At 41.3% G+C, this 234,085-nt stretch overlaps 5 protein-coding genes, 1 long non-coding RNA gene and 1 other non-coding gene across 19 annotated transcripts; 3 read left to right on the plus strand and 4 right to left on the minus strand.

Annotated features, from left to right (window-relative positions):
* Positions 1 to 206: 206 nt before the first annotated feature.
* Positions 207 to 49,237, minus strand: COL17A1 (collagen type XVII alpha 1 chain). Its single transcript, XM_031682658.2, has 57 exons — positions 49,024 to 49,237; positions 43,961 to 44,023; positions 42,169 to 42,213; positions 41,037 to 41,141; positions 39,898 to 40,029; positions 37,854 to 37,901; positions 36,892 to 36,927; positions 35,762 to 35,809; positions 34,223 to 34,366; positions 32,839 to 32,997; positions 32,160 to 32,231; positions 30,750 to 30,821; positions 29,898 to 29,966; positions 28,556 to 28,717; positions 28,089 to 28,169; positions 26,519 to 26,563; positions 25,289 to 25,513; positions 24,518 to 24,739; positions 24,112 to 24,141; positions 23,727 to 23,753; positions 22,252 to 22,278; positions 22,089 to 22,151; positions 21,247 to 21,351; positions 20,418 to 20,480; positions 19,726 to 19,761; positions 19,081 to 19,134; positions 18,808 to 18,843; positions 18,214 to 18,249; positions 17,494 to 17,556; positions 16,227 to 16,262; positions 15,872 to 15,943; positions 14,997 to 15,023; positions 14,024 to 14,059; positions 12,128 to 12,163; positions 11,785 to 11,865; positions 10,693 to 10,728; positions 10,100 to 10,177; positions 9,168 to 9,221; positions 9,008 to 9,049; positions 8,785 to 8,847; positions 8,121 to 8,180; positions 7,797 to 7,823; positions 7,478 to 7,510; positions 7,322 to 7,396; positions 6,964 to 7,014; positions 6,333 to 6,458; positions 5,694 to 5,831; positions 5,120 to 5,188; positions 4,703 to 4,834; positions 4,047 to 4,136; positions 3,836 to 3,946; positions 3,298 to 3,444; positions 2,689 to 3,027; positions 2,071 to 2,208; positions 1,755 to 1,817; positions 1,524 to 1,604; positions 207 to 1,166 (listed from the first exon to the last, which is right to left on the minus strand). The coding sequence occupies exons 2-57, from the start codon at positions 44,010 to 44,012 to the stop codon at positions 1,114 to 1,116; spliced, it is 4,551 nt and encodes a 1,516-aa protein (XP_031538518.1). The 5' UTR covers positions 44,013 to 44,023; positions 49,024 to 49,237; the 3' UTR covers positions 207 to 1,113.
* On the minus strand, positions 27,162 to 27,268 carry LOC116282531 (U6 spliceosomal RNA). The gene has a single exon (XR_004192069.1). It is a non-coding gene; the product is annotated as a U6 spliceosomal RNA (small nuclear RNA).
* Positions 49,238 to 66,208: 16,971 nt separating the features above from the next.
* Positions 66,209 to 88,137, minus strand: LOC140699413 (uncharacterized). The gene is made up of 6 exons (XR_012077565.1): positions 87,861 to 88,137; positions 75,371 to 75,691; positions 71,474 to 71,539; positions 69,111 to 69,355; positions 66,534 to 66,674; positions 66,209 to 66,405 (listed from the first exon to the last, which is right to left on the minus strand). It is a non-coding gene; the product is annotated as an uncharacterized lncRNA (long non-coding RNA).
* Positions 88,138 to 88,254: 117 nt separating this feature from the next.
* Positions 88,255 to 91,951, plus strand: SFR1 (SWI5 dependent homologous recombination repair protein 1). Of its 4 annotated transcripts, none has more exons than XM_006216342.4 (4): positions 88,255 to 88,393; positions 89,125 to 89,240; positions 89,838 to 90,248; positions 91,273 to 91,951. In XM_006216342.4, exons 1-4 carry the CDS (start codon positions 88,381 to 88,383, stop codon positions 91,462 to 91,464), a joined length of 732 nt encoding a protein of 243 aa, XP_006216404.1. In that variant the 5' UTR covers positions 88,255 to 88,380; the 3' UTR covers positions 91,465 to 91,951. The 4 variants fall into 4 exon arrangements, with proteins under 4 accessions (XP_006216404.1, XP_072827929.1, XP_072827928.1 ...); XM_072971828.1 differs by lacking the exon at positions 88,255 to 88,393 and adding an exon at positions 88,411 to 88,630; XM_072971827.1 differs by lacking the exon at positions 88,255 to 88,393 and adding an exon at positions 88,427 to 88,544.
* Positions 91,952 to 97,215: 5,264 nt separating this feature from the next.
* CFAP43 (cilia and flagella associated protein 43) lies at positions 97,216 to 187,285 on the minus strand. 8 transcript variants are annotated; one of them, XM_072971831.1, is made up of 38 exons: positions 187,136 to 187,282; positions 185,380 to 185,633; positions 179,097 to 179,193; positions 173,669 to 173,836; positions 170,200 to 170,350; positions 164,545 to 164,704; positions 161,288 to 161,355; positions 159,325 to 159,456; positions 155,355 to 155,471; positions 151,859 to 151,939; positions 150,076 to 150,224; positions 148,251 to 148,354; positions 144,884 to 144,937; positions 143,814 to 143,986; positions 142,681 to 142,830; positions 140,502 to 140,632; positions 138,435 to 138,582; positions 136,619 to 136,705; positions 135,653 to 135,730; positions 127,598 to 127,723; positions 124,011 to 124,115; positions 122,804 to 122,920; positions 121,706 to 121,930; positions 119,975 to 120,181; positions 118,980 to 119,045; positions 118,605 to 118,685; positions 117,854 to 117,979; positions 114,394 to 114,513; positions 111,462 to 111,569; positions 110,108 to 110,194; positions 109,275 to 109,363; positions 107,438 to 107,651; positions 106,300 to 106,412; positions 104,918 to 105,077; positions 100,280 to 100,444; positions 98,568 to 98,648; positions 97,769 to 97,922; positions 97,216 to 97,591 (listed from the first exon to the last, which is right to left on the minus strand). In XM_072971831.1, exons 1-38 carry the CDS (start codon positions 187,198 to 187,200, stop codon positions 97,425 to 97,427), a joined length of 4,878 nt encoding a protein of 1,625 aa, XP_072827932.1. In that variant the 5' UTR covers positions 187,201 to 187,282; the 3' UTR covers positions 97,216 to 97,424. The 8 variants fall into 8 exon arrangements, with proteins under 8 accessions (XP_072827932.1, XP_072827930.1, XP_072827933.1 ...); XM_072971829.1 differs by having other exon boundaries at positions 144,884 to 145,024; XM_072971832.1 differs by lacking the exon at positions 187,136 to 187,282 and adding an exon at positions 186,588 to 186,857 and having other exon boundaries at positions 144,884 to 145,024.
* GSTO1 (glutathione S-transferase omega 1) lies at positions 186,584 to 210,852 on the plus strand. Of its 2 annotated transcripts, XM_006216339.4 has the most exons (6): positions 200,280 to 200,605; positions 200,834 to 200,942; positions 203,950 to 204,172; positions 206,871 to 206,966; positions 209,742 to 209,848; positions 210,609 to 210,852. In XM_006216339.4, exons 1-6 carry the CDS (start codon positions 200,572 to 200,574, stop codon positions 210,760 to 210,762), a joined length of 723 nt encoding a protein of 240 aa, XP_006216401.1. In that variant the 5' UTR covers positions 200,280 to 200,571; the 3' UTR covers positions 210,763 to 210,852. The 2 variants fall into 2 exon arrangements, with proteins under 2 accessions (XP_072827938.1, XP_006216401.1); XM_072971837.1 differs by lacking the exons at positions 200,280 to 200,605; positions 200,834 to 200,942 and adding an exon at positions 186,584 to 186,844.
* A 1,008-nt stretch (positions 210,853 to 211,860) lies between these two features.
* On the plus strand, positions 211,861 to 233,788 carry LOC102532740 (glutathione S-transferase omega-2). 2 transcript variants are annotated; one of them, XM_006216337.4, is made up of 7 exons: positions 211,863 to 212,298; positions 217,440 to 217,661; positions 217,942 to 218,050; positions 219,725 to 219,947; positions 220,904 to 221,005; positions 232,024 to 232,130; positions 233,492 to 233,788. In XM_006216337.4, the coding sequence occupies exons 2-7, from the start codon at positions 217,628 to 217,630 to the stop codon at positions 233,658 to 233,660; spliced, it is 744 nt and encodes a 247-aa protein (XP_006216399.1). In that variant the 5' UTR covers positions 211,863 to 212,298; positions 217,440 to 217,627; the 3' UTR covers positions 233,661 to 233,788. The 2 variants fall into 2 exon arrangements, with proteins under 2 accessions (XP_031538515.1, XP_006216399.1); XM_031682655.2 differs by lacking the exon at positions 220,904 to 221,005 and having other exon boundaries at positions 211,861 to 212,298.
* The last annotated feature ends 297 nt before the right edge of the window (positions 233,789 to 234,085 follow it).

Raw genomic sequence — 234,085 nt, forward strand, 5'->3', positions numbered from 1 at the left:
TTCTACTATTATTGTATTCCCATCAATTAATCCCTTTATGTCTGTTAGTATTTGTTTTATATATGTTTTCTTGCATTTGTAATGGTGTTAGAATCAAACTCAGTTAACCCAAAATATTTTCTTTCCTTCTTTCTTTTCCTCCTTTCATTCATTTTCTTTTCTTTTCTTTTCTTTTTTTGGTTAGATGGATCACATTAAACATAATATTAAAAAAGAAGAAAAAAACTTTTAATTGGAAATTTTGCAGTTGAAATGACTCTTCATCTAACAGACCACATAAACGTTTGTAGACATTGAAAAGTGCCTAAAAACTAACTGTGCCCAGTCCCCTATGCATTTCCTAAGTGCAGGGCAGGGGTGTCAGGCATTCTGCTCTCTCTCCTCTCCCCTTCATTCTTCCTTGTCCAACTGCCCTTTTCCTATTGGCTGCAACCTAGTTCAGTGTACCGTATTTATCAACTCTAGCACGGACCTATGGACGCAGAGCCTAGCTGCAATCAAACTTCTAAGCAAGTGGGAATGTGATAGATATTGAGAAATAACTAGTAGAGACCCTGTCACCACCTTCCAAGGGAAGTGGATTTCTTAGTTTTTTCAGTTGCGAGAGTTGCTTCTTAGCCAGCTCTTTCCTATGACTATAGAGAGAATGCGGAGGGAGGAGCCAAGAGCACAGCCTTGTTGTGTTCACCAGAACAGCCCCACTGAGTGTCACCCCAGGAAGACCCCCTGGGGCTTGCATCCCGTCTTCCATTTTCTGGGCTCATTTTTAGGCAAAGCTCAAGGACTCCTGAGCCAACTTGCACGTAACTGGCTTCCTTAGGTCAGGGTTGAATAAGCAGAGGGCTCAGGCTTGGAGGCGGGGAGGCCATCTCATTCTGCAACCCTGCAGCCGCTTGAGCCCACCCCGTGAAGCTGTCGCAGACTGTGTCTTGGAATGAATTCTACATACATATATATATTGTGCCAGACTAAGACAGGGCCCTAGTTGACTACTTGCTGTGCTGTTTCAGTAGGACAGTGAGACTCCAGCTTTTACCCTCTGGAGAGATTTTGACCTAAGTGCCATAAGCCACTGCAAGAACTGGTCCAGAGGGCTGTTCTGCCAAGGCTCACTCATGGCTTGACAGCAGTGCTTCTCCTTCTCCGCCCAGCATAGACTTGGTCACCTAGAAGTTTGAAAGATGAATAGGAAGTTAAAAAATACCTTTTGGTCTCTGAGGACTTTTGCTTGGGTAATTACAGCAACTGTGACTACTGCAAAACTGACTTGAAAGATGGACTCTTTTGTGAGACTATCCATTTATTAAAATTGATGACTCCATTTCATTCCCAGCATGGTTTTCCTTTTCTTCCCTGCACGGACAATTTCCTTCCTTTCTCCCTGGCCTTTCATTTGATTGTTATGCAAATTATGTTGTTGGCCATATGTGCCTTTAGAAATTGGCTTTTGCCTAAATTTTCAGTCTTGCTCTGGGTACAGTCTGCCTCCCAGCACTCCAGATGCTGTGGCAGCTAAGGCTTACCTTTGTCTCCTTTTTCTCCTTTGTGCCCTCGAGGGCCGGGTGGCCCAGGCCGACCTGGTGGTCCAGCAGGGCCCCTCTCACCTAGGAGGACAGTTCGGGGCAGGGCTAAGTGAAGCACAGTGCGAGGCTGGAGGGCCACACGGTCCCCGCACAGCACTGGCAAGGGAGCTGCTTCCCACGAGAGGCAGCTGTTATACAGTATCCTGGTGGTGGTTTCCTGCCATCACTTACCTTTGGGTCCAGGGAAGCCCACCTCTCCCTTTTGTCCAGGGGGTCCTGGAATAGCTCCGTAAGCTGCAAGGGGGAAAACTGGCTTTAGACTAGAGGTCACCCTGAAACTTGGGAAGTAAAGTGATTTGTTCAGACTTTAACATGGCAGGTAGTGGTAGAGTTTGGACTTATAAGAGGGAAACAGTGTTTAGAATTCATCATTTTCAGCATCTCAAGTGGTAACGAGGCTTTTTGTGAGACCAGTTTCTTCGGAGCAGGCCCTGTGTGAGCTATGCAGCAAGTTAAGTGTTGGGTAAGTAGTCGGGGGTGCCCTTACTTCGGAAAAAGTCCATGAGGTCCTCGGTCATGTTGCTGTAGGTAGAGAAGACCTTGCTGATGCCAGGGGGCCCTTGGGGCCCAGGCTGGCCTGGTGGGCCCTGCACCGTGTAGGCCATTCCCTGGAGCAGGCCCTGACCTGAAAAACACCAGAGTGTGGGCCAGGGAGCAGGGGTCACGTGGGGAGCACAGCGCCCTGTGGCTAACTCCCAATGCAGTAGCTTAGACGACGCGGCAGCGAGGGAGGAGCCCCATGTGTCCTTTGTCTCCCCTGTTGATGGCACAGGGCTCCGTCTCCGTGGGCTTTTATTACAGGCTATTTGCTGCACCACGGTGCTGGTGTGCCACAGGGAGAAAGGACCTCTTAGCCAGCAACGTTTCCTCAGCCCCACCAGAAAACCTTCACAGTCACAGGCTCTTCTGAGAACCACATGTGAGAAAGAAAATGAAGTACAAAGACCCCAGCATGTCTGTTCCCTGCAGCAGGGGCTCCAGGCCCTGGTCTTCGGTTCCTGCCCACCTGACTCCAGAGTTACTGTCCTCCTGGATGTGGAGATGCTCACACGCCCCCCTTCACCACGTCCCCGGCCCCCAGCACTGAGGCTGCGGTGTCACTTACGCTGCATGCTCTCGGACACCCGAACGGCCAGCTCGTTGTAGTCCAGACCTCCAGCAAAGCCAGCTCCAAACGATACACCCTCGCCACCAAACGTGCCGCCTTCTGCTGCTGCCCCGTAGCCTCGGCCCAGGCCCAGGTCCAGACCGAAGGCTCCCCCTTCGCCCAGGGAGCCTCCGCTGGCTCCTCCTATGCCCATGGACGAGCTGTAGGAGGAGGACGAGGAGGAGCTGCTGCCTCGGCTGTAGGAGCTGTCCATGGACACCAGGCGGCTGTCCCCTGGGGGGCCCTGGGGCCCGGGCGGGCCTGGGGGGCCGATGATAAAGCTGCGCACATCAGGACCTGTGAGGGGAAGCGGTGTTGGTGGGGCTGGGTCTGGGGGCAGGAGACAGAGAAGTGGGAGTTGGGGGGTCTCTCCTAGGATCTCGACACCTCTGAGCAGGTTGTGAACTTGCACCAAGCGGGAGACTGGTCCGGGACAAAGCTGGATTTCCCAACCAGGGCTCTTGTGTCGGGCCTCCAGGTCCCTTCAAGCCCCTCCTGCCCCTTTTATGGGGAGAAGCACGGTCTGGGAGGGGGAGGAGGAGTGACAGCGACGTCAGGGGCACCTACTTGTGAGGTAGCTGATCAGCTCACTCCGGAAGCTGTCGCTGTTTTCAGCTGCGTAGGTCGCCAGAGCTGCTGAGACACCCGGAGGCCCTCGAGGGCCTGGGGGACCTGGAGGGCCTGGGGGGCCTGGGATAGATGACAAGCCGGCAGCTGAGGGAGAGGCAAGAGAAAGAAAGGTCACCATGAATTCCTAGCCCGGGCCCTTCTGGAAGGAGGGCCCCAGTCCCGAGCCTCATTCAACCCAGATTACGTCAGCCCTTCTGCTGCTGAGAGTGGATCTCTCGGCTTGGCGCCGGGTCACATGCTGGCCATGAGTTCTCTCAAGACTTGGGAGCACTGTCTCCCCGCAACTAAACCCTCCTGCCACTGAAGACACCCCAGAAGCAAGTATGTCCCCCTCCAGGGCCCCAGAGCCCAGCCCTGTACCTGCACCAGGGGACCAAGTGACCAGCGAGTGGGCTGAAATCTCCGCACTGCCCTTGCTCAAACCTGCGGGACCCCTTGAGATGGAGTGCCCTCCTTCACCTGCCTCACTCCTTACTCTGCAGGTAAGACGAGAGGTCCTCCACGCTGATGCTGGACCACGCACTGCCTGGGATCCCTGGTGGCCCAGGGGGGCCTGGGGGCCCAACGATGCCTCTGAATTCAGACCCTGAGTCACCAAGGAGGAGCAAGGATTGGTCTCCACCCGGGGCCAAGGGACCTGCCCTCCACCCTAAAGCCCCCATTCAAATGGCTCTGCTCAGCCCTACCTTGGAGCAAGGAGAGGAGCTCCTCATAGGACGTCCCCGGCAAGCCCGGGGGCCCTGGGGGGCCAGGAAGCCCAATGCTGACTCCAGTGCCTGAGGAACAGAATCCCGAGTTGTGAAGGATGCAGATCGGATGGGGAACGGCAGACAGAAACACCAATGGGAACCCCAGGTCGGAGAGGGAGCCAGACAGAAGCAACTGTCTGAACAGGAGTGGGGTCTGGGAGAGGGGAGAGTCGGGGCAACAGGAAGAGACGGCAGAGAGTAAGTCTGCCTGAGTACGGACGTGGAGAGGGAGGTGCGTGGGCCTAGCAGAGCCTGTATCCCTCCTGCTGGTGTGTGGGAGTGTGCGTGTGTGTACAAGTGTGTGTGTGCACGTGCATGAACACGTGTAGAGAAATGCGTGCCTGTCTCTGTATAGAGAAGTGTGCGTGTGAGTTGTGTGCAAATTCCACTCAGGATGGTGCCCAAGACACTCAAGAGCCTGAGGCTCCGTGACCTGCTCGGGGCAGCAGGTTTGAACAGCCCCGAAGCCACTCCTTCCCTCTGGGTTGGGTGCAGGCTGGCAGGAGAGGGTCAGAAGCCATTCCCGGGATGTCCAGCACCCGCGTCCTCACCCAGGCCTCCCGCCAGCCCCACCTATGGAAGTGGACACTCACTGGACATGTAGCTCAGGATGCGGCTGCTCAGCTCCGCGTAGTCCAAAGACTGGAGGGACCAATCTCCACCGGTGCCTGGGGGCCGCGGAAGGCCCATCAGGACCTGACGTAGGTACTGCTGCACCTCGTCCCCTGGAAGGAGAGGGGGCACTGGCATGGCCCACCGGCTGGCTGGTCTCCCCGCAGACTGGCCAGCAGGACATGTGTGAGCTGGAGGTTCTCAGCCCCCAGGGGCACATCAGCTAGCTCCTGGTAGTGAAGGGGTACCCGCCTGGTTGCCCGGCACTGGCGGGGAGATCTGATATCCCCCTTTCTAGCTGGCTGCTGGGAGCAAGGAGGGAGTGGCTCCTCGTCCTGAGGAACGGCCTCACAGGAGAGGAGAAAGGCCCCACCCTGCAGCCCAGGCAGGCCACTCACGCTGGAGCGCAGCCAGGATGTCTTCAGAAGAGATGGAGGCAGAGGACGTGCTGATGCTGTACCCAGAACCTGTGGGGAAGGAGATGGGTTACTGGCTTGGCTGGTACTGAAGCAACGCCCTTGTGACTCCAGAATCACCAAGACCTGGTTAATCGGCTGCATCCGTTTGGGGAAAGTGAATGAATGGGGGCATTAGGAGGCCATTTGGAAAGCATGAAAAGGTCAAAGGTTGTTTTTGTGTTTGTTTTGTTTTTGTTTGGTAAAAAATGCAGTTTATTTTCAAGAACATGTTTCAGACTAACTCCTACTTGATCCTGCCAACCGGAAGGATCCATTTTCATATACTGAGGACAGACACGTTACCCGCAAGAGGGGCTCTGCAGCGTGGCCACCATTCTTGGTCTCAACAAACCTATTTTAAAGTTAGATCCCTGTGGCCTGATTACTGTGAATTCAGCATTGAACATCACATTCAGAAGAAGTTAAAGCAAAAAGCAAATTAAGAAACGAGGCTCCAGGAATAAAAGTGGACCCTGGGAGGAAGACACCGTTACAGGGCTGGGGAGAGGCTTACTCTGTAAGTAGCTCACGACGAGGCTGGCCAGCTCCGAGTAGTTGAAAGTCTCACCCGTGATGGTGGAGACAGGCCCAGGGGGACCGGGTGGGCCCGGGGGTCCCTGAATTCCAGATAGATAAGACCTAATACTGTCACCTGCCAACAAAGAAATAAAGCAAAGTCAAGCTTTTCCCTGGGAGGGTGTGTCCTCCCCATGGAGGTGACCTGAAGCACTTGATGAAATGCCAAACCCACCCCGCACACAAGCCAAGGCAGGGCCAGCAGGGAGCCTGGACTCCTCTTGTTACAGATGGAGAAGCTGGGGCAGAGACCTGAGCCGAGGGCTATGGACCAGCAAGCCTCCAGTCAGTGGGAACCACACTCTCACATCCCTGGGGCACAGGGATTAGGTTGGGGGAGCGCACACAGGTGTGAAGGTATGTGTGTGTGTATGTGTGCGTGTGGCCAGGCGTGTGGGTGTGTGAGCCTCTCCTGGGGTGAGGGCAAGGCTGTGTATGTGGGCAGCTGTGAGAAGGCAGGTGTCCGGGAGCTCATGGACCTGCAGTCCTGGCTCCAAGGGTGGAGGGCCTGGGCCTGGCTGTTTAGACTGCCACCCCCAACACACACACACAGCCCCACTCTGACCCCGGCACTCACTCTGCATGTAGTCAGAGATGTACTGCTGAATCTCCAGGCCAGAGCTGCTGATGGAGCCTGGAGGCCCAGGGGGCCCTGGAGGGCCTGGTGGGCCCGGCATGAACATGGTGTTTGATGACGAACCCCCTGCAGGAGAGAAAGCCTCTGAGTTGGTTTCTCCACTCTGGGGTCAGACGAAGGGGCTCAGGCAATACTTCCATGGTCTGAAGAGGGAGGGTCTTCCTCAGTAGGAGAAGTAGGACTGGGCAAAGAGGAAGGTCTCCCCAAAAAGAGACGGCAGGAAAGCCACTGTCCGCAAGGGGCACAGAGCTCACAGGAACTCGCCAGACAAGCCCTCCCTTTCCCTCAGCAACCTACTCGCTGCCCACACGGCCCACCTCGCCCCTGAACCTCTAGCTCCCGGCTCTGTTCCGCTCTGCATTGTTAGTCATCTTTATCGTGCAGGCACCCTTCCCTCCCATCCCACTTGCTTGTAACCTCCTTAAAGACAGCTCAGAGACCCTAGCACGTGAGAAAGTACCTCATCAACACTGAATCATGGATAAGTGAATGATTAGATAATTAACATCCTCACTGGCATGACCAGACTCTCTTGAAGGGGCGAAGAATTTTGGTCACTTTTGGTTCTTACCTCGAGAGGGACCACCAGGAATGCCAGGAGCCCCTGGGACTCCAGGATCACCTGGAATCCAAAACAAGCTTTGTTTGCATCACCTCCTCCAGGAAGCCTTCCCTGGTTAAGCCTAACCACACTTATCAGCTTGTGGCTCAACAACTGTCCCATGTTTCTTAGTTTCATTTCTGCAGTAATACCACACCTCCCTTTGGGCAGAGACTGGATCCTCCCATCCCTGTCCCTTTCTCTCTCCAGGCTCTCCTTTCTTCAGCCTCTTCTTCCTCCCAAGGCTGTAGCACCAATAAGTACTTGCTGCCCTCTATTAGGGCTCTGGGAGCCAGCCTTGCTCCCACTCTTCACCACCTTCACTGACCTTTGTCACCCTTGGGTCCCTGAGGGCCAGGTGGGCCTGGTGGTCCTTGCAGATTGAGTCCAAGAGAACCGGAGCCTAGAAGCCAATAACACAGAGTACAGTTAGCGTGGGGAGAGGCTCCGGCAGAGCCAGCAGTGGGGGGCGCTCAGCACTTACCCGAGGTTGAGAACCCTGGAAGGCCTCGCTCGCCTGAGGGACACAGATGAAAGGTGACAGTTAGCTGTGCCTCCCTCCCTCTTCCCGTGCCCCAGCCCCAAGGCTCCTCAAGGTTTACGATGGCTGGGGCTGCGCTGCCTGCCAGGCAGTACCTGGAGCTACCACCCCCCCCACACACACACACAAATTCTCAGCCATCAGAGACATACATCTACCCTCACTCATTTGGACCAAACTCAAGAAACTCAGGGCTCTTGGAAGGTCATCTTTTGCCACCCCATCCCCATCCCAGGTGTGTTTGATGCCAGCTCTGCTGTACCTTGGTGTCCTCGGGGACCTGGGGGACCTGAGGGAGAAGGCAGCGTTGTGAGACATGACCCAACCAGATGCTGTGATTCAAGGTGCCTGTGGGGGAGGGGACAGGGCTCCGGGCTGGAGTAGACACCAAGCTGGGGGCTCCCCGGGACAGTGCAGAGGTGGGAATTCTTTGCACAACGTCTGACCACTGTGCCTCCCCAACCCCCTGCTCTAGGCTGCTGAGCTCCTAATGGGATATGGCAGGAGCATGAAGGCACGCGCCAGCTCATCCAAACTCTAAGCAGGGGCACACACAGGCTCCCGTGCTCCCTAAGACACTTCTCACCTTGGTCTCCCTTGGGGCCTGGGGGGCCAGGTGGGCCTGGAGGGCCAGAGAAGAAGTTCTCTGTGGAAGAAAGAAAGAGTTCTGAGTATAGATGCAGCAATGTTTGAGGAAGCAGCCTCTAGCCCAGTGCCTGTCATTCCGCAGATGCCCAGTCAATATTTATCAGATGGATGGGTGGGTAGAAAAATAAATAAAGATAAAGAAAGAATGAACAAACAGGTTGGTGGGTCGATGGATGGATGAATTTTCCACTAGAGACAAGTTCTGGGCTAATGTTTGCGCTAAAGTTATTTCCGTATGTTTCTATGTTACACGATCAGCATCTATCCCATTTCACGTGCGTATGTCCTGCCTGCTTTATCCGAACTGGGCTCCCTGAGGACAGGAGCCAGGTGTCTCCAGTCAGTCCAGAAGCTCCCCCAGGGCAGAACTGGCTGTCTCCCCCAGGCTAGGCTACCAGTGGCTCTCAGGGTGGGTGGGGTGGCACCAGCACCCTCTCTCCATGCAGCAGGTAGCAGGGAGTTTATGCAAACACACCCACGGTGGAAAGTCAGGAGGAGGAAGCATGGTGAGTCGGTCAGGGAGGCTGCATGCCTGTGACCACAGCACGTGCTGGGCTAGGGCTGAGGTGGAGGACGGGAGGGACTTGGCTCCCCAGCATTACCTGAGCTGGTCCGGAGAGATCCTGGTGGGCCTGGTGGGCCTGGTGGGCCTGGCAAGCCTTCCCCTAAATAAGAGAACCCCAAGACTTATTAATGCAAAGGGGTCAGCTGGGAACCCCTGCCCAGGAGGAGAAGTGGCAGGGAAGCTCCTTCCTAAGAGCCTACTGGGAAGAAGCGTGGGCTCTGGGTCCCACTGTCTCATGCCTCCCGCCGCTCAGGTCTTACCTGCTGGGCCTCGGGGGCCTGGGGGGCCTGGAATGGACAGTCCTGTAGAAGAGGGTGAGGAAGGGGAAAAGCTGAACCCAGTATCTTGGCTTCTTCACTAAGTGCCTTGAGCTACCTGCCCCAAGATTCCCAACCTTCCAAAGATCCCTGAGGTGCTCACCTGGTGGCCCAGGTGGTCCAGGTGGGCCTGGGGGACCTCGTAAATCAAGACCCTCTGTAGAAAGAAGAAACCAGAGATGAGCAGAAGCTGTCATGAGGCTGCTCTCTGCCAGCCTTACCCCTCACCAGGATCACCAGCACCTATACTCACACTCCCACCCTGGGCCGTGAGTCAGGGGTCATGGCACTGGACCCTCCAGGACCCCCTCTGCTAGAGGTGCCTTTGGCTCAGAGGCAGGACAAAGCTGGGTCCAACTCCCTGATGGCTGATGTGGGTGTACACAGTGATGAGTAAGAGCATGGCTCTGGTGTCACACAGCCTGAGTCTAAGTCCTGCCCCATTGCTTCCAGCTTGTGACTTTGGGTATGTTCTCAACCTCTTTCAGCTTCAGCTTCCTCTGCTGTAAAGCAGAGGCCTACGACTGACATCACAGGGCCTTGAACAGACACAGTGGGATTCACAGCACAGTGTTCGGCACACAGTGACTGCTGGACCAGGGCTGGCCATTGTCTTTGCTATTCAGGTGCTCAGGTGCGAGATCCAGCGGCATCTCTGCTGGGCTTTTTAAAGGACTTTGAGAACTGGGGGACCCAGGAGTCAACCCTCTCAGGCCAGGCCTGTGACTGAGAACCCACAGACCCTCGTCACTGCTTCCAGAGAGGGGGACGCACACTCCAGTCACACTCAGGGCAGGGTCCAGAGGCCCCACGTGACCCTGGTCCTCCTGGAATCCTGAGACCCCCTTTGACAGCTGTGCTATCCGCTGTGACTCATCCTCCCGAGCTGAGAAAACCCCTGCTGTTCTTTCTCAGCTAGCACTGTTTCAGAGGAGCTGCCATCCTTACCTCAGGGCTTGCATGACGCAGCTGCCACTGGCCTCAGCCCACTCCCACCCCCAGGTCACCTGCCCTGGACAACGTGGTGGCACTCACGGGTAGAGAGGACCTCAGAGATGGAGCTGCCACTGCTCAAGAACGATTCGCCAGCAAGTCCTGGCTCCCCTCTCGGGCCTGTGGGGAGGACACAGAGCTGGGTGGTGGGCACTGCCTGCAGCAATCCGTCAGTGCTTTCTCCCTGGAAGTGGCCCAGGCTGGGGCAGGGCCTGAGCTCCCGAGGATGGGTGGGGCTGAGCTGAGTGTGGGCGGGGCTGAGCCCGGGTGGGTGGGGTCAGAGAGAAGCACCCCAGGAGGAACTGGGTCTTTGGAATTTGGATAAATTGCTGGACGGTGACATGATTATCAAGATCTGGTCACAAGAGGCCTGAGGCCTGTGAAAATAGCTGAGCTTGACCCTGACCCAAGAGCCTCCACCCCCCTTTCCGGAGGACCCCTATCTTCTCAGACACAGGGAAGAGAGTGAGAGGAGGTGTCTCCCCTGGCTGCTGAGACCTTGCAAGACCCTGGGTGATGAGCTGGGTGGTCCTCTTGCCTCCCTTCCCTAAACGCCCGTCTCACTTCACTTAGAGATGGGAAGGAGTCTCTCCCAACAGCCTCGGTCATGCATTCTGACTGGAGGGGTGACATACCTTGCTGTCCTGGGAGACCAGCTGGGCCGACAGGGCCTGGAAATGGGATTGAGGAAGAAAAGGCTTTATCACACATCTAGAGTCAGAGTTCTAGAAAGAAGTGAAGAAAAGGCAAGTGCCTGTGTGCATAAGTAGCTTCCTTGCAAGGCATAGAATAGTGGCCCAAAGAGGTCAGCTTGCTTCTTTGAGAACAATAAGCAATCTGACACCAGAACAGCGTTTGGCACACAGTGAGAATTCCTCTGCCAGACACTGGGGCTCCTGGGATGGGCAGGACTGGCCACTCTGACACTGTCCTTCAATGGTTAGGGACTTCTAAATGCCCCCAGTGTCCCCTCTTTCACTGGAGTTTATCAAGAGGGAAGACTGGTTCATACTTACATTGGTCTTGTTAAGTAATGTAGTTCATTTACACACAAACATTTAAAATAATCAAAAAGTAGATATAACAAAATAACAGGCATTTTGGATAAATGAAAAAAAGTTATCACCTATAATTCTTTACCTTGCAGGCATTTTATTTCCTTCCAGCATATTTTTATCTTGTAAAAATATAGTTGTAACCACCGAGCACACATTAACAAGTATTCTTCTCTTTGAAAGAACACTGTTATCTGCTAACAGCTTTAAGTCTTCATATTTTTCATTATTGTTGGACAATTTGGGGATATTTTCTTCAAATAGATTCTTAGCATTTTTATTGCCCTTGTGGCATATTATCAAACTGTTTTCCAAGAGGGGACTCTTTGAGGACGGAGTGCTCTGGCTGGTCAAATGCTGGTTCTGGAGGCCAAGAGGACCCTGGCTAAACCCTGACTCTGCTACTTCTTAGCCATGTGATTTAAAACAAGTCATTTACCTGCCTGAGCCTCAGCGGTGCTGTGGGGACCTGATGATGCAATACCTGCACAGGCCTTGGGATACTGGCCGGCGTGTAACGAGGGCACACAGGCCATCTGGAAGGGGGCTTTCTCAGTTCCTGACTCTTCCCCCAGTTCCTACCTGGGTTTTAGGATTTGAGTGAACATTGCTACAGTTAAATGTAACCAAGGCCTGATGCTGATCTGGGGCAAAGTAAGAAAACAGACTGACCTGGGGCACCTGGAGGTCCTGGAGGTCCCATGGCTCCAGGAGGTCCTGGAGGGCCTGGGACAGTGAGCGTTGATGATCCCTCTGAAAACAGAAGGCGTGTGGAACACTGAGCCCCACTCTCCTTGCTCAGATGTGCTGGGACCCAAGCCAGGCTATGGCCAGCGCCTCTTGCTCCCGTTACCTTTAAGGTTCCCCAACCCTCCTTGCTTCTGACCGGAAGAGCCCAGCTCTACATCCTGCCCGGAGCACCAAGCCCACAGACTTGGAGGATCCTGAGGCAAGGCCAGGGTAGGTGCTTAGTACACGAGGGAGCTGCCCAGTGCACAGTGCAGGGCCTGCCTACCTGAATTCATGATCCTGCCTGGAGTTCCTGGTTCACCTGGGAGGGGAGGAAAAGGAGAGCAGTTATTCTCAGGATCAATTAGTGGCTCAAAAAGTCATCAAGGCTTCTGATGGCATTTGAGACCCACTCCTGGGCCTCTAACCCTCAGGCTAACGGCGTTTTAATGAGCTGAAGGGGAGATAGAGGGATGCATTAAGCACCAGTCTCTGCACCGGAGAACCTGGAGGCCCAAGCATTCAATCTTCCTGGCCCACGTTAGCTTTTGGAGGAAGCATGGACTCAGATGGGACTTCGTTTATGGATGTTGGAGAGTTTGCCTTTCAGTGAGGCCTGAATTAGCTGATTCGGGAGTCCGCCTCCCTCCCACACTATCATCTCCCACAGAGAGCTTCGCAGGCTCTTACTGGGAAAGATCTTAGGTTGGGAAAGTATTGAAAGGTCATAGTATTGAAGGACAGAGGCAGCAAGGTTGTGAGGTGGAGTCTGGTTCCCGAGTGCTCCTCAGGACGCGAAGTCCCTGGGACAATATTAGGGGCCGTGCAGGTTTAAGAGGGGGTTCTGTGGTTGGCAAGCCTGGGAAATCCTGAGCCACATAAAGGTTAACAGATCTCTTTTCTGTCTTGTATCTTGGAGGGCTGGAAATGCAGGTGTGCGAGGAGGACTTCCAAGAAGGGGATGTGGGATTCATACTTTCCCAAGGCTGTCTTGATGAAGGACCTCTTGAGATTGGAAACCCATGGACACTGGAGAATCAAGTGAGTGAAGCAGAGAATGGAAAAGTCCTCGACTAGGGGTTCTGGGGGGGCCTTTTTTGTCATTTCCCAAGGTCTGTGGGCAATTCAGTCATCCACACAATGAGGGGCGACACTGATTTCCCCCTTAGGGGGTGTAGAGGGATGGGTCCTACTTGCTCTCTGCCAGGTCCTGGGGTCAAGGCCAAGAGGAGAAAGCACTTGAGTGTATTTTGTTGGAACACAATCCAGTACTAGATAAAATGTCCACCTCTTATGCACACTGGACAAAAAGTCATAGGCCCTCAAGAAGGCAGAGGGTCTCTTCTGTGGAATCCCCAAACCTCCAATCTCTTACTAAAGGTGCCATCAATCCATGAGTAGCTCTGTGGACCCAGAAGTCTGCCTGGGATGTGCCTGAAAGAACTCCTTGGCCCAACCACTTATTGGAAATAGTTTCTGGAAAGTAGGTCCCAAGTTGACAGTGATTGCCTATGATGGAGGGCCGCTTCACAGAATGTCAGGGCTCAGGGACGTGGGGCCACAGGGGCAGAAGGAGGACTACCCCTGAGCACTGTCTATCCTGGACTGGCTCAGGGTTGGGGTCTGAGGGTGCAGAACCCTGTGAGTAAGGGTCAAAGCCCTGAGCATGACTGCCCCTCTCAGATCTCCGACTTTGCCCTCTTAGTAGCATTGCTGCCTGCATTAAAGCCCCCTCTCAGAAAGGGGGTGACGGTCCCAGTCACACTGAGGCCTTATGTGGTCCATAAAACCCAAGGCGGTTCCTGTTTCAGGGAAGAATCACATTTTGGGGTGACCACACCTGGGTGAGGGGGACAGAGCACTAGCAGGGGCATTTCAGAGTAAGCAAGGGGATGGGAAAGCTTCTAGAGGTGGGGGCAGCTCCCTCCCTATCCTCTTCCAGCGATGGCCTGGAGACATCCAGGAACCAAAGCGGGGCTCTGGGTTGTGGGGAGGGAGGTGTGGGGCTAGGGTTGGGTGTGAGGACTCGGGGCTTACTTGATCAGAAAGGAGCCCTGGCTCCCTGGCCTCACAGCCTTCTGCTGAAGCCACTAGATGCCACTGTTGATCCAGGCTCTGGCCAGAGAGGGGCCTCCCTCCTGCCCAAATGGCTAGTAACTATCTGATTTGGAAAATCACTTACCTTTAGCCCCTGGTCGTCCGGGGGTACCAGGAAGACCTAATGAGATGGAAAACAAGTCAGTCAGGATGATTAAGGGCCTGCAATTTCAGACACCCTGTGGTATTTCCTTGCGCTCTGTCACTGCAGAGCCACAGTTGCTGGCTGAAACCCGCAGACTCACCTGGCTCTGCCTTTGGCCTTAACCCAGTGGCCCCTCCTGGTAGCCTCTCGCTCTAAGCCCTCCCCAGCCTCTGGGAAATGGGGCAATAACTGGGCTTGAGGGAGGCAGAGGCTCACGGCCTCAGCTTGGGGGGATCCCAGTCCCTCTGGTTATCAGCCCCTTGTAGCCTGCAGAGCAGCCGCTGCCCCCCACCCCCCGCCCCTGCCGTGAGGGGAGTGGGGGCTGGGCTTCCTAGAGCTGATGCAAGACCCCCTCTTCTTTCGTCCACTGAACACCAAGGAGTATTTGAAAGACATCCCTATGAGCTCAGCTCTTGCAGGGAGCTGCTGCTTGATTTTATTTTACATCTTTGCCTAATTTCCTTAGGAATTGGGGCTGGTGTGGTGACAGTTTCTCAAATCCAAGTGGGTACACACTGTCCCACTATTGGACAAACTTTGACATTGGGGCTGCCCCAGAGAAGCTGGGCCCTTCTGCATGAGGAGAGTGCCCACTCCCTACCCTGCCACAGGGGACGTGGGTCTCTGTGGGGCTAATGGAACTCCTGCACCAAAGAGGACTGGCTCAGGCAGGCAGAAAATGCACGTGATCTAACCTCTTCTTTCCCAGAAAGGACTTCTAGATTGTTCTGTGCATATTTTTCCTTCCTAAGGCACTTTTCAAGACTCAAGAGTAAAAGGACCTGAACCCATTTCTGCTAGGGGAGTGAGGGGAGGAGAGGAACTGTAAGGTAACCAGAGAAGCGTTTGCCGAATGCTCGGAGTGGGAGGCTTGGCAATAGCTTTTGGAGGAAGGAGTCACCCGATGACTCACCCTGAGGTCCCTGGGGTCCCGTGAGACCTATGGAAAACAAAACACAGAAGAGGAGAGTTGAAGGGCTAAGGAGAAGGCTGGAGGGATTGGTGGGTGCAGGAGGACAAACCCTGGGTCTGGGGCAGCCCGATGCCAGGGTCCTCCCAGCACTGGATGAGAGCAGTTCTGCGGACTTCGCAGTGAAGGGACCCACCGCTCCTTTGGAGGACGGTTCTTAGCCTGTTTAGGGTCACAGATCCTTTGGCGTCTGAGTGCTGTGAATCCAGAAAGTTCAGACACTCATCAACCCCTAATGCTGGCCCTAGGCTCCCTCCTTGGTGCTCCCCATCTGTGCACCCGCCAAAGGAGCCAGGAAGCCCAGCTCCTCACAGGTCCCCCGAGGAATGCTGCCTTGCCCTCACAGTTTTCTTGGCTGGTTTTGATTTGTTCCTCCTGCAGCCCTGAGGATCTTGCTCCTGCTGGGCCTTTGGTGGAGACCCTAATAAAGGCTGCTCTCCCCAAATTGGTGGCTATTGGTGAGGGTCTGGGTACAACCCAAGGGCATTCCAAGGGGAAAGGCTCAGAGGAGCAAGGCACTGAGGTGGTGCTAAACTCTGCCATTGTTAAAAGACTTAGTGCCCATTTCTAGAACTCCTTGCTTTCAAATGTTGCCAGACTTGGTGACTCAGGTTTCAGGACCCACAGCCACTGTGCCCAGCACAAGCCAGTACTTGTGGCACTTCCCTGATGAGCTGCTGGAGGAAAATGGAATAAGGCACTTGCACGTGCGCGCACACGCGCACAGACACACACACACACACACACACACACACACACACACACACACAAACGCGTGCGCGCGCAGCTGGGCCAGCTCCCTTTTCCTACTCTGTTACCTGGCTTTCCTGGATCTCCAGAAGGTCCTGGTAAGCCTCGGGTTCCGGGCATCCCTGGAAGACCTTGTTCCCCTATAGAGAGAGCATGACCAACGTGGCAATGCTTTCCTTTCAGGCAAGTGACCGGCCAGTGTATTGGAGCCGGTGTTGTTTGGGGGTTTTTTTGAGTAACTTGCTGGTAGGTGGAAGGGAGAAGGGGGTCAAGACCTAGACTTTGCACGTTTCCTTGGGATGGATCCCCCGCCCCTGCTGCGCTGTGATTAGGGGGCTGGGGGCTGCGCCCTGGGATGTGGGCAGGGCAGGGGGGTGGTAGGCGGGGGAGGCAGGGGAGTGAGGAGAGCAATCAGTGACCAACCTCTTGGGCCTTGGTGTCCATCAGGGCCAGCAGGTCCTAGGAAAGCAGAACCAAGCTCATCAGTGACTCCGGGAGCTACTCTGGGACCCGCTCCCTCCACTGCCCAACAGCCTTACAGCAAGTTCTCCCAGGTGGGGCCCGAGCAGCCCCTCCTCCCCCTCCTAGTGGTCAAATAGGGAAGAAGCCCTGTTGCTGTTACACCAGCTGGTGCAGCTTCTGCCCTGCCCTCTTCTCCTGAACCCGGAACTGTCTCTTTTCCCACTGAGAACCATTCCATGGCTCCTCACTGCATCTCCAGTGCCAGATGGCACAGGATTCGCACATGCCAGATGCTCAGTACACGCTGGCCTCTTTTAGACCAGGTCCTGAAGGTCAAAATTCTCCCAGATCTTGTCTCCTCTGCTGTAGGCATTACCCTAAACTCTGTCCAAATTGATGTCTTTCTGGGACCGGCTCTTGCTTTTTCCCACCTTTTTGTCTTTCCATATGATTGTCTCTGCATAGAATTTTCTAAATTGTTGTTATTAAAATCTTCCTTACTTTTTAGAATCATCTGAAAATCCACCTCCTTTGTCCTTCTGGTTGGAAGGAACCTCTCTCTACTGTTTCCTCATGGCACCTTGTACCTTTCATGGCCCTCATCACCTCCTACAAGCTTTATCTCTCCTTGAGGGTGGTAAAGCATCTTTCTTGGCCAGCACCATGTCCCGCATACAGTCAGTGCTCCTTAACGGTTTATTAAATGAATGAGATTGTGAATGCACCACACCTCCTTTCGTGGGGCTTAAACTTTTCTGGGACATGGTACTAAATGCCTGGCCACCCGGTGGCGGGGGGTGGGGTCTTTGGCCAGCTTCCCTGACCTGGCTGACAGGCCCCTGAGTAAAAGGGCTGAACCCTGGATCTGGCTGTGAGACCTGCCCTGAAGTATCAGGGCCATGCCTGGAATGCTGTGGTTCCAAAGGACCTCAGCCATTGTCTGTCCTTCCCAAGGGCCTGAGTGGCTTAGATGCAGGAACCAGGGTGGATGGACCATACTCTGCCAAGCTTTCCCCTCCCCTGAGCAGTAAGAAACCATCAGAGACAGAAGTTCCCTGAGCCCCAAGAAGGATGTCCAGATCTAGGAAGAGCCTGTAAACAGAATCTCTACCAGAGGTGGGCAGATCAGACAACGGGAGACACAACTCTAGAAGGATCTCAACTCTATGGCCAGGATGATGATGGGAACAGGGCAGACCCATGGTGTCAGTTGCTTTGGGACACTCACCCATTGCTCCTTTAGCACCGGGCTCGCCCATAGCACCAGGCAAACCTTTCAAGCCGGGCTCACCTGCAAAGGAAATGGACTTAGCTGGTTGGAGGTGATTGACAGGGGTGCAGCATTGCATCTTCCCTGTCCACCCCCAAGCCTGCCACCTTGCCAACCAGAGAAGCATGGTGTGCCAACCAGAGGTGGAGGACACGGCGCCAGCTTCGCTTCTAACATCAGGCTTCCCATCCCCAGCAGCAGGCACAGACTGGGCCAGAGGCCACACCTGGCCTGAAGGGGCCTATGTATGAGCCTTATTTCCTTGGCAACCAAAAGCTGCCCCTTGTAGCCAAAGCACTAGTACTACTAATTTCCTTTTTAATCATGCAAGTTGTCAGGAGGTAAGTGGATGTAGGGGTACAAGTAGAGTAAACTTTCTGCTACTTTGGGAAAAGCTTCATTTTTCCAGCTGAATTCTTCAAAAGAATCAGAGACAACCATAAATTCCCTCTTCTGCCCCGAACATTGCCGTCTGGACCATACATACTGATGCTGGTTTATACTCCATTCAGTGCTTTATTCTGTCTTGTCTTGCTTTTTTCTAGATTGCAAGTTCTCTGAAGGTCTTTAGACAGAGATTCTGTCTCATTCTTCTGTATTTTTTTTCCCACCTCCAGTTCCCAATGGATTTGCCAAACACCTTTAGTGGGTCACAGCAGATTCTTGTGTGGGACTGACCTGTGAGGCCTCGAGGTCCTTTCTCACCCTGGTCACCTAAAACAAACATGGGGCAGGGGGAGGGACGGGGGAGGGACGGGGGAGGGACGGGGGAGGGACGGGGGAGGGGGAACTATCAATCAAGAGCACAGGAACAATCTCACCCAGCAAGAGGGACCCCTGGCTGCAGAACGGTTCCCAGCGTACCTGTAAGCTGCTGTCTGCTAAATGTTGGCAAGACCCTGGCATTCATAAAGCCCCAAAAGCACGCTAGATCTCTCCTGGGTCAGGGCCCACCCACAAATGACCCAGACCCTGCTGTTGCACCCGTGGGTGCTGTGAGCACAAGGGGGACCAGACTAGAGGGGAGAAGTCTCAGTGCTGTGTCCTTGCCACCCCAAGGACCACCCAACCACAGTACAATGATGGTGGTGCTTTGTTTCCCCTCTGTGTGCCTCAGTTTCCCTATTTGAGAGCTTGGACTAGAATCTCAAATCCCTCCCGGCCCCAGGGTCCAGTAGCCAAGTCATCTGAGTTCTCAGACCTCTGGGTCACATCTGGGTCTCAGGAATTGGCAGACTGTGGTGATAGCCGAGCAGCAGGAGAACAACATACCTTTGGGTCCTTGTGGTCCCATAGGCCCTTTGTCACCTGAAAAGGAAATGGACACCTTAGTGTAAAGAGTCTTGGCAGGGTGACCAAGAAGGGGCAGAGTCTGAGTCTGAAAACAGGTTGCCCTGCTGTCCTGACTGCCCCTTCCCCTCACACACCTCTTGGCCTGTGCAGCTTTGCTCTTGTCCACCAGATCCTCCCTGTCCCCCTAGACCTCCTTGTTGAGTAGCATCAACAGAGGGATGTCCCCTCTCTCCAACTCCTCCCCCAGCTTACCTTTGATACCAGGGAGTCCCACTTCGCCTCGGAGTCCTTGGGGACCTATGGAGCCTGCAGGCAGAGGGAACCACACAGGTGGGTGAGTGTCCTCAGCTTTGGAAGGGATGGACATGCTTGTATACATGCACACACATGTGCCAGGCACACACAAGGCACACACACCTTGGTGCTAAGTGTCTACAGACTCATCCCCATGTCCCTGCTATATCATCCTGGTCCAGGTTCCTTGTCCCTGAGATTACCAGGCCCGGCACGAGGACTCCCCATGGGACCCTGGCAGAGATGTTGTCCTGCATTACAGTATGGGCTGCAGCTTGAGCCTCCCAGGTCAGCGGGATGGGCTCTGGCCCAGAGGGGATGAGGTGGAGGCTGGCACTTTGCTCAGATCAAGGCAGGATGAGAGCCACCTGCTGCTGAAGTCGCTGGAGGGCCTTGTGCTCAAGTCAGGTCAGAATAGGTCTCAAGGGACCCATCAGGTACCTGACCTTGGCAGCAGGGGACACATGAGCAGACATGTTTTATGACTCCAGGTGACTCTCTTTATAATTGCTTCTTTTGCTTTAAAAATGTTTGTTTTCCCTTTCAACATCCCCTTTCTTTGCCCCAGAAATAGCATCTATTTATAAGAAGAAGGCTACCCACCTGGGGGACCCTGTGGGCCAGGAGAGCCGCTGGAACCTGAAGAAGACGACACGACAATGTTTATCAGAAGGTCAGGCATGGGCCAGGGATGCGATGGTGAGTGGGAGGTAGAGGGGCGTACTTCCAGGTGAGGCCTGTTTGTGTGTGTCGCACAGTGCAGTTTCTTATGAGGATCTGAGAGTCTGTGGGTCTGGAGTGACCCCGGTGCAAAGTCCTCCTTAGGGAGGAAGCTGCAGCTTCCTGGGATCAAGACTCCTTGCTCCTTCCCGGTCAGAGTCAAACATGTGGGCTGGGGCTGGGGCAGGGAGGAGAGGTGACCAGATGGGCATCGCACTGTGAGAAGGCCCCATTTGCCTGGGTGGTCCAGATGTTGCTCTTGAATGTGCGCATCTAGGCCCCAGCCGGCAAGGACATTGTCTGGCTTCTGATTTCCTGATTCATCCACTCACTTTGGGGCCACATAACAGGGCCGTAGAAGAGAGATGGAAACGTGGCAGCAAATGCACCATGGAGCCAAAAGTGCAGCCCTGATCCTGATGCCAGAAACTCCTTTGGGGGGGACTCTCTCTGGGCCCATCACCCCCACACAGGCCTGGGGCCATGGGTTAGGGCTGTCTGGAATCCCAGTGCCTGGACCTCTGAGATCCATCCTGGATATGGCAAACTGGGTACCATCTGGGCACTTGACTTACCTTTGGGACCCACAGAACCAGGGACACCAGGTGGACCTTGAATACCCGGTTGACCAGCAGCCCCTGAGGAGAAATGAGTATTCTGAGAGGATCCCCCCAGTTTGCTTGCCAGCTTAGCCCAGTGGTGTCATTTGAGGGAGTGAGCGGGATGCTTCCCACCCTGCTAGTGGTCTCTGATCTACTTGGTGCCTCTGTGAGGCCAAGAATCAGCAAAACACCTTCCATATTCAAAGCCTTTATATTACATGAAGTCTGGCATTCAGTAGGTAGTAAATATATATTTGTTCCCTAGTTAAGCAATATTTTAAAGAGAAAGTGAAGCTAAAAATAAGCTTCTTGCTCATGATCTTTTGGTACTGAGAGTTACTGGTGTCTGTGCTTGGTTTGCGCTGATAAAAGCAGACTCATGGTTAAGAATCTAACTGTACAATCTTCCCAGCTGCCTCCAGGGCTGGGCTTGTGTCTGAGGCTTCCCCTGCTTCCTTCCAGGCATGAGAGGCTCCAGGCCCTGCACACCCACTCTGCCTTCCCTGGGGCTCTGCCCTACCTGAGTTTTCCACCTCAGCCCGCACTCTTCCCTATACCCATCTGAGAGGACCTTTTCTCCCCGTGACCATATTCTCTATGGATTCCAGGCACTGCAGGGGTCTCAGCCCTAGGCCTGAACCCACAGCTCAGCCCATGCCCTGTCATTAGACCACTGTCTCTGCGGGGTCAGCACAGACCCTGGCTCAAGGAGGGTGCTCAGCAAATGCTAGTGGCGGGGGTGACAATGGAAGGACGAGGCGTGGACACAGCTAACCCTCCTGGTGAAGGAATCACCTCTTACCTCTGTCTCCTTTCTCTCCAGACCCAGGGGGCCCTGGTTCACCACGAGGTCCCATGGGGCCTTCTCGCCCCCTCTGGCCCATGGGTCCCTCCATGCCGGGCTCTCCTAAAGACAGGAACGGCCACCACAGAGTTAGGGCCCAGTGCTGCAGCTCAAGGGCCACAGGCAGCATCTCGCTGGCAGGATGCCTGCCTGGAGCCTCTGCCCTCATCTCCCAGCCTCTCCCTCTGCAGCCCAGGCTTAGTGCAGAGGCATAGAGTTTAAAAATGCAAGCGGATCATGTCCCACCTCTGCCCCAACCTGCAGATGGCTTCTCAACTCACTGGGAGCAAAAGCCAAAGTCCTTACAAGGCCTCCAGGGCCCCTCCTTCTTGACTCTCTACCTCCTTCGTGGTTTCCAGCCTGGGTCTCCTCCCCAAGCTCCTAGCCACACAGCCAAACCTTTGCCCTGGGGCCTGCAGCTGCTCCTCTGCCTTGAATGTTTACCCCCAGATCTCCACAGGCCTGGCTTCCTCACCCTCTTCACATCTTTGCTCAAACAGCACCTTCTTGGTCAGCCTTCCCTGATGGCCCTATTTTAATTACCCCCTCAGCACTCCCAGTGCCCTGCTGGACTCTGTCTTCGTATTTCACAAACCACTCCTGCCCTCTGTGCACTTCACTTATTTATCATGTCTACTGCTTATCTCCACCCAAACATAGGCAGGGGTTCCCTGTTTTGTTCACCACTGTCTCCCCAGCCCCTAGGACAGGGCCTGGCACACAGCAGGCCTGGCACACATTAACAAATGTTTACTGAATGAAGCAATGAGGGAATAAGTGAATGGAAAAGCGGTTCTTACCCACGCTGCCTTTTTGTCCCTTTGGTCCTTCTGGACCTGGGTGGCCCAAAAGCCCGGGGATACCTGTGGACACATGAGAATAGCTCAGCCCTGCTTTCCCCCCAGACCTAGGGGCCAGGACAGGGCAGCCTGCAGCCCAGCAGCACCACCAGAGTCTACGCACCTGGAGTCCCAGGGAAGCCTCGATCTCCTGTGGAAACAGAGAGAAGACAGAAGTCAGCAGAGGACTTGGGCCAATCACCGAAAGGCATCACCAGCAAAATTCAGGTACGATTACCAAATTTAGCAAGTGAAAATATGGGACGCTCAGTTAAGTTTGAACTGCAGATAAACAATGAACAAATTTTTAGTATTTGAGACATACTTAGTGTGAAAAATGATTTGTTGCTTATCTGTAATTCAGATTTGGCTGGGCACTTGTGTTTCATGGCCACTGCAGGCCCAGGGGCTCTGGGACCATTAGTCTCCATCGCCATCATGGTCAGGGGTGGGCTGCCTGGCCAGCCAGCTGGAATCTTGGGGGAAGAGGGGCTGAGGCAGTGACTTGGGGCATGTATGAGGACAGGGAATCCGGACGAGAGGTAGAGGGCCATCAAGTGGAGGAACCCCAGTTCCTGCTCTGGCATCTCCTGGGAAGGGAGGTGGAGCTGGGAAGGGAGGTGGAGCTGAGGAGAGAGAGGCGAGCCTGTTGTCGCCAATAAGGATTCGACTCTGCACCCCTGGCCTCAGAACCACCTGGGGTGACCCAGACCACAGACTCGTGGCCCCACCCACACCTGTTCAATCAGAGGCTCTGGGAGTGGGGCCCAGAATCTTCAGGCAATTCCCATACCCCCTAAAGCTTGTGAACCCCACTCAGCTAGATCAAGGGGCACTGCTGTGGTCATTGCGATGGGAAAGCTCTTCCTCCCACCCATGGGCCTGTCCCGTCAAACCACTTTTCTGGGGACATATATCAGTTTCCTATGGCAACTGAATGTGTGCCACACAAGTCAGCATGTGATTGTCCCTCAGCTAACCAACACGGAGGGGCCCCTTTTCCTGTGACTATGTCCTGCCTCCCTGCTGGGCTTCCCCCTCTTCCCCTGAAGGCAGATGGTGCTGCTCCTGCTGAATTTCCTGCACAGGAGCACCATTCCTGACTGGTGGGTTTACACTCAGCCTCCCAGCTAAGACCCCCAAGAGCAGGCTGCTCGCCTGGAGGGCTGATTCCTGACCCGTTCATCAGAATTAACCTTGGGGGAGGGGGTCGAGCCCCAGAGCATCTGATCCAGGAGCTGATTTCCTGGCAGGGCCCAGGAATCCTTACTTCTCCAGCTTCCCCCTGGGGTTGTGCAGTAACAGGCCCTGAGGCTGCCCTTTGGAGCTGGGGGACATGTAGGCCCAGGGTCCTTGTTCTGGGAGTCCCTGAGAAGAGACCAGGGACATTGCTGCCCCCCAGAGATGTAGCCCTGCTTTGTCCTGACACCCCTGCCCCTCAAAGCCTGAGGGTCTGCAGGCTGCTCTGCAATTCACAGTCCTACCACAGCGGGGAGATGGACAGGGCGAGTGGGAGGTGCCTCTTCTGACGCTCGTTGATTGTTTTAAACCGTCAACACTCACTAATATTTAAGGTAAAACTTTCCATGTTCTGTTTACCTTTAGGGCCTTGACTTCCCATGTCACCTAAAATCAGAAAGATACGAAAACTGTGAGATGGGGTGAAACCCCAAGGGTCCTTCTCCCCTAGTATCTTAAGACCAGCTGACAGCAGGGTGAGCTGCTGTCACATTTCAGGGTGAGCTGGCCTATGTTGTGGCTTCCTCGGTCTCCATCACTGTCTCTTGGGCACATCACTCGGCCTCTCTTAGACGATGCCTTTTTTCCTTCCCGTTCTGAGATATTCTGACTGTAAAGCCAATTCTCAACCCTCCCAACAGACTCTGTAAGATCTTTCCACTGCTCATCTTTCAATTTGGAAAAAAGAAAAGTTTTCCAATTCCCCCAGATGAAAGCAGGGAAAGGGGTCCATCGACTGCAATACCTTTAGGGCCAGGGCTTCCTCGGAGATTCCCTGCAAGAGACAGTAAAGCCTGAGTTAGCTGAACATCTTCTGTGCCACACACACACACACACACACACACAAGGGATCGCCATGGTATAGTGGGAAGAAACTGAGGCTAAGACTGGCAATCAGGTTCTAAAGTGGGCTAGTTGTGTGTTTTCTTTTTTTTTTTTTTTATGTTGTGCAATCTTGATCTTGGGCAATTCTCTCTAAGTCTCAGTTTTCTTACCCGAAAATGGGATCACAACACAGGTCCTCCCTCCCAGGGCTGTCAAGGGGCTGAATGAGGGGAGCTTGAGAGTGCCCTGAATGGGTACCGCTCCACACAGAGGCACAGGAGCTGGGACCAGGAGCCGGCCGGCCATTTGCCCAGGGATGTACTCACCGTTTTCCTGTTCCATCATCAGCTTGCCCCTCACGAACTGCCAGAGTTCCTCCTGGCTGTAGTCTCCAAGCCTAGATGTCCCCACATTCGCTGTCAGATCGGGGTTGACACCCTGCAGGGGGTCCTGCTTTCTGCTCTCCATCTTCTTGTTGTAAAGCACCAGGCTGCTCCCGATGTTTTCCAGCTCATCCACCCGTGCTTTCAACTTCCTCACCTCCTCGGCTGAAAAGGACACACGGAGGCAGTGTCAGCCACAGGGGCCTGGAGTGGAGCCTCCCAAGCACACGTGCATCCCGCCAGGGGCTCTGGGGTCTGTGGCAGCTTCTTCAGACCTGGGGATGTTTTGTTGGAATATTTTACACGGAGATTGTTGGTTGTGGCTGCAAGTGGGATGAGCTACTCAAAATTGGAACCAAGCCTTGAAGAAGCCTGCCATCATCTGAGATGGTGACAGAGCTTGTCCTCACCCTGCTGGGGAGCTGGGTGAGAGCCAACGAACGTGGAAAGTTAAAAGGCTATGAAAGGTCGGGCCTGATTAAGGACAGCTGAATGCTCAGAGCGGGCTGCCACAGGGTCGGGGCCCTGTATTAGAGTCCTAGCTCTGGCACGGAGTGGCCGTTGGGCCTCTATCGGATGCCTCCTGGAGCCTCAGTCTCCTCATCTGTATTAACAAGGGGTCTGCGCTGAAGGTCGGGGCCCTTGGCCCCAACTTGGTGCACGTGCTGATTCTGGCCCTCCTAAATGGGCAGCGGGGCCGCTGTCACCACATACCCAGAGCAATGAGGCCAAAGAGCAGTCCCAAGAGCAGCAGCCAGGTGAGCAGCAGGCCCAGCAGCCACTTCCACCAGCTGCACCATGAACCACAGGGGCACCAGGCTGGCGCTGCCCCCCACGAGCCCTTGCCTCCACTGCCAACACCGCCAACGCCAGTGCTGCCGCCAAAGCCTCCGCCACCGCCTCCGCCACCGCCTCGGCGGTGGTCATAGCCGTGGATGTCTGTGGAAGAGAGGACAGGGTAGGGTGAGGGTGGGCAGCTCGAGCCCTCTGCCTTCCAAATTCTCTAACTTTTGGTGACTCCCTCTGGGCCTGAGTGAAGCTTTCCGTTTCCTGTGTCGCTCCTGGAATGAGCACAGGGTTGCCGTGGGCAAAGAGCAGAAGTCTCACAATCCTGGGCTTGAGCTGTGTGACCCTGAGAAGGTCACTTAACCTCTCTTTCTTTCTTTTTTCTTGATAAAATAGGATTTAAAGTTTGCTTTCTTCATCAGATGGTTGTTGAAGGAAATAAGGCATATTTAAATAAGTAATCAGCAGAGGCTAGAGCACATAGCCCCAGGCTTAAAATTCTTGTTTACGAGTATGCATCTGCCACAGCCTCCTGCATCTTTTTTTATGCTCAGACTTGAAGAATTCCATCACCACATCTCTGTTCACACAGCTCTTTCTTTGTAATCCCTACACACAGTACCTAGAACTACACTCAGCACTTAAAGGGTGGCCAGGAGGATTTTCTTTTTCTTTTTTTTCCAGTAGAAATGTTTTTAGCTTTTAGTATCTAAAGTGGGCTGATACCCCTTGATCTGCTTCTTTCAGAAGACTGTGGGGCAAGTGAGGAAAGTGTGAAGGGCTGGAGGTGTGCGTGGTCTTAGTGTCACCTTGAAACCCATGTTGGGGGGGGGTTCTGTAAGACACAACAGGAGCCCTGCTGTGTTGCTCCTGCCGTGTTGGCAGACCCTGGACCTAAGGGCAGACAGTGGGTGCCCAGCAGGGGCAGTGGGGCCTGTGAGCGACATCACCTAAGCTAAGATCCTTTTGCAGCCCTGCTCCAGCTCACAGACCCCATCTGGCCCCTCCAGCAGCCCCCTTCGAACCTTAGGGAAAACTCTTTAGAGCTTGGTGGCTCATGTGTGCCCTGGCTCCAGGCTAAGGGGCCGTTGTCTGTTCTGTTCATCATAACCAGCCCCTTCAGCATCCATCACTGAAGGACCTGCTGTTCTCACCCACCTGCAGAGGCAGCCTTGCCCTTTGCAGACACAGTCTTCAATTCTCCTGAAAGACAAACATGGGTTTGACCTGAGCTTTTAAACTGCAAGAACCCACAGGATAGCCTGTGCATTGATTTGGGGCAAGGCCTGAAGTAGCTATGACTCCCAGGCACCCTGCAGAACAGCCACGTACAGGAATGTCCATTAACTCAGTCCTTGCTGATCTCATATTTGCAATAAATTCATTGATGGAGACATGGCTTGGCAAACAATTCACAGTGGGAAAAAGCACAGTGTCATAACCTTCTTGTGACCTTAAACCTTGAAAGCCCAAGACATTTTTAGAGGACCATGTTAAGGGTGACCATGGCTTTCAAACAATAAATGTGCTAGTGAGAAATCAGTCTTGATTTCTTGATTAAGGGACTTTGTATTCTCTCTCTCTCTCTTTTTTTTTCTATTGAGTTATATCACCTTACAATGTTGTGTCAATTTCTGGTGTACATAACAATTTTTCAGTCATACATAAATATACATATATTCATTTTCACATTCTTTTTCACCATGAGCTACTATAAGATCTTGAATATATTTCTCTGTGCTATACAGTATAAACTTGTTTATCTATTTTATCTATTTTATATATACCTGTCAGTATCTACAAAAATATGGAACGTTTCACGAATTTGCGTGTCATCCTTGTGCAGGGGCCATGCTCATCTTCTCTGTATTGTTTCAATTTTAGTATATGTGCTGCTGAGGCGAGCAGTTGGTTAAGGGACCTTGAACACAGGTTCCTAACTTGGAGTGGATGGAACAGAAAGGCAGGGACGGGCTTGGAAGAGGGCTCATCATGAGTCTCTGATGCCATCTGCACGTTGAGTTTGTGGGCATGTGTGGAATTCTCTGGGAAAATTGTTTACAGTTTTCATTAGATTCTGAAAAGAGTCTTTTGGCTCCACAGCCCCACCTCCAACCCTAAAATATAAGGAACTGCTAACTTAGAAGACTTAGAGTCAGGCTTTGAGAGGATTGTAGCTGATGCTGTATGACTTAACTTATCTCTTCCTTTACTGACCTCCCTGAAATCAGTTTTTCTGAGAGATTAACAGGACCCAGAGCAGCGAAGAAATGTGGTTATCCAGGACAGAATCCAGGTATTTGGGAAGAAAAAAAATAAAGCTACCAAGTGCTTTGCAAAGCATTTTTCTATTAGTTCTGAAAATTATGGGAGGAGAAGGTGAGGGAAAAATACCACTGTGAACTTTAGATGTGCCATGGAATCGCTTCCCTCTCAAAGTAAGCACACACTAGTCAGTGGGGGAAAGTTGTTAAAATGCAGCCTTGGGGGAGGGTATAGCTCAGTGGCAGAGCACGTGCACGAGGGCCTGCGTTCAATCTCCGGCACCTCCATTAAAAATAAAAATGCGGGTCTGGGCTAGGGCCCCGGAGTCTGCATTTTTAACACGCTCTAGGATTTTACCAATGCTGCTGGTTCAGGACCACACTTAGAGTAGGGAGGTCTTAGAAGACAAGTGACAGATGGATTGGCTAAAGTCAAAGTGGTCAGTGATCAGATTTGCTCTTACCATTAGCTTCTGACAGTAGGTGGGTGTCCGCGGTATAGGCAGCTTGCTTTTCCTTTTTCAGGGTGTCCTCTGAAAAAGAAGCTGTGCACACAACCCCTGATAATCCGGGATATTCTCTCCCCACTCCCCTGCCCCCGCCTCATATTCTTTCCTGCTTGTGGAGGTAGAGGTTAGCCTGGTAGGAAGTGGCCACCCCTGGAGTCAGTCCCCACCCCGACTCCAAGTCTGGACCTGTGGTTAGGAGACTTGCCATTGCCCAGTAACCACTCTGGGAGCTCTTTGCTGCAATTTTCCTGGCTTGTCTGCATTCAAGGCAGACCCTGGGACACCCTATTCAGCAGGCATTTTGCATTTGAATGGGATGACTCTGGTTTCATCATTCAAGTGTCTCAAACCACGTTGCTAGGATGTTTGCCTACACTTTTCGTCTTTTTTCCAAAACCTGAGTCTCGTGGGCTCCCACGTACTTGCAGTGACGCTGGCGGGGGAGGCGGTAAAGACCTTCCCGCTGTCCTTAGTCATGATCAGCAGCTCCATCTCCTTCTTGGCGGGCACATTGTCTTTCTCCAGGATCAGGAATTTACAGTCTTTGTGCAAGAGGTCATCATTCTGGACATTTGTGGTGCTGGCTGGAGAGGAAAGAAGTGAGTGAGGAGGAAGGAAAAGGTAGAGGGAGAAGGAGAGGGAAGAAATGGCCAGAAGAGGAAGGAGAGGAAGACAAGGATTAGTGGGACTATCTTGCTGACAGCAGTTACTAAGAAGCATTTTGGGGACACCCTCTCCTGCCTGAATGGGCCTGACCGTCAGGAGGTTGGGTCCATGTCAGAAGCACAGGGGGCTGGCCTGGGGGCTGCCTCCCACTTGGATGTTACAGGACCTGCAGTGAATGGGCAAAAGTCCTCGTGTCAGGCAGACCCTTCTTTAGTTAACTGCGTGGTTTCATTTCTAACTGTGGTGTTAGTGTCTTGGTGGCACTTTTCCTGACTGCCCAGCCTAACATACACCCATGCATGTCTCTACCACCTCACTGTGTCTGTCCTTCAAACACGTGGCATTTGCTGTAATTATCTTGTGTACTTTGTCTACTTGTTTGTTATCTGCCACCTCCATGGGAACTGTCAGCCCAGTGAGGGCAGGAATCTAGTCTGTATTCCAGGCACATGGAACACTGTCTGTCTCACAGAAAGCAGGTGCTCAGTAAATGTTTTTTGAAATGTTTTCTTTTTGGTGGTAGTGGTGGGGTGGTGATTAGGTTTACTTATTTATATTAAAAACATTTTTAAATGGAGGTACTGGGGATTGAACTCAGGACCTCCTGCATGCTAAACAAGCACTCTACCACTGAGATATACCCTCCCCCATGAACTGTTGAATGGAAGGAAACACAGCAGGATCAGAGCCATGGAAGAAATAGGCTACCATGTGTCATGTACTCAAGTCGACAGAGATCCCACAGAAAGTATGGAGGGTGCAGGCAACAGCTTTTTAGGGGTGCCCTGGCCCTAGGGACGGATAACCTGTGACAGGAGCAGGCCAGGTGCTTCCAACAAGTGTGGGGCTGGGCTCTGAGTGCCTGACCCTGAGCAGGTATGGAGGGTGGAGCTTCCTACCTCTTGCCCAGGACGGCCAAGATCAGGCGAGGGACATACACTTTCATCTCTGCTCACTATTGGGAACAACCCAGAGGCCCATGGGGTGTATTTGCAGACCTCAGACCACCAGTGGGCCATGGGCCCTCCTGCCACGTGTCATTGGGGAGCAATTCTCCCTGGGTGCGAGCCTGTTCCCAGCAGCTGGAGCACCACTCACCCTTGGAGGTGGACACCCCGGTGCTCACCACGGCAGGGCTCTGGGGCATGTTTTTCTTCACACTATATGCTGCAAGAGATGAAGCAAGGAGTGAGCGAGGCCAGCGTGGGAGGGTAGCTCCATGCAGCTTAGAAGCAGCTTTCCCAGGTGAGATAATAATGAATGATAATAATGAGCAGAATAATAACAAACAATGGAATCAACTGTCTTTAGCCACAGGGGCAGCAGCAAGTATAAATGAAACTTTCTTTGGTATAATCCTCATTATCAAAGGACCATTCCAAAGGCCACCTCCTCCATGAAGTCCTCCTAGACCCTCCCACATCTCCTTCCCTTCTGAACTCCACAGCCCAAACACTTGCTCTGTACAGCTTGATTCACATCCTATTACAGAATCCCCCAGCCATTTCACGTGTTTTAGACTTTCTACACCAACTAAGCAGTAAGCACGTGAGGGCAAAGACCGACTGAGGCTCAAGCTGCTTCTGCCCCCCACCTCCAAGTTTGCACAGGGCATGCATCAGAGTCAGCCAGATGATTGACTTGCAGCTATAGTTGGCTGTCAAGGACAGCAGTGAGACAAGGGGATAGACTGGTGACACCCCCCCACCGTTGCCCTGCCCAGGCTCCCCGGCTCCCCTTGTGGTTTCATTCATGTCTGAGTCAGCAAATGATTGAGGCTGGCATCTCTGGGTTGGGGTGTGGAGGGTTGTTTCTTTGGTGGGAAAGGTTGATTGATTTTTAGGAACATTTTGGTCCCTCTAATTCCATTGTCAAAAAGGGACATTATGAGTTATAGCTGCCAAGAGGCATTACTTCCCAGCTCCTAGCCTCTAAACCCCAGTTGCAGACCTGTGGAGGTGGTGGCCGTGCCATGGGACAGGGCAGATGAGCTGGGGGCCAGATTGTTCTGCATGCCAAACACTGTGAGAGGAATTGAGAATAGGTGAGTACAGGTACATAGATGAGGCCCCTCGAGGTAAGGCATCCTCCCCTGGGGTCCCCCAAACCACAGTTGTGATAAATGCCTTTGCATATGACAGAGATTCCCAGACATTGTCAGTTCCCACACTCTTAGTGACACCATGATTTTTTATTGCCCCACCTCCCTATCCCGGGGCAAGAGTGACCAAGTTCATTTATTGAACTTAACAGTGGTAGTTTGCATAGGGTCTGACAGATGTTGCTGCATGCCTCGAAATTTTAAAATATCCCAGGGGTTCCCTTCCCTGCAGCACCCTGGGGTGCCTCGGTGCACAATGTGGGAACTGCGGAGACAGACACAACAGGGGCTGAGACGCACTGAATGGGTGGGACCCTAGTTTTCCTCCTGACCCTTCCTTCTCCTGATTCAGACACATAAAACTCCCCTCACCCCCATTATGATTCCAAAGGCTGGTCATTTCTTTTTATTTGCTTGCTTTTTAACCACGTGCAGAAGCTCATTTCACACTAGTTAAGAGCTTCTCTGATTCTATCCTGTCTAGTGCTTGGGACACAAGATCATGGATCCAACATCAGCCCACCTTCCTCAGGCAGGACTTTGCAAAGCAGAATAGCCAAGGCAGGGGGCGCAAAGCTTGAACCTGGGGTCTTCTGCATTTGTGAGACTCTAGCCAACTGGAGGTGTTAAAATCAGAAGCAGAGAGACCAGCCAAGGAAATGGAGAAGGCCCACATCACTGTATTTATTAGTCATGATATCACAGATAGAAGGCCGACTCATTTAATACAGGATGCAGGCTGACAGCTTATTTACACACAAGGCTATTATGATGTCTGCAGAAATAGAGTGAATAACTACTTCTTTAAAATGATCATATGTTTGCATTGGAAGCTAAGCAGTAACAATATCCGAGCCCCCAAAGAACTATAATGTATATAAAAAATCTGAAGTTATGGCCTTTCTAAATTAACAGTGCTTCCCACCTGAAAATGTCCTGAGCTATGCCTCACTCGGTCCCTCTATGTCCATCTCTCCACCTCTCCCATTAACTAAAGGCGCCAGCGCAGAACAAGCACGGAGGTGTGGTCTCTGGCGCCCTCCCCTTTACCCCTGTCCCTTGGGGCCTGAGCTGGGTCTGCTATGGAGGGCGGGCTCTGTGCCTTGGAATGCAGCTCCTTGGCTGCCGCTTCTGCGCTGTCATGTGCGTGGAGAAGCCTTCATACTCTTGGGCAGGAAAGGACATCTTCTCCAAAAAACATTCTGTTTTCCTTACCAAGTGAGAGCATCCCTAATTTTTTCAAGCTGGCAAACACTGACCTGAGGAGCAGCTGCTGATTCCAGGGTGCAGGGTAGGGGAGCAGGATGCCATGTTATTTGGAACTCCAAAGACTGCAGGGGCAGAGGAAGGCTGGTGAGAGGATGTCCACACAGAATAGGGGCAAAAAAGCACCAGAAGAAATACCAGGGTTGCATTTTTATATTGCATCACATTTCTGTTTTTAGGAGAAACTGAGGCTCTTGCCTTGCAGCACATACCCAAACACTAATCTGTGGTGTGTCTTGGGTCAGAGCCAAGGGGTGGTTGTAGGTTAGTGGGGCCTCAAAAGGACATTGATTCTTGCCAAAGCCCCTCTTGCTAGTGACCATTTTACAGAGAAGGCACTGAAGCCCAGAGAAGTTAAATGACTTCTTAAAGTCACACAGTTAATCTACATGGAGTGAAACTAGGTTCCTTGTATCTATTTTCATGTTCTTTCCCATTACATTTTTTCAGATACCCCGTGCCATATAGTTCTTTCTATGAGGGACCCTGAGAGGAAACACCTTAGAGGTTGAACTGAACTGAAGTTTCAGTGGAAGAATCTTGGGATGCTTGGCTACAGAAAGCCCCTTCAGGAAGCCTTGGGGATGGCAAATGCCAGAGGGGTCATTCTTTGTGGGAGGAAGGTGTGGAGGGTTCAGGGGTGGGAGGGGACATGCTCTGCGAGCCATGTACCTGATCCTGCAGAATAGGCGTTGGTGTTGAGCAGGGACGAGCTCTGGGTCATCATGTTGTTGTGGTAGGTGCCCATGGAGGACCCGGCTGGCAACGTGGAGGACCACACGTGGGAGGGAAGGTTGGCATCCAGGATGGTGGTATCGTAGGTCCCAGACACTGGAAACAGATGTGTCCACTCATACCCCAGTGAGCGACAAACCCATTCTCTGTGCTGGGGGAACCTGGTGGGCTCAGTCTGCCAGGACTTTTCTAGTTTTAGCTCTGAAGGTCCCATGTCCTGAGAACTCCCTCAGTTCAGACTGGGACAAACTGGGACAGGTGGTCATCCCACTCATGTCTGAAGTCTCAGAGCTGATGAAAACCTAATCTCTTAGATAAGAAATTCTTGCTGGCTTTCAGTTTAATTTGAAGTAGATAAATTTTGATCTGGGGTCCACTCATTTCCTGTTCTGTGTCCGTAACCCCCACTCCTGATGTGTTGTCCTCATCCATGGTCCCACTCTCTCTCTGTTGCTGACTCCACCTTCAGAGATGCCATGGAGCAGGGACTCCCTTACAACAGAATTCCAGGCAGATGGAGGGCAGGTGGGGAAGCCCTCGGTTTCAAGGTCGCACTGCACAGAGGGCAGCCTTCTCTGGTTAATCCCTCCCTAAACATTCTTATGTGCCAACCAGAACCCAGGAGCACTCTACTTCTTCACATCTGAAGCCAGTTCTGCCTATTTATTATATGAGAGGGAGTTAGCCATGTGGATGACAAACTACCCTGAGGTTTTGGTTTTATATTGTCAAACAAAAGATCACAACCTCAAGGTTAATTTTTTTCAGCAGGAGATGAGAGGAAAGCTTCATACCATAGCAGCACTGACTTCTTTCCTCATCTCCCCCCAAGGATTTGCTTATTCAACTTTCTGCCTCCCCCAGAACCTACCTTGCACTTGCAGGTACCTGATACATGAGCGCTGAACCACACGCAGCCTACCTGACTTCCCCCAGCGGCCCCCACCTCCACGAGGGCAGTGGCTGTCTACCTCGTTCATTGCCTTTCCTCAGTCCCCAGTACTTGGCACAGAGGAGACATATGATAAATGTTCACTGGACGGATGAAAGAAAACACTGCAACTTCCCCCAACATCCTTCATCTGGAGAACCTGGCCAACACATTCCCAGGATTTGTCAAGAATCTCCTGGGAGAGAATATCCAGAATCTAGAGCCAGACTACAGCTAGCACACGGGCTGACTGACCAGGTGGGGGTCAGAAGGGTGTAGCCCACATGTTCATGCAGCAGGGAGAGCAAATGCTCAGTGCTTTCCAAACTCTCTGCCACCGCCTGAGAGGCCTCCCTTCCCTCTGCAGCAGCGCGGGGCTGTGGGGCTCACCTGACTGGGAGCTCGCTGTCACCACTTTGGTCTCCACCGTGCCCTTCTTGGGGATGGGGAGTGTGTTGGAAGAATTCCGAGTGGGGCTCACACTCGCTGATCGGCTTCCCTTGAGCAAACGCTTAACGTCATCCAATTCTGTCCCTGTAAAAGAATCCCCCAACTTTTCATTAGGCCCAGGATTCCTTCCTGATTCCAACTGCAGTGGGAGGAACATTAAACCACATCCCGAATACTAGGGAGCAGGACGCATCTGGGACCCCCTGGGACACTTTTGGTTAGCCTGATCGTTTTTGCATTTTGTCAATTTATAGCACTTTTCAACCTGGCACTCTGTAGTATTAATGGCCTCATAAATACAGTGTCTCTATGAGGAGGTCAACGTCCTCGGTAGATATTTCCTAATTAGACCTCATCAGGCGCCAGACTCTGTGGCTGGATGATGCTGTCATCCTGGATTGGGGGAACATTTACACTCGAGACAGAGAACTAGATTCCTTGAAACAAATGGTTCAACACAGGTCTCCTCCCCTGCACGGGACGCCTTGGTGTCAGGTCCCCAATCTCGTATACTCTAGAGTATCAAAAGGAATCTGGGGCCTGTAACTCCTAAACATTATGCTGCTTTCCTGTTAGTTAAATTCAAGACTGTCTGGCTGATGTAATTTGCAGGAAGATGATTCAGTGGAGCAAGCACCTTGTGCTCCCCAAGGTGGCAAACAGGAGAGGAAGGAGGCGTCGTGTAAGAGCAATGCATAAGGGGAGACAGATTTGCAGATCACATGTGCTTAAGAACAACCCAGCCACTCCCTCCCCTGAGGGCTCCATCCTTTGGGCTCAGCACCCCAGTGCCTGGGAAGACTCAGGCGGGACAGCGGCCTGGAACAGACCGCATAGCCCAGGCTCTGAGCTCTTCCAGCAAGTCCCAGTCTGATTCCTGAGCCACCCGACCCAGCTCTTTCTCCTCCTACTCTTGGCTCCTGCCCACTTGGGCTCATTTCAAAGTGGCAAACAACAGGAGTCCAACACAGTCAACAGAGTGGGGAATTCCTGACATTCGAGATCATGTTCAAATTCTCACACTCTGCTTCTGGTCCTTCTCTGATCTTAATGACCCCAACTGGGTCCTGCTCCTTTTCCTTCAGCCTCACTGAACGTTCCTCCAATGTCTCTGTCTGTCCCTCCAATGTCTCTGCCCACTTATCTCACTGAGCCTCCCTGATCCACTCTTCAGTCTCCCTTCAAACGACACTAACCTGGGAAGGCTTCTCTGGCCCCCTCCCTCAGCTCCCTGACCTGTCATGGTCGGTTGGCTTACAGTCTTCCCATTAGTCTGTGAACTACTGAGCATCAGGGACTGTGACTTACTCAGCTCCTCATCCCCTGCACTGAGCCCAGGGTCCCTGTCACCCAGGCCCTTAGAGCTGTTCTATGATGGAGTGATTGCACACACACACACACACACACACACACACCCACACCCACACACACACACACAGAGCAGTTGTCCTGGATCCTTCCTAGGACATGAGCACTTACATCGGGTCGATGGGGATGCACTCTGCAGTCGCACTCGGATCTCACTCTCTGTACAGGGAAGAGACCAGGAAGGCTGTGAATGAAGGAGCTAGGATCACTGTGCCCAACACTGAGCTCTGAGCGGCTGATATATCTTTGGGCTGCTCTGAGCTCTCTGCGTCCTAGGAACAGAAAACTTAGGTGCACCCTGAACAAGTGCTGTTTCAAGAGAGGTGTCCTTCTCCCACACCTCAACCTGCCCAGCTCACCTCCCCGGTATCCCGGAGCAGAAATCCCAGTCTGGGCCTGGAGGCTCCATCACAATCAGCAAGGACCAACCGCTCTCCTACAGCCCATTTCCAATCACCAGCCCCAAGCCGCTCTTCTGCCTCCAGGGTTTCTCAGGTAATAGCAAGAGGATTCTAAAGCCTATGGTGTTTACTTAGCCATGTTGGCCTCTTCAGGGCAGAAAGTGGGTGGTCTAACATTATTAGCTTCAAGAGGAGCATGAGCATCTATCACCTATCACCCTATAGTTGTAGTGGTTGGTACATGCCTAACTTTGGAGTGAGTGATGCGACGAGACCCCTGGGAAGTCTAGACTGGTCACTGAGAACTCCCGGAGCCTGAGAAGAATTCTGCCTTCAGCACAGCCCGGATGTGCCCCTCCCCACCATCAACAGATATAACAAGGCAATCATTTGGGCAGCTTTCTCCAGGACCACATTCCCTTCTAGTGCCTTATCCATTGGAAGTTGTGGAGAGTGCAAAACTCTCAAGCAGCCCTCCATCCCCGGGAACAACTAGAAAAAGATGGGCTTGTGCTCATTTTTGCTGCATAAAACCAATGACAGCACATCTTGTTAAAGTCACCCAGGAGACTAGATGTGAAACCAGATGTGGCGCCAGCATCTTCAGACCATCCACAGCAGAACAAACTGCTCCACGTGCTTGCTATACCCTGTCAAAATCTACCCTTCCCATCCCGATGGAGCCAGCAGAAGACCCCCAGACGCTGCAGGCTCCTTGAGGGCAGAAACCATGCCTTGTTCATTCTTTACTCCCTCACACTTCCTGGCTCATGGCTGGACACATGATAGATGTTCAGAAAATACTGAAGGAGCTAAATTGAATCCAGCAGCAGGGCTCACCTCGTGTCTGGCTCCGTCCTCTGGTTGAAGAAGATGCTGAAAAACAGGGAAAAGTAACTTCGGCAACTTAGGCATATATAAGAGGTGGCATGCTAGAGATGTCGACGTGGATCTACTTGGGTTGGGGGAGGAGGTTGTTTTCACAGTGCGTTTATAGCCATATAGGAGCCTTCAGGTACAGTGGATCCTTAGTAAGTGGTGACCACAGAGCCAAAGGGCAGAGAGAATTTTGCAGACTCTAGTGCATTTATGGTGTTAAGTTAGCAAAATGAATGTTAGGTTGGCTCACACTTAGAGTGTTTTAACTAAAGCAATCATTTGCATTTGGGAGCACGATCCATTTGGACTGGCTGACTCTGCTGGTCAAATGTATCAAACAACTGCCAGGTCTTTCCTCTAGTCTTTTGTATGAGACTGCCTTGGCTTTCCAGCTGTAAACAAATAAATAAATGAAATTATAATCACTGTACAATCAATGATCATCAATTCATATGCACAGAGAGAATCCAAGAACATGGACCAAAGACGGAAGGTCACGTGAAGATATAGCCTAGGATGTCCCTTAGTATAACATGTGCCCCTGTGAAGCTGGCTGTGCTGGAGGTGCAGGGATGTTTGGCACTGGTGTGTTTTAAGCCCTGCTCCTTTGTGCTGGGAGATCTCTGTGTGTCCTGTGGAAGGAAAAACCCTATGATTGTTGCATGGCCTTAGTGCTTATCTTTTCAAGCCTCAGCTTTGTATGACTAGCTTGCCGTTTCACGAGCAAAGACTTATGACAGCAAGCGAATGTGGCTGACAGTCCCCTTGAGATGCTTCAGGTTAAAGAGCAAGGGAAACAGGTCAGCAGAGTCCAAACTCCCTTAGAAGAATCCACTTAACTCATGACGTTAATTCACAATGTTCTGCCTCCATCCCCACCAGCACACTTGACCATTTCTTCAGAAAATAAGGAAAGGACATACCGAATTCCTTACGAGGGTACTCTGGGGAAGAGTTGCCGCTGGAGCTCCCTGGAGAGAGGACAAAACAGTTAGTACAAATGGCCACTTAAGCCCACACAGCCTCCGAGAGAGTAGGTGGAGCTGGGTCACCCTCCTCTGAGCCTCTGCAGTCGGGGTACTCAGGAGGCTGAGAGGTGTTCTCCAGTGGGCTCCTGATTTAAACATGACCTGCCCTCTGGACGTGCTTGTGGCACTTCCCTCTGGTCACTGAGCTACTTCAGAAGGGCAGGGTTTGAGCAAAAGAGAACAGGAGTCTCCTTTTAGTTTTCACTTCCTCGACCACGTTTACCCTATGTGGTGCTGATGCCGGTTACCTGAATCTGATCAAATCAACATGCTGTTAGCACCAGGGTGTCTCTGGCCTTGTGAAGCCCGTCCTGAATGTGGACCCTGTCAAATGAAGGGGCCAGGCCACATGCAGACTGAGCAGCAGAAAGCACTGTAATGACCCAATTCACCTGGCCTGAATCTGGGATTCCCTTTACCCTCTGCAGCCCTGGGGCTAAGTTATTCACTGAGGTGCCCATCCCCTAATCCTGCTTCTCCATCACTGGTATCCATCTCCACTCACTATTAGGCCCATGAGCCGCCTGACTTGTCTGTTTTCCACTAAAACTGCTTCTGCAGATCACCCGGAACTTCAGTAACCTTAGGAGCAGAACCCAAATGTCTTCCTCTAACCTCCTCCTTCTTGACCCTGAGCACTTTCTTGCTCTCGACTTCAATGGCTCCTAGTCTCCCCATGCACCCCCAAAGACTCTTCCCTCTCCTCTCCTCTTCTTTCTCCATCTTCCCCCAACTTTATCTTTCTATGCTCGCTCCTGCTTTAAAACTCTCTTCCTTGACCAACTCCTTCAGTTTTCCAGAGTCTACTAGCATCTCTTTGTGAATGACTTCAAACTGGGTATCTTGCCAGGGAGCTTCAGGGACTTCTTCCCTGAGCTCAGGTCCTATGTGTCCCGTTGCCTGCTTGGTATCCCCACCTGACAGCCATGCCAGCAGCTGTACTTCAGGATGAAATGACTGAACCCATCCTTGGGGAGACCTCCCTGAGGTTGTTGTACCACCATGAACCCAACCACCAGTGTTTAAAAATCCCAGTCAAATCACTGACTCCTTTTCCTCCCCTTCCCCCAACATTGGATCCGTTGTCAAACCTGTCAGTTCCAGCCGTGCCACACCTTTCACCTCCGGCTCCTCCTGTCTGCTCCCACTGCTGCCACCCTAGTCTCAGACAAGGTTTCCCCTTCCTGGACTATTGATCACCTTTTAACTTGTCACTGTGTTCCACCCCTTCCCTATTCTTCCTGCATGTGGCATCCAGAGTTCTAGTCCTGGATCTCAGATAGGATCGACTCTTTTGCTCAGAATCTCTGTGGCTCCTCACTGTGTGCAGAACAAAGCCCAAACAGCTTGGCCTAGCAGCGAATCTGAGTCTCTCCATCTCTCTTCACATAAGTACCACTGCTGCTAGCTGGGCCCTGGACTCTCCTGTCCGTCTGGAGACAGGCTCCCGCAGCCCAGAGCACCTCATCTCTCCCCCAGGTATGAAGTCTTACACATCACGAAGGCCCAGCTCAGATGTCACCTCCTATGTAGAATCTTCACTTAAGACCCATCTAGAAAAGATAATCCCCTTCTACTTTGCATTATAGTCTTTTATCTGTCATCTTGTCTGTTTGACTCAGAGCTTCTTGAAGACAAGATCCAGGTATGGTTCATTTAAGCACCCATCAAAGCATCCCACACAGTGTTAAACACATGGTAGATATTTGAAATATCAGTTAAAAAGTGACTAAATGGATGAATGGATGAATGAGGGGTAGATAAATCAACAAAATCTCCAAGTAACAAGAGTCCATAAAAGAAATGAAGGCAGAATGGAGAGCAAGGAGAGAGGGCAGACACAGGTGAAGACAGGTGGCTGATGCTTCCATCTTCAAAGAACAAGAGAAGGTACTTGGGGGAGAGAGTAGTTCTCTCTTAAAATCTCTGGGACCAGTACCTTCATATGTTCCATGGCGGGTGATGTGAGTCTTCCTCTCAAAGGTTGAGCCTGGTGAATTGGGCAGAGTGGAGGCAGGTGAAGGAGCCCTCCTGTAACTAGACGTGGAGGCATTGCCTCGTGTGCTTCCACCTACAAGGGGGGAAGGCGTAAACCATCACAGCACCGCAGCAGACTGACCTCCAGTTATACTAACTATATACATGCAGGCTGCCTGTAATAAAAGAGGGCCCTGCGGAGGGGCCAGAGGACTTCAGGAGATGATCTCCATGACCAAAAGGGACCACCACAGCATCCCCATGGCCACTCAGAAATGGGGGGTGGAATAAGTGCTACTGCCCCTCCCCAGTTGACCACTGGAAGGCAGGGAGGTCCTTTATGTCCATGGTCAAAGCGCATGGACACGGAGACGCAGGATTTTTCTTGAGGTCCTGGCACGTAATTGTAGAGCACTGCCAGGACTAGAACGTAACCCGATGTGGACATGTTCCTCGACAGGTAAGGCAGGTGCTCCTCTTGGTCAGCTTAGCTGTTTGTATGTCTTGGGTCTTTCTTTAGTGTCACTCCAAGGCTTTTAAAATGGCTTCACAGGTTGTGTGTGTGTGTGTGCATGTGTGTGCATGTGTGTGTGTCTTTTTCCTGCTTTGTTTTATTTTGTTTCAGCTTGAAAGCTACCGTGAAAGAATGTTTCACTAGGAACAACTGGGCCTGTGTTGGATGCCTGCCCACTGGAAAGTTGCACATGTGGGATCGTATGTCACTAGATTTCCTTAGCACAGTAACACAGTTTCTTTTGTTGTTAATTCAAGTTGTAAGCCCTCAGACGTGCAAACCCTTCTTTAAAAGAGATGGCTTAAAGGGAGTAATTCAGTTGGAAAGGAGTCACCTCCCCAAGAAGACTTCTTTATTATTATAATTTATATTGAGGAACTTTATGAAAATTGATCCCATTTTAATTAAGTAGGCTTCAAATGTGATCACTGAAAAGTCTTACCTTCAATGGGATGTGTGTCCTTTACATAGCTCTTTGGGGGGTTTGGAATGGGTGACTGACAGTTGTAATGGTCCCTCTCCATGCAGGTCCCTCTCCCCTTGTCCACCTGCTCTTCCCCCAGCCCCTCCCACCAGGTGGCACTGACCTGAGCTGATGCAGCCGCTGCTGCCGTGCATCAGGCTCTGTTTCTCCAGCCGGCTCCCTCCACCAAGAGAGCCTGCTTTAGCATAGCCATTGCTGGTCCCTCCTTCTGCAGAAACAAGGAGCAGGTGGCAATGTACAGGTGGAGTTGGTGCAGAGGGTTTCCTCGTTCCCTGCCCCTCAGAAGCCTTCCCTGGCTTCTCATCCACAGCCCTCTTGGTTTGGGGTCCCTTCCCCTTGAGACCTGAACAGCATGGTACAGGCTGCCATGCTCTTGTTTTGTTTGTTTTTGATACAAAAGTCAAGAGCAAATATTCTATCTGATTTGAAAAATAAGTCTTCTGGGTGAAGCATAGCAAGTTGCTGATTAGGAAAACAAATATTAGAAAAGTCAGTGAGAGATAAAAAGCTCCTTGAGGCCAGGGCCTGGGCTGGGCTTGCTTTTTTTCCCTCATGTCTGGTCAGGGCCCCAGACATGGCAACCACTGGACGTGTCACTGAGATCAGGGACAGCTCCGTGCTGCTGGTGTTCCACCTGGTAGCACACCCTGCTCCAACCTCGTGGGCTGCTGGGTGGGGTCTCCCCACTCCCTGCACTAAGCCAGGCTTCCTGGGGTGCAGGGCTAGTGGGAGGGCTCAGATCTCCATGAAAAAATCCACTACCCTAAGGACTTCCTGAGAAAAAAGTGGATTCCAACAGAAGCCTGACTGTGGTTCCCTCCTCCCACCCCGTGCTCAGGCTGAATAAGATTTCTGGTATTTTAGTGTCCAGATCAGGCCAATCTATAGAGACAGAAAGTAGATTTGTGGTTTTCAGGGGCTGGGGAGAGGGGAGGGAGAATGAGGAGTGACTGCTAATGGCCATGGAGGGTTTTATTTTTTTAATCATGGAAATGTTCTAAAATTAGATTGTTGCAAAGAGGCTGCACAACTCTGTAAGCACATCAACAACCACTGAATTATACACTTCAAACTGGTGGATTCTGTGGTATATAAATGTCAACACAGCTGTTAAACAAAAGATTTCAGATATTTTGGATTTGCTCAACTAGAGAGTGAGCTCCCAAGGAAAAGGTTACATGTGGAGCCCTTCACACGGGCCTCACTGAGAGCAAGCTCTCTAGACAGTCACTTACTTGGTGGTAAGGACGTAAGTCTTGTAGTTACTGTTTCCGTGATAACTAGAAAAAGACAAAGAAAAGATGAGATCTTAAGTAACGCACTGAGATCCTTGAAATACCAAAGGGATTTGGAACCAAAAGCAGTTAGTTACCTACTGATTTGAAAAGTGAGTTGTCTTGGCATTAATGTATCTTATATAACAATGAGATCTAGTCCAGGCCTGGGTTTGTCTTTGAAGGAAGACCAGGCCCTCAAAGTCACTCTCTTTCTCTGTACTCTCCCTTCTAAAGTGTCACCCACTCCAGCTGGGGCCAAAGCATCATCCTGGCTGATTTCACTATTATATAGATAATTACCTTGAACTTTATGAATTTGTGGATGTCTCAAGGACATCATAATTCATTCTGAAATCTTCAGGGTCACCCTTGAGTGTGAGGAGGTGAAGGAAAGAAGGGGGTGGGTAAGTGACATTTGGTTCATGGATAGATGAACATCCAAGACAGATTTGAAGAACCAGTCTCTTTGCCCCACCCCTCCCCCAAACTAAATTGTTTCTCTAGACTCCAAGTGATGGTTAGTCTATAGAGTTCATAAAAGCTTCCAGTTAGAAGACCTCTTGCCTTCTTGAATCACTCTCTCCTGCACAGCAGCGTGGGAAGGTAGGTAGATTCCCCAAACCATAACCAGGCCAATTTTGTGCTCCGACTGTGACCATCACCCACTACCTCCCTCTGGGTTGAACATAAAGTAACATCTACCTAGCTGAGGTCGCTGGTCTTTGAAAGTATACTTCTTGTGCACATGTGTGTGCATATGTGTGCTGTGCATGTGCATATGGTTGGTAAAAGGAGATAAGGATGCAAGAAGATGGTGCAGAATCACTTTGTGCTGCTGGCCACAGCTCCATCCCATACCAGTCTCACCGCCCCCACCCCTCGCCCTTGCCTTCTTCACCCAGCATTTTCCTGTGCATTTGGTTGTCCTAGCAGGAACTGGGGTTACAAATGCAGCAGAAGCCGCATTCCATGCATAAAAGGAAATGGTTTTTCAGACTAAAATGGCGGCTTGATTTGAATAACATTCCTTGAGCTTTCACTAAACTTTTCATTGTGTGGACCTCTGGGATTCTGTGACATATAAAAATAAATTATTTCTTAACCTAAAGTTCCAAGTCCGTGGAGCCAGAGATTTTTTTTTTATTGGAGATATATGAAAGTCACAGGATAAGTGAATGAGTTAGAGCTGCTAAGGGGACAGTTTAAATGTCTTTGAATTTATCATTTGGGCAGTTTCACAAAAGAAATGTGTCTGTTTTCAATTTTCAGTGTAGATTACAACTGTGACACAACTGTGATTAAAATTTTGTCCCTGCAATAATGGAGATATTATTCTTTTGGACTTCTGTTTCCCTGTATCCCTAAATAAGGACATGGTTAAATAAACTATGGCAAATTCATTCAACAGAATATTATGAAACCATTAAAAATGTCGGTTTAAAAAACTACACATCAAAATAGCTATTTTCATCTTTGCAGAAAAAGAACACATTTTGATTATAAGTGTGTTAGCATTAAAATCAACAAAAGGCATCTCATAGGAGGAAATAAAGTCTATTTAGGAATACATTTAAAATGATACAGTGAAAAATAAGCACAAAAAAAAAATCCAAGAGAAAAACTAAAAACAAAAACATAAGAAACAGGAAAAAAAAAAAGATACAGTGGTTGTGGTGGAATTAGGAATAAATTATTTACTCTTTCCAAATTTTTTATTACTTTTATAATGACATATATATCACGTTCTTACTTCTTTCAGTGACTTCAGTGCCATCTCGTTTGTTTTTCTTGGTTACATCCATACCATAGCCACCTACGGAAAAAGCCAGAAATCGTGACTAGCCATGACTATTACCATCACTTCTTATAAGTATAGGTCCCTACTATTCAAGCTGAGAGCCAAAACTTGATTCTTAGAATTCAAGGTGTAATTCTTTCCTGTGCATATTTTTTTTTAACAGAAGTCATTCCCAGTTCTTGTATCAGATAAGGGAGTACTATAATAGTTCCACCTTGGATTCTATTCCTTTATACTGGGATCTTGGGATCTTCCCCTTTCCCCCCCACCCACCCCCCAGGATCTAACTGATCAGGCTGCCCTCTACTGAACATGGAAAGTCTTACATAGAAGATCTGGTTCCTTGACCCTTGACTATAAAACCTCCATTCTTTGCTGAAGTAACACATAATTGAAGGATATCTGTCAAAGCACTCAGCACTTTCAACTAATTCATTTTGATGTATCCCATAATGTTCAGTGTTCTGTATGGGGCTCTGTGAATAAAAGACATTCAGGCTTCATCATTTAGAGTTCAGATGTGAGAATGATGGTTGATGGATTGAAATCATGATAAAAATCATGGTAATGGTTCTGTTTGTGTGGAACTTGACACTTTTTACAATAGGAAACTTTCTCTTCATAACAAGCAAGCCCCACTATCCTTATTTGCAGACATAACTAGAAAAATATATGAAGAAAATCAGTGTAAAATCTATTGGAATATGTAGGAAAATACCTATTTGTACATGTCACCTATGTTCTCCCTTCACTCTTACTCTGTTCTGGACAGGAAAGTCATTGTGATCCTGTCCACTGTGTCCTGAAGTGTGGACAGAATGAGGCAAGGCTGACACAAGGGGTGGGGCTGTGCTGGGGAGGGCCTGTAGGCTTTAAACACGCAGGACACCACAGCAAGGATCCCTGTCCCAACTGGGTGCTTTTGGCTGTAGTTTCCTGTCTCAGGCTTTGCAAGGACTTGAAATCTGGCTTTCCCCATGGCTCTCTTCTCCCAGCCCCTCAACCTTCCCTTCCTCCTAGTTTCTCTTTGGATGCAGTTTAAACTGGATTCTAAAATTCTGGGGCAAGCCACATCTGCCCATTGCACCCCTTTCTGGAAGAACTCTCCTTTCTGTCTTTTTCTCCTGCCTGGTGGCTTTAGGGTCTACTTATCTGTTAGGTACAACGGGCAGAGTGCCTAGTCCCATTTTATTTTTAAGGGCCTACAAAAGTATTTTAAGTTTTTTTTTTTAAAATCAGAAGGAAAAGTGAACACAACCCAACCTGGATTATAGTCTTTCAATGAAGTTATAAAATAAAATTTAAAAAAATGTTTTAATGAAGGAAGGGCATCCACAAAGGCAAAAGTGTCTAGGGCCCACCAAAGTCCTAATGCAGCCCTGGGTGACATTCCTGCTGAAAACCAAGACCACATGAGACCAGCTGGTCAACTACCAGGTGAAATCCAACAAGATAGCTCCAGGGCCTAGTCAAATGTGCCATCTTCTTGCTCATCAGTTTCTTAAATGCAGCTCTAGGCAAGGAATGAGGCATCATGGAAAAATTTCTGGCTGGATCTGAGAAGACACAGAAGGTCTTTGCAGGTATGTTTCCCAGACCCGAAGAGAACGGACACGCTCCATAAAGAATTCAACAATGGAGTCCAGCCTCATTAGAACGGCAAACCTGGCCCGTGACTGTGTCTGCATTCCACCTATTACCTGTATGACTTATGTCATGCCAACCTACGTACAGCCTGACACCCTCTTTGAAATCTTTGAAATCCTTTGTTTGAGCATTAATAGCCTTTGGTACCTCTGAAGCCCCTCTCTGCGTTTTTTTGTTTTGTTTTGTTTTGTTTTAAGTTCATTAGCTGTGAACCAAGAGACATTTTGGAGATTCAATGTTCAAATGCACCTGGCTGCCAGTGGGGAGCCACCTAGGATGACACCTGAATTGTTATCCTGAAAAGAACTGTTTATAAAAATCCCCGGAAATATTTACTTCCCACAACTTATTGCTCATTTTGATCTTTTAATGAAAGTTGCTGCTGGCAGCTATAAACTTGGGATTGGCTGGGTTAATTCCACTTGCAGCCATCAAGGCAGACAGATGATAGCTTCGTTTGGTACAGCCTCAGCGTCTAGGCGGCAAACCTGGCAAGTGGTTTCTTGTTCTTTCTGTATCCAGAAAAATAACAGACATTTCCAGGCATTTCCATCTTTTTCTTAAGTCCCAGTGATGAAGCCTCAAGATCTACAGCAAAAAGCCAAGGGTTCCCTAACACTCAGAAGGCATGTGGAGGCAGCTTGCTGAGAAATCAGATGCCCTCTCCAAGGCCTGGGGGCTTCTCACTGGCAGGTGCTTCGGGTTAGAAAAAGAGCCCTAGGTGGGTGCAGGTAGATGGGTTCTTGTTTCTTTCTGAACCTGGAGCCCCTAAATGGCTGTGGCCTTACAGAATGATTTCTTGGGGCTGAAATACATAGGACGGAGCTCTGCTGACTTTGCCAAAGCTCTTTCTCAGACTGATAGTCTGAAATGGCAGGGATGTGCTGGGAGGTGGGTTCCTTTAAACCAATGCTAAGAGGGAACTTTCTGTGAGTTATTAAATGGAAAGTGGTGAGCTGAGGCACAAACCTGGATGTGGACCATCCCATGGGGCCCACAGTATTCCCGTAGGATTTCCCCTTTAAATATTTTAAGTGCCGATAGCTTTTTAAAAGTGTAATGTAAGGGAAAGTTACATGCCCAGGCACGTGCCCGAGCCTACCTCTCCCAGCAGCGTTCACCTGTACTCCCTCCTCCGAAAGCACTACTTAATGGAAGCATGGTCAAGCAGCAGAATTTTAAACTTCTTGGTTGTTTGGGTCACTTTAAAGCTAAGGATGAGCAGGTCATTCAAGTGCTCAATTCCAAAATTATGCTTATCTCCATCCACAGTTCAAAGGGGCTGCTTCATGGGTATTTCATAGTTAATGTTTTTTTTTTTGAAATGATCCTGTGTCATTTTCTTATGTAAGAAAACACAATTCAAAATATTTTTCTACTTTTATGAGGTTTCTTTTTTCTCTTTCCCCCCTCATTTAAATGATTTTATATCCACCCAAAACTATTTTGATGATGATGGTGTGTAACCCATGCACAAACAAGGACAAACTGCTGATACCAATAATAAACCACCTCACTGACCTTTTGATTATAACAACTCATGAAGTACTTGGCCTTTGACACAAAAAAGAGAATGGAGAAGCTAAGTGTTTTTCTATTTTCTATTTTTAGGAATAAATGTCCCTATATTCTGCTAAAGAATCACAGGTATTTTTTCAGCTCCTGTTTTTCCCAATCTCTGTATGCTCTACATTTTAAAACAAAACAAAAACTAAAATAACCAAAGTGTGAGAAAACCACCCACTAGTTATTGATCTCTTAACACAGGAGGGCCAAGCCATCTGGGAGGCGGGAACACCAACGCCCTAGGGTTGACTGTCTCACAGGTTCTGTCTCTATGCCCCTCCAGTGATGGGCTCGCCAGCTTTTTGCATTTGGCATACTTGATTTTCCTAACTGTAGGGGGTGGGGAGCTTGGGCTCCAGCTTTGTGATTATACCACTTGTTTACAGCCATGTTTAGTTCAATCCTATTGCTGCTAACAATGGCAAACGAGCCAAACCACGCAGACGCAGGCTTCTCTTGGCATAACTGAATGTGGTTAGTTCTTAGGTCAGATCAGTTTCACCAACCTGAGTTTCAATCCCAGCCTTTGGCAGGACTTCTTGCTTTAACTGTCCCCATGTAAATTCTAATCAGATTTGGGTGGGTGTTTCAGAGGGGCTGAGAGTAAAGCAGGCCCCCTCTGATCCTCGGAAGGGCTCCATCAGGGGCTGGACATCTGTTTCGGTTTAGCTCTGACTTGGATCTGTGCCCTAGCTCTACAAGAGAGCATATGGGGATAGAGACAATTCTGCTTTCCAAATGAATTTCTTTTAAAAAATCCCATTACATTTTATGGACAGAACAAATCCAACTATGAGGCTACAGACTAACCGCTTCTCAAAAGAAGTGAGGTGCCAAAGACTTTGCCTACACTTCAGAAAGTAAAGTGGTAATTTGTCAGTTAGCAGTTAATGTAGTCCAGTGAGATAACTAAGCTGGTAATTCTCACCCCAAAATGATTTTTTCTTGTGGGGGGGTCCAAATTGGCCAGCAAAAGTTTGACAGAATTTTCTTTCTTTTTCTCTGGTTCCCAGTTTGACTCCAGGAAGTTCCTGGATTAGTTTTATGATTTCAAGTAGTTTACTTTAGATTAGGGGAAATAATTGTAGAGTGTGATACACAGCAATGTCCACCCAGCCCCTTGAGCTTAATCAGACCTTGCACAGACGCCCCGGCAGCACATTGGTTCTTAGTGCTCAGGGGCTGCTTCTAGAAGCCCCCACTCACCTACACTTTAACTTCACCTCTGAGCTGTTCTCTGCTGTCAAGGGCAGAGAGGGAAAGAGAAAGAGAGAGAGGGAGGTAGGGAGAGACAGAGAAACTGAGATTAAGAGAGAAAGAATTATAAATTCTAAATAAACATATTCTAAATAAAACAACTTAACACAAGTCATTTCAAAAAACTGACAACAATACCAAAAAGAAAAGAAAAGGAAAGAAAAGAAAAGAAAAGAAAAGAAAAGAAAAGAAAAGAAAAGGAAAGAAAAGGAAAGAAAAGAAAAGAAAAGAAAAGAAAAGGAAAGAAAAGGAAAGAAAAGAAAAGAAAAGAAAAAAAGTTGGCCAGTGGAGTCCTCTTTATCTTAACTGGCCTTTTCTTCTTTTTTTCCACTGATAAAACTTTCTCGTTCCTTTAAAAAATCTACCCTAAGCAGAACACAGAAGCCAAAGAAACAATTTCTGATCAATTAATGACTTCAACCAGAACACTGGAAACCACACAACATCATCTTATATTCTCTGACAAACATTTAAGTTCTCAGAGGCAAACTTCAAATTAAAATCTCATAAAAAGAGAAAAAGGTAAAATTCCACCTGTTACTTACTTAGTTTGAGATGTTGAAGGGAACTGGAAACAGCTTTGAATAAATGCCCCCTCTCTCTTTCTTCCTCTGACGCTTTCTTCTAGACGTTTGCCGTTTCCACTTTTTTTTATCCAGACCCAGCCAAGGTGTGTTAGGGCTGAGTGATCTTTCAAAAATGTTCACTTCTTCTCTCCCTCTTGTTTCTTTCAGTTCTTTGCTTCCCAACAAGTCCTGACAAAGGTGTGTCGGGGTTTACCGCGTGACTCCACCCTTCCAATTATCTGACACTTGCTGGATTAAAAAAAAAAATCTGCCTCCAGGAATCAAACTTTGCAGGAGGCAGAAAGTTTCTCCAGTTTAAGTAGGTTAACCATTTATGGGCCATGGGGTAAAGGGAACAAAGGTTCAGCATAAAGGAAATATAACATTTTGTTACTTCTCCTTACCTTCTATGCCAGAGAACTGTCACAACTTGGTATTCCCCTCCCTTGCTGGCATGAGAATAAGTCAAAATCCCGACGTGCATGACTCATGGTTTAGCCAGGCATACGGGGGGCCTGTGGTCAAGGTCCAAGCCCGAACCCTATAAAAACAGTGATGTTGACAGGATTTATATTCAAGACCTGTTTCCCCTATATATATCTTTTCCCTCTTTCTCCCATTCTGACCCCACCCAGGTCAAGCCTACCTGGAGGAAACAGTGGGTGAACTAATTCAGAGTAAGATGTTAATGACTGAAAATGTGGAGCAAATTGGGGGGTTCATTTTTTAAAAGAGGTAACCAGGAATAGTAATGCTCATTCCAAAGAGTGATGTGAGTAATTTTAGGCATTTAGCCACCTAATAATGGAGAAAGATATTGCTGGGGGGAGGGTTAAGGACCTTCTTGCCTCTCAAATTAGCACCCATAGAGTCTCCACACAACAAAGACATATGTGGACTCCCAGAGGCCCTATAACACCATGTACATTCCATGGGGCCATTAGACTTTTCTAGAGCACTAATTTGCACCAATCTAGATAGTGCTCGTGAATCCTGGAAAGCATCTGGATCTCTAGGACCCATAAAGACTAACTTAAGATTCTTGGTGTTGGTAATGTGGGAAGTCTGACCCTGGAACTCACTCAGGTGGTTCTCTGGAGCCATAGCATCTTCTCGGGACCCAATGCCAGGATTGGATTCCCAGTTCTGAGGCACCATTCCAAGATCCCTGGAAGGGAGCTGTGGGATTCCTGTAGCATAGCGCCCAGGCTTGTCTGTACCTTGCTATTGTGGGCACTCACTGCACAGAAAGGTAGCAGACCACTAAGCACCTCCTGTGGGGTTCTCACTCCTAAGCTCCCAATATTTCTGCATTGAAGTCACAATTGCAGAACCCTTTCATTAGTCTGGAAGGTGACACTCTTGAGTTCTTGTTTTCAGGGATGTTCTTACACTCAACATGTCTGCTTGTCAACCTCACAGAAGAGCACTGAAGAATCTGAAAGATAGAGAGCTTTTAGCATGAAACTGACATGACCCTGCCCCATTCACTCACTTATTCATTAATTCATGAATTAAACAAAGAAGTATTGGCTCTTGCTTGAAATCAGACACTCAACTGAGAATTCAGTAGTGAAATACAGACATATTCTCAGTCCTTAAGGAGTTCAGAGTAGAATGGAGAAAGATAGGCTTTAAACGATGTATTTGTCTACTAGGGCTGCCATAACAAAAATAACAAAATACTGCTGGCTTTGTTAAAACAAAACAAGCCCAAAATGGAGTCATTTGCCCCCAGCAACAGCAAACTGAGACTGAATTGCAGTTTCAACCTCTTCCAGGAATGGAACCTTGAAACAGACAATCTGAAATTTTCTGATCAGTACTTAGTGAGGTATATATATACTACATAAGACCCCTGCCGATCCCTTCTCCCGAGAAATGATGACCTTGCTTGAAACAATTCTTTCTTTCCTTTTGCAAATAGCATTCTTGCCCCATCCTCCTCCTGCCTGTAAAAAATCTTCCATTCTGTACAGCCCCCAGGAGAGCCCTTCTATCTATTGGATGGGATGCTGCCTGATTCATGAATCATTGCATAAAGCCAATTAGGCCTTCAAATTTACTTCATCAAACTTTATTCTTTTTAACAGATTTGTGGCAGCAGTGGGATCCAAAGTAAACTTCTGATGACTTTGAGGGACAACAAGAGACACAGGCGTGGAAACCTGTGAACGATTTTGAGTTCACTGTCTTGTCATTTTTGAGGGTTGTTGGTGGGTTCCTCTCTGTTGGGCTCTGTTCTTTTTTTGCATTCACGCTCCTGATCTAACAGGCTTTCCTCTATAGGACAGGTCAGCTTGAGCTTGTAGATGATTCTACCCAGAGTGCAACTGAACTGGCAGATGGTTCTTCCTGGAGCCCAGCCCCTAACCTTTCAGACCACAGTTTTGTGGGTATAAAGCCCCGCCCTTCCCTCTGTCCCTGAATTCCACATTGGACACTGCTGACAGTTTGGTCTGCAGGTCTCTGTTTGTTTGGAATCCTCCCCCAGGTTCCATGTTGGGACTTGCTGCTGGCAGCCAGAGCTCTTCATTTGTGGAACCATACCACAGTCCTCATTCCTTGGGATTTGCTGGTGCAATCCTTCCCCCACTCCAAGGTTCTGTGGGAACTGGTGGCGGAGCACACAGGGCCTTCTTGTGGCCAGGACACAGTAACATCTCTTAGTTACTGCCAGTACATCAAGGTGTACATGTTTGTCTTGTTTTGTGCGGATAAAGGCTGTTGCTAAGTGAGTACCTGGGAAACCAAAAAAGAATCCCCAGCCCTGTGGGGTTTTGTCCCCAGATCCCATATTGGGACCTGCTGGTAGCAGCTGTAGTTCCCCATTTATTTGGAATCATTCTGCAGCCCTTTCTCTACTCCCCAGATTACTGCTGTGGCTCAAGACACCCAAAGGCTTAGCTAAAAGCCATGGGATCCTTTCTATCCAAACAGTTGAGTGTGGAAGGTGGCACATTTGCTTATTTTTTGTTTAACAGCTGCAGTCCCAGAAGTTGAAGATCTCTCACAAGGTGGCAAGATTTTACTAAAAACAATCCAGAATTATAATGGCCATTATGAGGAACATTCCAAATAGATAAGATCATTTAAAAAGTGCACTGGAAAGCAAGCACTCCCAAATCAAACAGAAAGGAGTACCTATTTTAATTAGCATGCTGAAGGCTCAGAAAGGTTTTGAAATTCCAAAATAGTTTTATTGAAAGTTTTCTTGTAAAAGGCTAATGAAAAATAAAAGACATTGAAGGTGTTTAAAACAACACCTTGGCCTCCCCGTTACACCCTCCTAGGAGTTAGTCAAAACACTGGCCCAGGAATTGATGTCTCATTTGTAATCAACTGAAAGAAATCCTGGAAAAAAGGCTGTCCTCAAAGGCCCTGTGCAAATTCTTCAACATCGACTTAAATGCTGTATATAGGCCCCTCCCAGAGTTGACAAAACTGAAGAGTTTTTGGGTAAACTGCTACATTATTACCTTAAACAGCCATGGAGAAACTATTAAGTTAAAATTTATGGGGTTGTTCAATACTGCCAGAAATATTTACTCTTCATCCCAGCTGAAACTTGACAAAATATTTGAAAGGATTTAATAAATTTATGATCAGAAATAAGACCAAATTGGAAGCTGATATTCAGGACCCATTAGGATTTTTTTTTTTTTTTTTTTTTTTTTTTTTAGGGCTTCACTCCTAAGCTAACTGTACCCAGAGGAAAAGGGACATTTCAACAATGGGTGGATGGTGCTTCAGTCCATTTTGTCAATTCCCAAAACTCTTCTATTCACCTAAAAATACTTGTAGATATTGGGATATTAGAAACAGAATTGTCTTGCAAATATTCCCCCTACACTCCATCTTGGAGAAAACTTGTAGACCTCTCTGTCTCTGTGATGTAGATTTTCTGCCCTCATCTTCTCTAGGACCTAAGAACCATTCTTTGATATGCAAATATTTCTCATCAGATGAAAAAAAGGGGGGGGGTGGAGAAGAAATATTTGCAAATTGGACAGATAAAAAAAGCTTGTGTCTTTTCCACAAATAGTAGTAAAAGTTCTCTGTTTTCATCTGTCTTTGTGTGTCTATATATGCATGTTTTAGATGTACGATATTTTCTGCCGCTGGATGGTATTGTTAAAATTAATTTGTATAAGAGCTGCATTTAATTGGGTTAAAGATCAAGTGCTTACATAAATTAAGGGTTGGAATTCAGAGGAACTTCTATTTCAAGCTAAGAGAAAATCTCACTGACCCTTGGCTTTAACAGACACATGCAACAGTTCTTACGAATGAATCTATTTAACAGTGCCACCTTAGTGGAAGTAGTCTGACCCAGCAGGATTTATCTTTGTCTTTGGTGGTTATCATTTTCCTTGGGCCTATGAATGCCTAGATGGCTGGTGCACGGCTGGGCAATGCCTCCTAGTTATCTAACTGTACCCCTAGCTCTTCTAGAAAGAACTACTGGGAGTTTTTCATGATTCAGGGTTCAGTGCCTTTGGCAGGGCCCTAATTCCCTGATCAGGAGTAGATGTAAATGAGACTATGATCAGAAACCTCTCCCTAACTCTTTTTCCTTTCTTCCAGAGTTACTGAGATATAGTTGACATACAGCACTAAGTTCAAGACACACAGCATAATGATTTGACTTACATGCATCATGCAATGATCACCACAATAACTTTAGTGAACACCCATCATCTCATATAGATACAAAATTAAAGAAACAAAAAAATATTTTTTCCTTGTAATGAGAACTCCTAGGATTTACTCTCTTCACTTTCATATACGACATATGGCAATGTTAATTATATTTATCTTGTACATTTTATCACTAGTCCTTATGTATCTGGAAATTTGTGCCTTTGACTACCTTCATTCATTTCCCCCTCCCCTCACCCCTCGCCTCTGGTAACCACAAATCTGATCTCTTTTTCTACAAGTTTGTTTTTGGAGTATAATTGACTGACAACACTATGTTAGTTCTTGGTACACAACATAGTGATTCAATATTTCTATACATTTCAAAATAACTACTACTATAAGTCTAGTTACAATATGTCACCAACAAAGATATTATATAGTTATTGGCTATATTCCCCACACTGTACATTCCATACTTGTGATTTGTTTATTTTGTAACTAGAAGTTTGTACAGCTTAATCACCCTCACCTATTTCACGCCTCCTTCCACCGTCCTGAAACCTCTCCTTAACTCTTGATGATACTGCAGATTCTGATGCTAAGCCATTAGTTGCCCAGCAAAAATCTTTGGACTCTCTGGACAAGGTTCTTCTTGATAATGGGATAGTCCTTGATCATCTTTTAGCTGAACAAGGGGGTCTGTGCTGTGGCCAACACTACCTGTTGGACCTGAGTTAACACTTTAAGGGAAGTTGAAACTCAGTTACATAATAAGATCACTGAGCAAGCCACTTGGCTTAAGAAGATGACTCCTTCGATGGGCTCATTTTGGACTTATTTGATTTTGATTAGTTTGGGTCTTGGGGAATCATGGCTCCAAACATTGGGAACTGACCTTCTTATAGTTATCATAAAAAATCCCCGTGTGTCATATCCTCTCAAAAGTTCTAAATACATGTTCACAGCCACTAACTGCCAAGCAAATGATCTCCCTAAGACTGGAATGTCAGAAAAGGAATGAGAGAATGACAGTTTAAGGACTACGAATGCACCTAAGACTGTGATCTGTGACTGTCACAGGCATTAAACAATACCTGACCTCTGGTCATAACCTTTGGGTGCCACACCAAGTATCCACAGAGCTGCAAGAACTACAGAGTGGTAGCCAAGCGTGGAGCTAGTACCTTAAATTTTGATCACGTTTTTCAGTTAGGCTGGGAGTTTATCAAAAGGGGAATTGTTTAAAAGAAATAACAAACCCCCAATAGAGTCATTTGCCCCAACACCACCAAACTAAGACTTAATTACAGTTTGAACCTCTCCCAGGAATGTGACCTTTAAACAGACAATCTGAAATTTCCTGATCAGCGCTAGTGAGGTGATCTGCACACTCAGACCCCTGCCGTTCCTTTCCCCCCAAAACATGGCCTGGCCTGAAACAATTCTTTTTTTTTCAAGCTAATAACATCCTTGTCCCACCCTCTTCCTGCCTATAAAAATCCTCCCTTTTGTACAACTCCTAGGGAAAGCCCTTCTGTTTACTGGATGGGATGCTGCCCAATTCATCATTGAATAAAGCCAGTTAGATCTTCAAATTTACTCGGTGGAATTTTGTCTTTTAACAGCCTAAACAACACAAATTCACTGCCTCACAATTCTGGAGTGCAATATCAAGGTGTTGGCAGGTGTGGTTTATCCTGCAGCCTCTTTGCTTGGCTTGCAGATGGTTTTCTTCTTGCTGTCTTTGCATGGCCTCTCTGTGCATGTGCATCCCTGGTGTCTCTGCGTCCTAATCTCTTCCTGCAGTTGGATTGGATTCGGGCTTACCTTACAGCCTCATTTTAACTTAATGACTTCTTCTAAGGCTGTATCTCCAAATAGTATCACATTCTAACGTACTGGGGTTAGCCTTCAACGTCTGAATTTTGAGGACATTTATGTACATAACAAATTATGTACATAACAAACAAATAAACATGTACCAACGTACAATTAAAAATGTGATTATAAAGAAGCTCTTATAAAGAAAGATTTTGGATACCATGGGAGAGCAGAAGAGGAGACCGAGTCTTGAGGAAGGATTAAGAGAAAGTGCTGCTAAGAAAGTGACATTTAAACTGATGAAGATAGACTAGAGATTACACAGGTGAAGGGAGTGATCGAGAGTGTTCTAGAATCCAGACGAGGGAAAGAGAAGGCACTGAAGTGGAACAAGCATGGTGATGAAGGGGGATGAGGCCAATATAGTTCAGTGCATCAGTCGAAGGGTGGGTGGCAGTGGAAGAGAAGCTGGAGAGATAGGCAGGGGCTAGATCACACAAGGCCTCAGAAGCCACGGTAGGGAGGTGTTTTTTGGTGCTTGGCAAGTTTCCTTACGCTGACATTAGAGAGCGACTCTATGCAGGCTGTATGAGTGTTTGGATTATTAAGAAAGAAGAGAGTGGTACTGAAATTTTCTAAGATCTATTATGTGTCAGACATTTTACATATCTTATCTTATTTAATTCCTACAGTAACTCTGAGAAGTGTGTACTACTATCTTCATTTTATATCTGAGAAAAGTGAAATTCAGAAAAGTTGAGTAACTGGCCAAAGATCTTACACATTTTAAGTGGCTCCAGAGAGGGGTGAGGAGCTGGAAACGGAGTTAATGACTGATTATGCCTACATGATGAAGCCAACATAAAAATCCCCGTAGTATGGGATTCAGAGAGCTTCCAGGTTGGTGAACACATCCATATACTGGGATGGTGACACACCCCAACTCCTTAGGGACAGAAGTTCCTGTTCTCAGGACCCTCCCAGACCTTGTCCTATGCATCTCTTTATATGGCTGTTCATCTGTATCCTTTATTATATTTTTTTAATAAATTGGTAAGTGTAAGTAAGTATTTCCCCAAGTTCTGTGATCTCTTCCAGCAAATAATCAAATCCAAGGAGGAGAGGTTAATGGGAGCCTCCAGTTTGTAGCCAAGTTGGACAAAAGTTGTGGGTAACCTGGGGACCTACTACTTGCAGTTGGCATCTGAAGTGGGGTGGTGGGCAGTCTTGTGGGACTGAGCCCTTCACCTGTGGGATCTGATGCTATCCCCAGGTGGAAAGCGTCAGAACTCATTAAACTGTAGGACACCTGGCTGGTTTATCAGAATTGGTTGGTTTGGGAATACCCCCCCCAAGTCTGGCATCAGAAGTGTTGGTGTAGTAGTGGTATGAGAGTATCGAAAAACAGGAGGAGGACGGGGAGGTTTCTATACGATGGTAGAGCCTATATTCCACTCGACTTTTAAACCCTTGTTTCCCACTGCCTTGTGGATTATTAAAATGTTTAAGTATGCCCATAGCTTTGAATTGAAAAAAAATAGGCGATATCAGAAGGATCAGGCTGTGGGCAAATGACAACTTAAATAAGAACTAAAACCACTGGAACAGTGAGGATATTTTTAGTCAACAGCATTATGGTGCTGATATATTTCATTGATGACTTTAGATAAAAATTGGCCTGCTAGGACTTGGCATCCATAGAATCAATTATTCGACTATAACTACTATATAAAACCAAACATGCTAACCAGCCACTGGAATCAGCATGACTGGTTTTTCCTTCCCTTGGTTCCTGTAATAATATTGGTATCCTCCAGGGACAATGGAAAAGTCAGATCCAAAATAGATAAACCTCAAAGTAATTAATCCAGGAACTCAATAGCTAATAAGCCTCTGTGTGTGTGTGTGTGTGTGTGTGCACGCACACCCATGTGTTCATATGTGCATGTGTGCATACAGTTTACAGAGTCCTGTATGAAGTACTTTGGGGGAGAAGAAAATTAAAAGAATTCAAGTGCTTATATTCTAGTTACTCATGTCTCATAGTTTATCATGCTTGCAAAATCACTTAATAAGATTTAGTATCTTGGTACATGGAGTGAAAGAAACCTTATGTTCATTCAACATTCATATATGAAACTCCTACCATATGTTTGGTACTAAAACAGTTGTCTTTTAAATGTTTTGAGTTAACCAGAAAGCTAAAATGAGGGAACAAGATTTAGGAGATAGCAGTGACTAAGACACCGGAAAGGTGTTTCTTGTTCCCTGCTCCATTTGAAGCTGCCTTAATGAGTCATATTTAATCAATTCTTGATGAATCAGAAAAGAAAACTTCCTTAAGAGGCAACTGGAAAAAATATTCTCCCTCCCCAAATTACCTACCGACTTTTAAATAGGCTGGGGAGAAAAAATATCTGTTCACATGTAGCCCAGATTGGCACCTGGTGACCAGACTATCCCTGGCTAGGCACCAGGAGTACAGGAAGTCTCCTTTTAAATGGCTGATGAGTTCCTGAAAAGCGATGTGTAAATCCAGTTTTTGGTGATCAGGGTGAGTGTTTTTGTCAAATGGCTGGTCACGACCTCATTAATCTTTGTGAACATAGATTTCTCTTTATTTGTTTGATACAAGGGAGTGCACCCTACAGATGGATTTCTACCTATTCTTGGACCTTCCTCCCATGAAACAGCATCACATGACAGTGATATGGTGTTCTTAGGACACTTTCATCTAGGGACCCCAAAGCTTTGGGACACATTTGCCTTGTTTCTGAGAAACAGCACGAAGGGAGGTTCACTGAGGAGGTGAGAGAAGAAAATTTTCCATGTAGTGAGATAACACTAGTATCTGTAAGCATTAATTCAGCTCTCTTGTGGACAGTAAATCCACTGATATTTAAAAAAAAAGAATTCCTATATATTAAAATAAAAATGATACAATAATAATTTGTTGCAGTTTGCTGCTGCCTTTCTAAGGCTAGAAGATGATCTTTCCTCACCACTTTCTTTGGTTAGCAGGTGCTCCCAGATAATAAGTCTTCCTTGTAAACAATTATGACAACAGCATATGTCACAGTTTGTGGAGAGGTTTGGCTTTTGGAAGGATGCAGCTGAAAAACAGTACTAACTCTTGCCCTTCACATGTGGGCTTAATGTCTCCATCTGCTTTTCTTGTCTATAATGGTTCATCTATAATGGTTCTTGAATTGTCCCCAAACTGTGTTCCTTGCTGCGTTTATTACAACAGAGCACCCTGGTTCCCTTCCTTCCATTTCCAATTTCAGATCTATTCATTCATTTATCCATTCAAAACTCACACGCTTGCTAAATGACTAAACAAGTACCTACTGCGAATCTACCATGAGCAAGGCATTGGGTGTATGGAGACAATTGAGGATGACATGCCTTCGAGGAACTGACAATGTGAAAAAAGAATATATGGTTATATTCACCACATATACAAACAATTACAATACAAGGAAGAATTGGTAAACCATAAGAAAATTAAGAACTATGGAAATTCACTTCCAGCTGTGAGCATCAGCCAGTGCTTCATGAAAGAGGTATCATTTGAGCTGGACTTTAAAGGATTAGGCATTAAGAAGCTGAGAGTGGAGTTGGAATTTCAAGCACAGAGTCCAGCATAAGTGGCACAGACATAGCTAAGAGCAATGCTTGAGTGAAAAAAGAGGAGATGGGAAGAGGCTGGAAATATGGGGGTGTGCCAGTTGAATCAAGGGGACTCTGAAATGCCATGAAATGTCTGAAGAAGGTCTATATTGTTCCATGGGTAAAGGGGAGTTGTGGGAAGTCAAAAAAGGAAATGATGAGAACTGCACCAAACAAGAATTAATTTGGTGACGATGTAGAGTGGACCAGAAAAGCAGAGAGGAGACATTGGGACTTATCAGAACACCATGGTGGCAATAGCTTAGGTGAAAGATAATAAGGGCCTGAAGATTAGCAAGGCAAAAGAAAAGGAACCTGGGACAAGACAAGGCATTTAGCAATTGCTGGGGAGGGAGAGAGGGAGAGAGGGAGAGAGGGAGAGAGGGAGAGAGGGAGAGAGGGAGAGAGGGAGAGAGGGAGAGAGGGAGAGAGGGAGAGAGGGAGAGAGGGAGAGAGGGAGAGAGGGAGAGAGGGAGAAAGAGAGAGCAGGCGCGAGAGAGTGCGAGAGCGAGCCAGCAGGGTTTAAGATGATGCCAGGATTTTTCCAAGCCAACCCCTGGCCACAACACCTTCTGCCTTCCTCCCTGCCAAGTTACCTTCCTCAGAAATCCACCTGGTAGAGCTTACATTTCAATGGAGGATATGGGGGAAAAAAGGTTATTCTCCGTGGTTTGGATTCTTCCCTGCCCCCATTTTGTCCTGTGTTCATGATCTAACACATTATGAATAGGAGGTTTAAAAATGATTTACTTTTCTGGCTTGAAGTATTTAGATATTAAGACAATAGGATAATATTAGAATTGATCACCTATAAGTAATACATTTAAGACCACCGTGTGTTATTTCTAACACGTGCCCTACTAAATTATCTGTAACTTGTTTCTAATAATTCAACATTTATAGATTAGTTTTATCAAAAGAAAGCAATAAGCCAAAGAAAAAATGTGAAGTGTTGGGTTAGCAGATGCCACCCTTTCATAATCAGAGAAAAAAAACATGCTTGTATTCCAAAAGTTTCCCTCATTCATGAAAGAAATGAAAATCCTCCTGTCTGAACGGGAAGTCATTTCTAGTTTTATGTTTGGCAGTGTTGACCTACCCACCCTGGTGGTGTTAAGCCTCTCTAAGAACTGGGGCAACCCAAGTTATTTGCACTTTATTTGCTCAGAAATGACATGGGATGTATGTCAGAAGCATCAAGGAGATGAAAAGTTCAGTACTGCTCATGGACAAAGGTGTGCTCTCAAAAGTGATTTAATATAAATAGGCTAGTTGTTTCAAATTTGTATTAGACTTGACCCCTATTGGGAAGCAAGGAAAAACAATTTAACAAAACAGCAGGAAGCCACCTGTCCGAGAGATTTATCACTGGGTTTTACTGGCTTTTAGCTGAAAGATCTGCAAAGTCTGTCAGGTGATGAGCGTTCTTTTGTACTGTAGGCCATGATTCAGAAACAGGCGTGGTTCTCACAAAACATGTCCACGCAAGGACTATCTTCATTAAGATGAAGACCGCACCCTATTATCTGGTTTGCAGCTACCAGCATTTTCCTAGTACTTAGTCTCACACTGAAAATCAGGTCTCCTTGCCTGACATACTCATTGACTCATTGACTTATTCCACTGATTATAACACACATCTAAAAGTTTCTGAATTATCGTTACACCAGTGGTTCCCAACCTGTGTTTTGGAGGACCTGGTGTTTTAGCCATTTGCCAGAGTCAGATGTAAATCAGATTAAGTTCAGTAAAATTTGCTTTTCATAGTGTCCTGTGAGTTTTGACAAATGCATATAGTTGTGTAACCAACATCACATTCAAGACATAGAACAATTCCATCACACCCTCAAAATCCCTTGTGCCCACTGTAATCTATCCCCATTTCCATCTCCTGGCACCTATAGTTTTGCCTTTTCCAGAATGTCATATAATGGAATCATACAGAAGATAGCCTTTGAGCCTGATTTTGACTTAGCACCTGAGATGCATCCATGTCATTATGTGCATGATTACTCTTTTTATTACTCAGTAATAGTCCATTGTTAGGATATACAATTTTTATACATTCATATGTTGATGGATATTTGGATTGTGTCCAATTTTTGTCATTATGCTATTATTTTAATAAATAATATAAAATATTGCTACTATAATAAATATGCTATTATAATGAAAAGCATAACATTGCAATTATGCTTAATGCCATTGCTATTTACATCATGTACAGATTTTGTATGGATGTAAGTTTCCATTCATTTTGAGTAAATGTCTAGTAGAGGAATGCTGGCCTACATAAATATATATTATTAAGAAACTGGAAAAATTATTTTTAAAAAATATTTGTACCATTTTGCATTCCCATCATCAATGGATGAGAATTCTCATTGTTCTGCATCCTTGTCAGCATTTAGTATTGTCCACTTGTTTCATTTTAGCCATTCTAATAAGTGTGGAGTGGCACATCTTTATGGTTTTAATTTGCCTTTCTCTGGTGACTGATGATGTGGATGTGTTTATTTGCCATTCATGTATCTTCTTTGGTGAAGTGTCTGTTCCAATCTTTGCCCATTTTCAAATTGTGTTGGTTTTTGATTATGGAAGTTTGATAATTTTTTATATATTCTGAATTCAAGTTCTTCATCGGATAGGTCTATTTCCAAATATTTTATCCTAGTCTGTGGCTAGACATTTTCTTAACAGAGTTTTTTGAAGAGGAAGTCTTCATTTTTTCCTATTGTGAATCGTATTATTGGGACCATGTGTAAGAATCTTTACCTAATCCAAGTTCACAAGGATTTTCCCATATATTTTCTAGAAGATTTATTATTTTCAGTTTTACATTTACACCTATGAATCATTTCAAGTTAATTTTGTATCAGATGAAAGGTATGGATTAAGGTTCATTTTTTAAAAAATAAGAATGTCCAATTTTCTAACACTACTTGTTGAAATTTATCCTTTCTCCATTGAATTACCTTTGCAAATTTGTCAAAAATCAATTACTCATGTAAATATGGGTCTATTTTTCTAAGCTCTCTATTCTGAGCTCTCTAGTATATTCCATTGATCTATGTGTCTGCATCTACTGATATAATCAGGCAATCTTTTTGTTTTTAGCTTGCTGAAGTGATGGATTACTTTAATTGATTTTTGAATGTTGAACTAAGCTTCCATATCTGGGATAAATCCGACTTACAATCCTTTTTATACATTGTTGAATTAGGTAATATTTTGTTGAGGATTTTTCATCTACTTTTATGAGAAATGTTGGTCTGTGGTTTTCTTGCAATGTCTTATCTGGTTTTTGTATTAGGGTAATGCTGGCCTCATAAAATGAATTAGGGGAGAAAATTTGAATACTTTCTTCCATAAATGTTTGGTAAAATTCACCAGTGAACCCATCTGGGCCTGGTGGGTTTTTTGAAAGATTACTAATTATTGATTCAATTTCTTTAATAGATATACATGTATTCAGACTGTCTTTTTCTTCTTGTATAAGTTTTGGCAATTATTTATTTCAAGATATTAGTCTATTTTCATCTAAGTTATCAAATTTGTGGTCATAGAATTTTTAATAGTATTTATTATCCTTTCAATGTCAATAGGACGTAGTAATGCCCCCTCTTTTCATTTCTGATACTAGTAATTTGTGTCCTCTCTCTTTCTTAGTTAGCCTGGCTAGAGGCTGATCAATTTTACTGATCTTTTCAAGGAACCAACTTCTGGTTTTTTGATTTTCTCTATTGATTTCCTATTTTCAATTACATTGATTTCTGCTATAATTCTTATTCTTTTCTGCTTATTTTGGATTTGATTTGCTCTTCTTTTTCTAGTTCCTAAGATGGAAACTTAGCTGATTGATTTTAGCTCTTTCTTCTTTTCTAATTATGCATTCAATTCTATAAATTTCTCTCAAATACTGCTTTTGGTGTATATCAAAAATTTTGATAAGTTGTGTTTTCATTTTCATCTAGTTTAAATATTTAAAAATGTATCTTGAGATTTCTCCTTTGACTCGTGTTATTTAGAAGAATGTCATTTAATTTCCATGTATTTTGGAATTTTTCAGTTATCTTTATTATTAATTTATAGTTTAAATAGTTATCATTGAGAGCAGACATTGTATGATTTCTCTGTTAAATTTGTTAAGGTGTGTCTATGTCCCAGAGTGTATTCTACCTTGGTGAGTGTTCCTCATGAGCTTGAGGAAAATGTGTATTTTGTTGTTTTTAGATGAAGTAATCTATAGATGTCAATTATATCCAGCTGATTGATGGCATTGTTGAGTTCAATTTTGTCCTTTCTGATTTTCTACCTGCTGGATCTGTCCATTTCTGATAGAGGAGTGTTGAAGTCACCAGCTATGATAGTTGATTCACCTATTTCTCTTTGCAGTTCTGTTGTTTGCTTCATGTAGTTTGGTGCTCAAAAGTATGGTCATGTTTTTTTCTAGAATTGATGTCTTCATCATTATGTAATGTTCTTCTTTATCCCTGATAATTTTCCTTGCTTTGAAGTCTGCTCTGTCTGAAATGAATATAGCTATCCCAGCTTTCTTTAGTGTTAGCATGGTATATTTTTCTTCATCATTTTATTTTTCATCTACACTTTTAATCTATATGCACCTTTATATTGAAAGTAGGTTGCTTGTAGACAACATACAATTGGTCTTGTGTTTTGATCCATTTCTGACAACCTCTGTCTTTTAATTGGTGCATTTAGACCACTGACATTCAAAATGATTATTGATGTAGTTGAATTAATATCTATCATATTTGTTACTACTTTCTATTTGTTACCCTTATTCTTTGTTTCTTTTTTGTCTTCTACTCTTTTTCTGCTCTTTGTATTTTAACTGAGTATTTTATGATTCCAGTTTCTCTCCTTTCTTAGCATTATTGTTTATATATATATATATATTTTTTACTTTATTTATTAGTTGCTCTAGCATTTGCCATATACATATACAATTGAAGTCCACTTTCAGATAACACTATACCACTTCATGGGAAGTTTGAATACCTTATATAGCAAAATAACCCTAACTCCTCCTTCCTGTCCCTTGTATCATTGCTGTCTTTCATGTCTTTCAGTTCACTTATATAAGCATGCATAAGTATATGTGTGTATATATATATATATATATATATATTATATATATATATATATATGCAATACATAAGCATACATAATTGAATACATTGTTGGTATTATTTTGAACAAACTTATTAAATCAGTTAAGAATAAGAAAGACAGTTTTTTGGTAAGAAAACTTTTGCATTTTTTAATATCTCGAAGTATACTTCAAGACCATGAGAAATACTAGATATAAAGGAGGCCACTTCAAGGAAACCTTCTTACACTGGTGGGAATGTAAATTGGTGCAGCAACTATGGAAAACAGTATGGAGGTTCCTTAAAAAAACTAAAAATAGAGCTACCATATGATCCATCAATCCCACTCCTGGGCATATATCTGGAGAAAACTCTAACTTGAAAAGATACATGCACCCCAATATTCATAGCAGCACTATTTAAAATAGCCAAGACATGGAAACAACCTAAATATCCATCAACAGATGAATGGATAAAGAAGATGTGGTATATATATACAATGGAATATTACTTGGTGATTAAAAAAGAATGAAATAATGCCATTTGCAGCAACATGGATGGACTAGAGCTCAGCATACTAAGTGAAGCAAGTCAGACAGAGAAAGACAAATGTCATGTGATATCACTTATATGTGGAATCTAAAAAAATGATACAAATGGATTTGCTGACAAAACAGAAACAGACTCACAGACATAGAAAATAAACTTATGGTTACCAAAGGGGAAAGGTGGGAGGAGGAATAATTTAGGAGTTTGGGATTAGCAGATACAAACTACTATATATAAAATAAACAACAAGATCCTACTATATAGCACAGGGAGCTATATTCAGTATCTTGTTATAAACTATAACGAAAAAGAATCTGAAAACGTTTATAGATTTGAATCACTTTGCTGTACACCAGAAACTAATACAACATTGTAAGTCAACTATGCTTCAATAAGAAAGAAAAAAGCTGGGACAAAAATAAGGAGGTCATTTCAGAATGAAAAAACTGGTGAACTACTTAGGAAGTTAGGAAAAACAAAATATGTATGCAATTAACAGAGTTTCAAAATAAATTTAAAAATTAGGTTAAGGAGATGTAAACCCATAACCATAGTTATTTTAATAATTCTCTTTCAATAATTGATAGAACAAGAAACAAATAGTCTATAGGGATATGGAATATTTGAAAAACACTATTAACCAACTTGACTTAATTAACATTTATAGAACACTACAGCTAACAGTAACAGAAAACACACTTCATTTAAGTATACAAAGAACTTTCATCAAAAGAAACCATCTGCTAAGCCATAAATTTCAAATTTCAAACCACACTGAAATAAGAACTGAAATCATACAGAAGATGTTCTCTGACCACAGCAGTGTTAAATTAATCAGTATCTAATAGAGAACAAGCTAGTGGTTACCAGCAGGGAGAGGGAAGGGAGTAGGGGCAAGATGGGGGTAGGAGATTAAGAGGTACCAACTACTATGTATAAAACAAGCTACAAGGATATATTGTACAACACAAGAAATATAGCCAATATTTTATCATAATTTAAAGTGGAGTATAACTTTTAAAAATTGTGAATCACTATGTTGCACTCTGTAACCTAACATTGTTATCAACTATACCTCAAAAAATGATATTAAAAACAGAAAAAAAAAGAATCAGCATCTAAAAGGTGAAAATCTCCAAGTGTTTGGAAATTATACTACATAACTTTAAATAATATAAAAATAAGTAAAACTTCACAAAGTAAGTTAAGAAAATTTGGAACTACATGAAAATAAAAACATAATAAATGAAAATTTGAGTTTACGCTGTATTATTCTATAGAGGGAAACTGAGAGCTTTATAGGCTTATATGAGATGGGTGCATTCGTTTCTTAGGGCTACTTTAACAAAGTACCTCAAACTTGGTGACTTAAAACAACACACATTTATTCTCTTACAGTTCTGGAGATCAGAAGTTCAAAATCTGTTTCACTGGCCAGAAATCACAATGTCAGCTGGGCTGCTCTCCCTCTGAAGGCTTGAGGGCGGAATTCATTTCCTTGCTTTTTCCAGTTACTAGCGGTTTATTACTTGCGCCACTTGGTTCCTGGTTGTTCTTCCATCTTTAAAGCCAGAAGCAAAACATTTCGCCTCAGTCACCATGTTGCGTTCCATCTCTGTAGTAGTAGCAATAATACCACCCCCTGCCTCCCTCTTATAAGGATGCTTGTGATCACATCATTGGACCCACCTGGATAATCTAGGATCCTCTTCCCATCTTAAAAATCCTTAACTCCATTACATCTATAGAGCCTTTTTTTGCCATATAAGATAACATATTCACAGGGTCCAGGAGGTAGTCCCCAAGTGTCTTGGGGGGCCATTATTCAACCTGTAGTTTAAAAAGTTGTAAAAGGTTATTCACACACCACGGGGGACTATGAGCCATTTCAATAGAAGGGCATCAGGTGAGGCATTCTATAGGGTTTGGGTTTGTGCTCAGTGGTTTTGGATAAGACTCAAAGAAGTAAGGATTCCTCTGGATTGAGGTGTCAGAAAGTTCCAGGAGTTTTTATTCTATCTTCCGTATTCCTTTTTGATGCTCTTTCTTACTTTATGTAGACCTGAGTTTTTTTTAACCTGTATCACTTTCCGTTTCTCTAAAGGAACTACTTCAAACATTCCTTGGAAGGCAGGTCTATTGGCAACTCAGTCCCTCAATTTTTATTTGTCTGAGAAAGTCTTTATTTATCCTTCACTTTTGAAGAATAATTTTACAAGGCACAAAAACTGGTGGTTTTCTCCCCTCTCAACACTTTAAATATTCTGTCGTGTGGTGCCTGAGAAGTCAGATACAATTCTTACCTTTTTCCTCTACAGGTCAGGTGTTTTTTTTTTTTTTAACCTCAGACTTCTTTCCGGATTTTTTTCTTTATTTTTATTTTCTGTAGTTCAAAAATGATATGCCTGTGTGTAGTTTTTTGGCATTTATCCTGCTTGGTGATCTCTGAGCCTCCTGGATCTGTGGTTTGTTTGGTGTTTAACATGAATTTGGGGAAATGTTCAGCCACTATTGCTTTATATATTTTTTCTGCTTCTTTCCCTCTTTACTTTCTTTGGGTATCCCCCAGATGTATGCTACACCTTTTGTAATTGTCTTACAGACCTGTATTTTTCAGTCTTTGTTCTCTTTGCTTTTCTGTTTTTGAGAAGTCTATTGATATGTCCTCTAGCTCAGAGATCCTTTCCTCAGCTGTGTCTAGACTAGTAGTAAGCCCATCAAGGCATTCTTTATTTCCCTTATGGTCTATGTGGGTTTTTTTTTTTTTTTAATCTCTAGGATTTCTTTTTGGTTCTTTCTTAGGATTTCCATCTCTCTGCCTCCATTGCCCATCTGTTCTTGTATACTGTCTACTTTGTGAATTCAAGTCCGTAGCATGTTAATCCTAGTATTTTAAATTCCCCGTTTAATAATTCCAATATCCCTGCCATGTCTAGTTCTAATGCTTGCCTGATTCATCAGATTGTGTTTTTGCCTTTTTGTATGCCTTGTAATTTTTTTCTTGATAGCTGGACATGAGGTACCAGGTAAGAGGAACTGCTGTATATAGGCCTTTTGCAACGTGGTGGTGAGGTGTGGGGGAGGGGGAGCATGCTACAGTCCTATGATTAGGTCTCAATCTTAGTGAGCTTATGTCTCTGGGCTGTAAATTTTATAAATGTTTCTGTTCTTTTTTCCCTCCCCATTTAGGTGGGACAGAATGGCTAGAGTTAACTGGAGTTGGGTATTTCCCTTCCGCAGGTCATTAGGCTTGTAATAATTCTCCAGTAGGTTAGACTCCAGTTAACTAGTTTTCCCTGAGGATAAGCCTTGGTAAGAGTGCTCCTGTGTATTTCAACATGGTTCCTTTTCTCCTCCTCCCGCCAGAAGAAAGAGGAGATTTTTCTCCAATGTTTACTGTGGGAATGTCATCAAGCCCCTGGAGGTTAATCTCACAATATTGTGGGGACTCTATGACTGGGTCCCCCTGGAGTTTTCAACTCTCAGAGTTGCCCACACCAAGTCTCTAGCAGTTTGTTGGTTACAGTTCAAGTTTTCCTACCCCTGCACTGGTTCCTGGGATGGATTCTGCTCAGGAGTCTCTGCCCTAGTAAGCCCTGACTCCCTGGGTTCACCTGTCCCTCTCTCAGTCTTGGGGATAGTGGTTTGCCTTGTGTCCTCTGCTCTCTTAGGAATCCAAGAAGCATTGATTTTTTTTTTTTCAGTTTGTTCAGATTTTTACTTGTTAGACAGAATGGTGACTCCTTACATGCAGAACTGGAAACCAGAAGCCTCTATTTTTTTATGTTCTCAATTTCATTGATTTCTGCTCTTAGTTTGATTATTTCCTCCCATCTGCCTGATTCTACTTTTGTTTATTGTTTCTTAAGATGGAAGCTTAGATAATTGATTTGAGCTCTTTTTTCTCATCTAATATAAACTTTACTGCTAAATATTCTAAGGATGTGCTGCATCCCACAAATTTTGAAATGCTGTTAGCATTTCATTTGATTTAAGATATCTTTTAATTTCCCCTGTGACTTCCTTTTTGACATATGAGGATGCCATTTAATTTCAAAATATTTGGGGAAATTTTCCAAATATTTTCTGTTATTAATTTTGAGTTTATGTTGTGTTCAGAGGACATACTTGGTATGATTGCAATTCCTTTAAATTTGTTGAGGTTTGTTTTATGTCCTGGAAAGAGTCTTACTTCAGGATTGTTTCATATATACTTGAAAGAAGACTTGCAAAATTGGTTAAAGCTTTTATCTGAATTTTTCTTACCTCCCTGTAAGGTGACTAGGGTCTTTCCCTTGTGTCCTGCTCCAGGTGACCAGTACTTGTGTTCTGTCTCCTGGGAAAAAGGCCTGCTTTTCCTTAATTTCAGGCTGCTTAATTGCCCTGCAGACTCAGCGCTCTGATGGGTTCAAGGGAATTTATGATTTTATATTCCGTCTGGATTTTTGTTGTTGCTAGTGTGGGAGCAATGCTCATTTCAACTCTGTACATTCCAAGTATATGTGGAAATCCTAAAATTAAAAAAAATATAGAATGGGAATTTTAGGACACCAAGAGACTTAGGCAATGAAAGGATTATTCCATTGTTCCTTTATTATCTTCCCAATACAATATTTCAAATTGTTCAAATTTTTTCTCATATGTGTTCCAGCCTTTGGCTAGTGAGAATTCTTCTTTTTAAATTTTTTGGGGGAGGGAGGTAATTAGGTTTATTTATTTGTTCTTTTTAGTGGAGGTACTGGGGATTGAACCCAGGACCAGCATGCATTCTACTACTGAGCTATCCCTTCCCCCAAGATTTCTTCTTTTTTGACCTAGCTATTCTGGAATCCCCACCACTTGACTGGGAGCAGATGCATTGGGTTTTGCCTGCCATCAGGTGACTGGTTCAAAAAAACAAGTGTTCTGACCTCTTGTATTACTACTCTTGTGGCAGAAATGATTGGCAGTGATGACATCTAACCATAACCTCTGTGATCTCATTTGAGACTTGGTTCAGTGGGCAGATTTCTGGGGTTTTTTTTTTCAGTAGCAACATTAAATAGTAAGAAAGCAGTACATGTTCTATTTGTTGCAATATCTGAGATTTGTCCCTTAGGAAAGATGCACACACAAGTTAGGGTAATTTTCTGCAGAACTATTCATTTCATTTTTTTCCCCCATAGAAGAATACAAATCATCAGTAGTGTGGTGAGTGTTGATGGACTTTGGTCTTACAGAGAGGAATTGACCAAGGATTTCCAGAAGTGGGCAGTACATGTAGAGTTATTACCACAGGTCTGTGCACAGCACACCGTGTAGCCTGGGAATGCATTCATTATCTGTTATGGTGGTCGTGGTGGTTGCCTCCCTATTTCTCTCCCAAATTGTTATTCTTAATCCATTGCCTTTGTTAGTGATGGATTTATTAAAGGAAATATGACCCATTCCTGGCCATTGGTACGTGAAGAAAACCTGTCCAGGGACTTTTAAGAAAGGTTTATGGCTTCTAAGGAGACAAAAAAGAGACAGCCCTTTTCTTTTTTAGGACATTGTTATCTGGCTTTGATGTGGAACTGCTAAAGCACTACAGCCACAGGGCAAAACCCCACAGTGAGGTGATGGGAATTGGAAACATCCTTGCTCCTCAATGCAACACTGAGCATCTGAATGAACAGTCATAGAGTCACTCTACTTTGGGTCCCTTGTATGTGAGAACAAAAACTTCCTTATCATTTAAGCCAATTTGAGTTGGTTATTGAAGTTGAAAGCATCCTCACTGACACCTAATAATAAATAATAGTTTTCTCCAAATACAGGTACATAATAATAAGTAATAGTATTCATTAAATATATACAGATGCTGCTGTGAATAATAAAATACAAATTCATTTTTACTGTTAATAGAGTCAAAGTAGCCCTCTGGCATTGCCCACTTTTTCAATTGATTCCAAAAGTACAAGCATCATCATTTGGAACTCTACAGAATATTTTGGCCTTAAGAAGAAATATTTACATTTACAAAGGTTGAGAGTGATTCACTCAAATGTAAAGACTCAAATGTTGCTCCCTCATTGTGAAGACCACATAGACACCCACTTTTGACAAGTACCATGAAGAGATTAAATATTCTTAGAAGATGCTAAACTCTTTGAGACTAATTTTAGTTAAAAATGGGCATTAATTCTAATATTAACATAAAATCTTGGAGCTCAAAGAGGCCTTAGAGATCAACTGATGATGATGCAAGTGAGAAAATTGAGACCCAAATAAACTAAATAAGTTGGTGAAAGTAGTTAATGGTAGAGTCAGGACTAGGATATAGGTTTTGTGTTTGCATCTTATTGCTATGGCATTTGGGAAAATTGTTCAAGATCCTCTTAAGTATTCTAAATGCCAAGGAACTTTAAAAATTACCAAAAATTTGTGGCTCAAATCTATGCCATTAAAATTCTGTGCAAGTTTTAACAATTTTTAATTATGAACTTACACAGAATAACCCTGAAAATTAATGATTTTTACTACCACTCTTTTCTCTTGGAAAAAGAACGCTCAGCTATCTGACATACTAACAGGATATTTGAAAGGGCAGGATAGTTAGTGTGGCATTAAGTCAGTTATGTTTTATAAGGTAGTTTTTTGTCACCTACCTTATGTTTATCAGATTGTGTTCATTTCATCCATATTAAATAGAACTTCCACAGCAGGGAGAGCACCTGAAATGGAGTACTAAAATTTAATCATTTCTGATTATCTCTAATACTCCACCTCTTTGGCCTGTAGCTTGAGAATTTAATTAAAATTTTAAATGGCCCCCCAAAAAGATAAAGATCCAATAAGCGGTCCTCCTTTTCCCCTCCAAACTAACAAGAAGCAACTTTTAAGTATTTCATAATAATCCTATGTAGCTTGCAAGAGTATCTCAAGGTTCAAGAAGTGATTAATTAATAATGTATTACTATAGTTTAAATAACATTTTAATAGGTAGTTTTGGAAGGAAGTTGACAATCTAAATTGAAAACCTGGGAAAACAAACCCAGAATGAGAATAAATACCCAAGTTGACGGCAGCCATATTGATTTCCTATATATAGAAGCTCTGCCAATATTCAAGGCTGCCTGTTTTCTTAGGGATTAACTTGTGGGTAGAGAGCAAATTTCTTGGCACAGGAAAAGCAGTAAGGGTACTTTCCCTTTAAAGGGATAAAAATGCTGCAGGTATGTGGCCTTTGGATTTCCATTTTTGGTTTGTCTGGGTTAAGTCAGGCATCTGAGAAAGGACTTGGCGACTAAAGTTGTTTATGTAAACCTTAACTGATTTAATCAGCCACCGAGGATTTTTTTAGGTTAGGAGAGAAATACACAAATGGGAGACTGATGAAAGATGGGAGAATTTCCTCTGATGCTCAGACAAATGGGGTTGGGGTAGGGTGCGAGGGGATCTCCATTAGTTCCATGATCTGATAAGTTAATAGTCAAAGGAGATTTCATCACAAAAGCTGGAAAATGTTTCTGAAATAGAGAGTTAATTTCATCTGATCTCACACAACAGAAAATCCCCACAGTTATGACCTACTTGTGCTCGCAAGAAGTTCTTGCAGCCCATTAGACTGCCAGCTTTAATCACTCCAGAACACCCTCAGGCTTGTTTTAGGGCCCAGGAAATTCATGGGAAGAAGTGTAAGAAATCATTGGATCGGCTATTTTGCAAAATCAGCATGGTGTTAAATCTGATGATGAAGCTAAAAAGTTCAGGCTTCTTGCGACAATTTGGGAAGGAAGCCTTACAGGTGGCCATGGACTTCCCCTCCCCACATAAAGATGGAGACTGTTCTACTACTGTGAGATCAGTACCCAGTTAGAGAACAATGAACACAAGCAGAAAAGCTAACACCCCATGGGTGAGACGGGCTGGAATGATTTGGTATCAGTAGAGCTTCAAAGGCCAAGCCCAAATTCAATGTCTATGGACACCATCCTGGCTGGTCTGCTTAATGAAATTGAGGGTCTGACATCTCTCCATTCCCCAACCTGGGGTACCTCCTCTAACCACTTGAGCTCTGTATGTCCTCAGCACCTGCTCATACTTTTCTCTCTGCACCTCTAACATTTGAATTGTCTTGAAACACTTTAACCAGTTTTTTTTCTTCTTTTTAAAGTCCCTGGAGAAATGGGCTGGGTTTTATCTTTTCAGTGTACTCCCAACACCAAACACAGTGCCTATGGTGTAACAGGCATTCAATAAAATTTCTCTCTTCCAAGGTCCTGACTAGTATTCTCAACTACTACTGTCTACCTCCATGAACGTCCCACTGGCTCGTCAAACTCAATGTGATAAAAGCCAGACCTGTTATTTCCCCTACCCCCACCCTCAGTCATGGCCCTGATGTGGTAGTCATCTTAGTGTCTGCAGGGCGGGTCTGAATACTGTATCATCCTGTATCATGCTCTCTGTAAGAATCCAGAAAGTATTCAAAGTGGAATGAGGAGAGAAGTGGGGAAAAAGAGAACCGAAAAGAAGTATGAGGAAAAAATAGTAAAATAAGGGAATCATGAAGGTAACAAAGAGGAAAGAGGGAAGAGGAGAGGAGGACGGTGGATGGGATGGTGAGAAGGAATTTTGGACTGGATCCCTCCCAGTCAGGAGGGATAGAATACATATCGAGCCCTCTACGGAGAAGAGCTAGAATGCTTTTCCAATGTATTCCTTTTCCCTTTTAGCTTGTATTAGCTGCTTCCAATTTGGGTTTGACTCTCCATGTTTTGTGAGCATAACGAGAGAAGGGACTAATGGGCATGTTTCCACCTTTCCAGCCATTCCCACACATGCAGATAATAGGAGTAGCTGGGCTATTTTCCACTACGGAGCATGATTCTGTGTACCAGCTGGCAAAAATAAAAATGTGATGAGACGCTTGTTCCCAGCCTCATAATTCTCAACACGAGGCTCTGAAACAGAGATCTGGGGTTGAGATGCATTTGTTTTTCCCATGGGGAATGTTTCCCTCTTTTGCCTGAGGTAGCTGAAAGGACAAGATCTTACTTGCTCTTCTGGTCCTAGAGTTTTTACAGTCTTGTAACTTTTTGTATGTTTTCTTTTTGGGTTCTGTTGCCAGCTTATTTTAAATCTGATGCGCTAATCTCTTTAAGTGATGATATGTCATAACTGTACCCCCAAGACATTTTCAGGTAAAGGCAAGATGCAGACACTCCTTGATTTTATTTGTGGGAGGTATGTTCTAGCCTACAGAGAAATGTGTTAGAATTACTCCGTCATTGTAAGGGGCTTGGTAAAAATCATGCTGACATCTGGTAATTTTGAAGGGTGTTTAGATCAGTGAAAAGAGCATTTTCCAGAGAATTATTTTTTTCAACACTTGTTCCAAAAAAAGGCTTAAAGGACTCCAGTGAAAGCACCTGTTATTCCCAAGGCACCTGCCCTCTGTGCTGAATACTAGTCTATATACCCCAGATTCCTGGCACGCCTGGGAGAGGTTTTTCTGTTGAAATGTAGAATTTTACTGAAATATAAATGAGCAAGCATTTGTGAACTAACACCCTCAGTCTGCATGTGAGGCAGGATGTGAAAACCAGCAACAGAAGATTCCCTTCCAGCTGAAATCTCTGAAGCAGAGACTTGAAATATTCTTCTGTGCAATCTTTTAAACAAAACAGTACAAGCACTGATACATGCTTATTCACACAGTGCAAACTGCACTGAGAGTCTTCTGTAGGTTTCTAGTATCAGTGAATATTGAAAACACAATTCAGCTTGTTGCCTTCAGGCATGGTGCTCACAAGGCAATTAGGCAACAGTACATATTGGGGCTCAGAACAACCCCATACAATTCCAAAGACTGTCCTAAAAAATTGGAGTTCAGAGACAAGAATCATTTTCACATGAGAACAACACATTCATTCTTAATAAAGCAAATGAAACGAGCAGACAGCTAATTTTTAGATGAATCCTGATATTCCACAAATCACTGCCTCCATGGATGCACCCTGCATTCCATTACCAGTGTTTATATCTGTGCAGCTCTATTTACCTAAACACATCTGAGAACCTTGCACTTCAGGAAGCAGCTATTGGCATTCATCAGAGGACAGATTTGGCCTCAGAGTGGAGAAGCTTGTCAGTATCTCAGAGACCTTCTCAGCCACATCTGAACCAACAGGTCATGATGTATTCTTATCAGGGAAGAATCTTTTCAGAAAAGAAGTCTATATATTTGCTGTTTCTAAACAAGATTTATGATCTGGTGGATGGAGACAACAAAGATGGGTGATAGAGGGAAAAAATATAATTCAGGATACTTTGAGAACTCCCTGGATCGTGTTTATATGACAGGGCTTTTGGTCATTCTGAACACCTTTGAGTGTATCTGCTTTCTCTTCTAACATATAATTGACACTCCGAGTATGTTGTTCAATGACTAGAAAGTGGATTTTTCTCTAATCCAGTGTTTATAATTACACATCCAACAAAGTTCACTCTAAGACCAAAATGCAGTCATTAGATTTTCCCCGTTAGTCCCATATACTTACTAGAAGTCACCACTGCCTGCTGCTTCTTTGTAAACAAAGGCAGGTGAGAACAGTTATCTTCCTTTCCTGTCATAACGTCAGTCATTTCTGAGGTGCTGCCCCGAGAAATGCAGAGGGAGAAGCGGAGAAGAAATCTGTTGTCTGGACCCTCTCCAGGTGGAGTATGATTGATATTCATGTTGTAGGGTGTACTAAGCCTTTTGAGATGACTGTTCCAGGAGTAAGAACTTGCACATCCTGTCTTGAACCTTGTGTTGATCAGAGTGACTCAGTGCTCCTCACTGTGGGGGCTGAGGGTAGAATGGCCCACAGCAGTCTTCCCTGAAACATAATAGAATCTTTCACCATAATGTTGATGCATCTCCTAACCGAAGATAAATGGACAGTAGGCAAACCTTAAAATTTTAGGCTGGGGAAGCAACTTCTTTTGCCCAAATACTTGGCCCTAAATCCTTGATATTATTTGATTCAAAACGTTGGCTAATGGCATTAAAGGAAATTTACATCATATCTGGGAAGTAGCTGTAATTGTAAAGAAGACAAAATCAATCAGTAATGGGAAAGAAATATCATGGAAACTGCATGAAGCTAAGAAACCAAACACCAAATTAAACTAAAAATAAATTTAAAAATCCATTCAAATGTAGTGGTGGATATATGTCATTATATATTTGTCAAAATCCATAGAATGTACATGGACTTTAGTTAATAATAATGTACCAATACTGATTCACCAACTGTAACAAATGTACCACACTAATGACACAAATGCTAATAATGGAGGAGACTGTGTGGTTGGTGGGAAGAGGAAATGAGGAGGTATATGGGAGCTGTTTGTAATTTCTGTTCAATATTTCTGTAAACCTAAAAGTGCTCTAAGAATAGCTCTATTCCTACAAGGATTTTTTAAAAAAATTATATATACATATACATGTATGTATGGCTAATATGTAGAAATGCTTATTGTTACCTTAAAACTAGGGCTAACCATCAAGCTTTTCTTATAAATCAAACTGTGGTCTGGGTTACAGAAGCCTTTAGAAGAGAGATTGCTCCTCCTAATTTTTTTAGCATTTCAGATTCCACTTCACAGCAGTGAAACAAGCACTTGGGATAAGCAACTAGTACAAATACAAATAATTAAAATTATGACTATGACAGGTGCTTGAATGTGAAGCATGACTTGCAAAAATGAAACTTGAACTGAAGTGTTCATCCAGGCCTTCAACACTAGGAGACTACCTGGAGAAACCTAGACTTGGGTTCCAAAATTCATGCCATATTCTTTGAGCTATTTTGTTTCTGGATAATGAAATTTCCAAATCCTTTTCTTCCATGCCTCTAAATAAACATGGAAAACTTAGTAGGATAAACATGGAAGAAGTAACACGGCAGCCACACCATGAGGTGAGGGCTGCCCAAGGCTACTCAGTGGATTGGTTTCCTGTAGTCCTCAGAGATCAGTCATGACAGTCAATACCTAGAAATGTGCTAACTCACCTACTTGTCAAGAACAAGCAATAGACAAGTTACTCTGAGCCTCAGAGGAGTTCTGAGACAGAGATGAGTCAAGATCTAATCATCTGTGTTTTCCAAAATTTGAATAGCTACCTTGTTCATTGCTGAAGCTATGAGCTTCACCAATGTGTCTCCTTGAGGATGACTGGTGAAGAGCACAGGATAAAGCAGGACATTTTTCCTCCACATTTCCCATTTCTTACTCCCACTCTTTGGGCTATCCTCATATACAGTGACTCCAGGAGGTACAGATGCACTCATTCATAGTATATATCATAAGTAACAGAAATGTATAGCAACTGAGATTTTTAATGATACATTCTGTATTTGTAAGGCACTGCTCCTCTAATATAAGAGGAGTTAGGAGATGAAGAGTTGGGCTCTGCATGGATACTTCAGTAAAATCTTAAGGGTGCCCTAAAAACCAGGACTCTCAAGCTTCAGAAGATGGGGTTCTAGCACTAACAGACCATGTGCTTCTGCAAGTGCTGGAGCATGGAGATGATATGGTGCTCTTTGCAGAACAGCATGAAACAAAGCCACATTTAATTTTGTCACTGGGAGCAAGAATGTTAGCAAGAAAAGTGACCAAGCTACATGTTTACAAGTCTATACACATACACAAAAATAAAACCTTTCATAAAACAAATACTTGTTGAATGTTGAATAAACATTTCAAATATATCAGTTTATCGATGTTTCCTCTTAATATTTATTTCTACCTTTTCATTCTGTTATCTGTCATCCATTAGCAGACACTAAAGTTTTCAGAAGAGTATATAGAAAAAAATTATAATTGGAAGCATTCTACTTCTTATTTAAATTTTTCCTAAACATTTAGAAAATATCACCCTAATCTGATTTTTATCTGTGGCTCACAGAATACCATTGTAATATTAGAGCACAATTTGAGAAATTTTGGCTAAATGAAAGAGATAAGAGTTCTTTCATCAAGTAGCTCTCTTGTCCTGTGCCTGCCATGTGCCTCTGTCCTCGGCTTAAGGTAATCACCACCTTCACCACCATTATGTTGAGTGTTGCTACCTGCTGAGTTCCATATGGAGCACATTTTCTGCTTCATTACATTTAATGGAGTAGATATTATTACCCCATTTTAGATAGTATAAGGAAACAATTTAAGTGATGCCACCACTGATACGGCTTATAAAGGCAGGGTTGAGATTTAAATCCAGGTATGTCTGATTCCACTGTCCATTCTCTTAACTGCTACCTATACTTCCTTCTTTATGACCTAATGTACAGCAACAAGAGTGGAAAATAACAACTCATTGTATTTTGCAAACCTGTCCCTAGGTCCTTTAATTAGGTGTTTAAAAACTTCTCAGTCATAAATCTATCACTGTATTACCCAAGGAGTATCTCTGTCCTGTAATTAGGTCTATATACTTACAGAATATATTTTTTTTTTACAGAATTAGTTGTAAAAAAAAAAGATGTTGATCAAAAAGGAAGAAGGAAGAGTCTATTTGGATTGTTGTGAAGGCAATAAAATATAGCTCTAATATAGCTTTTTTCCCCATGAAGCTTTCCTAGGCTTCCGGGGACTCTGTAAGCACTTTCCCTGTACTGTTGGCACTTTATCTCCCAACTGAACCCCCCAAATCTGCTAAGCCTTTTGTGCAGATGCTGGGGACACAGAGATCAAAGACACAGTCCTTGCTCTCAAACAGCCCATGGCGAAGTATGTATTATGATACTCACAGGGTGCTTTAGAAGAGGAAAATCATTTAACTGTAGCTAGAAGACGCCAGGGAGGGAGATAAAAGCGTTCTTTGAATATAGCCCAACATATACTCACTTCTTGTTTAACTACTTGATTTGTTTCCCTGAAGCTGAAGTTATGGTTGGATTTCCATGGAACTGATTTAACCTTTACTCTCTTCCCTGGCCACACAGACTGAAAATTATGCTGCCTTTCACACGAGGATTGGGTAAAGGACGAAAAAGACAAACCTGTTAAAACCTAACCCATTGTGAACAAAGCAACTCAAAGGTACCACTTCCGGAGGGCTGGTAGCATCAACCAGAATGGCAGACCATCTTAGTGCCTGTTTCCACCATGGTGAAAGTAGCCTTTTTTGGTCCAATGACAAAAGCAACCATAAGAAATCATACGACATGCAGTTGAAAGCTTTAGATTTGAGTTTTCCCGAAAGAGACACTGTTCAATATGGATATTAGTTATGCCAGAGAATATTCTTCTCTGGAGTTTTTTTTTGAGATTGTGGTAAAATATACATAAAATAAAATTTACCATCTTCACCATTTTTAAGTGTATTTTCTGTAACATTAATTACATTCACATTGTTGTGCAACTATCACCACACCACCATCCATCTCCAGAACTTTTTTTATCATCCCAAACCGAAACTCGGTCCCCATTGAACAAAAACTCTCTATTCTCCTCTCCCCCCAGCACCTGGTAACCACTATTCCACCTTCTGTCTCTATGAATTTGACTCTCCTAGGTATCTCATACAAATAGATTTATATAAGTTGCCCTTTTGTGTCTGCCTTGTTTCATTTATCATAATGTTTTCAAGGTTCATCATGTTGCTAAATATATTGGAATTTCATTCCTTTATAAAGTTGAGTAATACATGTATGTATATACCACATTTTGTTTAATACACTCATCTGCTGACGGGCATTTGGGTTGTTTCCACCTTTTGTTTATTTGTGAATAATGTTGCTATGAACATGGGTGTACAAATATGTTCAAGTCCTTCTTTCAGTTCTTTTGGGTTTATACCAAGAAATGGAATTGCTGGATCATATGTGTTTTAGGAAAAAAAAATCCAACCTTTCTGCCTGTGTCTCTAAGGAGAGACACCTTACCGTGCACACAATACTTTCAGTCACTAAACAGTGGGTTTTTTTCCCACACCAAGTAGTTCTCAGTGACAGCAGCTGGGTGTCCTATGATTTAACTCTATTCTGACACTGTCTACCTGGACATAACAGCAGATCCCACAGGTTAAGGGCTCAGTCCCACCAGACTGTTCCCCCACCTCAGATGCCAATTGCTGTTAGTAGGCCCCCAGGTTACCTACAACTTCTGACGCATTTGGCTACAAATTGGAGGTTCTCATGTCCTCTTCCCTCTTGGATTTGATTATTTGCTGGAGTAGCTCACAGAACTTAGGGAAACACTTAAGTTTACTAGCTTATTAAAGGATAGGATAAAGGACACAGATGAACAACCAGATGAAGAGATGCATAGGGTGAGATCTGGGAGGGTCCTGAGCACAGGAGCTTCTGTCCCTGTGGAGTTGGGGTGCGTCACCCTCCTGGTATGTGGATGTGTTCATAAACCTGAAAGCTTTCTGAACCCCCTATTAATTGGGATTTTATGGAGCCTTTCTTATGTAGGCTTGATCAGTTATTAACACCATTTCCAGTTCCTCACCTCTCTATTGTCTCACAAGATGGTAATTCAATGCTTAGTTTTTTGAAGAACTACCACACTGTTTTCCACAGTGGCTGTACCATTTTACATTCCCACCACCAATGCAAGATCTTTTTAAAAATACAGGATTTTGCCTGGGGGTTTTACAACTGCTTTTCCCAAAACTCAGTCTTCATTCACCATGCCATTAAAGTCACTAGGCATTTTGCTTGTATTGACCGTATTTAGTTTATCATCATTAATCTTTTTAAAGAGGGATACATTGAGTAATTTGTCAGTAATTTGAAGGGCACAATAAAAGGCCTGACACCTGTTAATACTCCTGTCCCTCCCTGTATTAGACTGCTACACTGTCACTCTTCTTATCTTGTTTGGAAATCTCACCTTTTGGGTTACTAATTAAATAATTAACCCATTCACCCTTACATTTATCCATTAAAAACACATTTGTTGAGTATCTACAGGTAAGCATCAAATGTTAATAAAGGCAAGGGCTTGAGTTCCAGAAGATGACAGTAAAAGCAAGCAGAGTAAGCCAGGAGTGTGTCCTGCAATGGCAAGTGGTGGGTCAGGGGAGTGAGCCTACCCTGGGCTTGGGAGAGTGAGACTCAGCTGCTGTGGGAGGGCTGCTAAGAGGAAGGAAAGGTCATTGAAGAAAAAAGTCCTCCATGTAACAATTTTCCCCAGGGTTGGTACTGATTGAATTTACGTGTCCTTGGATTTTGTAAACTCCTAAAAATATATATTTACTTTTCCATCTTCAGCACCAGTACATCTTCCATAGTATCATCATAACGGTAGTTTTGACAGGGTCACAAATGAGAAAATTGAGGCCATAGAATTTAACTGAACCTGCCAGTCACATAGCTCGTTAATGGTCAGTGGTAGGGTCAGTAAAGAACTCGCTGCTCTGATTCAGTCTGAACCCCTGCTGCAGCCATAATTTCCATTGAAATGGGTGAATCAGAGAAAAGAGTTGTAAACATCAATGTGGGTCATTTGTATTCACCAAACTTGTATTCAAATAAAAATCCCAAATGGCTTCCCCATTTTCCCCAATTTAAACTAACCCGTGATTATGTCATGTTTAGTACAGATTTAAGCAACCTCACCTTCACAATTTGTGACCACAGCCCATTTCATTCTCAACTCACTGCATACGGCAACAAAAATCAGCAAAGAAAAGGTTTGGAAGGCCAAAGAAAGATCAAGTGAGTGAGGTCTGTGGCTTTACAGCCTTACTCATCTAAAACTTCACCAACTGTAAAATGTGGCTTATCTCACTTACAAAATATAATCAAATTTAACCTGATTATTACAATACTCTATCAGTCCTAAGAAAGTATACCTATGTCTATCATGCATGTTTACATCTTTATTAATCATAAAATCTCGAACTTCCATAATCCTTTGTAGTCGATTCTATCAAAGGGTCTTAAGAATATGAAGAATGCATTTCTTGTTAAGAAATCATGATATGCTCAGAATTCAGCCCCAGTTAAATGGGCTCAGTTTTTGTGGTGTTTGATCTGCTATTTGGACCTCAAAACCCAGGTTAAATCTGTAGGATAATTTGTGGTATGGAGTAAACAAGCCTATAATCAGAAATCTGATTATAAAAAATAGTGCTTTAAAATACAAGTTTTGTTTTGCTTTTTTAAGGGAAAGACACATACAGTAAAGACGTCTCCCTCCCTTCCCTTACTCTCCTACATAATTCTTGGCTGTGAATTTTGAGCTCTTGAGGACAGCTTCAGCTACAAACGCAGTGGTCCAGGAAAGCTTCCTGTAATCTTAGCTTCAGCAGTTATTGATTGAAAGGTGATGGGCTTGGAAGGCTTGCCTTGAGAGCTGCTAATTAGTGTGTAAATGTCCAATTTCAGCCTCATAGGTATTCTCAATAGTCTACATAATTCTCACCTGCAGTCTTTCAAATCTGTGATAACATGCTATTTTTCACTCCTTAAAATCAAGTCACTTCAGGTACTGGCTCACTGCATCTACTGTTTGATATCTATGGATTTCTTTTTCTGAAATGAATTCTCTTTCTAGAGTTTATTTTGGGGACTTAATCCCATTCTGAGTATGGAAGAATTCTATCCAGATTGAGGGAAGCAGTAAGCCTGATTCTTTCAAACTATAAAAATGGAAAATATTCATAGCAGACAGGGTTGTAGTGCTGGGTGAAACTGGTTGATTGATTTATCCTAAAAACAAATTGCTGGGGGGAGGGAGCTGTAGCTCAGTGGTAGAGTGTTAGCCTAGTATGCATGAGGTCCTGGGTCAATACCCAGTACCTTCATTAGAAAAGCTTTTTTTTTTTTTAAATTAATAAATAAACCTTAAAAAAAAGAAAATTAAAAGAAATTGCATCCCTGTAGACGATTATTGGAATGAAACAAGGTCAGCTTTATATACTTTCAAAACCTGAATAAAACAGCTCTGAGTGAAAATAGTATGTACTGGGAAACTGCTTTTTTAAAAAGAGGAACATCTTGCCAAAGATTCAAACTCATTCCTTTTGGGGCTGCTTAATTGCACAAGCTTTATGCTAATTATTGTTATATTAAAGATTTGGCAGCTTTACAAAAATCTTAAACTTGTACATGCAGGTTCAAAATACCCTATTTCAATGGCCTAGTGTTAGGCTAGGAAAGCATTTCAGATATTGCCAACCTGTAGTAATGCTTGTTTTTTTTTTTTTTTTTCAAATGTATGGGTGGTTTATAATTTATAGTTTCATAGAAATTTGCTTAACAAATGTGGACATGATTAGTTGCCTGCCACCAAAACCCAAATCTGTGTTCTTTGCTATCTGCCAAGTGACAGGCTTTCAAAATTCAAGACCATCTTTGCTGCTAAATGTTATCCCTGCACTTGGTATGAACAGCACTTACAGCAGATCTTCAGCAACACAATGGTTGAGTTTTCAATATCCAGCATTTATAAAAGGGCATCGATTCACAGGTTACAAAAGAGTGTAAAGAAGAGAGTTAACAGTACAATGGGGATAGAGTAAGCCATCATTCCCATGTACTATGGAGTATTGGAAAACAATTAAGTAACTCTCTCTTGATTAAAAAAAATAAAAGTCTGAAAGTGGCTGTAAGAAATGGATAATTTGACTCAGAGCTAGTCACTTACATCAAGTGAAAAATAATTGAGATGATTAGGTACTTGATAGCTGCTATAATAATAACCAGAGTAGCACAAAAGGGGAAATTTTGGGAGGTGGAAGGGTTGGGAAGAGTTTGAGCTAAAGGTGTACACTGTTAAAGGAAAAGTATTATCTGTCTTAATTTTAAAGTCTAAATAGCTGGATGAAATCTTGGAGAACCACGTCAGGGTGAACATAGGCTGTATTGTATGTTTCCTTTCCGGGATCCTATCCATGGGAAAGATATTTTTCACTATAAAAAATAGTGTTATCATTTGCTGATTGTGGGTCACCAGAATCATTATTAAACTTCTCACATTGTTTTTTAGCAGCCATAGAGGTGTGGCAGAGATGGAGAGCTGAGTAATGTTGATGTTATTGACAAGCAGTATAACTTAGATGACACAGTGCAGGAGACATGGGCGCTAGGCATGACCTTGGAGGTGGAATGGGGAGGATCAAGGAAGAAATGACTTTGCTCAAGCCGCCTCCCCCACCTTTGATCATGCCTCGCCAAGGGATCCTCCCTGGGGATTCAGACCTCTCTGTCAGGGTTTCTGCATTCAGTGGGTATGGTACTGTTCATAAAGGTCCATGATGAAAATCTAAGACATTTTACGTTGTCTTTGACAGTGGTGGGAAAGGGATTAAGTGTCAGTCTAGCTCTCAGATCCTGAACTGGGCCAGAAAATTTCTGGTTATAGGCTGATTCACAGATTTTCTCTACTTAACTATACTTAGCATCAAAGTTTGCCAAGGGGAGGAAGAGCAGAAGCCAAAGCTCAACAGAACATGGCAGAATGGTCTTTTAACTCCTTATTTTCCTGGTACTCATAGACACTCTTACTCCCCCATCTTAAAAAAGCATCACCAAAAAGAACCTTTTATATTCTCAAAGCTAAAACAGTAATGAGAGGCAAGAGTAGAAAACTGAGTTGACTTCACCGGCACTTCAAACAGATTTCAATACTGTGAAATTATCTTGGGAGTTGTTATCTCTCAAACTTCAGGTGGTTAAAGATGATTATAAGACATGTTCTGTTGCTTAAGGATTTGCTGACATCTATTGCCTATATCTATTGCCTTTTTTTTTCTCCAAATGAATGCAGGGGTGACATTTTTGAGTTAATAAAGGATCTAAGAAAGATGTGGCCTGGAGCAATACTTTTATTACCATTACTTTTCCACAATCTAACTCCTCTGCCATGACCCTCCCACTCACCCACACCCTACCCCCTTCCTCACCATTATTAATTTCATGTGAATCACTCTATTCTTCTTCAAGAGAACACACCCCACTAACAGCAGTGAATCACAGCCACTCTTGCTTCTCTAGTCTCTAATGGACTTGACAAAATGCCAGAGCTAATAGAATAAAAGGACAGGAACTTCAGGTGAAAGGAGCTCTTTAGATTCTTGTTCAGCATATTACCCTCAATATTAATTACCAGACAAATTTTCTGGTTGCCTCGTGGTGAACAGTTTTTTTTTTTAATCACATTAATACTACTGACCTTCCCCATATCTCCATGCTTGAAGTAGTCATCCTACTCAGTAAGGCAACCTCTCAGGCATGCCTAAGAGCTAAGTCAAGGGCTCTTTCATCTTGAAGTTTAAAATAAAATCCTAAAGATGATTATACAGTTTACCCTCAAAGGTCACCCTTTGATATCAAAGTCTTCAATAGTCTCTACAGATGAATCAATCACACATTACAGAATTCCATATGAGATATTTAGGTAACAGAAAAAAGAAACAGAAATATTTTGTCAATTACTGAAAGGAAAATTTATGAGATGACGGAGCACTAAAACACATCTTCTTCACCATGGCTAGGTCTATGAGATTGAGACCTGAATTCATGGCAAGAGAAACCCAGAGGAGAGATTTTGAAGGTGATTTTCAACTTATATACAAATGTCATAAGAAATACTGAAAGCCAGTTGAGAGAATTTACTAGACTTTCTTATAAGTGTTATACATTTAGTTTAACTTGTCCTAATGGACTTTATAAACCAACTTCATCATGTGGATTTTATAAAGTTCTTCACTCAAGTGGATTTTAATTCTGGTTTTAAAAGTGTGTATTTATATTTTGTTTAAAAAATACCTGTGGATACTATGTCTACATGATACGAACATTTTTGTTAATATCGAAAAGTCAATGGAAAGAAATTTAGGTCACCCTGAGATTACTGTTAAGATTTTTAAAGTAATGCAAAAGCCAAGAATTTTTTTAAAAAAATCTACAGCAATAAAATTTTAAATTGTGGCTTAAAAGTGTGTGTACCCTTGGTTGTATGGAGACAGAGACAGAAAGGGACTATTCACTATTCTCTTCCTGCTATTAAACAAGGAAAAAAAAACCTCATAAAGGTTTTTAGGTTTATGTCATCATCCCACCAACAATAATCATAGACAAGAACAAACAGAAGAAGCACTTTACCACTCCCTGATGAATAATAAAGCGTCTAACAGTAGCCTTGGGTATTGAAGAAATTTAAAAACACAGAGAAAGCCTGCCCTACATTAGTATTAATTACTATTATCATTGAATTCTATTGCTCAAATTGTTCTCTATGGTGGAGTAGAGTCCTTGCCTTCTGGTTCTCTGGGGCAGTATTTTTCCCAGACTGAAAAGTTTCATATGAAACACACAATGTCCTGCATCGAAAACAACAAACTCCTTATAGGCCAGTAGACTACAGTTCTTAAAGACATGGAAATGGTTGCTAGGCTTTATCTAAAGGTACAACGAAAAGTATAGGAACTATATTCCAGATCCCTTACCTAAATTGAGAGTGAAATGTATGTTTCCATTTTAGCATGTGATGGAATAAGTAAAATGCAAACTTGTATATGGGAAAATCATTCAATTCTAACACATGGAAGTCAGAAATGTAGGTCACCAAATGCACATTTCTGAAATACTGGTTCTTATGAGTACTTGTTCTGAAGTTCTTTGAAAATCTGGCCAAAACAATCCCATTTAGTATACCAGTTCATGTAAGCAAGTCAGAACAATTGCAAGGCAAGATGTTTTCCTTTATGCAGCCAGTAAAAACACAGCTCTAAGCTTAGGTTGTAATGATAAAAGGCTTTTGGAGCAGCTGATTTTCGGGAATCATAAAAACAACCCAACTTTACGCCCCAAGGTGTAAAGAATATGCAGAGTGTGCACTGTGCTTCTAGTTCAGGACAAATCACTACTTTTTTCAGTATGAAAAACTGGTGCTAATGGATGAGTAAATGGAGAAACAAATGTACAGACTGAGACCTGTGGCTTGCTGAGGTAACACCTGTATCACAAAATTGTAAGTTCTCACTTTCATTCTGTAAATTCCTTGAGCTTAATTTATATACTTTTTGAAAAATTTAGGAGAATATATTATTTATTGTATGTGGAGGCTCCAAGTTTTCTGCTATTTATAACTTAAATTGTGAGGGATCCTACAGATCACAGCATTTTTAAAAAATCTGTGGCTTTTTTGCGGGGAGAGATAAGTGAAGGCATGAAAGAATTATATAATGCATTCCTTTAAATCAAATGAGTAGTGAATATAGCTGCATATATAACATGAAAACTATTGAGTGCTTCCTAGATACCTACCGCCATTCTCACTGCCTGTCACGAATTCTCATTTTTCAATCCCTAGGAGGTTGATACTATTATGCCCACTTAACAGATGAGGAAAATGAGGCACAGAGACACTACATTACAAAGCACATAAAATAATGATGCTGAGATTTGAACCCAGGCACTTTGACTCCAACATTTACGTCTTTAATCACCGCGTTAGGCTGTCTTCAGGTTCTGTAACTACTTTCCACTGTTTAGGGCTCAGTTCATTTCTTCTGGGTCCTGGCTACTTCTAAGCCATAATTACCAGATGTTAGTAAAAAGCGTCAACGTTTAAAATGGCCATTCCCCGGGATTCAAAACACGGGCCCCTTAAAACTCCCAACTTCCATGTGACTCAGAAATTACTCAACTGTCTTTTCCTAAACCCAGTGCTCCACCCAACTGAGTTAACTTTGTTTTGCACAGCAACGGAACCGCACCACACAGGAAACCAGGATTATTTTAGACGAAGGATGCTGCTACCCAGTACTCAGCAAGGGCCCTCTCTGCCTCAGACACCCCAGTTCTGGACCAACCCAATCGTATTTAGAGATTGATCTGATTCCTATTGTGGCACCACTACAAGTTTCCTTGGGCTACATTTTCTCTCAGATTTGACGAAAAGATTTGAAGCCAACCTAAGGAATCTAACTTTTCAGGTAGATTCAGCAGAAAAGCCGCGGCGGGACCGCGGAGTTTGCGGCAGCAAAGACTAGAAATGAGCTCAACTGCATCCGCAGAGACTCTTGGAGGGATTTCTAACCTGTTTGATTCTCAACAGGCCATTTAGCCCGGCGCTGCTCTTTTGCGGTCTCTGCCCTTGGAGTTTACAAGCAGTAAATTTAACACACAGGCGGCCTCGCGGCCCTCGGTCCCGTAGCGGCAGAAGAAGGGTCTCTGCTGTGGGGAGCACGGAGGCGAGACTGACGGGAGCTACCAGGCCGGGAGGGGCATTCTCAGGAGTCCTTCCCACACAAAAACCAGGAAGCAGGGAGAGAAGGCGCAGCACGCAAAGGGGAGGGAGGGGGAAGCCGCGAAGAGAAGCGCGCCCTTCTCGGGATCTGTTCGTCGTTTGGAAGCTCAGCCCAGCGCGCGCTCGACACCCGCGAAAGCCCGCAGCCGCGCGCGCGCGGTCCCGCCGCTCTCTGGCGCTGGGCGGAGCCCAGCTGCGCGCGTCAGTCAATCTGGCCAATCGCGCGTCTCTTCCGCCTCCCGCGCGCGGGCCCGCCTCTGAGACGCCCGGCTCCCGGCTCCGGCAGCGCGCGCGCTCGGCAGCGTTGGGCATGGCGGAGGGAGGTAGCGTGCGGGCGCGTGGGTGGCTGAGAGCTGGACTCCGAGGATCTGATGGGGAGGGGAGTAGCGCTCTCTTTCCGCAGTCAGGGCACCGCTCCACTCCATCTCAGGGCTGGGGTCTCTCGAGGGCTCGTGCGGGTTTTCTGCAATGGCGGTAGGGGAGAGAGGACTCCTGCCTCTTGTTTTTTCCTTTTCCCCTCTGGTAAAGTCGATGGCCTTTGTTTGAGGAACAAGCTTCAGGTGACTCTCCTTTTCAGGGCCTTTTCGCCACAGAAACGATGCGGACTGGAGTAAATTTATCTGTGCCTGAGCGCCTTACTCCTCAGGCCTGGAGGGTCATTCGTTCTAGTGACGCAGCTTTTAGGATTTGGAGAAGTGTGAGAGGTCTGATTAGGTTTTTCTGAGTCACGATTTCAATTACATTTCCTTTCACTGTGAACCTGGAGTAATGACCCCTCCACATCGCAGTTTTTGAGGATATTTTGATTGATAAAAAAACAAATGGGGTAGTTTATATGAGGTGCTAGCTAGTTATGAAAAAATTAGTCACCATGTGGACCAACACAATGATTTAAAAGGTAAACGGAAAACTGCAAAAAGTGCTATGAATCATAACTAAGTGAAAGAGGAAGTCGCTGGATTACTTGTGGATATTATGTACAATAAAAAATTCCTTGATAAAAATTGAGGCATATATCGAATTGTGGGTTAATTTGATTTTTTTTCCCCCGTAGAATTAAACCAAGATATCAAGATGGGAAGCCCATCAGACTCAGCTGTGATTTTACCTAGCACTCCACAGGCCGGTGCCAATCCACTACCTCCCCAAACAAGTAGTTCAAAAAAACAAGTATGAAATTTTTAATTCTTTCTATTCTGTATTTCTAAGTATTATGGCAGTGGTGGTTTTAAGCCCACTGATGATTGTTAATTAACATAATGTGTAGATTAATAAGTAAAAATTTTATTAGCAAAGAATTTAGGTCTTTCCCCTAAGATAATGAATGTATTAGACCTCCCCCCCCCTTAATTTTCTCCTGACTCAATTATTTTCATTTAATTTCAAGTTATTACAACATTCCAACAGGAAGTTTGAATCTGTGATATCATGAAGGTCTGTTGTGAAAAGATCTAGGACTTTTCCTTAATTCGTAACTCCGAAACACCTAGAACAGTGTCAGGTATGGGCTAATTTCTGAACAAATATTCGTGATTGCTGGGATGTCTCAACACTGTTTTAGAAGGGTGCTGACTAATTGAAATAAAAAGAGAATAAAACTTAGTGGAGTTTCCAGGAATTAAAGGCATTTTGTGATGATTACTTGAAATATATGAAGACAGAAAGCCATCTAGTGGTGTCTGCCATAGAAATGTAAGGTCTTGATTTCTAGTATATTTAAGACTGTTTTTCCCGATTAAGAGTATTAACTTTTGGTGCCTTTTTCAGCTTATGAGTGCAACCCTTAGAGAACGATTAAGGAAAGCTAGATCTTCATTTAATTCCTGTTACAGTGTGGTGAAACGACTTAAAGTAGAGAGTGAAGAAAATGATCAGACCTTTTCAGAGAGACCAGCATCTTCAGCAGAAGAAAACTGTTTGGAATTTCAAGAAAATTTTAAACACATAGACAGTGAATCTGAAGCAAGTCCATATTTGAAAAATACCTTCAAGAATATCAATGTGTGTGAATCTAAATCACCGGATACTGAGTCATGCAGTGATCTCCAAAATGACTTTATGAATGAGAATCTTCCCAAACAAGAATTAAACAAAGAAAGAGCAAAATTGGTGAAGCAGATTCAGGAGAAAGAAGACCTTCTTCGGAGGCTAAAACTAGTCAAAATGTATAGATCAAAGGTAGGAAGAATTTCAGAATCATTGCCTGACTTTTTTTTTTTTTTTCAGTTTTAGACAAATGGTAGGGAAGTAATTTCAAAAAGAAAAAAAATGAGTTTATTTTAGCATAATAAGAGATAAGTATCCAGAAACCTGGCTTCCAGCAACTTTAACTCAAATATGTCATAGTTTAGAAGAGGCCTCTAAACATCAGATACAACTTTTTAAAAGTCCTAGCCCTCATTTAATATACAGTTGAAGTTTTTCTCTCTAGTTTCCAGTCCACAGTAGTATTAGAAATTTCAAATGTTAGTTGCAAGTGCAATGAGAACAGAAGCGACAGCTGACAGTGAATGAGTAAAAAAGCTAAAAATGGGCCACAGAGTACAATAAAAAGTATTTTTAGGAATGATCTTTTGTTCCTCCAAGTTATTGAAATGTTCCAAGCATTTTCTTTAAGAAAACAACAAATATATATTAGATTCCAATCCAGATAGGTTGAAATAAATAGAACTTGGGCACTTGGAAGAAGGTAACCCTTACTTATCTGGATCATTCACATATATTATAATTGCTTCTTCTTTCCCAGCAATGTGGAATAAATTATGGAAACTATGTTTTATTTACTCTCTTGAATTTTTAGGATTTTTCTAAATATAATGACTTGGGTTTTATGAAATAGTGAATGTTGAAAAATATTAAGTTGAATATCATCATTTTTTGAAGTTTTTTTTCCCTCCATATTGTTGCTTCTTTACATTGTTTTACCCTATTTAATGATTTGATTTTTCCTTGAGATTAAGGGTGGCCCAGAGATTGGACCAAACAAAATAGCTATGGAACTTTGGCTATTTTAGTGACACTGTAACCATTCTACTTAAAACCATCCTACTTTTTTCCTGGGTAGAAGTCCCATTCATGTCCAAGTGTGTTACTCTTTAAAATCTACTACTCATCGACTGATTTAACAACTTGTATTAAGTAAGTTAAATTAGGATGACTATCTAGTTGACATACAAATATGTTTTTCTTTTTCCTATTTCAGAACGACCTGTCTCAGTTACAGTTGTTAATAAAGAAGTGGAGAAGCTGTAGCCAGCTGTTGCTTTGTGAGTTGCAGTCAGCTATGTCTGAGGAGAACAAGAAACTAAGCCTTACTCAGCTGATAGACCACTATGGGTTAGACGACAAATTGCTACACTATAATAGAAATGAGGAAGAGTTTATAGGGGTTTAATCCATAATTTTTTCTCCAGAATATCTTTGTGAATGACAACTTAATTAAAAGACATTTATACATTTTAAAGGGAAGATATAAACCATTAGGGCTTAGAGAAAAGTATCCTGGTGAGCCTGGATCAGTTTAGGCCCTGTGTTATGTAAACTTGGTTCTAAAATGAAAATTTAATATTTTGAATAAATTTGCCAAAGAAAACTTAACAGGTAAACAAATGTGAGAAAATTAAATTATGTTTTAAAAAATAATTTGGACATTTCTGGAAATGAGTTTTAATACATTGGTTTATTGTGCTAAAAAGTTTTAAATGTTAAAAAAAAAAACCAGTCCATCTAGTGAATGTCTAAACCTGAACTCGCCTAAAAATCCCTGCCTCTCCTAAGTTTATGATCCTTGTTTCCATCCATTTACCACATATTTCCGTCTGGATGGCCTAGCAGGTAATTAAATTCAGGTAAATAAAATTCTATTGGTTTATGTCTCTAAATATTTGTTACTTGTATTCCTCATCTCATCTAATGAAACAACCATCTATTTCTTATAAAACCACATATCCTCATCTCCGACTTCAGGGCATCATGGCACACAAGCCCTTTTACACTGATCTGTGAAATAGGTTCAGGTTAGCATCTGCTCCATTAACAGTGACCCCTCAGCCAGAAATTCATCTTCACTGGGTTGGGGTTCTGGCTGCCATGTTGTACGTTGTCTGTCATTCTGGTCATAGATAGACATATATGACCCAAGCTGCCCCTGAGAATTTGGAATTAAGCTCAGGAAAAGAAAGCCCATCTCTTTTTGTGGCTGGAGCTGTTGTATGTAAACTTGGAAGCAGAAAAGCTGGTGTGCTTAAGACGGGCAGTGTGTGCCCTTACAGAGAAAGGCAGAGATCATAGATGGAGAGAGAACTTTGTGGATCAGTGACTTCCTGGTTCCAGTTTCCAATCTTCCTGAGTGAGGGCTTTCTGGATTTCTGTTCTTGGGTCCTTTAAAGGGCTAAGACAGCTTTCCTTAGCTTTTGTTTTTGTGTTTTTCAATCTTTAAAAAAAGATACTTCCCTACTACTTGGTAAACAGCCACTACTCTAAGCTCCGCGCCTCCCCCAAGTGCTCCTCACTTTCAGCCCAGTCCCTCCCCACAGTCTAACAAACTTTTAATGTTCAGCATATCAGGACCCTGCACTTTCATACATTCTAGTTGTTAGTGCTCATGCCAGTAACTTACCTCTCCTCACCCTCTAGTCTTGCCTCTAGTGCCTTCCAGACACTGCCATTGTCATTGGCTTCTATGAACCCAAGAGGACTGGCCCAGCTCTCACGTGGGCCTTCCCTGGCTCTGGGATTCCTCAGTGGGCATCCCTGGGGAGCTGTGCCGTTTTGTGCTGACCAGCCTCCACTGCTTCTTGCTGCTCAGCCAGAGGCCCTAAATGTGGAGGGGAAGCAGTCTCCCTGGTGATGGTACTGAAATTGACTGCAGCTACTCAAGACTAACTAGCACATCGCCTGGTGTCCCTCTTACATACCCACTTGGGGGAATGAAAGCATCATTAGGAGTCTGATTCTGGGACAGTTGGGGAGCAGTTGGGGTTACAGTAATAGGGATTTCCAAGGCATTAGCTGGATGCTTAGGGCTCCAGCAGCTCAGTGGGCACTTCCACAAGAGGAGGTAGGTCATGGAATGTAGATGGGGCTATGGGAAAGTTTGGGACCTAGGGATGCCCATGAGGCAGTCCCCTTTTTAATAATTTCTGTTGAATGTCACCTCCATTTAATAGTATACGTTTATTAAGAACTACTGAATACCGTATTTTTAATTCATAAAAATGAAATCTAACACTTAACATAGCATTTGCTTTGTGCCAGTTTTAAAAGTATGTTACCTTTATATAAAATAGATAAACAGGGTCCTACTGTATAATACAGGGAACTATATATTCAGTATTTTGTAATAACCTACAATGAAAAAGTACAGATACGTGTGTGTAACTGAATCACTATGCTGCACACCAGAAAATAACTTTGTAAATCAACTATACTTCAATACAAATAAAGACAAATTATGTGAAAAAAAAGTATGTTAACTTGTTTGAATACTGAAATTATCCACACCCCAATTTTAAAGATGAGGAAATTTAAGATTTAGTTATTTAAAAACTGAGTGGTCATGTAAAACTTAAGTGGGCAAAGCTATAATTTGAGCCCAAGCAACCCAGCAACAGAGCCATACTCTTAAGCCCTATCCTTAAAGCCATGTTATGTTTGACCCAATTAATTATGTTACTCCTTGATAATATAGATAATATTTTAAATTATATTTATATAATTGCTGTCAGCTCAGCAGAAGCTGAGAGGAATCAGTACCATGGACATATCAAGAGAGGATTGGGGTGCATGACCCATGTGCCCTTCCAAAGCACCTGCTAACATCCCCAAACTCTCCCGTTGAAAATCCTGTTACCAGAATACAGTTTGGGGGAAAGAAGCTCTTATTAACCTCCACTCTACCTATGCCTCAAAGCTGAGGCATTCAAGCAAGGAACATTGCCAGAATCATCTAGGGTGGACACTAGGAAGCAGAAACCACTGGTTTAAGACCTGGGAATCCACAGAGCATTATCCAGTAGAATTTGTGGCTTTGGCTAGTAGCACATGGATCCTCAAGCAGCTAATTTAGGTGATATGGAATTTGTATCACCAGGAAAAAAAAAAAAGCCTAGTATAACCACGGTTGACTCAAGCCAGCAGGACGGAGAACTTCTGATGTACCATCTAAGTATAAAGTATTTGCACCCCTCAGTGTACACTTCCCCACCCTTGGGTCCATCCTCGTACCTCCTACAATCCAATGTCAGAGATAATTTTGAAGGACCTTGGATGTAGGAAATGTCACCAGTGGGTACCCCTTGCTTAATCAACCAAATTGACTACTTCAGGAATCATTCTAGTACTAAGGAGAGTTGTCAAAAATGACATCGGTTCTTTTATTTTCCTTACCATTCCCATCCAGCACTGATCACTATTTGGGTGATCAGTTATGGCAATTTCTAAATAGAAGATTTTAAATCTTCAAAAAATTTCTTTCTAAATGGAATATTTTATATAGCTGTCTTCCTTTACCTACACCAGTGGTAGGTACATTGGATATAGTGCTGTGGATTAAACTTAACAAGTTCGCAAATTGCAGAACAAAGAGACATTGACATCACTTGGAGATTGTGGTCAATGATTCCAATGGCATCACCTTGGAATCTAGCAGTCCATAGGCTGTGGAAAGGCAAAGCAGTTTTCTGACCAGTTAATCTTCTCATTACTACTTAATTATCATCATCTACATGAATAAAGTGATAAAACTGTTTCATGGAAATGTAAGGGTTCTGATTGCCAAGTTCGTGTATATGTCTGTTTCTCCATACCAAACAGTTCTTGAACACCATCTGGTTGTCCTACAATTCAATTCAATTCTGACACTATCGGGAGACAGTGTCAGATTCCTCAAATTAAGTCCCACACGACCACCCTCCACTTCAGATGCCAATCAAAAGCCCAGGTTGTTATCTGTGCTTCTGACCAGCAGTCTATAGATCAGAAGTTCCCATGACCCCTTCCTTCCTTGGGTTCAATTAATTTGTTAGAGCAGCTCACAGAACTCAGAAACATTTTACTTGCTAGAAAACCAGTTTATTAGAAAAGGGTGTAACTCAGAACTGCCACATGGAAAAGCTGCACAGGGCAAGGTATAAAGAAAGGCTCAGAATATGCATGCTGTCTCCAAACCTCATCCTTGTGGGTTTTTATGAAAGCTTCATTACATAGGCATTATTTATTAAATCATTGGCCACTGGTGATCACTTCAACTTTCAGCCCCTCCTGGAGGGTGGGCGGTGTGGCCAAAAGTTCCAACCCTCTAATCAGATGGTTTGTTCTTCTGGCAACTAGACTCCATCCTTAGGAGCAATCAAATAGTCATCTCATTAACACAACAAGACACCACTATCATCACTTAGGAAATTCCAAGGGTTTTAGGATCTCTGTGCCAAGAATGGGGCTGAAGATCAAATATATATATTTCTTATTATAAATCATAATATCACAAAATGAGAAAACACTTCTTTTCTGCTTGCTAAACTGTATTAAGCAGGGCACAAAATTAAGTTCTGTTGCAATACATATGAAATAGAGAAGATTGTGTTATGTTTATACAGAAGAAAATATGTCATAACTTACAAATGATTTCGGTAAAACAATTCACCTTGTTCTCATCGGTAGGACAGAGAATAATCTTAAATATTGAATTAATTTTTTTCTGGTTGTAAAGAAATGCTTACAAAAGAAAAAGGGAAGTACAGAAAAGTATAAATGATAAAAATCATACATAACCTCATAAATTTTCTGGTTATTTTTTAAAATTAGAAATACCAGTAATGGCTAAGGATATTTTTGTTTTGTCCTTAAGACTTTCTATACTATCATCATGAAAATAAATTTTGATTGAGTTAAGTCTTAATAAAATAGATGTTGAATACATTCTGAGTTAAAATCTTGTTCATTCTTGAAAATATAGGCAAAACGTTATCTGACATACATCTCAAAAATGTTCTCCTAGAACAGTCTACCCAAGCAATAGAAATAAAGAATAAACAAATGGAAGCTAATGAAAATTACAAGCTTCTGCACAGCAAAGGAAACCATAAGTAAAACAAAACAACAACCTACAGAATGGGAAGAAATTTTTGCAAATGAAACCCACAAAGGCTTGATCTCCAGAATATATAAGCAGCTCACACGATTTAATAAGAAAAAAACAAACAACCCAATCCAAAATGGGCAGAAGACCTAAACAAGCAATTCTCCAAGGAAGACATACAAATGATCAATAGGCACATGAGAAAATGCTCAATATCACTAATTATCAGAGAAATGCAAATCAAAACTACAATAAGGTATCACCTCACACCAGTCAGAATGGCCATCATTCAAAAGTCCACAAATGACAAATGCTGGAGAGGCTGTGGAGGAAAGGGAACCCTCCTACACTGCTGGTGGGAATGCAGTTTGGTGCAGCCACTGTGGAAAACAGTAGGGAGATTCCTCAAAAGACTAGAAATAGACCTACCGTATGACTCAGGAATCCCGCTCCTGGGCATATATCCAGAAGGAACCCTACTTCAAAATGACACCTGCACCCCAATGTTCATAGCAGCACTATTTACAATAGCCAAGACATGGAAACTGCCTAAATGTCCATCAACAGATGACTGGATAAAGAAGAAGTGGTATGTTTATACAATGGAATACAACTTAGTCATAAAAACCGACAATATAACGCCATTTGCGGCAACATGGATGCTCCTGGAGAATGTCATTCTAAGTGAAGTAAGCCAGAAAGAGAAAGAAAAATACCATATGAGATTGCTCATATGTGGAATCTGAAAACAAAACAAAACAAAACATAAATACCAAACAGGAACAGACCCATAGACATAGAATACAAACTTGTGGTTGCCGTGGGATGGGGGATGGGAAGGGACAGACTGGGATTTCAAAATGTAGAATAGATAAACAAGATTGTACTGTGTAGCACAGGGAAATATATACAGGATCTTGTGGTGGCTCACAGTGAAAGAGAATGTGACGATGAATGTATGTATGTTAATGTATAACTGAAAAATTGTGCTTTACACTGGAATTTGACACAACATTGTAAAATGACTATAACAAAAAAAAGCAAAAAATAATCTTGTTCATTCTTGGATAAAAATAATTCATAATATTTTAGACATTTATTCATGCAGGATAAACATTTTTATAATGATTAAGGCTAAAATCAATTTGTCATCAAAAGTATGCAACTAAAAGGAGACTCTACTTAAATTTCCTGATATTAAAGAAAAAGAAATCATTAAACCAAATGAAATTATTTTTAAAGTGATTGATTTGGCTTTGTGTTTCCCGCCAGCATTTTTACATTTGAACAAGAGCAGGAAATGTTTTCATCCTTAATCTTTCAACTTCAGCCTGTAGTATTGAAATTTGCTCAGCTTGTTCTCTTGAAATTTTTGTTAACTTTTGGTATTGCATCATGTTTTCATAGCGTTCTTTGGCAATCTTTTCACAAGTCAGTTTAGACCCTATCCCAAAAATGAAGAAAGGAATTAGTTGTATTATTATCTATACAGAAATAGCACTCAGAATCAATTAAACATTTGGAAAAAATACTGGTAGCTTTATAACCACTGTATAGATTTTAGGCATTCTGATTACTTTTAAAGAAATCGAGAATTGATTTAAGAAAAAAAAAATCTTACCCATTGCATTACAGATGTCTTTTCTCTCTGAGACAGCCATCAACTCTTCTCGTAAATTGCAGCTTAGAGTATAATTTGCTACATCTTTTTGATTGCTGCACCTTCCCAATTTTTTAAGTAGTTTTTTGCAGTTTTCCACATTCTTTTTGTGGGTCTGAAATTTTTGTTCCCATGACATCCCACAAAAATAATTTTGAAAAAAATATTTTATAAAGACATTCTTCTTAAAATTTATGTACATTGTTATCATTAAGATATCTTACCACCATATCCCTAGTGCCTAGCATAATGCCTGCACATAGTAGGTACTTAAATTATTTGTTAAAAGATAGAATGGTATGTTAATGTCACATTTTAGAAGAAATTTTGTATATTCTTAAAAATGAGAGAAAAATTTAAAAACAGCCCTGAAATTACTTTGTTTTCATTTTATACATGCTACACACTAAAAACTGAGCATTTGTTAAGTAGTTAGGGTAAAACAAAGCCTTTACAATGCCAAGGAAAGACTATCAACACTTCTACTACATAAATCATAACCTAATGTAAATAGGAAATTTACCTACACTCAGGTATCTCCCAAGGGGTTAATTCAAATGTTAAAAGAATTGTTTCAGTTTACCACATTAGTTATGGTTGCAAAGACACTATTCTGGGACTTCTAATTACATCCTGAGTATCAGTATAAAAGACCAAGACTTTGGTAGGTTCTATTTGAATTGATGATTTGAAAACTATTACTTTGTTCAAATGATTCACAACTATTGGGATTATAATGATTAATATCTTTGAGACCTACCTTATCTATAATAGCAATGGTTTGCTCCATTATTCCAATCTGAACGGCAATCAGAGTGTCATAGTTTGGTTCATTTAGGTACTTTGAGAGAAAAAAAAAAAACACAATATATGTAGGGATATTTTTCTCTATTTCTTTCAACAGATAATTTTGTAAAGGTTATCTTAGTTTTGAAAGTTGCTGTTTTTCATAAAGAAAATCTATCCATCCAAGTTAGGATTGATTTGACTTTTGCGTCATAATATTTATTTTATTTAACTATTGATACACTCACCTATATATTAATAATTGCAAATGCCTAGAGTTTATCTTCTCATTCATTCATTTATTCAACTCACTAAATACTTATTGTGTCTCATTTGAGAGTATCTCACACAAGTCTCATATTAACAGTGTCCCAGTTAAAGACACTGAAGTAGATAACAAAGATAGATAACATGACTAGCCTTCAAGAAAAAGAGGACATGTAGTATGATTAGTTGCCAGAAGATATGTATAGTGATATGCAAATAAAAGTGGTCTGGGATGGGATGTGGTTTCTCTGGCCTGGATAGATTGGGAAGTGGGAAAAAAATGAGGAAAGATATTCCAGGCAGAAGAACCAGTATGAGCAAAGGCACAGAGGCAGAATCCTAGAAAATAAAATCAATTTGGTTTGCGAATACTGCTGTGCAAGAGGAACACGAGGAATGAATTTGAGAAGATAGGTTGAAGAACACTGAAAGCCACCTAAGGATTTCATAATTCATTTGCCAGGTAAGAAGAGGCAGTTTAAAATGTTTGAGCAGTGCAGTAATGTTACAGTAATGGAGCTAAATTGGAATGTTAATCTGATAGCTATATATGGTATCAAGTAGATAAAAGAAAGACCCAAGGACAAGAGACCATTTAGAAGATTATTATAAAATACTCTAAACCATTGAAAAGGAAGGACTGAACATGGTAAAGACTGTAGGCATGGAGAATAAGGGAATAAACGGATAAACTAGGCAAGACTTAGAAGACAAGAGAAAGAGAGAAATCAAAAAGCACAACAGCTGTAAGCCTAAATGAGTGACTGAAAGAACAGAAATAAGCAAAATAAGAGGAGCTGTTGGGAGATGGGGGATACAGAAATAGAGCTTAAGAGAGGTCAGGGTCAGAGAGCTTGAACTGAAAGTGGAATTGAACTGGAATCCAGAGACCCTGATGAGTCTTTTAGCAGTGATCATGAAAGTCAGAAAAAGATCATCAAAGGAGAGGCATGGAAAGAACCTAGAGCTGAGAGCAGAATCTTAAAAGAGGAGCTGTATTTAACATTTTGAAGCAAAAGAGAAATGGGTAAAAGAAGCAGAGTAGTCTGACATGTTGGAAGAAAAACAGGAGAAAACGGGTGATTAAAGCCAAAAGAATGGGCAAGTAAGAATTAAGATGGTCAAATGCTACAGAGGTATAGTGATGACTGGGAAAGGGAACACTAGATCTGACAATTAGGAAACCCTTGAGAATTGCAAGACAGAACTATACTACTGAATGTGCTAAATAGGAATGTGTCACGAAGAACCAGAGGCAGCAAATGTATACTACCAGAAGAAAAAGAATTCTTGGTCACATTATGAAATACTACTGGCTTAGAATATGCTTGATATCACAGAGGCTTCTTATTAAATATTGGCTGAATGAATGAATACATTAATAAAACTACATTGGGGGGGCAGACAGAGAGCATTTACCTTTTGATGATCTCTTGAAAAAAACAGCATCTGAATATCCCAAGCCTTCTGATTTAGATCTTCCATTTCCATCTCCATTTTCTTATGTTCCCACTCAATCTGAAATATTCCTTTGTGGACCTCTTTACTTTCCATCATGCTAGCAACTTTCTTTTGTCCTTGAGTCTAAAAAAAAGTACATTCTGATATTCATATAATATGACTCTTTGTATAGAATACAGAATATTTGAAGCTGAAAGCTTTTCTTAGAAAACACTTGGAACACAGAGATAATTCTATCTTCTTAAAAATGTAGCAAATATTAAAAAAATTACTTCATGGGCAAAATCTGATCACTATAAAGCACAATAGTTACTAAACAGAAGGGATTATAAAATACATTTGAATGGCATAACCAATTTACTTTTGTCAATGATTAGGCAGGAACTCCTTTTGCCATCACCAATCTACCAATCTAAATGCATCTGTACCCCTACTCTGCCCTGCTTCTTAACACTGCAGATAAAGGATTGTGGTTTAATGCAGATAAGCACAACAGTATTTGGTTGATAGCTAGCAGAAAAGCCAAAAAACTGAATGGGTTAAATATGATATTCAAACACCCGATGTTTTGTACTTCATTTCAAATTGCCTGCATGAAGTTCAGGAATATTTTCATGAAGTTGTTCTTGCAGATTCTAGCAGTGAAACTACTATATCTCTAAAATAAATCTGTACATAAGTTCTATCAGCTAATGTTTTATATTTTTCCCCTCTCCTCCTTAAAAAACTTAGCTTTTTCAAGTTCATGCCATTAGACTATAACAACTGTTACTCTTTTTAAAAATTATTTTCATCTTCTGATCCCTGCTTGGCCTCAGCTCCTTGAATTTCCCACTTTTGATGATCTTTTCTCTATCTTGCTCAGCCACCTAACTCTCATGATCATACCCTTGATCTTGTTATCACCAGCATTGAAATCTTAAGGTCAAGCATTTCTCTGAGGCAGTATCTCTCACATGAGGCAAATACTGCCCCACCAGGGAACATTCAGCTATGCTTGCAGACATTTTTGGCTGATACAAGTGAAGGAGGGCATCCAGTGGGTAGAACCAGGGATGCCGATTAACTTCACACAGTACACATGACATCTCCTCCCAACGAGTAACTATCAGGCCCAAAATGTCACTAGTGCCAAGGCTGAGAAACACTGCTATAGAAGTACCATATCTCCTCTCTGCTTTCCTTTCAGTCAACATTTTTGTAAGACTTATTTATAGTCCCAGACTCTACTTCCTCACTTCATATTATGTCTTCAGCCATCACCTATTAAGCTCCTGCCCCAATCATCCACTGAGACTGCTTTTGTTAAGTAATTAACATACTACATGGTTCCCTCCTCCTTGGAACTATTTCTTTCATAGTTTCTAGGTTTCCTACTACCTCACTGGCAGCTCTTTCTCAGTCTCCTTAACTCCTTACTTAACTTAAGATCTTCCAGAGTTGGACTTTGGGTTTTTGCCCAAACTCCCTCTTCTATCTACCCACTTTCTAGGTGGTCTCAAGCAATCTCATGGCATAGATTATCTATATGTAGATATCTAGATGTAATAATACATATGTAGTTAAATATATGTGATCTGTATAAATCCCAACCCTGAGTTCTGGCTGCCTACTTGATATTTCCATTGGGGTGTTCTATAGGCATCTCAGATTTAATGAAGGCCAAAACTCTTCATCTGATGCCCTCAGCCAAGGCTACACCTCTGTACTCTTTATCACATCAGTAACACTGTCATCTTCTCAGTTGCTCAAAAGCCAAAATTTTAAGATTTATTCTTGATCCCTCTCTTTACCTTACTCTTAACATTCAATCCATCAGAAAATCTGATGATTTTTGCTCTTATCCTAACAGCAAATATTGAAAGAGAATTTAAAACATCCTGAGATAAACGAAAACTGAGGGAGTCCATCATTAATAGGGTTGCTCTATAAGAACTGCTAAAGAGATTACTTCAAACTCAAATGAAAAGGAGACACTAACTCAAAGCCAGAAGAAGAAATAAATTAAAAAAAAAATGTAACTATATAGGTAAGTATAAAAGCCAATATTTATTGCATTTTCATTTGTAAGTATTCTTTTGAAAAACTTTAAACATTTTTAAATTTTAATATTTTTCTAAGTACTCTTCTTTTCCTGTGTGGCTTAAAAGAAAAATGCATAAAATAATAATTATAAATCTATGTTAATGCACACATAGTATATAAAGACGTAATTCATGATAATAATAACATACCAGGGGAGGAACAAAGCTCCATAGGAGTAGCGTTTTGTATACTACTGAAACTAAGTTGATGTTAATTTGAATTAGTCTGTTATAAAATTAAGATGTCAATTGTAATTCCCAGGAGTAACCACTAAGAAAATATATGGAAAAGGAAAAAAGAAGGGGCTCAAAATAGTACTCTGCAAGGGAAAAAAAATCAAACTATATACAAAAGAAAGCAATACGGAATGAACAACCAAAAAATACGATATGCAGAAAACAAATACCAAAATGGCAACAGAAAGTTCTTCTTTACCAGTAATTACTTTAAATGTAAATGCATTAAAGTCTACAATTAAAAGGCAAAGATAGACACAATGGATTAAAAAAAGATCCAATAATTATTGTCTAGAAGAGACTCACGTTAGATCCAATGGTACAAGTAGCTTGAAAGTGAAAGAACAGAAATACATCTTCCATGCAAATTGTAACCAAAGACAGCTGGGGTAACTATACTAATACGAGACAAAATAAAATTTAATACAAAAGTTGATGATAGAAAGCCCAATCTTTCAAGAAGATATAACAGTTACAAATATATATGCATCTAAAAACAGAGCTTCAAAATATCCAAAGCAAAAATTGTCAGAATTGTAGGAGAAATAGACATTTTAATAACAATAATTGGAGACTTTAGTATTTCACTTTCAATAATGGATAGAACAAGTATCCAGAAGATCAATAAGGAAATAGAGGATTTGAACAAAACTATAACCTAATTTGAGTTAAGAGACATATACAGAATGCACTACACAATAATAGCAAAACACACATTCTTTGCAAGTGCAAATGGAGCATTCTCAAATATAGACAACATGTTAGGCCATTAAACAAATCCTAACACATTTTAAAAGATGAAAATCATACAAAGTATCTGCTCTGATCACAAGGGAGTGAAACTAGAAATCAATAACAGAAAGAAAACTGGAATATTTACAAATATGTGGAGATTAAACATCACATTATTAAGTAATCAGGGGTCAAAGAAGAAATCACAAGGGATATTAGAAAATACCTTCAAATGAATGTAAGTGAAAACATAACATACCACAACTTATACCAATCCTTCTCAAACACTTAACAAAAAATTGAAAAGGAGGGAACACTTCCAAACTCATTTTATGAGGCCAACTTACTCTGTATCAAAGTCAGACAAAGACACCAGAAGAAAAGAAAATTACAGGTCAATACTGATGAACATAGATGCAAAAATCCTCAACAAAGTATTAGCAAACCAAAGTCAATACTATATTAAAAGGATCATATATATATATACACACACACAAACTCAGACAAATGTTCAAACTGCTGAAAAATCAAGGATAAAGAGAAAATCTCCAAGGCAGACACACTTCATTAAGAGGAACAAAGATTTAAAAAATACAGTAGGCATCTTGTCAGAAGTTCTGTAAGCCAGAAGAAGATGAACACCTTTAAAGTGAAAAGAATGAGAGAGAGAAAGAACCTGTCAATCCAGGGAATCTAGCAAAGTATCTTTCAACAATAAAGGTAGATCAAAGATAATTTCAGACAGAGAAAAACAGAATTCATTACCAGCAGACTTGCAATTCAGTTAAATTAAAAGAAGTTCTTTAAGTAGAGGTATATAGTACAAGACAGAAACTTCAACCCACAAAAAGAAAGATCTCTTGAAATGCTGAAATTGAAGAGAAATAGAAAATGCTTTTTTCTTATTTTTATCACTCTCAAAGATAACTGTCTAAAGCAAAAATAATAACATATTGAGGTTTCAGAGCATTTATAAAATTAAAACATATATCAACATTAGCACATAATTCCCCAAACAGCACAAAATCCCAAATATTTGGAAATTAAATAATATACTTCTAAACAACCCATAGTAACTTCTAGTAGGAAGTCACAAGGGAAATTAGATAATATTTTAAATGGAAAGAAAATAAAAATACAAAGTATAAATTTGCAGACTGCAGTTAAAATAGTGCTTAGAAGGCAATTTGTAACATTAAGTATTTATATTAGAAAACAAGCAAGGTCTCAAATAAATTATCTAAGCTTATGAGTAGATTGAGCCTAATAAAATGGTGGTATGTATATTCGAATGAATGTTTAACTCCGTGGTCTAAACTTCTTTTACCTTAGAATATCTGGGAAGCTTTGAAAAAATACCCATGCCTAGGGGTGGGGTCTAGACACATTTGTAAACTTCTCCAGGTGGTTCTAATGTACAGCCAGAGTTAGGAACCACTGATTTAACTGAGTGAAAGTGATTTATCATAGAAATGGGAGACTATGAAAAATACTTGGTACAGCAGGTGGTATGTTTTTTTTCTCCTTAAAACATGATAATTACCCGAATCACAGAATTTAAGTCTTCAATTATGTTCCTGTTGATGAGGACTGCATCAGAATAATCCAGTAGTAACTGGAAATTCTCCAGTTCTACTTGTCCTTGTTTAAGGAGGATTTGAATTGTCAAATTCAGCTGGAATTTCACTTTGTCTTCTTGTAATCTAAATTGAAAAAGACTTCAAAAAGTAAGCAGTTGTAATATATTTATATTCCACATTTCACCTATCATCTGATATATAAATTCAATAAAATTTAATATATCTGATATAAAAATTAAATATGAAATTCAGACTTTATTTTCCTTACGATAAAGGAAAACATGCTGGAGATTAAAGTGGAAAATATTCTCCCAATTACAAGCTTTCCTAGAGGTCTCTATGATACTTCCTCTTACTGATAAGGAATTATACTTGGGCTGCTCAAAGAACAGTATGGACAGAAACACACTAAAAAAGTTTTACTTTATTATTAAGAAAAGATTAATATTGTTTTGAATGTAAGTGGGAGAAAACAGAGATGCTACCAAATAACAAATCTACTAAAGTTCTGACCTTATGTATTGACCTCTGATATTATATTAACAGTGTTTAATCTGCAAGCTACTTATCAAATACATTTTTGAGCAGTTCCCATTCCTACTTTAGCCTAGATCTGAAAATGATGTTTAATGATGAATTTGGGAACATCAGAGAAGAATATTTATCAACATGGCTGTAAATATGGCCAAAAGTGAAGCAAGGACTTAAAACTGTGTCCCAATCACTCAGGAAAATTCAACAAGCTCCCCTAAAGAAAAAAATCTTAGCTGCTTAGGAGTCTACATGGAAATTCTTGGATATCTGTTTAATTTTCTACGCAGTTTGCTTGTGTGGCTTGGGTCCAAAAGTACTTACTTGCAGATACATGTTCTTTGTATTTCATGTGAAAGGAGATTCCCCCAAAGTTGCCTATTTGTTAAAGAAGTCACAGGGATGTAACATGCAGCATAGCGAATAGAGTTAATAATATTGTAATAACTGTGTATGATGCTAGCTGACAACCAGACTTACTGTGGAGGTCATTGTATAATGTACAGAAATATCAAATCACTATGTTGTGTGTCTGAAACTAATAGAATACTGTAAGTCAATTATACTTCAGTTTAAAAAAAGGGAAAAAAAGAAATTCAATAGTGAAAAAAAAATTTGACCATGTGCAATAAGAACAATGGAACATGTAGATAAATTCCATTCTGAAATAAGGTCTTCTGTAACAAAATGCACTTTTTCAAAGAGAAGTTATAAAGCCTGAATAGGCAAGTCTGTGCCAGCTGCAATAACACAACCTAACTTAGCCCTAGCTTAGACTTTGAATAAATGAACACGAATGAAAGGTTCAAATTACAGGATGAGCTCATGGAACACTTTCTCTATTTCATGTTGCACCTTCTCATCATCGTCAGTTCTCCTCCGGAGGAAAGCCGCCATTTCCATTAAACCAGCTGCTTTCTGCTTTACCTGAAGAAACCAAACTACAAACATCTCAGAACATACCGAGCTTTAAAAATAAAAAACTAATTTTAAAGAACTTTAGAAAATATACATCTTTTAACTTGTACAAAGCCTTAACAAGTCCGTCTTTCTAAAACATTAATAAAAATTTAAATCCCTGCCATTATGTAATATAAGAAACATAAAATTTACATGATACGTTTGCTTCTCACTGAAAGTCAATATGCAAACAACTAGAATTTTTCTTAAATCTTGTCATCTTAGATAAAATTTTAAAATCATAGACACTTTAGCGAATATGCCAGCTCGATGCATGTGGCACTGAATTTAGGGAATCTAGGGGACAGGAAGCAGCATATGATCAAGAAGCAACAAGAGGAAGGATTCTCTTCTCAGTTAAGCACATTTTCAAATTGTTACCCTTTGTTACATTAAAAAATATTCTTGGTTTTGGTGAAATACAATTCTAATCTATGCAAAAAGAGATGAGGACTACTCAAGATCAGGGCAGAGAGGAGAAGAGTTGTGTCTAAAAACAGTGCTGTCCAAGAGAAATGTCATGTGAGCCATCAATGCTAGTCATATATATAATTTTAAATTTGGTAGTAGCCACATTATAAAAGTGAATTTGACTTATTTTACTTAACACAGTGTATCCAAAACATTGTCATTTCAACCGGTAAAGAATATAAAAAATATCGAGACATTTTCCATTCATTTTTTCATACTATGTCTTCCAGTAACAGTACATCTTAATTAGAACTGTCCACATTTATTTCAAGTAAAAACTAACTACATGTGTAGACAGTGTGGGTCTATAAGTACAGGCCTGTACCTAGCCCTCAGTAGCACTAAGGTTAATATTTTATTTCTTCATCATCATTATTAATGTTACTAATACTATTCCTATCAGGAAAATCTAAGTAATTAGCTTTTCCAGAAGCATTGACCCCCATAAAATATGTATTTTATACTAGTACACTAAAAGAAATGAAATGAATAAAACAGAATAATAAAATTTGATTATATACTTTCTGTTCATTTTCCACTTTCGTTCGTCTGGTCCTGCAGAAATGATCCCAGACCGAGGGGTCCAAGCCTTCTGGCATGTTATTAATATTGTCCAAGTCATCCATGGCTTTCATTAACTGGGTGAAGGCATCCTTATTCAATTTCCCAGATCCTGGTCGTTCTCCAAAAGGCACAAGACTGTTTGTATCTGAGTGCACTTTCTGTTTGTGAATCCTGGTATTACCAATAAAAGCCCGTCAAACTTTCACATTCTCACAAGCACACAAAATTACTGTTAAATAATATGACCCTTGGCATATATGTGCCATTGCATAACATTTTCCTGTAGCACTTAGGGGCTGGTGGGTGGATTACCCCAAAGAGAAAAGCACCCACTTGGACCTTACATCTTCTCTGGATCCCCACACATGCCCTTGGCTGGACTATCAATGTCCCGAACAGCTGTCAGCACTGGCAGCTTCACCTGCACTAGAAGACATCTCCCTTCTGGATGTTTTAAGCAGGCAAGTAAATGCCTGAGAGAAGTATGGATGTTCCCTGGTTCTGGCCTATATATTCTCTGCTGGCATCCTTGTTGCAGGTGAGTAGCCTAGAATATGTTCAGATATATATGCAAATGGGGGAAGCACCTCTTTTTATCTGCATTAATAGATTAGTTTTGTGTCCCTGGCCTGCAACTGGGAAAAGAAGGGCACAGAGATTTTGTACCAGGCCCTCACTCTCAAGGTGCTTTACATTATGCTATGAAGTTACTACTGTTATCATCTTCCTTTAGGTGAAGGAAGTGAGGCTCTGAGGGGAGGGACTGACCAAGCCACAAGTCTGATAGATGTGGAGTTGGGATTTAAAGCTAATTCTGTTGGACAAAAAGCTTATGCTTTTTCCACTGCTGCCTCCCAATATAAGGGAGGTCTCACTTCTTTCGTCACAGGCTTATATAACTCATTCCTTTAAAAATAGGGAAGCCAAGACATGAGACATGTTCTAGGTTGAATTCCTCAAGTTGCATGTAACCTGTCGAAGGTGAGAGAATGAGTTTGTATCTCAGACACAAAGAAGTCTATACACATTTGTGACAAATTCCATGATTTCTACATTATGGCTGAGTAAAAATTATAGAAATCTAAACTGATAAAAATTTGGAAATCTGTGAAATGTAATTCTGATGCTACTGTCAGTATAAAAATCAGATACTTTAGAACTCTTTTGATAATGGCTATTTTCAATCATTTACACTGGCATTTTTCAAACTGTCTTTTGAACACAATTACATGAGATGCTCTGAGGAAAGGGATTTGTGGTCAAATAAGTTTGGAAAAAACTGCTTACTCTATTTCTTATACTTGGAGATGCAAAGGCTAAAAACAATTTCCGAAAAGTTCTTCAGTAAAGAAAATTATTTGACTTTTTCTTTTTCAATCCAATATTTTTTTAAAATTGTTTTGTCCAGGAACCCTTTTATGTGTAATTCCAATTCATGCCACAAGGGACTTATACATGCTGGAACACATCTTGGGAAAAACGATTTATAAATCTGTATGCCATCTATGACTTACTTTCATTTATAAAATAGAACCTATAATAGCACTATACCTACCTAGATACTTAACTATTTTTAAATAATGAAAAGAAATAATTAGTCTGCATTGCTTACTGTAAGATGTAAGAATAATCTTTAAAAATATAGTTATGATCAAGACATTTGAACATTTTCATGTAAAAAAGATGTTACATTGAATATTACTAACTAATTGGGAGAAAAAGCCAAAATCTAATAACACTCCTTTTCATTTACAAACTTTTTCTCAGAAACATGATAGCAAAGGAGAAACAAACCTTGGTCGACGTTTAAAAAGTTTGTACAGTATGTCCACTTGATAACTAGGAATTTCAGAAAATTCCTTTTTAAAACTGCGATCTAAAACCTAAGGACAAACATATCATTGTCAGGGTTGAAACTCTGTTCAGAAACCTTTTATTTGTTGACAGTAATCTTCAAAATATAGGGTTGTATCACTTTGATTTAAAAAAGTCCTTACACCAGAAATTGACACAGTATTGTAAACTGACTGTATTTCAATAAAAAATATAAAAAATCCATGAAAACTTGGTTTATAACATAGACTTGTTAGAGGGTGATCACTCACTGTGCAAGGACTTCACAAAGACTTACTTTGAATAAGAAGCACCTCAGTAAATTAAAAATGTTATTTCATATAAGAGGTCTTAGAAATCATTTAGAACTGAAGTTTCACAGAATATTTACCTGTAAAACATGCAAGGTACCTCTATTTTATTCCATTCTGTTCTATTCTTCTGTTTGCTTTTCTACCCTATTCTTTTCCATTATAAGTTAGCTGGTCATAGCCTAGTAAATTGATTTCATGACAAACTAATGGTGCCTGCAAACTGAAGTTTGAAAAGCCTTAACATCTAGATGAGCTCTCTCTTTTTCTGTATAAGAGAAAGCTTAAACCAGAGAAGTTTACAAAAACTTATTTCACACAGTGATTTTTAAAAATATACAGTGACATAGAGTGAAGTTCACACATAACTGAGAATTATTGCAAGAGAAAAATCTATGAGGAAATTAAATTCTATCCTCTTAATCTCCCCAAAACAGGCAGTAGCAACTCTCTTGCGTAGATGAATGAGACAATGGAACTCACTTTGTCTTCTGCCACTAAGTTGTCATAGTGCTCCTTGTACACATCGAGGTCTTCTCTGGCTTTCCGGATGGCCTCTGCAGTCTGGCTCTATAACAACATCAGGAATAGAAGACTGGAACTGGAGATTTTTCAGGATAAAGAAAACTATTGGGATACTAAAAAGAACAAAGAATTCCCTAGTACAAGATAAATGTGAAGTATGGATAACACTTATAGAAGAAAGTAAACTGACTGGAGACTTCGAAAGAACAAACATCCAATCACCTGTTTCGAATACAGCCAGCTCTGCATGTGAGTGTGTAAGTGACTAGGGAACACAGTACATTCTTGGCAGGGCAGTATGGATGATGAAATTGCACGGGATTGGGCATCGCATGGACCTGGGTTCTGAATATATAAATGGACGATGGCCAGACCATGTATAGATAAAATAAAACTCTGACCCACAACCTGCAGCAACCAGCCAGGAAGTGAAACCACATCCTCTGCAGGGATCAGCCATAAACTGTCAGCACTTGGTCAATAACTTTCAGCTTTCCTAAATTCTGCCACCATTTCCAACTTAGGACCAACCAGAGAAAGCCAAATATGTTCCTCAAACAAATCACACAGGTTCCCCAAGATGGCCTCCTCATCTGTGAAAGAAGTCCCACACCCTGAGGGCTGTTATGAGTAGGACTGTATTTAGAAGGTGCTTTGTATATGCTCTTTAACAGACTCATAGCAAAAGTAAGTACATATGTCATATAATACTTCAAATCATTCATTCATAAATATCCATTATTAATACTAATAAAAGCTGACATTTTTTGAAAATTATTACGTGACAAGCATTTTGTATTCATTGTCTCTTTAATGAAACATACCCATTTGTGCTTCTATTTATTAGATGGAGTTTTTCAGAATATGACAGCTTTCATTCTATAAGCTAACCCATTACTTACATGTTTAGTGAAACACGGTGCTGAATGTTCCAGAGAGAACAACATTCCCTAGAGAAGAGCTTGCAACTAGCTTTAAAGGTTATATGTCTTGCCCGAGGTCCCCCAGCCAGTCAGTGCTTAAAAGCGGGCCCCTTCAACCATGAAGCCACACGACCTCGTTTTATAAAACATATGTCATAGGAAAGTTACAGTTTGTTTGACTGAATGATTGCAGATGCAGAGTCACGTAACTTTATGAACAGATTGGAGTGGGCAATTTCACTGGAGCAAGGTCCCAGACAGGGAGCCAACAATGCACACTGTTGAGTAAGAATAGAGAAGGAAGGAAGAGTCTAGGCGTGTGGGCTCTTGTTAGCTGAGAGCACCTTTGTCAGAAATGCTTGTGCTCACTTATCAGACACTATACTTACTTTCTCCTCCTGCTTCCTTGTAAGGTAGTTGTTCAGGAATGCTTCTCTGGAGCTTATTTCTTCATCCAACAGTAAAGAAAAAACAAGGTTATTTATTTTCAATTCCTCCTGTAGAAATAGTTAAAAAAAAAAAAGTGGAGGAAAAGATCAATACTCCTACCTAAGAAAGGATTTTTCATTCAGGGTCATGCACTTGGTACTCATCAAGCAAGTGTATGCCATACAAGTAAGAGAAATTCTTTTTAAGAAAAAGGGAATATAAACTGTTGCAATAATTACTCCATTATTTTTATCTTTTTCAATTTTTCATTGTAAGATAAAATAATACATAGAAAAATACATAAAACAAATGTACAGTTTAGTGAGTTATTATAAAGGCAAACCATTCTTGTAATCATCACTCAGTTCAAGAACTAGAACTTTACCACTGCCAGAAACCCATTCCATTTGTCCCCATTGTAATCTCAACCCCAATAATAACCACTGTCCTGACTTCTACAGTAACCGCTTCCTTTTGTTTCTTTGTAGTATTATTACTCAAATATGTATCTTTAGGTACTATTGTATAACTTGTCCATTGAAAATTATCACATTTTAAAAGTCTCTTATGATCCACGGTTCTCTTCTATCTCTTTCTTTTCCTTACATGTATTTGCAGTTATTTCTAGTTTCATCTAGTCTGGGTTGTACTAACTGCATACTTATGGTGAGTTAATCATAGTCCTTTATCCCGCATATTTCCTGAAAATTAGCAGCTGGGTCTGAGGACTGATCACATCCATGTTGGATCCTTTTGGCAAGATCATATGTGATACTGTGTTTTTTGATCGGGAAATATATATAGTATCAAGTTGACTTTCTTTTTGAGATGTTAGCAGCTGTAGATTTTCAACGCCCAGCTCCATTAAATCCACTGAAAGCTGCGAAATGGTGATATTCTATTTATATCATTTCTTTCTCACTTCTTATAAGTTGAAATCCTTTAATAAAGGAATGCTTCTCCCTGTCTGCTGTTTGGTTACCTATTGGTATAGTTCATACAGAAAGCAGAGTAAATACTTGAGGCTTTCATTTTATTAGTTTTTGGATAATTGGTTGTTATCCTCTGAAGGCATTTTTTCTTTTAAAAATATCACAAATTCATTATTCTAAACAAATTTGACGGGTTTCAGTTAATTGCAATTGTTATCATTGTTGAATCTTAAGTTGTCCCATTTATGGAAGCTTTTAAAATTGTCCTTTAAGTCCTTTTGATATTACTTAGTGGTCTTTGATAGTTTCCTCATTGTCTTATACGAAAATGCTCTAAGCATATCTTTTTAAAATAACAGCTTTAAGATGTATTTCACAATACATACACTTCTCTCCTTTAAAGTCTGTAATTCAATAGTTTTTAAAATTATATTCACAGTTGTGCAGCCATTATCACAATTTTAGAATATTTCATCACTTCTAAAAGAAATCTGTTAGCAGTAATTTCCCACTTCTCACATCTCCTAGAGGCCTTCCTGCCTCTGCCCCAAGGCAACCACTAATTAACTTCCTGTTTCTCTGGATTTGCCTATTCTGAACACTTCACATACATGGAATCATTCAGTATGTGGCCTAGGGTGTCTGACTTCTTTCACTTAATATGTTTTCAAGGTTCTCCATGTTGTAGAATGCATTAGTACTTTTTATTGCTGAATAGTATTTCATTATATGGATAAACCATGTTTTATTTATCCATTCATAGTCATTGGACTTTTGGACTGTTTCCACTTTTTGGTAACTAATATGCTCATATGACTAATGCTGGAGCTTTCATTCCCAGTCTCTCCCTACCCAACTACCATATACCATGTTTCCTCCCTGCTGGGCTGGTGATTATGTTCGCCTATTTGTGGCCATGACTCCTGAGGAACAGCCCCTCTCCCATGTCTACAGGTCTTGCTGGGTCCTGGTAGTAGTGTCCATCCTTGCCTCTTTTGTTTCTAGTTCCTGTGTGTTTCACTGTTCTTTGCTATTTCCCTTAACCCTGCCAATATCTTAGTAAAGAGTCCCTGCATTAACCTCTCTTACATTTAACCCTTTTAGGATACCATTCCTGTTGGGACCCTGATGATATAAACATCCTCCTGGAGGTTCTTTAACTTCTCTCATCTTTTTTGGTTGACCTCCCCATCCTTGCTTTGGTGAGACACATCTTTTAATAGCTTCCAGAGAATGGGTGCATATAAACTTTTGAGATCTTCTGTTTCTCAAAATATCATTATTCACCTCTTACACTCAATTGATCATTTGGCCAGGTACAGAATCTAATGTTAGGAATAATTTTCCCTCAGAATTTACAGCCTTCACTCTTGGTCTACTTGCTTCTAAGTTATTGCACACTTCATTTATATTCTTACTGTTGAATCAAATTGGGCCAGATTTTTCATCTGATCTTTTGGGGCCTGTGGATTAATCACTCATTTAACATATAGTATGAGCCCAGCTCTTTGCTGGTTGCTGGAAATACAAGGATGAACAAGATAGGCTCAGTTCCTGCCCTCATGGAGCTTACAGTCTTGGGAGCATTAAAAAGTAATTTCACATAAATTAAAATTCAGTTGTAATAGGTGATAGAAGTAAAAGAACAGAGTATGTAACAAGAAGATCTAACCCAGTCTGGGGCCTGACAGATGGATATAGCCCAGGAAGCAAAGAAGTCAGCAGAGAGTATTACTGGCAGAGTTGGGAGGAGGAACGACACTGGTGTGAACCAGGTGCCAGAGAAGTAAGTATGGCTAGTGTGGGGGAGGGGGGCCCAGATGTGGGTTGAGCAGGAGTCAGGGCCAGCGAGTGAAGGAACTTGGTGCAAGACAGGGTGTTGGTTTTTATCCTGAGAACAGTGAGAAGCCCTGAAGGTCCCTTAAAAGAATAAGTCATATTATGTAAAGCTTTTATTTACCTGGTTGACAACCATCTCTGCCTTCACTCTCTTTTCAAAGAGTCTTTTCAAATGTTCATCAAAACTCTGTGTGCTTTCTTGAATAGCATTTTGAAGTTTCTTCATTTCTGCTTCTAACGACTGAAAGGAAATCAACAGCAAAGTTAATGTTTCAGAATATCAAATGTTCCTAGAAGTGGTGTTCACATTTTGCCAAAAGGAACAGGTAGAGGGCAGGTCTTGTGAGATGTTCGGGGTGCCCTCTTCAACCAGAGATGTTACTCTTGGTCTGTTATATTGTAAATCTGAGATGTTTGCTTGAAAAAGGTTACACTGGAAAAAAATTAAAATCACTCATCAGGGCCAATGGTGCAAGCAGACATAGGCCTAGTAAAACAAACTGCAGCAAATCCTTCCAGAAAATTCTGACCCTCTATATAGGATGGAAATTTACAGGCACACAATCTGGCCCAGGGAAATCTTGATTTTTGTTTTTAAGTCATAAGTACAGTTGATTCTTGAATAACATGGGTTTGAACTGTGCATGCACATTTTTATGTAGATTTTTTTCCAACAAATTCGTACTACAGTACTATACTACCCACGGATGGTTGAATCCATGGATGTGGGGGGCTGATGGTAAAGTTATACAGACTTTGAGGAGGTCAGTGCCCTGAACCCTCAAGTTGTTCTAGGGTGAACTCTGTCTCCCTGTCCCTCCCTCTCCCTCTCCCTCCCTCTCCCTCTCCCTCTCTCTCTATATATACTCTTTCCTGTTTTCCTTATGTTTTGTCCCTCCAAATAGTTCTACATCAGGGGGAAAAAAGTCCTATCTCCTTTTTCAAAATTCCACCAAGACTTAGAGCTAAGCACACAGTAGGTAAGTGGAAAGCTATAAATTTACATTTTTAAGGAGAACAACATCTGCAGATAAATCCTAGACACAGTGTTACAAACTGTTTTTACCTTAAAATTTTTTTGTAACTCAAAAATTTTGATAAGCTTCAAAATTTACCGAAAAGTTGCAGGAATAGGACAAAGAATTCCCATAAACTTTTCACCAAATTAATCAATTCTTAATATTTTTCCCCATTTGCTTTATTGCTTGCTCATTCTCCTTCCGTCCTTCTCCCTCACCCCATCTTTGGTCTCAACCATTTGAGAATAAGCTGCAGACACTGGAAGACAGGCCAGTTACTTTGTGAACTGCCGCTCAGTTTAGGTCTGTGTGGTGTTTTCTCATGCTAGACTGGCGTATACATCTCTAGCAGGAACACTGCATAAATCATACTGCATCCTTCTCAATGTACCACACCAGGACATGATGTTGCTTTATTTCACCCTGGCTGATATTCTCTGTGATCACTGGCTTAAGTAGTGTCTGCCAGTTTCTCTATTATACAGTTACAATTTTTTTCATTTGTAATTAATTTGTTGGAAAATATGTTGATACTATGTAGAAATCTCATTCCTCATCAAACTTTTATCCACCAGTTTTAGCATCCACTGATAATTCTTACTTGAATCAATTATTACTATGATAGAATAATGCTGTTATTTTAAATTTATTTAAAAACCAAGTTCTCTCTGTGCTGGTTAATAAAGGAAGAGTCTAATCCTGGGAAGATTATGGAAAGAGAAGTTGAGCGAAATGTATAGAAACATGATGCAAGGAGAAACAGCATCTAAATTAGGCTAATTAAGCAATGAGGAAGTATTAAAAATAAAACAAACAAGTACACTCCTCTGGGCCAATTTGCTTCTAGTAATTTATGACACTATCTCACAGGAATGGAAAAATCCCATGGATTGTGGCCTTCTAGTACTTGTTTATCAAGCTCAGTTATTCCTGGGTTATGGGAGCGCCATCATACGGCAAATGGTCAAAGACTCAGCCTGCTGAGGCCAGATTGTCCAAGGGTCCCCAACCCACCCATCTTTAAAACACTGAGATTTCAGGCTTTTGAAGCTCTCTGGTCTGAAAGGAATTTTTTATAATATCAGAACTGCCTTTTGCTCTGTTCTTCAAATGCCCCACACTCTTCACATGGCAGGCCTCTCTCCATGCTTTTCCATCTGTCTAGGCTTGGGCGGATGTGATTCCACCCACCACAAACAGAAAGGCAGGGAGGATCTATGGGTGCAGTGTGGGTGAGCAGCAGATGCAGTGGTAGAAGAGTGAGGAAAATCTCTTCCAGCTGCTTCTCTTCTCCCAGTGAAATAGAAAATAAGGTGACAGTGAGCTGAGGGTCAGCTGTTAGAAGAAAACACACGAAGTGGTCCTCTAGGATTTGCTGCTTAAGGTGCAGTCCACTGACCAGCAGCAGCTGCACGGTGTGGTTACTTGTTAGAAATGCACAATCTCATAGTTCTCCCATTTCCTCAGAATGACAGAAGCTGAATTTACATTTTTAAAAAGATCCCCCAGGGGCTGTGGATTAAGGTAGGAGAAACTGAAATCTAGGGGGAATAGCATCACTGAGCAGCTCTAAGGACCCAATAAAGATAAAGGTCATCAGAGTGAAACCAGTCAGTATTTCTTCTTTACCCACTGTGTGGTGCAGGCGCAGAGAAGACAGAGTCCTGGTTTAAGGCTGAGGGTCAAGGCTGGGGTTTTACCAGGTGAGCCTGGCCAAGGAGCGAGGAGGTGAAGGTGTCAGCAGCAGGCCATCTTACAATGCAAGACCATGGGTAAATGCCGCCACGTTAGGCATCTATACTCCATAACTCCTTGAAATCTTTACTGCATTCAGGACTACTCATTTTGGTGTTTAGGTAAGTACTATCTTAGGATAAAATGCAGGGGCACTGCTAGATGGCTGCAGCGAATTAAACAGGGCCAGGTTAACAATAGGTTCGAAGAGATAAAGCCACTACAAAGCTGACAAACTGTCCTGCCTTGAATGATAGTATGATTTTACTTTCTTCACAAAAGAATAAATATTATTTACTTGGTTGTATACCATCATGTTTTACATTTCTATTGTAATTGTAGCAATTTTAATGTGAGAATATTTCTTTGCAATGGAAAGAAAAATAGGAGAACTGCACTGCAAAAATCTCAAATTAGAACTGCATTGATTGTGCCATTCTTCTCTCAAGTCTTTTCCTTGAAATTGAGAGCAAACCAAGCAAGACTATACAGCTCAAACTGACTAGATTATATAGAGCAGTACCTTGCAATGCCTTGAACATACCATCTAGGAGTTCACTAAACATTTGAAAAATGAATGAAGGACCAAATGAATTTTAATGATGTGAAATGTTGAAATCAGTAAGAACTTTAAAAATTGCTATATGTTCTTTCTGTTTTAAATGTTGTTAAGTCTTTAAATTTATCTCTACTCATTTCCTCAAATTTCCTTGAAAACTTAAGCTGAAACACTATCCTGACACACTGAGAAAATAAAGAACACTTCATTTGAAAAGATACTGAAACAAAACCCTTGATAAGGTATGTTATATTCTTTGCTCTTCTGACCTTTCTGTACTTATCTCTTTCTTCATTTAACTCCTTGACTTTTTTCTCATATTCTTTGAACTTTTTCCTTTCTTCTTCAGACCACAAAGTCTCAGGTTTTGCCATGAAAGCAGGTTGAGGAATCACCTGAAGATATAAAGGAAAGCATGTAGTCTAGGTCAAACATAAATGCAGAAGTACAGTAAAACTCAAGAGTTACTGTCATAGTTTAAAAAAAAAAAGAGTCCTTTAAAGGGCTTTAAAAAGGACAGTTCTTCACATGACCTAACACTTAGACCAAAGGATATCAAAAAAAAAAAAAAGTTACAACTTTTTTCTGTGAGTTGAGCAAGGTGAGCATTTTGGGATGTGCCCTGACTCTTAGGTGACAGGTCAGAAGTGTGAGTTGATATCTTCATAGCTAGAACCATGCCTGAGCTTCAGGGATGCCTATGTCAGGTATTAAAGGGAATGTTTCTTGGTGTAGCTGCAGAATTACAGGTGCAGTTCTATCCTTGCTTTCTGTACAGACCAAAGCCACTGTGGTTGCTTGTTTTTGTTCATTTGTTTTCTTTTTGTCAGACTGGAAGGCAAGCCTGAGGTTTCAAACTTCTTATTTGCTTGATGTGGTATGTTTATTAGGTACTGGGAGGTTGTATATTTGTTGCTGTAGAATTTCTAAAATTCAGGTTCACATGAGAAAAAAATGGTCATATTTAAGTAGCTCTCCTCACCCAATTCCACCTTCTATAAGGATGGCCAGAAATCTCACCATTCTCAAAATGTCTTCCTTCTTAACTTCCAGAACTCCTCCCATCATGTCCATGAGGGCTTGGCGTCTTAAGTTGGAGCCCTTGGGAAAGAGCCAGGGTCAGAAACGGTCACTGAGCTAGAGATCTGACATGACAGTGGCACTAGGGGCAGCCCCCACCCAATGTTAGAACGACTGCATTTAGGATTAGGGAGGGTAGGCAGTGGCATGGAGGGGAGAAGAGGAGGCTACTGGAGATTCCAGTGACCTCTGACCATTACAAATGCTTTGATGTATTTCTGTAGTGCAGTGCTAGTACAAGATTATTCAACCAAGTTAGGAACAAGTATCCCTAAAGGGAAAAGGGTCTTAGGTAGTTTGGGCAAAACTGCATACCTGTGGGATCACAAGTAATTCTGTTTTGGCTTTTTGCCATGCAGTAACATGTTTCAGAGTTCTAATCTGAAAGAGAAAACATAATTTCCTGGTATTATTCTTACAAAACTCAAACCAAACTTTCCTTTCACACACTGGCAGGAGGCTAGAAGGGACTAAGGGCATGGAGGGACTATCCGGATTTTGCAACCAATTTCCTATCTTGGAATGAAGATGAGTTCTAAAATGAGAGAGTTGGAAAAATAGATGGTTACTTTCAACAGGGGCTGTATAAGTGTTTGCTATTACTTCTTTTGCCCGAAAGGAATCAAGATGGCATCATATGAGCAAGGTTATTTTCTTTGAGTATTCTCTAGCATTTCTTACTTTTTATAAATGAAATATGGTTATATTTGAATTGTTTAAGCATTTACTGTAACTGCCTGTGTGCCAAACGCCTATTAAGAAGGCTGTCCAGTGAGCCCCTTTCTCTGAGACTCACACTGCTCTAATGACCTAATCACTGGAGCTCAATCAGCCCTGCTCCCATGATGTGAGCCGGTCTCCCTGGGTACAGGTGCTGGACCCAAGCTGGGCCAAGGAGCCCCTTCCCAGGAAAATCCAGAACTAGGGTCAAGAGAATATGGCTTGGACCAATTGCTCTCTTGAATGTAGGAGATATAACATAGAAACTGCTAGAGGCAGGTGAAATGCAGAGAGAAGAGTCAAGAGATGAAGAAAAAGCACTTCCAGACTCCCAACAAGCCCTACAAGGCTCCAGTGTATGGTTCCTGCTTCTTTCTAGGCTTAGTGTCCACATAGTCCCCGGACTCCATGGGATTCATAAAAGAAATTATCATTATTTTCTCAGGCTATGTTAACAGTTCTACTACTTGTAGCTGAGAATGCTACCTCATACAGTTGCTTCTAGTAGAGGAAACAAGATGATGAATACATAAGAGCCTGGAAAAATGTCATGGGAAATTAGGGAAGGGATGATGTATGGATGATCATACCTCAGCATTTTCCACAACAAGGGTTCTCTCTGGCTTCTCACAGTCCTCAAATTCTGGTTGCCAGACTGATTCTTGCAAGTCCAGATCTAAAATAATTTCGTGAATTCTTACATTTCTTTCCTTTATACGGGCAATTTCAATCTCTTTTTGTTTATATGCAGCATCAAACTCATTATTGAAAGCAGTTTTTACCTTATAAATAATATCCTGAAATATCAATACATTATTATAAATGCATCACATATCTTATCTTTACTGGCATGGTCCCACAGTTTTACTTTCCCTCCAAACTCATTTTACAAATTGTACGCAAATTAATCTTTCTAAAAATACTGTTTGTATTAAGTCCTTTCTTAGTTCGGATTAAGGCAACAGCATAACTGTTATACCACAAATTACTTCCAGAAATGTAAGTTGTAACTCAGTGTGCAGGTGTGTTGATAAATGCTCAAGTGGGAAATGGATACTTGGAAGCTCTTTGGCCAATTTCTCTACTTTTGTGTATGTTCTTTAAAAATGTCCATCATAAAATAGTTAAAAAGCAACATTCAGTATTTAAGTTAGGAAAAGTCTTTTCTATGGATCCTTGTTTGGGGGGATGAGGTGAGGAAAAGAAGGCCTATTGAGGTTGAAGAATCTTAGAAAGAATCACAACCATATACAATATTCTTCCTCTTATGGACAGGTCATTTTCAAGTAGAAAGAGAACCCAGGCTGGCCAGCTGGATCAGCCAGTTACTAAGGTGGCTGTGGGTCCAACTGGATCGCTCCGAGCTCTGCTGAGAAGCAGAATGGTGGGTCAACTGAAAGTAGCCTTTATATTACCATCAGCGTTCAGTCTATATATCTAGCCTACTGAACATGAAACCATTAAAGCAGGGTAGTGAAATGATCTTAACAGCTGGCAGCAGAATTCCTCTTAGGCTGAAATTATCTTGTTGGAAAATGCCTTAATAAAGCAGCAGGAAGGTGAGACACTGAGGGCATGGGTCAGCAGAAGCTGAGCAACAAAAGAGATAACAGTTCTCAGTACAAATGTACAGGAATTTCAGGGATTGGAAGACATGAAGAAGAGAAAAAGATAGCAAGAGAGAGCCGTGTGATATGGCAGGAGGCTAGAACTCAAATTGCAGACATGACTGAAGGATTTTCAGGGATAGGAATGGCCAAACATTAAATTTCAAACCATCAGCACTGGTGTAATCTCAGTTACTGAACTTCCAAAAACCTTCAGTAGGGATGTACTTTCATGTGTTCTGAAACTGACTTGTTTGGTTGAAAGCCTGAAGGACACCATATCTTAACCCTGAGCCCCTGTACAGAAGTCTTAGAGAGGAAATTACATTTCCCCAGGTTCAGGGGATAGATAAGCAATCATCGTTATCTGACAAGGAGGTCCTTACTGACGTCTGGGTTACCTAGAAGGTGTCATTCAAGGATAACTTTTTATCTTTGAGTTTCCTGAAGATCTAAGTAGGAAAATGGTTTGTGGTGTTAGCCAGTGGAGGGTGCTTTTTAGAAAAGCTGGTATCACAGAACTAACTCCAAATGGATGAAAGCAACTCTTGTCTACAAACTCTGTTTAAAGAACATGGATGCTAGCCATCTGGATATATCTCTGTGTACTTCAAAAACATCATTTGATTGGCATTAGATTTCAGTTTAAGCCTTTGCAAGACACTTCATGGAAAATTTTAGACATTTTCAAGGATAAAGAAAAAATTCACTCACTTTCAGTAATATAATTTGGTTGATTTTCTCCTCTCTGGAATGAAGCTCCAACTGGCTGGACAGCAAAGAAGTATGTACCCTAAAATCAGTACTCAGACTGCCAAGCAGGTAATTGGGCAAGTTGCTGTCTTTTACTGTCTTATCTTCCTCTTCTTCATCCTCCTCCTCATTATGCTTTTTAACCAAGGTAATTCCAGACTGAGCCTCTACAATTTCCTTCTGCAGCTAAATATAGAAAAAAATGAAAGTTATACAATAATAAGAATTCTCTAAAGGACAGTTTTGGGGCAACTTACTTATTTCAACAATTATTTTAAGATGTTAATTGTGTTGCCAACAGCTGAATTTAAAGTGATAGATAGTTCCTGAACCTGTTGAAGAGAAAGCTTCAGAAACTGATAAACTGTGACTAAATCAAAAGAGTAAAAATTGTTCTGGATAGTATGTAATATTCATCTTTTTCTGTCAGAATGACAGCTGATTGTAAATATTTTGAGTCTTTCTTGGTACTTAAGCATTAAAAAATACACCTTCTCTTCATATTGTACAAAGGAACTTATTCACATAGGACTGGTGGGTATAAGTAAGAAGAATTAAGCATGCTTTCATTTTATGTTTCAGAAAAAGAATGGATGCAGAGTTCTAGCCAAAATGAAACTACACCCATTGGGCAGTGTTTTGGTTATGGTTTGACAGAGATTGCTGGGGGCAGAGATGGGGAAGCTGGGATTGCTTCAGGAAAACCATAAATCGCATCAAAACAGATTCTACTTTATCCTTGGCCAGTTATCTCAAAATACAATTGCTAGTAATAATAACATGATGAAGAGTATGTGTGGATGAAGAATGTCTGACCAGGACAAGAACAAAGTCCTAAATCTAATTTTTTAAAGTATAGCATCATATTTGACAGCTAGCCAGTGTGTTAGGATATAGGCTCCCATATTCATTAGAATATATTCTACACATAAACATGGACTAAAAACATAAATACAAATAATATCTAAACTTAAGCAGTATTTCAACTCAAACATGTATTAGGAAACCTGGAAACAAAACACATCGCTTAGATAAACATATATAGATTTAAGATTGTACTTTAAGACACTCTGCTTCAATATTCTTTTGCTGCACAACTCTCTTCAATTCTTTCAACTCTTCATCTGTGCGTTCTTTCATTGGGAAGTTCTCGACCACATAGGGGATATGAAAGCACTTGGAGAAAAAAAGAAAAGCAAGATGAAATAAATTCATTTTTAGTTAATGTGTTTGGAGCCGGAGCAGAGTGGAGAATGTTTTCCCTGATTAAAATTAATTTATAGGTTATCATCATGCATGAGTGAAATGGCAGATGGAAGCTTTCTTTAAATTAAAACAATGTATTCCATCAGTATTGGTGTAAAATTTGTATAAAAATACCGTGCTTTTGCAGAAGATTTATTTCCAGAGCAGCGCTTCTCAACTAGATGTGATTTTTGCTTGCCCCTGTCCCTGGCCTCTCCAGCCACCCAGGGACATTTGACAATGTCTAGAAATATTTTTGATTGTCACTAACCAGCATGGTAGATACTACTGGGGCCTAGAGGCCAGGGATGTTGAAAAACATCCTCTAATCCATAGCACAGCCCCCACAACTAAGAATTATCCAGCCCCAAATGTGCTGCTCTTGAGAAACCCTGTTTTAGAGCAATACTTAATCACATAAATGTAGGGTGACCAATACTTCATTATCTAAACAGGGGGGCATATTTGAAAGTGAAAAATAGTTGAAAGTGAAAAAAAGATAGTGCTGTTAATAGTTATTCTAGGACCACAGGCATAAAATGTGACTTTTGGTCACCCTACACAAAGAGGGAAATTGTGTTGGGAGGAATCTCAATAAAAAGGCATGAAAAACAGCCTTTTAGAAAACGTGGAGGTAGGCACCGGGTTGAGATGTGAACAATATTATGTCTTGTTTTCAATCTTTGTGGAATGTGAGTGAGGTGGCCTTTTGGAATAAACAGATATTGAGACCCGGATATGGGTGGCATCATAGAGGAAAGAGGGAAAGAGGTGCTGAGACAAATCATAAGAGATGCTGGCTTAGAAGCACATGGGGACTGAGCAGGGAGGGAAGAATGAGACAAGAGAAAGTGACATATCGAGGTGGAATTCAGTACAGGAAGGCACAAGGCATGCTTCAAATGCTTTCCTATGTATAGATTTTCTTACACAACTTTTTCTTTTTAAAATTTTCTGCCATGAGACTTTCCATGAAAATTCTAATTGGCTAAGGTGTCATACCTGGAGTTTTATCTGTTACCTTAAGAGCTCGGCCTTTCACAGCCATCGAATTCCAGCATTCCTCTTTGATTAGTTCAGCCAAATATCTCTTGGCTAGGTTTTGCATCTCAATATCCTTTCTTATCTTGAAGAGTGCAAATGAAAGAAAAAAAAAATGAAAATGTGGCCTCTTAAAAAAAAAAATCTCAATTGTAAATTCATTAACCAAATGCACTTGGAGGAGGACTTCTGTGTCTTTGAGAAGCTAAAGTTTAGTCTGAAGGTTTAGGGTTTCCTTCCTTGAGAACCATGGTGTCAATACAGACTCCATGAAGGGCCAGGCAGGTTCTACACAGGAGCCAGGCAGGTGTGTAGGCAGTTGTGTGGCTGCAGTGGTTGGATAGCTAACACACACATCATCACAGACCTGGCTGGTTGGTGGAGGGCAGTGAGGCAAACCCACTGTGCCAAGTCTTCCTGTTTTATTAGAAAAGTTTGAAATTTTTAATTTTATGAAACTGCCAGATATCTAAATGTTGTCTTAAGTCTTGTCAGTGTATATTTGAGGTGCCAGTTTGTGACCTCTGTCTTGGGGTCTTTATTACACTTAATTCTTCTATTATTTATGTCCACCAGGAAATGAATGTTCCACTGTTGTTGGGGATCAGATGATGTACCTTCTCCCGTTTAGAAGCATATGTGTTACCTCAATCAGTTTTATCTCCTTAAGTGATTCTATTGCTTAATATTTAATTGATTAAGTATTCCTTTTTTTTAACTTTTTTTATTGAGTTAGTCACTTCACAATGTTGTGTCAAATTCCAGTGTAGAGCACAATTTTTCAGTTATAGATGAACATATATATATTCATTGTCACATTTTTTTCACTGTGACCTACCATAAGATCTTGTATATACATCCCTGTGCTATACAGTATAATCTTGTTTATTTAGTCTACATTTTGAAATCCCAGTCTGTCCCTTAAGTATTCCTATTTTAATAAAGTTTGCACAAAGAGCTGGTTTGAAAGCGACACTCAACAATCTTCAGTCTTTAGGGTCCTCTTCAGAAGTATTTTTGCATTTCACTTTGTTGGCAGAATTATTAGCAAATCAGCTAAAAATAATATCTCCCAGATTAGAAAATGTTTTATTCATTCATTCATTTATTCATTTATTTATGTTTCCTTTATCCATTGTCTGAACAAATACTTTGTTGATTTACATTTAATTTATTTTTTATTTTATCCATTGACTTAATGGCTAATACAATTTTTTTTTTACTAAACAGCTATTTTGGCATATCAATTGTCAGAACCTGCCTGATTCCCAGCCTCCCCTAGACCTCCTCTTGCCATTCCTGAGGCTATTTGATCAATCCCTCCAGACAAATACCAGTACTGTGTCCAGGTGATCATTACTGGGTTTGGTTTTGTCCCTATTGTTGAGATTCTGGACAGGCTGGCTAGTAACCTGGTCCATTTAGGACTGGGATCCCTAACTCTTCCCAGGGAACAGTATTCTGCTCCCAGCTGGGTTTGTGGTGCCATCTGCTAACATTGTTCTGTTCTGGACTGTCTGATTCCACTATCATGTCCAATCTAGCACTTGAGCATGGAGAGAAAAGCAATGACAGGGTAAGGATGGGGCAGGTACCTAACCCAAACTCATTTTGGAATAATCAAGATGAACGGGCTGGGAGAAGCTGACGCCAGAATAGGAGGGGCATTCCAGGCCTGAGTGAGGCCAGGGCCAAGGAGGATGAGCCAGAAGCCTGGTGGACAGACAGGGAGAGCTTCCTGGCTCAGACTCACGTTGTCAATTCTTAGCTAAGTGACTCTAGTGCCTAAACTTTAGTTTCTTTAAGTGGGGAAAACAATAACCTACCTTTTTGGATTGTTGTAACAATCAAGTAACATTCAAAAAGCCCCTAGATTGGTGCCTATCTGTTATAATAAGAAAAAGGGATAATTTCTAATAATTTCCTATTGTCTATTTAATAAAAAAAGCCAAATTCTTTACCACGATACGCAAAATCTTCTGTGCCCCCCTCTGCCTACCTCCCCCATCTCATTCCATGAGGCTCTCTCCTGTTCACTGTGCTACAGCCTTCCTGGCCTTTCTGTTCCTGGAATGCTTCGAGCCATTTCTGTCCTAGGGCCCTTGCTCTTGCTGCTCCTTTTGCCTGACACTCTTTCCTCAGATCTTTGCATAGCCAGCTCCCTCTCTTCTCTTAGTTCTCAACTGAAATGTCATCTCTTTAGTTGTCTTCTTTGATCACAGAAGTAGAGCCCTCACATCTATCATAATATCCAGTTTGTTTCCATCATACCATATATAGAGATTTGTTTATGGTCTGTGTTCTCCGCTAGATTAGCCCCATGTGGGTGGGACCTGTCTGTCTTAGTCATTGTATTCCTAGCACCTAAAATGGTGCCTACACGTAACAGGTGTTCAATAAGTGTTGCAGAATGAATGAATGGATGGATGAATGATCATCCAGGTAAGTTTTACCTTCTTGAGTTAGTCCCTTGATGTATTTTTGGTCTTGATTCTGTTATCCAATATACTTCCTCTCATTCGCAGCCTCATGTCATTTGCCAATTTGATAGATCTCCCTCATTTTTGTATCTTCAGTCATTAATAAACATGTTTAACAGGACAAAGTCTTGGGGCACATGATTGGAAATCTCTTTACTAGAAACATCTGTCAAATAATCAGCCTCTTTTTGGTGTAGTTGTTTAATCAACTATAATCCACTTAAATGTCCTTGAATCCAGCTGTATTTCATCCTCTTGTTCAGACGGAAAAATGTTTCTATACTTGCATGCTCAAAAAATCAAATGTACTGTGCAGACTGAGAAAGCGGTTATTTAAGAACATCCTGTGTATAACACAGTTAGAGCTTTTACCTAAAATAAAATCCATATGAGTAAGCAATGTGATGTGACTGCCACAAAAAGATGTAAAGGATAAATTAACAGAATTATGGTATCTAGAAAAATGGAGGTTTCAGTTTATGCTTTTCTCTAAACTGGAAAGATAATAACTGGAATTCTTTTGTGGGTGCCATAAAGAAATAAAATGAAATTAGAGGAAAATTACATGGTGACAATGAAGCTATTTTAAGTACAGTATATGACAGTCACAGGAGCTGGGACAGCTAGCTTAGATAAGAGAAGATACATAGGTAATGTGGTAATTGCTAATCTTCTCTAGCCATTTTCAGAGTGGCTATGGAGTAGATGGTGCTCAAAGAATAGAACAATCAGTGAGTACAGGCAGAAAGATTCCAACTCTAAGAAAGAGCTTACCGAACCAAAAACGTTTGAAGTTGGCACGAGGTGGCTGAGGAGATTTCTAAAAATGTTCAAGTATACGGTAGAAGATGGTTGGCACGAATGTCATGGGGGAGAGACAGACACAGATGCCTGGCTGGTCTAGATGCTCTTCTTTCCCCTATTCCCCCAGATTCAGAAATTCTCTGACTTATTCCATTTATATGCACTAAGTTTGCTTTATTCGCACCATGATGGGAAAGTTTCATTTTATTTGCATTATCCTGGGAAAATTCTGCTTCCTATTTTCTTTTTACTTTATTAAATGTTTACACTGCTTGACTCATACCTTTGCCACTTCTTCCTCACTTTCATCATGGAGCCTTTCCAGTTCCTCAAGATCCAGGCCAAATTCTTGTTGCTCTAATTTTGCGATATTATCTACTGCTTTGTTTTCTTTCATCATGTCCAGAACCTGAATTTTCCAATAGGAAAGGATGGTGACAAGTATAAGAGTTAAACTTTAAAGAGATGGTTTTCTGAGTCTCTTCAGATAGTAATCAATTAAAAAAGACATATTCTGTTTATCTAAATGTAACTATCAAGTAAAGAATTAGGTTATAGACTTATTTAAGTTTTAAGGTTTAATCCATAAAAGCTCATGGATTATGTTTTAAAATGACATAAAATATGTAAAACAACAAAAATATGCAAATTCATCACTTCATTGAATGATATTAAAGGATTACTGATATTTAGATGTGCTAATGGTGTTACTATTATGTGTTTTCAGAGTTCTTATCTTTTAGAGATTCACATAATTAAAGATGAAATGATCTAACATCTGGGATTTATTTTAAAACAATCAAGGGAGAGGATAATGGATGAGGTATAGGGAAACAATACTGGTTATTAGATTTATATGTTATTATTCCCTCTACTTTTATATATATTTGAACATTTCTATAACAAAAAATCTTTAAAAATTTATAGCTTCAAAAATTTCAGGGATAAAGGATACACACTGCAATATATATGAAAAAGTATTAATAACTTCACAATATAAAGAGCCCTTACAAATCAACAAAAATAAGGAAGACACTGTGATAGAAAAAAGATGAGGACTTCAGTTTCAGAATGGACTGAGAATGGGCTTTACAATCTTCCTTTCCTGCCCCAATCCATAAAATTAAAAGAAAGAAATGTATAATAAATAGATAAATCCAATACTGCCATTAAGAAGGGGAAAAAAGGATCATTCAGTAGCATGTACTGTAACATCTGAAAGATGAAAATCAGGTGGATCTGAACAATGGGTCATAGCCCCTAGTGTCCCCTAAACTGTACTCAGCAAAAAATTGGAATACCTGCTGAAATCACATCTCCTACACATCTTCCTCCCAAGCTGCCTAACAGGTGTAATGGAATTATTTTTGGGGGGAGGGGGTAGAATTAAACATTTTTATTTTAATGTTTTTGTTTCATTCCTTTTCAGGAGAAGTTATTCTACTTATATTGGGGTGGGGGAGTCAAGTGCAATTTTACTCACTTACTTTTTTTTTTTAATTTTATTTTTTATTGAAGTGTAATTGATTCACAATGTTAGTTTCCAGCATACAGCAAAGAGATTCAGTTATACATATACATACACATAGATTTTTTCCAGACTCTTTTCCATTATATGTTATTATAAGAAATTGAATATAGTTCCCTGTGCTATACAGTAGGTCCTTGCTATTTATCTATTTTATATATAGTAATGTGTATCTGTTAATCCCAAACTCCTAATTTATCCCTCCCCTGCCTTTTCCCCTTTGGTAACTATAGTTTGTTTTCTATGTCGGTGAGTCTGTTTTGGTTTGTAAATAGAATTTGTATCGTTGTTTTAGATTCCACATATAAATGATATTATATGATACTGTTCTTTCTCTGTCTGATTTACTTCACTTAATATGATAATCTCTAGGTCCATTCATGTCGCTGAAAATGGCATTATTTCATTCTTTTTATGGCCAAGTAATATTCCATTATATATATCCCATCTTCTTTATCCAGTCATCTGTCAATGGACATTTAGGTTTTTTCCATGTTTTGGCTATTGTAAATAGTGCTGCTGTAAACATTGGGGTGCATGTATCTTTTCGAATTGTAGTTCTCTCCAGATACCTGCCCAGAAGTGGGATTGCTGAATCATATGGTAAGTCTATTTTTAGTTTTTTAAGGAAACTCTATACTGTTTTCCATAGTGGCTGCACCAATTTACATTCCCACCAACAATGTAGGAAGGTTCCTTTTCCTCCATACCCTCTCCAGCATTTATTATTTGTAGACTTTTTAATGATGGCCCCATTGTAGTTTTAATCTGCATTTCTCTAATAATTAGCGATACTGAACATGTTTTCATGTGTCTGTTGGCCATCTGGATGTCTTCTTTGGAGAAATGTCTATTTAGGTCTTCTGTCCTTTTTTTTGATATTAAGATGTATGAGCTGTTTGTATATGTGTAGTGGAATTATAATAGGGAATTTCAATTATAAAGATGAGATTACAATAATAAAAATAAAAATCAATCACTAAATATTTAGAGAACAACAAGACCATTGAAGAGAGGCAATAAATTCAACAAATAGAAAACTAGTTATCAAAAAAAAAAGTTAAGATGAGCAGAATTTTACAGTAACTAGCGATGCCAAATATTATATCACAAAAATAATCAAGAGATCATGAAACTTGAAAGTTTAATCTTTGAGACAAAAAATTCAATAGATGGTCTAAATAGCAAAATGGACACAGCTGAAGATAATTAATGATCTGTAAGAGTCAGTTAAGTATTCTACCTAGGTATAACAAAGGATAAGGAGATGAAAAATGTAAAAGAAAAATTAATACACATGTATGATATATCTAGAAGTACCTATTTCTAATATGACTTTTAGAAAGAGCTAATAAAGAGAACAGGGGCCACGATGTTTGAAGAAACAATAAGGGAGAATTTTTTTAAAACACAATAAAGCATGAATATTCAAGATTCAAAGAGTATAACAAGTGTTGAGCCAGCTCAGGTCTAGACACAGAAATGTGGTGAAACTTAAAAACCAAATTCTAAAACATTTCCAAAGAGGAAGACAGTACCACAAAAATAGAAGAATCAGAGTAATAGAAGAATTCACATCAGCAACACTGAATGCAAGAATACAATGGATCAGTAGCTTTGGATCAAAGTTTTAAATGGAAGAAAAACCTTGAATCTCTAATTCTATAGTCAAACCATCATTCAAGTATGAGGTCAAAGAGAATTAAGTCATTTGTAAATTTCAGGGGCTCAGAAATTTCACTAATACCTACCCCTCTGAAAGGAGTATTAAGGATGTACTGAAGCCAAAGGAATGGCAGGAATGGCAGGTAGGAAGACTAAGTCTAAATAAGATTTACACAAAGGGTTTCTTAAAATAGCAATTTAGAACTATAATCCTAAATGAGTATCAATAAGAGAAGGTGGGGGAAGCAGAAGGAGAAATGAAAAAGTAAAAAGTAAGAACAACATAAGCACTCTGGGGCTCTTGTCTTATTTGGAGGGTAGATAAGGTATGACTCACACTAAACCAGAGTTTCTCTAACTTTAATGTGTCTATTAATCACCTGGGATCTTGTCAAAAATGCAGATTCTGATTCATTATATCTGGGATGGGGTCAAGGTCCAGATGATTGTTAATGCTTCTCTGTGCTATACCACTGAGTCGGAAGGCACCAGGTGATGTTAAAAAAAAAAGGTCACGCATGTGGGCTAGAATTTTTAAAAAGAAATAAAATTATGACTCCCAAAATGGTGAGCAAGTAATAAATAATAATAATAACAAAAAGTGCAAAAGAAATCCAAATAGATGGGAAGGGGAAAAAGAAAAAACTCGAAAATAGGTTAAATAGAAAACCTAAAACAAAATGATTGAAATTAAGCTTAAACATATCAATAATTATAATAAATGTAGCTAAACTCATCTGCTAAAACTCTTAGATAGGATTTACAGAAGACAATCTAGCTGTATCCTTACTAGAGGACAGAAGAAAGTTGGAAATAAAGCAAAGGAAGAAGACATATAAACAAGTGCTAACAGAAAGAAATATAGCAAAAAAATCATTATAAACCTCCCTCAAATGACATTGTGCTGTACACCAGACACTGACACATTGTAACTGACTGTACTTCAATTAAAAAAAAAACCAAAATGTAGAGTTAAGAACATTTAAAGAGACAAAGATAAATATTTCATAAAGATAAAAGGAATAACCTATTGAGGTAATCTGTCATGTACATTTTTGTTCCTAACATGATAGGAATACAAGAATAAACTGGCAAACCACCAATCAAGTCTAGAAAACAGTTTAAAGAGCAAAAACATAAACTTTACTAAGAGATTGACTCAGTAGGAATTTAAAAACATTTTACCCGCCCCCCAAAAAACCAAAAAAACCCAGAGAATAAAATATTCTTTCCAAACATATGGAACATTTATAAAAAGTGACCAGATACAAGGCCACAAAGATAATCTCAATAAGCTTTATTTACTGAGCATAGTGAAATAAAGTTCATAGTTAGCAACAGAAAGGTAAACAAAACAATCTATAAATAATAGACAAAACAATATGGAAATTAAAAACAGAAAAATACATACACTCTTGTAGAAAACCCTTTGGTAGGTATGTTCAAAATGGAATTAGAAATACTTACAACTAAGCAATAATGAGAAAATTGCATATCAAAATCAGTGCAACATAATCAAAGTGGTACTCAAAGGAATATTCATAGCCACATGCATAATAGAAAAAAATAGGAAATAAATCACATTTTCAACTAAAAAAAGTAACAAAATGAGGAAAAATAAACCTGAACAAAGCAGGAAGAATGAACAGAATTCTAAGTTGATCAAATCCTAAATTTATCCAATGCATAGGTATAAAACTATGTATAATGTTCTTTTATAATAACAGAGTCAAATCAATAAACCCATACCTGATTCTTTGAAAATAAAATAGAAATCCTGTTGGAAAATGTGATCAAGAAAAAAAGATAAAAGGCATAAACATACAACATTAGGAATAAAGATAGAACTATAACTGAAAAATCAGAAGAGACTTAAAAATTAGAATATTATATAATTTTATATAATACATTTAGTTGGACAATTTTCTGAGAAAATATAATTTATTAAATCTATATCTGAAAAGAAATAGAAGACCTGATAAGACTAATAACCATAGAAGAACTTGAAACAATAGGAAAGAATCAACTCCTGCAACAGACATCAGCCCGAGGCAGTTTTATTTGTGTGTGTGTGTGTGTGTGTGTGTGTGGCAGGGAGGTAGGTGTGGGGGTTGTATATCAAATCTTAAAGAAAAGGAGAATTCCCATTCTACACAAACTGTTCCAGAGTATAATGGTAGTATAATTCTGATACCATAATTAGACAAAGTATGAGAAAATTAGACCAGCATTCTTGTGACTAGATACACAAAAATCCTAAATAAAATATTAGCAAATTGAATCTGCTGTACCCCTTAAAATAACCAATGTCTCTCTAAGTAATACAAAGAATACAAGTCATTTGATAAATATCACAATAAAATTCACAAAAAAATTTCATGGGAAACAAGGGCTAGAAAGATACTTCTTTAACTTTTTAAAGGATATCTAATGAAAACTATAGCAAGCATCACACTTAAACGTTAGAAGCACTTCTATCAAAGTTAGTAGATAAGCATGTCCACTGTCATGGCCACTATTATGTTAGAAGCTCTTGCCATAAGATAAGAAAAAGAAATAAAGTACATATAAAGATTGATAAGTAAGAAGTGTGACTTTCAAGAGATATGTAGTCTATTTAGACAATCCAAGAGAATCAATTGACAAAGCAATAGAACTAAAAAGAGAATTCAGCAAGGTGATCAGATATAAAATCAGTAACATTCATATCCAGTAGTAACCAACTAGAAAATGTAATAGAAAAAATTCCATTCACAAAAGCAAAACAAACTATAAAATATCTAAAATAAACCCAAGAAGAAATTTATACAAAGTCACTTTTGGACTATAAAACTTCGCTAAAGAACTTATTAAAAATCTGAATAAAGATATATATTTATTTATATATAATATACAACATATAAGATTTACATTATAAATATATATAAAATTTCAAAGATGACAAATGAATTCTTCACCAAATCAAACTGTAAATAGTTATTCTCAATCAAAATCAAATCAATTTTTTACAGAGCTTGCCAAGCTGATTTTAAAATTCTAATGAAAAAGTAAGCATAAAAAGGCCAATGTTATTTTGAAAATGAAGAGCAAAGGAAGAATTACTTTCAAGATATGAAGACATTTTATAAAGCTATAGCAATCAAAGTAGTTTAGAATTGGCTAAGGAAAAGCTCAACACTCAATTTCAGAATATAGAATGTCTAGAAATAATTCATATTCATGAGAATCCAGGGACTGACAGAGAAGGCACTGAAATCAGTGGAGAAAGGATGGTATACTCAATAAAAAGCATTGGTAAATGAGCTATTCATCAGGAAAAATAAAGTTAAATCTATACCTCACACCATTCATGAAAATAAATTACTGGTGAAATAAAGGAGTATTAGAAAAAAATACATTAGATTTGGAAAGCCTTTAAAAGTCATACAGATAAGCAAAAGCTAAATAAAATGATCAATACACTTGGATAATAGTTTTAAATTTTCTCATTTAAAAAGGCACATTATAAAAGAGACAAAACAAAATATTTGTAGTATATTGGGCTGAACCATATAAAACAACAGTTTCATGTGGTTCAACCTAATAATAAGGGCCACCTCTAGACTTGCCCCACGCGTGCTTCCGTGTTCTTTTCCTCTGCCAGCTCAGTGGGATGAGATCAAGTAAGGCAACCTCAGAAGCCACGTGCAAGAGACAGTAGTTTCCGTCAGCCCAGGAACCTGAATGTCTGCATGGAACAGAGCACCCTGCTGACCTGGACACCCACCCACAACTGCTATATAGTAAAGAAACAATACTCTCATTCCTATGCCATTAGTTTTTGGAGTTTATTTGTTATCACAGCTTAGCTAACCCTAATTATTATAAATAAATATAAGTTAAAAACAAAAATAAATAACTTCTATAATCAACAAGAAAAAGACCAACAACCCAATAGAAAAATGGGCAAAGGATGTGAACAGGGAATTAACAGAAGAGGAAATTCAGTCTTTAGAATTATGAAAAGATGTTCAACCGCTTTAGTAATCAGAAAAATAAAAAATAAGGAAAGGAAATAATTTAATAACATTTCTCAGACCTGAGAGAGAGAAGGATTTCTTGTTAAAAGTACTCCAACGCCTAGCACATCAAAGAGACAAGAAAGCCCAAACAAACTAGCGTCCTGGTATATAACATATGATCCGCTCAAACCGGGTAACTGGGGAGAGGAACCTTTAAAAAAGATTTGGCATGGTAGGCAAAATCAGCATGGCATGATAAAGCATCTTGGGCTAGCAACCACAGGAAGCTATCACCACTCCCGAGTCTGAAAGGCAAGGATGGGGCGTGGTTACTGGAACCTGGGGAGATCAGTAGCTGTAGGAGAGGGCTGGCAGTCACTGCCAACTCACACAACCACAGAGAGGAAGCTGGAGGAATAAGAATCCCGGCCTTATCTTCTCCTGCCCCCGATTTCTGCTGATGCCACTTATTGTCTAAACCCAAATGGAAGCCAGAGGCAAGAGAGCCCACAAATGCCATCTGTTTTGTAAAAATAGAAATGTAATCATGATATACCATGTGGCTCAGCTTTGAAAAATATTTATATAATAGTATGGATTTATGCGTATACAGTAGTGGTGGAGGGTATCAAAGAACATAAATACCCATCTTCCATACCTGGAAGCCCATAGTTAGTGTCAAAATAGAAATATCAAAAAATAACAGTATTAAGAAGACCATTACAAAGGTGGAGGTAGATATCCAAACAAAAAAGCTGAAAGAACTGAAAACATTTACCTCGGGATTGCAGGAATCATAGGTAAGAAAAGCACGGCAAGTGCTGCTTTAAAAACATTATTTTTAATTATGCAACTCTGTATTATTTAATTTGTAAAAATGTAGGTGTATAACTTTGACAAAAATATGTATTAAACAAGACAGTACTGGGGAAGACAGGGAAGAAAACCACTGTTTATGTATCATGTGATATGATAAAATTATATCCTGTTAAAGTGTCCCAGAAAACTGAGCTTACAGGTAGAGAAAACAAACAAACAAACAAAAATGGGGTATAGTTCCTTATGCTGTTGAACAAAAAAAAGTTCAAAAAGTAATTTTAGACTGAGGACCAAACGTATTAGTATATGAAATCACAACACCTACAGTTTTAACAAGTGCTTTGATTCCTCTTTTTATCTCTGTCCTTTTGTTGGAAAACAATTTAACCTCCTTTTTGATGGCCTGGAATGGAATAAGTATATCATTTAAACAACAATGATAGAGAGAGAGAGAGAGATGATAGAGAGATACATACATACATATACAGCACTTTTCTAGAAACAGAAATAAAGGAAAAATTTAAAGACTAACAATATAAAGTATACATGAAATAATACCACTGCAGTAGTTTGCTTACGTCTAAGCTGCTAGCATGTAAGTGACCACTGAAGCAGCTTGAAACTGATGTCAATTATAAAGCCAACAGAAAGAAAATAATCCAGCAAAAAATTAAATAAAGAATAGTTGACAAAGTAAAACCAGTCTGCTATTTTATTGGGAACTTGAGTGAGACTAGATAAGAAGGCTAAATCCAGACACAAGCTGCCACCTACGTCACCTTCAGGCACACCTGAAGCCACTGTCTCTTCTGTTCCTGGCCCACCTATTTTATTTAAGCCAACCTTGCAGCATCCTCCAAATGTACTTCAACATGAGGTGTCACAGTTCATTCTTTCCTTGGCTTATCTGGACACTTTTCTTGGGTTTCATATTAACCTAAGTATAGCACTTAAAGCTCATATAAATTAATCTAAAAGACTGAGCTGTATTTAGGGTATTTGCTTGCTTTCAGGAAAATTACACTTACACAATGTAATGCTCTGCTTCGTATCTCGTTCCACTTTCTAACTTTCCAATGGGTTTTCATAGGAAACTAATCTATTTGGCACACCTACAGAGCATTATTTCAAACCTCTCTCATGTTTTATAAATACCTCTTGAGGGGTACATTATAGCTCAGTGGTAGAGTGCATGCCCAGCATGCAAGAGGTCCTGGCTTCAATCCCCAGTACCTCCATTAAAAAATGAAGTAAATAAACCTAATTACATCCCCCCGGAGGAAAAAAATACCTCTTGGCTTTTTTGTTCTATCCAGGGAATTTCTTCCATATTATCAACGTGGACTAATTCCTCTTGCGATGAGCTTGACTTCATATTCTCATTTAAAGAAGACAGACAGACATTGCTTAAATTAAAAATTCATCGAATTCTCCTACCATTTAATTTAATTGCTTTGAATCCCTTTTGCACATGTTGCATTTTTAAAAATAATATCAAGCATTTTGCCTGCTCAAGATGTAATGTCTTATTAATTTAATTCCTTCCAGTCTGTCCTTATTATTAGCCACATTTTTCCCTGAGAAAGCAGCAATGATCAGACAGGCCACATGTTCACCAAATCAATCTCTGCCTTCTTCCTGTTACTGTAGACCAAATACTTTGTCTTGGTCCCCTTCTGTTTCTTACCATCCATTCTTCCATGAATACCTTACCCAGTTTTATGGTTTTAAATTCCATGCATATTCCCTTGACTCTCAAATCAACATCTCAAGTCCTGGCCTCTCTCTAGAACATCTATCCAACCACCTACTTGGTTTCTTGCTTGGATGTTCAACGGGATTCTCATGCTCAACCCCAGTAACTGATTTCAGATTCCCTTCTTTTTTCCCACAGTGGCTCCCCTCCCCACAGTCTTCCCCATCTCTGTGAATGGTACCTTCTTCTACGTAGTTCTTTAAGTGAAAAATCTAAGAGTCATCCTCCAGTCCTTTCTTTCCCTTTCTGTCTATATCCAATCCATCAATGAGTCCTACCAGCTGTATCTCTGCAACCTGCTGGAACCTGCCACTTCTCTTCTCCACTACGTTCATTCACCTCCATCACTGTTACCTGAACCTCCTAACTCCTCTCTCTGCCTCCATTCTTGTCCCCTAAAGGAACCATTCTCCACATAGCAGAAGTAATTATTTTGAAAATGTAAATAAGATCCTGTAAATCCTCTGCTCAGAACACTTTAATAGGTTCTCATTACATGTAAAATTAAATCCAAACTCTACCTGGTTTACAAAGCCCTTCATTACCTGGTCTTTTCCCACCTCAAGGACCTCATCTATCACTCTCTCCCTTGCTGACTTCAACTGCACAGGCCTTTTTTTTAGTTCTTCACCAAGCTCTTTCTCTCTCTGCCCTAGTACTTGCCCTTCCCCTGCAAATTAGCAAGCTCTTTTAAATCAGATCACAACTTAAATGTCTTTTCATTGGAGAGGCTTGTTCAGCCAAACACTGTCGCATCAACTCATTTTTATTTGGTAAACAGATCTGGTTACTATTTAACTTTTTCTTATTTATTTGATTATTTATCTCTCTCTCTCTCTCTGCTTACCCCGAACCCCCAATTAGAATGTAAGCTCCATGAAAACAGAAACTTTTTCTATCTTATTCATGCCTGTATCCCCCAAAGTCTAGCACTTTTTAGGCAATCGATAAATATCTGTTAAATGATTGCGTGAATAAATGTTCTCTAGCTAAACATATCCTAAATAATGTATGTGCTGGAAAAGTATAAAGAGACTAGTTTGAAAAGCACCAGAACTGTAGTAAGGTTTTTTTTTTCCAAGCAAGCCCAGACCTTGTACTATGGTTTAAATAGGATCTGAGATGTAATATTTGTGATTGCTTTGAGAAAGGCTGCATATTTTCTCTTAGATGCAGTGCATGCTCTTTTTGAAAATCATGACATAACTGGATAAAGAGAAATATTACCAAAATATCTGCTAAAAGAAAACCACGAACTGAAAACCAATATCTGATTTAGAAAGAAAGAGGAAGGAAGGAAGGGAAGAAAGGAGGAAGGGATGAAGGAGAAAGAAAACTATTGAAACTCAACTGCATGTTCAGCTTCTGATCCTGAATCCAAGGAATCTCTTCGTGTTATACTTAAATAATCATTCTCTTCATTCATGGTGTTTCTCAGAGAAGTTAAAAGTTGCTGGCTATGCTCAAGAATTTCATTAGTTAAGTTTCCTCCAACCTGCCTATATTAATAAAAGAAGAAAACACATCAGCTACAAAATCACAATTTAAAAAAGACATTTAGCAGTATCGTTTCCAGATACCTAACCATTTCTACACAGAGAAATATGTGGACATTTCTCTGCAGTGCCCTGTACTTGTTAGGACTCTGCTTCTTAGGGCACAGCCCTTTCACGGGCTCTAGGACATGACAAGACTCCTGACCTCTCTGGGGTGATGTCTCCTCATGCTGTCCTCATCCTTACCTGACATATCCTTGGGTGATGACCCACCTTGGCCATTGCACAGAAGAGCCACAGCTCTGGCTGAACCCTCAGAGTGTACTAGGTGCTGTGCTGCTACACATACATCATCACGTGACCACATTCAGTCCTCATAGCCCTCACTCCCCCATTGATGGAAGTATCATTACTTGCACTCAATACACAGGGCATGTCAAACCCAAGGCACATCATCATGGCCTGGGGGGTTTGTTAAAACAGATTCCTGGACCCCACCCACAGAAATTCTGATTTGGAAAGTCTGAGTGAGGCCCAAGAATATGCATTTCTAACAAACTCATAGGTGCTACAGACTTGACCTTGAATAACATGGTTAAGGATGATTTAGAGAGGTTGTCAGGAGCCTAAGTCTTGGACCAAGGTTTCAAACTCAACTTTCTTTTCAGTCAGAGGGCCACAAGATTAGCTGCCAATGGATGGAAATATGCTTACTTCTATAAATAGGGTTCCAGCATATGTTTGCTATTGCCTGAGATGCACTTACTATAAAGGACGCATTAGGACTTACATAGTGTGATACAAGTTAATATTTTATTCAGGATTCCATGTATAAAGTGGGCATGATGATACAGTCTTCAAACAAGTCTTTGAAATAGGTGGCTAACAAAATTGCTACGATATAGAATCTCCATAATATGTAGCATTTTCACAACATCACTGAGAAGAGCCATCCTTTATTATTGTTTTACTCAAAGAAGGCACCATGAAACAGTATTTTTGTGAAAATGAATTGCATATTGACTAGCGACATCACTGACAGATCAAACAAGGCAATATTTCAAGTCCAGGGCTCCCTACACCCTGGCCATCATTTGTATGTTTGGCTAATATGTGTTCATTTAGAATTTTAATTTTAGTCTAAGCAAAGTCTAAATAATTTAATATCGTCTAATATTGTCTAATTAGGAAAGTAAATCTGTATGAGTGTATACATATATACACACCTACGTCAGATTTTTTAGGGATAAATAGGAGTTTTTAAAGTTATCTACTGTTCATAATTGTCCTCATTCCTTGTGCTCCTCCAACAGATGTTATGAAAGAGAGTACTGATCACTTCATAGGTCTTAACTGTGTCTTTTTATTTTTTGTATTTTGATGCTTTGACATCTGGGGTCTTGCTAATAACCCCGGAGGAACTGCCCCTCCAAGGACTAGCAATTTCTAGAGATTGTAAACAACTCGCCTGGAGCTCACCTTTCAAATGCAAATCACCAACCAAGAGACCACACCCTCAACCAGCTCCTCTACTGGGCTTTCATACTAGGGCCACTGTTTCCCTGTCCTAATCATCCCTGGGTCAAGAACCAGAGAAGTAGGGGCAGCCCCTGTGGTCCAGAACCCACTGGAATTACCCAAACTAGCCAATCCTAAACCTGCCTGCTCCTTCCCATGGAAAACATAATAAAGACTCTTGTCTATGTTTTCCCTGCTCCCTCTGCCTCCTTACCCTCCCTGGTGCTTCCCCATGTGGCCCCACATAGCATAGCATATCTCTTCCTCTTGGGATCATCAGTATAATAATCTTTTCAATGGCAGTTGTCTCCTGTTATGTTAGACTTGCTGTACCTAAATAATATCAACATCTTTATTTTAAAACACCATATCATGTGAGGTCACTTACTGTATACTGCACATACCTCCATCTTAGATTAACAAGGGTGCCATCATCTCTCCCATTCACTAGAATGTTTTGTCCATCCACGGAAATTCTCACCAGCTGAATCCCGTGCCCCTGGGGAGAATGACTCCGACACCGAGCAAATGTTTCCTTAATAGTTTTAGAAACAAAGTGCAGAAATTACAAATGCAGTTCTACCACACAGTTTTTCTAAGGGGGCTACGTGCACTTTTGCTTGTGGATAAATGTTTTTCTATTTGTTAACAGCATTTTAGTTGGCATGGAAGTAGCCTCTTAGTAACACATAGCACTGAAAATTCCTAGTACAAAATACGTTCACCAGTACTGATTTGTTCTCCCATTTGTATAACAAGGATGAAGAGGGATTATTATCACCAATTTATAATATTAAAACCAGATGCAGAGAAGTGAATAGACTTGCTGAAGGCTATGAGAAATTAGGGGAGGGGTCTTGAACAAGCAGTGCAGGCAAATTCAGGTGCCTTTCAGGATTAGGCAAGTTCTTTTTATGTGCGAAGAGGCTGAGTGTGCTGAGAGAAAGTGATTGGGCACTGTGAAGAATGAAGGGGGATGCCAATTAAACCAGTTTCATTAGAATCCGGACACAACACTAACTGGTACACAGGACAAAAGTTTAAACTCTTTGACTGAAAACTGGGATTTCTGTGTCACATTAGTTATCAACTGTGATGCTTTAAAAAAATTACATTTTTGAATAGGCAATACATTCAAATATTTCAATATTAAAAAACTATAAAAGAGTTTGCAGTGACATCTCCTTCCTGCCCCCATTCCCCAACACCTCCCAAAGGCAATTAGTATAATTAATACCTTCAGTATCCTTTCAGAGCTTTTTTAATGTATATAAACAAATTTTTATACAATTTTTAACATAAATTATAACATAATATGTACATTACACACCTTGACTTTCCCCCTAAACAACATATCTTGGGATTCCATATTGTTGCATAAAGATTTCCTCATTCTGTATTATAGCATAATATTCCCTATTTTATTTATGTTCCGTACCATTATTTATCCAGTCCTCTGTTGATGGACATTGGGTTGCTTTTACAAGAAATACTGCCATGAATAACCTCTTCTATGAGGTACTTTGCATAGAATCACCCAGAAAAACTCTGACGCATTGCCATGTCATGCTACTATTAATTGCAATGGACACTACAAATCATTTGAATAAGAGACAATGTAGCAGAGTTTGCACCTTGTTTACTTAAAAATAACTTCTGAGGGATTTAAGATTTTTCAGGTATAATAATAATAATATCACTTTTGCCCAACTGTATTCCAAATACACTTTCTTGCACAGTGAGCAAGGAGAGCTGGATGTGCACAACAAGGGCCCAATTTATCCATGCCCTGTGGAAGAGTATCATGTGGGTGATTGTGATGCTTCAGGTGTGTGGGGTAGAAACTTGGGAAAAAATAAATGACTACATTAAATTACACTGATAACCAGAACAACTTGGTCTCAAAACCTAGAAAAGGATCTTCCATTTTTTTTGGAGAAGAAACTATGTTCATTTTCTCAGAGATCTGAGAGCAGTGGAAATCAGAGACGGTAGTGGTACTGTTAAGACTGAGGTCTGCAAGTGATGGGGGAGGCCACATCCATCTCCATTATGCTCTTCCAGCATCACGTGAAGAGGGGGTGGGAAGCAGCAGCAACCAGCCTAGAGGTGCCCCAGGCTGAAGAGCTAGCAGCAATTATTCCTAGGTTTGCATAGCAATTCACTATTTCCAAAGAAGTTTTGAATATACTTTCTCACTGGCTCTTAACAGAATCCCACAGGGTGAGAGCAAGCAAGTCTTCCCTAACATAACAAGGGAGCAACTGAAGCTCGGTGAAGCTCAGTGAGTTTCCAAGACACACAGCTAAGGGGTGACTGAGCTGGGCTGGAGCTCCCCTACTGCATCCCTGCACAGTGCTCCTTCTTTGCAGATTTCAAGTCTATGGATTGGTGTTTCCTCCCTTAGAGACTCAAACCATGGCACATAAATACACCCAATGTTGAAGTCAATAACACCATCACTGGTAAGTAAGTTAAGAGTTAATTCACTTAAGAAAGCGTTCCAAATCTTTCCCTAAGGGCTTTTGTTCCTCATATGAGATCAAGACAGACATTCCATGATTGGAAAAAAAGGGAGTTTACCAAAGTTTGAATATCTCGGATACATAGAAATCCACATTTAGCTATTGTTATGAGCCACAATCCATGTGGAGACAGAGAGAGCATTCCAGGTCCATATTGTTTGCTTTGCACTTTTTGATATGGCTTAAGAATGCAAATTCCGCTATGTTCCTGCCAATCAAAGAAAATGACCACATTAGAGAAGAGATCAGGGAAGCAGTAACTTGGGGTTTGCAGTTGTGCACATATAGTCAGATTAAAATATGAAAACACTGTCATTGGAAATACACCGATACGTGACAAAATGGGTACCTGTATTTGCACCGCATTTTTCATCTTTGATTGCAAATAAAAGTTCCTTTTGGCCAATTGAGAAAAGTTTTCTTTGTATGTTAGATGCCATTAAAAATCCCAGCCTACAACTGACAATCTTTATTTCTCATTAATCCTTTTCATCCTTGGCAAACTCACTCCTCTGCCCAGATTGTACACAATATTTCTCCATGTCTAAATCTGACCTATTCTTCATAGTCCAGTTCAACTATTACTTTCTCCAGGAAGTTTTTCTTGACTACTCCTTATCATAAATCATTTCTTCCATGTCTGAATGTCTTTGTCTCATACTTTGCTGACAATGAGAGAGAAAGCCTTTGACTAAAAGGTTTAGAAAGGAAGGGTGGTAGATAATTGGGTCAGTGTATGTAGGAAATGACACAATATGGGAAAAATTTGAAGAGAGTGTGATGAAAGGATGCCAGAAACATTGTTTAAGTATTTTGTGCAATTTTCTCTAGGGCTTAGGTACAGAATTCTACTGAAATTCAATCATCCTGTGGCTCCTAACACTTGCGGAATAGATTTTCTAATGATAGATTTTTAAAAAATATTTTTTAAAGGCACTAAACTAATACGGTCATCTGCATGTTTATCTGACAAGTATGATATATGTGGCACAAGTGTGAGGTTGCTCAAATGTATTTTATGATGAATTAATGAATCATGCTAATATACATCTAATTCAGAGAATTTTATTACTGTAATAAAGACATTTGTTGACTGGACTAAAGTGTTAAAGCATGGATCATATCTAGGTAATACAATGTATAAATCTTGATTAATAAGATAAATAATAGCATGCTTAAGTTTTAGCGTACTTTTTCAGGAAGAAGATAGCTGCAGATGTACGGCACTTGATTACAGAAGCCATATATCTGGTTGCTTCGAAAGCTTAAGACAGCAGAGGACAGAGTGTGCTCTATCTCATACACGGACTTAGGAACGAATTCATCTCTCAGCCTCCCTCGCTGATCGGCAAAGCTTGCAGAAACTGTAAGATTTGGGGAAGAAGAGAGATTACTTGCACCATATATTGATTTTACTTTTTAAATTGTTATGAAAACTATGAAAAGCAAAATAAAAAACTTAAATGCTCAGTTAATACAGAGGCTATTAGGGGATAAAAATGATTTGAAAACAACTTGGCTCCATTAGAAATACTTGAGTATTACATGACTAATAGTAAAAATATCTTTATAAGGCCTTGGTTAATTTTATCAATTAAGTAGAGACAGCATTAAAAGAGAAACTCATGAGAGTCTAGAGAGTCTTAAGACACAAAACCAGGGGAGGGTAGAGCTCAGTGGTAAAGAGCATGATTAGCATGCAGGAAGTCCTGGGCTCAATCCCCAGTACCTCCATGAAACAAAAAAAAGACACAAAAGTACTTTGAGGTTTTGACTCGCTTATATGCTATAATTATATATTTGCAAAATAGCTACCTAGATATATTTGTTACCTAAAACAAAGAAAGTGTCTATTTTATCAGACCTTTTTATCTGGAAAGTTTTCTTTATAATTTTATCAGTGAAAGTGACTACACAGTAACCTATCTGTATTTGACTACATATATTTAAAGGTACAAAAAAGAGATCATAAAATGACAAATCAATTTGACAAAAGTGACAGTCAATTCTGTTTTTTTCTGTGGCAATAAGACAGATTCACATGAATGACAGGACCTAGGGGAAAGTCCACATTTCACATTATTTAGCAGCCATTTCACTTTGTAAGATACACAAAGGTGGTAGCCATTTTAACCTCTTCACATGTTAAAAGAAAAACAATGCTATCACCAGAAAAAGAAAAGAAAAAAATTAAAAAGGAAGCTATAGCAACCACTCAAATGGGCACTCAGGACAGAATTGGTTGCTTATTTTTTCTTTACCTTGTGGTAGTCTTTTAGGCAAAGTAAGTATTTCCAGCCTGCTTCTTCCCGTTCCTGGAAGTGGGGAAAGCACCATCACTTTCACCATGTCTATTTCCAGAAGAGAAACTGTGGATATTTGTAAAATGTCTTTGCCCACCTCTGAAAGCAAACGAAAACCAACACCACAAGTGGTCATTGATACATTTATAGAATATTTTCTTTTCCCAGGTAAGATATCAAATTATAGAACTGCCTTCACCAAATCTTTAGATCCAAATTTATTTACCGGATATTTCAGTGATCTTTAAACATAAGTGATGGAAACAGTTCTGATGAATAGACAGGGGATTTTCCCCATTAAATGTCTGGGTTGGAGGATTCCAACCAGCTTCTTTCTCAGCCAGGGAGTCCTCCAGAGTCTGCCCTGTCCACCCCACTCAATAGCACCTGCTCTGGCCACTTGAATGTCCACTCCAGCCATTTGCCCACTCGCAAAACTGGATAAACTCAGGTATCGATGTTTTTTTGCATCTATAGTCAAAGTATTTTAAGTGTGGTGGGAATACACATGCCTCTATGAGTTTGTCCTCCAGAAACCCAGGTAATCTGACCTCGGCAAGGCACCTTGCCTGGGGCACACCTTGGACTTTTTCCAGATTCACTACTGCCACTCTCCACAGGGGCTGTTCTGTGCATGCCCACTTTCTCAGGCCCATTTCAGCCCCTCTCCTCAGTGGATGACCTTTCCTCTGACTTAACAAGGAAGACAGAAAACATCTGACACAAACTTGACCTCAACTTTCTTGTCCCGAATCTCATATTTTCTGTTTGTTCTATCCTCCCCCTTCATTTCCTGACATTATTGTAGGAATAAAATATAACCCTTTCCACCTGTGATTCTGAACCCACACCTCCAATGTCCTATTACACCAAGTGGTATCAATTCTTTTTATTTTCTTGTGACTCCCCTATCTTCAAATTAGGACCTTTCTTCAACCTCACTTCCCCACCAGTTACTACCTAGTTCTCTTTCCTCCACTGCAAACTTCTCAGAACAGACGTCGCTGCTTACTGCCTTCCTTTTCTGACCACCACTCCCTCCTTAAACTCTTAACTCTTTTCCAGGGAAGTAGCTTTCCCAGGGTTCACACGCTGATGCCTCCTCACCCTACTCACACTTCTGCCACAGTCCATGCCTTCTCCAGCCTTTCTTCTTCATGCTCTTCCTGGAGTGGGTGACTCCCATTTCTCTCATTACCCCGGCCCATCCTCAGTTTTTTCACTGCCTCATCTTCCTCCATCCACAACATCAAAGTAAGTAGCTTTTCCCATTCCACACTCTGACCAATCAGATACATTAAAAAATGAAATATTTAGGCTGGGCTCGTACCCATTCTGAGGTGAGCAATAGGTCCTACCACACTCTGTGCCATCTAATTTACATATTACCTGTTTGACCACATTAAGCAATTGAGTTTGCTTCTACTCTGTCTTCTTAAGCCATCTCATCAGCTTCTGTGATTTCAAGATCATAATTCTGTCATTAAACTTTGAATTACAAATCTCCAATTCCAAACTTATACTAAAGATCACCAAGGTAAGAGCTTATTGGCTTCAAATCTATGGAGCTTGTCAGCTCACCCTATCTCTCAATCTCCACAACTGTCTTTTTCTTGAGTTTTTACTTCAATTAGTGACAGCATAAACTTCCACCATCCAGGCTAGAAACTTTGGAGTCATTGCTGATTCCTCCCTTTCACATAGAATCAAATATCAAGTCCTACCAGTTCCATCACTAACAGTTGTCCCCGCCTTTCTCTTTCTATGATTGCTGCAAGGCCTTGTACAGTGTAGGTAAGAGCACAAGCCCCAAAGCCAGTCTTCCTGAGTTTGAGTCCTGGCTCCACCACTACCTACCTGAATGGCTTTGAACAAGTACTTAATCTCATTGTGCCTCAGTTGGGCATAACAGTAGTTTCTATCTAAAACTTTGTAAGAATTAAATGAATTAACACTTGCCACATACTTAGAACACTGGCTATCCCATGGTAAGGAATCCCTTAATAAATGTTGGCTATTGTTATGATTAGTATCATTTCTTGCTTGAGTTACTATAATAGTTTCCTAACTCATCTTTTTACTGCATTCTTTTGCCTCTCTACTCCAGCCTTCACAGCAGTGCCAGAGTCTTCCTCTAAAAACCAAGTCAAATCACACCAGTCCCAGATGACAATATGTCATTAAACACAGAACAAAGTCCAGACTCCTTGGAATGATGTTCAAGACCCTCCATCTTCTTTCAGACTTTGTCACCATGATCCTTATCTAGTAAACTCTTCTATTTACCTGTTATGCCAAACTTCTGACCATTCCAAGCACCTTTTGCTCAGACTTCTGTCTTGAGCTAGAATCCTAACAAGCCCCATCCTCCACTACTTTAAATCCTTGGAAAATTCTCCCCCAGTCCTCTGTGCCCTCCCTGCCACTTCACTTCACTCCTTTCCTCACATCTGGCAGAATTAATTGTTTCTTCCCCTGAGCCTACACAGCACTCTGCTATTCCTCCTCCACTAATTGACTGCTTGACCTTTCCATGCTCCATAGGGCCTAGGGTCAGCATTTTACACCCAGTAGGCACTCAATTTTTAAAAATCAATGAATGGATTTTACAATCTATTTTGGGGGAAAATATACATACATATTTGGTATGTAAAGCTAGAGAGAAAAGTATTAGTTCTTACTATGCATCACTTAAGTGTCACCTCACCTACCAGATCGGTGGCTTACCTAGGCATTTGGATGCACATTACTGAAAAAGCTGGGTATCATTTTGTTTAAAGAGGAAACTTTAAAGATACATGTAATAAAACTTTCTTTAGGTTTTATAATTAAACAAAAATAAAATATTGTTTAAAAATATTTCAGGGATAAACCAACCCAACTTTCCTTTGTTGTAACATCAGAAACATTTGCAATTTCATTATTCATTAATTAATTCAAGAAGATTTGTTTAGGTGGAGGGTATAGCTCAGTGGAAGAGCATGTGCTTGGCATGCATGAGGTCCTGGGTTCAATCCCCAGGACCTCCATTTAAAAATAAATAAATAAATAAATAAAATAAACCTAACTACCTCCTCCCCAAAACAAATAACATAAAATCTTAAATACAGATTTATTTAACATCAACTATGTACCAAGAAGATAATAATAAAACCTCTAAATACCATGTGGGAATCCTCCTAAGTAACTTTTAATAGCTATTTAAATGTTTATCTTTTAGAAAACATGCTTCAATAACTGTTTCACCATAGCCCCATTTTTACAACCTTAAATTCTTTGGAATAAAGTGACCAATATTTAAGTTAATAAGCATTCTATGTAGTACCTATGAATCCAAGAATCTGAAATAAGCTTGAGGGTTTGGCATTGATAACAAAAATGTATCCTTCTGATGTTCCAACTAATAGATATATGCCTCTCTGGTCATACCTAGAAAAGAAGAAATCTGATTATCAGAGTCTACTTGTTCCACTAATAAGATGGTAAACAAATGTACTGAATGACAGCATGGAGATACATTCAAAACCAGTTATTATAGTTTATGATTTTTAATATTATCTGACCTTATAAAAGGCAAATGATTAACATATAAAGGTAATCATTACATTCTAGGCTAATGCTGTTTCCAAATTGCAACTTATAAGTACACAGTCAAGAAGATTCACTAAAGATGGGCAACTATTTCATCATAAGTGAATGAAATATGACAGCAGAGCTTTCTTGCTATTTCAAGTGGAAATAAGCAATTCTTAAATTAGTGATGAGTGGGACATTCCAATGCCCTTCAGTACCAGTCCTGGCAGGAAGAGGAAGAATGTAGTGAAATGTTTCTATGTTTTTATCAAATTAGAAAAAATGGGAAATGCAAATTAGGGTAAGAGAGAAGGATCTGAGAAAAGAGAGGCACCAAAAAATATGGTACAGAGGGGCAGAATTTAAATGCAGGGAAATTACAGAGCCTTCCCAACTGGGCTGGAAGCAGAATAGCACAAATGGTGGAAACCCAACTCCTTCAGGTGCTAGCTGAGTGATCTTGGGCAAATGCTTCTCTTAACCTCTCTGAACCTAGATTTTCTCACTTGTGGAATAGGGACAAGCATAATTCTTTTCCAAATGTGTGGCAAGTATCAAATTCAATAAGCTATAATATATAATGGTACCTCAAGCTGTAAAGCAGGGCATAAAAGTCTTTTTTTGTTAAACTTACTATTATGATAAATTAACAAAAGAAAGAAAAAAAATAACACATGCATCCAAATCCAATGTCTCTACATTGTCTTCTTAAAAGTATAGCTTCAAAAAATTTGAAAGCATTTAAATGCCCATCAATATACTGTCTTTTAAAATTATGGTATATCCATATAATGGAATATTATGTAGCTGTAAAAAAGAGGGAGGTCTTCATGTGTGGATAGAAGACTTTTTCTAAGATATACCATTAAGTGAAAAAAATTGAGGTGCTGAACGTTGTATATGGCTTGCTGCCCTTTAAGAGCAAAGGCAATGACTCTGGAGCCCAACTGCCAAGGTTCAAATCCTGACATTTGCCATTTACTACCTGTGTAATATTAATTATTTAAATTCTTTGTGCCTCATCTTCCCTGTCTGTAAAATGGAGACAATAAGACTATCTACCTCATGAAGTTTATACAACAGAAGTGCCTGGCACACTCTTAAGTACTTGGTAATTATTTGTGTAATTAAAAGGATGTACTTATCAGGAGAGGGTATAGCTCAAGTGGTAGAGTGCACGCTTAGCATGCAGAAGGTCCTGGGTTCAATCCCCAGTACCTCTTCTAAAAATAAATAAACCTAATTACCTCTCCCCTACAAGATAAAATACTTAAATAATACAATAATAAAAGGGAGTACTTACCTCTTTGCTTGTTTGTGTATAAAATATCTCCAGAAAGAAGACATGGGAAACTGCTAATAGGCTGCCTCTAGGAAAGAGAACTAGGTATTTGGGGACAAAGGTGGGAAACTTTGCACTATACACCCCTCTGTACTTCTTGAATGTTGAACCAAGTCAATATATTAATTTTCAAAACAACACATGTAAAACTTGAAATTAAAAGAAATTAGGGCTTCACTGGAATTCTCAGCAGACAGGCCTGACAAAGTTGCTGCCAGAAGCAGGCAACACTTACAGGAGGTGCTGCACTGGCGATTTGGAGAGAAAGGCCTTGTGAATTGCCTGAGGGGATTCGACATCCTGGACATCAAGGAAGTGGACAAAGCCATCCTGGGTGCCCACGGCCGCAGAGAGGGATGAGGGAGAGCAAGCCAGAACTGTTGCCTGTTTAAAATAAATGCAAAACAGAAACAGACTCACAGATGTAGAAAATAAACTTCACCAAATAAACTTCACCAAATAAAGTCACCAAAAAGGAGAGAGGAGTAGAGAGGGACAAATTAGGGGTATGGGACACAAAATACTATATTTAAAACAGATAAGCAACAAGGGTACACTGTGTAGCACAGGGAATTATACCCATGATCTTGTAATAAGCGATAATGGAGTATAATCTGCAAAAATACTGAATTCCACGTGCTGTACACCAGAAGATAACACAACATTGTAAATCAACTACACAACAATAAAAAATAAACCCTCAGATGCTCAACTTCACTGCCCCAGAAGATGAAGCCTGCTCTCCTACACATAAGAATTCCACAGTGTATTTGAAAAGACTGCAGAATGAGGAGAGTGGCACGTGTCGGGTGGTATTACAAGCTATACACCATCATCTTGTTTTATAACTGATATTTTAATTTATAATGGGGAAGAATTGTAACTTCCCTAACTACTACCAAGATCTATATTACATCTAGAACTTTGTAATATAGAAAATGATGAAAATTTAAGAAAAAATAGCATTTTCATTGTTTCTTGGTCTTTTCCTGTTTTTTAAATATTATTTTATGTAAAATGCACTGTGAACATCGTGGAAAGAATGCCAACACCTTGTGGTAGGTGTTGTGAGTAATTGTGGTTTGCTCTCAGCATCCATACACCTTCTTTCTGAAAAATTTCTTGAATATCCATTGAGAAACCATCTCTCTCCTATTTTCAGGGTTGAGTGGAATAGATCTGACTCTCATTTCCAGGGCTGAGTTTAAGCCAATTAGCATTTCTCATTCCCCTGTCCACAGTGATAGCTCAGGGTATTATTAAGACATTAGGAGAAATTCACAAAGCCTTCTGAAAAGGAGAAACTTCTTTTCTCTTCCTCCTCCCGTTGTAGGAGGCTTTCTTCCCTGATGATCTGATGTGAGGCTGGCACCTGTGGCATTTGGGTACCACTAAATGAAGCCTAAGATGAAACTAAAGACACAGTATACAGTCAGAGAGAAAAATAAGATCCTTGGTAATATCATTTGAGTTGCTGGATCAAGCCACAGGTGAGCCCAAGCAAACTCTATAATTTATAGTCAATTGAGTCAATAACCCCCACTTTTTATTTTTTGACTCAAGTTGGTTATAGTGGCAATTTTCTTTCACTTCTAACTGAACTCCTTGAGGTTAGATGGGGTCATTTAACTAGTTATGGCCAAGAAGATGTTTCATTTTTGAGTAAAAGCACTCAATTGCTAACTTAAGACTCTCCAGGACAGTTGGTGGAGCCCCTATCAGCCTCCTTCCCTGAGAGACCATGTAGAGAGAGACCCTGTCAGTCCACAAAGCATGAGTGAGATACAAACCACTAAGATCTCAGAAACAACTGCCATCACAGAAAAACTTGTTCTTTCCTATACACTAATATAGTACCTTATTTTCCACCCTCTGGGCTATGGAATGTACTCTAAGTATGTAAGGTAAAAATGCAATAAGGCATCTTCAATGAGTATCTCCACAGACATGAATATGAGAAAGTAAGTTGGAGTAGAATTCAATGTTCTTAAAAATATCCATTTATAAGGTACACTTACTGGCATATTCAGACAAATCCTGCTGACACAAACACCATCATCTATACCCCAAACACAAACTTCCCCTGACTGTGTGAGTGTCTGTAAAAGAAAGACAAATAAAACTCAAATGGAAAACAAGACTCTGCTATAGAAGCATGTTCTAAATTCCTGTCAAGCATGTCAATCACTCTGATGATTTAGCACAAAATTTTATTTTATTTATGTGGATTATAATTACTTTCCAATCTCAGCATCAATACTTCTGACTTGAACAAATATTAACTATTATCTTTAATACAATTTGAGTAACATGTAATAACTAATGAGAATTAGAAAAGTGAAATGAATATTTTGTGTGTGTAACATAATTGAAATAAAAGTTACTAGGAAATTCAGTAAGGTTATTGCCTAGCAAATAAGTCTAGAAATAGAAAATTATAATTGTTATTTTTTTAAAGTTAACCAATCTTGCTTTAAGAGCAGTTTCAGGATTACAAGAGAATTTGACCAGAAAGTACAGAATTGTTCATTCCCTCCCTGCCCCTCCCAACGTACACACAATTTCCCCTATTATTGACATTTTGCATTATTGTGGTATATTTGTTAGAACTGATGAGCCAATACTGATACAATATTATTGACTAAAGCCCATAGTTTACATTAGGGTTTGCTCTTTGTGTTATACATCCTATGGGTTTTGACGAACATACAGTGACATATACCCACTGTCACAGTATCAAACAGAATAGTTTCACTGCCCTAAAAATCTTCTGTGCTCCACCTCTTCTTTCCTCTCTCTCTCCTCACTGAACCTCTGGCAACCGCTGATTTTTTTCTTTTCACTGCCTCCACAATTTTGTCTTGTCCAGAATGTCTTATAGAGGGAATTGTACGGCCTTCTCAGATTGTCTTCCTTCACTTAGCAACATGCATCTAAGGTTCCTCTATGTATTTTCAGGGTTTTATAGCTCATTTCTTTTCAGTGCTGACTAATATTCCATTGTATTATGTACCACAGTTTATCCATTCTCTTATTGAAAGACATCTTGGTTGCTTCCAAGTTTTGGCAATTTTGAATAAAGATGCTATAAAAATTCACATGCAGATTTTAGTGTGCAGATTAGTGCAGATTCAACTAATTTGGGCAAGTGCCAAGAAGCTTAATTGCTGAATCATATGGTAAAGGATGTTTAGTTTTAAAAGAACCTGCCAAGCTGTCTTCCAAAGTGGCTGTACCATTTTGCCTCAGCAGTGAATGAGAGTTTCTGTTGCTCCATATCCTTGCTAGCAATTGGCATTGTCAGTGTTTTGGATTTTAGACATTCTAATAGGTGTGTGGCATCTCATTCTTTTAAATTGCAATTATCTAATGATGAATAATGTTGAGCATCTTTTAATTATACTCATGTGCCATCTGTATATCTTCTGTGTTAAGGTGTTTATTCAGAATTTTTGCCCATTTTCAATGGGGTTGTTTGTTTTTTTATTGTTGAATTTTAATAGTTCTTTGTATATTTTGGATACCAGTCCTTTATCAGACATATATTTTGCAAGGGTTTTTCTCCTATGTCTTTTCTTTCTATTTAAAGAGTGGAAATCTTTTCTTTCATGGATTGCATTTTTGGTGTTGTCACTAATTTTGAAAAATTCTCAGCCATTATTATTTCAAACATTTCCTCTATTCTTTCCTCTCTTTATTCTCCTTCTGGTATTCCCATTACGTGTATGTTATACCTTTTGCAATTGCCCAATGTTCTTGGATAGTCTGTTCTTTCTTTTTCATTCTTTTTTCTCTTTACGTTTCAGTGTTGGAAGTTTCTACTGACATTTCTTCAAGCTTATTGATTCTTTTCTTTGCCATATTCAGTCTATTGATAAGCCCACCAAAGGCATTCTTCATTTCTGTTACAGTGGTTTTTATTTTTAATATTTCTTTTTTCTTTCTTAGAGTTTCCATATTTCTGTTCATACTACCCAGTCATTCTTGTATGTTGTCCACTGTCTCCATTAGAGCTCTTAGTATACTAATCATAGTTGTTTTAAGTTTCTGGCCTGAAGCAGGGGATAAATTCAAGTTTGGGATTTGCAGATACTACTACTATATAAAATAGATAAACAACAAAGTCCTACTGTATAGCACAAGGAACTATATTCAAAAGCTTTTAATAGGTATTATAAATTAATTAATTAGTTAATTAATTTCTGGCCTGATAATTACAACATCTATGCGATACCTGAGTCTAGTTCTGATGCTTGCTTGTCTCTTCTGTTGCTTTAGTCTTTTAGTATGTCTTATAATTTTTGTTAAAACCTGGACATGATGTACTGGGCAAAAAGATCTAAATTAAATAAGCTGTAGTGTGAGGTTTTATATTTATCTGGCTAGGAGTTAGACTATGTTTACTATTTACTGTAGCTCAATGTGTCAGAAACTAAAATTTCCTCTGGTGTTCTTGTTTTTGGTCTTAGATGTGCAGATTATTCAGTTGTATTCTTTGCATCTGTCTGTCTGCCTCCATAATTTTTGGTGCAGTGGTTTTCCCTATGACCTAAATTCTCTGCTGAGTCTAAAAATGTTTTCTTTTTAATTTATTCAGCTTTTTTCTTGTTATAAGGCTCTTTAAATGCTAGAGTAGAAACCCAAAGTTCATATTGTTTGTTTTTACAGATAATTTTTACTCTTTCACAGGATCAAGACTAAAAGCACATTAAAGTAACTGCAACATAATACAATTTAAATTCTGTTTCTTTAATACTAGGGAGTGGGTAATGTGAAAATGTGGATCAAGTATCTAAATCCTAAACAGGACAATCTTGTATGAAATTTTTTTATTGAGTTGAAACAACGCTAAGAATAGATATAATTCTTATTAGAGAACATCTGGAAGAAAAATCACATAATCAGAATCTCAAGATTGGAAGAAAACATTAAGTTACCTATTCTATACTCTATGTATTTTTTTATTTGCTAGAACTTCCAAAACCTTAATGGATTTGTTGATGAATCATAAGAAAACTGAAATATGTTTCTTGAGACTAAGAAAAGGTAAAAAGTTAAATACTAGAAAAAAAGTTTCTTTTCTAAATGTAGAGGGTGGGTTTTTTTTTTCCTAAGGAGACTGAATACATGTTCTGTGTATGGCAACTCTTTCATTTGCATCCTCAGATAGGGCTGAATCATTCAGAAAGAAGGGAAACACTAATAGTTTAATGGGTGTTGACAACTCATTAGCAATGAATGTGTTTAAAGATCTTGGGAAGCTTGGATGGTGAATACAAATAGGATGGCTCCTAAGATTTTAATTGCTTTGGTCATGTTCAGAGATTTAATATCATGAAGTCACAATATGATGATGACATTCTAACTAGGGATTAGAGTTGATGATGGAAGTGGTTGGCATTTCTACCACATCTTGAAGACTAATCTGTGCCTCTTATTTGCAACAGGTTGCACATGAGAACTTTCAAAATCTCATCTTTAAATCCTATTGTGAAACAATAAAATATTCCTTACCATGAAGTATTCATTTCCAGGTGTGATAAAGTCTGTTGCCTGAAACTTCCCATCACAAGCTTCGAGGACTTTTTCAAAGGTTGGCTCCTCACCAAAAGTGTAAATATAAATAGATCCCTGTTAAATATATCAAAAAAGGAAAAAATTATGCAACCGTTGTGTGTGCAGTCCAACAAATAAATATTTATTACAAGCTTTTTAAGAACAAGGCACTGTGTGGGAATAGGTGATGGGAAATTAGAGATAAACACAGGAAGGCCCTGACCTTGAAGGAGCTTAAAATCTAGATGCTTAATTTGTTTTTTTATTGATTCACATATCAATGAAAATGATCAATAAATAGGATTTTCTTCTTTTCTCCATTTTCCAGGCATTTTGTTTTTTTAGGTTACAAAACATAACAAAGCACTTCTTTCCTGACTTCAAAAAATAATGTCTACTTATGCAGAAAATTTAGAAAATGTAGAAAACCAGAAAAGTTGTTAAGATGAACTAAATCCTATCATATACTAGACCATGGCAGGCACTAATGAAAACTTTTAAATAACCATTTGTGAAAATTGTAGAGGTGTGGCTGAAGCTGTGATTTGCTTATCATTCCTAGCTCCCAAATTCACCTCTCCAAAAATCTATTCCATGTGTTATGCATCTCTGCCAAGTAATTGTAATATGGTGTGGTTACTTAATTAGCAGTTAGAAGTCTGCTTTCAATTGATCACAAGTTCTTCAAGTTTACTTGAGTTAATCATGAATATTTTTATTTATCTAAAAAATACAATTCTGTAAAGTCTAAAATTTGATAGGTACTTACTGATTTTACCTTTCACTCATTCCTTCAACAAATATTGAGTGGCTACTCTGTGCCAAGCACAACTCTGGATGCTGGGGCTACATCAGAGGACAAGACAAACAAAAGTTCCCTGCCCTCATGAAGCTTACATTCTACTGTGGACTCAGTCAATAAATAAGATATCTAAATAATACGTATTGTAAGTTAAAAAGCAATAACTGTAAGAAGAAAATAATTAAGCAGGGAAAGAGGACATGGCATAGCAAAACAAGAGGATGAAACTCGAAACTGAGTGTCCAGGAAAGACTTTACAGAGAAGATGACCTTAGAGAAAAGATTTGAAGGAAATGAAGAAGGGATTCATGTGGATTCTGTGGGAAACGCAATCTAGACAGAAGGAACAGCCAGTGTAGACCCTCTGAGGGAGGAGCATGCCTGGTGAGTACAAGAAAACCGCATGATGATCAGCATGATGGAATTAGGGTGAACAAGAAGAAGACTAGGGGAATGAGACCAGGGTAGGGAGTGGAGGCCACATCATGAACGGCCATCATGAAGATTTTGACTTTTACTCAGAATAACATGGGAAATCACTAGAGGGCTCTGCATAGTAGAGAAAAATGCTTTGCTCACTTTGGCTGTTGTGTTTTAATTTACTTTCAATGTTACTATATTTTTTTAAATTTACTTTCATTCTTATGCTTTAGATATGTCACTTGTAAACAGTGCATAGTTGGGTTTTGCTTTTTCTAAATCCAATATGGTAATTTTACTTTTAACTAGACCAATTATTCTGTTTTGCTTTAATTGTAATTTCTTTACAATTAAAAAAATGTATTTGAGTTTAAACATTACATTTTAATTTATGCTTTCTATTTTCTCACTTGCTTTGTGTTTCTTTTTCTCTCTTTTCTTACCTTGTTTTGGGTTGCTTTTTTTTTTAAACATTTCACTTTCCCCCTCTATAATGTGGAAATTTCATCTGCTGTTTGAATTCTTTTACAGTTACTTTAAAGGTCAGAACATGCACACTTAATTTGTAAATGTCAGAAGTTACTTAAAACATTTATTTTCCTCCTGGGAAATACAATAAACTTGAAATACTTTATTCTGTTTACTCCTTCTCCTCCAACTTATATTTTTGTTGTCTAGGATTTTAACTCAGTGTTATTTTAAAACCCACCATCACATTATTTTTGCTGTTTTATACAGTCAGTGTCCACTTACATTTCTCCACACATTTACTACAGATTGTCATTCTTTTTGCATCACAGTCCTTCCATCTGGGATCATCTTCCTTCTGCCTGATGTACATACATTCTTTCGAATTTTCTCTAATGATGATGTGCTGCTAACAAACTCTCATTTTTGGAGTGTCTAAAAAAATGTCTTTTTTCACCCCTATACTGAAACGTATGTTCACTGGATATACAATTCCAGGTGACAGCAACCTCATTTCACTAAATCAGGGGTCAGCAAACTTTTACTATAAATGGACAGACAGTATATATGTTTGACACTGTAGGCCATGTGGTCTCTCACAACTACTTAATTTTACCATTGTAGTGTGAAAGCAGCCATAGACAGTACATAAGTGAGTGAGTCTGACTGTGTTCCAATAAAACCTTATTTACAAAAACAAGCAGCAGGCTGGTTTTGGTCCATGGGTCCACAGTTTGCTGACCCCTCCACTACATGGAAGATACCACTCCACTCTTTCTTACTTACATTATTGCTAGAGAACTCAGCTGTTAGTCTAATTGAAAGTCTTTTGAAATAATCTGGTTTTTTTCTTTTTTGTTGTTGTTTTTTTGTTTTTTGGGGGGGTAATTAGGTTTTGCTTATTTATTTATCTTTAGAGGAGGTACTGGGGATTGAGTCCAGGACCTTGATGTATGCTAAGCATGTGCTCTACCACTTGAGCCATAGCCTCCCCACTGAAATAATCTGTTTTTCTCTCTAACTTCTTTTAAGATTTTCTCTTTGTCTTTGGTTTTTCAAAAATTTTAGTTTAAGTCTAAGTGTGATTATCTTTTCATGTATTCTGCTTGGGATTCACTAAGCTTCTTGAAGCTATAAAATCATATCTTTAATCAGTTCTGGAAAATATCTCTTTAAATATTGCCTCTGTTCCACTCTCTCTCCTCTTTGGGATTCCAACCGAATATATGTTAGATCTTTTCACTATATCATTCATTTCTCTTACCCTCACTTCTCCATACTTCCTATACTTTTGTCTCTTGGGTACATTCTGGGTAATTCCCCTGATCTATCTTTCAGTTCATTAGTTCTCTCTCTGGCTGTAGCCAGTCTTTTGTCAGACATATTCATTTAATTTTTACTTTGTTAGTATTGTTTTCTTTTATACAACTTCTATTTATGACTTTCTCCCCTCTGCTATGCTGCATTTTTCATTTCTTCCTGTTCTGCATAGACATTTTAAGTATGTCATTTATTAAAATGTAGTTAGCACAGTTGTTTTAACTTTTGATAATTACCAGAAACTTAAGTCTTTCCATATTTAAATTTAAATTTAAATTTCTTTTAGGTAGAAAATGATTTTACTCTTTATTTCTCTCTTTTCCTTTACAGAACCCCTATTTTCCTTAGAGAACCATCCATGACCCCAATCTCAGTTCATGTTTGGGTGGATTGACCTACCCAGGGTCTAAGGGTAGGTATGCGACTTGGGCCTGGTCAATAAGAGTTTAGAATCCCTCTGGACAAAGTAACTGACCCGGGGTAGAGAGGTGACCCAAGTTAGTACAATGCGTCTAGATTCCAGGACTTTTTTTCCCAGCTGTTTATCTTTCCACCAGGCTCACCAAGAGGATAAAAACACAAAACTAGAGCTTCAGGAGGCTCTTCTGACATCATAGGGGAGAGTCTATATAGAAAGGGAGGAAACAGAGCCAAGATATGGCAGAAGAACAAGGCCAGTAGCATCATGGAGGCTCCTGGATTCATATCAATTCCTTGCACTTTTAGTTAAACACACAAAAACAAACATCCTTGTGCTATTTAGGTCTTTTAAATTGGGTATTTCTTCATTTACAAACTAAAGAGTCCTGACTAGTAGTGTATCATTATGCAGCACACTATGCCCTTCATTTCTGTCATGCAATGATGATAATAACAATATCTGAAAATTGCATATGAAGAAATCACTATCTAGCATACCTTGTCTGTCTGAATCAGCAACATTCTGTAACTGGGAGAAAACATCAAATGTTCCACGGGCCCTTCAACCTCGAGAAAATCCTCCACTTTGTAATTTGTATCTTTAATAAGAAAAGAATACACAAAGCCATCCTAGAGACCAAAAACAATGAGATAAATGCAGAAAGTCAACCTCAGTCAATGCACAGTACACTTTCCTCATCAGATAAGCTAAGAATTATTATCATCTACTGTTCATTTTGGAATCATCATCTATGTTTACGTTATTTAGAATGCCCTGTCTTCTTACCTTTATTTTGCCAACCTTTAACTATGTTTCCTGGTAAATATTCAGTTTTATCTATTTTTATGATACATTTTTCAATTACCTAAAATTTTACTGATCTCTCCTTTCTTTGAACTTCTTTAGCATTTGTCCTCTTCCCACATTCTTCATAATATAGTGGTGGGGCAGAGGAGGCAGAGTTTATCATGTGGCTGGCATATAGCAGTCTTCTGACTTCAAAGGACCCTAGCCTTAATGCATGTTCTTTAATCATTATTATGTGCATTTCCTATCTCCATAAATGACTCAAAGGTAGGGAATATGTGGTGTATTTCTTTTGTATCCTCCTTTCCAGTTTTTCACACAGTGCTAGAAACATGGCCAAGTATCAAGCAAAAATGGGCTGGTTGGTTGGTTAATCAGTTAGTTGTAAACAGATTCAGGGTAATTAAATTACTCTCAGGGGAACTTAAGTTATTCTTACACTAGTGAAAAGGCTTTGGGAAAATTCACCCATCATTTCTTAGACCCCATTACAACTAAGAGTAGGCATTTGTGGGATGGCTGGGGGGACCTGAGGAAAAATGTGCAAGGTGCTTCCTCCAAGCTCATCATCTTTCTCCACCTCTCACCAGGGTGGATGCTCCAATCTCTCCTTTAAACTAGGTTAAAAAAAAACACCAAGGGTGGCCTCGAGAATGGTGATAGTCAAAAGGCCACAAATGTAAGAGGTGGGAGGTAGTCCCTTGCAAGGTTCAGGAGAGGAGATTATGAGCTGAGTATAGGTTTATGAGCTCCAGCTTGCTTGCTTCTCGTTGGTGAAACTACATCTCCCACCCTGACATCATTGGCTAGCTGCCCTCAGATTCCCAGAGATGTGATATGTGGCAACAGAAAAGATAAAACTAGTAGTGTTTCGGGACAGCTACCAGTGGATCTGAGATTTTAGTGTAGGTCCTCTCCAGACCTTAGCGTTGATTACAACAGCATGGGAAAGTAACATGGTCTGGCCCCTTTTCATACTTCCTGAAGCTATGTGCCCTGACAAGTGAGAGCGAGGACTTTGGAGTTTGACACTCCTCAGTTCAAGCCCCAGGTTCTCCACTTACTGGCTGGAGAACACTGTAAGATTTGACTCCATCTGTCTAAGAGGATGTTCCTACTTGAGAGGGTTCTTGTGATAAGATAATACAAGCAAAACACTTAGCACAGTGCTTGGCACAAAGCAAGCGCCAAGAAAATGAAGGCTATTAACACTACTTCTAAAATGAACAATAGCCATATCGTACACGTAAGATAAATGGGCGCACACACAAGAGGCTAAGCTGAAGCTTAGACAGAAGGTTCCATTTGGGTCTGACAACCTGATACATTAAGTGCTCAAACAGGCATGGAATTCGGTGATAGATATTAGGTGTGGTTTTTTTGGCGGGGCATGGGTTTTTTAACTCTGTTTTTGCTCATTTGCAATAAGATAGACATATGGTAGTTCATTATACTGTTCTCTCTACTTTTGTATATATTTAAAATTCTTCATAATGAAAAGTTTTAAAATGGTATCCCCAAAGCAAAGAATTTTAATTAATAATCTGACAGAGTCTGACATACCAAATTATGGCTCATCATAGTAAACTGCAGCAAATAGAAATTGTATATTTTCTTGAAAACAATTAATTTTGAAGAAAAAAAATACATTACAATTCCAGAAGCAAGCACGCCTCCTTTCTGATATGCCATGGTGACTGGACTGATAAGATTTCTCCCAACTTTGGAAAAGAAAAACAAGGTAAAACAAGTGACACATAATTAAAAGTGCCATACAGAGTGGTTAATCTCATTTGCTTTCTTAGGACTATTCATTTCTTTGTAATTCTTCTTTCCACAAATCAACTTCATATCAGAATATATGCTACGATGCCTCTCAATGAATAATAAAAGCTGCTTTGCACTGATCACTGATAAGAATCACACTAGTTTTTTTTATGTTCTGTAGCATCAGATCTATGGAACTAACACTGTAGAATTGTTTACTAAATATATTTTCTTTTTTAGGAAAGCACTGTCAGAGATTTTAAGGGGCCAGAAAAAAAAAAGACCAAAACTGTATTATCATCAAGCTGTAGACTTAAGATTTGTACATTTTATGGCATGTAATTTATACCTCAATAAATAAAACACAGTGGACTAAGAAAAGTAAAATGAAAAAAATATTCTATAAAAATACTTATTAATAAAATATTGTCCTGGGGGAAAATAACAAAAAACATATTACCTTTTATGTAGAAAAACCACAAGAACTACAAGATCAAAGGCTCAGAAACATCCATCAAATTTTTATTTATTGCATACAACGTGCTTGGCATTTTGCCAGATGCTAAGACGCTTACTGTCCTTTCCTCCAAAGACTATTCACCTCCCAGCAGTCCCTTGTTTTCCAATCCAACTGCTAACAGAGTCCAGGTTGCTATGGCTCCTGGCCTAGTCTAGGTACCTACTGCTGCTTATACCCACCTGCTTATAGGATTGTCCTTTCCTGAACTATGGCTGAATTAATCTCCTTAAGCACATCCCCATTCAGGAGTTGATGTCAGTCTACTCTCAGCTGAATTGAGTATAAATGCCTTAGTAGGACATTCAAGGTCAGATATGGTATAGATGTCCCTTTGTTTCCCACTACTCCTGCCTGACCCTAGATGCTCCAGACAAACTGGACCACTTCTTGTTTCTCAACCTTCCCCATGTTTTCTTGCTTATGCAGATACCACTGCCCAAAATTCCACCTACCCTCATCTCTGCCTGTGACCTATCTTTCATGGGTCATTTCAAATGCCACCTACAAAATGGCTTAACTTGGCCTGTTTCCCTCATCTGAATTCCCATAGAACTTTATGAAGTTCTCCTCACATCTTAATTTTCCTGGCTGTAATTATTTGCCAACTTGTCTTATTCTCTTTAATAAAATATAAACCCCTTGAGGGTGTTGATTATGAAGTTATATATTTGCCACCTATGTGAACTCTGAGGCACCTTTCTTAGTGTCTTCCACACTATATAAGATTCCATATTGTAGATAAATACTTATTTGAAAGTATTTATAATATATTGTGAAAATGATACAAAGTAGTATACAGGAGGGAAATAGCGAACAATATAAGATTGCATACAACTAAGTCCTAAATTATGTAAGACATATTGCAAGTGTGATAGGAGTTTGGAAATGAGAAACATTGTTTTATAATCCATTTTACAAACACACAGAGGTGCCAGTTTACTCTCTAGCAATCCCTGGATTGCTATGAAAACTCTGGAGCCAAAGGATGAGTAAGACACAGTTTCAAAGAGTTGATGACTAGTGGGAAAGACAGACATGCATGTGGGGCATTGTAATGGCCCAGGATGAGGCTTTAACAGAGAAGTGAGTCTGATGGAATCCCAGAAGGGGCTCCTGATTTTGCTGGAAAGTTGGGGTGAGGATAGGGAAGGCTCCACAAACGATGATTCCTTCAGGTAGACTAGGAAGACAAGGGCATCCTAGACTAAGGTAACTACAAATGCCAGTGGGCAGAATTTGGAGAGAGCACAGGAATGATAAGAACTGCTAAGTCTCAGGTGGGAGAGCCAGAAGAGAGGCTTATTTTTTAGAGAGTTAGGGATGGCAGTGTGGATGTGAGATCAGAGGGTGGACCAGGCCTGAAGGTACAGGTGAGAGTAAAGGGAAGAGAGGGAGGGCTGGGGCAGGAATGCTAAACCTAATGGCTTTAGTTTTATCAGTGGAATGTGAGTCAGGGAACAGGAGAGGGCGTAGATGAAGGACAGTGCAGTTGGGGAAAACCTGCTGTAGGCGGTTTTGAGCTGGGAACTGGAAGATTCAGAGAGCAGGGTGGCAAGGGAAAGAGCTGGGAAGCATGTCTGTGAAATGATGGGAAGAAATGATTGGTTAGATCAGAAAATTCATACTGGGTAGTAGTAGGAAATAGCATTAATGATGGCACAGGTAACATCAGATTAGAGGGCTTGAAATCAAACCAGAGTAGTGTTTGAGTTATGTGTTGGAAATGGTCTTCAAGAAGGGCATTTTGGCAGGAATGAGATGCCTGGTTTGGGTCAGCTGTAGATTAAGGTCAATGAAGTCAGTCCTAAAATTGCTGAAGATATCAAAGTGTGAAATAACAAGGGGAATTGGAATGGACAGTGCATTAGTCAGGTTGGAGAACTTGTCCTGGCAAGACTCCCTTCTCAAAATGTCTCCAGGGAGCCCTCACAGGGTGTACACTGGCTTCTCTGACCCAGGCTCAACCTTGATCACAGATGACGAGACCAGGAATGGACACCAGATCTAAGAAGAATAGATTAGATTCTCGCAGCAATTCTAACCAAGCAACAGAAAAGTAATTTTCAAGATGGAAATTAGTCTTAAAGGAAGGTCATCATGGAGCAAGCGGTTGAGAGGGGTGGAGAGAAGGAAGGGGCACAATTAGGTAATTTAACAGAACAGGTATATGTACAGGAAAGGATGCAGTATAGTAGCTAAGAACTTGGACTCTGAAGTCTTATCGCCTGAGTTCAGGTGTCAGCTTCACCTGTGAACTGTCAGCTTCACAGTTTACTAGTTATGTGAATTTAGGCACGTTTCTTAACCTCTCAATGCCTCCATTTCCTCATCTATATCATGAAAATTAAAAATGTATTTCCTTACAAAGTTGTTTTGAGGATTATGTGAAATATGCATATAGGGTGATAGCAGAATGCTTAGAGCACAGAACACTCCATAAACATTAGCTGGCTATGAGGAGCATCCACAGGACTTGGTAACTAACTAGGGGATAAAGAAGAAGGAGGAAGCAAAGATATCTCTAGAAAGAGACAGAAAAATAGGGAACAAAACATCCATTTTTCAAGTGCAAAACCATCACCGGTGGCTACATTTGTGGGAGAAAGAAGCAAAGCACTCTCACCCCTTGGTGGCTCGTCCTCCATCTTGTTAAGCACAGTCGCCTTGAAGTTTTCTCCGCTTATCACTAAAAGATGACCCTCTTCACAGCCAACGTACAGGTCACTTGTTGGAGTCCAGCAGTGCATAGTCGGGTGAAGCGAAGTATATAGATCATCTTTAGGCTTCAGGGAAAGATTTAAACCTTATGTTAAGACAATAGTCATAGCTGAAGAGCCAGAGAAATACCCAGCAAAAAAACTTTCCAAGAAGAAACAAATGAGTATGAGCCTACACACATTAACTGGCCCTGCCCTCTGCCAAGAACTAAGTGAACTCCTTCCTGATCTATTTCTCTCTCTACGTTTTTAATTCACTAGGGAAAAAATTAGGTGTTTTTGCCAACATGTTCAGAATTCTAGGGTTGCGGGTTTTGGGGAAAGTCTTGAGTAATAACTTCTACACAGTACTTCTGTGGACTTTTTTGTATCTTGGATCTAAGAAAGTCATTGTCTAGCTAAAATCACCCCTTTTGAGGTAAATTTTTGTCAACAATTTCCCTCCTGATACTACAGGGCGCGTGAATATTATTTTCCTTGAGCAGCTATGGAGAGGTTGGTCTCCATCTTCTGCTTAGTTAGCTGTCATGGGAAATGAGAAGAGGACCTGATTCTGGCAGCCTCTCTAGTTTGGTTCATGAAACATCCTACCTGACTTTGATTCCATGGAAAACTCATAGAGAAATGCAGAAAATGTAGGGAATGTATACCTACAAGAAAAGCAGTCTTTCGGGACTAAAAATAATGAGCCAGGGGTCTAAGGCAAATTTTTCCTGCAAAGGACTAGGTAGAGAATATTTTAGGCTCTGTGGACCATATAGGTCTCTGTCACATATTCTTTTTGTTTTCCTTTTTTTTTTAAAATTGAAGTGCAGTCAGTTACAATGTGTCAATTTCTGGTATACAGCATAATGTCCCAGTCATGCATTTACATACATATATTCGTTTTCATATTCTTTTTCATTAAAGGTTATTACAAGATATTGAATATAGTTCCCTGTGCTATACAGAAGAAATTTGCTTTTTCTTTCTTTTTATAAAAACAATTTTTAAAATGTAAAATAATCCTTAGCTTGAAGCTATATAAAAGCAGGTGAGAGTTTGTTGATCTGTACCTTGGATAATAATATCTTGGTGTTATGCTCCCTGCAGCCTTAAACACTCTGTCCAGCTGGGGAGAGGCTGCTTCCCCTTTCTGTTGGCACAGAGCTGATCTCCTTCTAAGTCCAGGACTACCTGCTCCCCTTCTTGGACATCAAAATGACTGTGGCAGCTACTTTAGGCATATGCCTCCCACAGGACTAAGATTCTGAATTCAGGATACCGTAACACAGCATTCTTTCCTTTCCACTTAAACAAGTCAAACACACTACCTTACTGTTATTTATCTATTTATGTGTTTATTTCTTTATAACATAACATTTAGTACTATCTGAGTTTTTTATGCTCTATTATTTAGAATTGCATTAGCTATAACATAATGTCTTTGTTTTCTTTAGGCATCCTTACAGCCATAGGAACAGAAAGCATTTTTGATAAGCTAATGGCCAAATTAATAGAATTCTTAAATTCCTTGAGAGTTCAGTATTTCACTGTTTCATTCATTCCTTTATTAATTCATCTAACAAATATTTATTAGACCCATTACATAAGAGGCATGTTCTAAACACAGAGATATAGCAGTGAACAAAACAGACAAGAAAGAATCCTTGCCCTCATGGGGTTTACATCCTGGTAAGGGGAAACAGAGTAAAAATAAGTTAAGAAGTTAAATATATAGATAGATAAACAAGTTTTTACTGTCAAGCACAGGGAACTATATTCAAAATCTTGTAGTAACTTAAGGTGAAAAAGAATATGAAAACTAATATATATATATGTTTCTATGTGACTGAAGTATTGTGCTGTACACCAGAAATTGACACATTGTAAACTGACTATACTTCAACAAAAATATTTTAAAAATGTATAGAATGTTATGTGTTGAAAGCGCTGTGGGAGAAAAATAAAGCAGGGGAAGTTGAAATAGGTGTCACAGTTGGGAAATACAGTACATCTAAATAAATAGCCATTTTTTTCCATTCAAAAGTCTTTAATAAATGCAAGCTACCATTCTATTAAATACTCAGTTGTTTGAATAATATGTTATATACTGCTCTTTTAATTTAGGAAAGGTTTGTAGATTCAAGGTAAAGCAGGTGTGGTACTGCCAAAGTAACTACTCTACTGGATTCCCAATTGGTACAAATTTGTTGCATAATTGACATTTCCACAAACATTTACTGGGTGTTGGTTATATACCAGGCATCGTGCCAACTCCTAAGAGATCCCTCTTCTCAATAGGATAATCACCCACTAAGGGAAAAAGTAGTATCAACAAATATCAGAATCAGAAAACACAGTAGGTTATAGGAGAGGGGTACTTAAATGTTATGAGAGCATCTATAAGAAAGCAACTGGTTCTTCTTGGTGGAGTGAAGGAAGTGGAGAGAGAATTATCATTTGGGATGGAACTTGAAATATGATTAAGGTAGAAATCATACATAGGAGTACTCATCATGATAATTTTTTTTAAGGATAGATTGTTTTTAATTGTACAATTGGTCTATTTCATGCCCTCAAAGCCTTAGATTGTTAGAAAATAAGTACTTGAGTAACAATCTGGACATCCAGTGGGCCAAAACAAAGGGGCAAAACCACTCAAAAGGATTAAACCGCTGCTGATAAATGACATATTTGGGGTGTTTAACTGAGATTTAACTCATAGGAAAGAGTTACTCATTATATAATCACCATTATTTAGAAGTTCCCTGGATTGTCTTGATGACATCTAACCTGAGACCATAAATCACAAAAGACAGACTCTTACCTAGTACGACTATGGGCTCAAAAATCTTAAAACAAACAAACAAAAAAACCCCACCACGCATATCTGGTTCTCGTAACACAAGTGAATTTGTATGTATATCACAGAAGGAGAGGATTAAAAGTTGGATTTTTTTTTGCATTAGTATATTAATCTAGCATTGTGCGTGGCTGTACTTAAAGATAGGCTTGTCTTCCTATTACTTTCATCAATAAATATGTTTTATGCCATTTAATGTGATATTATGTGGTGCAAGCAGAACACTAATTTTCAATTCTGGAAATTGAGAATTTTAAAAGAAAATATGCCAGTAGTGATTAAAAGTATTTGTTGATAACACCACTTCCTTGTTCAGTTCTCTGGAATCAAACATGAAAAAATTCAAGTCTAACTTAATATTGTTTAGAAAATGTAAGCATCTGAATATGTTTCATAATACTTGAGTTTATAAAAGGAATTTCTATTTAGCAACTTCTATTCAAATTAAAAAAAAAGGCAGATGGAAAAAGAAAACTTGACACTTGAGATTAAATTCATTATCTTGGATCCAGTTTCTGCCTAGATAACATCTGCCTTTGATTTCCCCCATGCTACTACTGGATACTTTTTCTAATGCCCTAAATAAGTTGTGTAATGTGACACAGGCCTGTTTAAAGGTCTACCGTGTGCCTTTCTAGTGTTAGCCATAAGAAAGATAATGGAAGTATTTAATATTTGTAATTTTATAAAAGCTCACAGCTTGTCAATTTTTAAGACTCTTAAATAGGTCCAGTCATTACTGATTTCTTTGCCATTGGTACCTGGGCCACAAGAAATGTCATTCAAAGGAAGGAACAGAATCAAGACATTTGAGATCTATTTTTGGTTATGCTTTCACTTATTGTACACAAATTAATCAATGTTTCAGCAATTTTTCTCACTGTACTTATCTATAAGATGAAAAAGTAAATACTGGGAAATTTAATTTCTAATTAAATTTAAAGTATGTGCTTTACTAATACTCTGTGTATAATTTAGAGATGTCCAACTTCAACATTAAATTTGTTTTCAGAAAAAGGTTAAAATGCTCTGAGTTACAAAAGTCCTAGGAAATAAAGATGTCTGTTTCTTAAGGACATTTTAAAAAATGGTAACTCCACATATAAGTATTTAAAGAAAGCATTTCATAGCATGTTTCAAATGACAAGAACAACAGCACGAATTTTAAATGTCTTATGTAGGACCCATCAGGTTGGTGCAAAGGGTTAATGATGAAGGCTCCCACAGAAATTTATTGCACAGGTGCACGCTTGAGCGCACAAACACACACACACACACACACACACACACACACACACAGATTTGATACAGTTGAATATATGGGTTCCTTGGCATCAAATATTAAGCATAGAAACATTCTTTGAAGTTGCAAACCTCTATGGCTGATCTGTTTGTTTTTACTTTGCTGCCCCACTGTGGCTGAGTGTGGCTTCCAAGGAATTAATCATTTTCTGCAATTTAAAGAAGTGAATTAACTGCCATCCTTTAGAAGAAATACTAAGAGCATACAACCTTTTCTCTTCCTTGCCAGAGATTTTTAAGTTAATTATCACATGGAATTATTTTAAATATCTATAGCGTAATTCTCTGCAGTGGTCAAAAACATTTGGGAACCTGTACTTCCTTTCTCCTTGGCTTGGAGCTTTCACACAAGTATTAGCATAATGTGGGCTCAGAGGCTCAGGAGAATCAAGCCTCTTACTGTCATCCCAAAGGCCCTGCGTGTGCTGCCCTCTGCTCCCTGCCTCCCTCTTGACCATCACTGCACCTCACTCCCTCTCATTCACTTAGCCCAGGCAACCCGAATCTTTTCTCAGCTCCTCAAACACTCTGAGCTCTTGTCTTCCCTCAGGGCCTTTGCACATGCAGTTCCCTCTGCCTGAACACTCTTAACCCTGCTCCCTGTCCTTTAGAATCATCCTCCCAGAGGCCGTCCTTGACCAGCAGGTGTTAATCCCTTCCTCACCTCTACCCCCCACTCCCACTTATCCTGTTACAATTACTGTCACATTTTGCGATGATTTACTGTATCTCTTTACTTTTGGTGTTGGTGTTATTGCTGTCTCCCCAATAGAATGTAAGCTCCAAGAGGTAGGATTATGCCTGGTTGGTTACCATGTGACCCTGTTGCCTAAAACAGTGCCTACTGCATACAGGGAGCTTGATATGTGCCTGTTGAATGAAAAAAAAATGAGTGTATAACTGTTGGCAAACTCCCTTTTGAAACGGTTTTCCATGGCATATTCTCTCCTGGATTTGCTCCTCCTTCTGTGACTGTTCCTCTTCAGGCTCCTGTTCCTCCTTCTGTCTCTTGGCAGACACTTTCCTCTCTGGCTCTCTTCTCTAACACTCTTTCTCTCCTTTTTCTCACCACCCCGCCCCTGTCCTGCACCCAGTGCTCCCATGAACCTCTCTGTGTGAACAACTCTGACTTCTGTGTCTCCAGCCCTGCCTTCTCCCCCCTGACACTAGGTCCATGTGGCCACCTTGCATCTCCACCTGGATGCCGTCCCAGCACTCCACAGTCAGTATGTCCAAAACTGAAATCACATTTGGGCCCCTGATTCAGTTAGCACTGCCACCATCTAGCCACTCGAACCCCAAACTCCAGAGTCGTCATCTCTCGTGGCCTCCAGGGTGAGTCTCCCTATCCTGCATGTCTCATGGGATGGTCATGAAAGCAAATAGGCAAACAAGGCGAAGGGCAGGTCATTACCCTGAAAGTTTCTGCCTCTTCACCTACTAGCCCGGCGATGGCCGACACTGGGAGCACAGGTCCGTAGATAGGATCCTTGGGCAATGACTGGGGAAAAATTACATCCGTTTCATTAAAGAATGACCCATCTTCCACAGGCAGTTTTACTGACCTGTGGAAAAAAAGAGACATGAGAATAATTAGATTAACAGAAACTAGTCACAGATGTAACTGCAGCATATCGGTGGCAAGCAAAGTGGGAGGTGTCATAATTCATTAAAAAAAAAAACTAACAAAAAACAGATAAAAGCCAAATAGTAGATGTAAATATATATATCATAAAAGGATAAGTAATACACAGTTACAAATTAAGTACATAGGGATTTTTCACATTTTTTGAAGTTAATATCTAAAGCAGGAATTGTAGATTTGAAGGCTGACAGGGGTCAGGCAGGTGATGTGTGGCCAGGTGGGATTGTGGCAAATGGGAAAGTGTTTTCCCTCCTGTGAGACAACAGAAAAAATATAAAAAATAAACACTGGTCTCTGTCCTGAAACAGAGCTCCTGAAACCCTTGCAAATTCCTAAGTGACAAGAGCATTAGGAGCCTCTTTTGTTCTATTGAGGCGACTCTGGGTGGGCTCCTGGATGACTCCTGAATGGGTGCTGGTCACCAGAAAGATCAAGGCACGACTAGGAGCTTAGAAGTTTCAGCCACAACTCCCAACCTCCAGAGAGCGCAGTGGGGCTAGAAATGGAGCCAATAATTGATCATGTGACATGAGGAAGTCTCCATAAAATCCCAATGGTAGGGATTTTGTACAGCTTCCAGGTTGGTGAACATATACATTGGGACAGTGATGCACCCCAACTCCATGGGACAGAAGTTCCTTCATTCAAGAACCTCTAAGACCTTGCCATAAGTATCTCTTCATCTGGCTGCTCATATGTATCTTTTATCACATTCTTTAATAAACTGGTAAATGTAAGTGTTTCCCTGAGTTCTGTGAGTTGCTCTTGCAAATTAATGCAACCCAAGGAGGGGATCTGAAACCTCCCATCTACAGCTGGTTGGTCAGATGTACAGGTAACAGCCTGGATGCTGGCTGCAACTAGCATCTGAAGAGGAGGGGGGAAGACAGTCTTGCAGGACTGAACCCTTAGTCTGTGGAATCTGATTCTATCTCTGGGTAGATAGTGTCAGAATTGAGTTAAAAGGTAGGACATCTAGCTGTTATTGTGGAGAATTGCTTGGTGTGAGGAAAAAGATCTACCACAAATGTCAGTAGTAAAGAAGACTCACTGCAGTGTAGGGGAGAAAGGGGTATAGCTCAAGTGGTAGAGTGTGTGCTTAGCATGCAGAAGGTCCTGGGTTCAATCCCTGGTACTGCCTCTAAAAATAAATAAACCTAATTACCTCCCTGCCCCTACCCCTCTGCCAAAATAAAAACAAATAAGTAATACAATAATAAAATATTAAAAAATAGAAGACTCACTGGGAAGAAAAATACAGGAGAGGAGAATTAGTTTTTTCCCTATATAGAAAAAAAGTCTGAGTTTTCTCCCTGTACATGCCTCCTAAAGCTGGCAGGCATCAGTTAGTTCCAGCCAGGAGGGTTTGTTAGCTTGTGAGAATTTTGGTTCCAAAATTTCACAAGAATATCATAATCTGGATATTTATAAGAAATTTCTCAAATTTTAAATATTGGCAAGTGGTTCAAATTTTAAAATACATGGACCAAAATAAACACATACGTAGGTTGTTTTCGGCTACCTTTACAACCTCTAGTATTAAGAATTCATTTTCAGTTGTGGTATAGTTATACAATGGAATATTACTCAGCCATAAAAAATAATAAAATAATGCCATTTGCAGCAACATGGATGGACCTGGAGATTGTCATTCTAAGTGAAGTAAGCAAGAAAGAGAAAGAAAAATGTCATATGATATCACTTACATGTGGAATCTAAAAAAAAAAAAGACAAATGAACTTATTTACAAAACAGAAACAGACTCACAGACATAGGAAAGAAACTTATGGTTACCGGGGGGAAGAGGGTGGGAAGGGATAAATTGGGAATCCAAGATTTACAGATACTAAGTAATATATATAAAATAAATAAATAATAAGTTCATATTATATAGCACAGGGAACTATATTTAATATCTTACAGTAACTTATGGTGAAAAACAATATGAAAATGAATGTATGTATGTATGTATGAATGTATGTATGTATGACTGAGGCATTATGCTGTACACCAGAAATTGACACAACATTGTAAACTGACTATACTCCAATAAAAAGATATATACCAAAAAAAAAAAAAAAGAATTCACTTTCAAATTTACCATATATTTACTTTTAAACCATAAAATGGCTACAAAAATTAGTTTGGAGAATTCATGGCTTTATGCATTAAATCCAAAACATCTTTGGTTATGTTTTATGAATGATGAATAATTTTGAAAAATGATCATGTAAAAACAGTACTTACTCCTCAAATATAAGGCTTAATTAAGTGTTTTCAAATCCTGCTTGTTTTCTGAACCAGAACAATCCACTTACTTTGCTTCCCACTTCACTTGCTTACAGAAAAATCACAACTCAAAATTCAGAACTAGAGAAGAATATTGAAGGGAAGCAAAATAAGAGAAAGATGTGATAAATTACTTGCCTGTCCTGGGAATGATCTGATAGAGACATTATCCACTTTATGAAAAAGGACAGTATTGTCAATTCTGCCTAGAGACAGATCTGGCTATTCAATGGGTTCTTACAAAAATGAAATTGAGACATAAAGAATATTGAGAAGAAAAAAGTGCCTCTCTTACAGTTCTCTACTTCGATAACTTTATTTACTAGTGTTACATTTCTCTTAAGAAGGCAATTTTTCAAAAACTGCAATTTCAAGGATATGCATGTTCAACGTCTCCTTAGTCTTTGACTTTGAGAATGGTCAGCTCAGGGGCACCTTGGGTCTTTGAATTCTTTTCAACAAAGGTACCATTATCATCAGCTATCACCAGGACACTGATCGTAGAATTTCTCTTTGACTCAGTTCTATTTAAACAGGTAATTCTCATGATTTCAGTACATGCAACTACCCTTTTGTTTCTAGATAATGTGGCCGAAAGTATAATCTACACACTTCTCCTATCTAAAAATGTCTTATTTTTGAGATTCCAGTTGGGCATCAAAAAATAGGAGCAAAAAAGTCATAGCATGATGTTTTTTAAAATATACAATAGGCATGTTTAGAAATAGTCAGAGCAAATAAAATTTTGGAAAATTAAACTATGTTAGAAAAAGCTTGATATTTAAAAGAGACTCAGCGGGAAGTCAAGTTACAGAGAATCCTTTCAAAACACAACCACTCCAAGAAAGATCCATGTATAAAGCCACTTAATTCATCAAATTGATCCAATCACATTACATGAATGCAAACAAAGATGCCCACTTTATTGTGTTGAAATGATGCCTCTTACTTTGCTTTGAGATAATGCTCCTGGTTACTTCTTTCAATGGTCCACACAGTCAATGCACTTGGACTTGACAAGCACAGCTGGTGCCAGTTCATGGGGTTAAAAGTCATCTGGTTCACATCTGTCCCAGGTTGTGACTTTTTGCACAAAATGACACCCAATTCCCAGTTCCTTAAACGAAAATTGAATTTGGTGAAAATAATTAATTTGAATTTCATAACTTGAGACTATTTACCTCTACTTGAAAATGATTTACATAAATTGATAATTTATATCATTAATTAATCTATGATCTTAATACCAAATTTATAAATAATTATGCTTATCATTATGCTGTATCCTTCTAGGAAAGCAAAATAACTATTTTAAAATACTAGTCATATGCTACTAAGGTTGTTTTATCTTCCTTATTAAATTTGGATTTGACCCATTCAAATGTGGAAAATGGAATAAATCATCACATTTGCTGAAAAATAAGTGTAGGTATCTAAATGTCTAAGTACTACACATGAGTACTCCACATAAATCTAGGTATGCTGTACACATAGATGCCAACTGATCAGTCACTGAGTTTTTAAAATTATGGTTCTAGTATCGTAAAAATGGAATAATTCATTTACCCATTTGAGAGAATATCCTGAATGCCTACAGTGAAAAAGGTCTTTTGCTAGATGAAATGAACAGGAAAAAATTAATGTGAGCTGTCCCCTCACACAAGGAGCCAGCGCTCCATTCAGGGTTGTGATTAGGAAACTGGAACTAAGATGTCAAGCTTGCCTTGTCTATTGGCTCCCTCCTGCTCCCACCTCCATCCAACCCTGACAAAGGTCCTGTCACTCAATCATTCTCTTGCTGGTATTGTCAGTTCCCTGGATATTTTGACTTTCTGCTTCAGAGGCCTGGGAAAACCCATCAACCCTGTGTGGATATGACTGAAAGCCTGGGCTGCTGAGACATAGGAATAAAGACCACAGGACTATGGTGTCAGTGATGCTATAAATTTGTGGTTACCACTCCCCTGGACCCTCAATACAACCTCCACTCCTGCTATGTCTTTCTGGTTGGTTCTCTCTCCTGTTCTGTAAGGTGGTCATTTTTAATACTTTCCATTATTCTGAAACCTCTAACCCTTCACCTCCTTCTTACTGTTAGTAAATGGCCTTGATTTCCATGAAGAAAATAGAGGCCATCAGCTGAGAATTTCTCCAAATTTCTGCTATCAGGTGAAACAAGCTGCCAGGATCTGTATCATTCTTTCCTTCTCTTCTGTTACAATGTTAGGCATATCCTTCCTCCTACCTAAGGCCAATTTCATCACCTGTGCTATGGATCCTACAGGTCCTGATTTCTTAGGATTGTTAGTTTACCCATTATTCCTTCTCTTCTGCATCTTCAGACTCTCCCTTTCTCCTGACTCCTTCCTGTCAACACTCAAATTAAGTGCTTGTCTATACTATAAAAAAAAAAGGCCTCCCTCAATCTCAGCCTTCCATGTCTCTCTCTCCTCCCCTTGGAGCCTAACTTCTTGAGTGAGTTGTTTTAAATCACTGTCTCCTCTTCCTCAATCCTGCCCTCTCCTCATTCTGGGATATCTGTATCCCATCACCACCATTCAACTGACACTGTTCTCTTCAAGATCCACTGATATCCACCTGCATCCTAAATCCAACAGGCACTTCTCAGTCCTTGTCTAATTTTACTTCTGCAGGATTGGACCCTGCTCACCACAGTGACCTTTGGACTCTCTGAAACACGCCGTACCTCTCAGTCTCACACTGATTCTGGGAACTTGATCGGCTATCCTAGTGGAACCGGTGGTGGTACAACTGTGTAGGCTTTGACTAACTTCATGAGCACACACTGCCTGTGCCTCACTTCATGCCTGCCCCACATGCCCAGGGCCTCCTGTAGGCCCTGTGTTGCAATAAATCTGAAAGTGTGGCAGGCTGAATACCCTGTGCAGGGAACCTCTGATGGACAGGGTAACAGGAGTTGGTAGGTAAGTTCCCACCTCTTCCTCTCGCCTTCCCACCCCACTGTCTGTCACTGCCCGAGGACTGTCCATGTTCACAGTCGTCATACAGCCTCTCATAAGCCCACCTGCAAGACACAGCAGCCAAGTGGTGCCCAGCAAGTTAATGCGTGCTCACGTTGGTTCTCCTCCTTCCCCCGCCTCCCTCCACTTTTCCAGCTCACCTCCTTCCTGGGACTTCACTCCCTTCTAAAGAAGTGGCTTATGAGCTTTTGCCTCAGGCTCTGCTTTCTTTGGAAATCAGGCTGAGGCATATTCTGGAACCCTCCATGCCCAGTGTCCCATCTCGCTCCATGACTACTCCTTCTGAGTGTCCTATGAGGTTCCTCCTTCTCTTTCAGTCCCTTTTATTGGTGTTCCTCTAGGTTCTGCCTGAGGTTCCTGTATAGGTGCTTTTATCCACTTTTAGCACTTTGATTACCAATCTAATTTAACAACTTCCAGATGTCAGTCTCCACCCCTCTCTCCTGAGCTCTGGTCCTGATTATCTGGGGCATAGGCAAATTGTGTCTCTCAACATCAATTCTCCATTTCTCCCTCCAACTAACAGAACCCCTGGTTTTCAGCCAGGCACATGGTCACCCACAGTGAGGACCATATTTCCAGACTCCCTTGTAGCTTGATATGGCTTGTGATTAAGCTGGACAGTGGAAACTAAGTGGCAGTGATGTCTGCAACTCCCAGGCTATGCATTCCAACAAAGGTTTGTGCCCTTCCCATACTGGCTCCCCAAAAATGCACAGCTGGTGCTGCACTTTAGAATAGAGATGAGGGCATCTCCTAGGAGTCGTAGGACAACGAGATAGGAGAATTAGGCCCTGGACACTGGGGAACCACCAGACCAGCTGTGGGCTGCTCACACCCAGACTGCTGCACTTGAGAGAAAGAAACTTCTGTCTTGTTTAAGCCACTTCTAGGGTGATTTGGGTTTTTGTGACAGCAAATGAACCTAAATCCTAACATACATCAATTGCTGACTAAACATCTCCATCTATTTATTTCAGGCACCCTCAACTCAGCTTGTCCCAACTCATCTTCTCCCATTGCCTCGTCCAACCTCCCTCCAGCTGTGACCTCCTATCTTCCTGAAGAGTACCGTAATGTTCCCAAGTTGCCCAAGTCACAACTCTGGGTATAACCCCCAACTGCCCCTCTCCCTCAGCACCACACCCAACATTTAGTCATTCACCAGGTCCCATGGTGCTGCCTCCCAAATATCTCTACTTTTCTCCTTCCCTACACCCATACCCTAGTCCATGCCACAGTCGTCTCTCCTCTGGACCACCACACCCTCCAAAGCAATGTTCATGTCTTATTTCCCTCCAATATCCTTCTGTGATATGACTAGAAGGAGTCTCTTTATGTGCAGATCTGATCAAGTCACATCCCTGCTTTAAACGCTTAATAGAATCCCATCCGTCAGCTTTAGGATAAAGGATGTGCTCACTAGCATGGCTTGTACATAGGGCAAGTATCCTTCTGTATTAATTATTAATAACATCTCCCTTTCACTCTCACAAGTATCCTGATTTGGATGATAAAATACACAGTCATTTATTTACAAGGCTTCTCATGAGCTTGCCTCAGACTGTCCCTCCAGGCTTGCCTCTCAGGGCTGACCTCTTGTTCTCATCATTATGATCTTTTAATTAAATCTTTAATCTGCCATGTTTTCTCTGACCTCATGGCCTTTGCACATGCCTTTCTTCTGCTTGAAATCCCCTTTCTTCTCCTCTTCACAAGGCTGATTCCTACTCATCCTTTCAGTATTGCTATGGGTTGAGCGGTGTCCTACAAAATTCACAGGTTGATGTCTTCCCCCTCAGTATCTCAGAATATGACTATTTGGAAGGAGGGTCTTTACTAAGTCAAATGATGTCATTTAGTATGGCCCCACTCCAGTGTGACTAGTATCCTTATTTTAAAAAGGGGAAATTAGGAAACAGATACACATACAAAGAGAACATCATGTGAACAAGACGACAGTTATTCACAAGCCAAGGAGAGATCTGGAACAGATTCTCCCTCACAACCCTCAGAAGGAACCAACTCTGCTGACACCTTGATTTCAGACACCTGGCCCCCAGAACAGTGAGACAATAAATTTCTGTGTTTTAACCACTCTGTTTATGGTATTTTATTAATGGCAGCCCTAGCAAACTAACAGAGCCATCAACAAGTGAGCGAGCAAATTATGATATATTTATACCATGGAATAGAAAGGAATAAACTATTGAAATACAGAAGCATGAAAAAATTTTTCTTTCTTTCTTTCAGTGGAGGTACTGGGGATTGAACCCAGGACCTCCTGCATGCTAAGAATGCACTCTACCACTGAGCTATACCCACCACTCCACTGCCATGAGAGAATTTCAAACTAACTGTGCTGCATGAAAAAAGCCAGACCACAGAAGAGTATATAAAGCACATGCAATTCTAGCAAACACAAACTAACCCAGAGTAAGGGAAAATACCTCAGTGGTTGCCTGTGGGTGAGGGGCAGGGCAGTGATGATGTAAGGGTACGTGTGGCAAGAGCCAATCAGGAAGGATCTGAAGGAGCACAGGAAACTTTTGGGGACGATGGGTATATTCATTGTGCTGATTATGGTGATGGTTTCATGGTGTATAACACATAAATCAAAACATCAGAGTGTATGTGTGTGTATGTACATATATGTGCAATTTATTATATGTCAATTATACCTCAATAAAACTATTTTTTAAAGAGAAATTGCATAAACTAAATGTGACTCTCTGAATCTAGATTACCTTTTTCTATGAGAAATGCTGGTATATAAAGAGCATCCTCAATCATTCCTGGAACATCCTGTATTTCCTTATAATAAGATACATTTCCCCCGAAGGAGTTTATATCATGGATGGAGTAGTTGAGTGCAGCTTTGAAGCTGGCCACATGAAGTGACCCAGCAAAGACCACAGATGTGTCTTTTTCACAAGTATTACCTATACTGGTGTCAAATGGGGTATTAATGTTCTACCCTCTGAACATACAATTGTTCTAATGTCTCTAAAAAAATTACTTCAAACTGAGCTCTAACATAGAAACCATCTTAATTTCAACATTAGTAGAAAGTATGAAAATAACTCAAAGATATCAATTATTTTAAGAAAAGATGAAACTTTATGTATTTATCCATGTATTCTTTACCTGACAAAGGAAATATTGTGACATATTAATTAAAAGAAAAAGACAGTAATTAATCTTTTAGTTTTTCCTCTGCCAGTTTTCTGCCTAAAAGTAGCAACTATATTAAACCTTATGATTAGGACTCTTATTCCTTCCATTTTCCCTTGTATATCACCTTTGATGAAATCCAGAAGGACAAGATTAAAATGTGACTCAGTGAAAGGAATTCTGCAGGAGCCTGCAACTTACCAGAGGGCCAGTTCAAATTCTGGGAGGGAGGAGTAACTAGCCAAGTAGGTGCCACAGTAACTGAACGAAAGTAAAGTGTAGTCCAGAAGAACATCGCCTAAAATATAAAATCCATTACAAGGATTTCATCATCATGTTCAGATTAATGATAGTCTTATAGTTCAATTTCTCTTATCTAATAATTTTCTGTAATTCAAAAGCATTTAGCTCCTGGAATAAGAGACATGTTGGCTGATTTCTAAACTATGACCAGAAAACTAAAAGCAAGGTTAAGATCTGTTTTTAAAATATTTTAGAGCCAATTAAGACCATGAGGTCACTGATTCTACACTTCAATGCAGAACTGAGCACACTGCATCATGTATGTCTCCAAATGGCTTGAAATGATCCAAGAACCATTAGATGTTCCATAAATATGAAACATGGTAATTAGAAAAGTTATTCAAACAACGTGAAACACTCTGAAAAGTTGTAATAATCCTAGCTTACTTCCATATCTCTGTACCTTAGACATATCTCAGCTTAGTATCTTCCAGTTCTTGGAAAGACTATAAAAAGTTCTATTCTCATCTGTACCTACAGTTGAAGAAATGAAACATGACTTTAAACGTCTTAGCAACAGTATGTTTAGAATATGTATTGAGGATGCTAAAACAGGAACGTGTCTGCTTCTGCCTCCTTGTATGAGGCTCTGGTTTTCCCTCTTTTATCTGCTGTTTTGCAGTGTGGTCCATAGATCCAAGTTTTGCCTTCTCCTTTGTCTGTTTTTTTTATTTTCATGGTTTTGTATCAATTTTTACTCCCACCTTCAACAAAAAAGAATGCTATCAATTTCACTGTACTCTGCCTAGCAATTATGAGCTTTAAAAAATTTACCTTGATAAGCAGAAAAATCTCATCTTGGTTTAAATGACACTTTTTAAAAAGAATATTGACATGGAACATTTTTTGATGTTTTTGGTCATTGGTAGTTTTGTTTTTTGGGCAAGTTCCTTTTCCATTGTTCTAATGGGATGTCTACCCTTTTTCTTATTGTCTCGTAATCATTCTGAAAATATTTGACCATATTTGTTCCAAAATATTTTCCTGTTTATTATTTGCCTTTTAACTTTTCATAATGTTTATAAGGCTTAAATTTGTATGTAATCAAACATACTAATCTTACTATTTTTAATTTTTTCCTTTGAAAAGTTCTTCCTCATCCTCAAATCTTTTCAATTTTCTACCACATTTTTCTTCTACTTTTCAATGGGTTTTTCTATATTGGCTATTTTTGTTGGATATATGTTTTGATGTACAGTACGACATGAGTAGCTAACTTGATACTTTTGTCCAAATACTTTTCTTAACACCATTGGTGAATAATCCATATCATCTATTTTCTATGTGGGGAGGGGAGTGCCTTTCATCAAATACTTCGCTCTATATATCTAGAGTCTGTCTTCAGCCTTCAGCTCTTCCACTGATCAGGTGATCCCTGCACCAATACCATACTCTAAATTACTAGAGCACCATGATGCTAAGAGGCCCTCTGCCTTGTCATCAATCTCTTTCAAATTATTTCCATCTCTACTTTTTGTTCTGAAAGAACATTCATTTCATTTAAGTTCTCCTGGCTCTCTAAAACATAAACCTGTGAATAATATCAGAAATGCATTTATAATTACCAGAATTTCCATGCAAGAATATGTCTCTATATGTTTAAATATTTTATATCAGTGATTTTTGTAGTTTTCTTCATCACAGTCAATCAAAGTTCTTCTTTGGAGTATTCCTGAATATTTAAATCTTCTAATTGCATGGGCATTTATTTTGAAACCAGCATCTTACAGAGCATTCTTGTATCAGTCATAGTAGACTATTGTATTTCCCATTATCTTCTTTCCTACAGCTATAATTTTTCTCAGTTTCATATTTTGTTGCATTGGCTAGAACTTTCAGGTTGATATTTAATACTAGTGTAACATCAGGTATCCTTAATGACTTTGTCTTAGTTTTATTGTGAATGCCTTTAGAGTTTCATTATTCAATATGAATGTTGGCTATTGGTTTGAATTAACTATCAATTGCTTGGACAGGGCTACAGCCAAATAATCAAGTCAGGGAAATTTTAAAGATGTAGAGTGGTTTTAGTCCATATACAGGTATACCTTGGAGACATCATGGGTTTGGTTCCAGACCACCACAATAAAGCAAATACCACAATAAAGCAAATATCACAATAAAGCTAGTGACTTAAATTTTTTTTTGGTCTCCCAGTGCATATACAAGTTATATTTACACTATACTATAGTCTATTAAATGTGCAATAGCATTATGTCTTTAAAATGTACATCTCTTAATTAAACATATTTTATTACAAAAAAATGCTAAGCATCATCTGAGCCTTTAGAGAGTCATAATGTTTTTTGCTGGTGGAGGGTCTTGCCTCAGTGTTAATAGATGCTGACAGATTAGGGTGGTGTTGCTGAATGTTGGGGTGCCTGTGGCAACTTATTAAAATAAGACAAAAGGAAGTTTTCCACATCCTTTGATTCTCTTTCATGAATGATTTCTCTATAACATGCGATGCTGTTTGATAGCATTTTACCCATGGTAGAACTTCTTTAAAAATTGGAGTTAATCATCCTTTCACATCCTGCCACTGCTTTATCAACTAAGTTTATGTAATATTCTAAATCCTTTGTTGTCATTTCAACAAGGTCACAGCATCTTCACCAGGAATAGATTTGATTTCAAGAAACCTGTTTCTCTGCTCATCCGTAAGACAATTCCGTATTTGTTCAAGTTTTACAATGGGATCACAGCAATTCAATCACACACTCAGGCGCCACTTCTAATTCTAGTTCTCTTGCTATTTCCACTACATCTGCAATTACTTCCTCCCCTGAAGTCCTGACCTCCTCAAAGCCATCCATCAGGGTTGGAATCAACTTCTTTCAAATGCCTGTTAATATTGATATTTTGACCTCTTTCAAGTGAATCACGAATGTTCTTAATGGCATGTAGAATGGTGAATTTTTCCAGGTTTTCAATTTACTTTGCCCAGATCTATCAGAAAAATCAACATGTATTTCTTGAATAATGAAACTTGAAAGTAGAAATTACTCCTTGGTCTATGGGCTGCAGAAGGGATGTTGTGTTAGCAGAACATGAAAATAACACTAATCTTGTTCATCTCCATCAGAGCTTTTCAGTGACCAGGGACACTGTCAATGAGCAGTCATATATTGAAAGGAATCTTTTTTTCTGAGCAGTAGGTCTCAATAGCGGGCTTAAAATATTCAATAAACCATATTGTCAACAGATGTGCTGTCATCCAGGATTTGTTGTCCCATTTATGGAGCACAGGTGGAGTATAGTATAATATACTTTTATATATAATGTAGTAAAATTCTTCAGGGCCCTAGAATTTTTTGAATAGTAAATGAGCACTGGCTCCAATTTTTAACCACCAGCTGCATTATCCCCAAACTAGAGAGTCAGCCTGTCTTGTGCCTGTCCTTTGAAGCTCTGAAGCCAGGCATTGACTTTTCTTCTCTAGCTACAAAAGTCCTATATGGCATCTTCCTCCAATACAAGGTTATTTCATCTACATTGGAAATCTGTTGTTTAGTATAGTAACCTTCATTCATTATCTTAGCAGGATCTTCTGGATAACTTGCTACACCTTCTACATCTGCACTTGCTGCTTCACCTTACATTTTTATGTTATGGAGATAATTTCTTGCCTTAAACCTCATGAAACAGCCTCTGCTAGCTTCCAACTTTTCTTCTGCAGTTTCTTCACCTCCCTCAGCCTTCACAGAACTGAAGAGTTATGGTTAGGTTTTGGCTTAAGGGAATGTTGTGGCTGGTTTGATCTTCTATCCAGACCACTCAAATTTCTTCCATATTAGCAATACAGCTGTTTCACTTTCATATCATCTGTATGTTCACTAGAGTAGCACTCAGAATTTCCTTCAAGAACTTTTCCTTTACATTCACAACTTGGCTAACTGGTGCAAGAGGCCTAGCCTGTGGCCTGTCTTGGCCTTTGGCCTATCTCAGCTTTTGACATGCCTTCTTCACTAAGCTTAATCATTTCTAGCTTTTGATTTAAAGGGTGAGAGATGTGACTTTTCTTTTGACTTGAACACTTAGAGGCCACTGTAGGGTTATTAATGGGCCTAATCTCAATACTGTTGTGTCTCAGGGGATAGGGAGGCCTGAGGAGAGGGAGAGAAACAGGGGAATGGCTGTTTGGTATAATAATCAGAACATACACAACACTTAGAGATTAAGTTTGCCATCGTATATGAGTGTAGTTCGCGGCACCTCAAAACAATTACAACAATAACATCAAAGATCACTTATCACAACAAATATAATAGTAATGGGAAGTTTGAAAATTTGCAGGAATTACTAAATGTGACACAGAGACCTGAAGTGAGCAAATACTATTGTAAAAAAGGTGCCAATAGACTTGCTCAATGCAGGGTTCCACAAACCTTCAATTTGTAAAAATGCAGTATCTATGAAGCACAGTAAAGCAAAGCACAATAAAAGGATATATGCCTGTAGACAGTTCCCAGTGTATGAATGGGTTGTTTTAATCTGATGAGAACACAGGTAGATTTCCCCACAAATAAAATGTTAAATTACAGTGAAGTTCCCAGGCTTGACCCAAACACTTCTTTGATCCAAAGACCTAAGACCAACCTCAAGCCCTCCTGAGCTCTCTGTGATGTGTTAAATGAGGGAATGGTTTTATGGAGGCTCCAACAGAAACAGCCCAGTGTGGGTCAGTTGTATGTATGAATGAGTCACTAATAACTTAAATGGTAGGAAACACAGATTGACATATTGTGTATATGACAATGACTGACATTGTATATACAACATATGTCATATATATTATATACTTATATATGTTATATATTATAATTTAATTTATCATCACAGCATAACAGTAGATACCATTATTCCCATTTCATGGACAAGAAATTTGAGGCGCAGAGACTTGTCCTTGGGAATTATACACCAGCAATCCCACTCCTGGGCATATATCCAGAAGGAACCCTAATTCAAAAAGACACCTGCACCCCAATGTTCACAGCAGCACTATTTACAATAGCCAAGATATGGAAACAACCTAAATGTCCACTGACAGATGACTGGATAAAGAAGTCGTGGTATATTTATACAATGGAGTACTATTTAGCACAAAACAACAACATAATACCATTTGCAGGAACGTGGATGTCCCTGGAGAATGTCATTCTAAGTTAAGTAAGCCAGAAAGAGAAAGAAAAATACAATATGATATCACTCATATGTGGAATCAAAGGAAGAGGAGGAGGAGGGAGAGGAGGAGGAGGAGGGAGAGGAGGAGGAGGGAGAGGAGGAGGAGGAGGAGGAAGAGAGGAAGAGGAAGAGGAGGAAGAAGAATAAGAAGAGGAAGACGACAATGATGACAAATGAACTTAAATATAAAACAGAAACAGACTCACAGACATAGAATACAAACTTGTGGTTGCCAAGGAGGAGGAGGGTGGGAAGGGACAGACTGGGAGTTTGAGATTTGTAGATACTGACAGGTATATATAGAATAGATAAACAAGTTTATACTGTATAGCACAGGGGAATATATTCAAGATCTTGTAGTAGCTCACAGTGAAAAAGAATATGAAAATGAATATATATATATATTCATGTATGACTGAAGAATTGTGGTGTACACCAGAAATTGACACAACATTGTAAACTGACTATAACTCAATAAAAAAATATTTTTAAGAAATAAAAAAGAAATTATACAACATCCATTCAGCTAGATGTTCAATAAACCATCAGGAAAGAAAAAAAATTGTTCTGAAAAAGGATTTCAAACAGTATTTAGTGATCTAATGCAATGTTCTAGCCCAGTGCTTCTCAAGATTAATGTGCATACAAATCACTTGGACAATATCGCTAAAATGAAAATTCTGATTCAGTAGGTCTGGGATGGGAGCAGAGTTTCTGCATTTATAACAAGCATCCTAGGTGATGCAGTGTTGAAGGTAAGCAGACCACAATTTAAGTATGAAGGCTCCAGCCTACTTAATTAAATTCTCTGTCATCAGTCTGATTCCTTCCTATAAAAGCGTATTACCTCCCCACCAAAAAACCCAAAAAACAAAACAAAACAAAAAAACTTACCAACCCTTCCCTCCAAAAAACCCTTTCTTTATAAGAACTAGATCTGTTCACATCTTAAAACAAAATCCTTCAGTTATGGCAGAGGAAGGGTCTTGCAGGATACCTTTTAATTTGGTCCTTCTGGTCAATCCAGGAAAGTTGTATATGTAGATGAGGGGTCTTAGCCGCCGGTCAGAAAAAGCCACAACTTCATAAGGAACATTAGTTGCCACGACGCCCACAATTCCATTCATACACTGGAGTACAGTCTTTTTCTTGGTTTCAATATTAAGAAATATCACAAAATTCCCACAAGGGTAGCAAATGGTACTGTCGTTGACAAAATGAACATTCTGCTTAGGGAATCCTTGCACCCATCTTTGGGAAAAGATATGTCACCATCAGTACAATGAATTTCAAATATTTTTCTGTTCTTTTTTTTTTAAGAAAGCTAACAAAAAGATGATAAAAATCTTTGAAACACATCTATTCTTTTCAACCCTTTCCTGCCCAAAACAATCTCAAGATAAGAGAACACGCATACTTTCTGTGAGACCAGTTTGAGGCACTATAGAGAAACTTAAATATAGACCTAAAGTTCCCTGAGTCTAAGAACCTTTTTCTGAGAACATTTCTAGTGAAGCATAGCCTCTGTTCAAACCTGAGAAAATCTCAGAAGGAATTCTGGGATCTTGTATATGTGAAAAGAAAAAGTGAAAACAACATAGAGAGAAAAAGAGTTTGATATTAATAGAACACAAGGTGCATTCTGGGCCTTTCCTTTATAACTCTTTTGATTTTAAAAATAAACTTAAAAAAACAACTTTGAACAGGACAGCCTGCTTTGTGGTTGTAAGTCCAGTAGGAAAATAGCTTTCTTTACAAAGACGGAGCCTGTGTAGTCATGTTTTAGATCTAAAACTAGAGATAAATGCAGAAAATAAAAGGAATAAGTCAACATGAATGAAAAGGTTAGAATACAAAAAAAAAACCAACAAACCCACTTTGAGGGGGAGGTATAGCTCAGCGGTAGAGTGTGTGCCTAGCATGGACAAGGTGCTGGGTTCAATCCCCAGTACCTCCATTAAAAATAAATAAAAGGAACACACTTTTAAGTAAAGAGTGTGTGGTGTATGCTAGATGGAAGGAGGGAGTCTGAGAAGAGAGGAGATTCTTCCTCAATTTATAAATATGCTTAAAGACGGTGAAGAACTCAAGAGAAGGAAGAGAAACTCAAGAGACTGGAGAGTACATCCGGGACCCGCGGGGAAGGGTGTGTGGACAGAGTGCAGGTAACACTCTAGAATGTGGAAGGAATGAAATACCACTTACATCTGTGCAACGCTTTAGCCTTTCAAAGTCCACTATAAGTGCAAATAAATCCAAAGTCAGTGGACGGGAGTTAGAAGGGAGGGACTGATGGCCTTAACTGTGGGGAAAATTACCAAGGATCACTAGCCTGGAGTGAGGGCCGTCGTTGGGATGGGGGTGGAGGGTGGGGACTACATATGAAAGGAAACGGATCACTAAAGGTAATACTGAGCCAGAAAGAAGAGGCAGAAATGAAGAATGGAGGAGATCAATCTTGGGTAAGGGAGCGAGGGATTGGGGATAATAAGGCGCCGAGGGGGCCGGGGAAAGAGCTGGAAATGTGGTCCTTGAATATGGGGACGGGGGAATGGAGAGAAGTCACACAGAAAGGACGTCAGCAGGAAGGCACGGGGTGGGGTGGGGTGGGGGTGGGGTGAAGGAGAAGAGGTCGAAGTTGGCGGGAGAGCACGTCTACGGGATGCGAGGAAGCTGAGGGTGGGGAGAGGATGTAGTTCTGAGGGAGGAATTTCCGCGGGACTAAGTCAGTCGCGGGCCCGTGGACGCCGCACCTCACGGACAGGGACGAGCCGATAGCGACGTTGTGGGCCTCGTCTCGCTCCCGGCCTTGCGCCATGGGCCGTGTGTGTCTCAGCCGGGCGGCGGACAACAAACGCGGGCCCGCGGCTGGGGTCTGCGACGGTTACTCTGAGGCCCCTGGTTGCCCGGCGGACAAAGTTTACATCGTATCTGGGAGACTGTAACCACTGCGCCCATTGGCTCCGCCCTTTCGGCTGCTCCGGCTCGAGCCAAGCGGATTGGCGGAAGGACAGGGGAGTCTCGACCAATGGGAGAGCGGCGAGCAAAGCGAGGGGCGGCCTTCGGGGTGGGTGCTGGACTGGCCCAGACCCAGGCAAGTGACTGCGGTATCAATATATATCAACAACAGACTTTAATATTTAGTGGTGACCATGCCAGACTTTGTTCCAAGCCTTGTCCATATATTATTTCATTTAATATTCAAATCCGCCATCAGACTTATTTTACAAAAAAGGAGAGCAGAGTAAGAGAAGTAATTTGTCCAAGGCTACAAATCTGAGTGGGACTTAAAGCCAGGTCTAATCTAAATCTAGAGCTCCAAGCCTTTAACTACTATATGACACTCTCTACAATGACCCTCCGCTACTTCAAGGAAGCAGACAGCGTCTAGAAGTAACTGATTAAAAGGTTAACAGTTTGTCGTTGCTTCTTCCCTTCACTCTCATAGCCTTCTGTTCCCCCTCCCCCCCCCCCCACCTCTTTGTCCCTCTCTTCCAGTCCTCTCCCCTTCACTTCTTTAGGTCTCTCCTTCCCATCTTGGCACCTTCTCTCGTCATTTCATTCACAAATACTTACCAAGTGTCTCCTGAGCATTGTGCTAGCTAGTCGCTGGGAACAAAACAGCGAGCAAACGAGATACAATTCTTTCCTTCATGGAACTTAGAACTTCCTTCTTGGTGGGGCCCAGGGAATGGGCGATAGGCATCCACTCCATTACAAAAATGTAGAGTCACAGATTGAATTAAGAAAAAAAGGAACATGATATTCTGAGGGCTTATGTTGTGGTCTTCACTTAGTTGGATGTGCAGTTTAGGAGCTGGTTTCTGAGTACATGCACTATTTTCATTAAGATTTGCAGGATGAGGAGTGATTGCTGGGGAAGAGGATGGGAAATGGGTGGAGGACAGTTTTTATAAAGGTATTAAGGAAGGACAACAGGATGTATGAACTGAGCAGGGCATTGTGACTGGAGAAGACAGAGACCAGTAGAACATACTGAAGGCTGGAGAAAGAGCCAAGGGCCAGGTAACAGCCAAGGTGAGAATTCTGGTCTTTATCTGAAAACCCATGGAGAGACATTAAGTGGTTTTAAACAGGGAAATTTCATGAACAGATTTATGTTTATAAAAGAACATTCTGGCTTCAGGAAGATTATCAATTGGGGATGGAGAGTAAGGAGAATAGAAATAGGAAGATCTGTTAGTTGATTTCTGGATCCTAACAAGGGAAACAAAGCAGAGTTTTCAGGCTCAGCACTACTGGCATTTGGGACTGGATGGAGGGTGGGGGAGAGTTTCATGCATTATAGGATGTTTATCAGCATTGCTGCCAATGAGCACCTCCACAGTTGTGACAATCAAAAATGTCTATGGACACTGACAAATGTCCCCTCAGAGGCTAAATCACCCCCATTTGAAAGCCACTGATGAGACAATGTATTAAACATTATTTTAATGGTAAAACTCTGCAGAATTTGTTGATAGATTGATAAAGAAGGGTGAGAAGGAAGAATCCAGGATGCTCACAGTCAGAGATGGTGGTGCCCTTGCTGAGACAGGGTGAGAAAGGAATGGAGCTATTTGAGTCCTTTCTTCCTGGAAGAGTTTCTTTGCTGAAATGTGAGTGCCAACACAGGCAGTGATTAGTATTGAGACTGCACAAAACTGGCTGACAAATTCCCATATTTCTTTTTTCTTCTCCCAGCTTTATTGAGATATAATTGTTATATAATATTGTGTAAGTTTAAGGTGTACAATGTGATAATTTGATACACATATATATTGTGATATGTTTACCACATAATGTTAATGAATCCTTCACCTCTCATAATTACAATTTTGGTTGTATGGTGAGAATATTTAAGATTTACTCTGTTAGCAATGTTCAGTATAAAAACAGTATTATTAACTATTGTCATTATATTATATATTAGAATCCCAGAACTTAATTCATCTTTTAACTGGAAGTTTAGATTTAGATTACTTCCATATCTTGACTATTGGGAATAATGCTGCACTAAACATGAGAGTGCTTGTATTTCTTGGTATCTTGTTTTCATAGCCCATATTGCTGAGTCACAGGGAGAAGTGGCTTGGACAACACTCAAGCTTTCTCCTCTAGTACTTTCGAAGCCCTGGGCAGTTTCTGTTGCCATTCCCTCCCTAGTTCACTTATTTGTGTTACCGTCAAGCCCTCCCTGCCCTTCTTCCCTTTAACTACAACCTGAGCATTTTAGAGACAAATGTGATAGGGCAAGTCTTGCCACTGCTCCCAGAGTAAACAGTAGGTAGAGGATGTCATCTGGGCAGGAAGTGTAAACATAGGAAGGAGATGCTGCCATAGGAAGGTGGAATCTGCCATGACTCGGGGAAGCTGAACTTGCCCTGTGCTTAAGCAAAAGAGGAACTGAACAAAATCAAATTGAAAAAGTAATTTTGGGACTGTCTTACTTCTTGAAGTTGTAGATGACCCTGACTGAGTTGTAGATGAAAACCGAGGTCTCCACCTTGGTTTCTGGGGGTTATCTGTGACTGGTATTCAGGAGGAGATGCCCTGACCTCTGCACCATGCAGATCACAAGAAGATGAGTGGCCTTTAATAATCTTGAAGGGCAATGGGATGGGAGGGATAAATCAGGAAAATGAGTTCCAATTCTCACTGTGAAAGACTTACCAGTACTGGAAACAAAATCTAAGACCCACAAGTTCTTTCTCTAATCAGTGACCCAAAGGACAGCCCTGAGTTTTTTAAGGTGAAAAACCAGTGTGTTCCACCATTTTTGGAAGTGCCCAAGCCCCCTAAACCCAGTCTACCCCTCTCAGCTCCCTCTCTCCTTGCAAATCTCCACCCCATCACTAGACCAGTCCTGACAGAATGAGCCTAATCCTCAGCATGAGGTTTTATACCTTTGTAGGGGAATTCTGCTTGTCCTAAAGGCCAAAAGAGCAGTCGTCAATTCAAATTTATTGAGCCCCAAACCAAAACTTGTTCACAACCACCCACAGAACAGAAACACTTATTTTCCACTAAGAGTTCATCTCACTCCCAGCCTCTCTTGAGTGCCAGCCAAACTCCATGATATCTGAAAGATGAATTTTCACTAAATTTTTCACCCTTTCAGTAGGTTTCCCTGGATCACTTAAACATGGGAAAAGATTATACAGCATATTAGGATATAGTTCATTAAGTAGATGAATAAATGTCCTCCTGTGAATTAGCCTGTTATGGAAACAACAGGCCAGCCAAGAAACAAGCACCACTCGGAGGGTTGGAGTACTCAGATTTATTACACTGGCGGGCTTACAGGGGCTTCTGCTCCAAAGCTCTGAGCACCTCCAAATTGTGTGCATGAAGTTTTATAGGGTTCATCACAAGCTTGGGGTATTTGGCCAATAGGCATGGAATAGCTTTAGCAGCATCATTATCACAAAGCAGACGCAGGGAGGCAGCAAACCGACATTCCAAGGCCAGATATGTCTCTCAGAAAATCCAGCTGGCTAGCAAAAAAAAAAAAAAAAAAAAAAAAGAGCAGGGAATCAGCAAACCAACACTAACTAACTCAGATTTATGAGTTAGCCCAGCCTGAACTTCGCATTCCCCTCTCTTGATGCTTTCACAACCCTTGTTGGAGTTAGCATCATCACTGACCTGTTGCAGGGGCTCATAATTGGAGGCTAACATCTGGAGTTTTATAGCCTCTATCTGCTCACTGGCAAAGTGGGTTAGGAAGTTTAGGATACAGGGCCCAAATAGCAGAGCTGCAAAAATTAGGAGCAAGGGACTTATGACTGATGCCAGCCAGAAGGTCCAGCCCCAGGGGCCCATCCATGGGCCCTTGTCTAAAATATGTTTTCTCTTTTCCACTCGGTCTTGTAACTCTTGGACCATCCCTCTGACAACTCCTGATTGGTTAGCATAAAAACAGCACTCTTCGTTAGGAAGAGGCATTGTCCCCCGTCTCTGGCCGTGAGCAGGTCCATACCCCTCCTGTTTGTGAGACCACCTCGGCCAGAGAGTCAGTCTGATTTTGCAGAGCTCCCAGGGTTTCTGCTGTTCGTTGGAGATCCTGGCTGAACTCACCTGTAAGCTGATAATAGTAATAAGAGGATGAGGCTATGCCACCGATTCCTGTACCCACCCCTGTTGCCACTCCGAGCCCCACTAGCAAGGGGAGTGAGGGCATTAGCATCAGTATCAGCCTTAGGATTATCTTAGACATGATGCTGTGGTGATGGCAGCAGTTATAACAAGGTATAAAACAGCTATCAGAATCTTATGGCCTATATTTCAGTCAGGTGGGGCAGTGCTGGCCAGCCCCACTGCCAATAAGCAGGCTAGTATTGCAAACAAGGAAAGAGGCAAGGGAGCACAAGAGGAATACGTTTAACAGTTTTGTTGAGCTTTCTTCAAGCTTTGGCTGTGTGTTGACTAGCCAGCTTCAGGGTGTGGCTAGAGCAGGGCTTGTTGATCTTTCTCTGGTCCTTCTTGATCTTGATCTTGAGCAGGTCTCCCGGGAAGTGCTCAATTCTCCAGGGACCCTCTGTCTGAGGTGAAGTTGCTCTCTTAACCCTGGAGTGGTGGATTCATGGGATGATTCCTGCAACCTGAACAGCTGTAGGGGTAGTTAATACCACTAAATATGGTCCTCTCCATGTTGGTTTGAGAGGTTCCTTTTTTCAATCCTTCACCCATACTTGGTCGCCTGGCTTATGGGGATGCACCTGGACTCCTAACAAAATGGAAATTCTCTCCATTACCCAACCCCAAACTTGTCCTAGTCCCAACAGTTGTTGGTGGAGCCCTAAATTTCCTGTCTCCAGGTTGGGATTTCCCATCTTGACTAAAGGTGGCGATTGCCCATAGAGGATTTCAAAGGAAGAGTACCCAATGTTAAATCTTGGGATGCATCTAATTCGCAACAGAGCCAGGGGTAAAATGTCCACCCAGGGGAGCTGAGTTTCTTGACTGATTTTAGCTATCATTTGTTTTAGAGTCCTACTCATTCGTTCTACCTTCCCTGGGCTTTGAGGCCAGTATACCGTGTGTAGTTTCCAGTAGATTCTCAGTGTCTTTGCCACTTGCTGTACAATCTCTGTCACAAAGGCGGGTCCGTTGTTGGACCCAGTGGAGGTAGGCATTCCAAACCGAGGGATGACATCCCTGAGGAGAGCCTTTGCTACCTCTCTTGCTTTCTCTGTCCCGGTGGGGTAGGCTTTTACCCACCCTATGAAGGTGTAGACGAAAACCAGCAGGTACTTATATCCCTTACTGGGCCCAAGTTCAGTAAAGTCCACTTTTAAATCTTCGAAGGGAGCCAATCCGCATCGTTGTCCTCCCGTTGGCCCAGTGGGCCCTTATTTTGGATTGTTTTGAGCACAGAGCAAGCAGTGTTGGGAGACTGATGCACACAGAGTAGGGAGACGAGAAATCAGGAAATATCACTTTAGGAGGGCCTCCAAAGCCGTTTTTCCCATGTGTGTGGCTTCATGTTGTTGTTGGACTATGTGATAAGCTAGTTGTTCCGGGACGAAAACCCTTCCATCCGTCACAATCCACCATCTGTCCTTTTCTTTCTTCCGTTCTTCAGCCTGTGCCCACTTGTCTTCATTGTGGCTATATTCTGGGGTAGCGGGTAGCTCTGGCGCTGCCATAACTTTAATTACTGGGTGTTTCCAGGCAGCTGCCTCTTTTGCCTTTTGATCAGCCAGCCTGTTCCCTTGGCTCACAGGGTCATTTCCTTTTTGGTGTCTCTTATAATGAATAACAGCTACTTCCTTTGGATCCCATACTGCCTCCAGTAACTGTAGGATCTCCTCCTTGTTTTTAATTTCTTTTTTCCCAGCAGTTAAGAGTCCTCTCTCCTTATAGACGGCTTCATGTACATGTAACTTTGCAAATGTGTATTTGGAATCATTGTATATATTGACTCGTCTTCCTTTCCCTTCCCTTAGTGCCTGGACCAGTGCCTAAATCTGCTCACTGAGCAGACCATCCTGGGGGAAGGGACTCTGCCTTTATTGCCTCTCAAGTTGTTGTTACAGCATATCCTACTCGCCATTGTCCATCCTGCATGTAACTGCTGCCATCTGTGAAGAGTTCCAGGTCTGGGTTTTGACAGGCTTGTCGGTTAGATCAGGCCTACTCACGTACACTTCTTTGATTATTTCCTCACAGTCATGGTGAGGCTGCCCTTCCCCTTCAGGTAAATATGTGGCTGGGTTTAAGGTTCGCATGGTCTCTAGATGGACTCTTGGATTTTCATATAGGAGCCCCTGATAGTGGATCATCCTTGTGTTAGTTATCCATTTGTAACTGGGCCATTCATCAGGGCCACCACGGAGTGGGGCACTTTTACATTTAAAGTCTGTCCCAGTGTGAGTTTGTCTGCCTTGTTGACCAGGGGGGCTGTGGCAGCGAGGGCCTGCAGACAGGGTGGCCATGCTGATGCCACAGGGTCCAGTCTTTTAGATAAATAGGCCACAGGGTAATGCCATGGCCCCACATTCTGAGTCAGGACTCTGAGAGAAAGTCCCAGTCTGGTCTGGTATCAGGGGCCCGTGTCATGGCCCATCCCTCAACATCCAGTGTGTCCCTGGGGGCTTGGCCCTGCAGCCATTTTCATGTTTCAGTGAGAATGTGTCTGTTTTCCTCACTATTGAAAAGGGTCAGAAGCAGCTGTCGAACATCTTCCCAGGTGGGCCGGTGAGAATGAAAGATAGACTCTACAAGGTCAATCATAGCCTGCGGTTTGACAGCTGATCACAGTCGTCATACACCACCAAGTAGAAATCATCGTGGGCTGGACAGAGACCAAATATTGGCATGTCTTCACGACAGAGCTCCATGACTGTCCCAGCATCACTTCGGGACTGGGCGGGGGCTGGCGCTCCCTGAAAGTTGCCGTGGCGGTGGCGGTGGTGGCAGCGGCAGCGGCAGCGGCTGAGGTGGAGGTGGTGCCGGGCGGCTGTGGCCGCTGCTCCACCCGCTGCCGCCGCTTGGCGCAGCTCCCCCTGACGTCATCCGTGGACCTCTCAGACATTCTTTCCACTCCTTTTGTTTGGAGGGCAGGCCAAAAATCCTGACCGGTTGGTAAAGTGGCTCTTCATCTGCTATTATTGTGGAAGTTCTTCATAATTATGTTCAGACCATAATGTGATTGAAATGCCTGCGATTTTTCAGAGTAGGAAGGAGTATGATGGCTCCAATTGAGAAGGGCTGTAGTGCTAAAGGGTTGGTAGCAGAGTACGGGGTGAACAGTCCTGTCTCCCCCAACTTGCTGCAGCCCTTGTGTCTCCCGCAGCAGCATTTGGAGGACCGGCGGTACTGGTCTCCCGGTTTGTGCTGAGCGGAGTCTCCTTCCTACTGGCTCAGGCTGGGGGCTGGGCTCTGCCTCTGGGTCCTCAGGTTGGGGAGGTGGTGACACAGAGGGTGGCGGAGTCTCCAGTGGGATCGGAGGTGTTGGTGCCCTGGGGGCATACAGAGGGAGCAGGCACATCTCGTCCTCTGTGTCTCCCTGGAAAATAGGCTTTTCTCTATCTGTCTTTTGGCCTAGACTGGTTGAGCTGTTAATATCTTGCATTGTCCAGGTCCATTTGAGTAGAACCAAATCCATGGGGGTAGAGTCTGGGTGATTTTCAGCCAGGAATCGATCTGGGTGTTCTGGGGTTCCGGTGATTATTTGATAGACTGCTTTAGACTGCTTGCACTGTTGCTAGGTCCAGAGTTTCTCCTGGGGCCACCCAACTCTGAAGGTCAGCCATTCAAGCTCACACGAAATATGGAGCCTTCCAGGGCTCATTTAAACTCCATAGTCTCCTGAGAACCCCTTTTCGAAATTCTTAATCATGCAGTCCAGAACTGTCGGCTTTGATTTTGAGGTTCCCATTATTATTAGTTAACAGATTTTATGGCCTATAGGTGTGGGTCTGCTCCTGGCACCGAGGACTGTGATCCCAGTATCTCTGTTTTTTTTTTTTTCCCCACTTCTCAAAACAGTGGAGTTCTCAAAAACCCTGCTGCCTTGCTGGGCCTAATATCTATCTGCTTGGCTGTCAGTGCTGCCAATGAGTTAGGGTTCCATGATAGGCAGGTGTCCCTGAGGCTCTCCTGGGCCTGGAAGAGCTCTAGGGGGTCCCTGCACAAAGCCTTCTCCATAGCCTAAATTGACAAAATATGAGGCCAGGATGGCCGGCTGGTGGCAGAATAAATGGACCAAAAGGGGACCTCAAAAGAGGGTTCCAGCCATGCCTGGGGCAGCTCCCTCTGGCTCAGGTCTTGTCAGCTTTATTTTAGACAGAGGGGTATTATTAAGGCTGGTTTATTAGGGGTATTATTAAGGCTGGTTTATTAATCGCGACAGGATATACCGGGGGACTGGTGACAAAGTCGCGACTGAAACTTTTTAAAGTAGCCTCTTTTAGTCCCCAAGGGCACAGGGGTCATTTACTTATATGCTGTTTTATGTCCCTTTCCCTCCCAGTGTAGCCACCCTGTGCCAGTGTCGCAGACAAGACAAGGGAGGGTTTTTGCTGCGTCTGCCTGGCCACTCCCCTCGTGGGTACAAAGGTGCCTCTTAGCTTTGGCAGGTCAGTATAAGCCGCTGACTCAGATTGATACCCCAAGGGGTCGATACCGCCCTGAGCTATATGAGGTCGAACTCCGTAGCAGAATGCTGTGACGCTACAAACTCGAGCCTGACCGCATGCTTTTCAGGCCGCACATTCAGTCACACACACACACAGAGGCTATTTGCACATTCCCCTCCCTATCACTGGGGCATCCCTAATCTAACCTAATCTAACCTGATCTCCCTGTCCAGAATACTGTCAGACAGGGAGCCGTAGGGGGGGATCAGCCTCTTCTGTCCACTAGGTACAGGACCTGATTTACTCCCCAGGGGTTCCTAACTTGTCCGGACGGCCACCAGGTGAGTCTGTCCGTCCCTCCACCAAGTCTGGCTCTGGTTGTAGCCCAGCCACCCAGGGGTGGGGAGGGGGGTGCCGAGTCGCCCTCATGAAAGAGAACCTGGAATACCATCGGGCAGTCCCACTTCATTCACTATTGGAGTCTCGTCCCCAAGTCGGCTGGAGCCACCAGTCCAGTGGCTCAAGGGGCCAGCGTGGTTGAGTCTCGCTGGGGCCTACAGAAATGTTAGGGAAATGACAGGCCAGCCGAGAAACAAGCACCACTCGGAGGGTTGGAGTACTCAGATTTATTTATCATGCTGGTGGGTTCAGAGGGGCAGCTGCTCCGAAGCTCTGAGTACTTCCAAAATGTGTGCACGAGGTTTTATAGGGTTCATTACAAGCTTGGGGTATTTGGCCAATAGGCATGAAACAGCTTTAGCAGCATCATTATCACAAAGCAGAGGCCGGGAGGCAGCAAACTGACATTCCAAGGCCAGATATGTCTCTCAGAAAATCCAGCTGGCTAGGAAAAAAAAAACATGAGCAGGGAATCAGCAAACCGACGCTTCTTAACTTAGATTTATGAGTTAGCCTAGCCTGGCTTTTCCTTCACAAGGCAATTATTTGCTTTTTGTGACAGGTGGCAATGTTTATAAAAGTTAGAAAAAGCAAGAAGTGAGCATGGTTTCTCTGGGTAAAAAGATGGAAATAACTAATGGTTTTACAGTAAATGAATAATCAATTGCAATTAGAAGTATCTACTTATTCTCTGGTAATTGACCCCTTTTATATATAATTGTGACAATAAATCACAATTTATTGAGCTCCTACTATGTGTCAAGAACTTAATAAAATCTGATCCTTCCAACAACCATGCCACAGAAGAAACAGGCTCAGAGAGGGGAAGTATGAGGCTGCAGTCTGCATATTTAGTTAGTGGCAGACTTGGATTCAGACCTGGGTCCACCTTCCTCTGGAGTCTCTGTATGTCCAGCACGGATTTCCTCTCTGCTCTGCTGTGATAATAGAGCTAACTTGTAGAAAGCTGCTATCTGTGCCCGGGGTCTTACACACTTAGGGATTATTTTAAACCTATTGTATAGACAAGGAAATTGAGTCTCAGAAAAGTTAAGATTTTTGGCCAAATTCTCACAACTTTCAAATGGATTTGAACCTAGGTAGTTTTAAGTATCTAAAGAATCCTTCCTTCTAGGAGATGTGCAGACCCGAAATTTTAAATTGAATTGGGCATTTAACTTGAATGGACCATTTTTTTGGAATAAGAAAAAAATAAGGAATCCTTCATAATTCCTGAAAGTTTTAGAATAAACAGTATGGGAAGAGGTCACATTTTTATGGAGATTCTGGGCCAGATTGTAAAAATGACTGAATGTTATTATGTTGTGCATTTAATCTAAGCAATTCAAACTATTTTCTAACTTTGAATATGTATGTGGAAAATAGCTTTATGATTTCATTTCTTGTCCCAAGTTTGCCTACCTTGATCTTGATGCTGAAATAAGTTTAAATAGATTTAAACATGGAAAGGGTTTGTAACCAACATCCAAGCAAATAAGACACTAAACATACAGTTTTGGATAATGCTTCAAAGAAGGAGACTGAGGGAGTTAGTTTGAAGTGGAGAGAGAGACTGTCAAATCAAGCCCATTCCTAATTCCAGGGCAAGAATGTAAATAGAGACCCATAAACCATTTACTCAACTATTTTGAATGCTTTACTTAAATTTAAAAGTCAAAATAAAAATTACAAGAATGAAAGAGTAAAAATACAGATCGAAACGGTTTAAAGCTAAAAATTTTATTTCAATTTTGATTTTTGATCTTTAAAAATATTTTATATAAAGAGTGTAATTCTAGTTGAAAAAGTAAAGAATTGGTATCAGGCTTCATCATGTTTCATCTAGACCAACATACCCAAATCAATGTAGGCTAATAAGATTTGTTTTCTATTGAAAGCATTCCTCAGCCTTCTTGTGTTACTATTGCTAATACTACACTAATTCATAAGAACCTCTGGGACCACAAATTGGAACCCAAGAGAAGTTAGAAAATAGTTCACTGATTCCACTAGGAAAGGATAATTAGTTATAAGAGAAGCAATACATTAATACTCTCTGAAAGGATGGGGTGGACAAATTCACTAATCTGCCTTCTCCCTTATCCAAACACTTCTGCCACTCAGATCTTCCCCACACTCCCTAGTGTCCACCTCTGATTTCAGCAGGGGCACTAAGTACAAACCTCACAGCATTCAAACACAGTAAGCAGTCTTGTTTCAAAGTGCAAAAGCAGAGAACTCTGAGTGGGAAAGGGTTTAGTCACATGAAACCAAGCAGGACCCTGTGGAGCCTTCCCAGGGAGACTCCCCCATATCTCCTGCCTCTTGTTTGTAGAAAAGCTAGCCTCCTAGGCTTTCCCCCAGTTCCAAAGAGCAAGTTTAAGAAGAGACATGAGAAACAACAACAAAAAAACAGTCAAACAAGACAAAATAATGATAGTTAAGCCATAAGGTCAAAGACCTTTAGTTCCTCATCAAGGGCTACACTTAATATCCAGAGTCACATCCTTGAGTTGTTTTGCAAATGCTAAACCCTGACCGGGTGGAAGAAGTTAACTACATGCTGGTTACCAGGACTTAGAACTGTTGGAGCTGTTGTGTGCTTATCTTGTGAAGGCAAAGCCCAGCTGGGCTAACAAGCTAAGTCACAAATCTAAGTATAACAAGTGTCGCATTACCGATCTGAGTTCTGCTGGGCTAACTCGTAAATCTAAGTTAATAATTGTCAGTTTGCTGATTCCCTCTTCATGTTTTTTTTGCTAGCCCGCTGGATTTTCAAAGAGACATATCTGGCCTTGAAATGTTGGTTTGCTGCCTCCCTGCCTCTACCTTTGTGATAATGATGCTGCTAAAGCTGTTTCATGCCTATTGGCCAAATACCCCAAGCTTGTAATGAACCCTATAAAACCTCATGCACACGTCTTGGAGGTGCTCAGAGCTTCGGAGCAGAAGCCCCCTCTGAGCCTGCCGGCGTAATAAATCTGAGTACTCCAACCCTCCGAGTGGTGCTTGTTTCTTGGCTGGCCTGTCATTTCCGTAACAATCTTATTACTCTGCCTATCCAATAATAGAGCTAGTCAGAATAAAAACACCACACCTCCTCACCCAATAAATGACACAGGAGCTATCAGCCGGCTATCTATGCAAACAAAACATTGACTACTTTTTTCCAGTATCTGGACTATGTGCCCTGGAACCCCCTCTTTCCTAATTAAGACGGACTGATGGAGCCCATAGTCTGGCCAGCCTTTTTTCATATACCTGGGGACTAAATTCACTCAGCCTACCTGCCTGACTCTGAGCCCGTGCCCCTACTAGGGCTTCAAACTCTGCATATTTAATATGTTTTTGAAAGAAGACCATTATTTTGAGGTTAACAATATCTAGAGTTGTGCTGTTTCCTTTAGGTTAAAATTAAAACCCTACGATTGACAGGAGGAAGAGTGACCCTCCCAGTAATCACATTAAGCTAGTTCTGACCGAAAAAGAAAATGCTGTCCAAGTGGTTGAGCGACCTGGCCGCAGGCCATGGGAAAGAACCTTCAGAGAGCATGTTCTAGAACACTGAACAAGCACTGAGCCCTGGGCCACAGGTCCTGCAGTCAGGGAAACCTTGAGGCAGGAGAGCTCCTGTCTCACTCCTGCCCTTGCATCGGGCCTGGGACGTCAGGGTCAGTGTTAGAGTCAGGGATGGGCTGAGGCATGGACCCTTGTGCAGAGCTGACCAGAGACCACCATCTGTCAGGGTCCAGGAAAGGCTCTGGGGATTTCAAGCTTCTTTTGTGTATCTCAGCTTGGCTCACCTCTTGGCCAGCACGTTGAACTTTGGCACAATGGCCACCCGTGGCGTTTTGAGACTTAACCCTCAACAAACAAGGAAGATCGATCCTGGGTCAGGGTGCATGGGCTGGGCTTCTGGCCCTGATCTCTCTCCTAGCGCCCAATCGGCGACGGCACCGCCTTCCTTTTTGCATAGGGTGGGATATCCGGCCTTGGGAGCGGGGTCAGGTGGTCCACGGGGGTTCTGTGCGCCTATTTGTTTTCGGCTACAGGGCAGCGGCGGCCCTAAGGCACCCAACCACGCCAAGCCGGTGGCCGCCCCGGGCTAGCATTTCTGAGATAAATAGGAGGGAGAGAGGGAGGGGCGAACGACTCCCTGAATCTTCAGCAACCCGGAGTGGGAGCTCGGCCTGTGCTGCGCCGCGATGTCTAGACCATCAGCCAGGAGCCTGGGGAAGGGTAAGACCTGCCCGCCGCGATCCGAGGGTGGGGGGATCTGGGCGACCCTACGGCCACATGTCCAGGTGCTGCTGCTCCGGAGCTTAGCCGCAAAGGAAGGCCCCCACCCCGGGGAACAGGCCAGGGCCGCCGAGCGCGAGACCTCGCCGCGCCCCGCCGCGGGGCGGCAGGAGTCTCTGGGTCCCCGCCGCTATCTGGTCTGTGACCACCTCCTCTTCTCCTCGGCAGGAAGCGCGCCCCCAGGGCCGGTCCCCGTGGGCCTGATCCGCATCTACAGTATGAGATTCTGCCCTTTTGCCCAGAGGACACTCCTGGTCCTGAAGGCCAAGGGAATTCGGTGAGGACCAAGGCGGGGGCAGCTCCCCACCCGGCCGGGAACGAGCTGCAGCTGCGGGCGGCACGGGTGGGAATCTCCTGCAGGGTCCCCGCAAATCCTTTACTGCGGAAATAAACTATTTTCTGCCGTATTTTTGTTCAGGTGGGGGGCGGTAGGGGGGATAGAAAGTTTCGAACCCTTCCCCCGGGTTGGGGCGGGGGGAATGGCACAGACTCCACATGTCTAGGACACCTCATTTAGATTAGCCTAACGATTTGTGCGTTAGAAATGCTGGGGCTCTAGTAAAGTAAATGATACACTGAGAACACTTGGTTGGTATTCGCAGGCCAAGGCTCTTTTAACTTGGTAGATCTCTGCTGCAGGTGCCCTGTTCTTTTGCTTTCACCCCACTTCTCCATTCATGTCTGGCGTATCTAATACCTTTTGCTGTTATTCTAAGTATATGGCCTTTTCCTGAGTAGTTGATAATTCACCCCTGTACAGAGTCCAGATTTGACCCTCAAGGCAGAGTGCTGAATTAACTGCTGTGAATATTCCTATTGCTTGAGTTGTTGCTTGAGTCACATTGTCTACACCTAAACATTCGGTGTTTTGGGAAGCCTCATTAAAACTAGTATGAATTTTGATGTATGGATGATCCACAGGAAATATGCAAGTCATTTGGCTTTTCTCTGAGCCACTGGAACTGCCTACTGTCAAGGACCGTTGGAATCTGTTGAATAGACATTAGATAACTGCAGTGTGGAAGTTTAAAACATAGCCCTCAGTCTGAAATTTTTCATCTATGTGCTTAGAGTTTATAAAAGAATTTTAGTCTTCTAGGGGGAGAATTAGGCAGATAATTCATTTTCCCATAAAGAAAAGTAAGATATATTCTAAAGAAAAAAAAACTATTTTTGGATTAGCCATCACTTTAGTAAGCTTTGCATCTTCTTTTGGGTGAAACTGGTCTGAACACATAACAAAATAATCAACATTTAGTAACATTTATCCAAAACATAATTTTTTTCAAATACTGTAATATAGACTGTGTTAGTCAGAATTCATTTATTGAATTTAAGGGAAATCCAATTCAATTGGATTGGAAAAAGATACATCTTTTGCTCATGTGATTGAAAAATCCAGAATCAAGACACAGCTAGATTTGGGGGCACAAAGTCCTGGGTTAGTGCCGCTCTGGAACTCTGTGCTGAAAACAATCCTATCTTACTTACTGGGACAGTTTTCCAAAGGAAAATTGAGTGATTGTACCATACAAGTGTGTGTATAGTGGGCGAAGAGTGGTAACAGCTGTGCAAACAACAGAGGTCTACTATGTTCATGGATTAGTTGTAAGTTGGAGTCCCAGGAGACTTTGACTAGAGAGGTATTTGATTTTACCATATGACAGAATATAAGGAAGCATGATTTTGTGTAAAAAGAACATCTTCCAACTTGTGGCAAGGTATATTTGTTGGCTCACCATGTCAGGTTACCAAAATTTAAGTGTTATGAGAAACCTCTTTATTACAGACACCAAGGATTTACCTTTTCTTTTCATAGTATAAAATTTCAGAAATGTTGATAATTCCTTGGCAAGGAGACTCATTTTTCTTGCAGTGGCTTGTATCGGAGTGTCCAGTAATCTGTCAGTACATGAAACTTTCTATACACAGACACCAATGTTCACTTTGCTATTCCTTTGTTCCAGGAGGGGGTTACATATTTAAATCCACAAGCTAAATGCTATTCTAGCTACTGAAGTGGATGGGGAAATAAGAAACAAAGAGTAATTAATCTGTTCTATTCAACACTTATCCAGCTTTGACGATGATACGGACCTGGCTTTAACAATTATGTGAAACTTTCCTTTTTCTTATTTCCCCTAAAATCTCTCAGGCAAGATGCAAGTTAGATCTAAAAACATTCTTAACATAGCCTGGACTTCACCTGCTTTCTTTTCTAGGGGTTTACTTAGTGTGACTCATCCATGTAGCATTTAAAAAAAAAAAATCAGTGCATAGAGATTTAATCTGAAAGATTATTTTGTGGATTGATTTTTTGGATTTCCTAATATTCTTGTAAAAAGGGAGGAACTTTCTATTAAAATTAACAAGAGGAATTGAACTTTATCAACGTGATTCCCATAAAGTGGGGTGTGAACACAATTCAATTATTGCCTCATATAATATACAATTAAGACACCCCTTAGCCCCAAGTGGAATATCTTACTGATAATCTTGAAGCATTTCCACTCATTTATTCAACAAATATGTACTGCATACCTATCTGAAATTATTTATATTTCTTCACAGCATTTAAATTTTTAAAAAATTTTGCTCATTTACATGTTTGTTTTTGAATATGAACAAGGCACACAATACCCCTGCTTTCATGAAGCTTACATTCTAAGGGAGGTGACATAATAAACATGTAATTAAGTGAGCCAGGTAATTTCAGATACTTATCATCAGTTCAATGAAGAAGGAATTCAAAGTGTATAAAAAAGGCCAGTGTGGCCAGATCATAATGACCAGGGGGAAAGTCACAGTAACAGGTGTAACAGGTAAGCAGGGTCCTGATCAAATGGCTGGAAAGGGGTTTAGAGCTTATCCTCATTGCAATGAACAACAATAGAGGGGTTGTAAGCAAGCAGGAGGGTGGTCTGATCCAATTTTTTCTTATGTGTGGAGAATGGACTATAGGGAGGCCACAGTGGAAGCCGAGGGGCCAGCAGGGGACTATTGTAGAGGTCCAGGTGGCTAATAATGTCTTAGACAAGGTGGTAGAATTAAACCTGAAAAGTGAATAAAGCCAGAATGTGATTTGGAGGTCTAGCAGACAGGTCTTGCTGATCCATTTGATTTCTAGAAGAGAGGGTGGGGGAAAAAAATCAAGGCCCGGTTGACTCCTAAATTTGAGGTCTGATCAGCTAAGTGGATGACAGGACCCATGAGACTTTATTCAGACATACAAAAAAAAAAAAAAAAAGAGTTACTCTCTTCACTGTCTTCTATGTGTCTTTCAGGCATGAAGTCATCAATATCAACCTGAAAAATAAGCCTGAGTGGTTCTTCAAGAAGAATCCCCTCGGTCTGGTGCCAGTTCTGGAAAACAGTCGGGGTCAAGTGATCTGCGAATCTGCCATCACCTGCGAGTACCTGGATGAAGCATATCCGGAGAAGAAGCTGTTTCCAGATGACCCCTATGAGAAAGCTTGCCAAAAGATGGTCTTTGAGTTGTTTTCTAAGGTGTGTGTTTAAGACATTTCCGCTTCTGTTTAAAGCAACTTTGTTTTTTAAGCTAAATCAGCGCTGTCACTTATGGTCCAGTGATTTGGGAGTGGAAAACAAACAGGATTATACTCTTTGTCAGCTCTGACATGTCCTGCAAGACCTTTCATGGTCCAGATCCTGTTTATGTCTCGAGTTACACCTCTTCTTCACTCTTCTCCTGACACTTTATATTCCTGCCATGCTGAATGTTGTCAGTTTTCCCAAACTTGCCACCTTCTTCTCAACTCTTGCTGGAAGACTGTTCCCTCTTCTCTATTTGCCTAGTTATCTCCAAATCCTTTTTCATATACAGTGTGTGTGCTCCGGTATGTGGAGAACCCTCAGATACTGAAACCCACTACACTGGGTCATTTTATATAAAGGACTTGAGTATCAGTGGATTTTGGTATCTGCTGGGAGTCCTGGAATCAACCCCCTGAGGAACTGAGGGACAACTACCTCTGCCCAGATACTGCTGTCTTCCAGAAGCTTGTCCAGGCTGGGTTAATGCCCAGCTCCGTGTTCCCACATGTGCTAGCCTCCCCCTGTGGCGACTGCCCATCTTCTTGCTTTTGTGTTGTACCAGGACTTCCAGCTCCTTTAGGGTGAGGGCTGTGTTTCCATCAGTGTCGGCTCACTGCCTAGGCTTGTGACCAGCTCTGCCACTTCCTAACTGTGAGTCAGAGCAAGTTGCTTACTACTTTACTTCTGGTTTCAGTTCATCATTTGTAAAATGAGTATATTATTCCTTCTCCATAGACAAAGATTGGTTAATATAAAACACCAAACAGCAGAGTCCAACACATGGTAAATACTCGGTGTTAGCTCTTGTTTTTCTAGCCACCCTGTCTAGCTGTGAGCATCTCCAGTGTGTTGGCAGTAGCTACTTGCAGACTGAGTAAAGGGTATTCTTGTGGAAGAACTGTCTCTGTTTTAATACCACCAATTTTGCAGATTAGTTCAAACAATTAGTATTAACAAAGAAATGACCAACAATAGACAATTAGCAATGTCAGGTTGTGTCTCTGTAATCCTGTTACCTTGTCAGGATATACATAAGCATATAATGAAAGATCTTATCTCTAGAGAAAGAAATGCTGAAAAAAATAACTGGAAAATGAGATTTGTGGGGAGAACATTTTGATTAAGGAGACATGATCTTAAGGCTAAATTTTGCCCTTAAGGCAAGGGGAAACCAATTGGAAAGGAAGAGGGCGTTGTCTAGCTGAGCAGAATGAGAATGAAAAAATGGTAGAGACAGCAGCTGTCAAAGATGATGGACAGGGAATAGGATTTCCAACAAGTGTGTTTGAGAATTAAAAAAAAAAAAACAACTGAGATTCATTGTACTGTGTAGAAAGGAAATGAGCTGAAAGCTGGAGCTGCCCAGATAACTTGCCTGTTCACATTAAGGGAAGAGGTGCCCTTACGTACCATATGACCCTGCCCTCCTGGCCACAGCCCAGCAAACCAACGTCCCCACCCACACTTTCTGCCCAATCTTCATCTCTCCTGGGCACTTGGAAGTGAGATAGACTAAGACAGTAAATGTGTTGAGGCTTTGGGGCTGCATGTGTATATCACTAGAGACACGACAAACCAAAGCCACATAAGCATTGCAAGGAAATTAAGGTCATTGCAGAGGGGACTGATACATGGAAAATAATATGGAGCAGACATTTAAGGAGAAGCAGAGATGAAAGACCAGGCAGGCGCAGATGGAAATGTGGAAGGAAGGACTGCCTGCACACCTTCAATTCTAATGAAGGCAAGCTGTACCCACACGCACGGGGTTTCAGGACATTCCCTTGTACGCAAGGGCATGTTTACTTACTGGGGATGAGGGGACTTCTGTCTCTTGCAGTGAGACAATATCAAAGACCAAAGTTTAGTAAAACACACCAACACCTCCTCCAGAAGCATTAAAGCATCTGACACTACACGTGACAAGTCTTCAGGTAGTTAGCCACTTTGAACTGTCTTCTCATGCCCTCCCCAACGTAGAAATCAGGAAAGTCCTCTTCCCCAGCTCCCTTTGCAGCTGGGGCCAAGGCCTGGGACCTAGGTTTTTCCTCTCAGACACATACATGTTAGAGTTCAATTCAGACCTGAGCAATGTGGGGAAACAGGTTTGGTGTGGGGCACTGGTTCTGCTCGTGAAAGTGGCTGGCGGTAGATCTCCTGGCTTTCAGGAGCCAGAGTGGTTGCAAGATTAAATTCCAGAGTGGCACTGGTTACCTCAGAGTCCAACTCTGGCAGTGGCACAAGCTGTAGCATCTAGCCCTCGGCTCACTGGTGGCAGTGGGTGCTTTCCGTCAGGTCAGTTCTGAGCATGATTTTGGAATATTCCAGCTGAGTTCCAAGCCTCTTTGTTCAGACTCTGAACAATTCTATGAGCCTCTCAGTGTCCTTTTAGGACATTTTTGACTCAGACTCACCAAACTCAAAAGGGGTTCTTTTAGTTGAAATTTATAAAATCCTGACCAATACAGCAATCTTAGGCCACAGAACTGTTTCTAAGTACCCGACCTCCGTGAGCACAGGCATTGGTGCACCTTTGAGGATTCTAGAACATCCTGACACTGGGACCACAAGGGTTCTATTGTGCTTTTATAAGAGTGGGCTGGTACAGTTAGCCTCACACTGATAAGCTAAGAAATTATTGTCTCTCTAGGTACCACCTTTGGTAAAAGACTCTATTAGATGGCAAAAGAAGGAAAACATCTCTGGCTTAGAAGAACTGCGTAAAGAATTCAGCAAGCTAGACGAGGTAATCGATCCTTTCTTCATACACTGTATCCACCCTCATCTTCTACTGGTTTCCTCCTATTCCCATCTCCAAAATCACTTTGTAATAATATCAGATAGGAAATTTTAGTTTGCAACAGATAGCTGTAAGCTGTTGCATTTAAGATATAAACCAAAACACCTAAAAATACTTTGTCATGGGCTTGCTTTTCAAACATTTTGAAACACTGACATTAAAATATCAAGGAAAAATTTCACCGCCATTTTCAGTTTGTCACCCATTTCCATTTTTCCGTGCTTGTTTTCAATCCTTGATCATATATTTTAAAAAATTAACAACTGTAATCAGAACATAAATCATTCTGTATTTTTTGCATTTAATATATAGTAAACTTATATAAATACAGTTATGTTAAAATGTTTATTACATAATTACGGGAATGCATCCTAACATTTTATCAGTAAGTACTACTAAGTTTGCTGTAGATTTTTTTTCAGAAAAATAATTTTTTAATTTATAAAGTTCTGTAACTAGTTTGCTAATTTTTTAAAAGTCATAAATGAGTGTGCCATTTTATTAAATATTTTGTCTGCATCTGTTTCATCTATTGAAATATTTGTAGAATTTTTTCCCCTTTAATCTAGTGAGTATAGTGTCATTGAGAGATTTTTTTCTGGTGTTGAACCATTACTGGAATAAAACCTGCTTGTTTTCAATTGATATTCATATATACTCTAGACTTAGTTAATATTTAAAGGATTTTTGCTTATTCTTAAAGTAGATTATTTTATTCTTATAGTGGCTTTATTTGCTTTTTATATCAAGGACATTCTACTTCATAAAATAAATTGGGTAACTGTCTGGATCTCTAAGCTCTGAAACCATTTGACAGGGTTTGGCTGCTTCTGTAAAACATTTGAGTCTGCTGACTTTTATAGTTTTTTTTTTCATTAGTAGTTCAATTTCCTTAATGCTAATTAATGTGGAGGATTTTATATTCCTTCTTGAATCAGTTTTGGTAATTTATATTTTTCTTGACAATTACCTATTTCATCTAAGTTTTCATATATACGGACATGAAGATGATCATCTTACCCAATTAAAAAAAAAATCTCTATATACAACTACATTTGACTCTTGAGCAAGGTGGAGGTTAGGGGTGTCGATCCCCAGAGCAGTAGAAAATATGCATACTACTTGTTAAATTGGGGGTTAGGTGGGGGCATATAATTTTTTTCCCAAGTTCAGAGAGTCCAGGTTAAGTCATGCTTTAAAGTGAGTAGTACCACTTCCATGTTTCAGGCTGCTAAGAGGGTATTTCATTCTGACTGAACCTTCCATGCTTAATTTTATTTATGCATAATATAATTACCAGGCACTAGTTTAAGGATAGACCCAAATAATATCAGTTCATTGTACAAGTCTGAGTGCCTAATAATTGCAATGCACTCTGCTGGATGATATGGGAGGTAGAAAGTGAGACGTGGTCCATTCTGTTCAGATGGTAAGTTTGGTAGAGGACCAAAACCAAATACTCAGGTAAATATAACTAGTCTACCTACATGCAGACTGTTATGAGAGATCTGAGAAAAACCTTGGACGTTTTATAAAGGGTAAAATGGTTTGGTGTTCATTAGCCACATAATATTCTCAGTTCTCCTTCTTGCAAAACCATAATTACCAATTCACCTTCTTAAATTTCAGAAATATACTATTTGTGCTTGGTTTTCAAAGAATTTCATTTGGCATCTGTTTAATAGTTAATCCAATTATTTCCAGTATATTTGAACTAAATTTTTAATTAAAGTATTATATGAAGAGAAGTAACCAAAGCAGAAGTGTACAGCCTGAAGAATTGACAGTGAACACAGCCATAAAACTAGCATCCGTTTCAAGAAACAGAATATTAGTTTTGGCTGATTTCTGTACTTCATACAAGGAGAATCATGTAATGTGCACTCTTTTGGGTCTGGCTTCTTTCATTCAGTATTAGGTTTGTGAGGTTCATCTATGTTGTGTGTAGTTCATTCCTGTTCTTTCGATAGTTTTCTAACACGTGACTGTTGCACAGTTTATCCATTTTACTCCTGATGGACAGTAAACATTTCCACTTTCGGGCTATTACAAAATAGTGCTGCAACGAACATTCTTCTACCTATCTTTTGGTGAATATATGTTCACATTTCCAAGGAGGAGAATTACTGGGTTATAGACTATGCATGCACTCAGCTTTAGTAGACACTCTTAAAGCATGGTTGTACCAATTTACATTCCTGTCAGCAGTGGTTCCACACCCTTACTTTGTCTTGTTTATTTTAGCCAATCTCATGGATGTGAAGTGGTATGACATATTGGTTCTAGTGTGCATTTCCCTGATGACTAATGAAGTTGAGCACATTTTCAATTGGTTATTGGCTATTTGGATTTCCTCTTTTGTGAAGGCCAAGTCTTGTCCAATTTTCTGATGGGTTGTTTGCCTTTTTCTTACAGAGTCCCAGAAGTTCTTTCTATATTCTGAATACCAGTCCTTTGTTGGATACATGTATTACAAAGATCTTTTATGCCGTAGCTTGTTTTATTTTTCTTCATTTTCTGTTTATTTTGTTGATTGTTTTGCTTCATCCCAAAACAAGAGATTCTAAAGCTTAAACTGATCAGAGAAAAAAGCCACCTTGGATATGTCAGGGTAAAAGCTGCTAATCTCACTTGCTTAACTTAACTTGCCTTCATCGTTTCTGATGATGAATCTTATCAAATGCACAAGTAAGAAGTACTCTTATCCTCTTTAATGTTCAGGTCCTGGCCAATAAGGAGACAACATTCTTTGGTGGTAATTCTCCTTCTATGATTGATTACCTCATCTGGCCCTGGTTTGAACGGCTGGAAGCCATGGAGTTAAATGAGTAAGACATCTGAATATTTTGTGCATAATTTGGGATAATGATAACTGGAACAGTATATATTAACCTTTTTTTCTGAAGAAAAATTAAAATGTTTCATACAGCTGGCATGAATAGGAACAAGCAGACAAGAGGAGTCTTGGACTTACCAGGGCAGGTCATATACCTACTCAGCACTCTTCCCCATCCCTAGGGCTGAGGAGTTCTGTGATATGTAATGTTTTAAGAGTAATATACTCCTTCCCTCCCCGTTAAAAACCCTTAACAATATAACAAGCAGGATTGTATGACCAATGCTGCCTCCCATTCACCAGCAAGAGTCCCACACTATTTTCCAAACTCCATGTTTTGAAGTTCAGCAGCCACCTTGGCTTATTCCAACTTCTTAGAGCTTAGAGCTACTCAGGGTTATGTTTAGTCACAATCTGACCATAGAATAATAAATATATAACATTTTCCATAGTCTTTCATGTTCTCATTTTTAGAAGTTATCAGTCTCTCATTTTGGACAAGTTCTCATGCTAACTGAGCAAGTCACTTCACTCAAGATTCCTCTTCCACAGACAAAAAACCTCTACAGTATCTTCCAAATCTCATGTTTGATGATTATGTGCATTTTAAATAAGTATTTTAAAAGAAATATTATAAAAGGTTAGAGGGAAACAAAATGAAACTGCAGAGCGGAAATGATAAGGCATAGGAGACGTTGCAGTGCCTTCCTATTTAGCCTCGCTCACACCTTCATTCTTTCCATCTCCCACAGGTGTATTGACCACACTGCAAATCTTAAGCTCTGGATGGCAGCCATGATGAAAGATCCCGCAGTAGCATCACTTTACATTGAACCGAGCACCCATCAACAATTTTTCCGCCTTTACTTGCAGGACAGCCCTGAGGCCTGTGACTGTGGGCTCTGATGGGGACAGGAGTCAGAAAAGGAGATATATTTTCCTTCACTAATATGAATAATAACATGCTGAATAATAACATGCTTTTATTTTACCAAATGCTCTCGCGTCTCATTGGATCACCTTCTCTGATTTGACACCATGGCCTGTGAGCTTTGCTCAAGGCCCTCCTGCAGAAATGTAAACACGTTTCCTGTCTCAGGATACTCAAATGACTGTGGGTTCTATCATAGTGCATGCTGAAAACCTCTAAATCGTCTCTAGTGAGAGTGGGACTTCAGTCTGGATTTCTAACTGCTCGTAAGACATTTGTACTTGGATACAGTGTTTCAAGAGATGGCCCTTTCAGTTTGTCTTGAAAGTTGAGTTGAAACTTTCAATGAGAAACTTTCCTCATTCTTTCCTTTGTATCATCATTACCTTTCTCGTTCCCGTTGTTGTTGCCACTGAAGACCAGACCCACATCACCTTAAAGCCCGGTGACTAGGTGTCCTCCTATTTGTTTTCCTGGCCTCCAGTCATTTAACCCCTTCAGATCCTTCCTACCAAGTCCTGTGATGGGCACACAGTAGGTGTCCCATATATGTAATTAAATACTGTTAAAGACCTCATCCATCGAGTAAGTATATAAGGCTGGATGAGTAATTCAGAAATATTAATGTCATCTTCTAATCACTTCCATAGCCCTTTAGGCGTCGCACTATTTACTTTTTATCATCATATCACCTCTCCGTGAAAAGGTAGGTCAGAGGGCATCATCCTACAGACAAATCAACTAAGGTCCCTAGGTTAAGAGGCCTTAAGGTGTTGGTAGATTTGGAGAGCACACCCAGCACCTGGCTCTTATATCAGAACTAGGGGCTGTCGACCGCCCCCACACAATCTAGTTTCCGATACTTTTAAATTTAAGGGCGCATAACAATCACCTAAGGCTCACCCCTGTTTTTCCGATTCGGTAGGTCCAGGTGGGCCGGCGGGTCCATATTTCAAACGAGCCCCCCGCCCCACGGTGATGCAGGCGCCCTGGGGGCCGCGCCCTGAAAGGCAGCTCAAAACCGGCTGACTTCACAAACGGCCTCCCGCCGTCTACCCCCGGCAGCCACCAATGCCCAGGCTCCGGGCGGACCCATCTCTGCCCCCGTCCGCCTGCCCCACCCAACAGGCCCGGGTCGACTGCAGGCGGACTTCGGTCGGATGTAGACCCGGGAGCTGAAGTGCGACGGCCACCCACTACCTGTCTTCCACTTTGGCCAGCCACAGACACCCGTGGGCACCCGACTCCGGTACCCAGGAGCCTGTAAGGCGGCCGCCGGTTGGCTCAGCTCGGCACGGCTTAGCCAGAGAGCTTCTAAGATTTCGAGGATTGGCTGAAGCTCTGGGCGCCGCGGCCAATTGGCGGATAGGGTCGCTATCTGAGGGGCGGGTTCCGCCTGGGCCCCGCCTTCTTCTGCCGCCCCCTCTGCCACTCTCTCCGCTCCACATCCGGTTCCGTCTGCCACGCACCTGGAAGTTCCTCGGGGGCGTCTCACTTCTCACCTGCACCGGGTGGGTCGCTGCGGCCTGGGTAGCATTCGAAGGGAAGAGGAGGTTGCGGTCAATTCTAAATTGGGGGATTTTTTTTTGACGAATTTGGGGGCCCAGAATAGGATTGCCAACTTTTAATTTTGCCTAAAACTCGTGAGAAAGCCCAACTATCTTCATCAGAGTTTCATCAAAGATTTTTAACATTAAGAAAAAAAAACAGCACAAGGACTATAAGAATAAGGAACAAGTCTTTAAAACGAATGCCTTTAACTGAAAGGGAAAAAAAGAAGTCATTAAATTGTTCCCATTTTCTGATTTGACTGGAAACAAGTGAAGATGACCCCAGATCATTAACTGTCAGCCCTGCATTGAGCACCACTAGTTTAGCTACATTTATAGGCACTGGCAGGTAGGGCATTTGGTCCCCAGGAATGTTCTGTTTTGTCGGAACTGTGGGTCTTCCCTGCTATTTTCAAATAATAACAATAATAAGTAATGTTGAATGCTTACTGAGTAATAGATTCTGATTATTAAATGCTTCTTATCCAGTATCTGAATTAATTCTCCCCAGACCACATGCTGTGTTGGTACCATTAGCTCCACATTATAGATGAGAACACCAGGGCATAGAAAATTGTGGTTTGTCCAAGGTCTTCCCAGCTAGATGCTGGAGAAGAAATTCAGATCCAGCCTGCATTCTTACAGTCATTCAGACAGTTCTTGAGATAAGAGTACATATACCTCTGCCCCAATCTCTTAATTCATCAGCTCTTAGGATTTAGAGGTTGAGCCAGGAGTAGACTGTGTGCCCCTTTTTAACACACAACTATTATGCCTGGGGTGCCACAGGAAGTGTTGCTGTTCCTTTTTGAAACACAAGTGTTTTGTTTGATTTTACAAGTGTTTGGCTTTGGCTTATTTTAGGATCTTGAAAGTCTGCCTTTGCATATTCAAATGTTATTATATAAACCTGTTGAAATATTTTTTCTTTGAATCCTTCTGTAAAATAGCTGTAAAAGAGGGATAGGAAAAGCTGTAAAGTAGGGATAGGGAAGCAGAATTAAATACTTAGAAAGAAAATCTCCTTTGACCCTGCTTTCCCAAGTGGAAAGATGAAGTTCCTCCTCTGACAACTTAGTAATCTTATTTAATGTCCCAGAGACATTAGAACACAAGATTCTCTATGATTCTAACTTAGTGGAAAAAAGTTTTAAACGTAGGTCCATTTGAAAAAGAACCTTTTCCCTCACCTGTCTAAATCTTTGAACTTGGTGAACAACACTGGAACACCCAGTAACATGATCATGTAAATCAGGCTTCTGAAGTATTAAGAGGAATGTCCTCCAGGTTCAGCCAATAGCAGTGATTGGTATGATTTAAAAAACTTTTGAAAAATTGCAAAATTCAAACCCCACTTTCTCTCCTCTTCCCCAAAGAGAGACTCATATAAATAGAGTGAAGAGATTATTTCTGTGGTGGCATTCTTTTCCTAGAAGGCTTAAGTCATTATCACCCATGACTAAGAGCCCCACATTGTCAAAATAGATCTGATTATATTTCAGGTAGCTGGAAGCCAATTTGGAGTAGGTTTAATATAGCCTTGTTACCATTCATTTCTTGCTTGAGTGAATCAGTATAATAAAGGTGTAAACATGAAATAACAACATACAAGGAAAATTTGCAAAGAGGCTTTCAAAGAGGTACTTACTGGGTTTTAAACAGCAAATAGGGTTAAACTTAAAGGTCATAATTAAAATCTTTCTAGGGAAGCAATAGTGTTCAGTGGTAAGATTAAAAACCACATTACTGAAATGTCGCCTGTGGCATTCAACCCATTCAATTGGCATTAAACTGGTAACTGGTGAAATAAGTATTCTGGGTTGAATTTTAATTCTGATGTGCTTGACAATGCTGAGTTGCAGTGTATTTTATCTGTATGGATGGATACAAGATCAGAATGCACTATGCTATTAAAATTATGTTCTTGTTCACCAGTATTAGTCATTAATTTTGAAGTACACTGAGCTTTTACTCTACTGAGGATGACCACCTGCACAATTTCATTCAGTACTCAAAACCCATCAAGTAGGTACTATTAGTGTTCTCATTTTACAAGTGAGGAAGATGAAGGTCAAAGAGGTTGGATAGCTTGCCTAAGTGCCAACACTAGGGTTTGAATATAGTGCCAAGTGAGAACCTTGACATTATATTGTTTCCCTTCAGAGGAAAAACTGTTTCCATCCCTTTGTCCATTCTCCCATGACTATACCGGGTAGACTTGCATTTCAGAATGTGACTTCCCATATACAGGTATACAGTTGACCCTTGAAGGGCATGTGTTTGAACTGCAAGTGTCCACTTATATGGGGATTATTTTTTCACTAAATATGTACCATAGTACTACATGATCCACAGTTGGTCGAATCTGCAGGTTCAGAAACCTGGATACGGAGGGCTGACTGTAAAGTTATACTTGGATTTTTGTGTGGTGGATCAGCTCCCTGAACCCCCTAATTGTTCAAGGGTCAACTGTACTTTTAACAATATAACAATAAACAATATTTAAATAAACAATATTTTCCAACTCTCAGAGTTGGTTTCCTTTAAAAGGTGGGAATGAGGAGACACATGAAAATATGTTCCCTTCTGGCATAGTAGAAATGTGGATCCAGGACCCTTGTACTTTACAAGTGAATTTCTCAGTTTGGCCGTTGCTAATTCAGTCATGGTCAATGTATACCAGGGATGGGCAAACTAAGGCCAGTGTGCCAACTCCAGCCCACTGCTTGTTTTTATACAGTTCAAGAGCTAAGAATGATTGGGAGAAAATCAAGTGAAGAATTAGAATTTGTGACATGTGAAAATTTTGTGAAACTCACCAAGAGCGAACTATAATGTAAATTATGGGCTTTGGGTGATAATGATGTGTCAATGTAGGTTCATCAGTTGTAAGAAATGTCCCACTCTAGTGCAGGGTGTTGATGGTGAGGTAGGCTGTGCATGTGTGAGGGTAGGAGGTTATATATTCTGCTCAATTTTGCTGTGAATCTAAAACTGTTCTAAAAAATAAAGTTAAAAATATATATGGAATTCAAGTTCAGTACTCATAAATAATGTTTTATTGGAACACAGCCACACCCATTTATTTATATATGGCTGTTTTCTCCCTATAAGGGTAGAGTTGAATAGTTGAGACAAGATGGCTTGAAAAGCCTGAAACATTTACTGTTTTGATCTTTACAGAAAAAGTTTGCCTACCTCTGGTATAGACTAAGATCCTGATTAGAGTACTTTCCCTGGAGTCAGACTTCCAGGTTCCATAATCCTCCTTCCACCTCTTACTAGTTGTGAAGCTTTGGACTAGTAACTTAACCTTGCTAGCCTCACTTTACTCATCTTTTAAAATGAGATGAGAATAGAACCCTTATAGGACTATTTTAAGGATTAATTGAGTTAATACACATAAAGCACCAGATACATGTTAGTAATAATTTATTTTGATTTTTGAGAATTTCACATTCCACATATGGCTTTCCCTTTTAGAATCTATGTATGTTTTCTCTCAACTATTTGAAATGTACTTTCTTTATGTGAGTGTTACATTTGTCTCATCAGGAGTCAGCTCCTTGTCTACCAGTAGCTCCCACATGACATGGTTATGTTGTTTCCATTTTACCATCCAGTTTGTCCTTTTTGATCAAAATTAACTCCAGAATAGTAGTTGTCCTCTTCCTTTCTCTGTCTTCCAAATGCAAAACTGTCAAAAAGGCAAGTCAAGAACCAATTTGCCTTTTCCAATACCAATTCTTGCTGACATATATGCATTTTCTGTTGCGAGAACATTTATTCAAATATTCTTCCATTCCCCAATTCTTGTAAAACAATGGTGACTTGTCACAGCTCACATGAAATCACTCTAAATGACTTAACAAAGAGTGTAGTTGAGTCACTGTTCTGAAAATTTTCAAAAATTCTTATTCAGAAAAAAAAAAAAGTTAATACTGTTAACTAAGAATTCCTGGATAGGTTGGAATTCCAAAGGCCAAAAGGTGCCCATTCATAAGCTCCATGATTAGGTTCTCATTTTAATAAAAGATATTTAGATTCAGCAGACCGTTGTTGAGCAGCTATTATGTGCTATATCTTTTCTGGGATTTATGTCCTTTCCACACTGTTACCAGCTGTAGAGGCCAAGACAATGAGTCAGGCTTTGAAACTTTTAAAGTTCTTTAATTCTTCTAGCTGGTCACTTTGGGCAAGTAATTTTGTTTTTCTGAGGTTATGCTCTATCTTGTAAAACAGGAATGGTAATAACTAACTGAGTAGTTGTGGGAATCGAATAAGAGAATCCATGGAAATCATTTAGTCACTGTGAGTGAAACATGTAATACTTTTTTTCCTTCTTTACCTGTCAACCCCATAAAATGCATTTACAAGCAATTCCCATTTCAGCTCTGTCCTGTAAAAATTAAAGGAATTATTTTTCCACCTGCTAAATTTCAAGATCTCAGCTTCTTAGAGTCAAAGCAAAGGCTAGCTACCTCCTTTACCTCATGTAGATGAAAGAGCTATTATCCAAATGGACGCTGGATTGCTGGCCTGTTGGCAGTGGGTCCTTAGTAATTAAAAAGGGTCTTCTCTGAAATGTATATTGAAGGTTGGAGAGAACTCACAAATTTGGTTTTGCTTTTAGGTATCTTGTTTCTGTTCATTACCAATTTTTCATCACTTGGGTAAAATCTCATAAATAGGGCCAGAATTAGTGTGAGGCAAGTGAGGCCACAAAATCTGAGACACTCGTTTCAAGAGTTGTGTAAGATCTCAACACTAATAAATGTTTTCTTCTTATCTGCTAGAGCATGAAAAAGTTTGGCCTTATTTTAAAAAAATTACTCATATAGAGGACATGATATGCAAGAGGGATGGCATAGAATGGGAAAGAAAATGTTACTGTTACCCTGGTCAATTTTTGTTAAACTCCCTTGAACTACATGGAGTTTGAATGCCCATTCTTCACCAGTTCTTGATGTGGAGAAGAGACTGCACTGAATGTTGTGCCCCCGCGTTCAAAGCCAGGGGTACTTTTCAAATTTTGTCTTTCTTTTCTTTTCTTTCCTACTCCTACTTCTCTGGCTTCTGAATCTGTGGCGATGTCTCTGCAGGTGGAATTACCCCACCTGCCATCCTGGATCCCTTTCCCTCTGCCCTGCCAGGGCTCTGTTGCTCCAAAGTTGAATTTGGGGGAAGAGGGGCGCACCGGAGCTCAGCTGTCCTTGCACCCTGCGGCAGCTGCAGCAAGCCACACGGCAGCCTCTGTGAGCGCTGGACACTGCGCGGGCACTGGGAGAACATGTCTGACGATGCGACCAGGACCCTAGGGAAAGGTGAGTCCCCTTGACAGCTGTCCGCCGGCCGGGGGCGCCGCGTGGCTGGGTGTTGGCTTTGGAGAATGGGCTGCCCGGCCTTGGTCCCCAGACTAGCGGAGCGTGGCGAGGAGGGACTTGAAGAGTTCCTCTGCACAAAAGCCACGTGCAGAAAAAAAAGGTGTCCTCTCTGGGGTCCGGGAGGCGGAGTGCGCGCGGCCCTCTTGGGGTCCTGGGGAGGCCAGTGAACCCCTCTCTCCACTGGGCTAATCCGCCTCCCCGTACCCGCCTCCGCCCGCAGGGAGTGTCCGCCCAGGGCCGGTCCCAGAGGGCCTGATCCGCATCTACAGCATGAGGTTCTGCCCCTACGCGCACAGGACGCGCCTGGTCCTCCGGGCCAAAGGCATCAGGTGAGAAGCCGAAGGCCGGCGCCCCACAGGCGTGCGGGATTGCTTAAAATCTGGGGCACCCTGCTCAGATTTCAGAGGGTCCCTGGACCTTTCTTCTGAGGCAGAGACAATAAAGAGTAAGCAAAGGGCAGGTTAGCAAAACTGGCCGTCTTGAAATGCAGAGGCGGGTCTGTGCAGGAAACTTTTAGGACAACTCAGAGTAAACTGAACGATGGCTTTGGTAAACTGGTTCCTTCCCTAGTGCTTACTGAAGCCTTCTCTGACTGCTCCGTGGAGTGTAGTCCCCACCCCACCACAGGCATCTTCAAGTTCAATTCTGTTCTCATTCTTCACTGAGCTTACCACATCTAACTTTTTTTTTTTTTTAATGTTTATCAGTCTTCTTTCCACAACTCCTAGCCCTTCATCCACCCTCCCCACCCCTCCAAATGTAAATTCTCGAGGGTAGGGACTTTGTCTCTTTATTCAGGGCTAGAAGAGAGCCTGGAGCATAGTAGGTGCTTGAAACTATTTTCTGAATGAATGAACGAATAATTCCAAACGATGAAATGGAAGGAACTACTATCAACAGTGAAAGTATGTTTTGAAATTTCCCACATACCTGAGAAATGGGTACATATCCTTCCAGAAGAAATTTTGCAAGACTAGCTCCTGCAAAGGAGATTTGGATTTGGAAGGCAGAGCAACTTTGCTGGAATGGGGATGGCTGGATGCAACTGCTTCAAAGCTAAAGTGTTGAGAAAGTGTTACTCCAGTCTCTGGACTCTGGGCTTAGAAAGTCCATTATTAGGGGATGACTTCAGAGTCTCCGATTTATGGCAAAGAGATGTAGAGACTAATACAGAGATGTTTTAAATAAAATTATGTAATTCTGCTTTGTTGAGTGTATATGGCTTATATTTCCAGTTTCTTTTCTCTTGCTCAATTCTAGTTGGCCCCAAGGTTACCTCTTTTTTTTTAAACAAAAATAGCAATAGACTGATGTTTTACCCATAGTGATGAAGTGGCAGCTTAGGAACCAATGTAAGTACTTCTCTAGGGCAGGGTTTTCCACCCTTGGCACCACTGACATTTTGCTTTGTGTGTTTGGTGAGGGGGAGGAGCTGTCCTGTGGGTGTCTAGCAGCATTCCTGGCCTCCTGGCCTCTACCCATTAGATGGAAGTAGAATCCCCCTCCCCCAGCTGTGGCAATCAAAAATATGTCTCCAGAGATCAGATTTGTATTTTCAAACTATAAAATGTACTAAAATCTGTGGTGTCCCGGGTTGAGCTTGTGAGCTCTGAGTCAGACTGCCTGGGCTCCCATCTTGGCTCTGCCACTTTTTAGTGAGTGATATTGGGCAGGGACTCAACCTCAAGGAGTGTTATTTCTCATAGGAGGTTTTAATGCTCTCTTTGCCTTACCTTGTTTACTCCTCATGACGACTCCGCAGTTTATCTCATTGGGGGATCACGAGGAACAAATGGGTGAAGGCACAGGAAACATTTAACCCATCTTACTGCAGGAATGAGGATACTGATGTTGTTACCTGTTTTCCTTTGTACAAAACCTAAACTTAAGCACTTACTGCAAATTTTAATTTTATGCATTGACTGCTTCTGCTTTCAAGATGAGCGTCCGCCTGCCTAAGCCTCTCAGTTTTGTTCTGTTTTGTTTTCCCTTTGCTTTGTCAGACATGAAGTTGTCAACATTAACCTGAGAAACAAGCCTGAATGGTACTTTACAAAGCACCCTTTTGGCCAAATTCCTGTCCTGGAGAACAGCAAATGTCAGCTGATCTACGAATCTGTCATTGCTTGTGAGTACCTGGATGACGCTTATCCTGGGAAGAAGCTGTATCCATACGACCCTTATGAGCGAGCTCGCCAGAAGATGCTATTGGAGCTATTCTATAAGGTAGGGCCAATTTTTAAAAAAAGGTTTACACGCTATTTTGCTTTGTATGTCTTTCCCAAGCTTCAGTCCATTTAAAAAGCCTAATCATTGGTGAAATGGATTTGTTTTAATACGCACGTGCGCCTTAGAATGATAACTGGTGTGGAATTATAGTAGGGCTAGGACCTCTGATATGAAAGGTTAAAGCCTTAGCTGATAGGTACTTTTCCAGTTGAACTAGCAGTCTCAAGAGTTATGGTTATAGCATAGTTATGACTGTAACTTGAGATTGGAATACTGAAAGAGTTGAAAACTGATGATACTTTAAAGGGACTACTTATAACTTTTCTGGTAAAAAAAATTGGGGTGTGAAAAAAGTAATGCACAGAAAGGGATTTTCCTTTATGGGGAACAAGAGTGCCGACTGTCCAGGAAATGTGAAGAAGAGAGAAAAGGGTCACCTGCTGATATTGAGAGAGAAAATGATGGAGAAATTTTCAGATAGTTCTCTTTGAAAAAAGTAAAAATAAAAATAATGAAAGGCTATTAGTAGCTGACATCTATTGAGCAGTTATGACATGCCAAGCACTGTTCTAACTACTTGATATAGATTAACTCATTTAATCCTCACCACTGCCCTTTAAGGTGGGTACTATTATCATATCCATTTTTCAGATGAGAACACTGAGGCTTACTTAGAGAGGGTAAGTGCCCTACCTAAGATTGTACAGCATGGAAGTAGCTGTTCAAGTAAGGAGCACTGGAGAGCCCCCTTTAAAGCATCTTGTTTTACCAGGCTGCTGTGATAAGTGGCTTCCGGAAACCACAGACATGGTCTTCAGAGGGAGCTGGGGAGCCTGGGTGTGGGTGGTGGCCTGTTAAGCTGGAGTGACAAAGCTTCGGCTGCATTTTTAGGCAGGGCAGGAGCACAGAGTGCCCTCAGACTTCTCCACTAAGAACCTGTGTCCTCTGATCAGGTCCCACATTTGACCAAGGAGTGTCTGGTAGCATTGAGATGCGGGAGAGAATGCTCTGATCTGAAGCTAGCCCTGCGTCAGGAGTTCTGCAAACTGGAAGAGGTACAAAACGGGGCCCCTCTCCTGGTCAGAGGCAGTGGAAGAAGTGAGGCAGGTCCCTACCCTGGTCACCTGGACACCCTCTTCTTTCACAGACTTCTTTTTCTGCTTGCCTTCCATTAACCTGCTCTGGCATTATTCTTGAAAATCTGGCAAGGAGTTGGGGAGGGCATGTGATGAGTTTCTTCCTTTCTCAGAACCACCACATTCCTTAAGTAACTGCATGGCTTCTGAAGCTTCTGCTACTGAGTCTATGGTCTATGTTAGTTAGGGGTTGTATTTGGTTGCTAGCAAAAGGGACCTAACTACTGTAAATTTATCTTATAAGGATTCATTCTTTCACATACACACACAAACAAAAACAAGCCTGGAGTTCAGAGGTGTTTTCATGGCTTCTTCATGGAGTTATCAGGGACTGAGGCTTTTTCTCTTTTTCTGGTCTGTCATATTTAGCACAAAGCTTTCAGCCTCAAAATAGCAAGATAGCTTCTGGAACTATAGCCATCACATCCAGGTTCCAGGTTGCAGAAAGGATAACAGAAAGGAAAAAAAAAATGGCATACCCCTTTGAAGGGCCTTTTCTAGAAGTCTTACCCAATGACTACTTAAATCTCATTGGCTAGAACTTACTTGTAGAATCATAAGTATCTGCAGAGGAGGCTGGGAAAATTAGTCTTTTAGCTGGGAACACCCTGCATAAAATCAGAGTTCTGTAATTAAGAAAGAAGGGGAGGGGGAGGGTATAGCTCAGTGGTAGAGTGCCTGCTTAGCATGCTTGAGGTCTGGGGTTCAATCCCCAGTACGTCTATTAAAATATATATAACATGTATATATAAACCTAATTACCCCCCCAAAACAAACAAAATAAAATAACTAGATAAATAAAGTTAGAAGCAAGCTGAAAAAAACCCCATGATATTAAAAAAATTTTTTTTAAAATAAAGAAGGGGAAAGTGTCCATGGGTAAGCAAGGAACAATCTATGTTACCAGATTCTTCATTAATCTGGTAGTAATAGAGCTACTTACCCTGTACCCCTAGAATAATCTAGAAGGTGGTTCTTTGACTTCCATTATCTTTGTTTTAAAAACTAAATTCCTTTAACGGGTGGGTTGTAATTCTGTTGGTGGCCAGAGAATGCTCTTTTTACCCCTTTGCAGGAAGGCTGATCACTAGTATTCTTTGATTTGACCAATGGCAGCAGTTAAATTATTTACAATTCCAGCTCCCTATCTTAGATTTATACAGATGCAGTATTTTATGGATGATGCATAGTCATGTATGAGAAGTCTTGACTCTGAGGAGGCAAATAGGATGAGGTAGAAAGAGTCTTGGATCCTAGACTTGGCTTTACCAGATTCCAGAACCTTGGGCAAAGTTCTGGACCTCTCTGTCCCTTGGTGTCCACATTTATAGAATGAGAGTATGTCTTAAAATGTGTGTCCACAGAGCTTCTGAGTACTGCAGAGGGACTGCTCAATGAGGGGAGGTCTGGTGGGCAGTTCCAGATCCTGCTTCACCCAGGCCAGCTTTGCTTTTAACAGTGTGATTAACAAGACATCTAACAAGATCGAATTTGGAGAGTGAGGGGGCCCTCTCCTTTCCAAAAGAAGTTTGAAAGCTCTTGCCTACAGAGAATTTTTAAGGTCTTTATTTCAAAGATAAGTTGAACTGATTTTCAAGCCTGGTTACCTTCTTACAGATAAATGCTGGGCCAGGGAAAAGAGCTGGGAAACAAAACCCTTTGAATTCAAAGATAATTGAAAACACATTTTGACTTGTCTCCCTCCTGCCCTACATTTGGATGATGGATGAACTTTGTAAATCACAGATTGCTAAACAAATGTAAAATGTTATGATGGAGACACAGTTCTTTAGTTGGAGTTCTTCCAGGAGAAGTGAACCTGTATTTTTGTGCCCGGCATGATGCTACAGGTGCTTTGCATACACCCTCTCATTTAATCTTGCCAACAACCCTCTCCGATATAATAAACAGCATCAGTGAGAGCTACCTAAACCAGGGCTAGTTAAGGACCACTGAGCGTTCAGCACTGTTCCACCAGATTTGAATGTGGCTTTCGTCCTGTAAAATGCTAGCAGGAACTATGACTATGTCATAGGTAATATCAAGATCTGAAACATGCCCACTGAGCCTGAATTATTTAATTCATTCTTCTCAATATCAGTATATTGACTCTAGGAGATTCTAGTGAAATTGAAACTTGTAGAAATAATTCTAGAAGAGATGATCTCTTGAGGTGTACAGCTTTTTCCCATAGTTTTGGACATAGAAGAGATGATCCCTTGAGGTGTACAGCTTTTTCCCATAGTTTTGGACATAGAAGAGATGATCCCTTGAGGTGTACAGCTTTTTCTCATAGTTTTGGACATAGAAGAGATGATCCCTTGAGGCGTACAGCTTTTTCCCATAGTTTTGTACAATCAGGATTTTCTGTGGGTTAAAAATGTCTTAAATATCCACAGGCTTTCTGAGTGATAAGCAACTCAAGATACCAAGGTATAATTTTCTACCATGTGATCCTCAAGCAAGAGGCTCAGTTAAACTTTTGCAGCTGGAAACTTTGACACTTTCTTCCTTTGAAATAAATGTTCTGTTTGACTTTTTTTTTTTTCTTAAAAAACCCAATTTCTTCAAAATTAAAGATTTATTGTGCTTGTTATATAACCACATTTTTCTGTTATTTTTACCATTCTTTGAGATGCATACCTGCTGCTTTTATTATCAAACCAGCAGCCTCCCCACTTGCTTTCCCTGTTCTGAATAGCATTTTCATGAGTTTTAAAACTGCTGGGCTGCCCTCCTCTGACCACATGGTTCTCTGTCTTCGAACTGATTTTCTATCCTGTTACTGAATCATTAATCTTAGCAGCATACTTTTTTAAAGCTTTGTTCTGTTTTTATGTTTATTATTGGCTTTCATTTCAAAATAGCACCTTTGTTATGACTTTGTAGACATGAATGTGGCAGAACTTTTCACTGGTTCTTTTCTGGGGGGTCCAGTGCCTTCATTCTAAATATTTTCATTGTGGAAGTAGACCAGTCAAGCCCAAGGAAGAATGGGATTTGACCAGATTTCTTCTATGCTTTGGATGTTTGCTGTAGTTCAGTGTTCCTGTGCTTAGGGATTCTATATCCTGGCTATTGCTCAATCCCTTACTAGTTATCATCAGAAGTCAGTGAATGGAAGTGAGAAGGGGGTTCGCACAGATAACCCTGGATTAACACTGAGGGAGTGAGAACCTGTTCGGTAACTGAGGCCTTCAGCTTCTGGTGGCCACAGGACACGTTAAGTTTTTAATTCTTGGCATTCACCAACCTGCCTTGTATTTTACTTTGCATGTCCATGCGAAGTTTCCCACGCCGCCAAATTTGATTACATGTCTTATATGGTAGCAGTTTGTATGAAGTCAAAGTTGCACAAGTTGTATGTACCTCAGCCACGAGCATCTGTAATTAAATATTTTCTTGACTCAAAATTTCACCCATCTTAATTTTTAATCTGTCCTGTCTCTTCTCCAAAAATAATACACTTTTGTTCAATTAGATTATATTGTCTTGGTTAAGTTTTTCTTTTATTCTTTTAAAATTTTTATTAATTTCAATAATGAAATTATTTATATATTGTTTAATTATTTCTCCTTTGATGTCACCAGGACATGAAGGAAAGAAAGTTTACACCTGGCTAATTGTTCACTGAAAATAATTTTCCATAGCCTTTTGCATGTGGCAAACTATTTACAATCTAAATTTATTTTTTATCAAGTAATTTAACATAGCAACAAACTACATTAGTTGTTACTAGCTATTTTTATAACAGCTTTATTGAGATATACTTTACATGCCATAAAATTCATCCCTTTCAAGTATACAATTCAGTGGCTTTTAGAATTTTCACAAAGTCATGTGATCAGCATCACTATTTAATTTCAGAATATTTTTATCATCCTAAAAAGAACCCCTTAGTCATTGGCAGTCAATCCCCATCTCTTCCCAACCCCACCAGCCATAGGCAACCATTAATTTACTTTCTGTCTCTATAGATTGCGGTGTTCTGGGCATTTCATGTACATGGAATCATTTACTGTTAGCCTTTCATGAGCTTCTTTAATTTGGCATGATGTTTATTCTTTTTATGGCTTAATAATATTCCATTGCATGGATATACAAAATTTTGTTTATACATTCATCAGTTGATGGATACTTGGGTTGTTTCCATCTTTTGGCTACCATGAATAATTGCTGTTGTGAACATTCATGTATGAGATTTGGGGTTGGATATATGTTGTCAGTTCTTTTGGATTTGCTAGTTAATTTAGTGTGTCCACTCCATGTGCCACTTTTTTGGTTGTAATCACCATTCTTCCACACTAGGGAGCTGGTGATCTTCCAGTCATGATGGCTAGTTGAGTAGTTTTAGTGTTGTTGCTAGTTTGGTAACTTCATTAGTTGTCCAATTCTGACAGTTGCTTACTAGATAAACTATTTGCTGCATTTCTTTTAATAACCTTCTTCTATATCCTCTCCCACCATGTAAATAATAGAATAATAGTTATTCTTGTTATTTAAAAATTAATTTTATCCTTCTCCAATTATAAAGTAATACTTGTTCATTAGAGAAAATTTGGAAAACACAGAAAAATATAGAAACTAAGAGAAGAAATCTATAATCTCAGTAGCCAGAAACAAAACTGTTACTATTTTTCTGCCCCCTTCTTATATATATTATTATGTAGTTGAAATTGTACTGTGTATAGAGCTTGATTACCATTAATGACATAAGGATTTCCCCGTATTTTAATAAACTCTATAAATACTTATTTATATGTATAAGCCTGTTTATTAGAGCAGCATTATTTGCTATGGTGAAAAACGATAAACCTTAATGTATGTTAGAGAACAGTTAAATAAATTATGTTCATCTTGTGGAATTCTGTAGAGCAAATAAAAATGAATGAAGTAGGTCCACATGTGCTGAGATGAAAAGATTGCCTAGAAACAGTTAAATGAATTACACAGTAATTCAAGTGGTATGATCCAATTTTGTAGACGAAAACAAAACTTAACTATATATGCGCATATATATACATATAAATAAATGCCTAGAAAAATGTCTGGAGACACCAAACTCCTACTAGTGACTACTACTGGGAGAGGGGCATTAGCTCTGGGATGGGAAAGAAAAGTGGTTGAGGGCAGGGGTGGGGGAGGGAGAATCTTTGCCTTTTATACTGCTTTCTGCCTTAGAGTTTTTTTAAATAGTAAGAATGCCTTTCTTCATTACATATGTAATTCTTAAAGATGGAAAGAAAGCACTTTTCATTCTGCATAATTTGCCATATGTAAAAGCCATAGCTATTTATTCAGCACACTCATTAAGATTATTTAGATTGTTTCAGTTGCTTACCATTATGAAGGATGCTGCTGGGAATAGTGGCTCCTTTGCATAAAAAAGCCTTTTCTCTATTTTAGAATATGTCCTTAGGCTGGACTTCCAGGAATGGAATTACCAGATCAAAGGGTATGAACATTCTAGAGGCTGGAGCTGGATGTTGACAAATTGCTTCCCCCCAAGACTTGTGCTGTTTATCCACTGCCCACAGTGTGTGAAAATGCCCTTTGTACCATCCCCTTTTCACTGTTGGGAAATTCCATTAAAAAAAGATATTTGCCTGTTTTGGAAAGAAACAATAGTTTCTCATTGTTGACTTAATGTGTATTTGTTTGATTGCTAGTGAAGTGGAGTATTTCCCCCAAACTATGTGGTTCTCTGTGTTTTATTTGTGAAAATGGTCTATTACCCATCTGTTTGTCAAGGTCTTGCTGATTTTCCTTGTTGATTTGTTTTTTTTTTAAAGAGTCCCATGTATATAAAGGATATTGGACTGTTTTTAAGACATAGTTTTTGTTTTGTTTTAACTTTAATTTGCCTTTTTTCCTACATATAGAAATATAACATTAAAAAATATTATGCTCTAAGCCTTCCCTGTTGTAATTTCTTCCATTGCTTTTATACACAGGAAATCCTCTCCCACTTCAGAGATTTGATGAATATTCATTTATATTTTCATTCACTACCCATCACTTAAAAGATATTTGATTTATCAAGCCTTGCCCTACTAGCTTTTTTCTCTTGCTGCTTACAAATGTATTTTGACAAAAGAATTAAGCCCATGAAAAGGATTGCAGGATAGAAATTTCAGGGTGGTCCTTTGATTTCCCCAAATGCCGGCAAGCCACATTCTGAATCTTCACAGGAGACTCTAGGTTGTGAGCGATGGCCAGCAGGAGGCGAGTGTTTTGCACACACCCTGTTCTCAGGCTTCTTTCTAGAGAAGTGGTTTTGTCTATACTCTGTTCATTCCCTTAGTTTGTTCTAAATGGAATCCGTTCGTTCTTGGTTAACTCAGCCTCAGCTACAGTATGTCAGTGTAGCAGGGACGTGGAATTTGAAATGTTGAGAATTTCCCCTAATCTTTTATGAACTCAAAAGATTTCTGCCCAGGAGTTGAGTGCTTTCCTTTGCTTCTGGATAAGGGCCTGCATTGCTGATGTACCGGCAGGTGGCTTTGTGTATTTTATTGGCAGATAGGGCGATGGGGTTCTGCTTCTTAAGAACTATTTCCGTCAAGAAAAACCTCTTTCTTCCTGCTCCAGCCAGGACTGCAGCGCCCGCTGAAAGCCACCACGCTGTCCTGATTAGAGGCCCGGGGTTTCTCGGCAGGTGTGTAAATGACCCGTGCGGGGCAGGTGGCCGCGTCAAGGTTTGAAGTGCAGTTACTGAAGCTGCACCTGAGAGTCAAAGACTGTAGAAGTGAAGCGTCTTAGGATGCCTGGTTTGAGAAAGTCAGGGATTCGTGTCTCTTGATGATCTTAGGCCTCATAAAATTTTTGGCAGATTTCCTTTTCTTCCTCGGCGAACCTCCTGCGTAGCCCCGGCCTGTGCGCCTCACCACGATGGCCACAAGGGGGAGCCCCGCGCGTTTCTTCCTTCTCCGCGCTCCAGCGCAAACCTCCTTTCGTCCTCCTGGGGGAGCCCCAGAGGCCTTCGCAGTAGATGAGCGGCCCTTCCAGGCTTTTGAAGTTCAGAGGTGGACAAAGTGTTCTCTCTCGGCATACCAAACAGTGCTTCCCTCTTTATTTGCATGCGCACTCCTTATTCCTTGTCACTCCCCAAAACAAAGGATGGATCTGTAGCCGTTTTTCAGTGAACTGGAAAACAAAGTTTTAAATATAGAGCTTTCTACTATTCCAGAACATCCAGTGGCTTTCCCTAAAATATCTCAGTTCTTAAGCCTGAATTGAAGGTGTGTCAATACATTAAGGAAAGTGAAGGCTTGAAGCTCGAGCCTCAGTTCCCTCCCCTGGCCGGGTGAGTCCTGGATGGGAAAGCGTCTTCTCTAAGCAGGCTATTTGCCTTGCTTGACCGTACCAAGGACAATAGTTCTAAGAGTGACGGAGTCCGTTGTAAGAAAAGAATCTGACATCAAGAATGGTGAGTATCATAGTATGTGGCAGGTGGCTGACAGAAATAAAATAGAGTTTTAAAAAATGACAATTGGATATTAACATGACTGCTGCTAAATGTGTCGAGGTGTAGTTGCAGCTTCTTGTTCTGTTTCTGGTGACAGAACACTCAGGAGAGATAAGACACTGGACATTAAGACTGCCGGTTTATTTTGCTTCTGACTATCCTAAAATTTTTAAAAGCAGCTAACTGGCTCTAAGCAAGGGACTTAGTATAAACACAGAAGAGCTATTTCAGGTAAAGGTGACCTTCTTATCCATGGAATGAAGCAGGAAGGAGAGGATTCTGAAAAGCTCTTTCTTCCATGATTGTGTCTCGCCGCCTGGTTGGTTAGGTGCTCTGGCAAAGCCCCTTGCTGAGAGAGAGTGAGAAGGAGTAAGGGGGTGGGGGGCAGTTCTCACAGGGAAGCTCAGAGCTGGGCCAGTCCTTGGCTGTAGGGGAAGGAGGCTTTCAGAGTTTGCTGATTCTAAGCTTTCTGTTGATACTTAACTTTAAAGAATAAGCAAAGAATTCACAAGAGACTTGGGGAAGCCTCTGTGGTGAAGTTAATGATACGGGGTTGATACTAGTCTGGGGCTTAGGGAAATGGTGTTTCTGTCTTAGCTCTGGCACTAACCAGAGAGCCCCTTACTTCCCTGGGGCAGTTTTTCCTGCTCTGTAAGCCAGAGTCTCTTGTGCTTCCACAAGAGAGGCAAGAATCAGCTCACCAGCCTGTTTTCCTCTCCACTTGAGCTGCCAGGAAACTCAAGTCAAATTCAAAGCTTTATTTATTAAGGAACCCTGCAGGAGCCTTGGCTTGATCTCTTGATACCATTTCCCTTCCTTATTTTGACCTTCTGTTCTAACTTTTGTTTTCCTTGATCTTAGCATGTTATTATTTTTCATATTTAATATTTTTTGGTACACTGTACCTCCAATCCTTTGTGTAGTGAGCATGGTAGAAATAGATGAAAAGATGGGAGGGGATTCACCCTAGATGAGTCACAGTGTCCCTTCCAGTACTGAAGTTCTGTGATTCTAAAGGGACAAGTCATTGGACATGTCTAGAAGGTCTCAGGTTTGCAGAGAAGGGAGCTCTCCTATTGAAGGTACTGAAGATGGGAATGAACCTCCAAGGAGACCCGGCCAGGATGTGCTCCTGTGTCACTGTGATGTGTCTGTAAAGGAGCCAGAACTTTGTGCTGGTTTACAGGAAAACTGCTTTTCTCTTGGGTTTTTTAAGACTTGCTCCATATGAAATCTGGTAGAGAAATGCCTGTCTGAGGCAGGGCTCAAGAATCTGCAGCTGTATCAAGAACTCCGAGGAATTTGGGTGTCACACTTGGATTTAAGGAAGCCCGAGGGAATGTGTACATATATATCAGGAGCAAGGGAGAAGTTGGCAGATCATTGATGCCTCATCCATTTTGTCCACATGCTTATCTTGACTTTTCATTGTACTGGGCACCTTGATAAGGCTTGAATTACTTTTTGAGAGCTTATATAAAAATTGATTGTATCTACAAGATCATATATATTTAAAGGCATACTCCTACTTTGAGTAGATGAAAAGCTTTAAAAATATACACTAAATAAACATCAATTACTAAGCAGTTATTAATTTTCAAAATATCTCATTGCTTTACCAAAGCACTCATCACGGGGTTCTAGTAAGTGTCCACATATGGCTTGTTTTGATAAGGACTTTCCCACCTCTTTTCTGTGAAACAGAGGAATGATACAGAAGTTCCGGAGTTGCTCAGTTTAGGCTCAGTTCTGATTTGTGCCATGAAGGCCAATAATAAGCTGGAGGTATATGATTTAAAGCCAGTGATAAAAGTTTGGGTAATTATTTTCTGTTCCTGAACATAAAGAAGGTTTGGGGCTTTCTGGAATCTATGCAGAATGAACAAGGTGTTCCTTTCCCCTGAAAATCAGGTCTTATTTACACACAACTGAAAATAGCCTCTACTTTGAGTTTTCATTGTCCGGACTCTGCTGTTTTAGTACCATCCTGAGACTTTCTTTGAACCAAGTGATGCCATCTAACATTTTTTTCAGATTTCCAGGGCACTAGGCAGGGTGCTCCTCTGTGCCACGCAGGGAGGTAATGAAGACACAGGCCTTAAGGCAGTAAGATTTGCTTTCTCCTCTGAGAGGGGTGATGGGTGAGGGAATCCCATTGATTTTTTTTTTCTGTTCGGGAAGGGTTTGCTTTCTGTAGGTGTAACCTTTGGGGGCTGGTGTCTCTGTGCTCTCTCATCACAAGAGCTCACGTTTATTCATGCATGATTCCGTTACTCCTCACCATAACCTCTGAGGTAGGCATGCACATTACCACCATAAGGAAATTGAGGCTTGGAGGAGGAGGTAGGTAAGTTGCCCCGGGTTCCATGTTGAATCAGGGGCACAGCCCCATGTAGGACCAGGTCTGCCAGCTCCAGAGCTCACCTTCAGCTGCAACCCTAGACTGCATCGTGGCGGCAGCAAGCTGGTCAGGAGTCCGGAGCCAAGCCTGAGTGATAGAGAAAAGAACTGAAATCTCGATAAAGGACCTAGGAATCTAGATCTATAGTTGCAGGGAAGCATTTAGTTGATTATGAGTTAGGTGGGTCGAAGAGGGTCTTTTGTTGATTTAGCTAGATAACCTGCCTCTTTTCTCTTTCGGAAGACCTGGTCCAGGAATAATCTCTGATAAGCACTGTTACTTTTTAGATCTTCAAGCACCTTTTTTTTTTTTCTCTCCACGATCTTTGGATGTCTATTAAGAGTTTATCTGTTATCCTTGACAGTTCATCTGTCTGGGTTGATTTGCCCCATTTGGGAACGAGAAGTTTTAAAATTAAAAAGTTGATAGCGTTGAGTGTTGTTGAAAGAGCTCAAATAAAAAAAAATAAGATAGGAAGATCGTGTTGGGGTTTGAGGGAGCCCTTTGAATAGCCCTGCTCTCCCCTGCCTTCATTTTGAACTGACTGAGAAATAAGACCAAAGAGGAAGATGTGTGGAGACTAGAGTATCTCCTTTATCACAGATAAAGAGGATCCTGGAGAATGGGGATCAGCTGCCACAGGTGAGGTTCCTCATGCCGCCCCCTCCTTCCCAGCAAGGGGCAGTGCTGGTCAGAGGCAGGGTCCCCCTCTCCAGAGGCTGAGCTTGTCCCTGGAAAGCTTAGCCTGTTCTGGGCTGAGAGGGAGCAGCTGGGCTCCCAATCCCTGGGTTGTCCCCTTCCAAATCCTCTAATCAGATGAGCTGAACCTTGGCTCCAATGTTGAAAGGAGGTGAGGGCTAAGTGTGGCCAGGAGTATGACCCTAAAGGAGGTGGAAGAACCCTCAGGAAAAAGGAGGAAGCATTCACCTAACAAATTGGAAGGAGACTCAAAGCCTTGGTTCTCCTTCTTAGGGAGTTAATTTAATATTTGTATTTTCTGTCTATAAATATGTTAGCTGATAGGTAAATAGGTAAATTAACATGCTTTTGCTCTGTTTACATTTTCAGATTCTTGGCTATCAGAACACCATCTTCTTTGGTGGAGACTGTATAACCATGATTGATTACCTCTTCTGGCCCTGGTTTGAGCGGCTGGATGTATATGGAATAGCCGAGTAAGACAGTTAACCGTGTGGTTGTGAGTTCCTAGGGCTGCACTGGGTTATCAGTGCTTGAAACGGTCTGTGCAGAGGAATTGATCCTCCACTGGACGTGTTTCACGTGAAGGTGAAATGCGATCAGGTTTTAAACTGTGTGTTTCCTTGTTCAAAATGCATCTGAGCTCTTTTGCCACTCACTGTGGACCCAAACTCTACCCATAGAGTTTGGCAAGAAAGACCGTGTCCAAAAGCTTCCTGTTGTGGTTCAGAGCCCGCGTCCTTGCCGGCCCGCGCAGCGCGGGTCAGGGTCAGTGGTAAAAACAGAAGCAGATGGAAGGTCTCAGTCACAGGGTCTTGGTGCCTTGTCTGAAGCCCCTTCCGTGGCCCTCCACCTGGTCCTGCCAAGTCACCCAGTGGACATCACACACCTTACTCACACCTGAGTTCCCCGAGGAATCTTCCCTCAGATAGGAATACCCTTAAAAAGAAAGATTTTTAAAGTAATGCTTGATGTTAAAACAAACAAACAAAATGGCCAGCCATATGCCATGGAGGGGTAGGGATGTTCCAAGTAAAAGGAGTGACCCGATAGACTCAGGAAGACGGCAGAGGGTCCCTGGGAAGATCGTGTGCTTTGTTCCCACGATGCTCAGAGAAGCTGGACTTGTGCCGGCTCTGCTGTAACCCCAGCCAGTCGCGCGGTGGGTGCCGGACCATCTGGTGTTTGGGAAGCCGGTCCTGCCGAGGTGGAACTGCGTCTGTACCTTCATAACGCATGCTTGGGTCTACCCAAGAGTGAGCTGTGCTCCCCACTTAGGGAGGGTCAGCTAGAACATACTTGGGTATTTTAAGCTAGGTCTCAACATAGACATTACAAGAACCTGTCTCCTCTGGGGACGGAGGGTTGAACCACAGGTTAGGAACCCTCACCTCCACTCCTGGAGTTTTCCACTAACCAGTTTACTATCTGAGCAAGTCACTTTAAACATCCTGACTGGTCTTTGAAAGGGTCCAGTCAGCACCATTATTTCAAGGTTGAATGATTGTTTTTCTCATTTTAAACAAGTGTTTTTGGAAACTACGTCTTTATCTTTTTTCAAGCCCCATAAAATAAAATCTGAGAATGACAGAAGCATGTCTCTTTAAGGCGATTGTTTTTTTTTATTAGTGAACAGTGAAGCACAGACACCAATTTCCCCAGATCAGTCAATCCTCTTAAGGTTAAAGGCAGCAACTTTTGCAATTCAAAAGCACACACGGCTATTCCCGAAATCAGATTTTCCTCTAGTAAGTGATTGTCGCCAGTGATAATAAGGTACCTAAGATAACTTTATTGCCCCAGTAAGCCCATTTCTCGCTCCTTCCCTGTCTTGCAGCTGCGTGAACCACACCCCCGCGCTCCGGCTCTGGATCGCCGCCATGAAGCAGGACCCCACAGTGTGCGCTCTTCTTATAGATAAGAACATCTTCCTGGGCTTCTTGAATCTCTATTTTCAGAACAACCCTGATGCCTTTGACTACGGGCTAAGCTGCTGTGCCTCCTAGCCTGCCCCGTTCACCAGCCAGGAGTCCCAAGCCTGTCGTAATTCTGTGTCAGCTCTCATTTTGGTGGGGCAGTGAATCTCTGTTCATTTTCGTTGAGGTTCCCAATAAACATGGAGCCAGAAAATGTATTCCTTCTGATCATCATTTGTATGACTCCTCTAGGCCATGGCTTCTAATGACTCTCTAGAAATCTCTAGTGCCCAGTGCTACTGTCCAGGGACGTTTTGGGAGCCTGTGTGCCGCCTGGCAACTTGGCCTTCAGCCCATCTGGACGTGCAGGTTATCGATGCTGACGCTAACGTGGAGGTACGAGGCCTCCCCGTGGCTGATGTTTGTCATGACAGACTGGCACCCTCCACAACTTCCTGGAGAGAGGACAGCTAGACACGGGGAGGAAGAAAACACTTCAAGTCCAAACACTCTCC

Source organism: Vicugna pacos, chromosome 11 (assembly GCF_048564905.1).
Source record: "Vicugna pacos chromosome 11, VicPac4, whole genome shotgun sequence".
NCBI lineage: Eukaryota > Metazoa > Chordata > Mammalia > Artiodactyla > Camelidae > Vicugna > Vicugna pacos.

Excerpts from the sequence above, each read along its gene's own strand:
- LOC102532740 (XM_006216337.4), top strand. The coding sequence starts at position 217,628 with ATGTCTGACGATGCGACCAGGACCCTAGGGAAAG. Across the intron at positions 217,662-217,941 it reads GACCAGGACCCTAGGGAAAG|GGAGTGTCCGCCCAGGGCCG; the intron begins GTGAGTCCCCTT and ends CTCCGCCCGCAG. Across the intron at positions 232,131-233,491 it reads GATGTATATGGAATAGCCGA|CTGCGTGAACCACACCCCCG; the intron begins GTAAGACAGTTA and ends CCTGTCTTGCAG.
- SFR1 (XM_072971827.1), top strand. The coding sequence starts at position 88,442 with ATGGGGAGGGGAGTAGCGCTCTCTTTCCGCAGTCAGGGCACCGCTCCA. Across the intron at positions 88,545-89,124 it reads GCGGGTTTTCTGCAATGGCG|AATTAAACCAAGATATCAAG; the intron begins GTAGGGGAGAGA and ends TTTCCCCCGTAG. Across the intron at positions 90,249-91,272 it reads TCAAAATGTATAGATCAAAG|AACGACCTGTCTCAGTTACA; the intron begins GTAGGAAGAATT and ends TTCCTATTTCAG.
- GSTO1 (XM_006216339.4), top strand. The coding sequence starts at position 200,572 with ATGTCTAGACCATCAGCCAGGAGCCTGGGGAAGG. Across the intron at positions 200,943-203,949 it reads CTGAAGGCCAAGGGAATTCG|GCATGAAGTCATCAATATCA; the intron begins GTGAGGACCAAG and ends TGTGTCTTTCAG. Across the intron at positions 204,173-206,870 it reads TCTTTGAGTTGTTTTCTAAG|GTACCACCTTTGGTAAAAGA; the intron begins GTGTGTGTTTAA and ends TTGTCTCTCTAG.
- CFAP43 (XM_072971829.1), bottom strand. The coding sequence starts at position 187,200 with ATGGCGCAAGGCCGGGAGCGAGACGAGGCCCACAACGTCGCTATCGGC. Across the intron at positions 164,705-170,199 it reads AAGAGGCAGAAACTTTCAGG|CCTAAAGATGATCTATATAC; the intron begins GTAATGACCTGC and ends CTTTCCCTGAAG. Across the intron at positions 155,472-159,324 it reads TGCTGATTCAGACAGACAAG|GGATCTATTTATATTTACAC; the intron begins GTATGCTAGATA and ends TATATTTAACAG.
- COL17A1 (XM_031682658.2), bottom strand. The coding sequence starts at position 44,012 with ATGGATGTAACCAAGAAAAACAAACGAGATGGCACTGAAGTCACTGAA. Across the intron at positions 37,902-39,897 it reads CCGCCATGGAACATATGAAG|GGAGCTCCAGCGGCAACTCT; the intron begins GTACTGGTCCCA and ends TCCTCTCTCCAG. Across the intron at positions 14,060-14,996 it reads GGGACCCCAGGGACCTCAGG|GTCTTCCTGGTACCCCCGGA; the intron begins GTGAGTCATCGG and ends CCATCTCATTAG.